This window comes from Orcinus orca, chromosome 16 (assembly GCF_937001465.1).
Source record: "Orcinus orca chromosome 16, mOrcOrc1.1, whole genome shotgun sequence".
NCBI lineage: Eukaryota > Metazoa > Chordata > Mammalia > Artiodactyla > Delphinidae > Orcinus > Orcinus orca.
In genome coordinates, this window is record NC_064574.1 from 85,974,970 (window position 1) to 86,218,762 (window position 243,793).

At 49.1% G+C, this 243,793-nt stretch overlaps 4 protein-coding genes and 1 long non-coding RNA gene across 32 annotated transcripts; 2 read left to right on the forward strand and 3 right to left on the reverse strand.

The window, feature by feature from the left end:
- The first annotated feature begins 17,462 nt into the window (after positions 1–17,462).
- GNA12 (G protein subunit alpha 12) lies at positions 17,463–143,510 on the forward strand. Of its 12 annotated transcripts, XR_007472277.1 has the most exons (10): positions 17,463–17,894; positions 68,590–68,805; positions 126,435–126,485; positions 127,558–128,529; positions 130,954–132,878; positions 136,131–136,309; positions 136,802–137,075; positions 139,535–139,796; positions 140,626–140,737; positions 140,892–143,510. XR_007472277.1 is itself a non-coding variant. In XM_004268969.4 (4 exons), exons 1-4 carry the CDS (start codon positions 17,583–17,585, stop codon positions 128,125–128,127), a joined length of 1,149 nt encoding a protein of 382 aa, XP_004269017.1. In that variant the 5' UTR covers positions 17,463–17,582; the 3' UTR covers positions 128,128–130,393. The 12 variants fall into 12 exon arrangements, 1 of the variants encoding a protein (XP_004269017.1); XR_007472272.1 differs by adding an exon at positions 135,217–135,331 and having other exon boundaries at positions 139,535–143,510; XR_007472276.1 differs by having other exon boundaries at positions 139,535–140,737.
- On the reverse strand, positions 126,254–128,109 carry LOC125961497 (uncharacterized). Its single transcript, XR_007472279.1, has 2 exons — positions 127,972–128,109; positions 126,254–127,881 (listed from the first exon to the last, which is right to left on the reverse strand). It is a non-coding gene; the product is annotated as an uncharacterized LOC125961497 (long non-coding RNA).
- Positions 140,842–173,200, reverse strand: AMZ1 (archaelysin family metallopeptidase 1). Of its 3 annotated transcripts, none has more exons than XM_049699668.1 (7): positions 172,940–173,200; positions 157,543–158,066; positions 156,273–156,440; positions 147,871–147,999; positions 147,413–147,558; positions 146,804–146,980; positions 140,842–142,160 (listed from the first exon to the last, which is right to left on the reverse strand). In XM_049699668.1, the coding sequence occupies exons 2-7, from the start codon at positions 157,844–157,846 to the stop codon at positions 141,618–141,620; spliced, it is 1,467 nt and encodes a 488-aa protein (XP_049555625.1). In that variant the 5' UTR covers positions 157,847–158,066; positions 172,940–173,200; the 3' UTR covers positions 140,842–141,617. The 3 variants fall into 3 exon arrangements, with proteins under 3 accessions (XP_049555625.1, XP_004269018.1, XP_049555626.1); XM_004268970.3 differs by lacking the exon at positions 172,940–173,200 and adding an exon at positions 164,812–165,077; XM_049699669.1 differs by lacking the exon at positions 172,940–173,200 and adding an exon at positions 164,691–164,804.
- A 6,933-nt stretch (positions 173,201–180,133) lies between these two features.
- Positions 180,134–199,391, reverse strand: BRAT1 (BRCA1 associated ATM activator 1). 2 transcript variants are annotated; one of them, XM_033426693.2, is made up of 14 exons: positions 199,253–199,391; positions 199,028–199,170; positions 195,351–195,505; positions 193,167–193,311; positions 192,292–192,664; positions 191,912–192,013; positions 190,773–190,864; positions 189,948–190,066; positions 189,687–189,873; positions 189,386–189,459; positions 188,229–188,331; positions 188,010–188,108; positions 187,655–187,830; positions 180,134–187,331 (listed from the first exon to the last, which is right to left on the reverse strand). In XM_033426693.2, exons 2-14 carry the CDS (start codon positions 199,152–199,154, stop codon positions 186,633–186,635), a joined length of 2,451 nt encoding a protein of 816 aa, XP_033282584.2. In that variant the 5' UTR covers positions 199,155–199,170; positions 199,253–199,391; the 3' UTR covers positions 180,134–186,632. The 2 variants fall into 2 exon arrangements, with proteins under 2 accessions (XP_033282584.2, XP_033282583.2); XM_033426692.2 differs by having other exon boundaries at positions 193,167–193,314.
- Positions 199,392–200,136: 745 nt separating this feature from the next.
- On the forward strand, positions 200,137–241,638 carry IQCE (IQ motif containing E). Of its 14 annotated transcripts, none has more exons than XM_049699662.1 (22): positions 200,142–200,277; positions 200,862–200,928; positions 201,453–202,666; positions 209,117–209,164; positions 210,236–210,281; positions 212,517–212,645; positions 214,185–214,255; positions 216,906–217,019; positions 217,139–217,189; positions 219,082–219,152; positions 220,468–220,540; positions 220,740–220,789; positions 223,002–223,165; positions 224,431–224,486; positions 225,702–225,901; positions 227,547–227,651; positions 228,931–229,021; positions 231,504–231,662; positions 233,250–233,273; positions 235,508–235,615; positions 236,082–236,203; positions 236,479–237,053. In XM_049699662.1, the coding sequence occupies exons 3-22, from the start codon at positions 202,514–202,516 to the stop codon at positions 236,873–236,875; spliced, it is 2,232 nt and encodes a 743-aa protein (XP_049555619.1). In that variant the 5' UTR covers positions 200,142–200,277; positions 200,862–200,928; positions 201,453–202,513; the 3' UTR covers positions 236,876–237,053. The 14 variants fall into 14 exon arrangements, 13 of the variants coding, with proteins under 13 accessions (XP_049555617.1, XP_049555619.1, XP_049555615.1 ...); XM_049699663.1 differs by lacking the exon at positions 200,142–200,277 and adding exons at positions 237,948–238,061; positions 239,308–241,638 and having other exon boundaries at positions 200,304–202,666; positions 236,910–237,010; XM_049699660.1 differs by lacking the exon at positions 200,862–200,928 and having other exon boundaries at positions 200,137–200,277.
- Positions 241,639–243,793: the final 2,155 nt, after the last annotated feature.

The following is a 243,793-nucleotide window of genomic DNA, read 5'->3' on the forward strand; positions in this document are numbered from 1 at the left end:
ACGTCTGAGCATAGTGGGGCGTGGACCGCACAGGCTTTGGAGGGACCTGGGACTCCGCTCCTCACAAGGCGGATGGTCTCAGGCAAGTTTTAAACACACGGAGCCTCCGTCTCTTCACCTGTAAAATGAGGGTGATCACAATATTCACCTTGCAGAGTTGTTGTAAAAATTCAATAAATGGGGCTTCACTGGTGGCGCAGTGGTTGGGAGTCCGCCTGCTGATGCGGGGGACGTGGGTTTGAGCCCCGGTCCAGGAAGATCCCACGTGCCGCGGAGCGGCTGAGCCCGGGAGCCATGGCCGCTGAGCCTGCGCGTCCGGAGCCTGTGCTCCGCAACGGGAGAGGCCACAGCAGTGAGAGGCCCGCGTACCGCAAAAAAAAAAAAAAAAAAAAAAATTAAGTAAAATATATTTACTTAAAAGCTTTTCCTGGGTTTCCCTGGTGGCGCAGTGGTTGCGAGTCCGCCTGCCGATGCAGAAGACACGGGTTCGTGCCCCGGTCCGCAACGATCCCACATGCCGCGGAGCGGCTGGGCCCGTGAGCCATGGCCACTGGGCCTGCGCGTCCGGAGCCTGTGCTCCGCAACGGGAGAGGCCACAACAGTGAGAGGCCCGCGTACCGGAAAAAAAAAAACACACCTGATATCAATGGATGGACAACAAGGTCCTACTGCATAGCACAGGGAGCTATAGTCAATGTTCTGGGATAAATCATAATGGAAAAGAATATCAAAAAGAATGTAGATGTACGTATAACTGAGTCACTGCTGTACAGCAGAAACCAACACAACATTGTAAATCAACTATACTTCAATTAAAAAAAAAACTGATATCAGATTCAATTATTGGGAAACGTTTAAGTATGTTTGGTCACCTTGTGTACGCTAACCCACTTTTCCGACTGTTAGTTTTGTGAAAGCTAAATACAGGTCAAATATTGCTGGATAAAACGTAGTGTCCGGGGCTTCCCTGGTGGCGCAGTGGTTGAGAGTCCGCCTGCCGATGCAGGGGACGCGGGTTCGTGCCCCGGTCCGGGAAGATCCCACATGCCGCAGAGCGGCTGGGCCCGTGAGCCATGGCCGCTGAGCTTGCGCATCTGGAGCCTGTGCTCCGCAACGGGAGAGGCCACAACAGTGAGAAACCTGCATACCACAAAAAAAAAAACCGTAGCGTCCGAGTTGAGATGTGTTGTAAAACACACGCCAGATTTCAGAGACTTCAGGCAAACAGAGTAACTTAAGCTATGTCACCAACAACTTTTATATTGATTCCATGTTGAAATGATGACATTTGGCACCTATCGGGTTAAACAAAATATATTCTTAAAATTCATTCCACCTGTTTCTTAATGAGACTAGGAGACAAGTTTAAGTTACCTGCATGGCTTGTGTTTGTGGCCTGCGTTCTGTTTGTAAGGTCAGATCTGCTCTAAGAGCGGGAGCAGAAGCCCAGCACGCTGGTAGCCCGCGTTCCCAGCCTGGCTCACACCTGCCCCAGCCCACGGCACCCAGTTCTTAGGAACGAGGCCACACCCCTGTCCCGTGGAACAGGAGTGGCTCAGAGGGACCGGGTGGAAGGACCTGGAGCGTTAACACACGTGAATCACATACACACAGGCACGCACGCACGTGCACACACTTCTTTCCGACCCTCCCTGTTGGGCGGGCAGCCATTTCCGCAGAGCAGAGAACTTAATGCAAAACCTTGACCGTTACGTTTTTTACAAAATGTGGTTCTAGAAAGACTTGGGAAGAAAATAAGATACTGAGAACATCTGGGTTCTCCCCACTCCCAAACGGGATGGAGATCCCTCCAGTGGGGGGATGAGGAAAGGCCCAGGGGAAGCAAGCAGGTCGGATGCTACCTGAGAAGGGGTCCTGACTCTCAGGAGGTTGGGGCACAAGAATCCCCCAGAGGCCGGACACCTGCGGACAGATGGAACCCGGGGAACTGGTAAGAGGAGGCACACGCAGGGAGGCAGGGAGGACGAGGGCCCAGAGGTTAGCACGGGCCAGCGAGAACAGGCTGACACAGGGGAAACACTCTCCGTGGAGGACTGGGCACCTGGAGGACGCCTAGGGCGGGGGGATCAGATGTGACAGTGTCCCTTCAGGGGACACCAGCGCTGGGGGGCTGATGGAAAACCAGGCGTACCCCAATGCCATAAGTCCCCATAACACCCTAGAATGTAGCTGCCACTCCAGGCCAAAGGAAGGGCAAAGGGCCACCCTCAAACTGTCTGAGTTCAAATGATCACGTTTACCTGGGGTTGGCCAAGATGACTTTATCCGCCGTCAGTCTGAATAGGGGCCCGGTAGCCGTTGGGTTGAGTGACAGAAACACACAGGCCTGGTTTTGCTTCGCCTGAGTCCGTGCAGTGAGAAATGCATCCCCACTGCCTGAGTGACCACTTCCTTCTCAGGCAGCCAGGAAGCTTCCAGATCTCGGCTGTGTGGCTAAAGACAGGAATGGCCGGACCCCTGGGGCTGGAAGCGCCCCCCGAGCTAAGACCCTGCAGAGGGAACAGGGCCGGCTCCCTTGGAGCTGTGTCAGGAGGCTGACCTCCCTCCTCTGGGCCGGCTGAGCGTCCAGAGAGGGCAGCCTCGCACAACCAGCCTTCCCTGAACGGCCAAGGCCAAGGCTGGTGGGCAGGAGTAGTGGTCAGTGGCAGGGCTGCTGGATGAGTGGAAGTGACGGTCACCGGCCTCCCAGTTCTGGCCCCAGTGACCCCTCCCCAAGGCCATCCTGCTTCCTCACCTACAGCTGCCCATAGCTGGGGAGGGGGGGCCCTCAGCCCGCAGCGCTGGTCACACCTGTCTGGTCCTGGAGGGGGCTCCCCCTCCCCAAGGCCATCCTGCTTCCTCACCTACAGCTGCCCATAGCTGGAGGGGGGGGGCCCTCAGCCCGCAGCGCTGGTCACACCCGTCTGGTCCTGGAGGGGGCCCCCCCTCCCCAAGGCCATCCTGCTTCCTCACCTACAGCTGCCCATAGCTGGAGGGGGGGGGGCCCTCAGCCCACAGCGCTGGTCACACCCGTCTGGTCCTGGAGGGGGCGCTCCGGGCGCTAGTGAGGACAAACGGCAGCCTGGAGAGCTTGTCTGTGGCCCGCAGATGAGATTTCCCGCGCCCTCTGCGCCCTCGATTCTGGAGCCCTACGCTAGGTGTCCTGGTGTGGTGTGAGCGACACCTGGTGGTTCCAAGCGGGAACTGCAAGTCATGTTCTCCAGGACGCCAGGGACACCCGCAGGCTGGACCCCACCCTCTGCGGGCAAAGGCGAGACCACCACGGAGCACTGCCCGAGGACTTCGCACAGAGGCAGCAAGGTAAAGCTACAGCGACCGCACCTCCCAGTCAGGCGGCGTTCATTCTTTCCCTCCCCCAACACTACTGAGTGCCCCCTGCATTCAGGGCATTTGGGAGAGAGAGAGGTGCCTGGCTTCACGGAGCTCACGCCACAATGGGGGAGGCAGAGGGCAAGCATATAAGTCATGAGACAATGTCATGCTGGGTTAAGCGCCATGAGAATTTACAATGTTCAGGAATAGAGTCCAGGCTTCCCTGGTGGCACAGGGGTTAGGATTCCACCTGCCAATGCAGGGGACACGGGTTCGAGCCCTGGTCCGGGAGGATCCCACATGCCGCGGAGCAACTAAGCCCTTGCACCATAACTGCTGAGCCCGTGGTCTAGAGCCCGTGAGCCACAACTACTGAGCCTGCACTCTAGAGCCCACGAGCCACAACTACTGAAGCCCACACACCTACAACCCGTGCTCCGCAACAAGAGAAGCCACCGCAGTGAGAAGCACGCGCACCGCAATGAAGAGTAGCCCCCGCTTGCCAACTAGAGAAAGCCCACGCACAGCAACGAAGACCCAACGCAGCCAAAAGTAAATAAATAAATTTATTAAAAAAAGAGAAAGAATAGAGTCCAGAATCTTTCTCAGGGCCTCCTGTGAGCCTCGTCTCAGCTTCATCTCCCAACACCAATGCTGACACAGGCCGAGCCCCACCCCCATGGAGCGCCCTGCAGGTCCTGATCTACGGTGCCGTCCAGGCCTCAGGGCCTTTGCACATGCTGTTCCCTCTAGCTGCAGAGCCCTTCCCACCTCATCCCCCCACAAATCCCACTTGTCCTTTACAGCTAAACACAAGGGTCACCTCTTCCATGGAGCCCACCCTGCTAGTCCACGGGCAGAATCAGCCCTCTTGCCCCCCACCATATTATTCCTGCACCTTGTGTGGACTCTTCCAGAAGGTAAGAGAGTGGGGTGACCATGAGCACTGGACTTGGAGCTGGGGAGACCTCGTGTCCAGCCCTGAATGTCACTCCCTAATTTTGTCACCTTGGGCACCTTTCTTAGCCTCAGTTTCCTTGCCAGTGAAAAGTGGGACTTATAATAGCACACATCTAGTTATGAACATTTAATGCTTTAATGTCAGTAAAGTGCTCAGCACATCTCCTGAAACCCAGAAAACACATTAGGTAAATGTTAGCTGCAGCTGGTATTGATCTTGCTATTGGTATTGGTATTGGTATTGTAATTGTATCCTGAGGCCAGACAAGCAGCTGTTTGTTGTGTGGCTTCCCAGAGAGACTCTGAGAGTCTTATCCTGTGGCGTTTTGTCTCATGGAGGGGGCTTTTCCTGTTGCCTCTGAGTTGTGGTCTGGGACTCCAAGCTGGCGGCAGAGGGATATCAGGTAACCCCAACCAGCAGCAAAGCGGGTAAGAAGGCTTCTCAGGGCTGAAGAGGCAGCCAAAATGCTGCCCTGCCCTCCCCCCGCCCCCCCCCACCCCCCCCACCCCCCCACCCCCCCCACCCCCCACGCCGAATCCTTCCACCCCCAGGCACATAAGCTGGAGACTGTGGAAGAGGCAGAGGGACCTTCAGGAGTCCTAGGCCAGGGCCACGGGGCAGGGTGGGGTGGGGGGGTTGCGCAGGGGGGAGGGCTGGGGAGCGAGTTAAGCAAGAGACTTGGGTTTTTCCCTCCCCCAACACCCACGCCCAGCAGAGAGGGAGGAAGAGGAAGGAAAAGCAGGCGGTTCCCTGTCTCCCTCCTGGAGAGCAGAGCAAGGCCTGGCTGCTCTGTGGAAGGGGACAGGATGAGGGTGAACTTGGATTTGAGAAGTTTTAGATTCAACCAAACCGGCGATTTTTTTTTTTTTTTTTTTTTTTTTTTGCGGTACGCGGGCCTCTCACTGTTGTGGCCTCTCCCGTTGCGGAGCACAGGCTCCGGACGCGCAGGCTCAGCGGCCATGGCTCACGGGCCCAGGCGCTCCGTGGCATGTGGGATCTTCCCGGACCGGGGCACGAACCCGCGTCCCCTGCATCGGCAGGCGGACTCTCAACCACTGCGCCACCAGGGAAGCCCTAAACCGGCGATTTTATTGCTCAAAATTCCCCGGGGAAATGACGGAGTCTGCCCGAGCCCTAGAAAAGGGACAGGAAGCAGAGATTGGAAAGAACGAATCACTAGTGGGGAAGAAATCAAATTATTTCCTTTGCGTTCCCAGCAGGCCAACAGCTCAGCTTGTCTCCCAGCGCCTGGAGCAAGCTGGTGGCCGACCCAGCCTCACTGGAGGACGGGTCACTCCCTCCACCAGGGAGTTCCATGCCCCAGACGCGCTCCCATGAGGGTCTTGGCCCTGGACGCCCCCTGCCCCCCAGAGCCCATGCTCTCAGCAGACTCAGAGCCCGTGCACAGAAATGCCCTGCTTGGTTTGATGCTCTGCTGTCCCCGTCTTGAAACTCTTAAGACCTTTGCGAACAAGGGACCCCACATTTTCCTTTTGCACTGGACCCTGAAAATTATTATTTGGTCCTGGAATGGTTACTTTCTTCCCAAGGTCACAGCCAGCGAATGGAACCCACTCCTAGGTCCCAGGTCTCCTGTGCAAACTGCTCCCCACGGCACCTTCCGGGGGTCTCTGAGCCCAGACAGGCTCCCCACCTTCCTCCTTCCGCAGAAGGAAAGCTCTGAGCCCACCACCCACTTTGCCTCTCTTCTCTGAGAGCCTTGGCCTGCGCAGACCACCAGAAGAGGGGCCCCAGCCAGCAGGAGCAGGTCACCATCGGACACAGCTCTTGCCCATTTTGGGGGGCAGGCGTGGGGTGGGCCGCGCTATAGGTCCTCTAGGGCACAGAAACCTACAGGAAGTTACACAGAATTTCCAGAAGCTGCAATGGAATGAGAAGGCCAAGGGCAAAATGGGAGACAGTCCCACAACAGGAATCAAGTAAGTGCAAAGACTCAGCACTTCCTGCGCGCCAGGCTCTGTGCTGAGTTCCCTGCATTACTGGGGTCAGCGTGTTAACCTGCCTAATCTTCACAAGCATGCCGCCTTGACTATTTCCTCTCTATTCTACAGAATAGGAAACAAGGCACAGAGAGGTAAGTAACCGTCCAAGAGTCATCGTAGCTAGTGAGTGGCAGAGCCCCCGTGTCCCCAGGGTATACTTTGTGCCCTGGGTGTTTTCCACTTGTTATCTCTAACTGTTGCAATAACTCCACAGTGGTGATTAATGCTAACCAAAGATTTCGGATGTCTTCATGGTATGTGTTAAGATGGTACTTTCTGGCCCCTTTGTTGGGGTGAACTCAACTAGATCTGCATTAGTTTGGGGGTTCTCCAGAGAAATAGAACCAGCAGGAGATTATATTCATATAATGTTACATATAATATATATTATATATACAATGATTATGTAATAATTAGACATAATATAGTTACATGTGTCCAAAGATTTATTTTAAGAAGTTGGCTCACACGGCTGTGGAGCTGGCAAGTCCTAAATTTGTCGGGCAGCCCAGCAGGCTGGAAACTCAGGCAGGCGTTGATGCTGAGGGCTTGAGACAGAGTTTCCTCTCTGGGAAACCTCCGTGTTTGCTCGTAAGGCCTTCCAACTGATTGGATGAGGCCCGGCCACGTTATAGAGGGTGATGTCCTTTACTTAAAGTCAACACACCTCCAGAACATTTTCACGGCAGCATCTAGATTAGCGTTTGATCAAATCACTGGGTACGATGGCCCGGCCAAACTGACACAAAACTAACCACCACCAGTTCTGACCAGTAAGCCCTGTGCAGAACTTGCTCGTCACTTGCAGGTTGTGCATTTAACTGTCAGTGCGAAGCCCTCCAAAGCTCCTTCTTTTTCTCTGCTCAGTGACCAGCAACGTTCAAGATGGGGGCTGCCAGGTCAGCCTGGGTCCTGGACTGAGGTGACATGAACGAGGTTTCCTATACAGCCTTGATGTGATTGAAAGGGGAGCCAGAAAAAAAACTCTCGGATTTGGGAGAATTTTGTGAAGCTAAACCAGGTCTAAATAAATTGGGTCCCTCTGCTTCACCCTGCATTCGTGCAACCCTCATGAACTGGCTTGCTGTTTCTCGAGCATCCCCCAGAGGCATCCCCACATCCTAGCCTCCCCTCATAGGTGGTGTTATGAAAGGCTCCACGCTTGCTACCAAGGATGAAATAACACACACCAACCTGTGATGTCTGAACCTTGGTCAGCGCCAAAATAGCAAGTCACCCAGCTGTCTAGCCTGCTGACCTGGTTCCTAAAATTGCTGACTGTTTGTTCCCATAAATGTTCTCCTTCTGGGGTTTGGAGGACAAATAAGTAGATCCTAGGTTCAAACAGCACCTGAGACCTGGGTCCCACAACTAACTCTTCCTTTAGAACATGTTGACTTTGGCTGAGATAGTCATCCAGCAAGACAACTAATTCTCTCTTCCAAACCATGGCTGGCAGCACCCGGGAGAATCCCCTGGTCCACTTCCAGGAGAAGCGACGAGGCCTATATCCTAAAGAGTGAGCCCTCTGTGATGCTCTCAAGACCCTTGAAGACTATGCCTGCCTGCCGGCCATCCATCTACTCATTCGTCCATCCATCTATTCATCCACTTATCCATCCACTCATCCACCCATCCATCCATCCATCTACTCATCCATCTGTCCACTTGTCTATCCATCTATCTACTCATCCCTCCTTCCATCCATCCATCCAACCATCCAACCATCCAACCAGCCATCAGCTCACCCATCCATCTATCCTCCCATCTTTCCTTCCTCCCTCCCTCCCTTCCTTCCTTCCACTCGTCTACCCAACAAACAGTGATTTGAGTTTCTACTCTGTGCAAGCGCAGGGCCTCCAGCTCTACACTGATAGACACAGACCCTGCCTCATGGACGTAGTTGCGGAGACAGACATTCAACATATAATTGCAGAAATAATTTTAAATGTGATAAATGCTAGGGAATGAAAAGTATGGGACACTAGGAGGAAAGATAATGGGAACTGGGCCTGGTTTGGTGGGTGTGGTGGGGAAATTTCGGGTCAGAAAAGGCCTCCTGAGAAAGTACTGTTTGAGTTCAGCTCTAACAGAGGAAAGCCTGGGAGAGAACTGAGGCTGGGAAAGAAATACCGGGCGCCAAAGCCCTGAGGCAAGAGCAGTCTTTCCCAGAATGCGAGCCGGGGTTGCCAAACTCTTCAGAGTGGATGGGCCTGTGCGGAGGCAGGAGGAGGAAGCAGGAGAGACTCTCTTCTTAGTCACGTGGCGGGGCTGTGCTGGGGGAGAACCGTGATGCTGTCAAGGGAGCATGGGGCTCCAGGTGAGGCCAAAAGACTGGCATTCAAAGGCTGGTTTTGCCACTTCCTCAGTGCATGATTTGGGGCAAGAGACTTTACATTGCTAAGTGTCAGTTTTATTGTATGTAATATGGAGTTAGTAATAGTAACAATGATTAACATTTAGTGAGATCTTACTCGGTGCCGGTCATTCTTCTTAGGACTTTACACATGTTATTCAATCAACAATGATTTCAACCTTGCACTATTGTAGTACCGTTATTATTCCCACTTTACAGATTAGGAAAAGTGATGCACAGTGAGATTGAGAAACCTTCTCAAGGTCACACAACTAGTAGAGCATGGAGATTTGAATGCAGGCCCATGGGCCCTGCTGTCCATGCTCTTAACTATTAGACTACATTGCCACGCGCAAGTTGTATCAGTAAGGATATGTTAGGTTATGAGGCAGTAACAAACAACCCCAGAAACTTTTTTTACTATGATGCAGTAACAAACAAAATGAACACACTGGGCCGAGTTCATTTAGAAGGTATATTTTTCATTTCTATAACTTTGGAGTTTTTAGAAGATGTATTTATGTTAGTGATATCAAATTTCATTGCACCATGAACAGAGCATGTGGTCTCTATGACACCAAGCTTTTAAAATGAGCTGAAACTTGTTTTATGGCCAATTATGTGCTCAATTTTTGAAAATTTTCCTTGTATTTGAGTATAACATTCTCTAATTACCGGGTGGATGGATAGACAGATAGACAGATAAAGAGACATATAGAGAGCTATATGTATATACAATTTTTTTTAGGTCAAACTTGTTAATTGTTGCTTCAGTGATCTCATGGTACATACAAGCCACTCCACAACTTAGAGGATTAACACCTTTTCTTTGGTTGTGATTCTGCAAACTGGGCAGGGCTCAGATGGGCAGTTCTACTCGTCCTTCCAGTGGCCGTATTCACTTGCAGATTGACTGAGGGCTTGGCTCAGCTGGGACACTGGGGTGGCAGGGGGTCTTTCCGAGTAGTCTCACGGCCTTTACCTTTTCCCGTGGTCTCTCCAGCAGAGTAGCTGGACTTCTTAAATGGCAGCTCAGGACTCCAAAATTGCAAAAACGGAAGCCATCAGGCTTTCTCAAGGCTTAAGCCTGGAACTGGTGGAATGTCACCTCTGCCACATTCTACTAACATTTGTCAAAATGAGCCCCAGGTCTGATCCAGATTCAAGTGGAAGAAGAACCAGGAGAAGTGGTTCATTTAGGTTTAGTGGTTTAGTGGTTCCTAACGCAATAGACTACCACGATTGTATTTTTCAACTACTTCAACTATTAATTACTAAAAGAGGCATATTTAACCCACACCCACATCCCAGCAATGATGGTGGATTCCTCAGTTTCTCCTTGAGATTTGGTCCGTTTTTTCCCTTATATATTGGAGGCTATGTTATTAAGGGCATAAAAGTTTAGAATGGTTATCAATACATCTTACCAGTGAATTAAACCTTTTATTGTACAAAGTGACTCTTTATCACTAGTAATGCTTTTGGACTTAAAATCTATTTTGCTTCCTATGTATGTAAATATGTCAGACTTCTTTTTGTTGGTATTTGCCTGGTAAATCTCTGCATTCTTTTACTTCGCTCTTTTCTGGGTTGTTAGGTATGTCCTTTACAAGCATGTAGCTGGACCTTGTTTTTATTTTATCCAGTCTGACAATATTGTCTTTTTTTGTGTGTGTGTGGTACGCGGGCCTCTCACTGTTGTGGCCTCTCCCGTTGCGGAGCACAGGCTCCGGACGCGCAAACTCAGCGGCCATGGCTCACGGGTCCAGCCGCCCCGCGGCATGTGGGATCTTCCCGGACCGGGGCACGAACCCATGTCCCCTGCATCGGCAGGCGGACTCTCAACCACTGCGCCACCAGGGAAGCCCTGACAATATTGTCTTTTTACGTTTATTCTGATGAGTCTACGTACGTTTATTCTGATGAGTCATATATTTGGATTTATTTCCACTTTCTTATTTTTCCCTATTTGTCCTGTGTTTATTCTTATGTTACTTTTTTCTTCATTTTTCACATTCTTTTGTATTGATTGGTTTTTGTTTTCCCATTCCATTTTTCCCCTCCGCTAGTGTGGAATTTATACGCTCTATTTCTCTACCTGTTGTGTTTACCCTAAAAATTTTAACATGAATATTTAACTTGACAAAGTTTAACATTAATCAAAATATTTATTCTCCTCTCAAACAGTTCAAAGACCTTAGAACACTTTAATTATGACTGTCCCCTCCCTACATATACACCTTTAATGTCCAGTATTTTAGTTCTATTTTTTTCTTCACTCTGCAAGTTAGAATTATTATTGCTGTTTAATACATTCTCTAATGAGGATTACCTATATGTTCACAAAACAGCCAGCATTCCCTTTTGTGTGGCACACCTTCCTTTGGTGATTATTTTTTCTTCTTCCTGAAGCACATTGCATTAGATCACCAGGGCTGCCATAATAAAGTACCACAGACTAGGGGGCTTAACAACAGAAATTTATTTTCTCAAAATTCTGGAGGCTAGAAGTCTGAAATCAAGGTGTTGGCAGGGTCGGTTTCTCCTGAGGCCTTTCTCCTTGGCTTGTAAATGGCCTTCTTCTCCCTGTGTCTTCACATGGTCTGCCTCTGTACATTTCCTTTTCTTATAAGCACATCCGCTGTATTGGGTCAAGGCCCACCCAGTGACCTCACTGTAACTTAATCACTCTTTAAGCCGCTATCTCCAAATACAGCCACTTGCTGGGGTACTGGGGGTTAGGACTTCAACATATGTATTTTGGGAAGGAGACACAATTCAGCCCATAACATACATTATTAGTATTAAATAATCTTCTATTTTTATTTGTTTGAAATGCTCTCATTGTCTCCACTTTCTTGAAAGCTATTTTACTGGGTTTACAATTCTAAGTTAATGGTTATTTTTTTCTCAATTTTTTCTCAATTTTTTTTTTTTTTGGCTGTGCCACAAGACATGAGGGATCTTACTTCCCTGACCAGGGATTGAACCCACGCCCCCTGCAGTGGAAACATGGAGTCTTAACTACTGGGCCAACAGGGAAGCCTCTCGATGTTTTTAAGATATTATTTGCCACCTGGCTTCTACTTTTGTCGATGAGATATCAACTCTTCATTTATGCTGTTCCTTTGAAGATTACATGAGTCAGTACATGCAAAGTGCTTAGAATGGTGTCTGGCGCCTAGTAACTATTATATAAATAGTAGCCGTTGGGAATTCCCTGTATTCCCTGGTGGTCCAGTGACTAAGACTCAGCGCTTTCACTGCTAAGGGCCCAGTTTCAATCCCTGGTCGGGGAACTAAGATCCTGCAAAGCAGACCAGAGCAGACAAAAAAACCACACAAATGGCTATTATTATTTTCTCTCTGGATGCTTTTAAGATCTTCTCTTTGTCTTTGATGTCCTTGAATTGCATGATGGTATATCTTGGCCTGGATTTTTTTTATCAAGCTAAGCATTTCATGTCATTTGTCAATTTAAAACTCTCAGCCATTATCACTTCAAATATTTCCTCTTCCTCATTCTCTCTGTTCCCTTCTGGGACTCTGGTTAGATATATGTTCGATATGCTCCCTCTGTCTTTCCTGTTTCTTTCTTATCCTCCATATCTTTCTCTGTGTTGGATTCAAGGTTATTTTTTCAGAGCTGTATTCCAGTTTATTCTCTTCATCTGTGTCTTAATCTGCAACTTACCTACTAAGTACCTATTTCAGTTATTATATTTTTTATTTTTAGATGTATTATGTGGTTCTTTTTCACATCTGCCCAGACATTTTTAATATTCTCTTATATTTATACTTTCAATACCCTCTTTTTCTTTTTTAGAGATATTAAATATATTTATTCTATGACCTGTGATAGTTCCAGCATCTCAAATCCTTGTGAGTGCAATTCTGCTGAATGTAGTTTGGGCGGACTTTTACTCATGATGCTTTATTTTCTTGTGTGTTTATTTTTATTTTTATTTATTTGGTTGGGCCGGGTCTTAGTTGCAGCAGGCAGTCTCCTTAGTTGCAGCACATGGGCTCCTTAGTTGCAGCTCACAGGCTCCCCAATTGTGGCATGCGATATCCTAGTTGTGGCATGCTTGTGGGATCCAGCACCCTGACCAGGGAACGAACCCGGGCGCCTGCATTGGTAGCTCAGAGTTCCATCCACTGTGCCACCAGGGAAGTCCCAGTGATTTTGTTTTTAAATGTAAACTTACTCTCCTTGGCATTCAGTCTCTTGATAAGTGATTGGTATCCATACAACTGATTTTACTAGTTTACCCTTTCACTGAATGTATAGTCCTTTGTGGTCCTGGGTTTATGCAGTCGTCTCCTATCAGACTCACTACCTTCAATGATCTCTAGGTTTTATCTCCTGTCCCTCACCTGTAGCCAGGAAAATAGGGCAGGTTCACAAGGGTTCAGCAGATGTCCTCAGGGTGGCTGGAGACCACCACTAGCCAGTCTAACTCTGAATTTCTGCTTCTGCTTTGAGTTTGCCCTCTGAGACTTCCTTACTCAGCTTGGTGACTCTTTCAAAAAGTTGTAATATTTTATATAGCATTTTTCATTGTTGCTGGAGGAGGGTTGTAGTGTTTTGGTCTACCACACTGCCAGAAAAGGAAGTCTATTTATTATTTCTCTCCTCCATCTCTTCCCCCACTGCTGGAACTCTTACCAATCACATGTAACTCTCTGATCCTTCCTCTCAAGATTTCCATCTCTTTATACTTTTTTTTTTTTTTTTTGGTGGTACGTGGGCCTCTCACTGTTGTGGCCTCTCCCATGGCGGAGCACAGGCTCCGGACTCGCAGGCTCAGCGGCCACGGCTCACGGGCCCAGCCGTGGGATCTTCTGCGGCATGTGGGATCTTCCCAGACCGGGGCACGAACCCATGTCCCCTGCATCAGCAGGCGGACTCTCAACCACTGCGCCACCAGGGAAGCCCTCTTTATACTTTTCCTCTGCGTTTTGAGATATTTCCTTCACTTTATCTTCCAGTTCTCTCATTTTGTTTTCAACCCCTCTCAATGGTTACCGTTCTATCTTCTATGGGAAAGAAAATCATATGTTGTTGTTGTATAATGTCTTTTTATGCCATGAACAATTCTCCTAAGGTGGGGTGATGATGGTGACAGTGATAATGATGACAGTGGTGATGATGGTGATGACAATGGAGATGATGGTGGTGGCGGTGATGGTGATGATGGTGTTAGCGATGGTGTTTTCACTTATTTACCACTAGCTGAGATGTTCTGTTTTGTCTTCTCTCTGGCACCTGGGTCCCCTTAGGCCTATTTAAATTTTCTTTTTCTTGCTCAGAGCTCTTTGGCCTTCAGTGAAAGCTTTTAGGCTCTCTTTTGCACTGATGAAAGCCGAGGTAACAAGCCAGCTGTTGCTACCCTGACAAGCACTGAGAGGAAGCTCCCAGTTGTCAGTAGCTGCAGTATGTTGACAAGCTCCCAGGCCCCTCACCCGTGCGGCTCTCCCACATCCTCCCCAGGCCAGAGTAGCCCTACAAGCTCACAGGAGACTACAATGGGACCCAAGGGGACCCTCTTCCTTTTAGGAACCCCAGAATCTTGGGCCTTATCCTAGGCTTCTGAGATCTGATCCCCTCACTCCTACCTAGCTGGAGGGTGAAAGAGTTGGTGGCTGTTCCCTTTTCTAGAGATTCTGGAAGAGCTCTCTGTTCCACATATACGCTCCAGGCCCTGCCATCGGACACTCCCTTCTGACTGCCCCTTAGCTCAGGAGGTGGAGTTGAATACAAGCCGGGAGGAACTTTCAGGCCACCCTTCCCACCCCCTCTGCCAATTTTTAAACACACAGTGGCCATCTGTTTGCAAATTTTGGTCTTGCTTATTCTTTTTAGGAACCATATGTTATTGCATTTATATGGCTGTGCGTTCATTTATTTAACCTGAGCTTTTCCCAGATTTTGATTTTTAATATCATACAATGTACAGTCCTTATGAATCTTCATCATCACGCCATTATTATTATTCTAAATTTGCAGTACCTGATTCCCAAAGCTCCGTGACGATGATAATAAAAATGTTAGAAATTACTGAATGCCCGTGATGTGCTGGGCCGTTACATGTGTTAACTTATGTAACACTTATTTCACAGCCCTATTTTTATCCTGATTTTACAGGTAAGGAAATTAAGTCTCAGAGAGGTTAAGTGACTCATTCAAGGTCACACAGCTAATAGGGAATGGAGGCAAGCTTCAAAGTTCTCATGCCTTCACTATCTCCATACCCTGCATGGAGAATACACTGGGTCAGATTTCCAGTCCAATTTCTGCAATTTAATAACCACACTTCCCCTGACAAGTGACATTAGCTTCTTGGGACCTAGATTCTTCTGTTACCATAATCTCTGCCTTGCCTCCCTCCCAGCAGTGTGGAAGAGGTCAAAGAGATCGTGTACGTGGAAGCACTTTAAAAACTATGACGTGCCATACACATAATACAAATACAAATAATTGAGATTCTTTCTGAGTACACATTTAAGCTTCTTGATTTCAAGCACTGTAGCCCTTAACAAATGTGAAAGAGATGTCCAGAGATCTAGTCAGATCTCCAAATTGGATACTATATAATGATTGCAGAAACAAGGCATAGCTGTTTTTAAAGATACAAAGTTATCTGTAAATGCCTGGAGCAGTTGCTCTAAGTGTTTTCTGAATCACCTTTTCTTAATTTCTTTTAACTGAATGACAGACTAACTCTAGTCCACTGCTGAATTCCACATTCCTCTCTTTATTTGTTCAAAATTCCTTTTTGTGTGTGTGTAAGAAACATTGCTTTCTTAGGCCTCTCCACTTCCTCTGTACTTCTGTCATACACTAGTGTTTGGCTTTCTGCGGAAGGCCATTTTCGCAAAGAAACAAGACTTTATTTTTCATCATTTTGAAAGATGAGAAAGTACTAGATAATGTGTTGATTCATAAGTGGTACAAATTCACACCTCAGTAATCGACAAATGCCACACACCATGGGCATTCAAGGTCCCGAGGGAGTTTATATTTCTGAGTCAAATCCTTGAATACCGCGGTTCTATGGCAGAAACTAGGCACTCCTTTAGTCGGCGCTTTGCCTGGTAACTAGAGCAGCCTGGCTCCCTTACCAAAATGTGAACATCTCTTGATGCAAAGGCTGCATCTTCTTCATCTTCAGATTCTTCTCCAGAAGTCCCCAGTGCCTGGTGTTTTCATGATTATGCAAAACTTACTTGTAGAACTGAATGGCATCACCTTCATGAATTCTTTTTTCCACTGCGCATACCCCTCTCTAGTTAGAGGCAGAGCGGGTTCTTGTTGGCCTTTGTGTGGGACGGCATGTCAGTCATTTGTAGACTGGTCTTTATTTTATCCACCTGGTGAGAGGGAGGGTTTGGACAGGATGATCTTTAGGACCTGTTTAATTAAACAAGGAGGTGTCCCTAATGCCCTGGCCGCCTGCAGGAGCAGACCAAAATTTAAGCCTGTGAATGCTTCAAGGTTATGAAACCAAAAGACAACGCAGATAAGCTTGTTGATTTCAAGCACCTTAGCCTCTTAACAAATGTGAAAGATGTGTTCAGAGACCTTGTCAAATCCCCAAATTGGATACCGTAAGCTAAAGACAACCAATCACAAACAGCTAACGAGCCTTTAAGCTGTATCCAATCAAATAATTTCCTACCTTTGCTTTGCACTTTCTCTCCCTATAAGTTTCCTGGCTCCCTGCTGCAAAGTGCTCCCAACTGGGTTGACGCCACCCTATTCGAATTGATTTTTGCTCAAATAAACTCTTAAACTTTTAAAATATGTCTTAGTTTATCTTTTAACAGATCATGGCTCCCAAAGCCCACCAGTCTCCTGGAGATTAAGAGATACCTGAGCTCCTTCCTGGAAGTTCTGACTCCCAATAGATCTGGGATAGGTAAGAATTAGTAATAAGATCAGCTAACACTTATCAAGAACTTGCTTGGGTCTAGGCATGGTGCTAAGTGTTTTACAAGTTCATGTTCTCAGTTTACATCTTCACAACCATCTGAGGTAGTTGCTATTATGGCCCCTGTTTTATAGAGGAAGAAATTTAAGCTAAAAATGGGGGGGAGGTGGGGGTAGCTGCCTAGAAGGTTATGTAACTAGTAACGGGTCGAGAGGAGATTCCATCTCAGATCCGTGCTACAGGAGCCTTTGGCGGGGTGGGTTGGGGGGGAGGGGCTCCTGGTGATTTTGATGATAAGCCAGCTGTGAGAAACGCCGCCCAGAGGCCCACGCCACCCTTAAAGGATGCATCTGTTTGCAATGTTTGGCCCATCCCCCTCCAGTGTTTCTGGAAAGAACAGCTTTCTCTCTAAACCTAAGACGAGCAGCTGGACCTCTTATCGACATTTCCCAGCTTTCGGGCAACGCCGAGTCCACTCCGGGAGCCTCTGGGTCTCACAGGTTACCCCAGTCTGGGAACCCAGAGAGACTTTCTGTACACCTGGCACTTCTGGTCCCGCCCCGTTTCGCGACACCCCCAATCCTAAGTCCGTTCTTCGCGATTGACGTGAACAGTTATAATTGGTTATAACGTACTGCCGCTCCGCCTCCTCGAAGACTCCGCCTCCCTTTCATTCTGAAAGAAAGAACCTCGGCCCGGGCGCCCAATGAGAAGCGCCCCCACCCCAAAGGTCCCTCCTTTTTCGGCGCCGACTCCGCCCCCAGGGCCGGAGAGATGCCCGCCTTTCGGTGTAGCATGGCCCAATAGGAGGGCGCGACCGTCCGGACGGACGGCAGCCGGCCCAATCCCTGGGCCTCGGGCTGCGTCGCCCCGCCCCTCCGCCGGGCCGAGCGGCGGGCAAGAGCGGGCCTCGGGGCGGCGGCGGCGGCGGACGCGGCCTGAGGGAGCGGCCGGCTGCCGCCTCGCCCGCCGCGGGGTCCATGGCCTGAGCGGCCATGTCCGGCGTGGTGCGGACCCTCAGCCGCTGCCTGCTGCCGGCCGAGGCCGGCGGGGCCCGCGAGCGCAGGGCGGGCGGCGGCGGGGCCCGCGACGCGGAGCGCGAGGCGCGGCGGCGCAGCCGGGACATCGACGCGGGGCTGGCCCGCGAGCGGCGCGCCGTGCGGCGCCTCGTCAAGATCCTGCTGCTGGGCGCGGGCGAGAGCGGCAAGTCCACCTTCCTCAAGCAGATGCGCATCATCCACGGCCGGGAGTTCGACCAGAAGGCGCTGCTCGAGTTCCGCGACACCATCTTCGACAACATCCTTAAGGTACGCTCTCCCCGCGTCCCCGCCCGCACACCTGCGCCCAGGTGCGCGCAGGTGCGGCCCCGCGGACTCCTGCGCCCCGGCCGGCACCGCGGCCCACGCCTTTGTCTGCCCCTGGTCTGGCCGCAGCGGCCCCGTGCCCCCAGCTTTGGGGGAGCCGGCCAAGGATGCGCACCCTGTCTCCCCGTCGGCCTGGTGGCCTTCGCCTCTGCTCTTCTCGGGGATTTGGGGGCTGAGGAAGCGGGAAAGCCGGACACCTTCTGGGGCTTCGGAGGCGCGGGGGCTTTAGCGGTGGGGAGGGCCCCTCCTGGATTCAGGGTGCCGTCCTTGCCCTGCCCTCCCAGTAGGTTCAGAAGAGCGGTGTAGACTGGGGAGGAAACCGGCCGCACGTCTCTCCTTTTAAACTGGTTATTAGGAAAATTTCCAACATATACAGAGTAGAGGAAATAGAAGGAGCAGTAAGTACCCAGGCCCCTCCCCACAACTTCAGCAGTGATGGACTCGGCGTCCGCCTTGTTTCACCTGTACCTCTGCCACTGTGATTTGGAAGCAAACCCCAGACACTGTGTAGATTCACTGGAAGGTGTTTGTTTACAGAGCTCACAGATGAGCGTACGGTGGTTATGTTTTTTAAAATGATGCCTTATGAACCCTGAAAATTTAATAACTCCTTAACATGGTAAAGCACCCAGCCCGGTTCAGGTTTCCTCCATTGTCACGTAACTGTTTTGTTTGCGTTAGGATATAAATCTTTGCGTTGCAGTTTTTAACATCTCTCTCAGGTGTGTTTAATCCCCAGGTGCTCCTTCTGTCCCTTGCTCCATTTTTATCATTTGCTACTTGTTTGTAGGAAAAAAAAAAAGCATAGAGCTGACCAAGTTTGGGTTCTAGTTTCTGTGTACTGTGTGAACCTGTAGTAGAGGGCCCCAAAGAAGGGAATTCTGGAGAAACCTGATGAGGGGAAAATAGAGCCTCTCCTGAACCTAGAATAGGGTCATTTCCTTTTTTTTTTTTCTTATAGTTTCTTACCTCTACCGTTTCCTTTCCCCTTCACCTGCCCTTTCCATGGCCCATTTTGGGGAAACCAAATTACAGGTATGAGGAAAGTTGTCTCAAAACAGAGGTAGAGGGAAGCTTGTCAAACAGAATCCTCTCTGGAGATGAGATCTTGCGGTGCCTGAGGAACTCTAAATTTAGCCAAGGGCTGTATAACCAGCCCATGGGCACATGTCTTTCACTTCACCCATGAGGAAGCTCTGGGCCTTGGTGATGAAGTGGCTCCCCGCTGGGACCTGGAACCCTGGGCTCCAGACTTCCAGGCCTGCATCAGGAATCTCGCACCAGTATTCTCACTTGCTGTATTTGTTAGTAAAACATTTCGTTTTGATAGAAATAGCTCTTTTAGGATCCTGCCGGGAAGAGAATAATTTGAATGATAAAACACCCGTTTCCTTTTCACCTCTTTCAAAAGCCTCTCTGTGAGTCAGAGCTCTGGCCCAATACTTCATAAACTTTAAAGGCTAGGTGCCCAGTATGATCCAAGGGATTAACTGTGTGTTTAAAATTCCCCTCATCTTCTGGGGTAAAGTTCATTTGATTGTCTTTCTCTGTCACAGAGCTCGATTTTATTTTTGCGGCTTTTCTGGACCTCTTAACCAAGCAGGTTATAAGATTTGGCTGATGGACTCGCAGTTTCTTTCAACTCGGGAGGCAGAGAAAATACTTAGAAACAGAATCTTAAATCTAAATCAGTGTATTAAGTGCATTTTTAGAAAACTCAGTCTTAGCTTTTCCCAATACATACAGACACTAACTTTTACTAACTTCCTTACCAGCAAGAAACAAGATTTGTTGTTAATCAGTATCCTATTTTCCTTGTCAACTTTTTTTCTTTTTTAATAATTGTAATTCCATATTAAGCTCACTTTGTCTGTTTTGACCATTTCAATGAGTAGTTAGCAATTCATCTTTCACTGTAAAACCAATAATTACCTCTCCCCTCATTTTTATTTGGACAGATCACTTTGGGAAGAGACTTTTTAAATAAATTGCTTTGTAGTGGCTCTAGTAGCAGATATTTGAATAATAACTCTTCAGAATAATATTTGTGTCTACAAATAGAGTTCGTGTTAACGGGCTATTTTTAAAGCACTAGCTATGTGCCAGGCCTTTTCATATATGGCCTTTAATTTTCGTAATGCTTCAAATGGTATTGTCGCAGCATAAGGTCAGTTACCTAATTCATAGGTGACACAGCTGGGAACCAAACCTGATCTTTTTTTTTAAATTAAACTTTTAATGCTGAGAGAACTGTAGAGTCCCATGCAGTTTTAATAAATAATAGAGAGCTCCTATGTACCCTTTAACCAGTTCCCCACAACGGTGAGATCTTGTAAAACTAGTACAATATCACAACCAAGATACCGACGTTGAGAAAGTGAAGACACAGAACGTTCCCATCACAACAAGTATTCCTCACGTTGCCTTTTATAGCCACTGCCACCCTTCGCCCTCCCCCGACCTGGCAGTGACTGATCTATTTTCCAATTCTATAATTTCGTCATTTCATGAATATGATATAAATGGAGTCTTGCAAGATGTGACCTTTTGGAATTGGCTTTTATCACTCAGCATGATTCCCTAGAGATACACCCCAGTTACTGTGTGTGTTCACAATCAGTAGTTCCTGCCTTTTAATTGCTGAGTAGTATCCATGGTAAGAATTTACCACCGTACACCATTTAACCATTCGCCTGTTGAAGGACATCTGGGTTGTTTCCAGTTTCTGCCTATTATGAATAAATCTTCTATGAACACTTGTGTACATGTTTTTTGTAAGTACATAAATTTTCATGTATCTGGGATAAATGCCCAAGAGTGCAGTTGCTCAGCTGTGTGGCAGGTGCATGTTTAGTTTTATAAGAACCTGCCAACCTGCTTCTGAAGTGGCTGTACTATTTTATATTCCCACCAGCCGTGTATGAGTGAGTGATCCAGTTTCTCTGCATCCTTGCTAGCATTTGGTGTTGTCACTATTTTTTATTTCAGCCATCTCTGATAGGTGCGTAAGTGCTATGTTACTGCCATTTTAATTTGCATTTCCCTGTGGCTAATGATACTTTCCTGTGCTCATTTGCTGTCTGTATATTCTCTTTGATGAAATGTCTCTTCATACTTTTTAGCCGTTTTGTAATTAGTTTCCTTGTTTCTTTATTGTTGAGTTTTGAATGTTCTTTATATATTCTGGGTTCCACTCCTTTGTGAAATACGTGTTTTGCAAATATTTTCTCCCAACCCGTAGCTTGTCTTTTCATCCTTTTTAACAGGGTCTTTTGCAGAGCAAAAGTTTTTAATTTTGATGAGGTCCAATTTATCAGTTTTTCCGTTTATGGATCATGCTTTTCGTGTCAAGTCTAAGAACTCTTTACCTAACCCTAGATCCCAAAGATTTTCTCCTATTTTTTAAAAAATTTTATAGGTGTACATTTTACTTTTAAGCCCCTGATCCATTTTGGGTTAATATTTGTGTAAGGTGTGAGGTTTAGGTGGAGATTTTTTTGTTTTTTCTCTATGGATGTCCAGTTGTTCCAGGATTATCTGTTGAAAAGACTGTCCCTCCTCCTTTGAATTGCTTTTGCATCTTTGTCAAAAATCAAGTGGGCATGTTTGTGTGGATCTATTTCTGGGTTTTCCATTCTATTCCACTGATCTATCTCCTCTTCTGCCAGTATCACACGATGTTGATTGCTATCGCTATATAGTAGGCTTAATATCAAAGCGATTTCTCCCACTTCACTTTTCAAGATTGTTTTAGCTATTCTAGGGTCTGTGCCTTTCCATTGTAAATTTTAGAATAAGCTTTCTTTTGTCTGTATTAAAAAAAAAAACTTGCTGTGATTTTGATAGCATTTGCATTAAACCATAGATCAGTTTGGGGAGAATTGACATCTCTCCTATGTTGAGTCTTCCAATTCATGAACATAGTATGTCCTCATTTATTTAGGTTGTCTTTGATTTCTTTCATCAGCATTTTGCACTTATCAACATACAGATCCTGTACATGTTTTGTTACATTTATACTTAAGTATTACATTTTCTTTAGAGCAGTTGTAAGTGATACTGTGCTTTTACTTTAAGTTTCCACATACTCATTGTTACTGTATAGCAATAGGATTGATTTTTGTGTCAATCATGTGTCCTGTGACCTTGCCAAATACATTTAATGGTTCTAAGAGCTTTCCTATAGATTCTTCAGGATTTTCTATGTAGATCATCATGTTATCTGCAAATAGGGACACTTATTTCTTCTTTCCCTAAAGTTAGGTATGCCTTTATTTCTTTTTCTTGCCTTACTGCAGTGGCTAGAACTTCCAGTATTAAGAGAGGTGAGAATAGTCATATCTTATGTTTCTTTCCTGATGTTGGTGATTTGTGTCTTCTCTTTTTATTTTTCTCAGTATTTTAGAGGCTTATCACTTTTACTGATTTTTTTTCCCCCGAAAACTGGCTTTTTATGTCATTGATTTTTCTGTTTTCAGTTTCATTTATTTCTGCTTTTTATTATTTTTTTCCTCCTACTTGCTCTGATTTTATTTTGCTCTTTTTTTTTTTAATTTCCTGAGGTAGAGACTTAGATTATTTACTTGAGACCTCTCCTCTTTTCTAATGTAAACATTTTAAGTGCTATAAATTTCCCCCTCAGCACTGCTTTAGCTGTAGTCACATATTTTGATATGTGGCATTTTAATTTTTATTCAGTTTCGTATGTATTTTTCTTGCTTTTGAGATAGCTTCTTTGGCCCATAGATTGTTTAGAAGTGTGTTACAGTTTCCAAGAGTAGAGAGATTTTCCTGTTATCTTTCTGTTCCTGATTTCTATGACTCCATTATGGTCAGAGAACATACTTTGTATGACTTCAGTTCTTTTAAATTTTTTGAGGTTTGTTTTATGACTCAGAATATGGTCTATCTTGGTATATGCTCAGTGGGCTTACGTTGGTGACTGTTCCATGGGTACTTGAAAAAAAATGTGTATTCTGTTGTTTGGTGGCGTTTTCTGCATATGTTGATTTGATCGGTTGCTTGATGGTGGTGTTGAGTTCTGTATCCTTGCTGATTTTCTTGTTAGTAGTTCTATCAGTTGCTGAGTGAGGTGTTGAAGTCTCCAACTATAATTGTCCATTTCTCCTTTAGTTCTATTGGGTTTTGCTTCATGTATTTTGAGACTTTGTTGTGTGGTACGTAAACATTTAGGATTATTATGTCCTCCTGATGGGTTGGTCTTTTTGTCATTATGTAATGTCCCTTTTGGTCTCTAGTAATTGTCTTTGCTCTGAAGTCTACTTTATCAGCTATTTTAACATAGCCACTCTTTTTTTTTTAATGAATGCTTTCATGGTATATGTTTACATCCTTTTGACCTACCCACATTGTTGTTTTGAAATGAGTTTCTTATAGACAGCATATTGTTATATTTTCTTATCTACTCTGCCGATCTGTTAATTTGTATATTCAGATGATTTACGTTTAAGGTAATTATTAACATGTTAGGGCACAAGTCTCCTATTTTATTATTTTATGTTTTTGTTTTTGTTTCTTCTGTTTCTGTGCTTCCTGCAGGTTATTTAAACATCTTTATTGATTGATATTTTGAGTAGCATATCAATCAAAGCTTTGTATCATTTTCTTGGTAGTTGCTCTAAGCTTACCATATACATACGCAATTTATCCCAGTCTACTGGAAGCTGTGTTTTACAGCTTTAAGTGAAGTGTGGGAACTTTATTTCCATTTAGATCCCTTTACCCTCCCCACCTTTTAAAAAATATTTATTTATTTATTTTTGGCTGCATTGGGTTTTCGTTGCTGCGCGCGGGCTTTCTCTAGTTGTGGCAAGTGGGGCCTACTCTGTGTTGTGCACGGGCTTCTCATTGTGGTGGCTTCTCTTGTTGCGGAGCACAGACTCTAGGCACGAGGGCTTCAGTAGTTGTGGCTCACAGGCTTAGTTGCTCCACAGCATGTGGGATCTTCCCGGACCAGGGCTGGAACCCACATCCCCTGCATTGGCAGGTGGATTCTTAACCACTGCGCCACCAGGGAAATCCTTATCCTCCCCACCTTTAAAATATCAGTGTCTTAAGTATTTCTTATACTTTGAGCACCACATCAGATGGTTTTACTTGAGTCATCAGATAGGATTTAAGAAATGCATGAGAAATAGGAGAATTTGTTATATTTATGCCTGTTTTTACCTATTCTGACTGTGTCCGTTCCTTGCTGAAGTTCTAGCCTTCTCCTGTTACTCTCTCCTTTCTCTTTGGAGAATTTCCCTTAGCCAGTCTTTAAGCATGGATTTGCCTGCAACAAATTCTCTCAGCTTTCCTTGTCCAAGAATGTCTTTATTTCACCTTTAATCTTGAAGGATGTCTTAGCTAGCGATTGGACTCACAGCTGACACTTATTTTCTTTTAGTCCTTGAAAAATGTGCCACCTCCTTCTGACCTCTGGTTTCAGACGAGAAATCAAATCATTCGAATTGCTGTTCCTCTGTAAGCTTGTCATGTCTCTCTGGCTGATTTTAAGATTTTTCCTTTGTCGTTGGTTTCCTGAAGTTTAATTATGATTTGTCTGGACATAGGTTTCTTTCAGCTTATTATATTTGGGGTTTGCTCAGCTTCTTAAATCTGTATATTTATGTCTTTTGACAAAATTGGGACATTTTCTGCCATTATTTCTTCACATACTTTTTCGGTCCTGCTCTTTTTCTCCCTTCCTTCTGGGACTCTGTTGATAGGCATCTAGCTCTTGTTCCTGACCTCTGGGTCCCTGAGACTCTGTTTCTTGTGGAAACAGAGGGGTTTGTGGGGTTCTAGCTCTGGCTCTCCCTAGGCCTGGCTGACACCAGGGAAGGCGAGGGGGCGGAAGTGACACTTGGCCCAGTCCCCCCCCACCTTCTACCCTCTGGGACTGGGTGGGGTGGAGGCTCAGCTCCCCCTCCCCCAACACTGCCCTGGTTGGGGGTTGGGAACACTTCCTGTGTGTCTAGGCAGGGATGGGCGCTGAGGTCCCTGTGTGGCCCCACTGCCAGCACGACGTGGTGGGCCACTTGGAACATGCCTGGTTCTGAGGCACAGGAAGGGGATGTGGAAGGTCAGCTTCCCTTTCAACCCCACTGAAACCTCAGAGGACGATTCTGCAGTTTTTCTGTTGGTTTTTGGCTGGAATAGGGTGGGTGTTGTCAAAAACGTTTTCTGTTGTAAGACCACCCTTTTCCTGGCCCTTTGGCTGGGGAGACAAGCTGCTCTTGGAGCTCTTTCCATCTGCCTTTTGGCTTTTCCAGCTTGGAGGCACTGGCAGCACCTTATCCTGGGCTGGTAGGGACAGTCAGGACACCTGGGGGACTCGCTGCCACGTCTTTCCTCAAGTCCTGGGTCCCAGGCAGCCTGCCACCTTCTTCCCACCCCCTTTCCTATGCGTGTTTTGTTGTGTTGTTTCTAGAGCCTTTTCACTTGTAGTGGGGAGGGCCTGGGAGGAATGGAGCTACTCTGTCTTGGCAGAACCGGACCAGACGTCTTCATCTTCCTGGTCCTTGATTCCAGGTTCAGGGCTCTTCCTTCGTGATCACAGTTGTGCCTGAGTTTGAGCACATTGTTTCTTTAACTTCATTGCCTCACTCTACCCCCTTGATGGATTATTTGAATCTACTAGTTGCTTTGACTTCCTGTAACTATTATCCATAAGACTACCTAATCTTTCTTTTTATTTTATTTTATTATTATTATTTTTTTTTTTTTTTGCGGTACGCGGGCCTCTCACTGCTGTGGCCTCTCCCATTGCGGAGCACAGGCTCCGGATGCGCAGGCTCAGCAGCCATGGCTCACGGGCCCAGCCGCTCCGCGGCATGTGGGATCTTCCCGGACCGGGGCACGAACCCGTGTCCCCTGCATCGGCAGGCAGACTCTCAACCACTGCGCCACCAGGGAAGCCCTCTTTTTATTTTTATAATCATTTTTTTCTTACCATCTTTATTGGAGTATAATTGCTTTACAGTGTTGTGTTAGTTGCTGCTGTATAATAAAGTGAATCAGCTATGTGTATACATGTATCCCCATATCCCCTCCCTCTTGCGTCTCCCTCCCACCCTCCCTATCCCACCCCTCTAGGTGGTCACAAAGCACGGAGCTGATCTTTCTGTGCTATGCGGCTGCTTCCCACTAGCTATCTATTTTACATTTGGTAGTGTATATATGTCCATGCCACTCTCCCACTTCGTCCCAGCTTACCCTTCCCCCTCCCCGTGTCCTCAAGTCCATTCTCTACGTCTGCATCTTTATTCCTGTCCTGCCCCTACGTTCTTTAGAACCTTTTTTTTTTTTTAAGATTCTATATATATGTGTTAGCATACGGTATTTGTTTTTCTCTTTCTGACTTACTTCACTCTGTATGACAGTCTCTAGGTCCATCCACCTCACTACAAATAACTCAATTTCGTTTCTTTTTATGGCTGAGTTATATTCCATTGTGTATATATGTGCCACATCTTCTTTATCCATTCATCTGTCGATGGACACTTAGGTTGCTTCCATATTTTTATAACCTTAAAGATGCTAGTCTGTCACTTCCCAAGTGGGCTCTCCCAAATGTTCATGTATTTGGTGCTTCAGAAATTATTTAATAACGCCTCTGGTGCTAGCGAGTGCCTCAGTGCATGTGTGGAAGGCTTTAAACCAGCTTGGCTTTATCTCACCGTGCTTTCCACTCCCTCATCTGTAATTTCAAGAATGATTTTTAATTAACCGATTTTTACATCCAGTTAGAGGTGAGTAAAATGTTAGCTGTGTGAGCTGTCCTTTGTTACGTGGACTGGAAATCAAATGCAGAATCGCATGGGTGCATCATTTAACCACACAAAGGCAGACTTTCCTTGTATATATACATATTGATGATTTTAAAACCTTGTGAGTAATTAAATTATTAGAATTAGTGGTCTTTTGTTGGCACTGAAACGAATTCAATTCAACAGAATTTTTGGACCGTATATCCAAGGATTTGTGCTCTGTGCTGGTGGGGAGAGGGATATTATTTATTTATTTATGGCGGTACGCGGGCCTCTCACTGCCGTGGCTTCTCCCGCTGCGGAGCACAGGCCCAGCGGCCATGGCTCAGGGGCCCAGCCGCTCTGCGGCACGCGGGATCCTCCTGGACCGGGGCACGAACCCGCGTCCCCTGCATCGGCAGGCGGGCTCTCAACCACTGCGCCACCAGGGAAGCCCAGAGACAGATATTTAATGACAAGTCCTGCCCAGTCCCTACCCTGCAGGCACTCTGACTAGCTGGGGAGACAGTTGCTCTTGTAACTAGTGTTCAGTCTGAGTGTAACCAGACTCAACGCCAGTGCAGAGGCAGGGAGGCGGCCCAGTGGTGAGCAGGGAATGTTAACTGGCTGAGGTACCCAGGAAAGCCTGCCAAGGAGGCATGATGTGAGCTGGCTTGCGAGGGCCCTGCAGGAGTCCAGCAGGTGGAGAAGAACTCACAGCTGAGACCATCTCAGTGCCCTACGTTTGTCTATCAGTTAAGACAGAGTTCTAGTAAGTAGAGGTATTAAAGAATGAATGTAGGAGTGATACAGAACTTTCTAGTGCCAAGGACTTGTAATGAGACGGCTTGCTAGGCACCTGTGGTCACGATGCTCTGTGGCTGAAAACTGGACCTTCTTCCTATGAAATCTGTGTGTGTGCATACAGTTTCAAGGAGCTCCCTGGACACGCTGAATCCCAAGAGTGGGCCTACATGTGCCCTGTGGACTGCAGTTGAAGAACTTTTGTTGTAGAATACCAAGGTTATGTTAGGTTTTTAAAAATCTTTTATTATTATTTTTTTAGAATTGTTTGCTGTATTATATTTACCTTTTTGCTAAGGTGAAGAAGACTTAGAAGCAGGCTCCACTGCTGTCTGGAATTTTTTTTTTTTTTTTTTTTTTTAGTACGCGGGCCTCTCCCGTTGCGGAGCACAGGCTCCGGACGCGCAGGCTCAGTGGCCATGGCTCACGGGCCCAGCCGCTCCGCGGCATGTGGGATCCTCCCGGACCGGGGCACGAACCCGTGTCCCCTGCATCAGCAGGCGGACTCTCAACCACTAGCGCCACCAGGGAAGCCCTGCTGTCTGGAATTTTTAAGCACTTTGAAACTCCTGACCTGCAGAATCTTTGTTTCTTGGGTTCCGAAGCAGCACTCTGGGCTTGATGCTACAGTGGGTTTGCGTGAGAGGGAAGCACAAATGTGCTTCTGGGGTCTGGAAGAACAGTTGGGTTTTTATTGCTTTTTTGGCAAATTGCATTTAAGTAAGCAAGTTTACTTTTACATGTGGACACAGATGGTTGGTCCTTTAGTAATGCCAAAAAACAAAAACAACAACATCTTTTTCCATTGGTTAAAAAAATCCAGAGACTGCCCTCTGGCCATTGTTGGGGTTTCAGAGCACATGGACAGTTGGTTTTCCCCTCCAGCTTTCAGGTTGACATGTTGATTATTTTAACCAAATCTATTTTTCAGGGCGCAGTATTTGACCTTTAGTCATCTGTCACGTGGGATTTGGGATATAGCTGTGCTTGATGCCAGGTAGTGTTCTGTTGGCAGCTCGTAATTACTTTTTGTTGTTACATAGTTGAGAGTGGGGACGTGGATCTTACCGGTTTTAAATGGAACTGAAGATTTAAACTGAAGTCTTACCTACAGATCTAATGATAGGGTGATCTTCAAACCAAAGAAGCTAATGTTGTGTAATGGACCTAATGCTTAACTTACATTACCTGAAGGGCAGTGCCGTCCCTTAAAGACAGGCTGGTTTACTTCATGTTATAACTACTATAGTTTGGAGTTAAACAGAAGCAATAGAGTCCTCTTTGCATCTTCTGTCAAGTGGGCTGGACAGAGCAGCTGCTTGGCTACAATGCATTGCCCTCTTAGAGTGAACAAGGTACGAAGAATAGTTGCTGACCATGTGATAGTCATCTTTTTGCATGATTCTTTTGCGCGTTAAGATATTTATCTCACGTTAGGATAAATGTTCAGGTAGGTCCAGGTATGTGGTTTATGGAATGGAAGGCATAGTTTGCATCCTGCGTTAGTGTGTCGGTTAGAGACGCCGTCGCTTCTGCCTTGGTACGGTGAACTGAACCATTTGGAACTTGTGCTCTGGAGGTGCAGCATCCAGAGGACAGAACAGCAACAGTTGTTACTCTTGAGAGTATTTGCAAGAGGATAGAGGTAGTGGGAGGGCAGCAGGGCCCTTGTCCTGGGTGCCGAGGGGAGGAAGCCGCTCCTGGTCCTGCTTTGTTAAGGAAGCACGGGCCAAGTATTCAATAGCTGACACTTCGCTCTGAACCTGGGCATCCAGTTTACTGTCTGGTCTACAAGCCACGCACCAGCCTCGTCAGATGGCCCTGTTAGACTCAGCAGCACACCGGCCTTAATGAGCATTCGCTGGTGTTAGCCAGCACACCCAGGCCTTAGGCAGTCAAGTGACTGTGTGAACTTGAGCAGAAACTCCAAACCAAGGGATTGCTCAGACTCAGAGAACTTGTGTCCTGTGCTGTGTTAATACTGTCGTTACCTCGGTGGGGTGTTCTGGTGATGTGCGCGGTGTGGGTTCCACCGAGGCCTTGAGTGCTTCTGGGGCAGCCACGGAGGTTCCCTGCCATATCCAGGGAAGCCCAGGGGAGAGGTTAGGGCCATGGGAAACCTGCACCCATCATTCCGGGCCAAGCCCTTTGTGTTGTGCTGTGTGCACGATGGCGAGTCCTCCTTCCACGGTGCTTCTCTGCCTGGTTGGCTTCAGTGGGGATGGGAAACACAAGGGAGGGCAGGGCAGGAAAGGGGACTTCCCTGGTTAAGTCACTGGCAGGACCGGGGAGCCCTAGCCTAGCTGAAGGAGGCTACCACGTTGTATTCATATTCATACAGTCGAATACAGGTTGTATGATGAGATTCACCTACACTAGTGTGACAGTAAATATCCTGGGGCCACATCACTGACCTAGACTGCAGAGAAGCTTGTAGCAAGCTCCACCGTCACTGACAGCACGCCCTGTGATGCAGATTGCATTCGTTTTCAAGGTAAATCTTTGTGCATCTCTGTAAGACAAGATACTCAGTGTTACAAGCAAAAGACTTGACATTTACCGAGAAAGGAAAGGAAGTAATTAAAGTCTCACCTTACTGCTGGTTTCCTTTACAGGTAAAAGGGAACAGCTGCTTCAGAGGTTTGTTTTTGGAATTTTTATAACACGTGTCAGCAGGATTTTTAATCTGTGTTTTCACTGACACTGAGTTCTCCATCTACAATTGTTGACACACAGGAGATGACCCCAAAATTATTTATACTTTTTGTGGCCACTTAAAGTGTTGGGATTTTTTGTTTTTTTGTGGTTTTTTTCAAGGAAACGAAGTTCTGTCATTTTAGTTTTAGGCTGGGGAAAGGAAATGTTTTCCCCAGGAGTCTGATGACTCGATTAGGTAGATGGACGTTGAAAGCTCTGTTACAAGCGAGCAGTGACGTGGAACACAAGGCGGGGGCAGGGGGCGGGGACTCCTGAGATGAGCCGATGAGAACACAGTAATGGGACTGTGTTTTTAAACAAACAGGCCAGAACTAGCAGAACAGACTGGTTAAAGCAGATGTCTCATTAAAAGTAATCCTCTCAGGAGGCCACGTCAACAGATACTTACGCGTGTGTTTATGTGCCCAGAAGGAGTAATACCTTTCCTTGGTGTGGGGAGCTTCTGGGTTTGTGTTTAAAGCACCTTCTCTGTTATCTCATTGGACCCGCTCAGTAGGCTCGTCGGGGTTTTTTTTACTCTGACGGGAGGGATTTTCATTTTCCAGATGCAGTTGTATTTTTGCCTCTCTCGCCATCCCTCTGCCCCCTCTGCAGGGGGCAGGGAGGAGTGGGCTCCGGCCGCCTGCCCACAGGGGCCGGTTCTCAGCCCTAAGCTGTAGGCGTGGCCCTGCCTGTGTTGGTCCAGCTGTGCCAGGGAGCAGACCTACTTGGCTGCAAATCGAAAACCAAACTCTCCCATCTGGCTTTTATTAGTAGGAAAGCCAGTATTTTGATCTCCATCTATCTATCTCTGACACCTGTTTTGATCTCCACGTTGACTCTAGACTTGGGAGCGGAAGAGGAAGCTGGAGACTCGGGAGTACGAGCTTGCCTGGGGCGCCCACGGGGCTGGAACTCCCTTGTTGACGGATCCGTTTGGCTCTTTTTCTGCCACGAGAGGAAATAGCAAAGTGATCATTATTTTAGGCATAAATGTAGTTGTACCCGAAGGACACCATCACTTTCTATTTCCTCATAGAAAGTAGAAGAAGCTCACTGTGCTTACTGGCTTATGTGAGATGTTAGCGCCTGCAAGCCTAGGAGTTGCTGGGTTTCTAACCTCCCACTTCTCCCATGTCGGGGAGCTCACCTCACTGAAGGAGCTTCCTTGACATGGAGATGTTTTGGAGACTCTGACACACTTGGACCCATTTGACACAGTGTTCTGTGGAGCAGCACAAAATGCAGAGCCTCCTTCTACATGAATTAGTTCGCCCTCCTTGAGTGAATTAACTTGTTCAGCAGATTCCCCAGGTACTGGGATATAGCAAAGAATAAGACGGAGAATTCCTCGCTCCGGTGGGTAGAGCTGCCATCAGCCCCCTGCCGTGTCCTTACAGCCCATGCATCTCTCAGTGGGGTGTTCTGTAACTCCTGAAGGAAGAAAAGGCACAGCCCTGTAGGGAGCTGGAAAGAAGGAATTCACACAGAGGAAGCAGGAGCAAATGCCCTGAGGTAGGAAGGCCAGAAAGAAACTGGAAGGAATGAAAGAAGCTCTGTGGAAATGATGGGTGGAGAGGTGGGAGAGGGAACCTGGGTGAGACCTGGCAGGGCCTCCAGGCCCAGGTGATCCTAGTGGCAACAGGGGGCGGATTGCAGCGTTTCAAGCAGAGGGTTGCCTTGATCTCCTTTTTCAAAGCTCCGTCTGGGGGAATATGTTAGAGTGAGGCCGGATCAGAGAATCTTCTCCCATTCCCTAGTGGTATAGCTGCATACATAAACAGCCATGTGTGCATTTAAAAAATAATCGTACGTATGAATATAGAAAAATTCAGCAGAAGTAATCAAGGAACGAAAAAGAACATGATTACACATGTAGTTTACACACATGAACTGTATAAAATTCTGATATTTGACCCTTTTTTGACTTACAAAAATGGCAGTATTATATGGTCCAGCCTAACATCTTAAAAACACTGCATCCAGGGACAAAAAGAGAGGATTCTAGGGCTGTGTTGTGTGCCTCTTAACCTCAGCTCCTCCTCCTGAAAGTAACATCGAGGAAGGAAGGTGAGTCAGCAGAATCCTGAACATTTGTACTGACAGCTTCCAGTTTGGAGAGCAGCAGCCCCAGGGCCTGGAGAGGTCTGCTCCAGCAGAGGGCCGGCTGCAAGGGCCAACCGTGCGCTGCCGCCAGAGCACGGAGCTGAGCCGAAGCTCGGGAGACGGGAGAGGAGGGCAGGTGGAGGGCTTGGAGTGGGGTTTCGGAAGAGAATCCGTAGTTTTCAGCTTTCTTCACCTCCATCCCCTCAGACATAAATTGAAAGCAACGTACATTGTCAAACTCTACTTCTGATCTGGGATGTCAACTAAGGTAGGAGTGGTATCAGGGAAATTGAAGTCAAAGAATAAAGGTTGGTGGAGAGTTAAGCAAGAGAAAGTTGGAAAGAAATGGCATGGCGCCTGTAGCGTGCAAAAGGCAGATGAAAAACGAAGTCTGGAAAAAAAGGCAAAGTGCCACAGAAGTGGATTGCCCAAGAGTGCTTTATATTGTATAAGAACAAGAAACATCTAGACGGTGTAAAACCAGAGCTCAAGGGTATAATAAAACAATAAAATGAGAGAAAAGGGGAACTGCAGAGCTAGGGATACACTGAAAACTCGGGCAGCACCGTTATAGATCTCATAAATAGGTCAGAAACAGGAAGGACCTGAATGGAAAATTCATTACGACATGGGGGGGGGTGTCCAGTCTGACTCACTGTTGATCCCCCCGTGTTTGTAGACTTAGGACTTAGAGAGACACGTGCATGTAAACTTATCCCTAAACTTCGGTGTCCAAAGGAGTCCTGCTGTGCCCGCAGAGGGAGATAAATAAAGGTGTTTTTGCCGACTTCATGGTCACTTTGCTCTCCTCTCATCTCTGTCTAAACTGTCCAGGGCAGGGACTGCAAGTGGACTTCTGTGCTTTCAGCCCATCGCTGTGTCACCCCTGTGAGCCCTTTGTACTCCCCTGTGGCAAACGAGCCTTTTAGATGTGGGTCTGTCCCCTAAAGAAGGACCTTTTTGAGTAGAGAGAACTTCATTTATTTAGCCACCTGCTAACCTGAGGTCCTCAGCAGCAGGAATATTTTCACTGGTTTCTCTTTCCTGGTGTTTAACCTTGTGCCGACACGTCATGGGAGAAGAGAACTTGGGGCGGCACCTGCAGAGTTTCGTAAGAACTCTGTCCTTTTCCGTCTCCTCCTCAGCACCACGTAACCGAAGTGACTGCTTTCGTGTGTGTGTGTGTGTGTGTGTGTGTGTGTGTGTGTGTGTGTGTGTGTGTGTGTGTGTGTGGCTTCACAGTTTTCAAACCCTCTTTCACATAATTTTCTGGTTTGTTAACTGTGACAGCTTTACAGTAACCGGAGAAAGGCAAGGTGGGGTCTACGCTACTGATGAGAAAACGGAGGTGGTCCCCCCTTTGTGACATATGTGACTCCACCTGCTGGGGAGTGGGTGACTGGGGACCATGGGGATTTACGTAGCCTCACCTTTTTAAGAAATGGGAGTATTGCTCACATGGTGATAATGTTCCCAGCAAGTTTAATTTTCCTGTATTATGACATCAGTGGTAGATTTGGGAACTTTGCTAGCATAGATGATGATTGTTACAGGTGAGCCTAACCACAACTGAATCTCATGTAGGATACGGTGCAAAACTCAGGGAAACACACACACACACCCTCACACACACACTCACACTCACTATAAAATAGTTCATGTGTTATGATACTGTCGTAAAAATATATGTAACCATACCTTAAACACTTATTTTGTTATGCTTCTGATATATTTTTATTTCTATGAAACACTTATGAATTTGGTTTTTTTAAAATATACTTTCTACAGTAAATATTATTTTAAAGACTGCCTTGGTAATAGTAATCTTATAGTATGAGTCCTTGGGAGTATAATTGCACAGTCCAGGAGTGATGATTTAATGCTTTCTTTCCTTATGTACTTTACTGCAGTTACCAGGACATTCTCATTTTGAATCGTAGGTGTTCTTAAAAAAAAAAAAAAAAAAATTGTGGTTTCAACCTTGCTTTAGAATTTTTGTAATCTTGAATATTTTCAGAATGTGTAAATATTTGCTGAGGAGACCACGGCATCTTCAGCATTTTAAGTGGGAACTTGCTTCTTAATTCTTGGTAACTTCAGGGAAAAGAGCTGCCAGGTTGCCTGCGTGCTCCTTCCTCTGTCTAGTACAGATTAAAACTCTTCTGACAAAGTAAAATGCCCTTTTCTAGTCTTTCACAAATTTTTTTACAATAACATTCTTAAAAATAAAAGTATTGGAGAATGTATGAGGAGAATGTTTTAAATGTAGGTGTTTTTGAAGTAGATTAAAAGACTTAAATCGTTTTTTTTTTTTTTTTTTTTTTTGCGGTACGCGGGCCTCTCACTGTTGTGGCCTCTTCCGTTGCGGAGCACAGGCTCCGGACGCGCAGGCTCAGCGGCCATGGCTCACGGGCCCAGCCGCTCCGCGGCATGTGGGATCTTCCCGGACCGGGGCACGAACCCGCGTCCCCTGCATCGGCAGACGGACTCTCAACCACTGCGCCACCAGGGAAGCCCCTTAAATCTTTTTTTTATTTTATAGGAGGATAGTTTATTTACAATGTTGTGTTAGTTTCTGGTGCACAGCAAAGTGATTCAGATATATATATTCTTTTTCATATTTTCTATTATGGTCTATCATAGGATATTGAATATAGATCGCTGTGCTATACATTAGGAGCTTGTTGTTTTTCCATCCTGTATATGAGTTTGCATCTGCTAATCCCAAACTCGAAATCCATCCCTCCCCCATCCCACCCCTCACCTTGGCAGCCACAAGTCTTTTCTCTCTGTCTGTGAGTCTGTTTCTGTTTCATAGATAAGTTCACTTGTGTCATATTTTAGATTCTGTGTATAAGTGATATCACAAGGTTTTTGTCTTTCTCCTTCTGACTTACTTCGCTTGGTATGATAATCTCTAGGTCCATCCATGTAGCTGTAAATGCCATTATTTCATTCTTTTTTATGGCTGAGGAATATTCCATTGTGTATATATACCACATCTTTAAAGACTTAAATCTTGAATTGAACCTTCTAAAACAATTTCGTCCAATGTTTGTATAGTTAATTAGGGATATAATAAATATACCTAAATAGTTATTTTCTTTTATGTTGTTTTTATAATTAATACTCAGGCGACTGTTTCCTTGAATGTGACTTTTTTTCCCCCAAATAGTTTTGACATTGATCCTGTCATCTGACCTATCTTATATAAATGACATGATCAAAGAGGAAATCATTTAGTGCTCAATTATAGATAACAGTCACAAATACCTGGTAGTTAGAGTGCCTGAAGGTGTTTCAGGAATGAGGAAAAGTTATCCCTGCACAGAGGCATTTTTATTTCAGACTGGAGCAAGTCAGGAATGCCAACTACTAATCTAATAATTCAGTGATGTGCTGGAGATTCTACTCAGTTAAATAAAAGGAAGAACAGTAGGTGTATCTACTAGAAAGGAAGGAACAAAATTAACAGTATAAGTAGTAAACCCAAAGTATCATCTAAAAGTTATTGGAATCAAAAATAGTCACAGGAGTGGCTGGATACAAAGTAAATGTTTGTGCCTGAACGTGTTTGCCTCTCTGTAATAGAAAAATCTCCCACTCATAACACCAACAAAAAGGATAAAATACCTAGGAATAAGCAAGAAGTGAATAAAATCTATTTGATGAAAGCCATAAAACTTTGCTGAAGAACATAAAAATCATGGAAAAATTGATTATTTTTTGTGAGTAGGAATTCTTGATATTGTAAAAATGCCAATTTATGAATTGAGCACACCACCAGTCAAATCCCTCTTTATTTTTCTTGGAACTTGACAGAACCATTCTAAGGTTTGTGTGATGAGTAAATGTGTGATAATAACTAATAAAATTCTGAGAATGCATTGTTTGGGGTAGTTATCATGAGAAATATTAAAGTATTATGGAGCTACCATAATTAAAGTAGGGCAGTACTGGCTCAGGCATGCACAGAGGGTCAGTGAAATAGAATAGAATCCCAGACAGACCCACATGTGTTTGGGACTTAAGAATATCATGAAGGGTTTTCAAAACAGTAGAAAAAGATGGATGATTGAGTAAATTGTGCTGTGAAAATGGCTAACCATTCAGGAAAAAAGTTAGATCTGTTTCTAATGCAATAATAAATTCCATATGGTTTAAAAATAAAAATATTAAAAAGGGGATCATGAAAAGACAGGCTAGAAAGTAGATGAACACTTTTAGGATCTCAGGATAAGGAAAGCCTTTTAAGTTATGACACCAAAGACAGAAATGATCAGGTCGGGGGGGGGTGTATGTTTTTGACTCCATAACTTTTAAAATTCTGTTTGGCCAAAAAGAGCATGAAGTCGAGTGGGGAATAATATTTAAAACATATAGTAAAAAATTGGTGTCCTTAATCCTCTAATATTCGTCCACCTACCAGTAACTTCCGAATTTATATATGTAGCCCTGTCTGTACCCTTGCTCTTTGGACTCCTGTGTACCACATTCTCCTCGATGTCTCCACCTCTGTCCAGTGGGCATCTTGAACTCAACAAACAAAACCAAACTCCTGACCCCTCGTCCCACTCCCCTCTGACATTTCAGCTCGTGGCCCCACTGCCTGGTTGTCCAATCTGAAAACCGAATCGTCTTTAAAACCACTTTTCCCAGCATCCAGTCCATTGGTATGTCCTGATGACGCGTGTATCCTGAGTCCTCTTCTCTCCTGCTCTGTGCACAGCCTAGTCCAAGCCCCACTGGCCTCTGGCCAGTTGTGCAGTAGCCCCCCGAGTGGCCCCAGGTGGAGTCACTTTGTGGTTACTCTCACAGTTCAGATGTTTTAAATCAGGACGACAGTGTTTGAATTTCTATGGGACATCAAAAAGGTCACCTAACCAGATAGAGTTGCTTTAATATGACCTTTTTATTTTTACTCTGCTTTTTTCGTAATCAAGGTAAAATTCACATAACATAAAATTAACCACTTCAAAGTGAAGAATTCCGTGGCGTTTAGTACATTCACTATGTTGTGTAACCATCACCTCCATCTAGTTCCAAAACATTTCCATCACCCCAGAAGGAAACCTTGACTTGCTAAGCTGTGACTCCCTGTTAGCCCTCCCCCAGCAACCACTGATCTCCTTTCTGTCTATGCATTTACCTATTCTGGGTATTTCATGTAAATGGAATCATATTATGTGTAATCTTTTGTGTCTGGCTTCTCTCACTTAACATTTTTTTTATCAATAGCTTTATTTTTTTTTAGAACAATTTTAGGTTTACAGAAAAACTGAGCAGAAGATAGAGTTCCCACATACCCCTCCTAAGAGTTTCCCTATTATTCACATCTTGCATTAGTTAGGTACCTTGTTATTATTGATGAACCGGTATTGATACATTGACTCAAGTCCATAATTTCATTAGGGTTCAATCTTTGTGTCAAATAGCCCTTTGGGTTTTGACAAATGGATCCACCATCACAGTATCAAACAGACTAGTTTCACTACCCTAAAAATCGTGTGTGTTCCACCTATCCATCCCTCCATCCTTCCTTCCCCCCACCCCGGGCAACCACTGACCTTTTACTGTCTCCATAGTTTTGCCTTTTTCCAGAATGTCATATAGGTGGAATCATACAGTATGTAGCCTTTTCAGATTGGCTTCTGTCAGTTAGCAATATCCATTTAAGGTTCCTCCATGTCTTTTTATGGTCTGGTAGCTCATTTCTTTTTATCGCTGAATCATACACCCTTGTCTAGATGTACCACAGTTTGTTTTTCCGTTTACCAGTTGAAGGACATCTCAGTTGCTTCCAGTCATTAGCGGTTATGAATGAAGCTGCTATAAACAGTTGTGTGCAAGTTTTTGTGTAGACGTAAGTTTTCAGCTCCTATGGATAAATACCTTGGAGTGCAATTACTGGATCATATGGTAAGAGTATGTATAGTTTTTTTTTTTTTTTTTTTTTTTTTTTTTTTGCGGTACGCGGGCCTCTCACTGTTGCGGCCTCTCCCGTTGTGAAGCACAGGCTCCGAACACGCAGGCCCAGCGGCCATGGCTCACGGGCCCAGCCGCTCCGCGGCATGTGGGATCCTCCCAGACCGGGGCACGAACATGTGTCCCCTGCATCGGCAGGCGGACTCCCAGCCACTGCGCCACCAGGGAAGCCCGAGTATGTATAGTTTTGTAAGAAACCACTACACTGTCTTCCAAAGTGGCTGTACCATTTGGCATTCTGACCAGCAGTAAATCAGAGTTCTTTTGCTTCACGTCGTCGCCAGCATTTGATGTTGTCAGTGTTTTGGATTTTAGCCACTCTAGTTCCAGTGGTATCTTGTTTTAATTTGCATTTCACTGATGCCATACGATGATGAGCTTTTTTCATCTGTTTATTTGCCATCTGTGTATCTCTGGTGAGGTTCAGATCTTTTGCCCATTATTTATTTGGGTTGTTTGTTTTCTTGTTGAATTTTAAGAGTTCTTTGTGTATTTTGGATACAAGTCCTTTATCATATATGTATTTTGCAGTTTTCTCCCAGTCTATGGCTTGTCTTTTCATTCTCTTAAGCATAATGTTTAAGAGATTCACCTACAAGATTTTTTTACAAGATTCATCTACACTGATGTTTACAAGATTCATCTACGTTGTAGCATGTATCAGTACTTCATCCCTTTGTATGGCTGGATAATATTCCCTTGTATGGGTATGCCACATTTTGCTTATCCATTCATCAGTTGGTGGACATTTGGGTCATTTCTACTTTTTGGCTCTTATTAATTAATGCTATGAATGTTTTTGTATGGACGTTTTATGTGAACATGTTTTCATTTCTCTTGGGTATGTACCTAGGAGTGAAATTGCTGGAGTATATGGTAACTGTGTTTACATTTTGAGGAACAGCCAAACTGTTCTGCAAGGTGGCTGCGCCATTTTATGTTCCCACCAACAGTGTACGAGGGTTCCAATTTCTCCACATCCTCACCTATACTTGCTGTTGTCTTTGTGATGTTGTTGTTGTTTTTAAATAGCCACTGTGGTTTGGGTGTGCGTGTCCCGATGGCATTGAAGATCTTTTCCTATGTTTATTTGTAATTGTTGTTCTGCTTCTGATTAAGCTCTTCTTTCTGACTTCTTATTTATCAAACCTGCGTGAGGATTCATCATATTTTTATAATGATCATATATATTTGGCGGCTAATGACCATTTCTGCCACTCAGATGCCAGAGAATTGGAAATAACCAGTGATTTTAAAGAGTTTTATTATTGTTTTTAAGAGAATGTCGGGAATGTGAAATTGGAATGAAAACACCTCAAAGTCTTGTTCTTTTCAGCCGTCGTCATTGCTTCGTGCCTGTGTTTCCACAGCAGGCCTTGCGCTGGTTTGTCTGCCTTTCATCCTCCAATGTAAGCTTTCTCAGACGTTTTTCAATAAGGCCATCATCCTGCTTCCAAAATTATAGTGGTCCTTAATCTCCCTTCAGATCAAGTAATTTCCAAGCCAGGAAGGACCACAACGGCTGTGTGCTGGCACAGATACCCTCCTGCCCCTGCTGAGATGGCTGCCTTCTCTCTGGTGCCTTAAGTTCTAGTTTACTTTCCTTACCACTTGGCTGCTAAATATCATCACATAAAACGAAAACACAGCCAACTGGGGCAGAGGGAAAGGCTCCCTCTGGTGCTGCGGTGGCGCTCCACTCCAGGGAGTCCCGTTTGCCCCCAGATCCTCGCTCCGCCCTTTCCGCTCTGCCCTCTGTCCTGTGGGCGGACAGTGCAGGTTTTGTGCTCTGGTCTCTGCTTGGCCAGAGGAAGGGCGGGAGGGCGAGAAGAGCATGAGATCAGGGTGTTTATGCCCCAGGCATCCTCCCTGTGCACCCACACCGTTGTGCGTAATCCCTAATTCAGGTGTGCCGTGTGTATGTTTCCCTTCTGGAACCCGGATTGACGTGGGGTGTGAATTGGTATTCTCTCTCTTTTTGGGGCAGTTTGGTGACTGAAGATGGCCACTGGTGCTTGTGCAGCCGGGGCCAGGGCGAGTGGGTGGTAGGGGGCAAGCACGGCTCCGGCGACCCGAGAGAGAGGAGCCTCCTCGGTCTGTGCTGGGCTTGCTCGCCGTACCCTGGTCCAGGCCCGTCCGTGTGCGCGGGAGCCCCTGGCGGCCTTGTGCGAGTGCAGGTGCCAGCTCCGTAGGCCTGGGATAGGGCCTGGGGTTCTGCACTCCTGATCAGCTCCCGGGGAGGTTTGTGGCGCTCAGACCACCCTCTGAATAGCGAGCACAGGCATTGAAGTCGCGGTGTTCACAACACCCTGACTGCCCCCGGGGTGGCGGGGGTGCGTGCTTAGTTACACTGTGGGATGGGCACCGCACAGCCAGCAGTAATCGCCCCTGAATCAGCGGAAATTTGTGATGCTTAGGAGGCCCCAGTCAGAACAAAACCAAACAAACCCCTGTGCTGCCAGAGCTGACATTCCGTGTGGGAAACAGACGGGGTAACTTCTCTAAAATGTCAGAGGGTGAGAAGTGCTGGTGGGAAAAGAAACGGAGCAGAGGGAGGGGTGGAGGGGAGGGGCCGGGGAGACGGGCTGTCAGAGGTGGCATGTGAGCGGAGGAGGGGGTCGCGTGGGGACAGCACTTCCTGTGGAGGGGCCCCGGGAGGTGGGGCTTCCGGAGGGAGGTTAGAGACCAGGAACCGGCCAGAGCCGGTGCAGGTCCCAGGGGCCTTGCAGGCTGTCGGAGGGACTCCTCGGGCCCCACTTGAGGTTGGAGTGACACTGCTTGCGTGGACACTTGAGGGTTGCTGGCTGCCACTGGAGGGAGACCAGGGTGTTAGGAGTGGTCAGCGTCTGGAAAGGCTTTGAGGGTACTGATGTTGAAAGTAGTGTTTTTGAGACGTGGAAGCATGGTTGTGATGTGTTCAGTTGAAAAAGGAGTGAGGTTTTTTACGTTTTTAGGTCCAAATTTTGAGTGTAAAAAAATTAATGGGGGGACATAGTAATGATTTTCACCAAAATGTAATATGTATTTATTTTTAATTAAAGGGGATTTACTTTTATTTTTCCTACTTATGTAAGCACATATATTACTTTTATAGAAAATAAAAACAACTTTTCCCTGTTTCTCTGTGTAGTTCTACTGCATGTCCTTTATTCCATCAAGATCATTCATTTGCATTGCATTTTATAAAAAACATAGTTTGTACTTTGCCTACAAAATGCATCTTCAGTTTGCCTTTATATATATATATTTATTTATTTATTTATTTATTTATTTATTTATTTTTGGTCGCGCGTTGGGTCTTCGTCGCAGCGTGCAGCCTTTCTCTAGTTGTAGCGAGCGTGGGCTACTCTGTTGCAGTGCGCGGGCTTCTCATTGCCGTGGCTTCTCGTGTTGCAGAACACGGCCTCTAGGCACGCAGGCTTCAGTAGTTGTGGCACACGGGTTCAGTAGTCATGGCTCATGGGCTTCGTAGTTGTGGCACACAGGCTTAGCTGCTCCGCGGCATGTGGGATCTTCCCAGATCACGGATCGAACCCGTGTCCCCTGCATTGGCAGGCGGATTCTTAACCACTGTGCCCCTAGGGAAGTCCTTCAATTTGCCTTTTTAGTTAATTGTATGCGTCTAGCCAACGAGAATGCAAGATCCTGTGAAGTTCAAGATTTCATTTTGATGTTCTCTCTGCTCTGTCTTGTAGCAGATTCTGAGTCTTACTGAATGAATTCTGATTCTTTTGAGCAGCGACTGGGCCTCTTCCAAAACAGTTTTTTTTTTTTTTTCTCCTCAGTCTGCAGAGGTTTATTATTCGCACGATTGAAAGACCGTCTAAGTCCTTCAGGTTCTTTTGTTGTCTTCATCATGGTCTCTGTTTCAGTTACTTCCCTAGATACTCTCCCCCAGACCATCCAAAAGTTCGTAATTTGAGCTCACGGAAGCTGTAATCTCAGGACTCGCTTTTGCGTAGTGCTGTCAGTACTTCAGTAGATAAGTAGCCTTGTATGTAAATAGTTCCCTCTTGTCTCTGCGTAGTTATAGGAAGGCAGGTCCCTTGGGTTTAACTGTGTATTGTACGTAGTAGGGAGGAGGACCCATCAATGCATGGGGCTGGCTCCGGACCATGTGGACCAGGGCTCGTGGGAGAGGCCCCTCCCACAAAGCCTGTCATAATACCTCAGACCTGACTTTTTGTTGTTGTTGTTACAAATGATGTATGAATAATCCATAAGAATTAAAGTTACGGACTTCCCTGGTGGCGCAGTGGTTAAGAATCCGCCTGCCAATGCAGGGGACAGGGTTCGAGTCCTGGTCCGGGAAGGTCCCACATGCCGTGGAACAACTAAGCCCGTGCACCACAACTGCCGAGCCTGTGCTCTAGAGCCCGTGAGCCACAACCACTGAGCCCTCGCGCCACAACTACTGAAGCCCATGCTCCGCAACAAGAGAAGCCACTGCAATGAGAAGCCCACACACCACAAAGACCCAATGCAACCAAAAAACGAAAAAACCCTTATTTAAAAAAAAAAAAAAGAAAGTTACTTTTCTCAAAGCTATAGCAGTTACTGGTAATGGCAGTGTTCCTGAAAGACGTGTTGTTTGTAATCTGTTAAACCTCATTGAATTCGGGTAAATACGAGGTCAGGAGATGGACGTTAGGAAGCCTGATGATAAATTCCTGTAGCATCTTTTAAGTCAGTGCTTTTAGGAGTAGCTTTAGCAGACCATCTTGGAGATGGGGAGGGTTGAGAATGTTCATCTTGTTCCACTCCTTTGCAAGTCACGGTCTTTGATCTTTACTAGGGGCTTCCTAAGATGTATCTTAGACTTGGGAGATAAGAGTGCGCCAGGGCTAAGGCCCCGTAATTCAGAATTACTACTCTTGGTTACTGGACACTCTGCAGATGCTAGTTCAGGCAGGTAGATCGTCTTTGAATTCTGAGAATATTGTCCCAGTGAAATGTGGGAAGGGAAACAAAAAACCCACAAAGGAGAACATCTCAAAGGAAAAGTAGCTTCCGGTAGTAGCTTCAGAATTTGTAATTTAAGTAAAAAATTCTCAAAACAGAGAATAGGAAAGCTGAGTAAATACAATCTAATCTTTTTTAACTGGATTAAGAAACTTTGGTGTCATTCTGAATCTTCATGTGTGTGTTCCATTTTTACATAGTTCTACTTGGGTGCATCCTGGAATATCAGACCTGGGCGGGCTTGCAGGGACCTGGCCTCATGCCCTTGTATCTCTCAGGCCTGGCGTAGCACCAGCACACAGCAGGCATTCAGATATTTGTTGGGTGTACGAATACACACTTTACGAGGAAGAAAGTCTGAAAGAACTTGAAAACCAAATTTTAATCTTGATGATCTTGTAAAACAAAATATTTTTCATGTTTTAAGTACATGAAGGTCAGGATTCTACTGAGCAGGAAGATAATCTAACCCTGTGTTTCCTGGCAACTAACCCTGAGCCTGTAGACTTGCCAAGGGAAGAAAAAAGCTCACCTGGTTATGTGTAGCCAGCTCTCGTGCCAAGATGGAGGGGAAAGCGGAACAGAGGGCTCAGAAAATTAATAACTGGAGGAATTGCCGTTATCCACCGGGGAAGTTGTTCAGGGGTGAATTGATTTGCTCGGGGCCACCCAGTGAGTTAGTCAGGAGTTGCATCAGTCGTTCCCTTAGGTAGAGTCATTCATACAGTTTGGGAGTTTCAAGGGTAGTAGCTCTCTATTCATTATTCTATGTAACTGAAAACACGTGGCTCTGACTTCGCTCGCTGGCAGCTGGAGACTGCCATCCATTTTCTCACGCTGAGGGCCCTACGGCTGAAGGCGGTGCTGGTTGGCTGGTTCATTCACGTGATCTTTCACGTGGGGCGGTACCAAGACTTGGGCCCCCGGCCACCGGAAGAAGTGGGCTTCCCGCTGTTGAAATAAGGTTGGAGCGATCAGAGTGATTTTATTTCTCAGCCAGTCCTTGTAGAACATCCGCAATCTAAGAATCCTCACAAAATTCTCAAGCCTATAATAAGCGGAATGTTACTCAGAAAATCAGGGAGCATCTTTCACTTACCTGACATTTTTGTAGAATGTGTTTCCCGTGGGATTTTTGTCTGTGTTGATTAAAATGGGGCTACAGTTTCCTCTTTATAAAGTTGTAAGGAAGAGGCCGGGGCGGTCCCCTAACCAGGAGATCATAACTAACTGTGCGAGCAGGTCTGGAAATGAAGCAGCTGGCAGAGGCCCGCAAGGAAGTGAGCCACCCTGCGGTCTGCGGAAAGAGTGCCCCAGGCAGAGGGAACCAGGTCTGGGAAGCCTGGAGGCAGGGATGTGCCCCTGGGGGTGGGGGGGATTGGAGAGAAGAAAGGCCAGCGCGGGTGTAGATGGGTGAGCAGTCAGAGATGGGAGTGGCTGGGATGGGGAAGTTACACAGAGTCTTGTAGGCCGTGCCAGGGATGTCACATTTAAAACTGAGTTCAGTGGGAGGCCACTGGGATGCTCTCAGTAGAGAAGCAAAACCTTCCGACTTGGGATTTTAGAAGGGTTGCTCCTGTGTGCTACTAAGTGGGGAACGTAGACGGGGCTGGGGCCGTGGGAGCGTGGGCCAGAGTGGAGGCGGGAATCCCTGGGAGGACCGCAGGCGTGCAGCTCATTCTGTTGATGTCTGCTGAGGTGGGAGCAGTGGAAGTGGTTTTTTGTCATCTCACCAGCCTCGGTTTTCTCATCTGTGTAGCGGGGATAATTGTGCCTGTCTCACAGTAGTTCTAAGAACGGAATGAGTTGATGCTTGCTAGGTTTGTGCCTGGACGTGGTGAGGGTTCAGTTAACACTCGCTTTGTTTTTGTTACGATCGCTGCTTCTACTACCTTTCTCCCCGGAGGCAACTGCTGTCGTGAATTTTGTGTGTATTTAGTCTGTGTCTTTATACTTCTCTTACCTACATGTGTATCCATAATCCACATCTATATTTATGCCTCTAAGAGTTTATGTAAGCGGTGTCATTTTGAAGGCATCATCTCAGCGGTTTGTTTGCATCCTGTCCATGCGGGCACATACTGATCTAGTTTGTTCATTTTAACCGTCGAAGTAATTACCACGGTTTGTAATCCATTCCCTAGTAGCGCACAGTTAGTTGTTTTCTGTTTTCTTTGCGACCAGCAGTGCCTCACTGGATGTCTGCAATGCCCTGTGGCCAGAGTTTCTCTGGAGTGTATGCTTGGGTGTGGACTTGCTGGGTCATTTCTATGCAACTTCACCGGGTATTGTTTATTCCAGCTTTACTGGCCTATTGTTTCTCAAATATGTCAAATATTGCTTCTTCTGGAGAGTCTTAGTGAACAAAGCTGTTAAATGAACCGGGAAACCGCAGTCCTTATTTCAGATCATGAAAAATCACTTGTGTATGTGCTTGAGTAGACAGAGTAGGGAGACTAGCTGAGTCCCTGCACTGCAGATGGGAGCAGAGGAGTGAGAGGGAACCCTCCCAGGGTTTGTTTTAAGCAGGAATCGAAAGGCTCCCAGACGTGGAAATGATGGCCTTGAAGGAGGAAGTCTACACTGACAGATGCCTAGAAACAGGAGGCCCAGCACACCATGCAGGGCCTTGCGGGGGGCACCAGGGTCAGTCTGGAGACAGAGGGGGTAGGAAGAGCCTGGCGGGAGCCTTTATGGTATTTTGTGGGAAGGAGTGGGCAAGGCAGGGGGAGCAGCTTCGTGTTGAATGGTGCGGCGGGCCCCTGGCAATGGGGGTGGTCCCTGCTTGTCCAGTACCTGGCGCTGGGCGATGAGGCCAGAGGAACCGTGCCTCCTGGAGTGTAAAGCCAGAGAGAGAAGGTGGTTCGGGAGGGTGGGCTCTGGACTGGTTGGTTTCCCTGTGAAAGGGAATTAGCTCACCCGGAAGGGGCAGTCTCTCCAGGATTAGCAAGTCTCCTAAGATGTTAAAGCATCATAAATACAGAAAGTAGAAGACGTGATTAACACAAGGAGAAATCATCCGAAGGTGATCACTGTGCCGTAGGCTGGGAATGCAGAGACACGGGAAGTTGCTCATTTTCTCCCCTGCGAGTGGGTTGCCCCTCCGAGTTCAGGTCGGCAGCAGTGAGGGCCGTACAGTCACCTGAGGAGCTTTCGGAAGTGCCCACCGTGGGCTCCAACCCCAGAGACCCTGAGTTCATGGGCCTAGGATGCAGCCTGGGTGTCAGGATGTTTAAAGCTCCCCAGTGATGGACCGGCAGCCGAGCCTGAGAAGCACTGATCTGAGAGAGAGGATTCTGATCACCTACTCGGGGTGGTGGCGGCGGGGTGGAAGGGTCTTAACATCAGATAAACTGCCTTGGAGGGGAGAAGCCCAAGCCGCAGAAGTCGGCCAGAGAGTGTTTTAGGCTCTGGAGGCCAGGGGTCAATATCAGGGATATTACCTCGGTACGTGTGTAACAAGAAAGAAGACAAATGTGCAGAGATTGTATCGATAACGCCAAAATGCCACAGTAATGACAACTGAGTATAATTTTTTTATAATACAGATATACTGTTGAAAAGAATGGAATCCTTTTGTGGGGATAACATTTCACTTAGTTGGGGTTCAGAGTTAGTGTTCTTACCATCGAATCAAATGCAGAGATTCATCTCTGAGAACCATCCTTTGCTCACAGGCCAGACACAGTCAGGAAACAGGATGCATTCGGCCCGCAGGCTGTCGTAGTCTGCCGACCTGCCCCTCCCTGGACACAGCAAGCTGAGGGCCTGCCTACTTCTGAGCCAGGGCCAGGAGTCCACACTGTGGGCAGAGGAGCGGCCCCTCCCCTGCGGTGGTTCTCAGACTAGGGGGCCATGGGGAGAAACTTTCATTTACCCTTTGCTGTTGTGATGTGCAGCCCACTTACCAAAGTTCATCTCAGAAGAACATGGGGCCTCAGGTGACCTCAGAATAAAGGTGAATGTTAGAGGTTTCAACTTGCCAGCAAATACGACCAACTTCCCGAAGTCTCTGCCTGGTTCCCCTGCTGTGCAATGAGGCACGTGTACTCGGGATCCTCTGTTTGTTTTCTTCTTGACCGTTTGTGAGAGAGCCTTGCCTTCTAACTTGGATAAACTAATAACCCAGAAACCCACCATCCCAAATCCCAGTGCCATTTCTGAGTTTACGGTGGCAAACTTTCAAAGATTGTTTGATAAAACGACACTTTGACATTAAGTTTCTCCTGGTTCTGAATTATATTTTGTAATTGAACTGTGGTCAAGGACAAATCCAGATGACCCCCAGGGAGCCCTCACTGCCTTTGTGGCCCTGCACACACAGCTCACGACTGACTGAACGCCCTCTCCCTCACCCTCCGCCCTCTCCCCTCGCTCACCAAGCTCCAGGCCTCTCTGAGGTTTAGTTTTTCAAAAATGCTAAGCGCAGGCCCTTTGCTTCCTTTCCGCTAGGAAAGCTCCTTCCTGTCATCAAGGTCAGCTTACACAGCACCTAAGTGGCCTTCCCTGACCACTATGCTGACAGAAGCCTCCTTTACGCTTCTCTCTGCTGAGTATTTTATTTCCTTTAGATCCCGGATCGCAAGGGCTGGGTTGCAGTTTGTTTCACTTTCTGTTGAGTTGCACTTTGAAATGCTCCTCCACTCGCAAGGAAGCTTCATGCGGGCAGGAGCCCCTCTGTCTCCATCTCTGCTGCAGCCTCGGTGGCTGCCATAGTGCTGGCACCTGGTGTCTTTGGATGAACTGAATGGGACCGAGGCTGCAGGATAGAAATGGTTTCCTCCTGTCAGAGTGCCCACTGTCCGTTAGGCTCCAGAAGTAAAGGTCATTGTGTCGCAGGCACTGCGCTCAGAGAGCAGGTGGCCTCACGGGGCCGCACAGAGGTCATTTCAGCTGAGAGGTACAGGTGAGCGCGGGCACCTCGGGGACACAGGAAGGGTGCTTAGGGGGTAAGTCAGGAAGTCCTTTCCGGAAAGTGAGTCTGACAACCGTTTATAGCTGGAAGGCTGTTAGTTATAAGGGATTCACACCTGCAGGGGGACCTGATGCAGTCCCTTTTAGAGTTCGTTCCAGCTCTGACCTTCTGTGAAATTCTGTGCCGTGAAAACAGGAAAAGGAAACGAGGAATTTTGTGGGGCTGTGGTTTTAAATAGGGTGGCCAGGTAAGGCCTCAATGAGAAGGTGACTCCTGAATATTCAAGACTTCACATTTGCAGAGGAAATCCGCGGACAGTTTCAGGCTGTGACTCTGACCTTATTTGCGAATTTGGACAAAGTCGAGAGCGGTCTTTATTCTGCTCCACTAATTGTCTTTAACTCAGGTACTCGGGCTTCCTAAAGACGAGCATGGGCTCACATGAGTCAGGACAGCGGGTGGGAGCTGCCCTTCCGCCTGCTCTGAACACAGGCTCGCTGCCAGCCTGGGTGCCGGCGGGTCTTCCTCAGGCCCCGAGGAGTCCGCAGACGGGCAGGGACAGCCTGGGCCTCACATCCCAGAGTCTTCTAACCCATCCGGTGTGTCCCAGTTTTCCAGTCCTGCCTGGGCTCAGTCCAGTGCAGTCAGACCCTACCTGCACGCTGGTCCTCGGGCTCCGTTTCCACCCTGCGTTCCCTTCCTGCCTGGTCCTGCCCGCCTCTGCTCTCTGCCGTCGCTTCATGCAGCCTCGTCCTCTCCAGGTGCAGCAGGTCAGTCGGTCCCCGTTATCCGCATGCTTCACATGCATCGGACAGGGGGTCTCCTTGGTGTCTGTGACCCGTCAGCATGCTTTGCTGAGCAGGGCTGCCGTGTCCTCTGCGGAGGGGATGCGAGGCAGCAGGACCCGGCAGGCGGGAGACTTGTCACCAGATACCCTTTTGTACCTGATGAAGTTTGTACTGTGAGCATGGCATCATCGACTTTTTAAATAATTAGAAAAATACAGAGCATCATCCTGTTGAACGAGAGCATTCTGTTTCATCAAAGCTGGTAAATATTTGTAATTTTGAAACTTGGTTTCACCTTAGAGCTGTAACCGCTTCTGACTTGGGACAAAGCAATTACACTTTAAAGGTACCAAGTTCTTTTGATTTTTATATATGTATTTATCCTTAAACCCATCTAAAAATGTTGAGTAACTACTTCATTTGCCAGCTCTATCATTAGTTGGGGTAGAGGTTTTGTGGGGGCTTTGCTTGTCTTTTCTGTACTCGCCCCACCTTATCTCCGTGGACCTTGAGGTTCGTGATAAATGTCCGTACATTCGTGTGGCTTTGGTGGAAGTCGTAGAAACTGGGAATGGCCGCTCGGGAGCATGAAGTCACCCGGTTTTAGCAAATTACGAAAGTCTAAAGACTGTCTGTTAATGTCTTAGCAGCTTTGAAAGAAAAAAAAGTAAGCTAAGGAAAACACTGTCTGAATGATTTATCATAATTTTGAGGAAAAGCAGATGTGGGTCTTTAAGGAAGTATTCTTCCTTACTTGAAAACTGAAAATAGTTTTTTCACAGAATTAGTAACGAAAGGATTAACTCAGTTTGCGAGTTTCTAATGAAGAATGCTCTGAAGTGCTGTTCTGTTGAGCGCTTGAAAGCCTTTTTGTCTTGTGGCATCGCATTGCTAGGGAGACTTTCCAGGAGGTTCCGTCCACGCTCTAAATAACGAATGCTTTAGGTGCTGAATACCAGATTGCCTTTGGTTTTATGTGGAAGCAAAATGTGACTTCACCTGGTTCCCGATGTGGACATTGGTGGTGTGTGTGACCTGCTGGACTGTCTTTGAACCAGTGATCAGAATCCATTCGGTGGAGCGCCTGTTTCACGTGTGTGCAGCTGGAGTGCGCTGTCGACTGTTAGAAAGCAGCATTGCTCCCCATCCTGCTGGCACAGCGGCCCCTCAGTGAGGGCTGGCAGAACAGAATCGAATCGAGTGTAGCTCACTGGGAGCCTGTCAATAGAAATAATTCTCATTTTACAATCTTCTTTCCTACTCTAGAGCCTGTGGAGTACGGGCAGTGCACTTTCAGGTACATCGATTGTAGCTGGAGGTCTCTTCTCAAATGAGTTTTTTAAGAAGTCTATATAGTAAACAAAAGTTTGGTAACAGTTACTCTCATGGTCATTATATAAAGTTTATCTGAGGACTGTGAAGCAGCTGACGTGTGCTGAATGGAGGTCCAGTTTGTCTTCCATGTAAGATGGCTTGATTCACCTCCAAACACGCGGGCCTGGGGCTGGGACGTGGGAAGGCCCTGCCCGGGTGGGAGCTGGGCCTTCCTTTCTGGGTCTCTTGGTGCCAGTGCTTCCGGCCTTTGGGACACACCCCCCATATGCCAAGCCCGGGGCCTTCAGGCTTGGGCTTTCAGTAAGGCTGTGCTCTCTTTCAAATTCTAATCTCTTTTGGTTGTAGAGGATGGAGTCCCATCACTTGACTACACAAGAAGTCTCTTTCTTCCGATTCTGCACCTACTGTCGACAAAGGCTGAGCTGCTGCCTCGTGTCCCTGTGAAGGAGATCTTCCCTGGGGCCCCACTTCCCCAGTTTTTTCTTCTTATCTTTCCAGCGACTGCTAGGATCTGTTGTTTGGGATCCAGCTTCTTCTTCTTCTTCTTCTTAGGATCCTAAGTTCCTCCTAAAGGAAATGATACGGTTATTATTATTACTTCTGTTATTTTACCCATTGCAGCAAACCCTGGAAATTTAAGCTAGATATTTCACAAGAGATCCCTTCCGCTCCTGGGGTTGATCCCTTTCTAATGTCAGAACTTCTCCCTACAAGAAAGTGATCGTATTTATTGTATCTGTTGACTAGGAGAAGGCATCGTACTGGAAGGCTGCTTCAGATTCAGTATGCTTTTAAAGAATTACTTGTATCTTATTAACCAGAAAAGCATCAGTATGCTTTTAAAAGAAGTAAAAAAAAGGACAGTTAAAAAAAAATGTAGGGATGTTTTCCATAGTTTTCTCCTATAAATTTCATTATTTACCTTTAAAAATTAGACCAAAAATCCAATCAGAATCAATTCATGTTGTGGGTAAATATTGAAAGTTGTTTCCCAATGATGCTAGCACATTTCAAATCATTTTGAAAAGGTTGTATTAAAATGTTGTTTTCCTTTAAAAAAAAAAAAAAGTAATATACATATATGTGAAAATTGCTTCTACTTAAACTGTCACTTTGCAGATTTAATGTACTTGTTAATGTACTTGTACTTGTTAAGCTGTCTCTTTGGTTGAACTTCTCCTTTAAACAGGCTTTTCTTTTATCTTTGACATATGAAAAGGAGATAGTTTTAAAAGGAATTTTCCAGACCTGTTATATAACTGAATTGCTTTCAAATAAAGTATGGGCCGGCATTAGTGTATTAACCTCAATAATGATTCCTCATGTGGTGAGATGTCCAGGGAGAAATAAATTGAAATGACTAATGATGTTTGGTTTGTGTACTATCTGACCAATTTTGGTACAAGGCAAATCTAATTGTTAATATACAATATCTCTTGCTTCAGATATTCCTCGCTGCAGACTGGGAGATAGAAAGGATTGTTCCCCTTGTTTAGCGGATGAAGAACCTGAGATCTGTGTGTTTATCCTGTCCACATCTGTAGATCCGTGGGCGGGGACTGGAAATACGGGAGTGTGCAAAGCAGACAAAGGAGTCTTCCTCTGGGGCCTTGCGCTCCAGTGGGGGAGAAATATTATAAACCAGATAAACGAGTAAACTGTCAGGTACACTAGCTGGCTAGCAGCAAGTGCTCGAGAGAGAAGCATGGAAGGGACGGGAAGGGTGGGTATGGGGTGGGAGCAGGTGGAGGAGAAGATGGCCAGGGAAGGCCTTGCTAAGCTGACATCTGAGTAAGACTCACAGGAGACAGCAGTGAGTTGTGTGGATATCTAGGGCAGAAGGGTTGCAGGCATCAAGAACCAGAAGTGCAAAGACCCCGAGGCTGAAGCACGGTGGCCATGTGACTGGCGTGGAGCAGGCAGGAGGGATGGGGTCAGAGAAGTGACAGCGCCAGATCAGGCCTTCTGGGCTTTTCCTCTGATGAGAGAGGGTTTGGGCAGAGAGTGCTGTGAACTGACTTATTTCGAGAACAGACTGATGGGGACAAGTGTAGACACGAGGAGACCAATTAGAAGATTCGCAGTGATCCAGGTGAGAGATGACGGTGGCTAGGCCAAAGCGATAGCCAAGGGAGTGGCAGTAAATGGTCAAGTTCTAGCCCTGTTCTGAAGGTGGCACTGGGGCACTTGCTGACAGCTGGGCAATGAGGCAGGGGTGGTGGTTGTCACCCCGTGCTGCAGGCCCCTCCTGTGGGCGTGTGGCCCGGCTCTGTCCAGCACAGGCCCTCGCGACCCCTGTGAGTGTTGGCCTCCCGGGGTGGCCGCCGTGGGTGCCAGCCTGCAGGGGGAGGCACAGGCTCCAAGGGCAAGTAGGTCTCTCGGCCCCTGCCTTGGCGACCCGCAGAGAGTCCTGAAGTCACTTTCTCAAAGGCACAGAGGTGGCAGAGCCTGTGTCCTGCCGAGTCTACTGCTGAACTGTGCTGCCGTGTGTGCGCTACGTGCCGGTGTTAGAGGCCACAGCACGGCTTGTCCACGTTGGTACGAGTGAGAGGAAATGCACGAACACGAAATACGTATTGAAAGTTGTGGAGACCAACTCTCTGCTCTCTGTAAGTGCTAATTAAGGCATAAATTAAGATTTTCATTTTCTGCTCCCCAAACTACTACTGGTCCATCGCATAGAGAGGTTCTGAAGAGCAGGATCAAGGAAAGGGCCCAAATAACAGTAGAGCTTTCAGGCACCTCGACCTCATTTCACTGCACTCCTCCGCGGGGCACGAAAGCGGGCTTGTCGTGTTTTAAGTGCTCTCTTTAGTGAGCTGAATAGCTGCCCTTCTCTCTGCGATGACCCATTCTGCTCAATTCCTATGACTTGATTTGCTTGAAATGCTGCAGTGTCGAAGCAGTTCAGTGCAAGTCTACCTAACGCTGACATGTCCAAGTGTGTTTTCGGTGCTGTTTATGTTACCGTTGAGTTTTATTGTGTGGCATAGTAATTGAATTCTGCAGTAGTCATTTTATCATCTTTTAACTTTTCTGTAGTCAGTCTTTGAGCCAGCTTCAGATGGGAGAGGTGGGGACAGTGAACAAGCCGACATGTTGTCCAGGCTATTTTTTCCCCTCTTACGCCTTCTCTTAAGGCCTCATTATTTCTAGGGATTTCTGTTTATGTAGACACAAATTGATGTTAACTCTCTCATCAAATTCAAGGCTCTCCTGATTTGGAAACTTCTCCTAAGAACTCGGGCTAAATGTTTTGAATTCTTCTTTATGCCTTGATGTAAAATGTTTGATTGGAAGTGTTGACTGATCCACATTCTCTGATTGGAAGTGAGAGACTTTAGACATCACACATGCTTGGGAAAGTCAAGCATTTTTATTAGTAATGGTTACTCTATTATTATCTTCTCCATTATTTTAGTGAACTAATTTTATTTATCATTCATTTATTTTATTAACTTATTTAGCTTATTATTAATGTTATTAGTAGGACTTAGAGGGGAAAATGAATACTTATATAAAAGCTTATTTGAAATATAGAAGGCACATGTCTATTAATTTTCTATTTTTTTCCCCTAACTCTTTGTTGTCAGTACACACACACGCACGCATGCGTGTATGCACACCCTAAATTTGCTTCATTTTCAGTTGCTAATTATTGTGATTTCTCATGGAGCTATGGTTTGAGAATGTGACTGGCTAAATATTACTGGAGGACAATTTTAGCAAAGCAAACAGACCAATTTAAAAAAAAAAACTTGGGGAAAATGAAGAGTTACCAAATATGAGTGTGTAAATTACTACAGCCTTTCTGGAGAGCAGTTTAGTAATATTTATCAGACTCCTCAAAATGTGTTCATACTCTGATCCAGCAGTTCCACTTCTAGGAATCTGTCACAGGAGAAGAGTCAGGTATGTGCAGATACGCCTGTACCAGGGAGTCCCTGACATGTGTTCACACTTCCCATGCATTGGAAACAATTCAGGTGTTCAGCAATGGGGCATCAGTTTAATTCTAGTACATCCCAGTATTGGATTGCTATGCAACAATTACAAACCTCTGTGTTTTGAAATATTTAATGACATGGGGAAATGTTTGATATATTGCTTGAAGTGTTTTTAAAGATTTATAAAATGCTTATACACACAAAGAGAATTTATATACAGAATGATACAGATAACATTCTAAGATGTTAACAAAATTTATTTTTAGTTAGTGATATTTTTGAGGATTTAATTATCTTTTTTATGCATTTCTATGTTTCCTCTATTTTCTACACTAAAAATATTTTCGTAATCAGAAAGAAACAAATTCCATTTTAAGAAATGTGCCCATAAGCAATGCTGTCCAACAGAAATGTAACGTGAGCCACATATATACTTCAGCCACATTAAGGAAGGCAAAAGAAACACAAAAATAATTTTAATAATGTATCTTAATAATCTAAACTACCCCAAATGTTATACTTTCAACATGTCATCAATATTAAAAGATAAAATACATTTATCTTTTCATAGTCAGTCTCTGAAATCCAGTATGTATTTATAACACATTGAATTCAGACTGGCCACCTTCCACTGCTCACCAGACACAGGTGGCTGGGGGCCTCCCTGTTGGACAGAGCGGCCACAGGCTCTTCTATTCTGTGCCAAGATAACGTATATGAGGTTTTTTACTGTTTGGAAATCAAAGTAGAATCTGAACTTGCTGAATTTCCTCTAATTTAACCAGGCGTGCAACATATATCCCATAGTTCTAGATTTAATTACTGCTTTAAAAACAAAAATTCTGGAGAATAACAGAAACACTGCGTCCATGGAAGGTCAATTCAGATGGTTCTAGCCTCAGTGCCTGCTGTCAACTGTGTGAAAAACAGCGAATAGGGCAACTTCCACCTCCTGCCTCTTTCTTTGCTCCCTTATCTCCCCAGCCACACCCGTAGAGGAAGAGAATATAGATGAAAAAACACTAGCCTGAGCCTGAATCACCCTCAGTGGCTGGGTGATTGAGCTTCCATTTTCTACTCTGTAAAATGGGCACAATACTACATACCTCTCATGGTCACAAAGATGAAGTGAGCTAATACACACGCATACCCCCATCCATGTATATCTTTCCGTATATCAGCATATCTGTCTAAACTGAAATGGGAATTCAATGAAGCACTTACCTTTACTATTTACAGTTTATTCAGATATTTACCACTGTATTTTATTTTTTTAATTCTTGCTAAATTATTTCACAATGTGAGTCCCAACTTGAATTTTGAAAACCCTGAACTAGCACATTAAGCTGTGTTATCTGTTTGTAGCGTTTGCAGGAATCTTTTCCCCTTGGAATGATAGTTAGTATTTACTTATTCTCAAGTTTCTTTAATATTTTCTGTACATAACAGGAAGGCTTCACTTCCCCTCGTACCACAGTTTGTCTTTATAACGTTTAGTGAATCATTTAGTCAGGCAGCTTCCAGTGCTCACGCACCTGGAAGAGTGGATGAGAGACAGGTTGGTTGGTTTGCGGCGCCAGGAGATGACTTCACAAGGCTCCAGTCAGCTGGCTCTTGAGTTCTGAAATTGAGTGTGGATTTTCACATTCCGGTTTAGGAGATCTGAGGAATTCTGAACTGATGCGGAATTCCTTTCTTTTTTTTTTAAACTTCTAGGAGAACCAGCCTTTTCTAGGCAGCAAAAAAGAGCTAATGGTGCTTCTCCGGGCACTTCCTACACCTAGAATTTTTCTTGCACTTCCATCTATTTCCTGAAAATTTTGCCTTGGCTTTCCCATTGTCCCGTTAAATTTAATTTGTCATAAACTCACCCAAATCTCACCCCTCCCGAGCCATCCCGTGCTCTCCGCTTTTAGATCTCCCTGTGCGTCACCTCCGTAGGCGAGAGCCTCAGCGTGCCTGCTGAGCGCCCTCCCCACCTGCAGTTGCTCCTTCCCTGATCTCGTTCTGCTCCTTCCCAGAGCCTTGATCGCTCCCTGCTTCTTACAGAGGAAATTCCAGACTTCTTAGCTTGTCACAGTCTGGCTTTAACCTGCTCCTCTCACTGATGTGACGTTTCTGACTGTCCCAAGACCTTTCATCTACCCCAGATGGTGGTGTTTACCTCTGGCCTGTGCTTTCAATGCTCTGCCCCACTCCTGTGATAGTATTGGAAGCTCGGAGCAGGCGCCATATCGAGCACCTCTTTGGCCTTTCCCCCGTTCCCTGGCACTTTTCTTTGCCAGACAGCCTTCAGTCTGGCTGCAGGGAGACCTCTGTAGGTGGCTTTCCTGGAGAGGGGGCGTGGTGAGGGACAGTCTGTTCTATGAGAGCAATGCATTTGTTCCCAAAGCTCACAGGAGGAAGAGGTGTAGTGGGGACAGGACCCTGGCCCGGGAGGCCGTCCAGCTCTGTGTCATAGAAATGATGGCGCTCTGGTGACTGGGTTGCTGCTTGCCACATCCCCTTCCTCGCTTTTTCTCCGACCTGTAAGTTAGAAGGTAGCCTCCACTCCAGCCTCAGAGAGAAACTGAGAGGAGCCGTCTGCCCTTGCTTGCTGGACTCATTAACTTAAAGAAATGTATCCTGTTTACATTTCTGGCAGCATTTCTTTTATTTGGATGCTGGCCAAAGGCAAACAACTCAGCCTAGTGGGTTTAAAAAACAACAAAAACAGAGCTTTCCAAGTACATATGCTGTTATCTAATTGGGTGAACGTGCAAAACCTTAACATTTTCTTCATGTAACTTTCATTCTGTAGAGAAAGCTCATTTGATCTACTAGCGTTTTACATCTTTCTTAGCTTTAGTATTTATTGTGGGAAGAGTTTAGTAAGGAATGACTAATCTGAAAAGATTTGGTTTGATTAGGGGCTAAACTAACAAAATCTATTTTGAAACGAGTTAACAGGATTTGCAGTTTTTGGTCTTCATCCAGTAAAACCGAACACACTCACACACACACACACACACACACACACACACACACACACACACACACACACACACACACACACACACACTAATCTACATCCCCAGCAGACAGGGAAGCTATTCTTTGACTAAAAGTTTAAATTGCTGGATTTATAAGTTGTCTTAAAAATGTGTTCTTTGAGCAGAAGCAAGAAGAACTACAATTCTGCCACCTGTGGAAGGAAAACCACATTCACAGAAAGACAGACAAAATGAAAAGGCAGAGGACTTTGTACCAGATGAAGGAACAAGGTAAAACCCCAGAAAAACAACTAAATGAAGTGGAGATAGGCAACCTTCCAGAAAAAGAATTCAGAATAATGATAGTGAAGATGATCCAGCACCTCGGAAAAAGAATGGAGGCAAAGATGGAGAAGATGCAAGAAATGTATAACAAAGACGTAGAAGAATTTAGAACAAACAACAGAGATGAACAGTACAATAACTGAAACGAAAACTACACTAGAAGGGGGGCTTCCCCAGTGGCCCAGTGGTTGAGAGTCCACCTGCCAATGCAGGGGACACAAGTTCATGCCCCAGTCTGGGAAGATCCCACATGCCATGGAGTGGCTAGGCCCCTGAGCCATGGCCGCTGAGCCTGCGTGTCCGGAGCCTGTGCTCCACAACGGGAGAGGACACAATAGTGAGAGGCCTGCGTACCGCAAAAAAAAACACAAAAAAACACTAGAAGGAATCAGTAGCAGAATAACTGAGGCAGAAGAACAGATAAGTGACCTGGAAGACAGAATGGTGGAATTCACTGCCACAGAACACAATAAAGAAAAAGAATGAAAAAAAATGAAGACGGCTTAAGAGACCTTCGGGACAACATTAAACACAACAGCATTCGCATTATAGAAGTCCCAGAAGGAGAAGAGAGAAAGGACCTGAGAAAATATTTGAAGAGATTATAGTCGAAAACTTCCCTAACATGGGAAACGAAATAGCCACCCAAGTCCAGGAAGCGCAAAGAGTCCCAGACAGGAGAAACCCAAGGAGAAACACGCGGAGACACATAGTAATCAAATTGACAAAAATGAAAGACAAAGAAAAATTATTGAAAGCGACAAGGGAAAAATGACAACATACAAGGGAACTCCCATAAGGTTAATAGCAGATTTCTCTGCAGAAACTACAAGCCAGAAGGGACTGGCACGATATATTTAAAGTGATGCAAGAGAAGAACGTACAACCAAGATTACTCTAGCCAGCAAGGATCTCATCCAGATTCGACGGAGAAATCAAAAGATTTACAGACAAGCAAAAGCTAAGAGAATTCAGCATCACCAAACCAGCTCTACAATAAATGCTAAAGGAACTTCTCTAAGTGGGAAACACAAGAGGAGAAAAGGACCTACAAAAACAAATGCATAACAATTAAGAAAATGGTAATAGGAACATAAATATTAATAATTACCTTAAACGTGAATGGATTAAATGCTCCAACCAAAAGACACAGGCTTGCTGAATGGATACAAAAACAAGACCCATATGCTGTCTACAAGAGACCCACTTCAGACCTAGGGACACATACAGACTGAAAGTGAGGGGATGGAAAAAAATACTCCATGCACACGGAAATCAAAAGGAAGCTGGAGTAGCAATACTCATATCAGATAAAATAGACTTTAAAATAAAGAATGTTACAAGAGACAAGGAAGGACACTACATAATGATCAAGGGATCAATCCAAGAAGAAGATATAACAATTATAAACATATATGCACTCAACATAGGAGCACATCAACACATAAGGCAACTGCTAACAGCTATGAAAGAGGAAATCGACAGTAACACAATAATAGTGGGGGACTTTAGCACCTCACTTACACTAATGGACAGATCATCCAGACAGAAAATTAATAAGGAAACACAAGGTTTAAATGACACAACAGACCAGATAGATTTAATTGATACTTATAGGACATTCCATCCCAAAACAGCAGATTACACTTTCATCTCAAGTGCACATGGAACATTCTCCAGGATAGATCACATCTTTGGTCACAAATCAAGCCTTGGTAAGTTTAAGAAAATTGAAATCATATCAAGCATCTCTTCCAACCACAATGCTATGAGATTAGAAATCAATTACAGGGAAAAAACCGTAAAAAACACAAACACATGGAGACTAAACAATGTGTTACTAAATAACCAAGAGATCACTAAATAAATCAAAGAGGAAATCAAAAATTACCTGAGACAAATGACAATGAAAACACGACGATCCAAAACCTATGGGATGCAGCAAAAGCAGTTCTAAGAGGGAAGTTTACAGCAATACAAGCCTACCTCAAGAAACAAGAAAAATCTCAAATAATCTAACCTTACACCTAAAGAAACTAGAGAAAGAAGAACAAAAAAACCCTAAAGTTAGTAGAAGAAAAGAAATAATAAAGATCAGAGCAGAAATAGATGAAAGAGAAACAAAACAATAGCAAAGATCAATAAAACTAAAAGCTGGTTCTTTGAGAAGATAAACAAAATTGATAAACATGTAGCCAGACTCATCAAGAAAAAGAGGGAGGGGCTTCCCTGGTGGTGCAGTGGTTGAGAGTCCGCCTGCTGATGCAGGGGATACGGGTTTGTGCCCCGGTACAGGAAGATCCAACATGCCGCGGAGCGGCTGGGCCCGTGACCCGTGGCTGCTGGGCCTGCGCATCCAGAGCCTGTTCTCTGCAGTGGGAGAGGCCACAGCGGTGAGAGGCCCGTGTACCGCAAAAAAAAAAAAAAGAAAAAGAGGGAGAGGACTCAAATCAATAAAATTAGAAATGAAAAAGGAGAAGTTACAACGGACACCGCAGAAATACAAAGCATCATGAGAGATTACTACAAGCAACTATATGTCAATAAAATGGACAACCTGGAAGAAACGGACAAGTTCTTAGAAAGGTATAACCTTCCAAGACTGAACCACGAAGAAATAGAAAATATGAACAGACCAATCACAAATAATAAAATTGAAACGGTGATTAAAAATCTTCCAACAGGGCTTCCCTGGTGGCACAGTGGTTGAGAGTCCGCTTGCCGATGCGGGGGACGCAGGTTCGTGCCCTGGCCCAGGAAGATCCCACATGGCATGGAGCGGCTGGGCCCATGAGCCATGGCCGCTGAGCCTGCGCGTCCGGAGCCTGTGCTCCGCAACAGGAGAGGCCACGACAGTGAGAGGCCCGTGTACTGAAAAAAAAAAAAAAAAACTTCCAACAAACAGAAGTCCAGGACCAGATGGCTTCACAGGTGAATTCTATCAAACATTTAGAGAAGAGCTAACACCCATGCTTCTCACTCTTCCAAAAAATTGCAGAGGAAGGAACACTCCCAAACTCATTCTGTGAGATCACTATTGCCCTGATACCAAAACCAGACAAAGATACTACAAAAAATGAAAAATACAGACCAATATCACTGATGAATATAGATGCAAAAATCCTCAACAAAATACTAGCAAACAGAATCCACCAACACATTAAAAAGATCATACACCATGATGAAGTGGGATTTATCCCAGGGATGCAAGGATTCTTACTATATATACGCGAATCAATCAATGTGATACACCATATTAACAAATTGAAGAATAAAAACCATATGATCATCTCAATAGATGCAGAAACAGATTTTGACAAAATTCAACACCTATTTATGATAAAAACTCTCCAGAAAGTGGGCATAGAGGGAACCTACCTCAACATAATAAAGGCCACATATGACAAACCCACAGCAAACATCATTCTCAATGGTGAAAAACTGAAAGCATTTCCTCTAAGATCAGGAACAAGACAAGGATGTCCACTCTCGCCACTATTATTCAACATAGTTTTGGAAGTCCTAGCCACAGCAATCAGAGAAGAAAAAGAAATAAAAGGAATACAAATTGGAAAAGAAGAAGTAAAAATGTCACTGTTTGCAGATGACATGATACTATACGGAGAGAATCCTAAAGATGCCACCAGAAAACTACTAGATCTAATCAATGAATTTGGTAAAGTTGCAGGATACAAAATTAATGCACAGAAATCTCTTGCATCCTATACACTAACAACGAAAGATCAGAAAGAGAAGTTAAGGAAACAATCCCATTCACCACTGCAACAAAAAGAATAAAATACCTAGGAATAAACCTAGCTAAGGAGGTAAAAGACTTGTACTCATAAAACTATAAGACACTGATGAAAGAAATCAAAGATGACACAAACAGATGGAGAGATATACCATGTTCTTGGATTGGAATAATCAATATTGTGAAAATGTCTATACTACCCAAAGCAATCTACAGATTCAGTGCAATCCCTATCAAATTACCAGTGGCATTTTTTACAGGATTAGAACAAAAAAATCTTAAAATTTGTATGGAGACACAAAAGACCCCGAATAGCCAAAGCAGTCTTGAGGGGAGAAAAATGGAGCTGGAGGAATCAGACTCCCTGACTTCAGACTATATTACAAACCTACAGTAATCAAGACAGTATGGTACTGGCACAAAAACAGAAATATAGATCAATGGAACAGGATAGAAAGCCCAGAGATATACCCACGCACCTATGGTCAACTAATCTATGACAGAGGAGGCAAGGATATACAATGGAGAAAAGACGGTCTCTTCAATAAGTGGTGCTGGGAAAACTGAACAGCTACATGTAAAAGAATGAAATTAGAACACTCCCCAACACCATACACAAAAATAAACTCAAAATGGATTAGAGACCTAAATGTAAGACCAGACACTATAAAATCTTAGAGGAAAACATAGGAAGAACACTCTTTGACATAAACCACAGCAAGATCTTTTTTGATCCACTTCCTAGAGTAATGGAAATAAAAACAAAAATAAATGGGACCTAATGAAACTTAAAAGTTTTTGCAAAGCAAAGGAAACTACAAACAAGACGAAAGGACAACCCTCAGAATGGGAGGAAGTATTTGCAAACAAATCAATGGACAAAGGATTAATCTGCAAAATAAACAGCTCATGCAGCTCAATATTGAAAAAACAAACAACCCAATCAAAAAATGGGCAGAAGACCTAAATAGACATTTCTCCGAAGAAGACATACAGATGGCCAAGAAGCACATGAAAAGCTGCTCAACATCACTAATTATTAGAGAAATGCAAATCAAAACTACAATGAGGTATCACCTCACACCAGTTAGAATGGGCATCATCAGAAAATCTACAGACAACAAATGCTGGAGAGGGTGTGGAGATAAGGGAACCCTCTTGCGCTGTTGGTGGGAATGTAAATTGATACAGCCACCATGGAGAACAGTATGGACGTTCCTTAAAAAACTAAACATAGAATTACCATATGACCCAGCAATCCCACTACTGGGCATATACCCAGAGAAAACCGTAATTCAAAAAGACACGTGCACCCCAATGTTCATTGCAGCACTATTTACAATAGCCAGGTCATGGCAGCAACCTAAATGCCCATCAGTAGATGAATGGATTAAGAAGATGTGGTACATATATACAATGGAATATTACTCAGCCATAAAAAGGAACGAAATTGGGTCATTTGTAGAGACGTGGATGCATCTGGAGACTGTCATACAGAGTGAAGTAAGTCAGAAGGAGAAAAACAAATATCGTATATTAACGCATATATGTAGAACCTAGAAAAATAGTATAGATGAACCAGTTTGCAGGGCAGAAATAGAGACACAGATGTAGAGAACATATGTATGGACACCAAGAGGGGAAAGTGGCGGTGGGGTGGAGGTGGTGGGATGAATTGGGAGATTGGGATTAACATATATACACTAATATGTATAAAATAGATATCTAATAAGAACCTACTGTATAAAAAAATAAATACACTAAAATTCAAAAAAATGTGTTCTTTGAACAGTTTAAAGTGTTACATAGTATTGAGATGAAGTCATCAATCTGCTTAATACTTTAACTGTTTATATTTGGGCAACTGAATAAAAGTGCATGGTTATTGAAAAAATTAATACTTCAGTAACACTGTTACTGAAAGAAGGGCTTTTTAAATAGCCATTACTGAGACTTCAGTAAATTGTTTTCTGCCTTAGTTTTTTCTTTTGTGAGTATATATGGATTTTAGAATTGTCCTGGCCTTTGTGTTTTAGGAAGTTGGTTTTTTATTGAAAAAGGATGGGGCAAGATGTTTTATTATTCTGTTATGCCTGCTGTATTAGTATTTTTTAAGACTTAGCAACTCTATATCATGATGGGGATATATATAACTATCATTTCTGCAAAATACAGTGAATGTAACATTTCCAAAGACCTTAAGCTCCTGCTGAAAAGGAGGAAAAAGCGGACTCAGATTTTAAGCAGATGTCCCAGAGTAGAAAAGTTCCGTAGAGCTCAGCTTTGAGATTCAGAACAAAGTTAACAGAGAGTAGTTTTTGGCTAGAATAATTTAAAATAAGGGCAAAAGAGAGATCTTTTTTTCTTGATGCCCTTTCCCTCCAAATGAAGTGAGTAAGATATAGAAAATGGACTATAGCTCACTGGTAGAATTCAAAGTTGGTCAGCAGTTTTGCCAATTTCCCTGAATTTCTAAAAAGGAGAAATAAGGAGCCTTTTCTTCGTGTTTGGGTGAAGTTAATCTGGACCAGTTCCAGCTTGCCTGGGTGGCAGTGTGCAGTGGGAACACAGGCTGCTTTTGGATACACCGGGCTTTTTTAAGCCAAACCTATGTTCACCCCAGTAATTAGGGCAGGCCTGGTCTGTGCAGCATTGAAAGCAGTCTTGGTAAACGACGGCTCAGGCTTCTAAAGGCCTGTTTGGTTCCCTGCCTTTGCCTCCAACATCAATTCCCGAGGGAGTAGAGACTCGCTTTAACCCATGAGTGAGGCTGTGTGTGCTCCTTGGGAAGTAAACTTTTTAACTCATAAACAGAGCACTGGAAGGATAGCTCTTGTGTCAAGTCGGAGGTGCTGCATTTGAGTCGTGCGGGCAGAGCCATCATGAATGGTAGGTGTGTTGGCTGCCTGACTCGGGGGCAGGTGGGGCTGAAGTCCTGACCCAGCTCCTTGCCGAGCCTGCGGGAACCTTCCTGTGATTCACACAAAGGTGCTGTGACCCTTTGCCTAGAAGCTCACCAGAGAAATCGCTTCTCCTTTCTCTGTGCTCGGATGCTTGCTGTTGCGCGTAATGTGGAGAATGTGAAGCATCTTTGTCTCCATGGTTCTGGAACATTTTAACTATTGTCCTCTGGGGCGGTGGGGGAGTCGGGGTGATGTCGCCAGAGAGAGTGCAGGAATGGGTGGAGGAGGGGACAGGGAGGAAGGAGAGCTGAGGATTGATTTGAGTCCTGTTTCCCTTCTGGGTCGGTTCTGATGCACTGTTGCCACTTGTTGAAATTATTCGGCACTTAGGGTTTTCTGAGCCTCACCTCTTCCTACCAGTCTCTCTTCCTTTGGCCTCTAGTAATCTTCCCTTTCCACACCATGTCATTGGAACATATATCGCTGTAATTGCTAGTTAACTTTTTTTTTACTTTTATTTTGAAATAATTATAGGTTCACAGGAAATTTCCCCTAGTGGTTACATTTTATGTATCTATAGTGCAATATCAAAACCAGGAGACTGACATTGGTACAGTGTATGTGTGGGATTCTGAGGCTACCTATCACCTGCGTAGTTTTGTGTAACCAGCACTGCTTATCAAGATACAGAACTGCCCCGTCACCACAGAGATCCCCCTCCCCTCTCTAGTCACACTCACCCTCTTTCCTCTACCAGCCCTAATCCCGAGCAGCCACTAATTCTGTTTTCCATCCCCGTGATTTTTTCACTTCAAGAATATTGTATAAATGGAATCACATAGTATGTGACCTTTGAGAGCCATCTAAGTTGTGTGCTTTAGTAGTTCGTTCCTTTTCGTTGCTGAATAGTATTCCATGGTACAGAGGTACCACAGTCGAGCATCTGTTTTATTGAAGTACATCTGGGTTGCTTCTCGTTTGTGGCCATTGTGAATAAAGCTGCTGTGAACATTCCTGCACAGGTTTTTGTGTGGACATAAATTTTCATTCCTCTGGGATAAATGCCCAGGAGTGAGGTTGCTGGGTTGTATGTTAAGCGTATGTTGAATTTTTTTAAGAAACTGAAAAACGATTTTCTAGAGTGGTTGTCCCATTTTACATGTGCACCAGCAGTGTGTTAGAGATCACAGATCTCTGCACTTGTTGTCACTGCTTTTTGTTTTAGCTGTTTTAATAGACGTGTAGTGATGTCTCATCACAGTCTTAGTGTGCTTTTCCCCGATGGCCGGTGAACTTGGACATCCTGTTTTTCATCTGCTTACTTGCTGTGTGTGTGCTCTCTGGTGAAACAACTCTTCATGCCTTTGTCCACTTTCCAACTGGATTGTTTGTTTAACTATTGAGTTTTGAGCATTCTTTGTATATTCTAAATATGAGTCCTTTGTCAGATATGTGGTTGGCAGATATTTTCTACCAGTCACTAGCTTGTTTTTTCATTTTATTAAGAGAGTCTTTTGCAAAGCAAAAGCTTTAATTTTGATGCAGTCCAGTTTATCGATATTTTTCTTTTATGAACCATGCATTTTGTGTCATGTCTAAGGACTGTTCGCCAAGTTGTAGGTCCTGAAGTTTTCCTCCTATGCTGTAGTTTTACGTTTTGAGTCAATTTTGTATAAGGTGTGAGGTTTAGGCCAAGGTTTTGGTTTTTTTCTTTTCCTTTGCTTATGGACATCCAATTCCTCCAACATCATTTATTGAAAAGGCTACTCTTTATTTAATTGCTTTTGGGTCTTCAAAACAATCAATTGACCATACTTATGTGGGACCATCTCTGGGTTTTCTGTTATGTTCCATTGATCTATGTGTCTAGTCCTTCACCAATACTTCATAGTCTTGCTCACTGTAGCTATGTAATAAATCTGGAAATTGGATTCCTCCCCCTTAATTTTTCTTTTTCACAATTGTTTTAGTTAATCCAGTGCCTTTCCATATAAATTTTAGAATAGTTATATCTATATCTATATCCATAAAAGATTTTGCTGGGATTTTATAGAAATTGTTAGGCCTGTATATCAATTTGGAGGGAATTGACATCATTATTATGTTGATGCTTCCAATCCATGAACATGGTATGTCCCTCCATTTATTAGATCTTTGAATTCTTTCATCAACACATTTCTTTCATCAACACATTTTATAGTTTTCAGCATACACATCCTGTACATGTTTTGTTAGATTTATACCTAAGTGTTTCATTTTTGTGTGATTATTAATAGTATTGCATTTTAAATTTCAATTTTCATATGTTAATTGCTAGTATATAGAAAGCCAGGTGACTTTTGTAGGTTGATTTTTATATCCTATATCCTTGCTGAATTAACTTGAATTCTAGGAGTTTCTTTGGTATATTCCTTTGGATTTTCTACGTAGACCATCATTTCATCTGTAAATAGGCTTAGTTTTATTTATTTTCTCTCTAATCCATGTACCTTATATTTCTTTCCTTCACCTTACCACACTGGCTAGAACCATGCAGAATAGCAGTGATAAAAGTGGGCATCCTTGTCTTGTTCTCATTCTTAGAGGGAAGCATTCAGTCTTTCACCATTGATTTTGATGTTAGCTGAGAGTTTTTGCCCATGTTCTTTATGAAGTTAAAGAAGTTCTCTATTCCTAGTTTTCTGGGAGTTTTTATTATTAGTGGGTGTTGATTTTTTAATTTATTTATTTATTTTTTGCGGTACTTGGGCCTCTCACTGTTGTGGCCTCTCCCGTTGCGGAGCACAGGCTCCGGACGCGCAGGCTCAGCGGCCATGGCTCACGGGCACAGCCACTCCGCGGCATGTGGGCTATTCCCGGACCGGGGCACAAAACCGTGTCCCCTGCATCTGCAGGCGGACTCTTAACCACTGCGCCACCAGGGAAGCCCAATGGGTGTTAATTTTTTTAATCCACATATCTGTCTCCCTAGCCAGATTCTGAGCGTCCAGCGCTCGGACATTGCTTCATAAGCATTTTCTTTTCCCACAGTGCCTATCTCAGGGCTTCGCCCCAGGGAAGCATTAAACAAGTTTGTGGATCAGAAGGACAGGCCATGGCCACCAGTGGCAGATGGGCATATGGACCCTGAGGAGGGAGCTCACAGGAACATCTCTAACCAGGCAGTCCAGGTCCCTGGGTCTGGAGGGGAGACTGTAGCTAGCTTCTGGTCACCATTACCACTCACCTTGGTGGTTCAAGGCAGGTGCTACAGCAGAGGCAGGCAGCACGGACTCGTCTCCTTTGCCCTGGTTTGGGGTAAACCGTCGAGCTGCACACTGTCAGTGGGCGATTGTATGTTACGTGACTTATACTCCAAAAGGCTGTTCTTTGTTTTGAAAACAGCGAGTACCAGCTGGGCAGTGGTGTCCTGCCGCCCTCTGCGCTAGGGGACAGGGCACTGCTGTCCATCGCCCCAGGCCCCCAGCCACTCGGAGCCAGCCAAGGCCTTTCCAGGTAGGGAGGGGCCCTTTTGCTCTGGCTCATCCAGTACTGATGCTGCCAGGGAGTGTTCAGGGGCTCCAGTCCGGAGAACTTAGAAACTTCCTCAGATGCTGTGTTGCTAACTTTGAAGTACTCACCTGAGAAAGATGGAATAGACCTACTTCCTTCCTGCCCAGGGAGGCAGTTTTCACCACGACAGTATTTTCCACAATTTGGCCACTTTCCCTAATACTATTTTAGTTTAGGCTGTTTCTCTGTCCCCTTGACCCTGTCAGTGAGGTAAGGAAAAGGCAGAAAATCCTAACTTTATTTTTAACAGTGAGGAAATAAGCAAATCAATGAAAAATAGTTTCTCATCATCGCAAATCTAGAATGTGATCCCCCAGCTCCTGTTTTCAGTGGGCGGGCCTCTTGACTTGTGTCCATTTCGGTCTGTTTCCATCTCATGACTGCCTGTGTGTTTACGTTCCCCACTCCTTTTAAGTTGGGATGAGCAGTGTATCCTCTGGTGTTGAGGAGCTGCCAGACTTCAGTGATGATGACAGCTGTAGTACTACAGTTGTAGTTGTCTTAAAACACTGTCTCTTTCACTGATGTGGTTCACGCTTCATTTGCAAATGTCACTTTGCTGAGTTTGTTGCCGCTTCTTCCCCATTCAATTTTCTGCCTTCCAGGACCTTTTCAAACGAGTGACAGCAAAGGGCAGGCCTGTGATGTGATCTGTGTGTCCATCTGTCTTAATACAGTTACATTCCTGGGAGCAAGACATTCATGCCAGGACAAAACAAACCAAGAGACAAGTCCTGGTTGCAGCTTGTGAGTTTTCTGCTGTATGACGATTAATGCCTTTGCAGCACAATGAAATCCTTTGATTTCTTTTCTTTCCTAGGGCTCAAGGGTTCTGGTTGATGCACGAGACAAGCTTGGTATTCCTTGGCAGTATTCCGAAAATGAGAAGCACGGGATGTTCCTCATGGCCTTTGAGAACAAAGCGGGGCTGCCCGTGGAGCCTGCCACCTTTCAGCTGTACGTACCTGCTCTGAGCGCGCTCTGGAGGGATTCTGGCATCAGGGAAGCTTTCAGCCGGAGGAGCGAGTTTCAGCTGGTGAGTGAGCCCTCTGTCTGGACTACACGACTGTGTTCTTGACCTTTGGTAGAATTTCCTTTAAAAACTGTAAAAGTACGGGCAAGCTGTAAATTGCTCTAAACCCTGATATTTAAGAACAGAAACACATAACAGAGGCTAATTAAGCTATCTAAATGGTTTGAGAGGAACAAAATTAATTAACTCAGACTAGATAAATGTTTCTGTCCAGGGAATATGAAGGATTCTTAAAATAGTCAAGATTGGTGTAACTCAAGGAACTCACATTTTCTAGATCTTGTTCATAGTAGGAAATGAATGTGTCCTTAAGAGAACTTTCCAGCTGTGAAGTATGGGTCCTGCCTGGCAAATCATGAATGTTTTCAGATCTATGCCTGGGAAGCTAACCTGAACCCTTCCAAGTTGTCCCCTTAGGATTCTTTCCTTTTATTTTAAGGTCTGAAAGTTTCACACAGCCTCGTCATCTTTGTCACTTAGCTTCATTTAGGATATGAGTCTTTAAACAGAAAATTTGGGGTGTTTAGCCTATTTGCATTCTGGTTTTTTCCTAAGTATCCTTCAACATTGACTGCATATGAAGATGAGTATCATATTTCTCCTATAACTAGAATAGATGTGCCCGGCTGATATAAATACACCCCCTGGGGGGTGTCCAGAAATCACACTGACCTTCACATCCCTTTGCCCCTGAGAAACAGGTTCCCAAGTTTTAAGTCACCGGCCCCTTGCCTTTCTTTATGGTGTTGCCATACTATGTATTTATTTTTAAAAAAGTCTTGAGTTTTCCCTGTTTTCAAACTTTACATAAATGGTTTCATCCTGTATGTATTCTTCCATGACTTGCAGTTTTCACCCAGTATTTTGAAATTTATTCATGCAGTGCATGTGGCTGTGGTCCTTTCATGCTCGCTGCTGTCTGCTACCCTGTTGTGTGGACGTACTCGCGTGCATCCGTTCTCTCGTGCGTATACTTTGGAATCGTTTTCCATGTTTTGCTATTACAGACAAATTCACTGCGCTCTCTCCCGTGCGCCCCCAGGTGCACGTGTTCAGGGGCCTCCAGGACATCTACCAAGGAGGGGAATTGGCCAGTTGTAGGGCATATATGCCTCCAAATAGACAAGATATGTCACATTATTTTCCAAAGTGATTATACCAATTGTGCTTCTGCCAGCAGCACAGAGCTCCTGTTGCTCTCATCCTTGCCAGTCTTTGGTGTTATCAGACTTCAAAAATTTTTAAGAATCTCCTTTTAGCCGAAGGAGCCAAGGTATGCTCTATTTTTATAGTATCTCCTTAGGGTTTAATTGACGTTTCCCAGACTTATTGGCTGTATGTGTTTCCTCTTCTGGGAAATGCCTATTCATGTCTTTTGCCAGTTTTTTACTAGTGAGTTATGTGTATTTTTCTCATTTATTTGTGGGGTTCTGCACAGTCTGCCTGGTAATCCTCTCAGTTCAGCTTCCATGTACTCTTCACCTGATCTCCCCTGATGCTCACATCTTACACAATCGTAGCACACTCGTCAAAAGCGGGAAACTGACGTTGGTACGGTACTGTTAATTAACCCGTAGACCTCATTCAGGTTTAACCGCTTTTCCTCCAAAAGCCCTTCTTATAAGGCAGGATCGGGCTCCGGACGCCACCCTGCATTTAGTCCTTGTTTCTCCTGAGCCTGCTGTCAGTGACAGCCCCTCGGTCTCTCCTGGGTTTTCATGACCTTGACACATTGGAAGAGCACCAGTCAGTCATTTTGTAGAATGTCCCTATTTGGGTTTGTCTGGTGTTTTCTCATCATTAGAACGAGATGATGCGTTTTTTGGCAAGGAAACCACTGAAGTGATGTGTCTGCTCAGAGCATCCTGTCAGGGGTACACGCTCTCGATATGTCCAGTTCCTGGCGATGTGAGCCTTGATTACTCGGTTAACAGGGTGTTTGCCAGGTTTCTCCACTATAAAGTTACTACTGTCTCTGTAACATAAATATTTGGGGGAGATACTTTGCAACTATGCAAATACCCTGTTTCTCTGCAAGCTTTTGCCCACTAATCTTACTGTCCATCGGTGGATCTGAAGGATGACATTTTTATAACTCTTTCATTTTCACATTCATTCTCAAGTTAAGTTTAAAAATTAAAGTGAAAGAGTCAGATGAACTAGAAGACAGAGTTGCCATAGAAAGGAAATTTTAATCTTCTAAAGGACAGGAATATCAGAAACAGGGAGGGAATGCACAATATCTAAGTGTGAAATCGTGGTTTAAGTCTCCCCTTCCCCCTCCGCCCCAATAGACTCACATGGTCTGGGGAAGAAGATTCTAGTGTCTTCAGAGCTTGGTTGGAAATTGCTGTTATCAATTGAGAATTTACCAAAGAAGGAAATATAAACGTCCTGAGCTGAATATTTGCAGGTAGTGTTTAACAGCGTGGTGGGATGGTTTTGTGAGACTTGTGCGTTCGCCGTTCTCGGTGGTGCGCAGTGTTTTGGAGCAAGAAGGGCCCTCCTGGCTGGTACACGGAGCCCTTGGCTCGCTACACATGGGGAAATAAGCCCAAAGGTCATGGCTTCCCAAGGCCCTATCTTTTTTTTTTTTTTTTTTTCCAACCGTGGCATGCAGGAATCTTTGTTCCCTGACCAGGCATTGAACCCGTGCCCCGTACAGTGGAATCGCAGAGTCTTAACCACTGGACCACCAGAGAAGTCCCCAGGGCCCTGTCTTCTTAGCAATCACTATGAGGAACTCGGGCCTAAAAGGCCAGTCTGCTTATTTCTTTCTCTAGTCACTTACTAGTTAAGCATTTCTGGGGCACCTACTGTGTGCGAGGCACTGTGCAGTATGCTGGGGACATGGCAGGGAGTAAGGCCAAAAGTGAGCCTGTCTCCAGAGAGCCTTTGCTCTGGACCTGAAGCTGGCGAGTGATTAGGGGGCGGTTGGCTCCAGGTGGGTCCGTCATCCCATCGTTTTGATCTTACGCTTCAAACAGCCCGACTTTGTGAGGGTGTGGTTACCTGACAAGTGTTCACATGTTGTGTGCTTTTGAACTGCGATGACCGAAAGCAGACATGGAGCTGCTGATTTTGTTTATTGGAGGGTAGGTGTGTGAGTGTCTGTTATTCTGATGTTTCGTACTTTTCTATATTTTTATTTAAAAAAATTATAGAGCATCTTGTTAACTCCATGGACAGTAGGCCCTTAGTAGGCTTTATGTCAAGATAGACAGTTGCAACCTAAGCGTCTTAACATGGTGTGGTCAGTTTTCTCTTCAGATCCTTTGCTTAGTGTCAGAAACCTTTCCAGGGTGATGTTTCAGCAACTAGTTTTGTTACCTTTCTTCCCTCCCCAGGCGACGGAACTCTTAGAGCCTCTGACAGTCTCTCAGTGGAGACCCAGCCGCCGTGAGACCTGCTGTCAGCCAGGTGTTAGACGCCGCCTGTTTCCTCTGCTCCCTCGGTTTTCCTTGCCATTCCAGGCAGAGGCAGAAACAAAAAGGGGAAGAAGAAAGGCAGTGTCTGGTGACTGCCTTGTGAGGGCCTTTCCTCCTCAGAGGGGTCTCTCCCTGTCCCGAAAAGGAGAAGCCTTGCCCTTCTCACAAGTCACCTGTTCCTGCATAGTCACTGATGTTGACTGCCGTTTAGACACAGGACTCGATAGCACTTCTCTGGCGTCATAAAAAAGAAAGGAAGATAACCTTGCTATGTTAGACCTTATCTTTTAAAACACATTTGAGGAAGACAAGCACACTCAAAGAGAAGTTTTTGTCCTAAGTATAAGTCACATAAATATCGTCTACTTACATGCCCTTTCTCCAGTAAGAGAATTTCGAACTTGTTAAACACATCTGGCAAATTATCATTAACTAACGTGCTTATGATACAGCACATGGATAGTAGTTCCGTGATCTGCTTTCTGTTACATACACCTTTTAACCTGGGGTCTAGTTCTGGAATGGTGCCGCAGGGGGACCGCTGCTCTTTTGTGTGTGTGTAAGTCCTGCACAGATAATGACTGGGAACTTGTACATCATGGTCCTCCTTGCCGGGCGGTGTGGTGGGTGCTCTTCCCGTGAGCCTTTTCTGTGTGCTGGGCACTCTGCCAAGGTCGAGTGCAGTGTCCTCACAGAGCTGGTAAGACAGATGTCCAAACAAACAGCTGGAATAAAGTGTGCCGAGAAGTATAACAGGAATATCCAGCTACATCAGGCATAAAGGGAAAAGGTAGGCAATCCCACCTGGCAGGAGGAGTGGGGAGATGTTTTTGGAGGAGATCCTCTCAAGATTAGGTAGGAACGAACCAGGGGCACGGTTGGGAGTGAGGTGGCAGGGGGAGCCTCGCCAGGGAGCTGCAGAGCTCCGCGCAGCCCGAGCAGCGGTGCTGCCCCAGGAGAGGCCGCCCAGGCCGGTCGGCAGGCTTTGGTATGCAGGGAACAGCTCTCCCACTCAAACTGCCTTAATGATAAGGGACTCGGTTGGCTAAGTGCAGGGCTGGGGGTGAGGCGGGAGCTTTACGTGTGGTTTGCGCTGCTTCTCCGCGCTTTTCGTGCCTCTGCCCCTCCTCTGCCAGGTCAGTTCTGGCCTGGCTGCCCCTGAGCAAGGCCTCGGCAGTGCCCGCCACCTCCCGGAGCAGAGGGGTCCCGTGCAGGGAGATGCTGTCCAGGGCTGCCGAGGCCTGGATGAGTCTCCACCCCTCACCCTCCTGCCGCGGGCATGTGGTCTGCGGGCAGCACAGCGGGGGTGGGGGGTTGACCACGCGGGCCACACCGAGCAGCTGGGAGTCACCTGTAAGCAGAGGGGCCAGTGAGGGGTGTAAAGAGAGAGGAGCAGACCCGATTGCCAGTGCTTCCAGAAACCTCTGTCGGTAGCACGTACGATGGGCTGAAGGGGGGCAGACTGGAGGCGAAGGCCATGGGGGGCTCCTGTAGGAGTCCGGTTAAGGGCCTGTGAACTTGGACCTGGGCAGGAGGGGTTCCCTTAGCCGTAGGCCTTAGTCTTAGGATTTACCGCTCCTGGTTCTTTGCACAACTCTTTGCTTGTTATCTAGTTAATCGTCCTCTTCATCATCGTCGTGCCTTCCAAACATGCCGTGTGAGCAGGGAAAATCAGTAGGTACAGAGCTGCCGGGATAAACGGAACCAGTTTTTGCTTTTCACAATTGTACTCTTGAAATTGCAGCCCAGCAGCTGCATTTAACAGCTTACTGTTCCTGTGGGTTCCGTGTGTCTTTTCTTAGAGGATTGGACAGTTACAGGGTTGTTTGGTACCTCTGCTCGAGTCCTCACCTAACTTCCTCTTGTCCGATTATGAGCTTGGCATTCGCTTGTTCAGAAGCTTGGGGGACTTTCCACAGATGAATGTTCAGCACACATGCAGAGTACAGTTTGTTCTCTCCTCGGATGCTTTTTGCTTCACACTTGGATATTAAAAAAAAATTCACTGTATTGTGAATCGTTTTTTACTTCCTTCCGGTTCCTATTTCAAAGTGGCAGGGCCTTGTGCTCTCTTGAAAATGTCTCCATCCTCTTGGCTTTGGAAGATGGAGCTGGAGGCTCAGTTCAGAGGAGGGAGTTTCTGTTGATGGCACAGTGTTTCTTGATTTCTGGAAGTCAAGTGATTCTGCTAATTACAGAGGTTTCTTTTTTCTGTAGTGTTTGGAATTGAGTCTTTGTAACACTACCAGAGATGGCTAAATTGCTAGAAAAGGCTCACTCTCAGGCTGAATTTTAGATGTAGAGGAGAGATCCATCGCGGTTGTGTGTGTGTGTGCTGCTGCGTTAGAACCAGTTGGGTGTGAGGGTTTAAGAGGAACATTACCCTGCGGCGAAGTGAGTAACGTGCTAACTACAAGAAGAATCACCGGAATTACCCGCCTAGTTCCTGACATAAAATCCACGTGTTGGGCTCAATTTTTGTAATGTCTGGGGCTTCGGAATTACTCCGGGTTTATTGCATCAGCTCACGGAGGCATGGTCCACATTGTCAGCATGGCCTGTGGTCTTTGCCCACCCCTCACCCGATGGATGTGCCTTTTAAGGGCTGGAGAACCATGGTTTACAGGTTCTCAGGCTTGGAATGCTTCTTTGGTGAAGCTCTGGGATAAAATAGTGCCCAGAATTCTCCTTTGCATTCGTGAAACAAACATCAGGTTGTGCTGTGTGGTGCTTACACCTTTTTAGAAAAAAAAAAGAATGAACCAGTCACTTTCCAGAAAGGCCTGACACCCCAGGTTAATGTTCCTTTGGTAACTTGCCTGTGCTTTTGATAGTATTATTTTAATTGGGTTTCAAAATTCTTTCCCTGAGCTTTCTTAGTAAGGAAGTTTCTGAGGCGCTACAGGGCGGGGCTAGATGGAAGATGGGGTGATTTGCAGCCACAGTAACTTTTTGTAACTTTCTTTGAGTCCACATGAAACAAAGTGACATATAGTGAACAGGCAATTTGGGGCATTTTCTGTGCCCAGTCCCCTGTCCTTCTATGAAAGGAATCTACTCTATAATGGCTTGGTGGTTACTTTCAGCAACTTGAGGAACAGTGTCATGGTAGCTGGTTGACTAGGAATAAGTCCTGAAGTAGCAGCATGTTTGGCAAGTGACAGGTGACACCCGAGTGCTATTTGGGGGTAGCAGTGCTGTGAGAGTCTAGAGGTCTCTCTGCCAGTCTTGAGTGTTTCCCAGGTCCACCCCTTGTTCGTTGTAATCCTTTTGCTTCTTCCTCTTTTCTCTGCTATTAAGATATCCTATCTCTTGATTTTTTTTTTTTTTTGCGGTACGCGGGCCTCTCACCGTTGTGGCCTCTCCCGTTGCGGAGCACAGGCTCCGGCCATGGCTCACGGGCCCAGCCGCTCCGCGGCATGTGGGATCTTCCCGGACCAGGGCACGAACCCGCGTCCCCTGCATCGGCAGGCGGACTCTCAACCACTGCGCCACCAGGGAAGCCCCTCTCTTGATTTTTTTAAATACCGTAATCCACGGTTTAGATCAGAGGGAGACAAGGGAACCCCAGAAAGTGTGATAGGGACGGTGCCTTCAGCCCCAGATTTTCCTGTGGCACAGTCTGGAACATTTCCAAGAGTCTTTCTACTTCGAACGCCAGTGGTCCCCTGCTGTTTGTGGCAGGTGGCAAGATTCCTGGGTGTCTGTACTTTTACCGTGAAGCTGGGTTTCATGTGATGGGAAACCCCAAACAGCAGTGACTCTTCCTTTTCCCTGTCACATGAACGAAGGGGTAGCCGGGTGGGTCTCTGTCCAGACCCTTCCCCGTGTCCTACTCCGTGGCGCCTGTCCTCAGACTTGGCCACCAGCCTGCGTCCCAGCCAGACAGGAGGGGGCGGAGGGGGCGGAAGGAGAGTCCACGCTCTGCCTTTTAGGGCGGCTTCATGCAGGTGCGGTCCAGCGCGCCTGCCTCGCCCCCGCCCCTGCCCTCGCCCCCTGCCGGCTGGAACTTGGTCCTGCAGCCTCTGCCAGAGCCCTTTTTGGACCTTTTGCCTCTGAGATGACGGGGGAGGGGGGCGGTGATGGGGGGCTGCTGGTACTTTGTGTGGGCCCCAGGGAGGGCAGGGCCGGGTGTGCTATTCTCGCAGCGTTACATTCGGGCTAACTGTGAAATCTCGCAACTGTGCTTACGGTCTCGTGTGTCTTTTTTAATTTCATGGAATTCATTAATTCAGCAAATATTTGTGGAGCAGCCACCCCGTGTCAGGCACTGTTATAAATCCTGGGAAATAGTAGCGAACAAACAAACAAAAAATCCCGGCCCATGTGGAGCTGACTTTCTGACAAGAGGAGAGCAACAGTAAATAAATTAGTAATAGACATGTGTGTGCACACGCACATGCAGTATGTGTATTCGTGTGTGCACGCATGCACGAGCATACATGTTGTGTGATTAGAGAAAAGTGAAGCAGGGAACTGGGTAGAGAGTGTGGAGAGGAGCCTCGATGGAGAAACAGGGTGGTCACGGGGAGTTTCCGTAGTGATTCTTGGGCCTCCCCACCTTTTGTTTTCCCTTCCATCGTGGTGGCCGAGCTGGGAATGTGGCCACAGGGCCAGGCTGCATGTCCTACTCTCCCTGGTTGGGTGCAGCCTTGGAACCAGGGTCTGAGACTGGCCCTGAAAATGACCGGACAGTCCGTCCCGGCCTCTCTCCTCCTTCCCGCAAGCCGTCCAGTGTCGAGAACGTGGGCAGTGGGCAGGCAGCGCAAACCTAAGAGGAAGCAACACACACCATGTGGCCGAGGCACCCCAGCCCACGTTGTTGAAGCCTCCATGTTTTGGCTCGTTGCCCTAACTGATGGAGCTCCCCTGAGTAGCGTTTGAGAACTCTCTGAAGGAGACGGGAAGGCAAGCCCTGGGGGAGGAGGGAAGTGTGTTCTAGCCCAGAAGAGTAACAAGTGCAAAGGCCCTGGGGTGGGGGCAAGTGTTGTGTCGCAGAGCAAGCAAATGGGGGGAGGGGTCTTCAGAGCAGAGGGGCTTATGGAGGCCTTGTGAGGGGCCACTGGAAGGACTTTGGCTTTGGGCAGAGGAGTGACACGGTTTGATTTACGTTTTACTCGGATCACTTTGGCAGCTGAATGGATAAAAGAAACAGGGAAGCCCTTTGGAGGCTTTTGCCGTAATCTCGGTGGCAGGTGACGGGGGCTGAACTGAGTGTGGTGGTGCCAGGGGCGATGAGGAGTGGTTGGGTCTGAGCATCTGAGACCCGGAGACGAGTGTGTAGGTTACCTAGTGTCACTGCCCGTCCAGCTTAGGGATTCTTTCGGCATCAGGCCTGATGGTCGATATTGAGCCCGATGGTCGATATTGAGCCCGATGGTCGATAAAATAAAGATATTTTATCTTTCAAATTTCGGACACTGGTGGAGAGTCCATTTCTCTTCTTTGCGATGGCTCCCAGGCTGCTCCACATGTCCGGCCCAGCACCCAGAGCACAAAGCACGTGCAGCCACACCCGTGCCCATCCAAACGTGTCTGGCACCGTGCTCTCCGCCAGGACACACATTTCAGACTGTATGGCCCAGTCTTTCTGCGAAGATCAATCGCCCCTCGTTTCCTCAGGTCTTACCGTTAGGAATGCCAAGAGGAAAGATCTTGAGCTGAGGAAGGCAAAGTTAAAAAGCAGCTTAGAGACCCCACACCTCCCCCAGGTGGTGTCAGTCCCAGTGTGTGCTGGGTGGCGATGAGTTGTGTTCTGAAGTCTCCAGGTAGTATTTGGTTAGGGTTTAGTTAGTGAAAACTGAAGCCAGCAAATGGTACCAGTTTACACTCCTACCAGCTGTACCTTCTTGAATGGTGTATGAGAGGATTTTCCTCCAATCCCTCAGTCATACTAGTTTTATTCTTCTTCTTAAATTTTTAGCAGTCTGATAAGTGAAAATTCCCATGATTTTTAGTTCTTTTCGTGTGTTTATTAGCCATTTATACTTATTCTTTTGTGTGTTGCTATTGATACCCTTTGCTTCTTTTTTTCTGTTGGGAATAAGCACCACTAGGTGCTCATTTTTTCTAACACATTTTGTTTTTAACTTTTTATTTTGAAATAATTATAGATTCATGGGAAGTCTAAAAGATAGATTAAAGAGGTCCCTCACATCCTTCACCCAATTTCCCCTAATGGTCAGGTTACATCTTACGTGACTACAGTCTGATATGAAAACCATGAACCGGCCACCGGTACCCTGTGCGTGTGTGGGATTGGTGTGACCACCCTCCTGCAGCCCTCCTGCTGACCCTTTATAGTCACCCTGCCCTCCTCCCTCCCCCATCCCCCACCCCGGCAACCACTTATTTGCTCTCCATCTCTAACATTCTATCATTTGGGGAATATTGTGCAAATGCAATCAGATAGAATGTGACCTTTCGAGGCTGACGCTTGTCACTCATAATGCCCTTGAGATAGATACGCCCAGGTTGTTGCAGTATCGATGGAATATCTTTTCTGAACCATATTCCATGGTGTGGAGGTGCCACAGTTTTTTGTCTAATTATAGTCAGATACACAGACATGCACACATACAGCTAGATATACACATACATACATATATTTGAAGAATGCATCATTTTTTTCTGACGTCAGAAATGTCAGAAGTTAGTGAATAATTTCTAGAGAAAATGGAATTATCGGCAATTACTTTCTTAGTTTGGGTTTGATACGGTGTGTGTGTGTGAGAGTTTTTAACCTTTCAAACTAAATTAACTTTGCTAATGTGGTCCATAGGGGAAAATCTCAGTCTTCCTAAAACTTACTGTTAAGGTCAGAGGGACTTGAGAAACCCTCTAACCAAATCCTATTTGATACTGAGGCAGTTTGCGGCCTGGGAGTTGAAGAAATGTGCCTGAAGTGGCAAAGCTGCTGAATGGCCCAGCCAAGATGAGGGCACAGGAACCTTGTCTAGTTGCTGGAGGCATGTCGAGGCCTTGGACCCAGCTCCGCAGAGGGCGGCACTCTTAGTTGCCTCTGGGGTGGCTCTTGCCTGAGGACACAGAAGCAGGAAGAGGAGGTATTTGCTATTCTTGGATCATGTGCTGGTGAGAAACTTACGTGTTCCTGCTTGTGATGCTGGCCTTTCCCCTCCATTTCATTAATCACAAAGAGTATTATATACTTACAGACCTCAAAAAAGCTATTCCTTAAAAAAAAAAAAAAATGAGGTGTTATGCATTTTAACATAGATCTTTGTGAAAAATGTTGCTGTAAACCTTTACCTCTGGAGGGTTTGTAAGCCAGTGACTTAATGGCCCAGGGTGGAAATGTGATATATAGTAGAATCAATAATGGAATATGTTGCATGATAACAAGGCCAGAAACCCCAAAGAAAAAGAATAATGGATTTGACTAAGTAAACATTTTTAACTGTTGTATGGGAAAAGTCAGCATAAAGAAAGTTAAAAGACAGATGACAAATTAGAAAAAAAATCCGCAACCTAAAACAAAGGTGTTTTCTGTATGTTAAGAGAGATTATAAAACAGCTGCAGCCTGCATGAGAGAGCTCTTGTAAGTGTATAAAAGAAGACTGAGTGAAAGAAGAAGCAGGATTACCAGCCTTGCTACTAACTATGGAAATGCACATTAAAGCAGTAATGAGATAATCTTTGTCGGTTAGATTGGTGGTGATTAATAATGTCCTGGGCTGATTGGGGTCATACGAAATAGGTCCTGCATACCTATGTGTGGCGGGAGTATAATGTGATTCAGTTTCTCAGTTTATGTCAAAACATAAAGTGCTGTATCCTCTGGAGGTAGTTCAACTTCCAAGGAATTTATCCTAAAGCCATAATTATAAGATTTCCGGCTTCTAATTACAGTGGACTAGTTATCTAGAGACTTCTGCTGAAAGTAATTTAAAATGCTAGATAAAATGTTAAAAATAACTTTATGAAAGCAGCTAAGCGCTGACAAGATTATAAAGTATGACCAGGCCGAACCCTAAGAGAGAGTTGAACCTCGAGAGATAAGCAGACCCCAAGCAGCAGTTATTTCCTGAGAGAGCTGGTGATCTAAACCATGAACCTGAGCTATGATGTTTGACAGACTTTTCAGGGGCTCAGAAAGAGGTAGAAACTTAAGATCATCAAAGTTGAGGAATTGGTAGGAGACTCTTCCATAACAAGCTGGGACCTCAGAGGGTGAGGATGAGCCATAAGGAAACCCACAAAACGGGGAGAGACGAGAGCTTTGCTTGGCTGCTGAGCCAGGGCAGGGAGGAGGGAGGAGGCAAAAGAAGACCCCCCTGTAGACTGGCTCCTCAGGGGACTTGCCACCCGGAGTTACAAGAGCAGTCCAAGAACCCCAGTGCTCTGAATTTAGGTTAAAGTGACACCAGACAGGTAGTGTGCCCAAGTAGCAAATGGAAACCCTCTCTGGAAAAGACACTCGAGTCCTAAACCTTGGAGATTCCCCGCAAATGATGTTTTTGAGGACAGAGGGCATCACAGAGATAGCCAAAGTCACCAGGAGACAGGGCACAATGCCTAGAATCAGAGGAAAGAACAGGCAGCAGAAATGGACCCACAGTCTTCAGGTATTAGACGTATCAGACACAGGTTTTAAAACAACTATACTTTATACCCATGTAAAGTTGTACGTATAAAGTATGTGTATAAACAACTATTCTTTCTACATATATAACTTTATATGTGTATAAAGAAATAAAAGTTAGAAAGTATCTTCAGGAAAAACTGGAAACTTACTAAAAATGCTGTAACATATTTTGAAAGAACAAACCAGAACTTCTAGAATTGAAAAATACAAAAACCAAAAGTAAAAACTCAGTAGTTTGTACCCCGTAAAAGAGAATATTAATAAAGTAGAAGAAATATTGGAAGAAAGTATCAACAATGTAGAACAGAGAGACAAAAACAGGGAAAAGATGAGAGATAGGTTGAGAGGTATCAAGGATGAAGTGAGAAGGTCTAATATACCTTTAAGCAGGACTTACAGAAAGAAGACCAGGGCAGGGGCAGTACTGGAACAGGTAGCGGCTGACAGAGTGTATCAGATCACAGGGTCAAGAATCCCAGTGAATCCCAAGCAAGATGAGTAATTTAAAAAGGCTATAACTAGATAAATCATAACGAAACTGCGGAAAACCAAAGACAGAGGAACATCTTAAAAGTAGCTACAGAAAAAGGTAGAGATGAACTCTCAGTGAATGATGGTATGACAGCTTTCTTCCCCAAAGCTGCAACAGAAGCCAGAAAGATAAACGATACTTTGAGGTCATGCCTGTGAGAGAATGTAACTCCTAATCTAGAATTCTGTAAAATTGAGGGCACAAAAGGGACATCTTCAAACAAAGTTGATCATCAGCAAATCCTCCTAAAGGAATCATAGGGGCTACACAGGAAGCAAGAGGAAAGGGATTCCAGGTGGAGGGTTTGAAACATAAGAAAGAATGGAGACTAATTTGCCTGGTATTTTTTCTTTTGTTGGTCATGCTTTTGGTGTCGGATCCAAGATCAGGAAGGTTTACCCCTGTGTTTCCTTCTTATATTTAGGTTGTTCAACTACATTGTGGTTGTCTATCCATTCTGGGTGAATGTTTGTATATGGAATGAGGTAGGGGTCCAGTCTCCTTCTCTTGCACATGGACATCCGCTGTTCCAGCACCATTTGTCGAACATCTGTTCTTTCCCCATCAAGTGGTCTTGGCACCCTTGATGAAAATCAATTGGTCATACATGTCTGGGTTCATTTCTGGATTCTCAGTTCTATTCCATTGGTCTATGTGTCTGTCCTTATGCCAGTAACACACTATTTTGATTACCGTAGTTTTGTAGTAAGTTTTGAAATCCGGAAGCGTGAGTCCTTCAGCTTTGTTTTCTTTTTCTCATCGTGGTTTTGGTTTGCATTCCCCTGAGGATGAATGATGTCACATCACTTTGGAAGAAGAATAAAGTGGGCGGGACTTGCTCTTCATGGAGGTCAGCAAACTACTGCCTGAAGGGGAACTTTCCTTTGGCTTATTTTTGTTTGAACCCCTAGTTTAAAAAAAAAATTTTTTTTTTTACATTTGAAGAAGAAGAATATGCAGTAAGGATGACTGTATGTGGTCACCATAACCTAAAACATTTACCATCTGGATCTTTACAGAAAAAGTTTGCTATCCCCTTCTGTAATAGATACTGAGATTTATTTTTTAAAACAATTTAATAACCAATATAGTGGAGGTATTGGAACAGAATAAGGTAAGCAAATTGGTGGAACCACATAGGGAACAATGAAAATGGATCCCTATACACACACCCAATTTCAAATAGCTTAGAGACCTAAATATGAAAAGCAAAACGATATATCTTTTAGGAGGTGATATAGAAGAATCTTCATGATCTTGGGGGTGGGGAAGAGTCGAAGTCATTAAAACTGCAGATGCAGAAGGAAAAGATTAATACTTTGACTACCATCAAATTAAGAACTTCTGTTCATCCAGAGAACACGTTCACCATCTATAACCTGCAAAGGAAACGTGTCCAGAATGTTTAAAGAACCTCCACAAACCTGCGAGAAATAGGCAATTCAATAGAAAAATGGATTCAAGGCTTGAAAGGCATTTCTGAGAAGAGGAAATGATATTATACGCTCACCAGATTTCAGAAACTAAGACATTTGACAGTTCCAAGAATTGGCAAGGATGTGGAGTAACAGGAACTCTCATATTGAATACATCCTGGTGCTGGGGTGGTGGGTGTAGACTGGGGCCCCCAATTTAGAAAACAGATTGGTATTGTTCACTAAAGCGTAAGATATGTATTCCTTGTTGCTGAATAGTCCCACTCCTAGGAACACATAAAGGCAGGTATGCAAATGTTCATAGCAGCATTATTCATAATTGGAAACAATCCAAATGTCCCTCAAGAGTAAGATGGTAAATACACTGATTTTTATTCCTGAGTACTGCAGAGAACGTGGACAAAGGACAGCTCCCCTCAACAGATGTGTGACGTTGAGCTAAAGAAGGCAGGCACGGAAGAATACGCATTGCGCGCGTGCACTTTCATGCCATGAAACGTACATACGCACAGCATGATTACCTTAAAAATGCAGCCACCGTGCTGAGGAGCACATGCTAATGGGATAGAACTACAAGGGAGAAGTGACAGGTTGAGAAATAGTATCACCAGCATCAGCATAGGAGTCAGAGAGCATATCATGAGGGCATTTCTGGGGTGCAGGTCATGGCCCGCTCCCGGCCCTGGGGGGTTGCTGTTTTGTCAGTTCAATTGTGCATTTTTCTTTTATGCACTTTTCTTATATGATGCCATAATTTATAAGAATAATGATAAGAATTTGAAAGGGAAAATATAATTAGATGAATACACAGAAATTATTTGTGAACAGTGTTGATTGTATTGCTTATAAAAGGAGAAACAAAAAGGAAATAATCTAAGTACTGTCCAGTAGGGGTTGGCTGACCACACGACAGAATGCTACACAGCTGTTAGAAAACCTAGAAGAGAACTGTGTGTTGGCATAGAAAGAAGTCCCTGAAGAGTCAAGTGGGCAAAGCTGATTAAAAATCAGTTATACATACAGGAGAGTCCTGTCTCTGTTTAGAAAGTGAAAAAATAGTGTGTGTGTGTGTGTGTAAATGCATAGAAAATCTAAAGCTGGAGAAAACATATCCACTGAACCATCTCAGTTATCTTCCTTTTTTATTTTATATATGTTTAAAAGTACAAAAATATATATTCTTAAAATTACCTAAAAATTTTAATTGAGGTAGAAATATGTATTATTTTTGTAATCAGAAAAGGCCATGGAAACATTTTTAAATGAATTAGAAAAATTAATGTCTGCAGAAAACAATTTTATAAATCTTATGCATTGTTTCTGAAAGAAATCTTAGGGTTTAAATAATTCTGGTTAGCTATAACGTACTATTAATCTGAAAGTTTCGAAGGATGGTAGCGTCAGCCTCCTTCCCACCTCCTTTTACCAGATTTTAACAAATTTAGTCAACCTCAGCAAGTGCTCAGTGAGCTGGAGGAATGGGAAGAGCCCCGGCCTCACTCATCACTTTTGCTCCATATTTGTGGAGCTTCAGCTCCGCAATCAGAGGGCAGCAGTGCCTTCCTGTTAGGTCGACTCTGAGAAGTGTGGTAGCCCCGGGCACCACGCCTGGGGTGCAGTGTTTGTTTAATTATCCAGGTCACATATGCGGAGTTTCTCCTGTGCTCCCTGCAGCCATGGGCTGCAGAAGGAGCACCTCACCCAGAGCCAGGGTCCAGACGCCTGCAGAGGGAACCTGCCTCACACAGAGGGTGGAGAAATCCATGCGAGCGGGAATCATCGGTCAGGGTGTGGTGGAGGAAATCAGACCTTAACTTGGATGGGGTTCTATTGAAAGATGGAATTCTCAAAGGAAGCTGGGAGGGAGGAGGGTGTTGATGGTCGATAAAATCCGTAAGTAGTAATCAGACTTTGGAGCACTTAGTTAACTTGTGAAAGAAGCACCTAGGAAAATCAAGGCTTGCTGTGTTCTGGCCGCCCTTAAAAAGCTTTCCTAAGAATTTCCCATTTAAGCCGGCTGAAACAGTTGATTTATTAACTGGTTAGACCTTTTTTCTTTTTTCTAAATTTTGGTAAAATATGCATTTTTCTTTTTTATGTCTCTTGTCACTAAACCTTTCTAGCAGACCAGTGTTAACAGTTGAGCAGGTGTATCCCAGTGAGTCTTGGGAAAGTTCAGGTTAAGGGGCTGCAGCTTAGTCTGTGTGTGTGAGCATTTTCTCCAAGGGATCGATTCCCTGTGGGTGCGACTGCAGCTGTGGCTTACCACTCAGTACAGAGGTGAGAAGATGGGAAGCGTTCCTCATCTTCTGAACTTGGAAGCCATCTTTGCTAGGATCACCAGGAACCCCTCAAAAGTTTTTATTAATATTCTCTGCTTGTAAGTAGTTTCAAGGTTTAGAAGTACCTCAGAGTTATTATTTAGGAGCCTTTCAGATCTGAGTGGGCGGATTCCACAGCAGTAGTATTTGCCCCACGGTGTCTGTCTGAGTCTGCTCGGGCTACCATAACAAAATACAGCAGGCTTGGCGGTGTAAACAGCAAACATTTATTTCCCACAGTCCTGGAGGCTGGCAGTCCAAGACCAAGGTGCCAGCAGATTTGGTTCTTGGTGAGGGCCCTGCTCCTGGCTTGCAAACGGCCACCTTCTCTGCTCACGTGGCCTCTTCTTTGTGCCCTTGGAGAGAGAGAGCTCTGGTCTGTCTTCCTCTTCTTACAAGGACACTAATTCCATCGTGGGGACTCCACCTTGTGACTTCATCTAAACCCAGTTACTCCCAAAGGCCCCACCTCCCAATACTATCGCTTTGGGGTTTAGGGCTTCAACACAAGAATTTGGGGTCGGGGGGACAAACAGTCAGTTCACAGCCGTGTCCCTTCCCTTGCTCCCTCTTCCTCACTACCTTTCCCAAAGGCAGTTAATTAACCAGCCTCTTTTTCCCTTCGCTCACTCCAGTCCTCTGTGTTTATTTCTATAAGGAGACAAGTTTTATTACGTGTTCAGCTACATTACCAGATCTGTGTCATCATTTTCATATGCTGGAATAAGAATGCATTATAATTAAAATGGGATTTCCCTCATTTCCTGCCAGGAGTTTTAAACTCAGAGAATTAGATTGCATTAAATTTTTTATTTTAAAAGAGACCCCAGCCCCATGAACTTTGAGAAAATCGGAATGCAGCGAGAGAAAAGTAGGGACCAGGGTTTGAGTTTGCCCGGTTTAGAATGCTGATGTAGAAATAGTAGGTAGCTCTGAGACGCATTCAGCCCTGATGAGCCACAGGACAAGGGAGCTCTGCTTTTTGGCTTCTTCCTCTGCCATTTCGAGTCTGGTATAATGTTAACAAAACTCGTTACAGGAATCTCTGGGCAGTAAATGGGTTTTATTCCTTGAAACGCAAGTTAATTTTTATTCACAGTCTGGCACCTGCTCCTTCCATGACAGTGTTTCATTGTAAAGTTCTTAAAGACCAAACTAATGGTGGGAATGAGATGCTTTGGTGACATGGACACACGACACTGGAATAAGCGGTTCTGGTTGGAACTTGTTTTAATAAGGCTTTGATCTCCCCCCTTAAGCGATGTTTGATATAAAAGGAATGCCGTTTGGCTGTGGTCTGTTGCACTGGGCATTCTGCATCATTCTGGGGCATTTTAGCAAATCCTCCAGAGCTTTTTTCTGAGTTTGTATTTCTCAAGCAGTATAATGGGACAAGCCTGCCTGTCTCACCAACACAGTTCATGTTTCAGACCAAATGTGACTGTCCCTGGAGTCCGGGCGTCACTCCTTGCTCTGCTGAGCCAACGGGGCAGTGACTTCTGCGGTGACCAGTGCAGCCCCCAGGTCCCCTCTTCTGCTTAATCCAGGCTCTGCTGTCAACTTGCTGATCATCGGCTGCCTGTTCTTGCCTCTCTCTCCTTTTCACTCTCTCTTTCACAATTCTCACATTTCAAATATTTTATCCTTCAGCTTTCTCTTCCAGGATACCTTTCTTCACCCGGCTTTTGTCCACGGGGATGCGTTCCTCCTCTGCTGGTGTCGTGGCAACTGCAGAATTGCAGAAGTCTGCTCTAGCCAGAAAAAGACTGGCGGCCCGCCAGCGCGGCCCCAGGTGTTGTCTTGGGGAAGGATTGGGGGTGGCTGAGAGAGGGAAGAGGGCAGCAGATGAGCAGGAGCGAGCCACAGAGTGGAAGCCAGGCGTCCTGGCCTGTCCTTCTCTGACACTAACTTTAATCACTCACACTCCTCAGAGCCCTCATTTCCTTCTTCTCACTGTCTCACGGGTGTGCTGCCTGCCAAGACAGTGTCTGCGGAAGTGCTCTGAAAGCACAGGCACCAGGTAGAGGAAAGTTACAAGGCTGCTGTCCAGATGATACCTTCAGTATCCTTCAGCGGTCCTCATGTATTAACAGAGCTGGCAAAGAACTTTGGCCACAGTTCTGTTTGAGACACTGGGCAGAGTGGTCTTCCTGAGCTCTGGTGACTAAGACAGAGGGATTGCGAATCAAGGCTCTATTTTCAGATATTTTTTCTTCCTCTCTGTTATTCTTTACCTGTTCTTTATCTTCCAGAACGTCTTACTTAAATCTCAGTCTCCCAAGACTGTTCAGGATGGCTCTATCTCATTCCAGTCAATGTATATGGGGATATTTAGCCCCAAACAAGGTTTTAAAATACAGAAAAAGCAGTGTAGTAACTCCAGAAAATGGACAACTCGATCAAGCCTATTAAAATAAAACCTTAAAACCCAAGAAACTAGTTGCAGTGGTTGCCTATAGAGAGGAGAGTTGGGTAGCTGGGAGACAGACTTACTTCTCCAGTGTCCCACTTCCCACCCTCCCTTTTTTTTTTAACTTTTAATTTTGTGCTGTGTTGTATTACCTATTCAAAAATTTCCTGGTTTCAAACCTTACTACAAAGCTATAGTAATCAAAATAGTATGGTATTTGCATAGAGACAGACATTTTGACCAATGGAATACTATAGAGAACCCAGAAATAATCCCTTGCATATATGTTCAAATGATTTTTTGACAAGGGTGCCAAGACCATTCAATGGGGAAAGGACAGTCTTTTCAACAAAAGGTGCTGGTGCTGGAAAAAACTGGAACTTCACATGAATGAAGCTGGACCCTCGCCTAATACCATATACAAAAACGAACTCAAAATGGATTATAGACCTAAATATAAGACCAAACACTATAAAACTCACAGAAGAAAACATAGGGCAAAACTTCATGACACGGGATTTGGCGATCATTTCGTGAATATGACGCCAGTGGCACAGGCAACAAAATGAAAAATAGACAAATTGGATTCTACAAGAAAATTATAAGATTTTGTGCATTAAAAGACACTATCAGCAGAGTAAAAAGGCAACCCACAGAATGGGAGGAAACATTTGCAAATCGTGTATGTTACAAGAGATTAATATCCAGACCATATAGAGAATTCTCCAAACTCGACAAAAAAATAAACTCTCTGACTCAAAAATGGACAAAGGACTTGAACAGACACTGCCAAAGAATATATGCAAATGTCCAGTGAGGATATGAAAAGATGCTCAACATCACTGATTATTAGAGAAATACAAATCTTCCACCTCATACCCATTAGGATGGCTACAGTGTTTTAAAAAATAAGTGTTGGTGAAGATGTAGAGAAGTTGGAACCCTTGTGCACTGTTGTGGGATTATAAAAAGGTGTGGCCACTGTGGGAAACAGAATGGCAACTCATAAAAAATTTAAAATAAGATTACTGTGTGATCCAGCAGTTCTACTTCTGGGTATACTCAAAAGAATTGAAAGCAGGGTCTTGAGATATTGGTACACCCATGTTCATAGCTGCATTATTCACAATAGCTAAAGCATGAAAGCAACCCAGGTATCCATCAGTGGATAAATGGATAAGCAAAGTGTGTTGTATATACATACAATGGAATATTATTCAGCCTCGGAAAGGAAGTCCTGTCACGTACTGCAGTGCGTGAATCTTGAGGATCTTATGCTAAGTAAAATAAGCCAGTCTACTAAAAGAGAAATACTATATGATTCCAGTATATGAAATACTTAGAATATTGAAAATCATAGGCACAGAAAGTAAAATGGTGATTGCCAGGGGCTAGGAGCAGGGGAGAATGAGAAGTTATTTTTAATGGTTACAAGATTAAAAGAGCTGTGGAGAATACAAGATTAAAAGAGCTGTGGAGAATAGTGGCAGTGCTTGCACAACATGATGAATATATTTAACACCACTGAACTATTAAGCAGTTGTATATAAAAGACAAAAAGGGGCGGGGGGAACAGAAACAACGAAGGTAACAAGTAGAAAACAGTAACAAATGTGACAGATGTTAATCCAGCTATATCAATAATCCCAAAATACTGGAGATTAAACAACATACTTCTGGAACTTCTCTGATGGCACAGTGGTTAAGAATCTGCCTGCCAATGCAGGGGACACAGATTCAGTCCCTGGTCCGGGAAGATCCCAGATGCCGTGGAGCAACTAAGCCCGTGCACCACGAGTACTGAGCCTGCACACTAGAGCCTGCGAGCCACAACTACTGAGCCCACATGCCATAACTCCTTAAGCCCATGCACCTAGAGCCCATGCTCCACGACAAGAGAAGCCACTGCAATGAGAAGCCCACGCACTGCCAAAAAGAGTGGCCCCCATTCACTGCAACTAGAGAAAGCCCGCGCACAGCAATGAAGACCCAACACAGCCAAAAATAAATAAATAAATTTTAAATAAATAAACAATACACTTCTAAATAACACGTGGGTAAAAGAAGAAATCTCAGGAGAAATTTTTAAATATTTTGAACCAAGTAAAAATGAAAAGACTTAGCAATTTGTGGGGTGCAGCAAAAGCAGTGCTTAGAGGGAAATTTGTAGCATTGAATGCTTATAGTAGAAAAGTATCTAAAATCAATTATCTAAGTTTTTACCTTAGAAAATTAGAAAAAGAACAGCAAATTAAGTCCAAAGTGAACAGAAGAAAGATTTAAAACAAAGAATTAAATAGATGAAATCGCAAACAGGAAATCAGTAGAGAAAATCAACAAAACGAAAAGCTGTTTTTTGAAAAGATCAATAAAATCGATCATCCTCTAATCAAGCCATCTAAGAAAAAAAGAAAACATATAAGTTACTGATACCAGAAATCAGAGAGGACATCATTACAGATCCCATGGTAATTGAAACGATATTAAAGGAATATTATGAACAACTCTGTGCCCATAAATTTGATAACCTAATGAAATGAACCAATTCCTTGGAAGTCACAATCAGCCAAAACTCACACAAGAAGAAGTAGATGCTCTGAATAGGCCTTTATCTATAAAAGAAATTGAATCAATAATTAATTACCTTCCTAAACCAAAAGCACCAGGCCCAGGTGGGTCCACTGGTGAATTCTACCAAATATTTAAAGAAGAAGTTATACCAATTCTCTGCAGTCTCTTTCAGAGGACAGAAGCAGAGGGAATAGTTCCTAACTCATTCTATGAAGCTAGTACTACCCTAATACCAAAATCAGACAAAGACATTCCCAGAAAAGAGAACTGGAGAACAGTCTCTCTCATGAACATGATGCAAAATTCTCAACAATGTTAGCAAATCAAATTCAAAAATGTATAAAAAGAATTATACACTATGACCAGGTGGGCTTTATACCAGGTACATAAGGCTGGTTCCACATTCAAAAGTCAGTGATTTGAATTCATCAAATCATCACATCACATCAACAGAGTAAAAAAGAAAAATCACATGATTATATCAATAGATACAGAAAACTCATGTGACAAAATTCAGCACCCATTCGGGATAAAAACTCTCAAACTAGGAATAGTGGGAAACTTTCTCAACTCAGTAAAGATGATCTACAAAAAACCTACAGCTAATAACGTCATGCTTATTGGTGAGAAACTCAAAGCTTTCCCATTAAGATCATGTACAAGGTAACAGTGGCCCCTCTCACCACTTCTTTTCTACATCATATTGGAAATCCATGCTAACGCAGTAAGGCAAGAAAAGGAAGTAAAAGGTATACAGATTGAGAAGGAGGACATAAAACTGTTTGCAGAAAATGTGATCATCTATATAGAAAATCCAAAAGAATTGACAGAGAACTCACAGAACTAATAAACAATGATAGCATGGTTGCAGGATGCCAGGTTAATTTCCAAAATTCAGTTGTTCTCCTATATACCGATAATGAACAAGTGGAATTTTAAATTTAAAATACAATATCATGTACATTAGTGCCCCCCAGCCAAATGAAGTACTTCGGCATAAACCTGATAACAAAATATGTACAAGGTCTACATGATGAAAGCTACAAAACTCTGATGAACAAAATCAAAGAACTAAATGGAGAGATATTCCATGTTTCATGGATAGGAAGACTTGATATTGTCAAGATGTCACTTCTTCCCAACATCTATAGATTCAGTGTAATCCCAATCAAAATCCCAGTACATTATTTCATAGATATCGACAAACTGATTCTCATGTTTATATGGAGAGGCAGGGACTCAGAATAGCCAATACAATATTGAAGGAGAAGAACAAATTTGGAAGAGTGATGCTACCTAACTTTAAGGTATGTCCCAGTGGTTGCCTGGAGACAGGAAAGGACTGCAGGAGAGAGGAAGGGACATGTGGGAACTTTTGAGGGTGATGGATTCATGTTCATTACCTTGAATGTAGTGATGATCCCCCAGGTGTATGCATATGTCAAAAGTTAATAAACTGTACACTTTGAATATGTGTAGTTCCTTGTATGTCAATTATACCTCAGTTATGCTCTTTTTAAAAAAAAATAATTTTCTTAATTCACTGGATCAGGTTTTAAATGGATTCTTTTCCTGGTGCCATATGAAAGTAACTCATTGAAAGGCAGCTTCTTTGAATGTCACTGTCTTTTTTTTTTTTTTTTTTAAACATGTACTCAGTTCTCTAATACCTGGGATGTGACTTGATGATGGGGAGGGGAAGGAAAAGACTGCCTTTCTTAAAGAGTTCCCAGAACAAAGCAATCTGGGTGCTACCCTAAATCCCAACTGATAATACTTTGTAATGTGTAGCCTATGTGCCATAATACTTTGCAAAATCTGAAATTTCTTTTTTTTAATTTATTTTATTGAAGTATAGTTGATTTACAATGTTGTGTTAATATCTGCTGTACAGCAAAGTGATTCAGTTATACATATATACATTCTTTTTCATGTTATCATTCATTATGGTTTATCATGGGATATTGAATATAGTTCCCTGTGCTATACAGTAGGACCTTGTTGTTTATCCATTCTATATATTATAGTTTGCATCTGCTAATCCCAAACTCCCAATCCACCCTTCCCCCACACCCCTTCCCCTTGACAACCACAAGTCTGTTCTCTATGTCTGTTTTCTTTTTCGTAGATAAGTTCATTTGTGTCATATTTCAGATTCGACATATAAATGATATCACATGGTATTTGTCTTTCTCTTTCTGACTTCACTTTAGTATGATAATCTCTAGGTCTATCCATGTTGCTGCAGATGGCATCATTTCATTCTTTTTTATGGTTTAGTAGTATTCCATTGTATATATGTACCAAATCTTCCTTATCCATTTATCTGTTGTTGGACGTTTAGGTTTTTTCCATTTCTTGGCTGTTATGAATAGTGCTTTATGAACATAGAGGTGCATGTATCTTTTCGAATTATAGTTTTGTCTAGATATATGCCTAGGAGTGGGATTGCTGGATCATATGGCAACTCTAGTTTTCTGAAGAACCTCTATATTGTTTTCCATAGTGGCTGCACCAATTTACATTCCCACCAACAGTGTAGAAGGGTTCCCTTTTCTGCACACCCTCTCCAGCATTTGTTATTTGTAGTCTTTTTAATGATGGCCATTCTGACCAGTGTGAGGTAGTACCTCGTTGTAGTTTTGATTTGCTTTTCTCTAATAATTAGCGATATTGAGCATCTTTTCATGTGTCTGTTGGCCATCTGTATGTCTTCTTTGGAGAAATGTCCAAGTCTTCTGCCCATTTTTTGATTGGGTTTTTTGTTGTTGTTGTTATTGAGTTGTATGAGCTGTTTGTATATTTTGGAAATTAAGCCCTTGTTGGTCTCTTCATTTGCAAATATTTTCTTGTAGGTTGTCATTTTGTTTATGGTTTCCGTTGCTGTACAAAAGCTTGTAAGTTTGATTAGATCCCGTTTATTTTTGCTTTTATTTCTATTGCCTTGGGAGACTGACCTAAGAAAACATTGTACGATTTATGTCAGAGAATGTTTTGTCTGTGTTCTTCTCTTCTAGGAGTTTTATGGTGTCATGTCTTATATTTAAGTCTTTAAGCTATTTTTAGTTTATTTTTGTGTATGGTGTGAGGGTGTGTTCTAACTTTATTGATTTCCATGCAGCTGTACAACTTTCCCAACACCACTTGCTGAAGAGACTGTCTTTTCTCCATTGTATATTCTTGCTTCTTTTGTTGAAGATTAATTGACTGTAGGTGTGTGGGTTTACTTCTGGGAGCTCTGTTCTGTTCCATTGATCTATATGTCTGTTTTTGTGCCAATACCACACTGTTTTGATTACTGTAGCTTTGTAGTATTCTCTGAAGTCTGAGAGGGTTATGCCTCCTGCTTTGTTCTTTTACCTCAGGATTGCTTTGGCAATTCTCGGTCTTTTATGGTTCCTTATAAATTTTTGGATTATTTGTTCTACTTTTGTAAAAAATGTCATGTGTAATTTGATAGGGATTGAATTAAATCTGTAGATTGCTTTGGGTAGCGTGGCCATTTTAACAATGTTAATTCTTCCAATCCAAGAGTGTGGGATATCTCCATTTCTTTGAATCATCTTCAGTTTCCTTTATTAATGTTTTGTAGTTCTCGGCATGTAAGTCACCTCCTTGGTCAGGTTTATTCCTAAGTATTTTATTTTTTGATGTGATTGTAAAAGGGATTGTTTCCTTGCATTCCCATTCTGATATTTCATTGTTAGTGTAAAGAAATGCAACCGATCTCTGTATGTTAATCTTGTATTCTGCTACCTTGCTGAATTCACCTATCAGTTCTAGTAGCTTTTGTGTGGAGTCTTTAGGGTTTTCTATATATAGTATCATGTCACCAGCATATAATGACAGTTTTACCTCTTCCCTTCCAATTTGGGTACCTTTTATTTCTTTTTCTTGTCTGATTGCTGTGGCTAGGACTTCCAGGACTGTGTTGAATAGAAGTGATGATAGTGAGCATCCTTGTCATGTTCCAGATTTTAGCAGGAAGACTTTCATCTTTTCACCATTGAATATTATATTGTCTGTGTGTTTGTCATAAATAGCTTTTATTATGTTGAGATATGTTCTGTCTATACACACTTTGGTAAGAGTTTTTATCAATAATGGATGTTGAGTTTTATCAAATGCTTTTCTACATCTATTGATGATCATGTGGTTTTTGTCTTTTCTTTTGTTGATGTGGTGTGTCACATTGATTGAATCATCCTTGTGACCCTGGGATGAATCCAACTTGGTTGTGGTGTATGATCTTTTTTATGTGTTGTTGGATTCAGTTTGCTAATGTTTTGTTGAGAATTTTTGTATCTATATTCATCAAAGATATTGGCCTGTAATTTTCTTTTTTGGTAGTGTCTTTGTCAGGTTTTGGTATCAGGGTGATGGTGGCTTCAGAGAATGTCTTTGGGAGTGTTCCCTCCTCTTCAGTCTTTTGAAAGAGTTTGAGAAGGATCAATATAAGTTCTTCTTTGTATGTTTGGTAGAATTCGCCTGTGAAGCCACAGGACATCCTAGGACTTTTTTGTTTGTAGGGAGTTTTTTTTTTTAATTACAGACAAAATCTGAAATTTCTGAATTCCAAAATACATTTATCTAGTCCTAAGGGTTTCAAGGAAAGGGATTGTAATACAAATGAAATGAAGAATAAAAAATTAAAATTTGAAATAAGCCAGTCAAGAGATAACTCTAACTCCTAAAAAGACCGGGAGATACTTGTTCTCATGTGTGTGAGAAACGTACATAAAGAGTATTCATGTCATCATTGTTCACAATAGCAAAACACTGGCAATACCCTAAGTGGCTGTTGATAGGCTCAGCTAAGTTTTTGTACATGTATTCAGTGGAATGCTGTATAGCAATTTCTTTTTAATTTGGACACTTATAATACATAAGTTAACTCAAAATGGATCAAAGAACTAAACCTAAGACCTAGAACTAGAAAACACTTAAAAGAAAACTGGTGGAGAAGCTTCATGACATTGGACTTGGCAATGATTTCTTGAATAGAACCCTGAAAGCACTGGCCACAAAAGCAAGAATAGACAAATGGAACGACATCAAACTTTTGTGCATCAAAGGGACACAGTCAACAGAATGAAAAGGCAGCCTGTGGAATGGGAGAAAATATTTGCAAATCATATAGCTGATAAAAGGTTAATATCTAAAATATATATATATATATATATATATATATATATATATATATATATATATATATATATATATATATAAAACCTCTACGACTCAACAGCAAAAAACAGCCCTTATTTTTAAATGAACAAAGGATTTGAATAGACATTTCTGCAAAGATGATAAACAGAAATGGTCAACAACATATGAAAAGATGCTCAACCTCAGTAATCATCAGTGAAATGGAAATCATAACCACAGTGAGATATTACCTCTCACACCTGTTAGGATGGCTATGATAAAAAGAAAAAACAGAAAGTAACAAGTCTTGGTGAGAATAATGAGAAATTGGAACCCTTCTGCACTGTTGCAGGGATTGTAAAATGGTGCAGGTGCTGTGGAAAACAGTATGGTTTCTCCAGAAATTAAAAATAGAACCACAACATGATCCAGCAACACCACTTTTGCACATGTATACAAAAGAATCCAAAGCAGATTCTCAAAGAGATAGTTGCATACCCATGTTCATATCAGCATTACTCACAATAGCCAAGCAGTGGAAGCAACACAGGTGTCTTTTGGCAAATAAACAGATGAACAAAAATGTGGTCCATCCAAACAGTGGAATATGATTCAGCCTTAAAGAGGAAGGAAATCTTGTCACATGCTACAGCAGAGATGAACCTTGAAGACATTATGCTCAGTGAAATAAGCCAGTCACAAAAAGACAAATACTGTGTGATTTCACTTACATGAGGTCCCTACAGTAGATTCATAGAAACAAAGCAGGATACCAGGGGCTGAGGGAGAGGAATGGGAAGTTGTTGTTGGATGGGTTCAGAGTTTCCGATTTTCAAGCTGAAAATATTCTGGAGACCCATTTCACAACGATGTGAGGGTACTTAACACTATGAGCCACACACTTAAACATAGTGAAGATGGTAAGTTTTATGTTACTTGTTTTTTACAATTCTTAAAAAAAAAAAAAAAAAGATATGTGTGTGTTAATATGCAACAGAGCATACAAGGTACATTGTTGTGAATAAAAACAGGATACAGAACTTCCAACTTGTTACTGATTTTCTTTACCTTTTTAAAAAAATTTTTTAATAGATCTTTATTGGAGTATAAATGCTTTACAGTGTTGTGTTAGTTTCTGTTGTACAACAGTCAGTCAGCCATATGCATACATATGTCCCCATCTCCCTCCCATCCTCCCTGTCCCACCCCTCTAGGAGGTCACAAAGCACTGAGCTGATCTCCCTGTGCTGTGCTGCTGCTTCCCACTATCTGTTTTACATTCGGTAGTGTATATATGTCGATGCCACTCTCTCACTTCGTCCCAGCTTACCCTTCCCCCTCCCCGTGTCCTCAAGTCCATTCTCTACGTCTGTGTCTTTACCTTTAATTGAATGTTTGAGCCACAAAATTCAGGAGTTCTCAGCTTTAGAGAGTTCCCACTATTCCTGCTCATTCATTCACTTAACAAAATCTCGTATTGGCCTCTGCCATCGATCAGCCTGGCAAAACTGGTGTTACCTTTCCTTTAAATTTTAATGAAAGTGATAAATGTCAAGGGTTAAAATTTTGGAAAATTAGTTGGGGTTCCTTGGATCCGAGTTCCTAGGATTATGCCTCCCGTCCCTTCAAGGAAAGGTCTTCATTTTCCTCATGATGCAGATTATTACTTTTTCACTGCACAAAATCTAACAGACCTACCTCAACACTTTGTGCATTCAGCCTGAACAGAAGCATTTTAAATAATTAATTCTTCCTTAAGTCTCCAAGGATTTCATGCCTTAAGAGGATCGGGCCAAAGTAAGTCCAGCTGTAATTAATCTCTGCATTCCCTTCAGGATTCGTTGGCACCTGCTGTGAGAAATGAGAGAGGAAACTTCAGGTGCCTCCCTAGAACCCAACTGTGGCTGAAACCTCCAGGGCCATTTATTCAGCTCCCCTCCAGTCCCAGAGAAACAAAGACGACTCAACTGCACGCATGTGCGGCTACAGTTGAGAGGACAGGCCGTGGCTCTGATGAAGCCAGCTGACAGGCACTGGATTAGAGATGGTTTGGGTTTCTTTCCCTCAAGGAAGAATATTAGAATTGAAGCCTTAGAAATTGTTTTGAATTCTTTTTAAAGTTATCACTTTCACAAAATACTTGAGTAAGAAGAAATTCTTTAGCATTAGGTGAAATAAAATTATGAATGTGGATCCCTAAGCTGTGGTAGAGAAAATCATTCATTTATATGTTGGAAACAAAACCTGCTCTCCAGATGCCAACGGAGAGGAGTCTGGGTTATGAAATAAAAGTGCGCTCCCCCGTGATACTAACACGTAAGCTGTTTGTTAGGGGGAATGGCTTGGAGGATTCAAATAGCTGAACAGATAAACTTCGTGCATAATCTCAACTGGAATCTAGTCAGCAAATTCCCAGGAACATGAATGATACACCAGTGAATATAAACAGTAATGAGCCAGAGAGGCTACCAGTACAGCAGCCTTCGGGAGACTCTAGAAAATGTATGCCTTTCAGGGGAGAGCCGTGGACCTGTCCTCCCGTAACATCTTTATGGGGCAGTTCAGTGCATGACCAGGCAGACACAGTTGGTCCTGTGTGTGAGTCCCTAAAGCAGCCCTTCTGCAGAGCGGCACCATCTGATTATTACCTGTGCAAGAGGATTTCTGGAAAGAGACTCTGAGTACGTATTTCACTGGCTGACTTTTTGAAGTATTGTTAACAGCCTTCCTCAGATAGCATTTGTGCCCATGTTTACAAGCATAGAGTGTCTCCGATTATCATTTTTAATTTCTTTAACTTTTTGTTTTGACATCATTTCGAACTACAGAAAAGTTTCAAGAGGAGTGCTAAGGACTCCAGTCATTGGCTTACTCTCATTTTCTCCCCACTGCCTTTCTCATTCTCTATCGCATATAATTTTTTCTCTGAATGCTTTTTTTTTTTTATCCTTGTCTTACGTCAAAATTGTAAGACACGGACGGCCTGATATACTTCCAGTCAGATGCCAAAGTGTTTTTAAAATTTTTTTTTTTTTAATAATTATTTTTTATTTTATCTTCTTTGCGGTACGCGGGCCTCTCACTGTTGTGGCCTCTCTCGTTGCGGAGCACAGGCTCCGCACGCGCAGGCTCAGCGGCCATGGCTCACGGGCACAGCCGTGAGCCGCGGCATGTGGGATCTTCCCGGACCGGGGCACGAACCCATGTCCCCTGCATCGGCAGGCGGACTCTCAACCACTGCGCCACCAGGGAAGCCCCAAAGTGTTTTAATAAATTAACAAGGATAGTGATTTTCTCCCTTTTTCATAAGGACACATTGTAAAGAGGGCTTTGTTTCTAATTTCTAAAAGAGGGTACACTTTTAGTCTAATGTGAAGGAAGATTTTGACAGTGAATAAATGTGAGAAAAATGGGGAAAACGCGGCTAAGCAGGCCTCTCTGGGCAGAATATGTCCAGGCCTCTCACGATGCTGCGGCTCCCAGGGAAGAGGGGCCGTTTGCTTCGGCCCAGACCTTGCTCCAAGGACGTCTCGGCAGAGGGAATGCACTTTGGGAATCCCTGGACTAGAAGGTAGATAGGCCAACACCAAAATTCGCTTTCGCCTTCCTTCCTTAGGGGGTTCTGAGAGGCCCAGACTCGCATCTGCACAGGAAGGAAGGTCAAGCTCAGACCCTCCAGGGGTCCCAGTGCCATCCTCCTCCACTCACTGTGGCAGCACCAGCCCAGGCCTGGGGGGGCCGGGGATGGGGGCTCATGCAGGAGCCTGTCGTTCCATTTAGTGACAACTTGGTGTCCGTTTAAGTGACGTTCAGGGCCTGTGTAATTCCAGCCGCTATTTTGTTAAATAGCTGTGGTCTAATAAAGATGATAACAGACTTTATAATTGGAGTTTTACCTGCCCTGAAAATTTTGAGCCCCTGAAATAGTTCTTAGACCTGAACCAATGTTCACCTACTTAGGAGTCTTTAAATGGAGATGATTAATTCTCAGTATGAGCAAAACAGCATTTTTGAATAAATAACTTGATTTTATGGAAACTTCCTTTTTTTATGCAGCTTTTTTAAAGTGTACAAATCAGTGACTTTTAGTAAACTTACCACGTTGTGCAGCCATCACCATAAGGCAGTTTTAGAGCCTTTCCATTGTCCCAGTAAGGTCCCTCGCGCCCATGTCCACTGAAGCCCAGCTCCCAGTCCCCGACAGCCCCACATCCATGTTCTGTCTCCGTAGATTTTCTGGATATTTCCTATAAATGGAGTCATACAGTGTGTGGCCTTTCGTGCCTGGCTTCTTTCCCTTAGCTTAATGTGTTCAAGGTTCCTTCATATTGGAGCATGTGTCAGTATTCCATTCATTTTTATCCCTAGATAGTATTCTGCTATGTGGGTAAACCTTTCCTTTATCTATTTACCAGTTGTGTGATGGGCATTTGGGTTGTTTTCCACTCTTTGGCCAGAAGAAGAACGCTGCTATGAACATTCTTATGCATCATTCTTAAAGGAAATATAAATATATTAATGGTGCTTACGAGAGGGAGGAAAGTTTGCTCTTTGGGGGTGGTTTTCACGATAGGTGGTATTTTATTTTTTCCCTGTCTTTCCTCTTACCCAACATTGCATGAGAATTTAGGGTCCCTTAACGATGGTGAGTTGGTGGTCGGTTCTGTTGAAAGGAAAGGGCAAGCCTGTCTCTCCAGAGAAACTCCGTGGAGCACCATAAATCAGCAGTGGTGGCCCCGAGAGGGAAGTTCCCCCCTTTCTCTCATTATTGCTCATTCCGGCCTTGGCTGAAGCTGGTCACCAGGAACAGCTTTTAGTTTATGAGGTTGGAAGTGGGTCGTATAATCTCTACTTTGGCTTCTCAGTGGATATTCTCTTTTAAAAAGGAACTTGGTCTACTAGTCTTAGTGCCGGATGTGATAGAACGTTGTGTCTTCCCTGAGCTTTAAGAAGCAAGATTTTGTGAAATAACCCTACAATTCACCCTTTTATTTACTGAGCTTAAAAAAGTGTTTTTTGGAAATGTCAAGCAAAACTCCCCATCTGAGAAGGTGGAAAACATGTTGTTTTGAGAAGCAATTTATTGACACCTTTCAAATGTGCCCTTTGTCAGGAGGCCCCGCTGCTCGGGCTGTGGGTGGCTTACGTCTCATTTGGCTCTGCTCCTGAGCAAATCCCTGATGTTGTTCTAAGGAGGAACCCCAAAAGTAGCCCGGATTGGGGTTTCCACACGTTCGTGGCTGCTCCACCGGGGCGCGCCCTCTGGGACGTGGCAGTTCGCTCAAGGGCCAAGGTCGAAGTTCTCTCTGGCCGGCTCTGGTTCTTGAGGGAAGAAAGCCAGCTGGATGTTTATTTCACATGCCATTTTCTGCTGCGGAGAAAAGAGACAGGGATTGATCAGGAAGCCTAGTTACTGACAGAGGTTGGTTCTCCAAATGGCCTGGCAAATCAGTTTCACAAAAGTAATGTCTTAAGACTCATCTTGTGTCTTGAATTGCACGTCACCTTTATAGGTGATTTTGACAGGCTGGTCTTTGTATTGAATTGTCTCCTTTGGTGACAAACTGGAACCTAAATAAAGATCACTTTATTCAGCCTGATTTGTTTTGTAACGTAACCTTTTTTAAGGCAGAGGTTTACTGATGTGATTTTTTTTTTTAGGTTAGTTTTAAGAGTAGTTACTGGAAGTGCTGAATTTTGAAGTACCACAGCATGACCCAGTAATAAATACAACACAGGTACCAGTCAGTGCCTGCTTCCAGAATCTTCTTTACGATGCTTCTCATTGGGAAACATACATGTTTTTGTGGCAGCTCTCTCCAGGTATTGCACATCTTGAAATAATTCTTTTTTGTCTAGATCACTGGTCCATTTACAGTTGAAAAATGAGTTAGTACACGTCTGCAGAGCTTCATCCCACCCAGCAGAGCTGCGTGGTGGCTGAGGTCGAGGGAGCCCGGGTAGCTTTTCCAGACGAGCATGTGCTCAGACAGTTGGCAAGGCCAAAGGAAGACGCCCTTGGTGGGTCACCTGTGCTGGACTCCGCGTGTTCTGTGCCAGGTGAAGCAAATAAACGTGGGTGCTGAGTGCCCACTGGCCCGCCCGCAGCCATGAAGCCGTCCTGTTCTAAACCTCCCTGGTTCCTGTCACATGTCGCGGGGACTGAGTCTCTCCTGTGAACTGTAATACCTTTGGCACTTACACTAAGCCGTGTGTTCTGGTGGGGTTTTCCTTTTTGGTGGGGGGGTGTCTCATGAAATCCTGCTTAACTTCGGGTCAGCAGCAAACTGGAGGCATGGCTGAGGGTGGAGAGGCAGTGGGCTCGTGGGGAGGCCCCAGGTGCAGAGGGCCTGCGGGCGGGGGTGCCGAGTCTGGGGTCCTGGGGTCCGGACCTGCCCGCCACGGGGGTGAGCCGCCGGCCCCCGCCCACGGGAGTGTCTGGCACGGCCCCGCCCCTGGCCTCCCGTCCTCCCCGCCGGCCGCGGCTCCGGTTCCCTGAGCAGAGCTTGCCTTTTGCTGATTCCGAGCGCCAAGCGGCGAGCCCGCGGGTGAGTCAGGCTTTGGCAAACAGAGGGCTGCTTTGAGCCCTTCTCTTCCCCTTTTGTTCGGCCGAGGTGGGGGAGGATGGAGCGCCCGCTGCAGGCGCCCTGGCCCGGCCCTGGCGCCCTTCCACCGTGGGGGCGGGGCCGTCCCGACGACGTCCCCTCTCGTCCCGCTGCCTGGGCGCCGCCTCCCCGGCCTTCGTGGCAGGAATGGGATTCCCATGTTTGTTCCGATCTCTTAATTCCTGGGAAGTGCCCTCGCGCTTATCCCTGGAGGCTGGCGGGTGGTCTCTGGTCGTGGGTTACAGCCCAGCCCTGCAAGTGGAGGGGTGAGAGCCTGGCCTTGGGGTTGAGCAGCCTCTTTGACCTTGAGCAAGTTAGCTTCTAAACTTTGCTTTCTTCCCCTGGGGAGCAGGAATAATCATACTATGTTTGGATCAAAGAAGATAACATATGTCGCCAGCGTAGCACAGTACCGGGCACCGAGAGCCTATTATTGGCGTTGTTGTCCAGCAGGGTGAGTGGTTTCCGCTGATCCAGTCCCTTGCGCATCTGTGATTGTCCATAAATCAAGTACCTATGAGCATTTGTTAGCCAGGCACTGTGCTAGGCCCGTATAACTCCTCCCAGAAACGAAACCTGTGTTCACCTCCTCAACCTCAGAGTCAGAGCCTTGTGGTGTCTGGATCAATATTTTTGGCATGTCTTGATTTCATGGATTTCTCCACTGCTTTACATTTTTCTTTAGGGGCTGGGGGCAGAGCTGGTAGTCGTGGTAGGAATGAGGGTAGAGCCCAGCATCTCTGCAGGCATGTGAGGTGGTCAGGTGACGCCGGGCTCCTGTAATGGCTAAGCTGGTGGGCAGCTGGACAGCCTGTGCTGTTCTCAAGTTCAGGCATTTTGTTGGTGTGACAGATGGGATGACGTGGGCTGGTTGGGAGTTGAATTTTAAGTGGCCATCTAAAGAGCTGGTTGGCACCAGCCACTCCCAGAAGTGTGAATGCAGCCCTTCTAGCTGCTGTCTCTTCACATTTTTATCGCAGCTGTGCTGGTGAGTTTTTGTTTTCCAGGAGCCCATTCTGGCAAGTGTTCATGATTTTTGTTAAAGCAAATTCAAGTAAACGGGAAAGAAGAACCATTAGTTTCCAGATTGTAAATCAAGTGAAATTTTATGTGGGTTTAGGGTTGAGAGGCTTGTTTTGGAAGCATGTGTGCTGTAAAGTGGGAATTGTCTCTATCCTTAGGAATTAAAAGAGACGAGCTAGTCATGATTCTGGAGAATCCCACAGTCACTTCCATTAGCTACAGAAGAGGATGTAGGTCTTTAAGCTTTCTCTTTCTGTGTAGCCTGAACACCATCAGGTAAAAAAAAAACCTCACTGGGTTTTCTCCTTTCCTTTTACTTCTGTGGTATCTCAGAGTCTGTCACCAGGTCAGCCATCTTACAGCCCTATGTGGCAGGAGGTGTGGTCTCAGCCGAGGAACCACGCCCCTTGGAGAGCCCACACCCCAGAGAGCCGGCCCCCGCGGTGAAGCCCCCCCTCCGCCCCGGAGCTGGGGCTTGAACTTCACATGAACTTTTGTGCAGGTCGTCGTCTTTTTCCTTCCATAAGTATAACTCGAAAAGGATTCCCACGGCTGAGATCCAGGTGATGTAGGAAACCAGAATGGGTTTTGTGAGGTCTGTGCTGCATTTTGACTCTGTTTAAATTTTATTGCTTTGGGTTGAAAATAACAAGCCGTCCCAAGATGAGACAGGGACCGTGAGGGTTGACCTGGCTGACCTTGTCGAGACTGTGGAAAGGATAGGGTGAGCTGGAGTGAAGAACAGTTCTCCCAGAAGATGCTCCCTCCCTACCACACCCCGCCTCCTCCCCCCTCCCCCCGCCAAAAAAAAATGCTGTGAGGAGAGACCCCTTCCTACCAGGGATTTGACAGCCGCTCTGCTTTGATTCTTCTGGGGAAGCAAGTGCTCTGTTGCCAGGGCGGCCCCTCCAGCTAAGTCGACATCCCTGGAGGAAAGATTAGCATTTGGAGCATTTGGTAGCTAAACTTAGCTCCCTGGATAAGCTGCCAGTAGAAGGAAGTGAAGATGGATTTGGGGAGGAGGGGGTTGGGAAGATTTAAAGGGGCAGCGACAGGTTTTAAAAGATGGTTCTGGGACACTTGTGGGATGTGTGTGCTTGGCTGGATCCCCCCAGGCTCCCATGTGGCATCTGTGAGCATGGTCACCTACCTGCCATCGTGTCAGAGGTGCGTCTTTGGAGCAAAGAATAAACGGTGCCCAGAAGTAAGGAAAACCATAGTGTGGACTTCTGGGTGGAAAGGCATTTTTAGCTCTTAAGTGCTTCGCGTTGTGTGTGGGAAAGACCAGTAGGATTGATTACTTAGGTTTGTCAACGAGCAGTGATCAGCCCCACTGAGGTTCTGATGAAGCGCTTGTTGACTTAGGGATGTGTAGGGAATGAGATGTGTGGACTTCACAAAAGGCAGCTACCCAGAAGTAAGCCTGAATCATTTGTTTAGGTAAAAGTGACCTCTCTCCTACTTGGAAAGCCTGAATAATTCATAATTTACTATCGTTTTAGTCATCTCTCAAATTTTCTACTTCTTCCCCAAGGCAAAAACGGACAATAGGGAAGAGCAGAGCGGAGACTCCGACTCTCCGAAAACACACACGGACCTCATCACATGGTGCTTTTTTCTTTTCTCAGCCGTGTACCCCACCTAGATATTGCTAACAGAGGACTTTCTTTCTGACTTTTAGTTCGTCAGCCTTGAAATACCAGGTGTTTTTCTATTTCAATGCTTTAAATATTGAGTATCTGTGTTGCTTTATGTGTTTATGGTCATATGACAAGGCCACTGGTGGCAGTCCGGTGGCAGGAGATCAGGTGGTAGAAAGAAAGTAGCCCCAATCGTGGGACTTGGACAAAAGTGGTGGAATGATTATATTTAATGAGATCTGCACACTTTTCGGAAAAAACACTTGGAGGGAGTGGCCAGACCTCAAGGGTTGTTTTGTAATGCCCTTCACTGTGTTTCCTTCTCTCTTGCTCTTTTTAAAAATTGTAAAATATATAAATGTTTTTCATATCCTGTACAGAAGAGGGTTTGAAAACATATTTAGTTTAAAACAGTTTAAACGTTTAAAAAATAAGCCAATCACGTCTGTACCTTCCCCTCAGATTAAGAATATCAGCGGTAACTTATAAACCCCGTGGACCCCACCGTAACCACCGTTCTGATGGTATTTTGACCGCCTGTGTATCCCTAAACAGGACCAAGGAACCATATGACTTCCCATTGGCCAGGTTACTTAAACACTGTTTCAGTTTTCTCATCTGTAAAATGGGGATAACCGTATACCTCCCTCCAGTAGTGTTGGAGGATTCATTGAATCCATAAGTGAAGAGTACTCAGAACAGTGTCTGGCACGTAGGAAGTGCTACATGTGCTTTAGCGACTGTGACTGTTGCATTTTGTTTAGCTCTGCCTGTTTTCAAACTTCATGTGAATAAAGGATAGTGTAAATCTCTGACTATGACTTGTCTCTCCAGCTCCCCATTTTGTTTTGAGATGCGCACGGTGGTGGTCCCCTCATATTCGTTCTCCTGGGTTTTCTGTTCTAAGACGATGCTGCAGTTTATGCATGAGCTGCGCATGGACCTGGGGTCGCTTCCAGCCTTGGCTTTGGTGATTATGCTGTGCCAAAGCTCTCTAGGGCAGTGGTTCTCAAAGTGTGGGCTGCAAGGCCCCGAGACCCTTTCAAGGGCCCCACAAGGTCAAACTGCTTTCATAATAACACTAAGACATTATTTGCCTTTTTCACTTCCATTCTCCCAAGAGTGTAGAGCAGGGTTTTCCAGAGGCCACGTGACATGTGACAATGTCATCACTGCTGGCTAACTAGGGATACGCTTGTATGTTTTTGTATTTTTAAATTCTCTCAGGTTTAATTTCTAATACGACACATATTGGTAGTTTGGGAGCTGTTGCGTTTTGGAGGCTTTTTTTCTTTGTGTTATTTGAATGTTAGTAAAAGTACAGGGGCTTTCCATAAAAAGCCTGAAGAAACCTGACTCATCCTATTTGTTTTGAGTTAGCTAATGACTAATGCCTAAGCAAGAGATTTTTCAGACATTTATTGGGTTTTTAATGCTTCTATTTTATGTTAATCGGGAAGGAGGAGGAATCATTTCTTAGTATTGCCATTCTGATGGGGGGTGGGGGAAGAGCAAGCTTTTCTAAATAGGTCCTAGACAGCAAACAGAGGTCAGGAATTCACTGTTATTAAAGGAAATAATGTTTAAGCTCACATTAAGATTCAGCTTTGAAAAAATACGCAGCTTCATTCAGTAGCTACTAATGCAAGCAGATACACAAGAGAAGTGACCTTTTTCTCTGATGGTTCGTGGGGTTTTGCCCTAAGAAATGTATTAGTTTAATTGCTGTTTACAAGTTATTACAGTGTAGAAACTTCAGACAGTAGCACAAATGTGTATCTCACGGTGTGTACCAATCAGGAGTGCTGCTGCCCCGGGTTGACGGCGTCCCCTGCTCTGGGTCTCGCCAGGCTGAGGTCAGGGTGTCAGTGCGGCTGCAGTCTCATCTAAGCTCCAAGGTCTTTTCCAGCTGACCTGTCTTTGGCAGAATTCATCTCCTTGCAGTTGCTTGACTGAGATCTCCCTTTTTTTGCTAGTTGTTGGCCGGGGACCATTCCCAGCTCCCAGGGGCTGCCCTCGGTTCCCTGCCATGTGGCCCCCTCCTCTCACAACATAGCTGCTTCCTTTCCTGTAGGCCAGCAGGAGAGGCCTCTTTGAAAAGCTCAGCTGATTAGATCAGGCCCACCCAGGATCGTCGCCCTTTGAGTGAGCTCAAGGAGCCGTCCTATACCAGTGTTCTACATTTTCCAACGAAGAGGTTTTTTACTTTTTTTTTTTTAATCGTTTTGGCTAGTGCAATAAGGCAAGAAATATAAGAAAGGAAATATAAAGCATACAAATCAGAAAAGTTCCTCTTATCAGATGACATAGAAGAATCCCAAGGAATCCACCCCAAAAGCCACAGAACTAGTAAGTCAGTCCATCCAGGTTACAGGATATAAAATCAACATAGAAAAAAAATCAGTTTTATTGCTATATACTAGCAGTGAACATATTGAAACAGAATTTAAAATGCAGTACCGTTAACAATTTCTCCCCCCAAAAGAGAAAAATTTTGGTGTAGATTTAGCGAAACATATATAGGACATATAAAAACTATAAAACATTCATTAAAGAAATCAGAGAAGATCTGAACTGATGGAGAGACATACCGTGTTCATGGATTAGGAGACTCAACATAGTAGAGATGTCAGTTCTCCCTAAATTTATATACAAACTTTAATACAGCTCCTACCCAAATCTCAACAAAATCTTTCGTAAATGTAAGTATGATTATTCCAAAATTTATACGGAGAAGCACTAGAATAGCCAAAACAATTTTGAAATTGAAGACTAAAGTGGGAGGAGTCACCTCAACCTCACTTCAAGACATTTTGTGTAGCTACAGTAATCAAACTGTGTGGTGTTGGCAAAGATATAGACACATGGGTCAATGGAACAAACCCAAAGATAGCTTCATACAAGTATGCCCAACTGATTTTTGACAAAGGTGAAAAAGCAGTTCAATGAAGGAAGAATCGCCTTCCGATGATTATTATTAAATGGTGGGGAGCAATTGGATATCCGTAGGCAAAACAAGGAAGAAACAAAGGACCTTGACCTAAATCTCATACCTTATACAACAGTTAACTCAAACTGGATTATAGACTTAAATGTAAAAATGTAAAACTATAAAACTTGGAGAGAGGGCTTCCCTGGTGGCGCAGTGGTGCAGGGGACGCGGGTTCGTGCCCCAGTCCGGGAAGATCCCACATGCCGCGGAGCGGCTGGGCCTGTGAGCCATGGCCGCTGAGCCTGCGCGTCCAGAGCCTGTGCTCCGCAACGGGAGAGGCCACAACAGTGAGAGGCCCATGTACCGCAAAAAAGAAAAAAAAACTTGGAGAGAATAACATAGTAGAAATTCTTTGGGACCTGAGGCTTAGTGAAGAGTTCTTAGATATGACACCAAATGCGTGACCCATAAAAGAAAAAAATCATTTTGGGGGGGAAAAAATCAGTTTTGTTTTCATCAAAATCCAAAACTTTTGCTCTGCAAAAGACCCTCTTAAGAGCATGAAAAGACAGGCTACAGACTGAGAGAAAATACCTGCCAACGACGTATCTAACAAAGGACTCAATATCTAGAGTATATAAAGAACACTTAACATTCAACAGTAATAAAACAATCCAAGTAGAAAATGGACAGAAGATAAGAGATTGCACCTAAGAGGACATACAGATGGCAGACTTCACTAGCTGTTGGGTCACTGCGGATTAAGGGAAATGCAAATAAAAACCTTGTGGAGACACTTCTTAGAACGTGAAAACTAGCAGACACCACCAAAGGCTGGTGAGGATGTGGAGAAACTAGATCCCTCATACATCGCTGGTGGGAATGTACAGTGATATAGCCATGCTGGAAAACAGTTTGGGAGTTTCTTTAAAAAACTAAACATACTTAGCATAAAACCCCGCAATCACATCCTGGGCATTTACCCCGGGGAAATGGAAACTATGTCCATACAAAAGCTGTACGGGAATGTTGATAGCAGCTTTATTTGGAATTCCCAAAATGTGGAAACAACCAAAATGTCTCCAGATCGGTGAGTGGTTAAATAAGCCGTGGCACATCCATACCAGACGTTACTACTCAGCAGTAAAGAGGACAAACTATTGATACACACGACAACTTGTTGAATCTCAAGGCATTTTGCCGAGTGAAGAAAAAAAGCCATTTTTAAAAGGTCACTTGCTGTATGAGTCCATTTAAAGTACATTCTAGAAAAGGCAAAACTATACAGACAGAAAACAGGTCAATGACTCTAAACTGTAGAGACGGCAATCAGATTAGTGTTTGCCAGAGACGAGGACTGGTAGAGGAGAGAGGGTGGGTGTGGCTGTAAAGGGGGGCTGGACGGAGATCTTGTGGTGATGGATCAGTTCTCTATCTTGATCGGGGGAGCAGAGCCTGGGGGGGTGGCTCATTACGTGAATCTACAGATGTGATTAAAGTGCATAGAACTATACAGATATGTTGTACCAATGTCAGTTCCCTGATTTTGATATATTATAATTACATAAGGTGTAACCATTGAGAGAAATGGGGTGACAGGTACACTGGACCTCTTTCTGCTATCTTTGCAACTTCCTGTGCATCTAGTTATTTCAAAATACAAAACATAGCAAAACAAAAAAATTTTTATTCCTAAATATTTTATGTTTCTTAGTACTACGTGGAACTGTTTTTTTCAAATTTTAAATTCCAGTTGTGTGCTGCTAGCATGTAAGAGTACACTTTTATATATATATATATATATTTTTTTATATTTATATTTATATATATAAACCTTGTGTCTTGTGAACTTCCTACACTCACTTCTTGGTCAAGCGCTAGCTTTTCTGTAGCTTCCTTAGGATTTTGTATGCAGACGGTGATGCGCTCTGCAAATTCAGTCTTGCTTCTTGCTTTCCAGTCCTTGTGCCTTTCATTTGTTTGCTTGCGTTTTTGCACTGGCCAGGCTCTCCAAAACCGTGGTGACCAGAAGTGGTAAGAGTGGGCATCCTTGCCTTGTAACCAGTCTTAGGGTGAACGTAGTCAGTATTTCATCATTAACTGTGATGTTAGCTGTGGGTTTTTCATAGATGCCCTTTATCAGAGTGAGAAAGTTCCTTTCCATATATACAGTTTGATGAGAGTTTTCAACTATGAATGATGTTGAATTTTATCAGATGCTTTTTCTGCATCTATTGAAATGTTCATCTTTTCTCCTCCTCGTTTTGTTGAAATGGTTTTAATCTTCTGTTTTATTGATGTATTATCCTTTTTATACAGTGTTCGTTTTGACTTGTATGGAAAAACACATTCCTCCTTTACTGTTCACAAGAACACTGCTGTGCCTAGATGTGTGGGGATTTCCCCCACACCCAGCAGTTCTCAGATTCTCCAGACACCAGTTGGGTGTCCTACAATTTAACTCAATTCTGACAGTATCTACCTGGAGGTAGCATCAGATCCCAAGGTTGAAGGCTCAGTCCCACAAGACTGTCCCCCAGTCACATACTTCACATGCCAATCACAAGTCCAGATTGTTACCTGTATAATCTGAATCACGTTGCTGTTTGCCTGAAACATTGTAAGTCAACTATACTTCAATAAAAAATAAACTAAAAAATAATTTTAAAAAATATTATCTTATTAGCCTTTTTTTTTTTTTTTTTTTGCGGTATGTGGGCCTCTCACTGTTGTGGCCTCTCCCGTTGCGGAGCACAGGCTCCGGACACACAGGCTCAGCGGCCATGGCTCGCGGGCCCAGCCGTTCCGCGGCGTGTGGGATCTTCCCAGACCGGGGCACGAACCCGCGTCCCCTGCATCGGCAGGCGGACTCCCAACCACTGCGCCACCAGGGAAGCCCTCTTATTAGCCTTTTAATGTCTATGGTATTGGTAGTGTAACTCCTCTTTCATTCCTGGTACTAGTGATTCGATTTCTACTTTTCTTACCTGATTACTCTAGCTAGGAGGTGATCAATTTTGTTGATCTTTTGAAGAACCAACTTTTTGGCCTTGTTAATTTTTTCCATTATTTGTTCATTTTCTATTTCAGTGGTACCTGGTCTTACTTTATTATTTCCTTTTTTCTACTTACCTTGGGTTTACTTTGCTCATTTTTTAGAAGCTCTTTGAAATGGAAACTTTGGTCAACGTTTTTGGATCATTTTTCTTTTCTAATTAAAAAAAAAAAAAAACCTACAGATTTCTCCCCTAAGTACTACATTAACTACATCTCACAGATTTTGGTGTTTTATTTTCGTTATCTTTCCATTGAAAATACTTTGTAATTTACTTTGTGATTTCTTCTTGGTTTCTAGCATTTCCATTTGAATCTTGGAGTTTCCATCTCTCTGCTTATATTACCCAATCTATTCTTGCAGGTGTCTCCTTTTTCCATTAGTGACCTTAGTATATTAATCATAATTATTTTAATTTCCTGATCTGTTCATTCCAAAGTTTTTGCCAAATCTGAATCTGGGTCTTATGCTCACTTTATCTCTTCAGACCGTAATTTTTGCCTTTTAGTATGCCTTGTAATTTAATGAAAACCGGACCTGATGTGTCAGTTGCTGGCTCCAGCCATGTCTTCTGTTCCTGGTAAGCCGGAATTCTCTGTATTTGCCTGTCTCTCCAGTTGGGAGAGCAACAGTTGGCCCTGAAACATCAATTCTCTGATGGATCTAAGAAGAGTTGTTGATTTTCAGTTTGTTCAGCTTTTTCTTTGTTGTGAGGACTGGAGTGACTACTGCCAAGCTCTTTACATGTCAGACAAAAAAAGTGTGTGACGACTCCTTTCACCCGTGGATTATTTTAGAAGTGTGTTGTCTAATATCCTTGGTATGGTTTTCTTCATATTTATTGTGTTTGGAATTTGTGGAGCTTCTTGGAATCTGTAAATTTATGTCTTTGACCAAATTTGGAAAGTTTTCTGCTTTTTTTTTTTTTCTGCCTGATTCTCCCTGTTCTTTCTTGTTGGATTCCAGTTAAGGTATGTTCGACCTTTTGAAATCACCCCCAAAGATGCTGGAGTCATTATCTTCTTTTATTCATCTTTTTTTTTTCCCCCTTTTCGGGATTGGATAATTTTTATTGCTCTAATTTCAAAGTTCACTAATTCTTTCCTGTGTCATCTCCAGTCTGTTAAGTCCATCAGTTAAGTTCTTTATTTCATATATTATACATTTCAGTTCTAAAATGTCTATTTGGCTGTCTTTGTATTTTGTGTATCTGCCAAGATTTTTTTGTGTCTTTACTCATTATAAGCATTTCTTAATCTAACTGAACATAAAGCCTTCGTCTAATAATTCCAATATCTGGGTTGAGTTGGTATCTATTGATTATTTTTCCCTTGAAGATGAGTGCCATTTTCCTGGCTTTCCATACATTGAGTAATTTGGGATTATATCCTGGACATTATGAACGTTGTTTTAGGGACTCTAGATCCTGTTATGTTCGCCAGTCAGTGTTGAAGTTTTTGCTTTAGCAGGCACTTAACTTGGTGAGACCTAAAGTCCCAGCTCTGTCATGCCTGTGTTGGTGGTGGCTCAGATATCAGTTCAGACCCCTTCCAGGGCCCTGTGCACGAGTGGTTGAGGGACAACCAGAGTCTTGGGCAGCGTTTATACACAGAATCTGAGGTTTCCCTCCTCACCCCCTGCCAGCCCTGGTTGCCCAGGCTCCTTCCCCTGGTTCCTCTGGCCAAAGAGATGGGAGCCTTTCCATCAGAATGTTAGTTGTTGCCACATCCCACCGGACTGTGGCTGACCTCGGGCAAAGCCACGGGAATTCGCCCTGTGCTGTTCACTTCCTCCAAGTTTCTACTCCCCTCCAAAAATGGGCCTGCTTTTACTCACTCTCCAGAACCCTCAGATCTTTGTTTTTTTGTATTTGACCAGAGTTTATGGTCGTTATCTGCAGGAGACTCTCTTTGCTAAGAGTTTAATCCTTCATGCCGGAAGTGGAACCACAGGAATCGTTTTTAATGATTAAACATGGAAAGTTTTCCCTCTGAGATAGAAGCAGGCAAGCTGCAGTGACTAACCAGCTCCACTGAGCACTGTCTTAGAGCCCTCAGCCAGTGCTCTAAGGCAAGAGAGAGGAAGAAACCAAAATGTCTTCCTTTACAGACGATGTGCTTGTATACCTGGAAAATTAACAGGAAAGTACAGACACACTGTTGGGATGAATGTGAAGCTTAGCAAAGTTACTAGACACAAGTCAATGTACAAGAATCAATTGTATTTCTGTACACTAACAACAGAATTAGAAAACGAAAAATGTTTAAAGATGCTGTTTAAGAAGCACCATAAAAGGATAAATACATAAGAAGAAATCTAAGACAAGACGTGTAGAACCTCTGTGCAGAAAAACGTATAAAGCATTACCAGGAGGAATTAAAGGCTGTTCAGGTTTGTTGTGGGGAGGGAGGGTAGAGATTGACAGCTGGTTTCAGAACTAAGAGGGAAGTGCAAAGGGCCAACACCGTCTTCAGTTCAAGCACCAAGATAATTAAGGACAGCAGCGAATTGCAAACCTTGAGAAATACAGGCATCTATAAGCCCATGTAGATAATGAAGAGAGAAACAGGAGAGAAGGGAGGACTCTTGTTTACAAGAGAATGTCAACCACAGACCAGTGGTTGTAGCACTGATTGGAAAACCATTTTGCAACTGTCATGGTGAAGATTGGAAACATCACAAAAACCCCCACCTGAGGCGGGGGGGCAGCTGTATTCTTCAAAAAGATCAGTGTTTGAGATTAAAGGAGGCGAAAGAGACATGACAGCTAAATGCAGTACTTGGTTCTGGTCTGAATTCTGTGCTGGAGGAGGAAATGCAGCCAGGATAAACGGATTACATCAACATCAAGTCTCCCGGGGTTACAGGGTCGTAGAAGCAAAGGTCCTTGTTCTTAGGACGGGTCCACTGAAGTTTTTAGGGGTGAATGGACAACTTCCTCTCAAATGGTTTTAAAAAACAAAATATATACACTGTTGACCCTTGAACAACACGGGGGTGGAAGGCGCTGACCCCCATGCAGTCAAAAATCCGAGTCTAACTTTACACTTGGCCCTCTCCATCTGCGGTTCCACATCCGCAGATTCAAGCAGCCTCAGATCGTGTAGTACATATTTATTGAAAAAAATGTGCATATGAGTGAACCCACGCCAGTCAAACCCATGTCGTTCAAGGGTCAACTGTAAATTGAAGGGAAGAGAACAAAGGTTAAAGCAAATGAATGAGGCACAATGTTCATGATGGGTGAACCCACACAAAGGGTGTACGGGTATTCTTTGTATCCTTCTTGCAACTTTTTCACGTGCGCTTCTATCCCTGCCCCGGTGAGACTTGGAACTTGGGTTCTGGATGCTACATTGCAGAGGCTGTAATCCTGGTGTGAATTTCCCCAAGATGTAGAAAGGCGATAGGCAGCCATGGTTATGACACGCCCAGTATATCATGTACTAAGTTTCTATAAAAATTGGCTAAGCCCTCATCTTCCCTACACCCCATGGTGCTTTCTTATCTGGAGAAAGAGAATATCTAAGAACATGCTCTGGAACTTCTTTTTAGCTCATTTTTCTATGATGGTCTGGTCCCTGAGATACAAATGTAGAATCTAAATCCATAGTTTTAAAAGCTGAATCTGTGATTTGGACTGTTAAACTTTTTATGGAACATTTAACATAATGAGCCTAACAGATACTCATATACCCACTCCCAGTAGTAACATGTATTTACACTTTGCCATCTTTGCTTCTGATGTATAAAAATCCACGACTTCATAGTGCTACAGACATAACCACCATAACACCTGGACAAGACCATGAAGAGATGCCACTTCACACCCACCAGGATGGCTACAGTTTAAAAATCAGAAAATAACAAGTATTGGTGAAGATGTGGAACCTTTGTGCCTTGCTGACGTGAATGTGAAACAGTGCAGCCACCGTGGAAAATAGTTTGGTGGTTCCTCAAAAAAATTAGACATAGAATTACCATGTGACCCAGTAATTTCATTCCTAAGTGGACTATATACCCAGAAGAACTGAAAACAGATGTTCAAACAAAAACTTTTACATGAGTGTTCATAGCACTATTCACAATAGTCAGAAGCTGGAGATAATCTAAATGTACATCCGCTGACAAATGGATAAACATAATAGGGACCATCCATTCAGTGGAATATTACTCAGCTGTAAAAAAGAATGAAGTCCTGACAGCTGCTACAACATGGATGAACCTTGGAAACATGCTGGGTGAAATAAGCCTGATGACACAAAAGGGCCCACAGTGTGTGGTTCTGTTTGCAGGAAAGATTCAAGGCAGGCACATCCGTAGAGACAGACCACTGAGTGGCTGCTGAGGAATAACTGCTTGTGGGCACAGGGTCCCGTTTGGGGTGACGAAATGCCTTGGAACTGGGTACGGGAGGTGGTGGCACAGCCTTGCCAATGTGCTCAATGCCTCTGTGTTGCACACTTTAAAATGGTTAGTCCTGTCATGTGGATTTTACTTCAGTTTAAGAAACAGAAGAATCCCAGGCACGAGGGGCCTGGCGCTCTGGCCTGTGGCTTCAGCCCCATTGCACAGGCCAAGGAGACCCACCCAAGCCAGGCCAGCCTCCAGGGCCTGTTTGGACCTTTTCCTGGGGTCTCACCTTGGTTGCCAAGCGGCAGCCGTTGTCAGGATCTCAGGTGGGGGGCTTGGAGCTTGGGTACAGGGACTTAAGCACGAGCCCGGGCACAGGCCTGCACAGCAAAGCTAGAGAGCCCGTGCTCCAGGGCAGAAGGTCGAGGCCTCCAGCTTGATACACTGTTAGGGTCCTTTGTTTCAGTTTGCCTAAATTTTGAGGGGGTGATTATTTTTTAATTTAATTTTGCTTTTAATTATGTAAGATGTTTTCATGGTTCTAAAGTCAAAATACATTCAGAGAGGTCTGCTTCCACCCCGTCCCACCTTCCCTGTTCTCCCCTCCCTGTACATCATCGTTTTTACTTCTTGCTGGTTTATCCTTCAATGTTTCTTTTTTAAAATATAAGTATAGATGTTTTCATTTCCCCACCATTCCTTCTACAACAGGAATCACACTGTTTTCTATTTTGCACCTTGGTTTTTTATCTGTCTGTAAGTCACTCTGTAACTGTCCCTAGAGGCCCCTCATTCCCGTCCACAGTTGATGGTACGGGCATTTGGCTTGTCCCCCGTCTTCTAATGTTGTAATAGTGGTGCAGCGAGCAGCTTTGTGCATTTTCTACTTTGCCACTGAATCTTTTGTCTGATATATTAGGATTATAATTAGCAACAGACAGTTATAGGCACCCAAAGTAAAATGTGAGAAACTTAATTTTTCTAATACATATTAATATGATGCTTAATCTTTTTCCAGTTACTTTCAGAGCTGTGATAACAATTTTAATCTCGCAAGATCCCAGTGAGATATTGTAGTTACTAATTTAGCAAAGCCTGATTTCAAAGTTTCTTTTGGGGAATTATATAATATTTTTTTAAGTATTTTTTTAACATCTTTATTGGAGTAAAATTGCTTCACAATGCTGTGTTAGTTTCTGCTTTATAACAAAGTGAATCAGCTGTACATATACATACATCCTCATATTTCCTCCCTCTTGCGTCTCTCTCCCACCCTCCCTATCCCACCCCTCTAGGTGGTCACAAAGCACCGAGCTGATCTCCCTGTGCTCTGCGGCTGCTTCCCACTAGCTATCTATTTTATGTTTGGTAGTGTATATATATCCATGCCACTTTCTCACTTCATCTCAGTTAACCCATCCCCCTCCCCGTGTCCTCAAGTCCATTCTCTACGTCTGCGTCTTTATTCCTGTCCTGCCCCTAGGTTCTTCAGAACCAATTTCTTTTTTTTTAGATTCCATATATATGTGTTAGCATATGGTATTTGTTTTTCTCTTTCTGACTTACTTCAGTCTGTATTACAGACTCTAGGTCCATCCACCTCACTAAAAATGATTCAATTTTGTTTCTTTTTATGGCTGAGTAATATTCCATTGTATATATGTGCCACATCTTCTTTATCCATTCATCTGTCGATGGACACTTAGTTTGCTTCCATGTCCTGGCTATTGTAAATAGAGCTGCAGTGAACATTATGGTACATGACTCTTTTTGAATTATGGTTTTCTCAGGGTATATGCCCAGTACTGGGATTGCTGGGTCGTATGGTAGTTCTAGTCTTAGTTTTTTAAGGAACATCCATACTGCTCTCCATAGTGGCTGTATCAATTTACATTCCCACCAACAGTGCAAGAGGGTTCCCTTTTCTCCACATCCTCTCCAGCATTTATTGTTTGTAGATTTTTTTATTATGGCCATTCTGACTGGTGTTAGGTGATACCTCACTGTAGTTTTGATTTGCATTTCTCTAATGATTAATGATGTTGAGCATTCTTTCATGTGTTTGTTGGCAGTCTGTATATCTTCTTTGAAGAAATGTCTGTTTAGGTCTTCTGCCCATTTTTGGATTGGGTTGTTTTTTTTTTTTTATTGAGCTGCATGAACTGCTTGTAAATTTTGGAGATTAATCCTTTGTCAGTTGCTTCATTTGCAAATATTTTCTCCCATTCTGAGGGTTGTCTTTTCGTCTTGTTTATGTTTTCCTTTGCTGTGCAAAAGCTTTGAAGTTTCATTAGGTCCCATTTGTTTATTTTTGTTTTTATTTCCATTTCTCTAGGAGGTGGGTCAAGAAGGATCTTGCTGTGATTTATGTCAGAGTGTTCTGCCTATGTTTTCCTCTAAGAGTGTTATAGTGTCTGGCCTTACATTTAGGTCTTTAATCCATTTAGAGTTTATTTTTGTGTATGGTGTTAAGGAGTGTTCTCATTTCATTCTCTTCCATGTAGCTGTCCAATTTGCCAGCAACACTTACTGAAGAGGCTGTCTTTTCTCCACTGTATATTCTTGCCTCCATTATCAAAAATAAGGTGACCATATGGGCGTGGGTTTATCCCTGGGCTTTCTATCCTGTTCTGTTGATCTGTAATTCTGTTCTTGTGACAGTGCCATACTGTCTTGATTACTGTAGCTTTGTAGTATAGTCTGAAGTCTTGGAGCCTGATTCCTTCAGCTCCATTTTTCTTAAGATTGCTTTGGCTATTCTGGGTCGTTTGTGTTTCTATACAAATTGTGAAAATTTTTGTTCTAGTTCTGTGAAAAATGCCATTGGTAGTTTGATAGGGATTGCATTGAATCTGTAGATTGTTTTGGGTAGTATAGGGTAGTTTGATAGGGATTGCATTGAATCTGTAGATTGCTTTGGGTAGTATAGTCATTTTCACAATGTTGATTCTTCCAATCCAAGAACATGGTATATCTCTCCATCTGTCTGTATCGTCTTTAATTTCTTTCATCAGTGTCTTATAGTTTTCTGCATACAGGTCTTTTGTCTCCTTAGGTAGGTTTATTCCTAGGTATTTTATTCTTTTTGTTGCAGTGGTAAGTGGGAGTGTTTCCTTAATTTCTCTTTCAGATTTTTCATCAGTGTATAGGAATGCAAGAGATTTCTGTGCATTAATTTTGTATCCTGCTACTTTACCATATTCATTGATTAGCTCTAGTAGTTTTCTGGTAGCATCTTTAGGATTCTCTATATATAGTGTCATGTCATCTGCAAACAGTGACAGCTTTACTTCCTTTTTTCTGATTTGGATTCCTTTTATTTCTTTTTCTTCTCTGATTGCTGTGGCTAAAACTTCCAAAACTATGTTGAATAATAGCGGTGAGAGTGGGCAACCTTGTCTTGTTCCTAATCTTGGAGGAAATGGTTTCAGTTTTTCACCATTGAGAACAATGTTGATTGTGGGTTTGTCATATATGGCCTTTATTATATTGAGGTAAGTTCCCCCTGTGCCTACTTTCTGGAGGATTTTTATCATAAGTGGGTGTTGAATTTTGTCAAAAGCTTTTTCTGCATCTATTGAGATGATCATATGGTTTTTCTCCTTCAATTTGTTAATATGGTTTATCACATTGATTGATTTGCGTGTATTGAAGAATCCTTGCATTCCTGGGATAACCCCACTTGATCATGGTGTATGATCCTTTTAATGTGCTGTTGGATTCAGTTTGCTAGTATTTTGTTGAGGATTTTTGTATCTATGTTCAGCAATGATATTGGCCTGTAGTCTTCTTTCTTTGTGACATTTTTGTCTGGTTTTGGTATCAGGGTGATGGTGGCCTCGTAGAATGAGTTTGGGAGTGTTCCTCCCTCTGTTCTTTTCGGAAGAGTTTGAGAAGGATAGGTGTTAGCTCTCCTCTAAATGTTTGATAGAATTTGCCTGTGAAGCCATCTGGTCCTGGGCTTTTGTTTGTTGGAAGATTTTTAATCACAGTTTCCATTTCAGTGCTTGTGATTGGTCTGTTTATATTTTCTATTTCTTCCTGGTTTGGTCTTGGAAGGTTGTGCTTTTTCTAAGGATTTGCCCATTTCTTCCAAGTTGTGCATTTTATTGGCATATAGCTGCTTGTAGTAATCTCTCATGATCCTTTGTATTTCTGCAGTGTCAGTTGTTACTTCTCCTTTTTCATTTCTAATTCTATTGATTTGAGTCTTCTCCCTGTTTTTTCTTGACGAGCCTGGCTAATGGTTTATGAATTTTGTTTATCTTCTCAAAGAACCAGCTTGTAGTTTTATTGATCTTTGCTATTGTTTCCTTCCTTTCTTTTTCATTTATTTCTGATCTGATCTTTATGATTGCTTTCCTTCCGCTAACTTCGGGGGTTTTTTATTCTTCTTTCTCTAATTGCTTTAGATGTAAGTTTAGGTTGTTTATTTGAGGTGTTTCTTGTTTCTTGAGGTAGGCTTTTATTGCTCTAAACTTCCCTCTTAGAACTACTTTTGCTGCATCCCATAGGTTTTGGATCATTGTGTTTTCATTGTCATTTGTTTCTAGGTATTTTTTGATTTCCCCTTTGATTTCTTCAGTGATCTCTTAGTTATTTTGTAGTGTATTGTTTAGCCTCCATGTGTTTGTATTTTTTACAGATTTCTTTCCTGTAATTGATATCTAGTCTCATAGTGTTGTGGTCGGAAAAGATACTCGATATGATTTCAATTTTCTTAAATTTACCAAGGCTTGATTTGTGACCCAAGATATGATCTATCCTGGAGAATGTTCCATGAACACTTGAGAAGAAAGGGTATTCTGTTGTTTTTGGATGGAATGTCCTATAAATATCAATTAAGTCCATCTTGTTTAATGTATCATTTAAAGCTTGTGTTTCCTTATTTATTTTCATTTTGGATGATCTGTCTTTTGGTGAAAGTGGGGTGTCCCACTACTATGTCTCCTACTATGATTGTGTTACTGTCGATTTCCCCTTTTATGGCTGTTAGCATTTGCCTTATGTATTGAGGTGTTCCTATGTTGGGTGCATAAATATTTACAATTGTTATATCTTCTTCTTGGATTGATCCCTTGATCATTATGGAGTGTCCTTCTTTGTCTCCTGTAATAGTCTTTATTTTAAAGTCTATTTTGTCTGATATGAGAATTGCTACTCCAGCTTTCTTTTGATTTCCATTTGCATGGAATATCTTTTTCCATCCCCTCACTTTCAGTCTGTATGTGTCTCTAGGTCTGAAGTGGGTGTCTTGTAGACAGCATATATAGGGGTCTTGTTTTTGTATCCATTCAGCCAATCTGTGCCTTTTGGTGGGAGCATTTAATCCATTTACATTTAAGGTAATTATCAATATGTATGTTCCTATTCCCATTTTCTTAATTGTTTTGGGTTTGTTATTGTAGGTCTTTTCCTTCTCTTGTGTTTCTTGCCTAGAGAAGTTCCTTTAGCATTTATTGTAAAGCTGGTTTGGTGATGCTGAACTCTCTCAGCTTTTGCTTGTCTGTAAAGGTCTTAATTTCTCCATCAAATCTGAATGAGATCCTTGCTGGGTAGAGTAATCTTGGCTGTAGGTTTTTCTCTTTCATCACTTTAAATATGTCCTGCCACTCCCTTCTGGCTTGCAGAGTTTCTGCTGAAAGATCAGCTGTTAACCTTATGGGGATTCCCTTGTATGTTATTTGTTGCTTTTCCCTTGCTGCTTTTAATATTTTTTCTTTATATTTAATTTTTGATAGTTTGATTAATATGTGTCTTGGCGTGTTTCTCCTTGGATTTATCCTGTATGGGACCCTCTGTGCTTCCTGGACTTGAGTACTTCCTTTCCCATATTAAGGAGGTTTTCAACTATAATCTCTTCCAATATTTTCTCAGTCCCTTTCTTTTTCTCTTCTTCTTCTGGGACCCCTATAATTCCAATGTTGGTGCGTTTAATGTTGTCCCAGAGGTCTCTTGAGACTGTCCTCAATTCTTCTCGTTCTTTTTTCTTTATTCTGCTCTGCGGTAGTTATTTCTACTATTTTATCTTCCAGGTCACTTATCCGTTCTTCTGCCTCAGTTATTCTGCTATTGCTTCCTTCTAGAGAATTTTTAATTTCACTTATTGTGTTGTTCATCATTGTTTGTTTGCTGTTTAGTTCTTCTAGGTTCTTGTTAAATGTTTCTTGTATTTTCTCCATTCTATTTCCAAGATTTTGGATCATCTTTACTCTCATTACTCTGAATTCTTTTTCAGGTAGACTATTTCCTCTTCATTTGTTAGGTCTGGTGGGTTTTCACCTTGCTCCTTCATCTGCTGTGTGTTTCTCTCTCATCTCATTTTACTTACCTTACTGTGTTTGGGGTCTCCTATACGCAGGCTGCAGGTTCATAGTTCCCATTGTTTTTGATGTCTGCCCCCAGTGGCTGAGGTTGGGTCAGTGGGTTGTGTAGGCTTCCTGGTGGAGGGGACTGGTGCCCGTGTTCTGGTGGATGAGGCTGGATCTGGTCTTTCTGGTGGGCAGGACCACGTCCGGTGGTGTGTTTTGGGGTGTCTGTGACCTTGTTATGATTTTAGGCCGCCTCTCTGCTAATGGGTGGGGCTGTGTTCCTGTCTTGCTAGTTGTTTTGGCATGGGGTGTCCAGCACTGTAGCTTGCTGGTCATGAGTGGAGCTGGGGCTTAGCGTTGAGATGGAGATCTCTGGGAGAGCTTTCACTGTTCGATATTACGTGGAGTCAGGAGGTCTCTGGTGGACCAGTGTCCTGAACTCGACTTTCCCACCTCAGAGGCACAAGCCTGACAGCCGGCTGGAGCACCAAGACCCTGTCAGCCACATGGCTCAGAAGAAAAGGGAGGAAAGAAAGAAAGAAAATAATAGTAATAAAATAAAGTTATTAAAATAAAAAATTAATTAAAAGGAAAAATTAAAAAGTAATAAAAAAAGAGAAAGAAGAGAGCAACCAAACGAAGAAACAAATCCACCAATGATAGCAAGCGCTAAAAACTATACAAAAGAAAAAAGACGGACAGAGAGCCCTAGGACAAATGGTAAAGGCAAAGCTATATAGACAAAATCACACAAAGAAGCGTTCACATAGACACTCACAAAAAGAGAAAAAGGAAAATATATATATATATTATATATCTTCTGGGAAGTCTGAGGTCTTCTGCCTGCATTCAGTAGGTGTTCTGTAGGAGTTGTTCCACATGTAGATGTATTTCTGATGTATCTGTGGGGAGGAAGGTGATGTCCGCGTGTTACTCCTCCACCATCTTGAAGGTCTGTCCTCTAAAGTATTTTTAAAAGTTCTCTATTCAAACAGGTTGTGGGGTTAGCATCTCTATTAAATGGAAATTAAATCATAAATTCAATATTTATTAAGTAATGGAAATGAAAATCTGACATTTAGAGTAGTCTGTTGTTTCTAATATACAGCAGCTTTGAGGTTTGTCTCCTGATTTGCTGCGTCTGAGCGAGTGAACTAAATCTTCGAATCCCCGTGCTCACATTGACAAGCCCTGTGTTAGAATTCTACAGTTACTTCCGCTGAGTCCAGGAACACAGGAACCGCTCGTGTGTAGACAGATACAGGACTAGGAACTGGAAAGGTGCCTGTCCCGAAGTGGGCGTTAGTGTTCGTTTCCTCTGTAACCACTCGCTGGCCCTTGCTTGCTTCCTGCCTCCACCTTTGCATCTCGGACTAACCCACGCCCGCCTCTGTCCTTTCTCCATCCCCTGTGGGGCCTCTGCCAGTGATTCTTGACCTGGACGGGCTCTCTTTCATGCACACAGCTCCCCTGTGACACTGACAGAACGGACCAGAATTCAACCAAGTATGGGAGGCTGGATCGATTACTGGCAGAGAAAGAGATGTGACCAGAGTGGGCTTGCTCCGCGCTGCAAGAGCTGAGGCTCTGTCCTCAGGCCTAAATGGGCTGAATGGGTGCCTGAGGCCGACGTGCGACGGAGGAGCGGCTTCAGTATTGCGGGGGCTGTCACGGAGGGTGGGGTGGGTGTGCAGGAGGGTCTGTCTGATGGTGCCGGACAGAAAGAAGCCTTGAATATGGAGCCCTGAGTGTGTATGACCTCTGCTAGAGCTGTGGGTGATAGGAGCGTCCAGTGAAGATTCGGTGAAGAACAGAGTCCATTTGCCAAAAAGATGATTCTCTTCGTTGGTGCTATGAGCCTGGCCCCTGCGCACGTCCCTCATGTCACGCTCGGCGTCTGTGCCTAGCACAACTGCACGGGCCCCAGATAAACCTGCTGCTACTTCTTGAAACAGCCCCCTCTTCACCCGCGAGGCCCCACCTCAGCCATCCATCCGGAGCTAATAAGGGTCAGTGCTTTGCCGGGAGCGTTGGGTCGGGAGGGCGGGCTGATGTCAAGTATGTGTTTGGTGGCCTCTGAGCTAATGAATTTGTTGTGTTTTGTCTAATCCATGAATCCATGTTTTTAGCAATCTTAAGTGATATAGATTTTTCAAACCAAGCAGGGTTGTAAAAAGCCCGTTTTCCATTTACTCCTTTTTGTTAGACCACGTTGCCCCAGTAGCTGTCAGGAGAAGACTGGGATCATGTCGCCTCCTTCTACCAAGGTGCTGTCTTAGTGCATTCAGGCTGCGGTAATAAAAATGCCACAGACTAAACAACAAGCGTTTATTTCTCACAGTTCTGGAGGCTGGACGTCCATGACACGGGCAGATTCAGTGTCGGGTGGCGGCCCGCTTCCGGGTTCATAGACAGCGTCTTCTCGCTGTGTCCTCACGTGGCAGAGGCAGGAGGGAGCCCTCCGGGGTCCCTCTGATACGGGCACTGATCCCATCGTGAGGACTCCCTCTTCATGACCTCAGCACCCCCAGAGGCCCCACCTCCTAACACCATCAAACTGGGGAATAGGCTTCAGCATGTGAATGGGGGGCAGGGGGCACAGACATTCAGTCTGTAGCAAAGTCTGAGTGGTTAATCTCAGGTTAGCATCTCAGGTTCTGCCAGACACTATTCTCTGAAGACATGACCGCGTTCTCCTGGTGTTGAGGATAGATCAGAAGTGTAAACCTGGACCTTTAAATGAGCTGACGCTGTGGGGATCGTGAAGCCCATTGCTACATGTCCAGTGGAGTGACGTGCTCTCCAGTCTCTGACAATAAACCACAGTGACCTCGACCGCGGTTCCAACTCAGCCCAGCAGGATGGCGCGGCGCGCCCAGGTTATGGGCCAATTTCTGGTCTGAGCACATTGGTTTCTCATCCCCTCCTGTCCCCTTCCCGCCAGCCCCGCGTTGGAGAGCAGAATGGTGTAGTCCTCTGCCTTACGGTTCAACAGCGGCTCTAACGCGGACCCGGTAGCTTATTGTCCAGGTGAAGCAGGATTTCTCCCCTCTCCGACGTCATACATGATTCTTCTGGAAAGAGTCAAGGCCACCAACCATGCAGAGCAGCAGAGTCACCAATAAGTCACCGCCTTTGAGGTCGTGACACAAGCTGGTGAGACGATTAAACAGACCGTCCTGGTGGAGAAACAAACTGTAAAGGTCCGTTTACGTCAGCATTTGGTGTGTTTTAAGGTCCATTGGTCCGACCCTGATTTCAAACGCAATCGTTGGAAATAAAGTCAAACTGGGGGAAAAGGATTTCCTCCCCTTCTTAATAGTCTGTGTTTAGCTCATGCCTACTTTTGTCCTCGGGACGCTTTGCAGGTCACGTCTGCGTGTCAAGGTTCTGCACTTGCACCCATGTCGCGGTGCCTGCCACCGGGACGACTGTCATGCCGTGGTGACAGAACATGGCCGGGGTATCTGCGTTGCCGTGACTTTTTGTGCCCAGTCAGGCCAAGACCCCTGGCCGGGTGGTGGTGGGAGCGGGGTCTGGTCCCACTGTCTTTGTGCCTGGAGCCCCCGCCCGAGTCGGGCAGGAGGCTGGCTGTGAGCCGCCCCCGCTGCCCCGCCTTCCTGGAAGGATGCGCGGGGGACACGGGCAGTGCCTTGATGGTTCTTGAGCTCTCGTCGCGCCTCCAAGGGCCCCGAATGAGAGGCGGTGGGAGGTAAGAGAGATGGGAGCTTTGGGGAAGGAGTAGCCGTAAATCAGGTGAGTTGGCGTCCACTCCGGCAGCTCTTCTCTCACCCCTGTTTCCTGTCCGGCCATGGGAGGAGGCAGGCTGTGCCAATCGGCGGGGCACGATCGGCAGCTGCGGGAAGGGGCACGACCTCCCGCCGCACTGAACCCAGCTTCCCCTCCATGGGGAGGAGCTGTGTGCGGGCTGGGGGCCGCGGCTGGAGGCGAGGTGTCCGTGCCGGCCCGGACCCCGGCCTCCCAGGGCAGAGTCGGCCTGTGCCCTGACAGCACGGGTGCCCAGGAGGAAGGTCGTATCGCAAATCGTGGTCTGTGCTGTGACGCAGGGAAGGTGTGTTTCTGTTCCTTAAACAAAATGCTCTCTGCCGAATCACCCCCAGGCCTCCATTTTAAAATGGGAAGGTTGATTCTTCACTGAAGGAAGCCCACCCGTCGGCTTCTTCCTTCAGGCCCGGAGGAGGCCCGTGGGGAGGGAGGAACCAGGGCTTGCCGCTCCTGTCTTTCTTCATCGTCTTACGAAGTCTCAGCTCAAGCTGCCATCCAGGACCTTCCAGATGATCTTCCTCCTCAAAGCCCAGAGTGCCACCTCCTTGCCACCCTCCACTGTCGTGAGAACACGGGGCTGGCGTGGCTTCCCTGGGGGACTTTCCCAGCGTCCTCGCCGGTCCCTGTCTGCAGAGTGAGGCTCAGGGTGCAACCTTGCAGGAAGCCGTGTCCTCTGGGCACACGGGGTATAATCAACGTCCCACTTTTTAAGGGGAGCTTTTGCTCGTTCACTTCCACTGCCTCTGTTCCCTCCATGTAATCGACATTGAAGGCCCTCTGAACGCTCCTTATGCCCCGTGAGTGCCGCCGCGTTGGGGGGTTCAGTCCTCCGAGAACAGGACTGTGGGTGATTTTCAAGGTCACTCTGGCTATTGAACGGCCCTGGTTTGTATCGACGTTCAGTCCGGAGAACGTCCAGTGGGTAGAGAAAGACTGGTCATCCCAGCACGGAAATCCAGACCAAAGAGTCCCCTCGTTCGAGGCTGTAAATCAGGTCGTACAAATGTGTGACGTAATAATGGAATGTCAGGCCCGTTTCCAGAAACTGGCGCGTGTTTTGTCATGTGCCTCAAAGACGGGCCTTCTTCAAAGACGGTGGCTAGAGTGCCTTGGGCCAGCTGTCCAGGAGCAAAACCATTCACAGACACTTAATCTCACGCGCTAGCTCCCTGGTGGCGTGGCCTGGAGCAGGCCAGTCTCCATATCTGGGAAGGAAGGGAGTCAGCACCCTGCCCATCACCAGGATCAAGCCAGGGGCGCTTTGGAAAACACAGTCTGAATTTGAACCTTGGGATCAGAGCTAGAGAAATTGCATTTTTAAATTTTAATTGTGTTTTTAATTTAAAAAAATACATGTATGCTATTAGCCTGTTTACTTTGCCTTCCTGTTTACACAGAGGCAAAGTAGCAGTCATTTTACCAAATCAGGGTTCCTCAACCTAGACTGAGTTGTGACTCTATTTCCTCCACGACAGGGTGAATCAGTGAAGTACTTCCTGGATAACTTGGACCGGATTGGCCAGCTGGTGAGTAAGACCCCCACCCCAGGAGTCTGTGATCCAGGATTAGAAAACATTTGTGTGGAGACCAAAGCAGCCCAAGCGGTGAGGGCTTTCGCCATCCTCATGAGCCGTGTTTGTGGTGTCAGGTGACCGCAATGCCATTATTGCTCCTAAAAAATTAGCGATAATTCCTTAATATCAAGTGGGTTTTGAGACTTTCCCAGCTGTCTCGTTAGTGTCTTCTTGTGGCTGCTGCTTTATTTCAGTAGTTTGAGTCAACATCCTATTACGGTCCATCCATTGCCACTGGTCCATGGCACTTAGACTTCTTTTATTCTTTAGGTTTCTCCTTCCGTCTTTTTTCCTCCTTTCAGTTTATTTGTTGGAGTAAGTGCATTATTTCTCCTGCAGGGTTTCTCGCGTCTCAGTTTTGCTCTTCCATCCCTGCAGTGTTGTTGAAGGTGTTTCTCTCCCCGCTCTGTGCCTCATGAATTGGTAGCTGGCGCTAGAGGCTTCAGCCCCGTTTGGATCTTTGGCAAGGATGATGCATGAGTGCTGGTGTGCAGTAATCACTGGAGGATTGTTAATAGTGCAGGATCAAAGTGGTTTGAGTGACCACAGTTGCCCGTGTGTTGCTAAACACTTTAAGAGTTCTCCAAGAATAACATATTAAATATATTGCAGGCTAAATTTAAATAGCGTTGCAAAACCTAAGTTAAATCGGTTCATAGTAAGGGTTTGGAATGCGTGTGCCCTAGAAGTTAGAAAAACAGAAAGGTAGCTATGGTGCAGGGAAAAGAAAGATGGAAGTCTCCTGTGGAGAAGAAAGCCGATGAGGTTGCAGTGGGGCCTAACAGTGAAGATTCTGATAACCCCTCCTCAGCCTGACGAGCCTTTGTTCATTTTGAAATGAGCTGTTTAGTTCCTTCACTTTTTGTTTCATGGTGAGTTTATATTTTTGTAATTGAAAGTTGCTTCTGGTATTTGGTTCAGCTTCTCTCAAAAGTCACTGTAACTCTCTTTCCTTCCACCCCATCTTTTTGTTCTTGTTTTCTCATGTTCTTCCTCTCCTGAATTCCCTTATCCTATTTTACAGAATTACTTTCCTAGCAAGCAGGACATCCTGCTGGCGAGGAAGGCCACCAAGGGCATCGTGGAGCATGACTTTGTCATCAAAAAAATCCCTTTCAAGATGGTGGATGTGGGCGGCCAGCGGTCTCAGCGCCAGAAGTGGTTCCAGTGCTTTGATGGGATCACGTCGATCCTGTTCATGGTCTCGTCCAGTGAGTACGACCAGGTCCTCATGGAAGACAGGCGCACCAACCGCCTGGTGGAGTCCATGAACATCTTTGAGACCATCGTTAACAACAAGCTCTTCTTCAACGTCTCCATCATCCTGTTCCTCAACAAGATGGACCTCCTGGTGGAGAAAGTAAAGACTGTCAGCATCAAGAAGCACTTCCCAGACTTCAAGGGTGACCCCCACAGGCTGGAGGACGTCCAGCGCTACCTGGTCCAGTGTTTCGACCGGAAGAGACGGAATCGCAGTAAGCCACTCTTCCACCACTTCACCACCGCCATAGACACCGAGAACATCCGCTTCGTGTTTCACGCTGTGAAGGACACCATCCTGCAAGAGAACCTGAAGGATATTATGTTGCAGTGAAGGAGGACGCCCCTCACTCTTGTGGTCCTTCAGCAGCCTCGCCGGCCACAGGCCAGATCTCCCCGGTGTCCCGGAGCGGGTTTCCCGAATCCGTGCCCTCAACACCTGGCTCAGGGATGCCGTGAGGCCCGCCACGCTCTAGGCCAAAGGACGTGACACTTTGATGTTAGCTACTGAATCCTGGGGACTAGTGAAACTACTGAAAACCCGAGCGATCACTCTGGTATTAATGTGTAATGCTTAATAACACAGCTTTCTTTCTTTTTACAGAAACTATTCCTTCTCTGACACAATGTAATCGAGGACTGCGTGTGTGTGCGCGCACACTCTGTCTTTAATGACAGAAACACGAAAACCTACATCTCTGCAGATGGCTTTTCTCTCTTAACTCGAGAGTGCTTGGTGAGGAGTGTTGCCGGGGCAGCGGGGGGGGGGGGTGGTCTGTAGGAGGTGAAGCGCGGGCTGTCGCCACCACTTCCCCAAGGGAGCGCGCTGCCTTTTAAGTCTCTTGTGCCGATGTCCCGAGAGGCCCTGGCCCGGCCGTCAGATGAGAGGGTGGCAGTGAGAGCTGGCAGTGTGGACCTAAGGCCCCACAGCCTGCACTTTCTTCCCGCCCTGCCCCCTTCCCTCTGCACAGGGCAGTGCCCGCTGCCTCTGTGCCCACCCTCCCTGCCCCTCGGCAAAAACTTCAACCAGCTGGCCTTGCAGATGACTCTTCTGTCTTCTGAGTCGTCTCCGACGCTGCAGTCGGCTGCAGGGAGCCTTTCCTTCTTTGGAGGAAGTGGAGCGCTCCTTTCCTCTCAGGGGCTTCCGAGAGCTGGCGGCATTGCCAGCGGAGCCCTCGTTAATGCCCCCGGGCTCCGCGCTGCCTCCTGGTGGCCGAGAATCGAGGTTCTCATCACGGTCTCTTGCTTCTACTAACGTACACATGTAGCAGGAAAACTGTTGGACGTGGTCTCCTCTGAGTGAAACTGCAGAGGCTGTGAATGTCGACGCGAGCTGGTCAGTCTTACACTCAGTTAACTTGTCCGGTTACTCTGTCCAGGTGTCTTTCACTGTGTTTAAAAATACATTGCATTCCAAACTGGTCCCCGCTGTGTATTACTCTACTCGAAAGTGTCTGGCGTGTTGAGGACCCTGCCTAGCATTTAAAAGAGAAAAAAGCTTCCTCTGTCAGTGGCACCGGAATGTTCCTGTGGTTGAGTAACCGTCCCCGGGCCCCATCCCCAGGCCACACTGTCCCCGGTCCTGCGTCCCTGGTGAGTGGCTTGCTTGCCTTCACCCAGCAGATAAACAGGGATCTTGTGGCAGATGCTGGCCCAGGAGGAAAGGGAGGAAAGAAACTGCTTCTGAGTCAGCCTTGTTATCACAGGGTTTTAATGAGGAGACGACATGAAATCCTGTCTCTCTGGGCGCTCAAGGCTTCCTGTCGATGTTCGCTGGGGTTTCGGCTTTTTTTTGGCTGGAGAAAAGTTGCTGTTTTTGTACTGCTTCCTGTGGCTCTTCATAAACTGAGAGGGCGAGCCCCGGGATCGGGGCCGATGACCGAGGCCGAAAGGAAAAAGAACATTCTCAACGGGCTGCGTCAGGGCGGCCCGAGACCCCGCCGTCGCTGCTCAGAGGACCTGTCCTGGGGCACGAGCGCTCCTCGCCCGCCGGGTTCCAGGTCTCGCACGGGTGTCGGGACCCACGCGCTTCCTCACCAGCCTGGCAGCGCTCCCTGTGGTCTGGCGGAGGGGGCGGTCGGCGTAGCCGGTACAGGTGCCCGTCCGAATGTCTTGCTGGCGAGTGGGGTCAGCACGGTCGGCAAGCACCGTTTGTCCTTTCAACCGTCTGACGCGGCTGCTGGTTTGCTTTCGGGGGCGGAAGCGAGTTGGTATAGACAGGGAAGCTGAGCGGACTGGGAAGCAGGGGCGACGGCCCGAGGGGGGCCCCTGCCCGGCCCAGAACTGACCCGCTCTCCCCCCTGCGGCCGGGCTCCCCTCTTCACGGTCAGCTGAGTGGACGGCTTAGTCCTGGCGAGGCGCTGGCCCTCAATTCCATGATTGTCGGCATCCGAGAAGAAGCCCGCTCTTTGCAAGGTCAACTGAAACCATTTACAGCCTTTCTACACATAGGTTATAGTCACTTTTCTCTCCAAAACCTTAGGCTTTTCTATTTTTTTATTTTAATTTCACTGTTACCCTTGATTATTGTCTTTTTTTATTGAGATAGTTGTGCCTCATCTGTTATTACAAAAATGTAACAATAAACTTCCTCAAACTAAGATATTTTCCTCATAGTTATACTGTTTACACATAAGGACACATGTACGTTTTTTACTGAAATATTTTTTTAACCCTTCAGTTTGTAGAGAAATTGTTTTAAAGATATTGCATTGTAGCTTTGTAATTTATATAGAGAGTTCTCTAGACTCTTTATTCTTGTAATTTTTTTACTTCTTTGATAAAAATGAGTCAGGTTATTTCAACTCCAAGATCAGGAAATAATCTTGAAACAAGATTATTAGTTATGACTAACTAACTTGGGCATCCTGGGAACAGACACTAACTTGGTATCGTGAGTAAAGGCACCGCTAGGAGGAGAGCAGTCGGGGTGAACTGCTCACCACTTACACTTTGCACAGCATTTTAGCATTGGCAGGAGGGGCTGGTTTGATGATCTGACCACCTTCAGTCTCTGGATGTATCCTCAGTTTTCCTTTGCGTAAGATATATCCTCAGTTTTCCTTTGCGTAATAGAAAATAACTCAGCATGTGCAGTCAACATTAATTTGACAGTCCCCAAAATTCAGAGCAGTTGGATAACTCCTAATGTTCCTTGAAGGTTCATTACTTGTCGATCACAGTTTTTATTTCCACGTGGGACACAGGAGCGCTGTCACTGAGTGGATGCCTCTAGAACACGACTTCAGGACAAGGAACAGGGCAGATACATGTAAAGACACGTGTGTGTGTGAAGGAGGGATCCTGCTGCCCTGAGACCTGGGGGCCCGAGGAGAGGACCTGGTGATGGACGTGGACGTGGCCAGAGACAGGAGGCTGGGGCAAGCCCAAGGGAAGGCAAGGGTGGGAACTGTTTCTCCGCAACCCCGTGGGGTGACCGTCCCCATCACAAAACGAAGACACCTCTGATGCAAAGTGCGAATGATTCCCAGCCGACGGAGCTCGTGGCGCTCAGGATTCTCTTGTAGAAAAGGCACGTATGTATTGTCCAGTGGCCATCACCCGGGTAGGCGTTGTGTGCGTCCACATGTGGGGAAGGCAGAACTGCCCCCCCGCCCCCAGAGAAACTTGTACTCGTCATTATCCATGTGGCTGAGGGCTAAGGTCTTTGAGTTCCAGTTTCCCCATTTGTAAAAGTTGGATCAGATCACGATGCTCAGCTCTGGCGCCGCAGTCAGGTCACCTGAGGGGCTTTGCAGAGCCCTGGGCTGAGCCACCCAGAACCTGTGCAGTACAGGCATCACATGGACGCACTCCTGGTTTCCCAGGTGGTTGCTGTGCAGCCGGGGTCACAGGCCATGAAGCAGAGGACCATGGAGGACTCCCTCCAGGCCGCTGGAATTGTGGTCCACAACGTGCTGGCCCCCGAATCCTCCCCTTGCTGTGACCTACGACCTGCGTCAGGAAGAAAGTGATGCTGGGTTTTCTGTTGTGGTTTAAGTGAAGAGCAGAAGTTCCCACTAAGCCTTCAGCAGCATGTCGGGTGGTCCTTTCAGGCCTTTGGACGCCACCTTCTCCGTAAGGTACATCAGATGCGCTCAGCAACCTCATTCCTCAGGGATGCCCGGAAGTTTAGAGAGCTCTGCTTGAAGGAAAGGACGAGCCCTTTAAAGTCTGCCTGGCGGCGCTAGGGAGAGGTGGGCCTTGCGTGTGGGATCCCTGCGTTTCACGGACTCGGCATTCGGGGCGGGCGCAGGCCCTGGTGCCAAGGTTGGTGCTGGGCCTGCAGCTGGCGGGGGGCTGAGAGCTCAGCCCCCCTGAGCAAGGGCTGCTTTACTGACTGCGTTTGTGAGGCGCCTGCTGGGCCCTGAAGAGGGTGGTGGCGGGTCCCCAGAGGAAGGAGCTGCTTGGTTAAGGCGGCTCAGAGGCTGGCACTCGCTGTGTTGACAGCCCTTAAAGGCAGGTGGCACGCGGTCCGTGCTGAGTTCAGGGAAGGGGAAGGCTCGCTGTGGGTGGAGGGGAGCCCCTGGGGCGTGGAAGGGCCACTCCGCTTCCTCGGTCCCACTCTTGGTGTGTGGTTCCTACCTTCTGCTGGAGGAGGACTTCACGGCGCGCGAGGCCCAGCTGTTCGTGTGGGCCCTCACTCTCCTGCCAGGTCCCGCCCTCCGGAACCTGCTGGAACTAGAGGCTGGGTGTTCGCTGGCGCACAGGATGGCGCTGAACTAGGTGGTTTCGGTTTCCACACCATGTTGGCACCTCTTCAGGTGAAAACCTACTTCAAAGCACAACAGGTTGCTACCTGCCAGAAGCACCCCCAGTGCCCGCCTCTCGCTGGATGGCATGGGATGCGCCACACCCAGAGCGGCTCCTCGGTGTGGACCGCACACCTGCAGGGGTTCTGCTGACCCTGACGGTGGTCGTGAGCCCCTAGGAGAGCGGAGCGCTGCTCAGCGTGGGAACTTGCTACGCGAGGCTCCCGCCCCAGGTCACCGCAGGAAGGAGCGGGATGTTGCCAGCCCGAGTGAGTTCTCAAGCATCCTAGCGGGATGGATGTTCCCGGGAATCGGCGTCTGAGTGCAGCAAGAGGTAGGAAATGGGGTGGAACTCAGACCGTGAGATTCCTGCCCCAAACGCAGAACTCGTAGGGCAGCAGGCCCTCCCCGGCAGCCTGCGATTAGGGTGTGGAGTAGCTGAGAACAGGCAGGAACTGCTCTTGTATCCCACCCGACCTATGACGCCTCCCTCCTCCTCAGATCCAGCGAGGACCTTGGCACGTCGATGTGAGGTGCTTGTTATAGGGACCTGAAGACTTGCTGTAAACGCGGCCCCGTGGCTTGCTTCACAGAGAAGCGCACACCTGGCTCCCCCTGGAAACTGGGTTCTCCGCTTCTGAGCTGGTTGTGAAGGTAGTGTTTTTATTCCGGAGGTTTTCTTTGTGTGTGTGTAACACAAACCACAGTGAAACACTAGAGCAGCTACTAGGGGTTCCTGGACCAGCCCAAGTTTCCTCCCGGGCAGGCAGCCGGCGCTCTGATTGCGCGGCCGGCAGGTGTCGACGGGGCTGAGCCGCGCGGGCTCACAGTCGTCCTGATCTGTCTGTTCCAGGCTTGTCATCGGGCGCCTTTTTATTAACACAGTTTATTTTGTGCTTTCAAAAGCCGAGTGATTCCCCCAAATGAACATCACCGCAGCTGTTCACAGTCAAGGTGGCGGTTCCCCGCGGGACCGCATTTCCTGGCAGCTTGCAGAGCCAGACCGCTCTGGTGGCCCAGGCGGTGTGGGCACTGGGGAGGGGTGGACCGCGCATTCCGCCTGGTGAGGCTGACCCAGAGTCCGGCCGAGAGAAGTCCAATGTAGGGGCAGCTGAGAGCATGACCCTTGTGAGTCGGGGGAAACAGGCCCTCCGCTGTGGGTTCTGCTGCTTCCCGGTGCTGGTCCAGGGGCCCAGCTCTTCAGCCGACTTCAGAATTTCTCCAGTCGGGAAGGAACTGAGGATGGGGTTCCGGGAGGCCCCACCCTGAGTGGCAACTGGCCGGGTGTGCTGCCGCAGCAGCCTGGGCGCTTTACGGCATCTCACGGGACTGCCACGCGCCTTGCAGCTGAACCCTCTGCCCTGGGGCCTTAGCCCCTCTGCTCAGGGCCCGGCCCCCGGGGACGTCCCCCGCAGCCTTGGGGGACGCAGGAGGTCTGTCCGGCTGCCCTCTGAAGAGGTCCGTGCCCACGCCGGGCAGAGAGCACTGTCACCTAGGAGACTCTGGAACTCAGGTCACACACGTGGAACCAGCCTTGATCTGACAGTCGGGCTAACAAAGCCGGTTCTCCGTGGCTTCCCTCTTCACCCAAGCTTTCTGGACGAGCCCGGGCACCCTTTCCAGGTTCACCGGCAAACAGGTGGCCAGAGCTCTCACTGCGGAGTCTGTGGAAGCCGGGGCCAAGGCCTGTCCCAGGAGGGCTCACGGGCACCCAGTGAAACTTTCTGCCCATCATCTTAACTGTTAGATTCTCTAACAAGCCTGTTTATCAAGAAATTTAAAAGAGATCTCTATTGAGTCTGCCCATCTCTAGGATCTTAAAGCATTACCTTTTGACCTGTTATGCAAATGGCAAAACATTCCAAGTGTCTTTTCCTTCAGTCCATTCGAAGCAGCTAAAATTGGCAGGCATGTTATTCTCTGTTGACACGAGTGCAGCCAGGAAGTTCAGTGTTGTGTGCTCGGCCCCCTCCACTCTGCCACGTCCTCAGCTCACCTCCTCAGTGCTGTGCTGTGGCCCCTGTAGGGCGTGGGGGACCCCGTGGCGGGGCAGGGCTGTGGGGCTAATCTGCTGCGGCAGTGGCTGCAGAAACAGCTCTGAGCTCTCCCGGGCTCGCTCCACTCGGAAAGGAAGTTCAAGGGCCACAGCCGAGTGCTGGGTCACGGGCGCCGCCCCTGGGGTGTCACTGCAGCTCCACACCCCTCCCCTCCCCCCCCATAATGGCACCAACAGCGGGGACAGGCCTCGGTTTACAGATGCTGTGTTCCAGATTAAGAGATACATGATGCAGTGTAAAAAGTGTATTGTATAGCTACGGGGGTTAGTTTAACATGTTTTGTATATACGACTTTTATAAATCTATTAAAACTTGCCGTAAATTACATTCTTCTGGTGTGTTGCGTCCCTGGCGCCCCACGGCAGCCATGAGCGAGGCCCCCTGAACGGGGAGCATGTTACTGGGTCCCTGAGTGCGTGTTCATTGTTGTGTCTGCCAGCTTCCTGGGTGAAGCTCCACCCCTGGGGCGGGTGGCCAGGGCTCCAGTGGGCACCGGGCAGGAGAGGGGTGGGTGGGTGGTTGGAGCCTGGGGTCTGGGCCTCGGACTCTGCTCCCTCATCCCGTCCCCTCCCTGGCAGGGATCCCACGTACTCTCCAGTGTTTACTCAACCATAGGGTCAGGCATGTCTCAACGACGTCACAAGTACAGACTGCAGTCTGGATGAAATGCAAGAACACAGCTGAGTGACAACGTCGAGCCTCCAGGGTCACCGCAGAAAAAATGTTGTAGGTAATGTTAGTATAAGTAGAAGTAATGACACTCCCCCCAAAAAAAGAAAAAGTAGCCTTTTTGTTATGTAGCATCAAAAACATCAACCTTCACCCTGAGAAGCATGGATACAAGGAACAAGCATTTATGAAGTGAGCCAGTGCAGTGGATAAGGTTTTTTTTAAACTTTGGGCAGAGTGACCAGAGCAGAAGAGGTGTCTAGTGGATGTGTGTTGGGTGGACGTGTCGTGGATAAATAAAGACTCTCCCAGTCTGTCCACATCAACAAGGATCCGAGTCTCTGAGAGGAGGCCCTTCCAAGGAGGAGAACAGACCATTCCGTTTCTAGAAGGTGCACACACAGTGAAAGCGCTGGCCGCACTGCAAGTCGAGTCTAACGGGCACTGTGCATTCCAAGCAAGAAGGAACTACTTATTACATTCAAGTGATGAATTCTCTTGTTTTCAGTTAGACTTCTAGAATTTCATCCTCTTCCCTCAGGATTCAGGTTTTGTAGCATTAATTTGGAGATTGAAAATGTAATCTGTAAGCATTAAAAAGTTGAATTACACAGAATTTATTCTGTACGTCGAAGTCATCCATAATCCCGGTATTAAGATGCCTACGTGTACGTGTGTTTCCACTTGGCTTCTGGACTTTTAAACATAAGAACGAGGCCGATCGAGTCGTTTAATCAAGTTGTGATTGAAGCTCACGTAATCCGACGAAGGTGTTGCCACTGAGAAAGGCCTGTTTTGGGGGCCAACAATGGGGGGGACGAGGGGCCACGGTCCCCTGGACCTTCCTTCACCTTTTTCAGGCCTCGCTTCTGCTCGGAGCGTGTGACAAGCCGGGGTTGAGCTAACGGGAGCCCCACTTTTACCGGCTGCTTCAGGGAGAAGCGGGAGAGGGCCGGGGAGGCCCGAGGACAGAGGAAGAAAGAGGAGTGTCGACCTCTGCTCCCAGAAGCTCCCGCAGCCTGGGTCCCGCTCACCTGAGGTGAGATGGCAGTCCAGACGCCACTGTCCCCGCCGTCCACCGAAGGGGACTCTCCCCAAATGGACGTCAGAGGAACGGCCCTGGTCCTTCCCCAGGGGCAAGGGCGGACGATGACTCAGTGCCAGTTCAGGTAGATGGGGAGCCCCTCCCTGCACTTTCTGCTGCTGGCACAGGTGGACCTGCTCCCCTGCACCCCTGCCTTTGACACGAGGTGCTGCTCTCGGAAGAGCTGCCGTCTGTACCCTTGGGCCCCCGTGGGGCTCTCTCCTCTCCTTCCAGGAACGCCTTTGCCACCAGCTCCATCCCCCCATTGAACCAGGAGGGCGGCAGGGCTTCCCCAGGGGCATCCCCACTGACAGTCCGAGCTGGGCAGGAGGACAGAGGCAGACACAGCCCCCGCTCCCCACCACCCCCCAGCTTCAGCCGCAACCACCGTCCAGCGTAGACGGTCAGCCCCGCCCCCCTTTTGAGATCCCCTCTTGCTTTGGGCAGGCACTGCGAGAAACAGTGAAAATAAATCACCTTTTGTGGCTCAAAGGCTGAAGGAGGGAAAGAGGAGGAGCCGGTCGGCCTTGGCGGGTCAGTGCTGCCCCGGGAGCGTCCCGCCTCGTCCCGCCTTGTCCCCGTGGCAGGTGAGTGCGGACTGCAGGCGCCGCAGCGGCCTGGGAGTGGGTTTCCTGACTGGTTCCCCGCTGATCACCGGCCAGTGAGAGGCCGTCAAACAGACATCCCCGTGGTGACCGCGGGACACCATAAGGACCACACGGTAAATGTCTCAGACCATCCGGGGGACGCGAGGGAAGCCATGCGGGCCTGGCTGTAGGGCGTTTAAGCTGCGTCGTGGCCGGGAGGGACAGGAGGGCTCAGCAGAGAGGATGCTGACGGAAGCGCTGGGGCAAGGCATGTGCGGTGGCCTCCCGGGGGACCTGGCTTCCCTTCCGGCTAGTGTGCGGAGAGCCGGGGTTGTGCGCTAGGTGGGATGCCCCACGGGTCCCCTCCAGCAGCCCAGGAGTCGCCTTTTTGACTAGCGCGTCCTCGGCCGCCCTGGCTCGCCGCTGGGATAGGGGCATTGGACTGAACACGTAGTGGCCCTGGGACGCCTCTTGGAAATTGTTTTTTAAAATAAACCCCTGATGTAGCTCGTTTTCATCCGTCTCTTTACCCAAGAAGCAGAGTTCAAAAACAAGCCTCGGTTATTCTGGGCTCTATCAGATGGGGGCGCTGGAAGAGGCAGGCTCTTCGCACGGGTTTCAGCAGCTCCCAGGGCCATGGTGCTGTCAGCCACGCAGTAGGCATTTCCCGGATTCTTCTCGGTGCTTAGTTTCCACAGCCTGTCGTTCTAGGGGCCGTAAATCTGCTGCTTCCTGGGGTTTCCTTGGAACCGGGCTCCTCTGTGGACAGTCGTCCCTACAGCCACCAGGATGCATCTGGCTCCACTAGAGACTCCAGCGCTGGGGCAGGCGGGGGTCGAGGGCCGGCCGGGCCTCGGGTCCCCGGCGCCAGCCGCCCTCTGCAGCCTGGCCGCAGCGGGCGAAGGCGGCCTGGAAGAGGCCTCTGTCCACTCCCAGGCGCGTGGGCTCAGCTCAGGTCGGGAGCCGCCCAGCAAAGCCCTGATCCTCCCGGTCTTCAGGGTAAAAATAGTCCTGCTGGGGCCTCGCCCTCTTTCTACAAACAAATCAAAGCCCCAGCAGCTCCGGGCTCTCTTTACCTTGGCATCTTCGCCCAGAGAGCCGGCCACCCACCCACCCAGGCCATTCCTCGGCCCTCTGGGGAGTCTCTGGCCCAGAAGTGCTGCAGCCACTAGGCAGCTTCCTGGCCACCTTAGAAGCCAGGGCAGAGCCAGCAGGGCTGCGGCCCAAGTAGGGAGCCCGGGGTGCAGACCTCCCAAGCCTTGTGCTTTCCTCCTGACTCTCTGCCTGCTCAGACTTCCCCGGTGTGCTTTCCTAAGACCCGGAACACGCAGGGCTAAGTCAGAGCAGACCCGCTGGGAATCTCAGGCCCTGCTTTGCAGCCTCAGGCAGATGAGCAAACCTCTCAGCTCCCTTAACCATAAAATGGGATCAAGGTATCTACCTTGCAGGGATGTAAGAAATTCCCTGGTACTTAGAAGGACAGGTTCAAAGGGGGGCTTTATTTGCAAGGACGAGCTCCCTGTCTTTCCACAGACGGATGAGGGTCTAGCCGCCTGGCCCTGCCTGGCGGGTCTGGAGAGTAGCTCCCGTGGCCCCGCGAATGGACCTTGTGTGTGTGTGTGTGTGTCCGTCCGTCCCTGGAATGCTACAGCCGCTCCTTTGAACTTGGTGGGATCTAAATTTGGACTCTTCGTTTTAATATTAGCTGCTTGGCTAAGCTATTGTGTGTTTATTTTTTTAAGCCCTTTCAGAGATTGCTTTCCTCCCAGAAAGGTCTGAATCAGATGTCCCACGGGACAGTATTAACAGGCCCACATCCCTCCCCCGACCCACGCTCTGGAAACGGGGGCTGGCGGAGGGACTCCCGGGCTAATCCCACTTTCCTGCCCTGCAGGTGGGGAGGAAGGAGTTGAGAACGGTCCTCCTCTCCCTCCGATGATGAGTTTGGGCTTTGGGGAGGAAGAGGGGGAAGAATGAGAGGCAGGAAGAGGGTCTGCCACCTTTTGACCAGGGCCCTGCTTCCCATCGCCCCTAACCAGGACACAGTTTCCACATGTGTTGATGCACGCGTGGATGTCCCAGCCCCATCTCACACGGGAACGGTGACACAACGCCACGACCCCAAAGTATTTTTAGCTCCATTCAAGCCCCTCCACCCAGTCCCACCAGAGAGTGAGGGGCTCCGAGAGGGTCCGTGGGAAAGCTCGGAGACCGCTCCTCCTGACTTGCACGGGGGCCTTTGACAGATAAGGAGATGAGAAAGCATGAGATGAGATGATACTGACTTGGTGCTTTTGCCTAAGTAAAAACCAGGCCCTTGTTTCTCGGAAACCGTTATCTGAAGCTATTTCAGCTCAGCCTCGTTAAGGTGCCCAGCTGTACCACGTCTGAGCCTGAACTTGGTGAGCCGTGACTTTGCTATGGGAGATGGCGTTCGTTATCCCCTCCTCTGCCAAAAGCCACTCCCTGGGGACTGTCCCCAACTGCTCTCCACCCCCAGCAGGGGCAGAACCTGGGCTGATCCTTGAGCAGAGGAAGGAAGCTATGATCTCTGCTCCTAAACGTTTTAATTTCAAAACTTTCCTCCCAGCAGCTGTCTTTAAAAAGTGTCCTCCATCTGCAACTGATGAAGCCCGTGGAGGAAGTGGCTTGTCCCTCCCCACTTCAGAATGCTTTTTTGGGACACTCATCACAGTTGGGAGCCAAAGGCCACGGTTGCAGACAGACAGCACTAAGAATCTCGTAACGACCCCCTTGAGCTCCCTCCCTCAGTCTGAGCCAGGCTCTTCTCTCTTCGTCACCTGTGTGTGTACTTACATCATTCCAGTCGTTAATCTTTTGCAGAAGAAAAACAGGTAAGATTTTGCCGCAGGTATGATGGCCAACCTGAGCAGCAAATGCTAACTGGGGCAGGTTTTTCCTGTTTTCTCACCTCCCGAGCTCTTCCAGAACCTCACCACACCCCTATGAGGAGGTGGGATCTGCATCCCCGCCCTGTGTGTGAGCCGGGGTGAGCCTTTCAGGCGGCCTTAACGGAGGATGGCTGGGTCCCGAGAGGCTACACGTCCTCCACGTGACTCCAGGAAAGCCCTCCTTTGGCAGCCAGCCGCCCGGAAGCCCAAGCCACCCGGACAGGACAAGGCCCTGGCCCTCGGCCGTCACACGGCAGCCCTGTGAGTGAGCCGCCCTAGAGCAGGACGCTCCAGCCCAGCCCCAGGGGTACGCTCTGTCCACACTGCAGCTGAGCTGGGTAGGTTGCTGGGGTTTCAAGCCACTAAGGGGTGAGTGGTTTGTTCACAGTGGCAGACACCGAGGCCTCCTTCCCTTCCTCCATCACGCTCTCTGTGGGGTCGGCCCCAGCACACTTTCTGCAGAGCCTGGCTCGTCCTCGTCTCCCCATCAGTTACCTCTGGAGCCTTGTGCTGCATCTTCAACCCCATGGAACAGAGAATGCGGGTCTGAAGAGCTGCACCCTCGCTGCATTATTTTCAGGATGGGCTTATCCCTTCCATCTTTCTGGGGCTGGAACCTACATCACAAGGAGGCTTCAGGCGTCCTTGCTTGGGGGGCGACCCTCCTGATTCTATATTTGTAGTTTGTACTGTTTTTCTTAGAAGGCCCCCCCCAAACTGTCTAAGCTATGCACGAAATGTAGGAGCTGCTCCCGTTCGTGCCTCTCTCCAGATGGGAAGTAGCTGCGACTACTCATCACTCCGCGGGAGCTCTGCTGTCCAACGAGAAGCATCTCTCCCCAGGACTCCTAAGCAGCAGCCCGGGGCATTTGATAATGAAAACGGTCAGTCGGTCAGGAAAACCTAACAGTCAAATGTGTGTGTTGCACATAAAGGAGTTTCCAAGAACCGGAAGCAAAGTTTGACGAAATTAAAGGCAGACAGACAATTCTACTGGGGTGATGGGTATTTTAACATCTAAATCACTTGTTCTCTCAGCAACTGGTCAAACGAGACCAGAAAAAACACAGACACAGGTGTTTTGAACAAATCTCATCTCCTTGCCCTCACTGGTGTTGGGGTCCAGGCCACCTTTGTCAGAAAACTGTCCTGAGGATGGAGCCGCGGTTTGCTTTCACCTCTGCAAGTCACAGCACGCAGCAGCACCTTCAGACCTGCACACGGGACACCCTCCCTTCCCGCAACAGTTGTCAGAAGAAGCGGCACATCTCTGGGCACGTGGTCTGGTAGGTGGTGGCCACCCGGAACTTTCAGGGAGACGCCCACGCCAAGTTCCAAGGGTCAGAGTGCGGTTAGCGCCGCACAAAGGGGCCCTTTCTATGGGCTTGGGGTCGGGGGAGGCGGGGGACCTTGTAGGTTGCAACACGACCCCCTTTGCCCTCCTTCGAGCGGAGGACCCACGTTGGGGCCTTGCAATCTGAGTTCGCCGTAGCAGAGCCCCGAGCCCCAGGCCGCAGGAGAGACAGGCACCTGCCCGGCACCTGCTCTGTGAGGTCGGGTGCGGCCCGAGGACGGCCCTCGGGGTACCTGGGACCCCGCCCCCCCCACCCGGCCGCGTCACGAGGCTGCGGTTAGGGCTGGGGGTGCGGGGTCCACGTGCAGACGGATCGCCTTCCGCTTCCCGAGACACCGTCCCTTCCGCCCACAGCCGGGCCCGCAGCGCCCTGGGGACAGGCAGGCGCTAGACAAGACGCACCAGCCGTGCTAATTGTCCTCCGCCTTCCAGCGCCGCGGGGACGCCTCGGCCCTGGACGGTTTGCGAGCGCTCAGCTTCCGCCTGAGGGAGGAGAACTTGTCGCCCAGGACTCGGCGCAGCCCCGCGCCGTCTCGGCCGCAGGGCGGGTCCTGCCGGGGGGCCGGGAGCCGCCCCGTGAACAGGTCCCAGCGGGCCAGGGCGTCCACGGCGCCGTCCACCCGCGCCAGCTCCTCCTCAGTCACGTCCCTCTCCAGGGCCTGGATGCAGGCCGCCAGCCAGCGCCCGTGCTCCGCCAGGGCCTCCCCCGGGCTCTCTGCGGCCGCCAGGGAGCCCAGCCCGTCCTCAGGCTCCAGCTCCGGGCCCGCGGGGAAGGCGTGGCTCCAGGCGTCCGGGGACAGGGGCTCCGACAGGCCGCTGCCAGGCTCCGAGTCGCTCTCGCCGCACAGGCCCGAGTCCGCGCTGCAGGGCAGGGTGTCCTCCGACACGGACGGCTCCCCGGCCGCCGGCCCAGGCCGCGTCCCCGCCGCCGCTAGCGTCCAGGTGTACAGTCTCTACGAGGGAGAGACGCGGGCTGAGTCGGCCTGTCCGGCCCCTTCCCTCGCCAGGGAGCTGCCAGGAGACCCAGCCCCTCTCCCGAGGGGACCCCACTGTGCCCACGACCCAGGGCGAGTGGCGGTCTGGCGCCACAAGGGCCCTCGGAATGGAGCCTCTAGAGACAGCGAGCTTGCAGGGGCTTTGCGAGCCCGACCGTTATTCGGGGATAAACTGAGCTGACTTGTTAACACTCTGCTCAAAGCAAAGGGAATCATGGTTTTCCTACATCCCACTAGCACCTCTGCGCGTGGTGCATGCGGGCATCAGAGACGCCCGCGGTCAGCTACTGCCCACCTCCTCCCCACTCTCCTTCCGTGATGGCTGAGAACCGGCCGTGGTGGAGTCGTCACACGATGGAAACTGGCAGATACGCCCAATCGAGGATTTTTCCTTAGAGGACGCTTACCAGCACACCACCGACTGATGGGAACAGATCCAGAGCAGGCCCAGGGCGCCCCCCTCGAGGTTAGGAGTCGCGGGAAGGCACGCGTCAGGGGAGGGGGACGAAGGGCCTGAAAGTTCGGATCCGATAGGCAAGCAAGACCCCAAGAAAGGAAGTGGTGAGAAACCCCAGACCTTGTGCAGGCCGCGGCTGCCCCGCTTCACCTTACACGCACACGAGGATGATGGGCAGCTGACAGCCAAGCCCCCAGCCCTGCGCTCGGTGGGGCGGGCGCTCTGGTGACGGTGACGCCCTGGCCCGGCGCATCCTGCTGAGCGCCGTCAGCCAGTCGGCAGCAGAGGCACCTCCCTACGGGGGCACTGCCTCTGGGTCCCCTCTGCAGCGAGGCAGGCCGCCTCCTCAGCGCCCCTCGACGCGCTATTTACCCCAGAGACATTCAGGGAAGACCCAGGCCGGGAGGCAGCTCAGACCTGGACATGCCCAGCCCCGTGTTCAGGGGTCCCCGACCAGCAGCAGCCTGGGAGCCCGTTAGAAACGCAGAGCCAACCCCTCCACAAGCACCGGATCATAAACTCCTGCCTGTCCAAGAGCCTCTCCCCCGAGCCCAGCCCCCGGACCCAGTGGGCTCCAGCAGCTGACCATCTCCTAGAGGAGGACGGGCTTCCCAGAATCTCAGACACAACGCGATTCACTTAAAGCGTCTGGCTTAAAACTTTGGGTCTTAAAGTTGAGCCCAAGCTGTTTTGTTGGTGGGCCTATGCCTTCATTTGAACAAAAAACTTTTTTAACTTGGTATTTTCAGCCAAAGGTGGATTTAAAGAAGAAACTACCACTCTTCCAAAAGACTGAAGAGGAGGGAACACTCCCAAAGACATTCTATGAAGCCACCATCACCCTGATACCAGAAACAGAGATACCCCCAAAAAAAGAAAATTACACACCAATATCTTTGATGACTATAGATGCAAAAATTCTCAACAAAATATTAGCAAACCAAATCCAACAGATTTAAAAAAGTTCATACACCACGACCAAGTGGTATTCATCCCAAGTTCACAAGGATGGTTCAATATATGCAAATCACTCAATGTGATAACACCACTTTAACAAAAGAAGACAAAAACCACATGATCATCTCAACAAATGCAGAAAAGCATTTGATGAAATTCAACATTATGATAAAAACTCTTACCAAAGTGGGTAGAGAGGGAACATATCTCCGCATAATAAAAGCCACTTATGACAAACCCACAGCCAACATAATACTCAACGGTGAAAAGCTGAAAGCCTTCCCACTAAAATCTGGAACAAGACAAGGATGCCCACTCACACCACTTCTATTCAATATAGTATTGGAAGTCCTAGCCACGGCAATCAGACAAGGAAAAGAAATAAAAGGTATCCGAATTGGAAGGGAAGAGGCAAAACTGTCACTCTCTGTAGATGACATGATACTATAAATAGAAAACCCTAAAGACTCCACACAAACGCTACTAGAAGTGGTTGCATTTCTTTACACTAGCAATGAAATATCAGAAAGGGAATGTAAAAAAGAAAATACCTTTTAAAATTGCACCAAAAAATTGAAATACCAAGGAGGTGAAAGTCTTATATGCTGAGATCTATAAAACATTAATAAAGGAAACTAAAGATGATTCAAAGAAATGGAAAGATATCCCATGCATTTGGATTGGAAGAATTAATATTGTTAAAATGGCAATACTACTCAAAGCAACCTACAGATTTAATGTGATCCCTGTCAAATTACCCATGACATTTTTCACAGAACTAGAACAAATAATCCAAAATTTTATATGGAACCATAAAAGACCCAGAATTGCCACAGCAATCCTGAGGAGGGGTGGGGGGAAGCAGAAGGCATAACCCTCCCAGACTTCAGACAACACTACAAAACTACAGTAATCAAAACAGTGTCGTATTGGCACAAAAACAGACATATGGATCAATGGAACAGAACAGAGAGCCAAGAAATAAACCCACACACCTAAGGTGAATTAATCTTCGACAAAGGATACAAGAATATAAAATGGGAAGAAGATAGCCTCTTCAGCAGGTGGTGCCGGGAAAGTTGGACAGCTGCATGTAAATCAATGAAATTAGAACACACCCTCACACCATGCATAAAAAGAAACTCAAAAGGGCTTAAAGAGTTAAACATAATACATGACACCATGAAACTAGAAGAGAGCATAGCCAAAACATTCTCTGACATAAATCATACAAATGTTTTCTTAGGTCAGTCTCCTAAGGCAATAGAAATAAAAACAAAAATAAATAAATGGGACCTAATCAAACTTACAAGCTTTTGCACAGCAAAGGAAACCATAAATCAAACGAAAAGACAGCCTATGAAATGGGAGAAAGTTTTTGCAAATGAGGCGACCGACAAGGGCTTAATCTCCAAAATATACAAACAGGGCTTCCCTGGTGGCGCAGTGGTTGGGAGTCCGCCTGTCGATGCAGGGGACGCGGGTTCGTGCCCCGGTCTGGGAGGATCCCGCATGCTGTGGAGCAGCTGGGCCCGTGAGCCATGGCCGCTGGGCCCGCACGTCCGGAGCCTGTGCTCCGTGGCGGGAGAGGCCGCGACGGTGAGAGGCCTGCATACCGCAAAATATACAAACAGCTCATACAACTCAATACAAAAAAAACAAACCACCCAATCAAAAACTGGGCAGAAGACCTAAATAGACATTTCTCCTAAGAAGACATACAGATGGCCAATAGGCACATAAAAAGATGCTCAACATCACTTATTATTAGAGAAATGCAAATCAAAACTACAAGGAGGTTTCACCATACACCGGTCAGAATGGCCATCATTAAAAAGTCTACAAATAACAAATGCTGGAGAGGGTGTGGAGAAAAAGGAACCCTCCTACACTGTTGATGGGAAGGTAAACTGGTGTAGCTACTATGGAAAACAGTATGGAACTTCCTCAGAAAACTAAAAATAGAATTACCATATGATCCAGCAATTCCACTGCTGGGCATATATCCAGACAAAACTCTAATCCAAAAAGATACATGCACCCCTACGTTCACAGCAGCACTATTTACAAAAGCCAAGACATAGAAACGACCTAAATGTCCACTGCCAGATGAATGGATAAAGAAGATGTGGTACATATATACAATAGAATACTACTCAGCCATAAAGAAGAACGAAATAACGCCAATTGTAGCAACATGGATGCAACTAGAGATTACCATACTAAGTGAAGTAAGTCGAGAAAGACAAATACCATATGATATCACTTATATGTGGAATCTAAAAAATGACACAAATGACCATATCTACAAAACGGAAACAGACTCCCAGACGTAGAGAACGGACTTGTGGTTGCCAAGGGGGAGGGGGGTGCGAGAGGGATGGATGGGGAGTTTGGAACTAGTACATATAGAATGGATAAACAACAAGGTCCTACTGTATAGCACAGAGAACTATATCCAATATCCTGGGATAAACCGTAATGGAAAAGAATATACAAAAGAATGTATGTATGTATATATAGATAGATAGATAGATGTATAACTGAGTCACTTTGCTGTACAGCAGAAATCAACACAACATTGTAAATCAACTATACTTCAATTAAAAAATAATAAAAGATTTTTAAAAAGAGAAAATAACCACTACCTGCCTTTGAACTGTGAACTCAGAGTAAAGTTTCTGATCTTGCAAACGAACTTCTCCGTTGGATAAGGTTTCTCCCTGCAGTGGAGCAGATGGACCCGGTTCCCTAGGGTCCCTCTTGGGCCCTGCTCCCCGGCAGTGCCTCGTGCGGACAGCAGAGGGCAGCATCGCCGCGCTGGCTCAGCCCCCGCGCAGGGCGGGGCCGGATTAAGAGCAGCGCCTGCCTTTCCACAGTGATTCTTGGTTAGTCTGGCTCCGCCTCCTCCTCCGGAGGGGCTGTGAGCCAATTAGGGAGAAAGTGATGCTGGGGAAGGCCCCTTGGTGATGCCAGAACCGGCCCGAGTACAGGAAGCTCTAGGACAGGGTCTAGTACACGGTCAGTGCCCGGTAAAGACGGGCTCTGATTAGGGTTGCCTGGGAAATAAAAGCCGTGCGCCCCTGTGGTGACAGCCACCGGCACTGGGCCAGGCGCCTGGCGGGGGACTCAGCCAGACCCACGAGACCCGCAGACCTGTTCACCCCTCCCCCTGCCCGCGACTCACCTTGTACCTGTCCACGAGCTTGAAGCCCAGGATGTGCTGCAGCTTCCGAAGGCAGATGGGGCAGAGGTCCGGGGGCCGCCGCAGGGCCTCGTCCAGGCTGAGGGTGCCCTGCATGAGGCAGCGGAGCCAGCGGCAGTTCCCCAGGCCCAGGAGGTGGCAGAGCTCGTGGCACGTGACCTGAGGGAGAAGGTCCCCACCGCCTTGCATCCTGGAGCCCGCCACCCGCCGATCCCCGGGACCCCTGGGTGCGGGGAGAAGGGCAAGCTGGTGTGGTCAGCTCTGGGGGCCTCAGAGCATGGAGGTTGGGTGTCAGACAGACGAGGGCTCAAATCCCAACCCTGCCCCTTGAGAGCTGTGTGACCTTGGACAAAGCACTTGGCGTTTCTGAGCCTAAGTGGCCGTAGTCCCTGAAGTGAAGGATGGTCCTCAGCACCGTGCGGACGGGACAGCGTAACTGGCTGGACCCAGGGCTCGATGGCTGTCCACTCACGCCCTTCCGTCTGATTCCACACCCTAGCATCTTCCTGGAGCTCGCCAGAACCCCCAGCAGCCCCTCCTCTTCCTGTCCCCCGTCTCCTCCCGCCACCTGGGCAGCACGCCAACACCCACCTTGCAGCACTGGACCATCCCCAGGGCGCTGAAGCACACGGTCCGGCCTCTGTCCTGCAGGGGTGCCTCGGGGACAAGGTCAGGGGTGCTGGGCCCCCGCTGCAGGGATTCCCCCGAGAACCGCGCAAAGCTGCAGACGCCCACTTCTGGGGAGAGGCAGAGAAGCGGAGGCGCCAGGAGTGGCCTCAGCTCAGGGGGCCCACGGGCAAAGCCACCCTCCTCAGGATGCACAGGTCCTAAAGGCCCCGCCCTGCCAGCGTGTTTGCCAGGCAGACAGCCCCTGGCCCAGGAGGGGCGGGAACTGGGGCTGCAGGTTCAAGAGAGCATTTCCATATATGCCCATTCCTCCCCCAGGAGGGGTTCTGGGAGAAGCAGCGAGGGGATGACGTCCCCACGTGTTCCAGGCCCTGTACCCAAGCCTCAGGGCTGAGGCAGGAGGCCCCCAGGTGCCGGCTCACCGTGCCCCGGAAGGAACGTGCCGAAGGTGAAGGTCCAGGCCTCGCGGGGGTACAGGTCGGACAGCGTGAGGCCCAGCACGCATAACGCATCGCCCGGTTTGCTGCTCTTCAGGAAGGACAGGATGCCGTCTGCGGGGACAGGGCCAGAGCGGGCAGTGAGGAGGCGGCTGGCGCCCCTCTCCGGGCCCATCCCCCGCTTCGTCTGCCTGGGACCAACTCGTCCCGCAGTCGGACGCAAGCTAGTGACATTCCAGGAAAAACTCAGCAGCCAAGCTGCACCGTGTGAAGCGGGGGCTCCGGGCCTGGGCCTCGGGGGGAAGAAAGAGCTCAGGTTTGGAAAGGGTAGTCCAAGTGGGGACACCAAAAAGGCCGCCGGGCCAATGAGACCGGCGTTCGTGGGAAGAGCCGTCGCAGCCTCGGGCAGCTGACTGATGGCCCCAAAGACGTGGCATCGCATCCCCGGGACCTGTGCGTGTGCTCCTCACCTGGCAGAAGCGAGCAGATGGGATTAAATTAAAGGTCTCCCAGTGGGAAGGTGATTCTGGATTACCCAGCTGGACCCGATGGAATCACCAGGGTCCTCCCGAGAGCAGGCAGGAGGGTCAGAGAGAGCTGAAGGGGCCACAGTGCCGGCTCTGGAGGAGGAGGGGCTGCAAGGTCACATTTCACCTGAAATGTGACCTTACTTGGGGACAGGGTTTGCAGATGTAATCAAGTTAAGGTGAGGTCGGTAGGGTGGGCCTAATCCAATTCGCCTGGGGTCCTTCTAAGAGGAGAAGCGACACAAGCTACGTGATGATGGAGGCCGAGGCTGGACCAAGGACCGCCGGCCGCCACCAGGGGTGGAGGAGGTGAGGAAGGGTCCCCCGGAGCGTTCACAGGGAACAGGGCCGGCCAACACCTCGGTCTCGGGATTCTGGTCTCCGGACCGCGAGATAACACACTTCTGTGTTTTAAGCCTCCCAGTTTGTGGTGCTTCCTTACAGCGGCCGCAGGAAACGAACACAGCCATCTGAACCACGTATCTGACCACGGGAATCCAGCCTCTCCTAGCCTCTGCACGCCCCCTGCTGGGTGAGCCCTCCCGGGACCCCTTCCTTCCCAGTGGCCCACGAAGCCTAGGGCGGGGGAAACAGCAGTCTTTTCGGCAGTCAGCAGAGATGGACACCCGGACCCCAGCACCACAGCCCCTGGGGCAGCTGGACAGATGCTGGGTTTCCCCCGAGTCGCGCAGAAGCAATGGCAGGCGTGGTGGCGCCGCACGGGGCAGGAGCGGCGGGGCCCAGGCCGGCCATTGCTCCTCGGGCCCCGCTTAGACCCTCGGGGGGGCGGGGGAGGGCTGTGCCCAGCGAGGGACCGAGGCTGCAGTCTGGGACAGAGAAAGGGGCACACCACCGTTGGGACGGCACCCACCTGGCCAGTAGTCCCTGTCAGCCCCAGAAACTCAACGCCGGCTGTAACAGCGCACTACCTGCCGCTACAAGATAACCAAACAAGCCAAGTGAAACACAAAGAACAGCTTCTTAGGGCATCGAAGATGGGGGACGGGTGGCTACAGGAGGGCACGGAGGAAGGCTTGGGGGGCGAGGCAAGCTGTTCTACACACTCTTATGGTGATGGCTACGTGATGTGTGTGTGGGGGTCAGGACTCAGAACGGTTACACCCAGAAGGAATAATTTCTCTATATGTAAATTATGCCTCAATAAACAGGACTTTTAAAACACCAGAGACCTACTGAGAAACTAGAAACAGGGAGAAGATTAGAATCCCAAGAGATGAAGCTGAGCTGTTTCTGAGACGGTGGATGGGAAGGTGACCCTGATGACACAGCCCCTGCTCCGCCTGCTACCCCAAAGGGCCGCACCCAGGGAGAGGAAGTCTGTACTCCTGGGGTCATCAGGGTGGCCCAGACCGTCAGCTCCCTTAGGTGCCTGGCCAAGGAGAAATAAAATCCTCTCGCAGAAAAACTACATCATCCCAGGCCACAAATTCTTCTAAAAGTTAAACTAATTTTTCACATAAGATGTCCAGCTAACAATCAAAAATAAGACACACAATGAGGCAAAATAACCAAGACAGAATTAGCGGAAAGAGCAACATGGGTGCTCGAAATGCTGGACTCACGGACACAGATTATAAAGCAGCTATGCTCATAGATATAAATGCTAAATGTAATTTTAGCCGGGAATTGGGAATGATGAAAAAAGTGACACTGGGACTTCCCTGGCAGTCCAGTGGTTAAGACTCTGAGCCCCCAACGCAGGGGGCCCAGGTTCCATCCCTGGCCAGGGAACTAGATCCCACATGCAAGAGTTCACATGCCATAACTAAGGAGCCCACGTGCTGCAACTAAGGAGCCCTCGAGCCACGATTAAGGAGCCCGCCTGCTGCAACTAAGACCTGGCACAACCAAATAAATAAATACATAAATTTTTAAAATTTTTTTAAAAAGTGACACTGCTGCATCAAAAAGAATAAAATACCTAGGAATAAACCTACCTAAGGAGGCAGAAAACCTGTACTCGGAAAACTATAAGACACTGATTAAAGATCCTGGGACAGGATGACAGAGTAGAAGGACCTTGAGCTCACCTCTCACGAGCACACCAAGAAATCACAACTAACTGCTGAATGACTATCAGTAACAAAGATTGGAACCTACCAAAAAAGATATTCCACATCCAAAGACATAAAGAAGAAACCCAAAGAGACAGCAGAAGGAGCACATTCACAATATAATCAAATCCCATACCCCACAGGTGGGTGACCTGCAGACTGGAGAACAATTATATCACACAAGTTCTCCCACAGGAGTGAGAGTTCTGAGCCCCACACCAGTCTCCCCAGCCTAGGGGTCCGGCATTGGGAGGAGGAGCCCCAGAGCATCTGGCTTTGAAGGCCAGTGGGGCTTGAGTGCAGGAGCTCCACAGGATTGGGGAAACAGAGATTCCTTCCTCTCTTGAAGAGAGGATGCACACAAGGTCTTGTGTGTACCAGGACCCAGGGCAAAAGCAGTGACTTCATAGGAACCTGGGCTAGGCCAACCTGCTGGTCTTGGTGGGTTTCCTGGGGAGGCCGGGGGCAGCTGTGGCTCACTGTGGGTCCAAGGACACTGGTGGTGGAGATACTGGGGGATATTCATCAGTGTGAGCCCTCCTGGAGGCTGCCATATTAGCACCAAGACCTGGCCCCACCCATCGACATGCTCCAGAGTGGGGGTGCCTCAGGTAAAACAACCAACAGGGCGAGAACACAACCCACCCATCAGCAAACCGGCTTCCAAAGACTCGCTGAGTCCACGGCCACCTCTAGACACACCCCTTGACACGGCCCTGCTCACCAGAGGACCAGGACCCAGCTCCATCCACCAGTGGGCAGGCACCAGCCACTCCCACCAGAAGCCTGCACACAATTGATAAACCTTTAACCAGACTCATCGAGAAAAAAAGGGAGAGTGCCCAGATCAAAAAAATTAGAAATGAAAAAGAAGTTACAACCAACACCACAGAAATACAAAGAACCATACACAAAAATCTGTTACTTTCCTATACAGTAACAATGAAAGCTCAGAAAGAGAAATTAAGGAAACAATCCCATTTTCCATAGCATCAAAAAGAATAAAATACCTAGGAATAAACCTACCTAAGGAGGCGAAAGACCTATCCTCTGAAAACTATAAGATGCTGATGAAAGAAATCAAAGATGACACAGACAGAAAAACATACCATGTTCTTGGATCAGAAAAATCGATATGGTCAAAATGACCATACTACCCAAAGCAGCCTACAGATTCAATGCAATCCCTATCAAATTACCAAAGACATTTTTCACAGAACTAGAAAAGAATTTTTTAATTTTTATGGAATCACGAAAGACCCCTGAACAGCCAAAGCAATCTTACGAAAGAAAAACAGAGCTGGAGGAATCAGGCTCCCTGACTTCAGACTATACTACAAAGCTACAGTAATCAAAACAGCATGGTTCTAACAAAAAAACAGAAATGTAAGAAAAGATACTATAGAATTCCTAGAGGAAAGCATAAATCATAGCAATATTTTTTTGGATCTGTCTCCTAAGGCAAAGAAAACAAAAGCAAAACTAAACAAACAGGGCCTAATTAAACTTAAAAGTTTTGCAGAGCAAAGAAAACCATAAACAAAACGAAAAGACAACCTACAGAATGGGAGAAAATATTTGCAAATTATGCAACTGACAAGACATTAATCTCCAAATAGTTCACACAAATAGTTCATAGAGCTCAATATAAAAAAAAAGAACCCAATCGAAAAATGGGCAGAAGATCTAAATAGACATTTCTCCAAAGAAAACATACAGATGGCCAAAAGGCACATGAAAAGATGCTCAACATCACTAATTATTAGAGAAATGCAAATCAAAACTACAGTGAAGTATCACCTCACCAGTCAGAATGGCCATCATCAAAAAGTCTACAAATAATAAATGCTGGAGAGGGTGTGAAGAAAAAGGAACCCTCCTACACTCTTGGTGGGAATGTAAATTGGTGCATCTCCTATGGAAAACAACATGGAGCTTCCTTAAAAAACTAAAAATAGAGCTATCATATGATCCTACATTCCCACTCCTGGGCATGTATCCAGAGAAAACCATAATTTGAAAGGATACATGCACTTCACTGTTCATTGCAGCACTATTTACAATAGCCAAGACATGGAAGCAACATAAATGTCCATCAACAGATGAATGGATAAAGAAAGGAGATGTGGTATATTCATACATGGAATATTATTCAGCCATAAGAAAGAATGAAATAATACCATTTCAGCAACATGGATGGACCTACAGATTATCATACTAAGTGAAGTAAATCAGAGAAAGACAAATATCATATGATATTGCTTATATGTAGAATCTTAAAAAAAATGATACAAATGAACTTATATACAAAACAGAAACATAGAAAACAAACTTATGGTTACCAAAGGGGAAGGGTGGGAGGGATAAATTAGGAGTTTGAGATTAACATATACACACTACTATATATAAAGTAAGTAACCAAAAAGGACCTGCTGTATAGCCCAGGGAACTATACTCAATATTTTGTAATAACTTATAAGGAAAAAGAATCTGAAAAAAATAGATATATATGTATGTATAAATGAATCACTTTGTTATATACCTGAAACTAACACAACATTGTAAATCAACTATACTTCAATTAAAAAAAAAAACCAGTGAGAGAATAGTGAAGCCAAAAATAAAAATAAGTAAATAAATGTTAAACTACCCTCACGTTCCTGGAATAAATACAAGTGAATTATAATGTATTTTACATATTTCTAGATTTGATTTGCTAATATTTTACATTAGAGTTCTTATTATATGAGAAATTGGTTTCCAATTTTCCTTACTAATAATGTCTGTAAAATTTTGGTATCAATATCTTGCTGTTCGTATTGAAAAGAATGCAAAGTGTTTCTACTTTGTCTCTCTTTCAGAAGAACAAAAAAGGCACTGACGAAAGAAATTGAAGATGACACAAACAGATGGAAAGATATAACCATGTTCTTGGATTGGAAAAATCAATATTGTTAAAATGACCATACTACCCAAAGCAATCTACAGATTCAAAGCAATCCCTATCAAATTACCAATGGCATTTTTTTCACAGTACTGGAACAAATAATTTTAGAATTTGTATGGAAACAAAAAAGACCCCAAACAGCCAAAGCTATCTTGAGAAAGAAAAACAGAGCTGGAGGTATCACACTCCCTGAATTCAGGCTATATTACAAAGCTACAGTAATCAAAACAGTATGGGGGACTTCCCTGGTGGTGCAGTGGTTAAGAATCCACCTGCCAGTGCAGGGGACAAGTTCGAGCCCTGGTCTGGGAAGATCCCACATGCCGCAGAGCAACTAAGCCCATGCACCACAACTACTGAGACTGCACTCTAGAGCCTGCGAGCCACAACTACTGAGCCTGTGTGCCACAACTGCTGAAGCCCATATGCCTAAAGCCTGTGCTCAACAACAAGAGAAGCCACCACAGTGAAAAGCACACGCACCGCAGCGAAGAGTGGCCCCCATGTGCTGCAAATAGAGAAAGCCCATGCACAGCAACAAGGACCCAACACAGCCAAAAATAAATAAATAAAAACAGTATGGTACTGGCACAAAAACAGAAATACAGATCAATGATAGAAAAGATAGAAAGCCCAGAAATAAACCCATGTACTTATGGTCAATTAATCTATGACAAAGGAGGCAAGAATATACAATGGAGAAAAGACAGTCTCTTCAATAAGTGGTGCTGGGAAAGCTGGATGGCTACATGTAAAGAATGAAATTAGAATGTTCTCTAACACCATATACAAAAATAAACTCGAAATGGATTAAAGACCTAAATGTAAGACTGGATGCTGTAAAACTCCTAGAGGAAAACAGGCAGAACACTCTTTGACAGAAATAGTAGCAATAGTTTTTGGATCTGCCTCCTGAAACAAAAAAAAGCAAAAATAAACAAACAGGGACTAATTAAACTTAAAAGCTTTTGTTCAGCAAAGGAAACCATTGACAAAATGAAAAGACAACCTACAGAATGGGAGAAAATATTTGCAAATGATATGACCAATAGGGGTTAATATCCAAAATATATAAACAAGTCATACAATTCAACATCAAAAAAACAAACAATCTGATTAAAAAATAGGCAGAAGAACTGAATAGACATTTTTCCAAAGAGGAAATGGAGATGACCAACAGGCACATGAAAAGATGCTCAACATCACTAATCATCAGGGAAATGCAAATCAAAACCACAACGAGGTATCACCTCACACCTCTCAGAATGGCCATCATTAAAAAGAACACAAATAACAAGTGTTGTCTAGGATGTGGAGAAAGGGGAACCCTCGTACACTGTTGGTGAGAACGTAAACTGGTGCAGCCACTGTGGAAGAAAACAGTATGGAGGTTTCTCAAAAAACTAAAAATAGAGCTACCATATGATCTAGCGATCCCACTCCTGGGTATACATCCAAAAAAACCCAAAACATGAGGCCCAGTGTTTATAGCAGCATTATTTACAGTTTCCAAGATATGGAAGCAACCTAAATGTCCATCGACAGATGAAGGGATAAAGAAGATGTGGTGTACGTACACACACACACACACACACACACAATGGACTACTACTCAGCCATAAACAAAAATTAAATATTGCCATTTGCAGCAATATGGATGGACCTGGAGAGCATTTTGCTAAGTGAAGTAAGTCAGAGAAAGACAAATACTATATGACATCACTTGTATGTGGAATCTAAAAAAATATAACAAAAAGAAACACACTCACTGATATAGAGAACAAACTGGTGGGGAGAGGGAAGGGAGGAGGGCAATATAGGGGGAGGGGAGTAAGAAGTACAAACTATTAGGTGTAAAATAAGCTACAAGCATATACTGTACAACACAGCAAATATAGCCAATATTTTATAACTATAAATGGAGTATAACCTTTAAAAATTATGAATCACTATATTGTATGCCTATAACTTTAAAAATTATGAATCACTATATTGTATGCCTATAACTTATATAATATTGTACAGCAATTATACTTCCATAAAATTTTTAAAAAGTGACACTGCTAATTTGAAAATCCACTAAAAACTATAGAACTGAAAAATATAACTGAAATTTGGAACTCTATCTATGGGTTTAATAGCATATTAGGTGCAGCTAGAGATAGAATTAGTTAACTGGAGGGTGAGAATAAAACTGGGATGAAATACAAGGAAAGGGGAAGAGAGTGAGGAGGATGAACATGCATCCCATTGGAGTCCTCAATGGGGGAAAGAATGAGGCAGAGGCAGTATTGGAAGAAAGATCATGGCTGAGAATTTCCCACAACTAATGGAAGACATCAGTCCACTCATCCCAGATCCAACATCAGCCAGAGACAGAGCCCCAGCCCTTTCCTGGGGACCTCCCTACACTTGAGTCTGGGTCTGCTGTACATCTGAGAGCCCCCAGTTCATCTACGCCTCTCAACCCAGCCTCATTCTCCAGCTGCCAGTGACCCCCCGGGGAATGATGGGGTCAGAGAGCTTTGTAAAGACAAAAAGCTAGAGGGGCCTTGGAAGGCTGCGGCACCTGCTGTGTGCCCTTGAGTTTTCCGGCGGACAGAGGGCTGTGTGGTCCAGTCTCCAGACGCTTCTGAGTGGGGAAGGGAACCCTTGCCTCAGTCTTCCTTTTCTAAAGGCTGGGAAATAGATATTCCCTCCCCCAAGAAAAGCAGGGGGATTCCTTCCTTCTCCTAAGCTCCTCCCTCCCACATTTTGCCTCCAAAAAGGGCTTTTTGCCAAGCGGCGGACGCCTGCCCTTGCGCTGGCCTGACCTGTGCCCACACCGCACGCACTCACCTGTGTGGAGCTGGAGCCTGTCAGAGTCCTGACTGGGACGTGATGAGCAGTGGATGGACGCAGCCGCCACCGATGGCAGGCACCTGACCTGCAGGCCCAGGAAGAAGGCCTCTGTGCAGCTCCGCAGGTGGTCCAGGAGCGCGCCGCCCGCTGGCCCCTCGCTCAGATCTGGGGACGGAGCGGTGCCGTCAGGCCCCCTGCCCGCTCCTCGGAGCCCCCACCTGCCTGTGCCCAGCACCCTGGACACGGACCAAGGCTGGAAGCCAGGAGACCTGCGGGAAAGTGGCTGCAGTGTCCCCAGGCCAGCGGCTTGCCCAGGAGGTGATTAGAAATGCAGGTGCCCAGGCCCACCCCAGATCTCTGGAACCAGAACCCGCATTTTAACAAGATGAGCTGTCAGCGGGGAGACAACATGGTTGGTTTGGGAGTTTGGAAGCAGAATCTACAGACAGAGATGGCCGACTGGCCGGGGGCAGTGGAACAGGAGGGGTGCCTGCAGGCCTCTGGTCCTCAGGGGCAGGAGGGCGGGTAATGAGCCTGCGTGCGGCAAGGTCTGCCTTGGCGTGCAGAGCCAATGGCCCGCCCGCTCACCCCCAGCACCTGGCCAGCAAGGCCCGGAGAGCCTGGCTGAGGCATCTCGGCCCTTGGTCCACGCACAGCCCCACACCTGGTGTCCCCAGTCTGAGCGCTGGAGGACCAGGCGGGAGTCCCCGCGTCCCCGCCAGGCCCTGCCAGTGTCTCCAAGTACAGCTTCAGGGTTAAGAGCAGGGCGCTGGGGTCAAATCCTGCCTCTGCCAATCACCAGCTCTGTGACTTCCCCTCCCAGCCTCAGTGTCCTAACCCATGAAGCGGGGTGACCCTGACCCCAGCACCCTGCACCACAGAGGAAGCAGCCAGTACAGTGCCTAGGACAGCGCTGGCTTCAACAGGGCAGGGCCAGGACGGCACAGGTGGGTGAGGTGGCACCCGCGGGTAGAACAGGGCAGTGAGCTGCCCGAGGGGTCCCAAGGCCCTGGGCTTTCTGAACAGTGTGGAGCTGGGGTGAGGGGAGAGCTGACCCAAATCCCAAGCACACCAGCACATCCCCCTTCACATCAGGTCCTGCCTGGGGTCCGGGCACAGACATCCCCACCTCATGCTAGACCTAGGCCCTCGCCACCTGCCCCGGGGTGTCCTGATGGCCCAGGATGCCACCCTCCAGCTCACCACCACTTGCTGCCCCACGGGCTGCGGGTGCCCATGCCCGCCGGTACCCACGGGCCGCAGGTACCTATGGGCTGCAGGTAAATGTGCTTCCGAGCCAGGCTCTGCTTCCGGGGCGCCAGGGCAGCGTGGAAGGTCTCGAAGTCCTCGGGCGCCTCCGGGCGGCTGAGGAGCCAGTCGAAAGCTGAGTGGATGAGCAGCGTGCGGAAGAACATCCTCTGGGGGTTGTAGGCCTCGGCCAGGAAGAGCCGCTCGGCTGGGGAGAAGGTGGACGCGTAGAGCTGCCGCAGGGCCGGGTCGGTAGACAGCAGCGCATCCTTCAGGGCCCGGGGGCCGAAGCTGAACTCCTGGGCCGGCCGGCACTGCAGCATGACGGGCCTGGCCACGCCGGGGAGGCCCCACGGCCGCCCATGCACCGCCCAGAGCCTGGCCACCAGCTCGTCCACGGCCTTCCCTCGGGCCGAGCGCAGCGGCCACGTGGGCTCCCGGCACGTGGACCAGAGGCCGAGGGCCTGCGAGGCCCAGCTCCGCCTGGCGTCGGACCTCCTTGGCAGCAGCAAGCGGCTCGGACGCCCTCCGGCCCGTCGGCACCTGCGGGGAGACGCCCGGCTGAGCCTCCGGCCGTTCTCAGGCCCGGGGAAGGGGCTCTGTGGGGAGGAACGCACCCTCCAGCACACAGCACCTGCACCCAGCCAGGCCAGAAACGCCGTTTTCTCCTCTTCTCGGGGGCCGGGTCTTTAACCAGCACCGAGTGTGGGGAAGCACCCTCCCTCCCCCGAAGCAGGGATGCGGTTTCCATGGGACCCTGGTGAGGACAGCGCGGACTCGCCCCTTCCCAGCCCTCAGGAGGGAGGGCGCGCTGGCAGTGAGACCCCCCACCCTTGTGCTGAGCACTCACAAAGCCAGAGGCCCCTCCACCGGGAAACCAGCCACCCCTGAGCCCCCTGTGGTCACCCCACCGCCTGGGCCACCTCAGCACCTGCAGCCACCGGCTTTCCCAGCAAGGGCCCCGTAGGCCTGCGGATGAAGCCGCGCTGCCCGAGTCCGCGTGGCCAGGCCAGCCAGGGGAAGGAAAGCAAGCCCCACAGTGCCTGCTGCAGAAGTTTCCTAGCACAGGCAAGGGGTAGGCACACGTGCCGACCACGGAAGCGTCACTAGGGAGACGTGGGGAAGCAACAAAGGGGGAGGCCAGTTAGGGAGGGGAGACACGGCGGGGCGGGGGGACAGATGGGCGGGGAGAACGGTGACAATGTCACTTCACAAAGTGGGGTTTTCCTCCCGACGCAGAAGCAGGGTCTGGCTGGCGCATCGCATCCCGGGTTCATCAGAAACAACGCGCCCTCCCACCACACACCCTGAAAAGCTACCGGGAGGGGATTGGCTGCTGTGGGCTTGACTGTGTCTCAGAGGGGGAGGCGACGGAAGGAACAAGCCAGAGAAGAGAAGATGCACAAAGTAACAGATCGGGACCAAGGAGAACAGCGCTCCGGCGGGTCCCTGATTTAGAGAGTCACGCAGACGCGCAAACCCGTCTCTGCAGAACACAAAGTCGCGAGGCCGGGAGCGGCCAAACTGGAGAAACAGCAACGGCCTTGTTTTTGTGGGAAGAATAAAGACACGAGGCTGTACTCCCTTTAACTAACCTCAGTTTAAAACGTTCATCCAGAAAATAAAGGCATATATGCATATATGTGTGTGTGCACATATATGTACACGTAGACATATACACATATATTCATAAAGGGGGGAGACTGGGCGCGTGTATAATTTATAAATCTTCCTCCAGAAAATTATACACACGTGATTTTTTTCCAGGGATATTATGTACATACACACATACATACACACATGGGTGTGTCTTTTCAGTTAACTGCTGGCTTAGATGAAGGGAAAGGAGCCAGGATTGAACACCTACTGAGATTCCTGCCAGCAGAGAGCTTTAAGCATTTCTGGCTGCATATATACTTCACCGATTTACAACCAATTGTGTGTGCAATCTTACATCCTCTTGACTTGGTATATTACGAGTGCTTTCCCAAATCCTTAAACAGTCTATTAAAAAATGCCATTTTTAATGGCTGGACAAAAACGCCACAGTGAACATCTTCGCGTATGGCTCTGTGTTTCCATTTCCTCAGGAGAGATTCCCAGAAGATACTGTGTGTGGATGTTTAAAGAATCTCGATTTGAAGGGATTTCCCTGGTGTCCAGTGGCTAAGACTCTGCACTGCCAATGCAGGGGGCGCAGGTTCGATCCCTGGTTGGGGAACTGAGATCCCACAGGCTACACAGCACAGCCAAAAGATTAAAAAAAAAAAAAAAAATCTCGGTTTGTATAGCCAAATTGTGATTTGTATAAATTGTACTTTTGTGCAAAAGCGATTTGTATTTGCTTTCCAGAAAGGCCACACCAAGCGGCAACCCCACAGCGCCCCGGATTTCTAAGTAGTCAGCAGCCAATAAAAACAGTCACCAAGAGCACTGAATACCCCGCTGATTCCAGGCAGGGCTCTAACACCCAGGGAGGCGGGACAGTTATTCTCATTTTCAAGAGGGTGAAACTGAGGCAGAGAGTAAGGTTAAAACTAGCTTAATCAGGGAGGGCTTCCCTGGTGGCGCAGTGGTTGAGAGTCCACCTGCCAGTGCAGGGGACACGGGTTCGTGCCCCGGTCCGGGAGGATCCCGCATGCCGTGGAGCGGCTGGGCCCGTGAGCCATGCCGCTGAGCCTGCGCGTCCGGAGCCTGTGCTCCACAGCGGGAGAGGCCACAGCAGTGAGAGGCCTGCGTACCGCAAAAAAAAAAACAAAAAAAAAAAACAAAACTAGCTTAATCAGAGCCACGCAGCACATGAGAATCAGAGGTGGGCTTGGAACACACCGATTGTCAAGGAGCCCCGTGTCCATCCACCTTCTCAGGACCCCTGCCCAGACCCCCGTCCCTGCCGCCAGACACTAGGGCGAAACTGACAGGCTGCAGTGGGACGAACAACCTGCTCCCGGGCTGTCGGGAAGAACGCCAGCCACTTGGGAAGCACATCACAGGCCGAGCACGGAAGGGCCGCAGCGGCGAGTTCTCCAGGAGCCCAGACCACGTGCCAGGAGGACCCAGTGAGGACTGTGTGACCAGAAGGACATGGTCAACATTTCCAAGGGGGGCGGGTGGGCAGGGTCCCGGCGCAGGAGCCCCTGTGGCTCCCTTCCTTCCCCAACCCGACAGTCACCGCGTGTCTATTCATCCGTGGGGCTCGGCCTACACCTGTGGGTAAAACGGGTCCCTGGCCTCGCGGAGCTGGAATGCTAGAGATTTGGGCGGACCATAAAAGGCGAGAATAATACATATTGTCTAACGTGTTAGGTGATTAATGGCACCTGAAGAGGAGAAGGCCGATCAGGGCATGGGGTCAGGAGGGCCAGGGCTGCACTGCCTTCTTCCAGAGGGTGACCAGAGCAGCTTCACTGAGAAGCTGGGCAGACTGGCAGGAGGGAGCCGGGCAGGGGGGCTGCCGAGTGGAGGGGCATGTGCAAGGGCCCCGCTGCACACACACAGCGCACACAGGCGGGTGCAGGGGCAGCGGGGAGGCCGGCGTGGTTCTGGGGGGGGAGGGGGGAGAGGGAGGGAGGGAGGCAGGGCCACGTCGTACAGCCTCCAAGCCGTGTGTTCCCCGAGCTCTGGCCTTCCCCACCCCCGGGGCGAGGAGAAGGGGCTGACATGAGCAGCGTGAGGCTGCAAGCCAGGCTCTAGGAGCTCCCCCCCACCCCCGGTGGCCTGGATGTGAAGGCAGACCCTCCAGGAAGCTTCAGGCGTGCCTCGTGGGCCACAGGGACCCGGGCGCTCAGGCAACCCTGAGGAGGGAGCGCCCTGAAGGCCAGCCGGGGCTCTGACCTGCACTTGGCCCTGTGCCCTTCAATCCCCCGGGCCTCAGCCCGCTTCCACCTGTCTCCCTTGCCCTGAGCGAGGCTGGACCCAGCAGAGAGGAGGTGCTAGCTACAGTCCAAGGTCCGTCCTGAGCCCCGGGAGCGGCCTTGAGCGCCGACACCGCGTGCATCTCACCAACTTATTTTTGTTTCGAAATGCAGCCCACGGGACCCCGGTACCTGCTCTGGGCTCTCTCTCCCCAGACCCTCCGCTCACCAGCACCCTCCCACAGCGAGCTGGAGGCTTCTCGTACCGCTACAGCATTCCCTGCTGTCACAGCCAGCTCAGAATTATTCTTTCTGTAATTGGGAGTGGCCTGTAAATTGCTCCTCTGGGGCTGCGGGGGCCTTCCAGACGCCCAGGAGGTCTGTGTCATAGCTTTGCTAAGGAGGTGAGAGTGAGACAGACACCGACGTCCGAGGACATCCCTCCTCACAGGTCCACCATCTTGACCCAGCACCTCCTCTGAACCCACAACTTCCTGAAACACAGCTGTTAGCATCCGCATGTCTTATAGGCAAGGCCATGGAGGCTCAGAGAGGCGAGGCCACTTGCCCAGGGTTGCACAGCTCACCAGGATTCAGACACAGTACTCCTGACTCCCGACAGAGAAGTAAGGCAGACGATAAAAGGCAATAAAAATAAATATTGTCTAGTGTCACTCTGGGCCTCATGTGCAGGACCTTCTCCCACCCCCGAAGAGTCTTTCCTGCCAGCACCCACTGTCCCTTACCACCCACCGACCCTGCTCAGGGCCTTCACTGCCAGCAAACACCTCAAAGCCAGGCAAAGCCTTGGGAAACGAAAAATGCCTACTTTTTACCAAAAGTTCCAGGGCCCTGGCACGTCCATCCCAGGAGTGACTTGGGCCCAAACTGTAAACCTCAGATGGCCCAGAACCGGCCAGGTGCCTCTGGTCCTGTGCGCCACAGGGACCCGAGGCACAAGCGGTGTTTCCAAGGAGGCCGCAAGCATTTCCACCTAGGGCCCGTCTGCATCGTTATGAGCCGTGTGGGATCCTAAGAGCTTTGGTTCATGCGGTTACATCGATCATATGCCACGTCTGAACTTAAAAACGAGAGCTGTGTGCAACACAAGGACACAAAGCACCGCCTCCACCAGCAGCGCCCACCTGACGCCACAGCTCGGTACTGCTGTGAGCGCTGCTGTGACCTGAGTGAGGGTCCCCGGAACACACCTGGAGAACCACCGTTTCACTCTGACGTCTCCCCCCCGTGACAGCTGATTGCAGGCCCGCAGGGCCGTGTTGAGCACGCGTGTGTCTGCAGCATCCAGTGGGAAAGACGGGCCTGGTGTGAGGCAGGGACGCCCAGAGCACCTGCCCCGGTGCAGAGCCTCTGGCCTAACAGCCACGCAGAAGCCCAAAGAGCTCGGAGGAAGTGGCCACCTCGGCCCCGGACCGGCGCGGGCTGGCGGGTCAAGGGGAGGCTCCAGGTTGGGCCCCAGGGTGTGTGACAGGTGTGTCCTGCCCATCCGCATGGGTTCCACTCTCTCCGGGGTCCGGCCATCTGTCTGCCCAGATACCATTTCCTCTCAAGACGCCCGGGCGGCCACACTCTCTTCCTGGGTCACTCAGGGAAACCCTGACCCTTCGGTCCTGCCAGGTCATTTCTGCACAAGACCACCCCTCGTGCAGAAGCAGAAGCTGGACGTGGGCAGAGACCGAGGCTGAGCCCCAGGCCAGGGGGTGCCGAGCGAGGGAGCCGCAGCCAGAGCAGGGCCTTCCCGGCCCTCTCCGCGACCCGCCAGCCCGCTAATCTTGGCAACAATGAACGCTCTCCTCTGCCCATAACGTGGGGCAGCAGCTGCGGAGCACTGGACGCTGGCCTCGCGCCTGAGCCCTGCAGGCATCATCTCATTCAAGCCACACAACCCTGTGCCGCTGCAGGTGCTATTAACAGCGCCCATGTCTCAGATGGGGAAACCGAGGCCAGGTCCAATCTCAGAGCCATGCCTCACACTGGAGCCAGAACTCTTAAAGTGCCAGTGGGCTTCCAGAAGCAGAGAAGGTCTCACCGTCAGTACACGGTGGGATGTCTCTGCCCTGCCCCTGTTAACACTGGGACCGCGGCCAAATTTTTCAGCCCGCCTCCCCTCTCCCTGAGGCGCCCACGTCCCCCTCACCTGTCCACTGTCCTGCCCAGAGGCCAGGGAAGGGCGTGTTCTGGTACAGGCCGCTTCCACTCCCATGGGAGGGCCTGCTGCAGGAAGGGCAGGCGGCCGCAGACCCCTCAGCCCGGGCACCTGCTTCCCAATCCGACTGGACAGATGCCTCAGACTTTGGCAAGAAAGCACGCTCTGGTTCTTGTTATTCTGAATACGCTTCACAAAACATCCCGGCAGCTGCCTCGAGCTATTCACTACTGTCTGCCTTCTGAACAGCCCCACGCAGGAGGGATGTAAAGGGTTTGTGGCTTCACACTTCTCGGAGGTTTCCATCTGCTCAGAGGGGAACCGAGGGCGGCGATCACGGGGAGAGGGTCTCCGTGTCAGACCCCTGCTTCCTGTTGCAGGGCCCTCACCTCCCTGCCCTGGCTGCACCCTGACAGTTTCCTTTCCCACGACAGGCAGCGGAGGACCCAGCCTTCCCCTCTGACCCTGGCAGCATTCTCAAGTTTGGCACCGCTGTGGAAGCCCACACCCTGCTTTTCTGAGCTGGAGGTGTTCCTGGGAAACAGGAAGACAGCACTGGGCCGGCTTCTCCACCAATACCTAGGTGGTCATGTGGCCCCCTTCCCCGCATCCCCAGGCTCTCTGGGGGCGTTCCATGCCCACCTGGACCGGCCAGGAAGTGCACTCTTCCCGTGCCTGGCCCTGGGCTCTCCCACAGCCTATTTGCTCCCATCGCCAGGACGCAAAACAGCCCGCAGATCGCCCTCCCGTGGGGAGCAGAAGGCCAGGAGGGGTCCCCGAGCCCCTTCCCTCGCCCGGCTCCCCTCTGCGGGCCCAGGCCGGGAAGTCTCGACTCTGGCGCGGAGCACAGAGCGCGGCACTGCACCAAACACTCCTCGGCACACCGGTCCCCGACACCCCACCTCCCGCTCCAGCGCGCCCTCCGTGTCCGCGCGCACCCCGCGCCCGAGCGCGCCTGCCGCCGCCAGGGCGTCCTCGGGGCTTGCGCGGCTGGACTCGGCGCTGCGGCGCGGCCAAGGCGTCCCGACCCGGGCCCTGCGCCCCGCTCGGTTCGGGGCACCGGCGTCGTCCCACCCAGCCCGCCGGTCTCCTCTCGGTCCCCGCCCTGGGTCCCCGCGCCCCTCGGCCTCCCCGCCGCACCCCTACCTCGCAGCCCCGGTCCTCCTCGCCGCGCGCCCGGGTCCTCCCCCACACCCTCCGTCCTGCGGGCCGCGCACTCCGGTTCCTCCCCACCGTGCGCCCCCCGTCCTCCCCGCTGCGCCCCTACCTCGCAGTTTGCGCCCTCGGGAGCCGGCAGAGGCGGTGCCAGGCGGGGGGGCAGCCTGGGCACGTGGCGTGGGCCACGGAAATCGGGGAGGTCTCCGCGTGACGTCAGCACCGAGGGGCCGGGACCGAGGCGGGACCCGGCGGAAAGTGTAACGCGCCGCCTGGCCGTGGGCGCCACACCCCCTCCTGCTGCTATGGGTGCATCACGCGCGGGCCACCAGTGGGCAGAGTGCTGGCAGGAGTCCCCGGTCCTCAGACATGAGCTCTGACCTCTGCCGACTCCTTGTAAAGCGCGCTGGCGACGCCCCTGACCCTCCCAGAAACACCTGGGGTAGAGGCGGGGCCTGAGACGCTAAAGCCAAAGCAGGTGAGAGAGGTAAAGCGGCGCTGCCCAGGTGGGAGAGGTAAAGCGGCGCTGCGCAGGTGAGAGAGGGAAAGCGGCGCTGCCCAGGTGAGAGAGGGAAAGCGGCGCTGCCCAGGTGAGAGAGGGAAAGCGGTGCTGCCCAGCTAAGGCCCTCAGGTCATACAGGTAAACGAGAGCTGCCCAGGAAAGGGGCTGGCATCGGGGTCACCTCAGCACTGTGCGGGCACGGCTCCAGCACATGACACACAGCCCAGCCCTGTCGTCACTGGTTCCCCGGGAACTTCCCCTCCATTTGGCGGCCTCCCTATTAAGATGTAGTAATGATCTTCTTAGAAGCGTTTATACGCCAGGCACAATATACTAAATGCTTTACACGTGCTATCTCAAGTCTGGGAGGTAACTGTCCTTTTTGTCCCCATTTCACAGATGAATCTCTGAGGAGGCAGGGGAAGTGACAGGCCCGTCCAGACGGCAGGGCCGGGGCTGAGGACCCCCAGCGCCGGTGGGGGCGGGGGCCCAGCGCCCGGCCAGGGGAGCAGCACGGGCTCTGTGCTCGGCACACGCTTGCAGCACGAACGCCGTGGGTCCTCAGAGAGGGTCCAGGCGGCCTTCATCCCCAGAGATGAAAGGCGGGCAGCCCTTGTCCAGGGAGCTCCTACCACACGCTGTCTCTGGGTCCCCTTGTCCCCTGAGAAGGGCCCTGTGCTCCTGCCACCATGCTGCAAGGCCATCAGCCTGTGGCCCGCCTGCCGTGTCTCCCGCCTCGAAGTCAGGATTTCGCTGTGCAGCTCCCGGGGGGCCGGCACGGCCGCGGGGACATCCCCACGTGGCAGGGCGGGTGCTGACGGAGGTGGAGGCGTGTGGCCCTCTGAGCCGCACTGGGCTCCTTTAGAGCAGCGTCCATCAGCTGCTGAGATACAGAGGGACGTGCCTGGGCCCTAGGAGGCTCGGCGGCCTCTGTGCTTTTCATCGTTCTCCTCAGGCCGCCGAGCGAGGACAGGGGCAGCTGCTCAGGGCTCCCTCCTTCCTCCTCTCCACAGCTCAGCGCGGGGACCCATGGTGGCACGGGGCCCTGTCCTGTGTCCTCACTCCTGACAGAGCATGCGGTTCAGGCCACAGGCCCCGTGGCCTTTCCTGCACCCCCTACACGGCTCCCCTTTCATCGGCACAGAGCCCAGGACCCCAGTGCAGAGGCGGAAGGTCTAGAAGGCAGGGTTGCGGGGGCTTCCTGAGAGCTGGAAGTTGCCCGAGTCTCTGTGACCCTGAGTGCCTTTTAGGGGCTTTCTGCTGTGCACCGCCCCCAGAAAACCTTGCCTAGGACAGTCCTGTCTGGGAGGATTTTGCAAGGACTTCCCAGCAGCCCGGGGAGGTGTAAGAAGCGACCGGGGCCGCAGGGTCAGCGGTCAAACATCTGGGCTCTGGATCAGCTACTCAAGCTGCTGGACCAGGAAAAGTCACCCCCCGCCTTTGAGCTGTTTGCTCACCAGGTGTCAGTGATCCCTGTGGTGTCTGTGGAACCGGGGGGGGGAGGCGGGGGGGACCATGTTGGTCCCCATCTGACTGACACTCAGCCGCTCTCAGGCCACCTGCCCTGGAAGCGTTGGTCTGGGGAGCCCCGAGAGAGCCCCAGAATGCCTCCAGGCTGCCCATCCCAGAGGGGAGTGGGCAGTGCTCCAGCCATGAGTCACCTTGTCCCCTCCCGGGCTCTGGCCTGGTCCCACAGGAGAGAAGGCCTGGCCCCGGCACCGCCCACCCTCCCCCCAACCCCGCCCCCCGGTCTGCTCCCCATCGGGCTTCCCTAAGCAAGGGAGACTAGACAGCCCGCTGCTCCCTCCCCAGCCCCAGGGTCATCAGGCCTTCCTGACAGTGCACTGATGTCCCGAGACGTGCAGGTGGGCCGGCCGTTACAGGCAGATGCACAGAGCAGAGTGAGGGTCCCATCACCCACACAAGCTGAGCCACGCATTTCACCCCTGGTTTCCTCCCATCTGTGAGACCCAGGCAGACGGCTGTTAATTCAACAGCTGCTGTTCTGGGTCCCGACTCTCCACTGGGCTCCAGGTTAGGACCAAGGAGGCACAGTGAACAGGTGAGGTGGGGGACAGGCACCCCATGTCACGCCAGGGTCCCCTGGGTGGCCGGGAAGAATCTCCCGCCTCCTGGAGAAGTTTCCCCTGCACTCTGGGAGGTGAGGAACTGCCTGCCCGGCTTCCGTGAGGTCTCTGTCCCACTAGGGTCCTGTCTTGGGGGACAGGACAGAGGGAGAGTCAGGCAGAGGGAGGGAGGGCTCAGTCTCAGGACATGCACCTTGAGTGAGGGCCATTTGTCCCATCTCCAGGTCACAGTGGCTGGTCAGCATACTCCTGTCCAGTCCCCACAGCCAGCGGGATGAGGACGGTGCCCCTCCGCCCGGTGCCACGTGGAACCCCAAGGCGGGAGAGGACCCCCAGCACAGGGAGGAGCCCGGCCGTGAAGGCCGGCATTATCTCTCCGGCCCCAACGGGGAGACTTCCTCCAGCTGCCCTTTGCCTCTTTGGAACCCTTTATGATAAGGGCTTCCTTTGAGCCGAATGCTACCCCAGCTCTGGGCTGCCAGCTTCCAGGCCTTCCCGGCAGGGCCGCCCACCCCTGCCTGCCCAGCCTCATTCAGGAGAAATGCCCCCACGGATGGCTGAGGGATGTGTCACCATCATCCCTGGCACTGCAAGGGAATTCTGTTTAAGCCTTAAGAAATGATGCCACAACAATAGATGTCCATTGTAGAAGATTTGGAAAATTCTAAAAAACTTAAAAAAAAATAAAGATCCCATAATCCAAGCATCAGGAGGTCACCTCTCTGCCTTTTTGTCAGACATCCTTCAAATAATTTTTCTCTCAACATGTAAGTACAGTGTTCTGTTCTGCCGGAGGCTTTGTCACATGACACCCTTCCCGGTCAATAGCCCAGAACTGGCGTCCTCATTGTGTTGTCTGCACTGTTTTGTTTCATGGAGAATTCACCTGGCTTGTGACATTTTGGGTTTTCCCAGTTTCTCACTATTTTACATGATATATATTATAAAAAATAATATATATATTATGTAAAATAATGTATATATAATATAAATAGTATATCTATATCTGTATCTATATCTATATCACTGTGATAATCTTGTTTTCATAAATTTTTGTTACACAGGTTTCTGATTTTCCCCCCTTAGGATAAATTCCTGCAGATTGCGGGTCACAAGCCTACACTTTTTTTTTTTTTTTTTTTGCGGTAAGTGGGCCTCTCACTGCTGTGCCCTCTCCCGTTGCGGAGCACAGGCTCTGGACGCGCAGGCTCAGCGGCCATGGCTCACGGGCCCAGCCGCTCGGCGGCATGTGGGATCTTCCCGGACCAGGGCACGAACCTGTGTCCCCTGCATCGGCAGGCGGACTCTCAACCACTGCGCCACCAGGGAAGCCCAGGCCTACACTTTTAACACGTGTAGCTACCAGGATTTTCCGATTTATTACTGTGGGGGACTGAGAGCTCGGAACCTGAGAAATGCTTGGTGTTCTGTCCCGAAACTGGTTATTACACAGAAGGTGTGGGATACCCACCTCCCCACCTGCCCCATCCCTGGTGTGGCCAGGAAGAGACAGGAACTGGAAGAGTAATTACCTATCAAGCCTGGGGTGACATCTCCTTTCAGCTGCCCAGTTAGCACATGAAGTTGGAAATCCAGGCGAGCCCCCTGTTCACCCAGAAGGATCCTTGCCCTAAGTTGGGGGATGCCTAGTGCCAGGGCCCCCAGAAAGGAGAGGCGGCCTACGGACTCCCAGCCCAGGGCCAGATGAGGCTTCAGGCAGCCAGTGGCCAGGCAGTCCATCCCCTGCACACAGGACACGTGCATCTCAGACCCCAGACCTCTCTGGTGAAGCCACCTCGCTACAGCCAGATCTAGAAATGGGCAGTGATACGGGGTCTCCTGTCCCTTCAGCCCAATGAGAAGGTGCCGCACCCCATTGCACCTCAGTTTCCCCGCAGTAGGTTGAACAGAGGCCCCCAAAAGATGTGCCCACCCAGGCCCCCAGAATGGGATCTCATTTGGAATAAAGGTCTTTGCAGATGTAATTACGGTAAGAACCTCAAGATGAGATCATCCTGGCCTGTGATGGGCCCTAAACCCAATGGCGGACAACACTGAGGTTCCACCTCTCACAGGTCAGAACAGCCATCATCAGAAAGCCTACAAATAATAAATGCTGGAGAGGGGGTGCGGAAAGGCAAACCTCCTACACTGTGGGTGGGAATGTAAATTGGTGCAGCCATTATGGAGAATAGCGTGGAGGTTCCTCAGAAAACTAAAAATAGAACTACCATATGATCCTGCAATCCCACTCCCAGGCATATATTCAGACAAAACTGTAATTCGAAAAGACACGTGTACCTCTATGTTCATAGCAGCACTATTCACAATAGTCAAGATGTGGAAACAACCTAAATGTCCATCGACAGATGAGTGGATAAAGAAGATATGTGTATATACATACACAATGGAATATTACTCAGCCATTAAAAAAAAAACGAAATAATGCCATTTGCAGCAACATGGATGGACCTAGAGATTATCATACTAAGCGAAGTAAGTCAGAAAGACAAAGACAAATACCATATGATATCACTTATATGTGGAACCTAAAATAAGACACAAATGAACCTATCTACAAAACAGACTCACAAATACAGAGAACAGACTTGTGGTTGCCATGGGGGAGGGAGGTGGGGGAGGGAAGGAGTGGGAGTTTGGGATGAGCAGATGCAAACTAGTACATATAGGACGGGTAAACAACAAGGTCCTACTGTACAGCTCAGGGAACTATATTCAATGTCCTGTAATAAACCATAATGGAAACGAATATGAAAAAGAATATGTATAACTGACTAGGCTATACAGCAGAAATTAACACAACGTTGTAAATCAAGTACAATTCAATAAAATGTGTTTTAAAAGATAAAAGTTTAAATATAAATAAATAAATCCAGTCGGGGGGGCATCCTAAGAGACAGTAGAGGAGAGACACAGAGGGAGGAAAGCCAGGTGACACCAGAGGCAGACGTGGAGGATGTGGCCACAAGCCAAGAGACCCCAGAGCCACCCGAAGCTGAGCTGCGGTCTCCGGGCAGAGGTAGGGGTCCTGCCGGCCAGAAGGGACAGCATGGGCAGAGGCCTGGACGTCAGGGTGGGCAGGGCCTGTGGGGAGTGGAGTCGTCAGTGGTCAGGTGTCAGGAGTGCAGGGCTCCATGCAGCAGGGCTATCTGGGGGAGGTGAGAGCCGGGGAGGGGGCAGGTCAGGGAACCGGAACAAGGCCAAGGGGGCCCAGATGGCCCAAGCTGGGGTTTCCCCGCCTTTCACTAGGGCACCTGGGAGCAGTGGGGGGGAGGGGTCAGGCAGGTGACGTTCAGGTGGGAGGTGATGGGGGCTGAGCCAGGGTCCAGGTCGGGGGCCATGGGGAGGACCTCGGACCTGGGGGGCTTGGGGTCTGCTTGGATGGGCAGGGATGCGAGTCGAGGCCTCCCCCACGTCATGGCCTCCTGGGGAACCACCCAGCAGCCAATCTAAATTGACTATTTCTTGTTATACAGCAGAAACTAACACAACATTGTAAAGCAATTATACTCCAATAAAGATGTTAAATAAAAATATTTTCTCTGTAATAAAGAAGGAAAGAAAAGAAAGAAAAGAAAAGAAAGGAAGGAAGGAAGGAAGGAAAGAAGGAAGGAAGGAAGGAAGGAAAGGAAGGAAAGGAAGGAAGGAAAGGAAGGAAGGAAGGGAGGAAGGAAGGAAGAAAGAAAGAAAGAGACCGGTTCCTGAGTGCCAGCCCACACTGGGCACCCTGGGACCTCACCCGCAGAGCTCAGGGCCGGCTGGGGCTCCCCTCAGGCCTGGGGGACAGAAGCCCCTGGCGTTAGAGGCCGGATGAGTGGGCTTGGCCCGCACCCCAGCAGGAGAACGGCCCTCCTGCGGGCGCGGGGTCGAGGTGAGGCGGGGCCCCAGCCTGGCCCAGCCCCTCCTGGCGGCAACACCGGTCGTCCCCACCGCCCGGGTTCCACAGGCTCAGCAAATGCTGGAGCGGGAATGGGGGTCCTCGGCATCCAGGGGAAGGACCCCCCTCTTTGCATCTGCGTCTGTCTCCACCTTCTGGGCATCTTGCTCCCTCCCTCTGCATCGTTCTCTTCCCCACTGTGGTTTGCGCGGTCAGCGGACCAGAGAGGACCCCCACGTGCCGCTTCTTGAATGGAAACAGAGAAGCGGGCCGGGGCCTCTGAGACATCTCCCGGAGCACACACGCTCTCCTCGGGATGTGCCCCACGCCTGGCGACACCCGTCCCGGCAGGTCAGTCTGCACTCTGGGCACCTGAAGACGTTCCCCTCGCACCTGCGTGCCGCCCATTTGGGCTGCGGGCAGCCACAGTCCCTGCATGTGGTCCCCAACAACGACAACAGCAGCTCCATCCTCAGGTGCCCAGAGCAGGGCAGTCGCAGGTGGTTCCAGGACTGAGCCTGCATCCTGCTCAGCCGTGACAGCGGTAACTCCAGACAGACTGGCTGCTTCCCCTCCTGCCCCCCATTCCCTCGACCGTAGGACGTGGCCATCCCACCCCCACCTGGGTGGTCATAGGGGCTGACGGGATCAGCCAGGACGAGGGCATCGTGGGGAGGAATGCCATCAGCGTTCTGGAAGGTTCCTGACCTCAAGGCACCCTGCCTGGCACAAGTGGCCCAGCTCATGTGTGGTGGACACAGGGGTCTCGAAGGCTCAGGCTGTGGTGATCTGGCCAGGGGACCCACCTGAGGCCACAGCACTGGGATTTGGGATGTTCTCACTCCCAGAGATGACCTGCCCCTGTTTGCCCTACTAGGGAGACCCGGGGAGGCCCAGCACCCAGTGGGAGCAGACCCCTAGGTGGTGGGCTGTCCTGGGCAGGCCTGTGAGGAGACAGGGCCCTGGCCACACCAAACCCTGCCTGAGGGGGTCCCAGCTTTGCGGCCGGTTTGAGTCCTCAGAACCCCTGATCCAGAAGCTTCTGCAAGCAGGCACAGGAGTGGGGGGAGGGTGGTCAGGGAAGGCGATGCGGGGAGGATCCCAGGTGGAGGCAGAGTCGGCCTGAAGAGGCCAGGCTGCATCTGGTCAGCCGCCGGAATCTCTCTCCACTGCCCACAGCCCCAGGCCAGCCACCTGGCCTCACCTGGATGACGGCTCAGGCCTCCCGTGGCCCCTTCCAAGCCACACATCCAGAGCCAGGTGAAGCCACGTGGGCACAGAAGCCTTTCAAGGACTCCCCTTGCTCTTAGGTTGAAGCCCAACCTTCCCACGGAGCCTGTGAGGGCCCTGGCCACCCACCCATCACACCACATCCTTACCAGCTGTCAGCCGCCTGGCTCTGTCTGACCCCCTCACCACCCTTCCTCCCTCTGGGGCTCCTCTACCTAGAAGGTACCTCGGCACCCTGCAACCCCAGCTGGGATTCCCAAATTAGGGTAAGCCCCAACCTCATGGGGGTGCCATAGGGCTCCGGCTCCCCCCACCCCCGGCTGCCCTCCCCATCTGCTCCAGCCCCTCTCCTCTCCTGCCCCGTCTCACCTCCAGGTCTCTGCCAGCCAGCCAGGCCCCCACCTGAAGCACCCGTCCCCCTCCCCTTCACAGGGAGGACTCCCTCTGCACACTTAGGTTTCAGGCCCCACGGCTGCTTCTTCCCAGAAGCCCTCCAGTCACGCGCTTCCATCGACACGATTACCTGGCCAGTGTCTGTCTTCGGCCCGCAGCTGCACGCTGGGGGTTGCGGATGTTCCTGTTAGCACCTAGTGCAACGCCCAGCCCACGGTGAGCGCTCAGCCCAGGTGGGTGTGCTGCCACGCGTCACAGCACGGCACGCACGTCCCTGTGCACAGCCAGCATCCCTGCCTGCACGGCACTCCGAGCGCACCCACACGGACACACCTGCCCCCAGCACACACGAGCACACGCGTGCGTGCTCCCACTCCCTCCCAGCACGCGCTGCCCCGAGCACTCACCCCCCCCCCCCCACAGTCACACGCACAGCCAGGCGGCCTTGCTCACGCCGTCCCCCCACCCTCACTCCAATAGGCACGGAGCTGCTGTTTGCCGCCTCTGCCTGCGGCGTGTTTGCCAAGCAGTTTCCATGGCGACACATCTTGGCTCTGACAGGAGCAGTGGAGTGCAGGGAAGACGGCCTCCGTGGAAGGGACAAGACTCGAGGTCTCTGCGTCCTCGGGCTCCCAGGCAGGCAAGGGCGGGTGTTCCCATAAGTGGAGACACCACCCCCGCCCCACCCTGAACTAAGCCTGCATCTGAGAAGAGGCTCCGGGACTTCTTCTGGGCTACCTGCTCCAGGACGTAAGTCGCTCAGCCATTCAACAAACCTTGTATGCTGGCTACAAAGCTGCCTGAGGAGTAGGCCTGGCTCACAAGAGCTCATGGTCATGTCCTGAGGCTGGACTGTTGTCCCACTGCCCAGCTGAGAGCCCATCCCAGATAGGTCATTGGCTCCCTGAGCACTAAGGCCTAGCCGCCCACCTTCTGCCCACGTGGGGCAAGGACGCTGGGCTCCCCCTCTGTAGATCAATTGCAAAAGCAACCCTGATTCTGCAACCCTCCCTGAACCATCATTCCCTTTGCTGCAACTCCTGTGAAGTAGGGGAGCCTCTTCCCCACCCTTGAATCTGAGCCTGCCCTGTAACTTGCTTTGGTTAATAAAAGGTGACAGAGTGACGCTATGCCAGTTCTGAGCTTAGGCCTCAAGGATGACGAGCTTCCGCCTGCTCTCTCATGGGCTAGTCTGCTAGAAGGTGAGAGAACATATGGGTCATCCTAGCTGAGCCCACTCTAGACCAGCTACCCCCCAGCGAACCCACCAAAGATGAAAGAGAGCAAGCCCAGAGCAACAGTCCTGCCAGGTTAGCCCGCAGACCCTTCAGAAACAATAAAATGTTGTTTTAAGTTACTGACCTGAGATTGTTTGTTACACAGCAATAGCTAACAGATACACCCTCCTCCAAGGGCCCTGGCCAGCAGCCACCCAACCTCATGCAATCAGCACATGCTGAGTGCCCTACAAGCTCCCCCGACATGCTGAGGGCTGGGCTGGAGCACGTGAGCTGTACACAGATCTGCTGTGTGCCAGCCTTGTGCTGGAACCTAGGGAGGGAGATGACCACCTCTGCCTTCTAGGAGTCTGCAGCACTGAGAGGGCAGCTTTATGGGTCCCCCCTTACAGGTGGGAGAGGCTAGGTGACCTGCCCAAGGCCTGTCACAGGCAGGAGCAGGTGAGCATGGCCACAGAACCTGGCTGGGTCAGAGCTTTCTGCTTTTCTCCTCTTGGACACCTGTTTGGAAACACTTTACTTCCTGGGTAACTGCACCTATTAGGTCATTATTGGAGTGATTTTTCAGTCCCTATTCACTAAGGACTGTGGATCAGTGTTACTGCCCGCTGGGGCATCTGAGGGGCAGGGCCCCCTCCGTCCCTGAGCTGAGAGCCAGGGCCCCTCTTACAGGGGCCTGTATATGAGTCATCCAATTTCCCCCACTCTCTTGTCAGCACTTCAGTGTTCCTAAACTGATGGTTTTAAGTACTTTACCCAGCATTTCTCATTGTTTTCAGTGAGACGGCTGGCCCAGATAATCTAGCCTGCTTCCACTGGGAAAACATATCTGCATGGCAACAGTGCTGGCATACAGCTGCTGCACCTTGGTCAGGCACACCAACCAAAGCTCATTCTGTGACCTCACGGGGTAAAGGGACAGAAGCCAGGGCCAGTCCTGTCCAAGTGGGGAGTATCACAGAACACCCAGCAGACCTTCAACTGAAAACCTGGAGGAGGAGAGCAAGATGGCACAGGAGGGGGACACGGCTCACCACCTAGCATGAACACGTCAGAAACACAGCTACATGAGGAGCAATTCCCACTGAAAGCAAACTGGAGACTGGCAGAGACTCCTGTGCGACCAAGGCTGTGAGAAAGATGCGTAGGGACTCAGAAAGGAAGGGAAGAAAAGTGATCACGTCGGGGCTCATGCCCCTGGGAGGGGACAAAGAGGAGGAGGGGGATTGCATGGGCTTGGAGTTCCTCCCTGGGGAGTGAGTGGTTCAGGCCACATATTGGGGCATCCCAGCCTTGAGGATCCACACCGAGAGAATGAGTCACCATGGCTGGCTTGAAAACCAGTGGGACCAACGGCAGGGCTGTAAGAAGCCTAGACTCCACTCGTGAGGCGTGGGCGCCGGCTTGCTTACTCCTGGAATAAGGCGGAGGAAGCAGATGAAGCCTGCCCGGGGCTCTGGCTGCTTACCCGGGATCGCCCCAGCCCCGCCCCAGCCCCCCCCCAGCCCCCGCCCCAGCACACGGCCCAGCCCCCGCCCCCAGCCCGAGCTGAGCACCTGCTCCGGCCCCTCTTGCTCCAGCACTGCTTCTCCTTTGGGGGCAAAGATGCCGCTGCTAGGAGCGGGGAGAGCGCACACTTGGAACAGAACCAGCTTGGACCCGACCCTCAGGACAGCTGCTCCAGCAAACTGGGACCCGCCCTGACAGGGCACTCATGGCCACGGAACAGACGAGAAGCTCCAGCTCACACCTGGCTCTGGCTCCAGCCCCTTGACATCTCCAGCCACACCCCCTACCAAGGCGACAGCTGCCAGCACAGCCTGGGGGAAGACATGACTTGCTCACTTCAGCTCCAGCTCTCCCAGCAAAGCCAACGGGCACATGCAGACCGTACAGGGACGCTCCCACACGGGGACATGCCTTAAAGACTGGGATAGGTAACTGCTTCACCTAATTTCAAAGACATAGAAAACTAAGCAAAATGAGAAGACAGAGGAATGTGTTTGAAATGAAAGAACAAGAAAAAAACTAAAATAACAACTAATCAAACAGAGACAAATAACTTACCAGATAAAGAGTTCAAAGCATTAGTGATAAGAATGTTAACTGATCTGGGGAAAAAAATAAATGAATGCAGTTAAAATTTTAACAAGAAACCAGAAAATAGAAAAAGAAAACAGTCAGAACTGAAGAATACTATAAAGAAAATGAAAAACACACACAGAAGGAATTAACAGCAGACTAGGTGATAACAGAAGAATGCATAAATGATGTGAAAAACAGAATAATGGAAATCACCCAATCAGAACAGCAAAAAGAAAAACACATTAAAAAAAAAAGAGAATAGTTTAAGGGACCTTTGGGACATCAAACATACTAACATTTGCATTAAAGGAGTCACAGAAGGAGACAGAAAAGAGTTGAAAATGTATTTGATGAAATTATGGCTGAAATCTTCCTGAACCTGAAAAAGGAAACAGATATCCAGGTAAGGAATCACAGAGAGTCCCAAACAAGATGAACCCAAAGAAACCCACACTAAAACATATCGTAATTAAAATGGTAAAAGTTAAAGAAAGAATTCTAAAGGCAGCAAGAGAAAAAAAAAAGTCACACACAAGGGAATCCCTATAAGGCTATCAGCTGATTTTTCTGCAGAAACTTTGAAAAGCCAGAAGGGAGTGAAAGAGAGGTAAAGAACTCAGAAAAGCAAAAACTAAGAGTTCATCAATACTAAACCAACTCCCCCCAAAATGTTAAAGGGTCTTTTCTACGTGGAAAAGAAAAGGCTACAACAAGAAGAATCTATAGGAAGAAAAAATCCTACTAGTAAAGGCAAATACATAGAAAAGGCTGTGGATCAACCAATTAAATAAGATAGTATGAAGAGGGGACTTCCCTGGTTGGGAGTCTGCCTGCCAATGCAGGGGACACAGGTTCGATCCCTGGTCCAGGAAGATCCCACATGCTGCGGAGCAACTAAGCCTGTGTGCCACAACTGCTGAGCCTGCACTCTAGAACCCATGAGCCACAACTACTGAGCCCGTGTGCCACGGCTGCTGAGGCCTGTGCACCTAGGGCCCGTGCTCCTCAACAAGAGAATCCACCACAATGAGAGGCCCACGCACCGCAACGAGGAGTGGTCCCTGCTCACCGCAACTAGAGAGAGCCTGCGCACAGCAGCAAGGACCCAACGCAGCCATAAATAAATAAATAAGTTTATAAAAAAGATAGTATGAAGATTAAAAACAAAAAAATTATAAAATCAACTATAACTACAGTAAACAGTTAAGGAATAAACATGAAGATGTAAAATATGACATCAAAAACATAAAACGTGGGGGAGAAGAGTGAAAAACAGATCTTTTAGAATGTGTTTGAACTTAAATGACTATCATTTTAAAACAAGTAGATAACGTTATAGGTCAACATATATGAACACCATGGTAACCACAAATCAAAACCTACAATATATACACAAAAACGACAAAGAAAGGAACACAAACATACCACCAAAGAAAATCATCAAACCACAAGGGAAGCTACTAAGAGAAGAAGAAAAGAACAGAGAACAACTACAGAAACAACCAGAGAACAAGTAACAAAATAGTAATAAGTACATACCTACCAATAATCCCTTTAAATGTCAATGGACTAAATGCTCCAATCAAAAGACTTAGGGTAGTTGACTGGATTTAAAAAAAGACCCTTCTATACGCTGCTCATGAGAGACTCATTTCAGAGTTAAAAATACACACAGACTGAAAGTGAGGGGATGGAAAAAGATATTTCACACAAATGGAAATGACAAGAAAATTAGGGTAGCAATACTTATATCAGACAAAATAGACTTTAAAACAAAGTCTATAACAAAAGACAAAGAAAGGTATTATATAATGTTAAAGGGATCACTACCAGAATAGGATATAACATTTGTTAACATATATGCACCTAAGTATATAATGCAACTACTAACAGACATAAAAGGAGAAATTGACAATAATATAATAACAGTAGTGGACTTTAATACCCACTGACATTAATGGACAGATCAACCATACAAAACAATCAATAAGGACACAGTGGTCTTCAATGACACATCAGTTGGACTTAATAGATACCTACAGACATTCCATCCAAAAACAGAAGAATACACATTCTTTTCAAGTGCACATGGAATGTTCTCCAGCCTAGATCACATCCTAGGCCACAAAAAAAGTCTCAACAAATTTAAGAGGATAGAAACTATATCAAGCACTTTTTTCCCAGTCACAATGGTAAGAAAATAGAAATCAGTTACAGGAAGAAAAATGGGAAAAACACAAACACGTGGAGACTAAACAATACGCTACTAAAAAACCTATGGGTCAATGAAGAAATCACAGAGAAAATCAGAAAATATCTCGAGACAAATGAAAATAAAAACACAAATGTAAGCAGTTCTAAGAGGGAAGTTTATAGTGGTACAGGCCTATATCAAGAAATAAGAAAAATCTCAAGTAAACAAGCTAACCTACCATCTAAAGAAATTTAAAAAGAAGCACAAAGCCCAAAGTCAGCAGGAGGGAAATAATAAGGATCAGAGAGAAAATAAATACACCAGAGATTTTAAAAATAAATAGAAGAGATCAATGAAACCCACAACTGTTTTTTTAAAAAGACAAACAAAATTGATAAGCCTTTAGCCAGGCTCATGAAAAAAAAAAGAGAAGACCCAAATAACAAAATAAGAAATGAAAGAGGGGAAATAACAACCGGTATCACAGAGATACAAAAATTCATAAGAGAATACTAAGAACAGTTATATGTCAACAACTTAGACAACCTAGAAAAAAAAGGATAAATTTCTAGAAACATACAGTCTTCCAAGACTGAATCAGGAAGAAATAGACAACATGAACAAACCAATCACTAGTAATGAAACTGAATTTGTAATTGAAAACAAAAACAAAAACAAAAAACTCTCAGCAAACAAAAGTCCAGGACTGGACAGCTTCAGAAGGGAATCCTACCAAACATATAAAGAAGAGCTAATAACTATCCTTTTCAAACTATTCCAAAAGATTGAAGAGGAGGAAACACTCTCAAATTCATTCTATGAGGCCACCATTACCCTGATAACAAAACCAAAGACACTACCAAGAAAAGAAAGAAGGAAGGGAGGAAGGGAGGAAGGGAGGGAGGGAGGGAGGGAGGGAGAGAGAGAGAGAGAGGGAGGGAGGGAGGAAAAAAGAAAATCTCTGATGAGTATAGATGCAAAAATCCTCAACAAAATATTAGCAAACCAAATTCAACAATATATATATATAAAAAGGATCATACACCATGATCAAGTAGGATTTATTCCAGGGGTTCAAGGATGGTTCAATACCTGCAAATCAACCAATGTGATACACCACATTAACAAAAGGAAGGATAAAATTCACATAATCATTTCAATAGATGCAGAAAAAGCACTTAACAAAATTCAACACCAATTAATCAAACTATCATAAAAGTTGGTATAGAGGGAACATATCTCAACATAATAAAGGGCATTTATGACAAAACCACAGTTAACATCATACTCAACAGAGAAAAGCTGAAAGCTTTTCCTCTAAAATCAGGAACAAGACAAGGATGCCCACTCTTGCCATTTCTATTTAACATAGTATTAGAAGTCCTAGCTGAACCAAACAGAAAAGAAAAAGTAATAAGAGGCATCCAAACTGGAAGGGAAGAATAAAACAGTCACTATTTGTAAATACTATTTGTAATACTATATAGAGAGAACCCTAATGTTTCCATCAAAAAACTGTTAGAATAAATTAATTCAGTAAAGTTGCAGGATAGAAGATTAATATACAGAAATCTGCTGCTTTTCTATACACTAATAATGAACTCTCAGAAAGAGAAAGCAACAAAACAATCCCGTTTAAAATCACATCAAAAAGAAAAAAATACCTAGAAAAAAACTTAACCAAGGAGGCAAAAGACCTATACTCTGAAAACTATGAAACACTAATGAATGAACCTGAAGAGAATACAAAGAAATGGAAAGATATCCCATGTTCGTGGATTAGAATAATTATTATTGTTAAAATGTCCATATTACCCAAAGCAGTCTACAGATTTAATGCAATTCCTATCAAAATACACATTACATTTCTAACAGAAATAGACCATATAATCCTAAAATTAATAGGAAAGCACAAAAGACCCTGAATAGCCAACATAATCTTGAGAAAAAAGAACAAAGCTGGATGTGTCACACTCCCTGACTTCAGACTATACTACAAAGCTACAGTAATTAAAACAGTATGGTACTGACACAAAAACAGACATGTATACCAATGAAACAGAACAAAGTCCAGAAATGGTCGATTAATCTACAACAGAATAGAGAAACCATGCATTTATAGTCAATTAATCTACAACAAAGGAGGCAAGAATGTACAATGGAAAAAGGGGTGGGATAGGGAGGGTGGGAGGGAGGGAGACACAAGAGGGAAGAGATATGGGAACATATGTATACGTATAACTGATTCACTTTGTTATAAAGCAGAAACTAACACACCATTGTAAAGCAATTATACCCCAATAAAGATGTTAAAAAAAAAAAAGGAAGAAAAAGACAATCTCTTCAATAAGCAGTGCTGGGAAAGCTGGACAGCTACATGTAAAAGAATTAAATTACTACATTTTCTCACATCATATACATAAACTGAAGATGGATTAAAAACCTAAATGTAAGACCACAAACCATAAATCTCCTTGAAGAAAACATAGGCAGAACACTCTTTGACATAAATCATAGTTTTTTTTTTTTGGATCTATCTCCTAAAGCAAAGGAAACAAAAGTAAAAATAACCAAATGGGACTTAATAAACTTACAAGCTTTTGCACAGCAAAGAAAACCACTGACAAAGCAAAAAGACAACCTACTGAACGGGAGAAAATATTTGCAAATGATATAACCGATAAGGGGTTAATATCCAAAATGTATAAGCAACTCATGCAACTCAACATCCAAAAAAACAAATAACCCAATTAAAAAATGGGTGGAAGTCCTGAAGAGACATTTTTTTCCAAAGAAGATATATAGATGGCCAACAGGCACATGAAAAGACGCTCAACATTGCTAATCATCAAAGAAATGCAAATCACAACCACAATGAAATACCACCTCACACCTGTCAAAATGGCTACCATCAAGAAATCTACAAATGATAAATGTTGGCAAGGATGTGGAAAAAAGGGAAACCTTGTGCACTATTGGTGGGAACGTAAATTGGTGCAGCCACTATGGAGAACATTACGGAGGTTTCTTAAAAAACTAAAAATAAAACTACCTTATGGTATGGCAAGTCCACTCCTGAGTATATTATCTAGAAAAAATGAAAACACTAATTTGAAAAGATACATGCACCCCAATGTTCATAGCAGCACTATTTACAATAACTAAGATGTGACAGCAACCCAAGTGTCCATCAATAGATGAATGGATAAGTACACACACACACACACACACACACACACACACACAGAGGAATATGACTCGGCCATAAAAAAGAATATTTGTCCATTTGCAGCAACATGGATAGACCTGGAAGGTTTTAAGCTTAAATAAGTCAGACAAAGACAGATATTATATGTTATCACTTATATGTGGAATCTGAAAAATATAACAAATGGATATAACAAAACACTCATAGATATAGAGAATAAACTAGTGGTTACCAGTGGGGAGAGGGAAGGAGGGAGGGGCAAAATAGGGGTAGGGCATTAAGAGGTATAAACTACTATATAAAATAAATAATCTACAAGGATATATTATACAGCACAGGGAATATAGCCAGTATTTTATAACAACTTTAAATAGAGTATAACATATAAAAATATTCAATCGTTATATTGTACATCTGAAACTAATATTATATATCAACTATACTTCAAAAAGCAAAAATAATAAACTGAAAATCTTAAGAGTTATGCTCTCAGGGTACTAATGACTCAGAATTAAACCTGCCTCCTCCATCCTGCTCCAAATCTCAGGGAACCGTAGATAAGACTGACTTGGTGCTAAGAGAAGCAAAATCAAAATGCAACCAAGTTCCTGAGAAGTCAGAGCTACAGATCTGCCCTTTCACTGATTTGAGACCCAGGGATGTGTAAGCTGGTTGGGCAGAGAACTCCAAGCAGTGAATTTGGAATGATGGGGGCCCCTTCACCCTAGGCTTCCAAGAATCCCCACATATAAGTTTTTGAAGCCAGTGATCACCACACATTTAAAGATGACCAAGAACATGTGAAAACAACAAGTCACGAGCAGACACGTGTGGGCTTTGTGTCCTGGAACTGGGCGCGCTGTGGCAAACCCCGGCTGGTTGGTCCCATGCACTTGGCCCTACTGCATTCCTGAGTCCTTTGTAGTCAGGCATGGCCAAATGACTGAAGTCTGGGCCAAAGAATGTAGGTGATAACAACTGTGCAACTTCTGGGCCTCACCCATCAAAACCTCTATCTGAACCTCCATACTCTTCTCTCATTCCTGGATGCCTGGCCTGGGCCCAAACTCTAGGGGAACCTTAGGAACCATGGGTTGATGATGAGAAGGCACCAGAATGAAGGGACCTGGGTCCCCATTTCACCACCTGGGGGAAAGCTGCCCAATGGAGAAACACCTACAGTGCACTACTCTATGGTTAGTGAATAAACCTGCATTAGTTTAAGCCATGAAATTTTAAGGTTTGTTTGATAAGCAGCTAGTGTTACTGTAATACAGACATGGGTTATAAAACAACGGAGCTTCTTAAGTTTGAAGAAGTCAAAGGTAAGCTTGAAAATATCAGCACAGAACAGGAAGCTAAAGTGTTAACAAATGTTTAAAAGCACAAACACAACACAACATACAAAAATCAAAAGACGGAAAATAGTGGAGAGATTAAAAGATGTGGAGAGAACAATGAGATCTCAGATGTATAGATCTCTATTCTAGGAGGAGAGAAAGAGAAGGGGGTGGTGCTAGAGAGAGAATCTGGATCAGAGAAAAGCACTTTGAAAGCATAGCGGCTGAGAATTTGCCAGAACTGGTGAAAAACACCAATCCAGATTCAAGAATCCCAAGAATAAATTTAAAAATTCTCACCTATCCATGGTAGTAAAATTACAGAAAAACCAAAGACAATGGGAAACTTAAGAACATCCACTGAAAAGATAGGCTCCCTCCAAGAACAGCAGGTAGATGGACAGTGACCTCTTGGCCACAACAATGCAAGCCAGGGGATGGTGGAATGCACTCAGTGTATTTCAGTGTGTTGGAAGGAAACAGCCACTAACTTAGAATTTATGCTCAATATATTCAAGTATGACAGTGAAGACAGTTTTAGACAAACCAAAACACATACTTTTATCACCAGGCTCTCCTGTTACGCTTGTTAAAAATGAAGGTTCAGGACTTCCCTGGTGGCACAGTGGTTAAGAATCCGCCTGCCAATGCAGGGTACACGGGCTTGATCCCTGGTCCAGGAAGATCCCACATGCTGTGGAGCAGCTCAGCCCGTACACCACAACTACTGAACCTGCACTTTAGAGCCTGCAAGCCACAACCACTGAGCCTATGTGCCACAACTACTGAAGCCCATGCACCTAGAACCCATGCTCCACAACAAGCCACCGCAATGAGAAGCCCACGCACCACAACGAAGAGTAGCCCCCGCTCACCACTAGAGAAAGCCCACGTGCAGCAATGAAGACCCAATGCAGTCAAAAATAAACTTTTTTTAAAAATGCAGCTTCACGGGCCCCACTGTGGACCTCCTGCTTCAGAAACTCAGATAGAGGGCCCAGAAATCTAAGCACTGCCAAGCAATTTACAGTCACACACTGGCGATTTTCCAGGGTATGGACTAAGGCAGGGCTTTGCAGGAGACTGTGCTGGAGATGTCAGGTGCCCAGCCTGAAGGGTCTTGTGTGCCAGCCTGTTGACAATGGGGAGACACAGTAGGGTCTAGGCAGGGGAGTGAGAATAACCAGGTTTGGACAGATTGCTTCAGCCAGAGAGGGTAAGAGTAGAGGAAGGGAAGGCTGCTGGAAGGAGGCCCTTTGAGAAGTGACTTCAGGAATCCACTAGAGAAGCAGTGGACGCAGCTTAGTGTTGTCACACGTGCAGGGTCCTTGTCCTATCCCAGTGCAGCTGACCCAGTGCAGCTGACCCACTGGCACTAGACATGCAGGTCCAGGGCTCAGAGAAGTCTGACAGGAGTCCTAACCTGTCGGTGTGAGGGTTGTGTGTGAAGCCAGGGAACTGAATTAACTCACTCAGAGGAGGTGGGCAGAGCAGGAAGAGAAAAGGCCGATCCACACAACCTTGGGAACAGCAGTTAAGGGAGGGGAAGGACTAAAGGAAGAAGCTAACACCTTCTTGTTGACTATCTTCTTTGTGAAAGTCACAATGTCAGGCATTTTATTCACCATGTCCCAGTCAGTTCTCAACAGCTTGGGGAGGTCCATCCCCATTTCATAGACAAGGCCAGGCTGAGTGGAATTAAATGACCTGCCCAAGGACAGAGCAGCCTGTAAGTGGTGAAGCCAGGGTTTGACCAGGTAGGTCCATCTGATGGGCGTTTGCCTTAGTGAAGGAGTGAGAAGACAGACCTGCTAGGCCTGCACCAAGAATGCAAATTCTGCCCGAGACAACACCAGCTGCTTTCCACAGGGCACAGCATCTCCCAGGAACAGGTCCCCTGCTGTCCACACACACCTCTCCCTGCAAGAAGTTTCTATGACACAGCAAAGGACATGGGTCTTTCCAGAGGCTGTGGGGTCACCTCTCAGCCCAACCTAAAACCTGAGGATAGTAAGGGGTTTTGCCAAATGCCTTTCCTGCAGCTGATACGACTGTGCTTTTCCTGCTTTACCCTGTTGATGGGATGGATCGCTCTGATTTTCAAATGCTGAACCAGCCTTGCATACATGAAGTAGACCCCACTTGATCTTGGTGTATAATTCTTTTTATACATTGTTGGATGCAATCTGCTAATATTTTGTTAAGGACTTCTGTATCTATGATGAGAGATACTGGTTCCTAGTTTTCTTGGATATTTGTCTGGTTTTGGTATTAGGGTAATGCTGGCCTCATAGAATGAGTTAGGAAGTATTCCCTCTGCTCTATCTTCTGGAAAACTGTAGAGGACTGGTATAATTTCTTCCTTAAATGTTTTGTAGAATTCACTAGTGAAGCCACCTGGGCCTCATGCTTTCTGTTTTAGAAGGTTGTTAATTATGGATTCAATTTAACAGATACAGGCCTACTCAGATCATCTATTTCTTGTATCAGTTTGGCAGACTGTCTTTCAAAGAATTAGTCCATCTCAGGTAGGTTATCAAATTTGTGGGCACAGAGTTGCTCCGTGTTCCCTTATTATCCTTTCAATTATCATGGGATCTGCAGTGATGTCCCCTTTTATTTCTGGTACTAGTAATTTGTGTCTTCCCTTTTTTTCCTTAGCCTAGCTAGGGGCCTATTGACTTTATTATCTGTTCAAAAACCAGTTTTTGGTTTACTTGATTTCCTCTATTGATTTCCTGTTTTCAATTTCATTGATTTCTGCTCTAGTTTTTATTATTTCTTTTCTTGTGCTTACTTTGGGTTGAATTTGCTCTTTTTCCAGTTTCCTAAGGTGGAAGCTTAGTTTATTGATTTTAGATGTTTCTTCTTTTCTCATATACGCATTCAATGCTATAAACATCCCTCTGAGCACTGCTTCTGCTGCATCCCACAAATTTTGGTAAGTTGTAATTTCACTTTCATTCAGTTAAAAATATTTTAAAGTTTCTCTTGAGATTTCTTCTTTGACTGTGCTGGGTGCTTTAGAACACTGAGACACTTACCTCTGGGAGGCAAAGAGTAAAATTCCCATTTTACAGATGGGGAACAGGTCAACCCAGGGTCACATGGCTGGGAAATGGCAGAGCTTGGGCTGGTGTACCGTCTGTTTGGTCCCCTGAGGACCAGCCCAGAGCTGAACTCCCCTGATGTTACCACTGGCAACCCTACGTGCCTGGTGAGTTGAAATGGTGAGCTCTGAACCGTTACAAAGTCAAGCTGATCCTGGAGGTTCAGAGACTGAAAACCTGGCTTGGTTAGACCTGGGGTCACTACCGTTAGGGACCAGGGACCAAGGCCAGACACACTCCAGCCTGAGCTGCTTGCTCTCTGACCTTGGGTGTCCCTGGGGCACGGTGGGATCCAAGCAGAGGAACCACCCCTCCGTGCCAAGGAAGCACGTGGCCACTGTGCAGAGGGTCCCCTCCAGATGTTTCTCCAGCCCCCACCAGGCCTGGGGCCTACCCCTGGGCAGTCTTAGGACACTGTGCTGACCCAGTGGCACCATCAAATCACACTTATTTTGAGTAGAAAATAAGCCACTTCTTCAGCAATACATCAAAATGTGGGGCTCTTTGAGCTTGCTGGGCTCACCTGGTCCTGGCTTCCCTGGAGGGTCCCTTGTGCAGCCAGGCCAGACTAGAGCCCTCAGGATGGCAGGGCCCAAGGAAGGGACGTGGTGCAGCAGCAGGGTCCTGGGGAGGTTGCCACTAGGCTGGTCAGTAGCAGTCGGCCTCGTTCTCCCCAAGGACGCCCACGGCAGCCAGCATGTCCTGCAAGAGTGACTGGGGGCTCTTCTCCACATGGTCACTGCTCTCAGCCAGAGTGTCCCGAAGGCCCTCCAGGTCTACAGACCTCAGCAGAGCTACGACGGCCCCGGGCTCCAGGTACCCCAGGGGCTGACCCTGCTCACCTGCCTGCCACCTCTGCAGGGTGGCCTCCACAGAGGCCACGTTGGGACTGTCCCCTGCCTCCTGCGGGCTGCCACAGGGAGCAGCCTTGGCCCTCAGGAATAGGAGAAGATCACAGGACTTCTGGGCCACAGGTCGGTCACAGTCAAACAAGGCACGGAAGGCAAACTCAAAGAGCTGCACACGGCAGAGCACCTGCAGGGCCTGGGCCAGCACACCAGGTGGGGCTGTCTCGGGCAGGGCCACGGCATAGGGACAGTGGGAGCCGCGCTGACCCAGCAACTGCTCCAGGAACACCAGTGCCAGCTCGAGGCCCTGGGCCCGCACCTCCCAGTCCAAGTCCCTGCTCGCCGCCTGGAGCGCTCCAGCCACAAACCGCTCCGCGTCTTCAGCTACATCAGCGTGGCCATCCCTCAGCCACTCAGTGAAGACCTGCATGACGGCCCTCCGGGGGAAGCCCTCCGAGTCTGTGGAGAGGATGTGCAGAAGCTCCACGAGCAGGCTCTCCTGGAGGACAGAGTGGGAAGAGGGTGGAGGGACCAGGGAAGTCGAGTTCCCGCTGACGGGCTCGGGGTGCAGCAGGGAGAACCCCCATGAGGACCCCCTGCCATGCTCGGCTTCCTTCAGGCGATGTGCCCTTCAGCCCCCCATCTGCCCACCGTCAAACAGGGGTGGCCGTGCCCAAGAGACAGGGCTTCCAGGAAGCGGAGCTGGAGATTCAGGGGACACGCCCGACCCTGAATGCCACCCCTGGACGGCAGACCCACTCCACCCTGGCATCAGGACAGCAGCCAGGTGGGCGCACAGCCACAGGACCCACTGCCTCCTACCTGCTGAGCCCCTGGGCACTCAGGGCTGGCAGGGGTGGCACACAGCCCCCAGCTAGACAACTGCCCTGTGGCGGTCACTGCGCTCGCGCGGACGTAACTCTCAGGGTCTCGCAGAAGCTGCTTGGTGAGCTCGGGCACCTCTGAAGCAAGGAGCGCTTGTCTGAAGCCGGCCTGCCCTGGGGGTCCAAGAAGCCACAACCAGCTATGACCGAAAGCTGAGTCCACAGCCTCTCCTCCCTCCCCAAAGGCAGCCTAGGTAGTCCGAGTTCCCAACTACCTGGGGACAACGGTGTGCCAAGGCCAGGCCAGCCCTCCCACAGGGACCCCAGCCCCCGGCGCCGCACCCTGCACTCACCTCCCCAGTGTCTGGTCATTTGGGTCAGGAACTCGAGGCCTGAGTCCCTTACCTCCCAGCAGGGGCTGCACAGGCGCTTCTGTAGCACAGGAAGCAGCTCTGGGGCAGAAGGAACGGTTCAGAGGGCCCAGGCCATGTCCACCCTGCCTCCCACCCAGCCCCCAGTCACCTCCATCCCTGCTCCTCCCTCAGTTCACCCCTGGGAGGGGCTGGGATCACCTCTGAGGAACAGCTGGGTGTGGGGGTCCAGGTCGCAGCAGTCGGGGGTCTTGGGTGAGCTCAGGAGCCACCTGAGTGTGGCCTGGAAGGCCTTCTTCAGAACCTGGAGTGGGAAGAGTGGGGCTGCAGGGCCAGGAGGGGTGAGCTGGCCCGCCTGCCCCCGTCCCCGCCCTGGGGTATAAGATGGGGACGGGATACATGGGGACAGGGAACACCGGACTTCATTTTTACGAGGCAGAAGCCTCTGGAAGTGGCCGACTGGCATCCAAGACTAGAGAGAGAGGAGGAGAGGCCAGCTCTTGTCAGGAAGCCCCACTACCGGGGAAATGAAACTTCTGCACCAAAACAGCAGGAACTACCCACGGCACCTTTTCCTGAAAGCTCCGGAATCTGCCAGGCTTATCATCCAATCTCCCCACTGCCTGCTCAGTACATATGCTATTCCTGCACCCCCAGAGCATGACTCAACCCCGGGGCTACGAGAACGGGGAGATTTGCAGGAAACCTCAATGAGAGTTGGGACCCCAAGCGTAAGGCCCACCTGGTTCTAGTTTACATCTCTCATGGAGAATTCCTTGTAAGACTGGATCCTCTCCCTGCTTTCCATGGCCCGGCGACCCCTCACTCAATCTCCACCAATGCCAGGCCCTGGGCCGAACCCTGTGCAGCTGCCTGCCCCTTGAAACTCACTTTAAGAAGCAATTCTGGGGACTTCCCTGGTGGCGCAGTGGTTAAGAATCCGCCTGCCAATGCAGGGGGCACGGGTTCGGGCCCTGGTCCAGGAAGATCCCACATGCCGCGGAGCAACTAAGCCCGTGCGTCACAGCTATTGAGCCTGTGCTCTAGAGTCCGCGACCCACAACTACTGAGCCTGCGAGCCACAACTGCTGAAGCCCACTGCACCTAGAGCCCGTGCTCCACAACAAGAGAAGCCACTGCAATGAAAAGCCCGTGCACCGCAACGAAGAGTAGCCCCTGCTCGCCACAAGCACAGAAAGCCCGCGTGCAGCAACAGCCAATGTTTTAAAATTAATTATTTAAAAAAAAAAAAAAAAAGAGGCAATTCTGGCCCCAGAGAGGCCTGCAGGGGTGCCCTGCCTCTGCCTTCCTCCCCCTCCCCTTCCCTCCACCCTCCACCCTGCACCCTGTGCGTGTACCATGGAGCTGGACTCAGGGCTCACGAGGTACTCCAGGAGGACGGAAAACACCTGCGTCACCAACTCTTGAGGGCCTGAGACAGACGTGGATGGCTGAAGCACCCAACCTCCTACCCTGGGGCCTCCCCAGCCCACAAGTATGGCAACCCAAGGAAAACAGGGGACAGAACCCATCGGTCAGCTGAATCCCAGCCCCTGCCCCAGAGGAGACATGCAGAGGACAGCAGTCTTGGGATATCTCTGAGCAGCTGTGGGGCTCGCCCAACACCCGAGCTGTGCAAGAGAAAACATTCTCACTTACCGGTCCCCTGAGACAGCGCCCCCAGGAAATCCAGGGCAGCTCGCTGGACCCGGCCACAGCCCACCAGGATCGCACAGAGACGGCTGCCCACATCGGAGGTGGGGGCCGCTGAGCCACTGCAGAGCCGCAGTATTGTCACCGCAGCCCCAAGCAGGGGCGCCTGCGGCCAGGGCGAGGGGCGCTGGGGCTGGGGGAGGACGGAAGGTCAATGCAGGCCACAAGTCCCACTGCCAGTGTGGACCTGGGCCGGGCCTTACCTACCAGCGGCTGCAGCAGCCCCAGGTGGGCCAGAGCACAGCACAGGAGACCCACACAGGCCGACTTGGAGGAGAGGAGCGTGTCCACCGTCATCGAGTTGCCTGCGGCCCCCTCCAGCAAGCCTAGAGGGCGACCAGAAACAGCTCCTGGTTAGCGGGCACCTCCTGTGTGGCCACTGCAGGCCTTGCCGCTGGTCACTGCTTCATACCAGAGACCAGGCCCGGAGGTTCCGAGCAGGTGGCTCATCCAGGGTGGCGTCCAGCCGGCCGGAGCTGAGGTCTGGACCTGTCTGCAGGGCTCTCAAGCAGTCCCACTCTCCCTGCAGCCCATGCCTGGGCCGGTTTCCGCTGGTCAGAGGCCCATCTCTACACTCAACATGGGGCTCCGAGGCAAAGCTGGCCCCCCTTCTCTAATCCTCACCCCATCGTGCGGCTGAAGCAAGACAAGTCGCAGCGAGGAAACTCACTCTCCCATCACAGAACTGACCTTCTGGGAGGACGAGTGCCAAGCCCGTGTGCCCGCTCTGGGTCAGGAACCATCCACGTGGCCCAGGCCCCCGGTAACCACCACCAACTGCCGGGTCAGCTACTCTGGGGGCCACTCCAGCTGATGCCCACAGGGGGCAATGCTGCCCTATGAACTCTCAGGCAGGGACGTGAGCAGCGGTCACACCTGGGACGGCAGCCTACACCGCAGCCACCTTCACTCTTAGGTGGGGTGGCAAGCCAGGTGTCCGGCTGCCCATCAGCCCGCCCTGGCCCCAAGGACATTCTCAGGACCCCAGGGTCCTGCCTTCCTGCACCTGCCCACCCTTCCCAAGCAGCCTACCTGGGGGTCCAGGGGCCTGAGCAGCAGCTTCCAGGACACAGGCCAGGGGCTGGAGGAGGATGCCAAAGGCCTGGGTCCTCAGTGCCTGTGGACTGAGGACAGAGGACACGGTCAGGGCTGTCCCCGCCCTCAGGCAAGCTGGCTACCCTCCTAATATCCCCAGCAAGTCTGGGCCAAAGGGGTCAGTGCTGGGGATCTGGACACCCCCTTGAGAAACAGCCTCCCTGTAAGCACTGTGACCAGCACTCACACCACTGGCAGGGGACTCGAAGGAGCTGCGAGAGCACCACCCAGGCCCCAGGAAGAGCCTGGGGAAGGCCTGGCCACACCCACTCCGATGGGCGGTGCCTGCTCAGGGCCAAAGGGATGGGATGCCCCAGCTCCTGGAAGTACTCCCAATGCTGAGATATCCTTTCCTACGTTCCAGAACATGGTCTCGCCTCTCGCCGACGTGCTTGGGCCCAGGGTGGTTGGGAGGCCAAGCTGGTACAGAGCTCTCCCTCCAAGCCAGCTGCCCAATCCTTCCCTCTTCCTTAGGACCACTCCCTCTCTCTGAACATCTGGAGACCCTGGAGCCCAGAGCCAGGCTTGCATCGTAACCCCAGCGCCCTGTGCCCACTTTCACCCCAGACCTGGGCCAACAAGACCGGCTCTAGTCCGCCCGAAACCCTGGAATGATTTCTCTTCCTTCCCACCTCTCCAGACCCCACACCCCCTTCCTGGTAGGGCGCATATCTCTCTCCCTCTGGGAATCTGTCCTGTCACTCCTGTCTACTGGGTCCCCCTCCACCCCTAGTACGCTCCTCCAGTGGCATGCACACAGGGTGGCCCAGGATCCACAAGGTGAGGCCACTGGGGAGGTGGCAGAAGGCAGCTGAGCAGGTCCTGAGTATGAACCCAGTCCTGCTCTGAGCAGGGCTGCCCCAAGATCTCTTTTATCTTTGGGGAGCCTGTGAATAAAGCTATTCCACCACTAAACAACGTAGAAGCCGGAGCCTGTGCCAACACCTTGGTGATAACCACGGACTGCCCGGCCACGCCCCGGCCAGCTGTCCCTGACTGATCTCTGGTTTCAGGAGCTCCCCTGAAGTTCCCTGACCGCTCTGCCCGCCTCACACAACATGAACCCCAATCCTTACCAGTCCTGCAGTTTCAGGATCCCCAAAGCCTGTGTGGGGCTCAAGTGGCTCAGTGTCTGGGCCAAAGTCTCCCACAGGCCACGGTAAGAGCTCGGCGCAGAACTGGGGAGAGGAGCCCAGGAAGAGAACGTCATTCCCCCGTCCGGCCCACACCGTGCCCAGGGGGCTGCCGTGGCCTGGGCTGGGTGTGCCGGCTGAGACGGAAGGCCTTTCCCAGGTGTGTGGGCTTCCAGACCCCCTCTGGTGTCCCCTCTACTCGAGGCAGCGCTCTCGGGCAGCCAGGGAGATGTGGCCCAGGTGTGATGGCTGCCCCAAGACTTCCCGAAGAAAACAAGCCCCACCTCCTGCCCACCCCACCAGCTGCGCCCTGGGGGCCTGACCGGGCCACGCTGAGGAGGAGATCCACGAGCGAGTGTGAGGCTGGGACAGGGTCTTTCTCGAGCAGGCGGGCCACGAGGGGGCTCAGCCGCACCCAAAGGCCTTGCGTCCAAAGGCCGTGGCAGTGCCCGAACGCAGTGGTCAGGACACTCAGGGCCTGTGTGACCTGCGGGACGGCTGTGGAGCACAGGGAGTCTTCGATGTGACCCACGATCTTCTGGGCACATGCTGGCCAGTCACAAGCCTGCGGACTGCGGTGGCCCTCGGCTGGGCCCCGCATCGCCAAGTCCAGAATGTGCACCAGGAGCTGCCCGGCTGCCGAGGCCACAAACAGGCTGGGATCTCCCTGCAGGGAGAAGATGGTGTCAACTGCACCTGGGGGGCGGGGAGGGACAACGGGTGGGGAGAGAAACAGGGTTCAGCTGGAACAGAGTCCATGGTGACAGCAGAGACGCTGAAACCACTGAGCAGCTTCAACCACTGGACTTCAGACCCTCACGGACAGAACTCAGAAACCACCCAATGCGGAGGCACTGTCAGAGGCCCAGCCTCCCCGCTACTCAGAGGCAATGGAATCAGAATGGAGGGATCACAGGGCGAGGGGCTTTAGAACCCTGGCCACTTGGGATTCTTCTCGTCAGTTTCAAAGCCACCCCAACTGCTGGGTCTCACCTACAAGCCACAGGACACCGTACACCCTTGAGGGGCCTCCAGCCCTTGGTTACCCCGAATGTTCCTCACAACAGCCCTACGATACCACAGCCACTTTCATGTTCAGAGGAAGAGACCCAGCGAGGTGCGGTGATTTCCCAGGAGTCGCAGAGCATCAGGCACGGCAAGGGCAGAGGCGGAAGGCAGGGCAGACGGGGGCACTCACCACAGGCAGCGAGGAAGCGCAGGGCGCTAGGATGCTGTGCCAGGGTGCGCAGGCCCTGGATCCAGCCGCTGCGCACAGCGGGGGCCGTCCAGGCCGCTCCTCCGAGGGGGCCCACCTCCCCAAAGAGCATGGGCAGCAGCTCCCCCTGCTGGGAAGCAGAGAAGGAAGTGGGGACCTGAGCAAGCTCCCAGGGGGCCCCACATCAGAGGCGGCTTTGCTATCGTTCACAGCTGGACGGCTTTGCTATCCTTCACAGCTGGTCGAGGCGCTTCTTTGGGGGAATTTCTCGTGAGCGGACGACAAAGAGCCTGTGAGAGGCGGCAGGTGGCCACCAGAGCAGGCCGATGGCAGCCACAGCACTGCCAACTGTGCCTTCCAGGGGAGAGAATTTCGGAAGGGAGAACTGGGTTTTACATAAAGCCTCATCAACCCTGTCACAGTTCACTTCAGAAACCCTTCCCCCAAACAGCCCACCAACTGCAACGCCAACGGTCCCCCTCTGACCGTGACACACTGCGCTCAAGGACCCCAAAGGTCTCCACGGCCTACTGAGCTCTTGTGCTTGGCACTCGGGGCCCTCCAGGGCAGCTGCCCTCCTCCAGGTGTCCCCTACCCTGAATCCCCCAGCACACACCCCCCATACACCTGCTCAAACCCCTTACAACCCGGCTGCAAGACCACTGCTCCTACGAAGCTGACCACCCCACCCCGTCAGCAGGCAGTGGCTAACTCCCTGCTCAATCCCCACCTGCTCGTGGACGTCCACAGGACAATAACGCACTGTCCTGATCTGCTGCCACGTGCACAAGGCTCTTGTTCACTACAGGGTGCCAATGAGTGGGAAACTTGGGGGCTGCCTCTTACCAACGGAGCCCCTCACTGGTGTAGCTACTAGCTCTGAGCCTTGTCTATCTTGACAATAAAATGCTGGTCCCCACCCTCAAGTCATCTCAGACTCCAGCGTAAGGGACCACGGGGCCTCGGAGACACACTTCCAATCGCTCAAGGATGACGCTAACTCCGCAGTGGCCTCGAGGCCTTGAGGGGTGTTGCTGGAGGCGGCAGCTCACAGGGCAGGCCCTCTGTGGGATCTCGCATCACCGAAATGCGCCCCCAGAGCTGCAGCCTCTCCCTGGGGGCAGCTCGCAGCCAACGGGAAGGTACAAAGGCTCAGCCCCCCGCCTCAGGTAGTCTGTCCACATGTCCGCTGCCCAGGCACCGTCTACTGGTGAGCATCCGGCTGCTGAAGGGCCCTTAGGGCTACCAGACCCCCTGGGAGGCTGTGAAGGGCCAGGTGAAAAGGGAACAGGAGCCCAAGCCAGTGCCACGGGCCCAGGACAGAAAGCAACCTTCCACTGTGACTCAGAGCCCGAACCTGCCGTGTCCCTCGTCCCCACGTGCAGGGGGCCGACCACCAGACTGAAGGGCAGTCAGTGGCCTTCTAAGCCCCTAAAGCCATGGTCAACCTTGGGAAGGAAGAGGAGGCCGTGGAGAAGTAGAGACGGGAACTGGGAAGTACTCAGGAAATCAATGAAGTTGGGGAAGGCCATCTGATTGGGACTGAGGATTTACTTTCAGAGAAACAGGTGGTGTAACAGAGCATTCGAACAGTGCGACTCTTCAGGGTCTAGTGTGAGCTCTGCCAGCTCTGTGGGATTCTTATATTGAGTCTTCACTGTCTCCTAATCCAGGAGAAAGATGAAGACTCCTGACCTGCTTACTGGCCAGGGCGCCCAGGATAACACGAATGTGATTTTGTAAACTGAGGTGTTCTACCAACTGCAAAGCACCGGAGGTATGGGTGGATTATCACACATGAAGTCATTTCCTAAAACACACTTCCGTGTGGAACATCCTGGGAAGTCTGTCCCACAGCGAGCTGGTGTGGGCTGGGTCCCTGGAGCCTGCACTGCTGAACTGAGGAACACCCATGAAGGGCAGCGCCAGGGCAGAGAGCCAGCCCCAGCTCTGCCGTATTTTAAAATGTTCACCGTTCACCCCAACATCATTCCCGGTCAGTTCTTCAAAGGAGAACTATACTCAGGAATAAAAACCTTGCGGTACACGTCAAGACACGGGGGCAAAACAAGCTTCAGAGACTCAGGGGTCATGACAGCCACCAGTGCTTTGTGTACCTGCAGGAGAAGGTGGGTCACTCAGGTGGGAGGACCTGAGTGGGAGTACCTGAAGATACTGGAAGCAGTTTTCCTGGGCTGCAAATATCCCTGCGAGGCGGAGTGAGAAGGAGAGGATTCTGGAACTTAGGTCCTGGGATTTCAGCACGTGGAACAGCAGCTCTACCAGGCAGGGATTTTCCTGTAGTAACAGGAGGCTGGACCCTGGAGACAGGCCCAGCCGGGAAGCATGTTACCAGGGGCACAGCGCATGCCTCCCTAAGGGACCATTCTTCTGGCAACCCCCAGACTCCCTTTCTCTCAGGCTATTAGACTCAGCAGTCCAACCGGGAGGAAATCGTTGCAACAACTGCCACAAAGGATCCATAACTTTAATTCAATGAGGGGGACAAAATAGAAAGCCAATACCTTAACAACAGGCAAGGGGCTGGGACAGAATACACAAGTGGCCAGCAAACCACGAAAGATATTCTGCCTTGCTGATTACGAAAAAGAAATGCAAATTAAAGCAGAGGACAATTTTCACCTCTCCAACGGATACTTTTCTCTTAAACTGAGAATGCAAGAAGCACAATGGAACAGGCATTCTTTTCCAGATGTGGCATCCAAAACGTCTATAGGCAACTGCTCTGTCATTCCAAAGCACTGACGGGGTGGGGGAGGCGAAGGGGGAGGAAACCTGGGGCAACACTGGGAGGGCTTCCACTGCGAGGCCCTTGTGAAAGGACAATGAGGCACAGTAACGAGGGAAAAACAGGGTGAAGGAGAGAGAAGCAAGAATCAAAGAAACCAAAAACATGTGGGCAAACCTAAAAAAGCACTGACTTTAAAAATTAAGTAACTTTTGAAGGAGTTTAAAACAAAACAGAATCAAAACACCAGACAACAAAACACGGAAGACTGGACTCAGCTGGAGTTAAAGTGCCCGAGGCTCCATGTGTGGTTGGCGCAGAAGACAGAGATTCTAACTGACTTTCAACTTTTACAATCCAGTTTGCACGTAAGACTGACCCCTAAAAATGTAAGTGGAATGCTTCAAAACTTCACTTCAAAACCAGAAAGACTGAAAAAACAAAAGCTTTATTAATCCAATGGGGGGGCAGAAAAGGAGATAAAAGGCACAACAACAAGGCATGAAAAAAATGTTTTAAATGCAAAAGAATATAATAAAAATAGGTTCAAATATAACAGTAAACTCAACAAATGAAACAAATGAAACTGTCCATTAGAATAAAGAGCTGTGCAGACTAGATCAAGAACCAAAGGCTAGCCTCACAGTGTGTGTAAGAAACAATGAAGCGTGACAACACAGAAGGCCAGATTTGTAAAGGCTGAAAAGATACAGTTGGCAAATCCTAATTTTTAAAAAGCTGCTGCAGAAAGAGTAATATCAAACAAAACTGACTTTAAAGGAAAAAGCTCTGTCAGAGCTTTAGAAAGAAAGTCATTGCTCCAACAGCCAAACCCTGGAAAATATAAGTCTAAGACTATACATACCTAACCTAACTTCAAAATATACAAAGGAGGAAAAAAGACAGAATTTCAAACAGAAATTGTTGAATCCACCATCTTAGTTTAAGATTTTCACATATCTCTCAAAAACAATTAAGCAAACAAATTAGCAAGAACATCACGTTTTAACAACATAAACTTGAACTAAGGAAAAAGTATGGAGACTATATTCTTTTCATCATGTACAACACTGAGGAAAATACATAACGGCTGGGGGAGGAGGGAAGAGGTTAACTGCTAATGGACACCAGGTTTCTTCTAAGGGGATGAAAATATTGCAAAATTAACCTTTGGATGGTGGCAAAACTGTGTGAATTTACTAAAAACCACTGAATTACACACTTTAAATAGATCAATTTCATGATATGTAAATCATATCTCTAATAAAGCTATTTAAAAATAATGTTTAATAGAGTTACCATATGATCCAGCAATCCCATTCCTGGGCACATATCTGGAGAAAACCATAATTCAAAAAGATACATGCACCCCGAAATTCATCGCAGCACTATTTACAACATCCAAGACATGGAAGCCACCTAAGTGTCCAGTGACAGATATGGATAAAGATGTGGTGTGTGTGTGTGTGTGTGTGTGTGTGTGTGTAAAATGGACTATCACCCAGCCATAAAAAAGGATGAAATAATGCCATTTGCAGCAACATGGATGAACCTAGAGGTTATCATACTAAGTGAAGTAAGTCAGACAGAGAAAGACAGATATCTTATTACTTATACGTGGAATCTAAAAAAAAAGATACAAATTAACTTATTTACAAAATAGAAACAGACTCACAGACACAGAAAACAAACTTATGGTTACTAAAGGGGAAGGAGGGATATAAATTAGGAGTTTAGGATTAGCAGATACAAACTACTATATATAAAATAAACAACAAGGTTCTACTGTATAGCACAGGGAGTTAGAGTCAATATCTTGTAATAAACTATAATGGAAAAGACTCTGAAAGTGTGTGTGTATACATATACAAAAAAAAAAATCGCTTTGCTGTACACCAGAAACTAACACAACACTGTAAATCAGCTATACTTCAATTAAAAAGATTTTTTTTTAATTTAACTACTAGGCCACAATTGAGGACTCTATAAATACCAAAAAATAATATCCTATAGAGAAATCTATAGAACACGTGCAAAAATGGTCTGTGTACTATGCCACTATAAAAGCCTCAACAGATATAAAAGAATCAAACTACAAATACTTTCTAACTCCAACCAAATAAATTAGAAATCAGTAATAAAAAGACTGAAAAAAACCCCATGTCATGAATCTAAAGATACCCTTTTAAATATTGATGATTTGTGGATAAAGAAACATTATAATGAAAAGTATGAAATATTTGGAAGTAAATCACAACAAAAGCACCACATAGTAAGACTTGCAGGGTGCAGCTAAAGTGATACCTGCAGAGACATGTGTAGCCTTAAATGCATCTATTAGAAAACAAGACAGACCTAGATATTCAACTCAAAAGAGGGTAAAAGAACAGGATAAACCAAAGAAACAAACAGCAGAAATTTATGACATGTAATCCACACGAAAACAATTATCAGACAAACATTTACATGAGCAGATATACGTACAAAGAAAACCATCACGTCGTTAGTTATGATAATGACACGTTAGAAACACAGACATCTAACAGTGGACTAATTGTAAAATTAACGTCCATTCACAGAGCAAACTGACATACAGTCAATAAAATCAACGTGTCAGTGGCGAAACACGCACTAGGACAGTAAGAGAGAAAGCAAGATATGTTATATTTACGGTGTGACTCATTTTTATAAGATAAGTACAGAATTATGACGTGTTAAGAAAAAAGGTTGGAAGGAAAAAAATGTTCGGAGTGGTTTAATCTTCCTCTTTACTCCTCTGTGCTGTTCAAGTTTTATTTAAAGAATATGTATTACTTACATAATCAGAAAGAAAACCCGATTTCTTAACACAAAAAAAACAAGGTAAGTTTGTCCCGTGGCCTCGGCAGCCACCTAGCGTGGCCTGAATACCGGGCGGCCTGCAGCTCAAGCTCTCCTGATCACCCCCTTAGGTTCAGCCTGCTGCGTCCCCAAAGCCAGGGGGAATCTCTAAGGATGAAGGAAGGACACCGGATAGACAGTCCTTCCAGAGGACAGGGGAGCCCGGCACCCTCTGGCCCCCGGGGAAAGTCAGCAGCGGCACCCTCACCCTTACCTGCTTCGGTTACCGCTGTAAACCAGTCCAGCAGCTTCTCCAAACAAGTGTCATCTGCCACAGGCTGCCTGGGGTCTGCCAGGACGGCACAGAGCGCAGGGAGGAGCCGGGAGCACTCTGGGTCCATGACGAGGCTGGGGCTCCTGCAAAGGCACTGTCAGGGCCAGACCCCGCCTGCCCTAGCCACAGGCATCCCCACGCCCGCCCAGGCCCCAGAACTCTCACCTCAGCCCAGGTGACCACAGTCTTCAGACGGAAGCTGCAAGTCGCCGGGATGGACGTAAAGCCTCAGCTCAGGTGGGACCGGAGGCTGTCAAGAGCAAGCAGAGCCCTCCATCCTGGCGGTGGAGATGGAAGGGAATCTACAGTACAGCCTGAGGCCCGAGCAGCTCAAAGTCGGCCGACCTGGGACTCTGGTGGGAGGAGAGAACGAAGGGAGCACGAAGCCGAGCGAGGCTGCAGGCGGGCCGGAGGGAGGGGCGTGTGCGCGCTCTGGGGCCGGCCACGTGCAGGAGGCAGAGCGGCTCAGGACGAGTTGTAAGTGGCTCAGTCCAGACTGGCGGCGTGTGTCTGTCCCTCCCAGGGTCAGTGTGAAAACCCTGCAGCAGCAGTGTGCGGGGCGCGGGGGCGGGAAGGCGCCCTGCCCACTGCCGGTTCCTCCCGCGGCGGCAACTGGACCTGCGTGTCCGGCCTGGGAAGGGTCCACGGAGCCCGTCGGTCCTGTGCTCAGGTAGGGCTCTTGCAGGGGGTGGGGTGGCCAGTGACTCTGTGTGCCGGGTCAGGAGCAGGCCTGCTGGGCTGGGGCGTCTGTCTGTCCATCCCTGGCCAGGCTAAGTCCTTGCGCAAGGCGCCCTCCCTGTGGACCCCGCTGAGGACCCCAGGCCGGCGGCCGCGGTGGTGCCGGGGCCCAGCCCGTGCCACGCACGCGGCCCCCAGGCTGCTCTCCGGCCCTGGTCCCGGGCCCCGAACCCCGACCCCGCGGGGCCCGCCACAGCGACCGCGACCCCTTCCCTGGCGCGCGCCTCACCCGCTTCACGTCCGTCACCGCTGCAGGCCCCGCCCCGTACCGTGCGACCTGCCGGGCTTGGAGGGGGCGAGGACGGGAACGGCGGCCGTGGGGCACCGTGAAATCGCCCTGGAGGTGACTCCGAGAGCCCAGAGGGCCCAGGCTCGGGGAACGAGCTCAGGCTGAAAAGGACAGGCCACCGCCGAACGAATCCACTCACCCACCCCCAGCGGGACGCTCACAGGTACGTGCTCGAGGATCCGGCAGGCTTTGCGCCCGGAAGGCAGGGCTTTCGACGGAAGGGGCGTGGCTATGTGTGAAGGGGCGTGGCCTCGCCGGCCAAAGAACCACGTGTCTGGGCGGGCAAAAGAAGCTAAGCGCCAGCCGCGTAGTAGACAGATCTTCCTCCGCTCGGAATGGGGTTTCATCCCGTTTGTAAGTCCAAAATGCATTTAATGCCCCTAAGCCGCCCAACATCATAGCTTAGCGTAACCTACCTAAAGCTTGCTCAGAACAATTCCATTAGCCTACAGTTGGGCAAAATCATCTAACTCAAAGCCTATTTTATAATAAAGCGTTGAATATGTCATGTAATTGATGGAATACTGTACTGAAAGTGAAAAACAGGATGGTTGTCTGGGTACAGAATGGCTGTAAGTGGATGGTTTTTTACCCTTGTGATTGCGTGGTTGTCTGGGAGCTGCGGCTCGCCGCCGCAGCCCAGCGTCATGAGAAAGGATCCTACCTACCGCATATCGGCAGCATGGGAGAAGATCAAAATTCCAAATTTGAAGTACGGTTTCTACTGAATATGTATTGCTTTTGCAGCATTGTAAAGTCAAAACACTGTAAGTGGAAGCATGGAAATTCTGGAACCGTCTGTAACTAAGAGAAAGTAAGTGAAACAACAGATGCAGGAAGGGCAGGGGGTTTGCGGAGCCCCAGGAGAGGAGCAAGAGATACTGGCGCATAGGTAGGTTAGATCCTGAAAGCACTTGTCTGCCACGTGAACAATACCCCGAGGAAGCAAATGGAAGTTAAGAAGGTGAGAGGCCTGGTAAGATTCACCTTTTATACACAACTCTGGTGGCAGCTCAGAGGAGAGCATGTGGTTTCTTTTAGGATCCATCAGGGAAGGTGTAAATAGGGAACCAGAACTTGGGGTACAGACTGTACCTGACACCACTCCGGAAACAGGGCTTCACAGAGCAGAGGAGCGCCAATGAGTGAAGGGGATAATTTCAGAACAAATAAAATTTTGCCATTTAAAATACCATTCAAGTAATTGGACCAGCGGCAAAGCGTTACCTGGTAGCTTGTTTTTTTGAGGTGCTCACCATGTGCCAGGCACCATGCTGAATTTTAGCTGTTTTCTCCTTTAGTGCCCACAAAAGCCCTGAAACGGTTTCTACTTTGCAGACAAGGAGACGATGGTGAAACTGCTAAACCTGAGCTCCTGAGCACTAACCAGCTTGTGGGGAGACAGCATCCGACCACCGTGTGGCTCACCCCCTTTGTTGTACAGATGAGCAGACCGAAGAAACGAGGGTCATGGACTCATAATAATTGGTGGTGTTAGAATTCGAACAGTAGTAACCTGCCAGGCATTCCTTCTGCTACACCACGCTACCCTGTGTGGAGACTCATTCATTTGTTCACCTCATAACAGTGTACTAACACCGTCACACTGCGCTCACTCTGGAACCGGCAACTGCACTAAGCAGTTTAGAGATGCTGACTCATTTGATCCTCACCACAACGCTTTTCTCCAATTTCTATTTGAGGACACAGGCACAGAGAAGTTATGACTTGCCGGGCACCAAATACCTATTGATTGAGCACCTGCTATGTGCCAGACCCTGATCCAAAGGAGAGAGATACAGCCGTGAACAAAACACAGCCCTGCCCCAGAGAGCTTACATGCTAGACATGGGAAGTTCCTGTAGATCATAAAGGCCAGGGGGCTGGAAAAATAAAGCAGGGCAGGGGGACAGAGTAGGTGCCCTTGGAGGTCTGTATGAAAAGAAAGGGCAGGTTATACTTGCTAATAATTTAAATAAACTTCGCAGCCCAACTCGCCTAAAGATCTTCATGACGCACACTGAATACAGTGAGTGCAAACTCTTATTTTTTATTGTCCTGTGGCTACATCAGAACCCTTGAGCCTAAGGTACCGAGATCAGGAAGATGGTTTTCCGAATGCCAGGCGTTCAGAGCTGGCAGACTGTGGACACCGCAGAAGCCCCTTGTCCCTTTCATCGTTAACCTAATAAATATTAATATCCGGCTCTGGTGACTAGTGCACAGGTTCACATTGCAGCCTCGGCGGCGGCTGGACTGTTCCAGCTCCGCCCCGCTCTCCGCCCCACACTCTGGGCGCGCAGCCTGTCGACCCGCCGGGGCTCCCCGAGCACGCTTACTGTCGGCCCGCCTCGCGGGGCGCCGGCCACATCCGGGGCTCGGGGGCCCGCGCGGTTGCCATGGCAGCGGGGTCGCGGCGGGCGCGCGGGCAGGCCCCGAGGCTGGCGGTCGGCGGAGCCCCAGAACCGGACGGCCGTACTCGCAGCGCCCAGGGGCGATCGGGCAGCGCCGCCGCCATGTCCCTGAGCACTGGGGAGCTGGCCTCGGAGATGGTAAGCGCGGAGGGCGGGGAGGCCCCCTGGCTGCCTCCCCTCGCCGAGGCGCGGGCTGGAGGAAGGGGGCGCAGGGCCGGCGACCGCCGGCGACAGCTGCCATTGTTGTTACCGCATAAGAGCGGGCCTCCGGCCCCCGCCCGCGTGCGGCTGGCCGGGCGTCGCCGCCCCTCGCCCAGCCTCCAGCCACCTCTAGTCCCCCGCTCGTCCTTGCACTGGCCGTCGCTTCCGGAAAGCCCTCCCGGACACTGCGCCCTCGCTGCTCGGCGCCTGCGAAGCCGGGCCTGTGCCGAGCCAGCGACCGCGGCCCGCCGGGTGACAGAGCTTACTGCGTAAGTGTCCGCCCACCCCGTGCCTCCAGGGCGGGGGACTTGGTTTACCTAGTGTTTCTGCCGCGCCAGCCATCTGCTGGAGACATTATTGTGGATGAATAAACTGTATTCCAGTGGCGTGGGGTGGAGTGGGGGAGAACAAGGTAAAAAAACAGATCATGTCCATCAAGTCAGAAAGTGGAAAGTGCGCTGCAGAAAATAAAACAGCCCATGTGACGGAGGTGGATTGGGGAGGCTGCTTTAGACTGGGTGCCAGGAACAGCCACTCTGAGAAGTTGGAGTGTCCTGATGTCACTGATGAGAAGGAGGCATTCTGGTAAAGATCAGAGACCAGTGGGACCGGCAGGTGCAAAGGTCCTGGGGTGGGAAAGTGCAGTGGTTCCAGAGCCTGAAAGAAAGCTTGCTGGGATCTCCTCAAGGGCATGGGTGTGGATGGAAGGGAGCCACGGGCCTGACCATGGAGAGCCTTGCAGGCCATGCACGGAGTTTGAATTTATTCGGGCCACAGTGGGAAGCCTTTGGAGGGCTCCAGACAAAGGGAACCTGGCTCACTTTGCTTCCTTCTCCCAGAGATGGCAGTACCCAGCATGGCTGTACAGAGCTGACCCCAAGCAGGGGCTCAGTGCTGCTGCCACTGGAGCTGCTGAAAGTTTCCTACTTGTCCCTCAAGGCACCAAGTCCTGCCTCATCTGGAAGGCCTGCCCGTCTACAGTGGCCTCAGTTACTGCTCCTTCAACTTCTCATATTGTTATTATAAATGTTATTCATGCCCAGTAGAGAAAATCAATTACCCATAATCTAACTGCCTACAGAAAACCACAGTTAATGTTTGGTGTATTTCCTTCCGACCTTTTTTCAGTGCATCTTTTTTTTTCATGTGCTTTTTAAAACTTGAGATCATTTTTATATTGTTTTGTAACCTTTGCCGTTTTATTTATTCCTAGCATCTTCCCATATCCACACATTTTCAAAAACATGATTTTTAAAATTCTAACTTTATATATATATACATATAACTGAATCACTTTGCTGTACACCTGAACCTAACACAACACAACATTGTAAATCAACTAACTAACATTGTAAATCACAACATTGTAAATCAACTCTACTTCAATTTTTTAAAAAAAGAAATACATCAAAGACAAATACTGTATCATCTCACTTATATATGGAATGTAAACAGCAGGGATTTACCATATTGCACAGGAAACTATATTCAATATCTTGTAATAACCTATAATGGAAAAGAATTTGAAAAAATATATGTCTGATATAACTGAATCAGTTTACTGTACACCTGAAACTAACACAATGCTGTAAATCAACTATACTTCAATTAAAAAAAAAATTTTTTTTTAAACTCTAACGTGGGAATTCCCTGGCGGTCCAGTGGTTAAGACTCCGTGCTTCCAGTGCAGGGGGCACGGATTTGATCCCTGGTGGGGTAACTAAGATCTCGCCTGCCGTGTGGCGTGGCCTAAGTAAATAAATAAATAAATATTCTCGACAATTATTACTCATGCAAACATGGAAAGATAATATTTTTAAAAAATAAAACGCTAACCTAATAGGATAGCCCTATTTTAACTCTCCATTTCCTTGCTTTTACTCTTTTTTTAAATTTATTTATTTTATTTACATTTATTTTTGGCTGCATTGGGTCTTCATTGCTGCATGCGGGCTTTCTCTAGTTGCGGCGAGCAGGGGCTACTCTTTCTTGCGGTGCGAGGGCTTGTCATTCCGGTGGCTTCTCTTGTTGCTGAGCTCAGGCTCTAGAGCACAGGCTTCGTAGTTTAGGCGCACGGGCTTCGTTGCTCCGTGGCATGTGGGATCTTCCTGGACCAGGGCTCGAACCCGTGTCCTGTGCATTGGTAGGCAGATTCTTAACCACTGCCCCACCAGGGAAGCTCACTTTTACTCTCATGTTTTCATGTTTGTGCTGTTAGAAGCAATGCTGCTGTAAACGTTCTTGCACATAGAAGCGTTTGTTAAGCCCCTTATACATGCCGGCCTCTGAGGAGACAAAGACAAGCTGAGCCCCAGTGCCTTGGTCTCCAGGAACCCAGTCTGTGGAAGAGGCTGGGGCAGGGCTCTCCGGGCGTTTAGGAGACTCGCCGCCCTTGGCCCAGGCTAACTGGCAATTTCTCTGCTGAGCTTACGTCTGTTCTCAACCAGACAAGAACCTCCTGTGAACAGGCACTGTCCAGTCTGTCCAATCCCCCGAGTCCCTTGGAACACAGCCGCCTCTGGGCTTGCTCGTGAACCTCACAGAGCACTTACCGCGGTGCCAGGGAGCCCACTGTGCCGTGGCCGTGAGCAGGCCCCGCTGGCCAGGGCAGAGCCACAGGGGTGAAGTGGAGCCTGGGCGTGGTCCCTGGTGATTTAAGGGCCAGCGCTTCTAAAAGAGCTCACAGTTGCTAGAGCAAGATGATAAGAGCATTTACAGGGCAGGGCGTTTACTACTTGGAAGATTCTCTGTTCCTGCTCTACGGCTCTGCCTGCGCTAGAAGCCTTTGTCCACCAGGTCCAGCATCTGGGCCCTTCAAAAGTAGTTTCTATTGCCTGCTCTTTCCCCCTGTATATTGGTCACACTTTCCTGTTTCTCTGTGTGTCTCGTCGTTTTTTGTTGAAAACTAGACATTTAGATAACGTATTACAGCAGCTCCTCCCCACGGGTTTGATGTGGTTTGCTCAGTCGTTCGTTTCTGTGCTGAGTGACTTGGCCGAGCTAACGTGTGAAGTCGATTTCCCCGCACCGTGCAGCCTCTGTTTCCCTGCTCAGATTTTTTCTTGTTTAAATCTTTTAGCCCAACTACCTAGGGGTTACCCTTGGGTCAGCAGAAGCCACTTGTTGGTCAGAGGTTGTCTCTCCTGAGAGGGCGACCTTGGACATGCGTGTGGCTCTCTGGACTTCCGGGGATGCCTGTCATTGTACTTTGAAGCCTGGCTTCCTGGGGTCTGCTCTTGGGTCAGGGTAGTTTATCATTCAGCCAGGGTTTGGTCAGCAGCTGCGCCAAAGCCCCAGCACCACCAGGGCTCGCACCCTTGGGTTGACGTGGGTGCAGCGTGGGGACAAGCCTGCTCTGACAGAGCACTCCCGGGCTTGCCAGCGGCCTCCCTGAGCCTCGGGGCTGACCGCGACCTCAGGAGGGCGCTCTGGGCTCTTCACCTTCCGGTTGCTCTGCCAGTGAGCTCTCTGCTGCGTGACCGCGGAGCTGGGGGCCTCGGGATCGCTCCCCACTTTGTCTGCAACTTGGCAATGGAATCAGGGAGGCGTGCAATTCTCCACTCTCTGGTGCAAATGCAGTCAGTCCCCTCGGCACAGCCGTCGTCCTGCCTCTCCCTTTGGGGAGGACCTCTGGGCCACTGCACAGCAGGGACAGCGCAGTGTTTCCCCGGAGTGACACTCCTTCTGGGCCTGCCCTCCCTGCGTGGACCCTGTGCCCTACCAGCACAGGGGAAGTCTTCGCCTGCCGCCTCTGGGGTAGAGCTTACACCCTACTTCTGGGAGCTGGGGGCAGGGGATCCACCACCACCCCTGTTGTGTTGACTGCACCCGCCTGGAGGAGAGCTCTCTGGAATCCTTTCTATCAGATGGAGACGGGGAGCTGAGGGGTGCCTCTGACTCTCGACGTTCTTCCCTGGACTTAGTAGATTTTTTTGAATCAATTTTTCTCCATAGCTGGGTGCTTTTGTCAGTTTCCAGAAACTGCAAAAGATTGTTTCGTGGCTTCTTCTGTTAAAGGGTTGTTTGTTGAGGAGAGGGCCTTCCACACTCTGGAAGGTGCCTCCTGGATGAATGCAGTCCTTCCCCGCTTTTACCATATACTAAGTCCCCGTATGTTCCTGCATCTCTTTCTGGACACTATGTCTTTTTTCCCCAGTGTTTTAATTAGTATATATTTAATGCTTTAAAAATCCTGGTAGGAGAACGTGTCCTCCCTGTCGACGAGGAAGCTGCGATGCAGAGGGGTGAGGGGCATGGCCACCATCACCGCCCTGCGATTCCTGACTCACGGTGCATGAATGCGATATCTCGTGTAGGAATGCGTGGCAGCTCAGATCGTACTTGGAGAAGGAAGAATGACTCGGCCGTTATCGTGCGCTTTTGTTTCTTTTTTTAATACCGTGCATGGTCTCTTTCATGCTGCTGACTGAGGGGTGGATCTTGGGCTGTTCTATGATTTCAGATACTTATATTTTGCTTGTTTAGATCCTTCTGACTGGCAGGATGGAGGGTGGCAGAGTTTGAGGGGGACTGACTGGGGGGGAAAGCGATGATGGTGTGGGTGAGCCCATCTATGAACACAGAGACCACTTTGCTGTGTTCACCACACACGTAACCTCACTCCCTCGTAGAAACTGCAGGTCTTTAAAAAGTTTTCAAGACTTTGTTCAGAACAAAGAACAGTGACAAGTATTCACAAAAGAAAGTCTTGCTACTTTTCTATGCAGTTGTTAACAGCTCACCTTCATGGTTGGCGGGCTGCCCTTTGTGATGCCAGGGGGCGAAGACAGAGCCTTTGACTGGCTTTCCTGATCTCCTACCTCGTGTGTATACCAGTTCCCTCCCTTCCCTGCCTCAATTTTGCACATCATTTCCATATACTTGGTTCAATGAAAACTTTACAACTATCGTTTGCTATTTATACCTTAAAATGTCACCTGTTTAATGACATCAAAAAAGTAATCCAGTGGCTGATTTTTTAAAGATTCTGTTTGTTTGGAACGCACTACCTTCCCCTCGTCCCCCGAATCCAGTCCCTCCGCACCCTTACGCTGGACTCTCCTTGTTTAAGAGGCGCGCACCGGAAGGGTGCCCCCTGTGACAGCTGCCCCCTGTCCGTGTGATTGTGCGGCCCCACGTTTTTAGTAAAAGTTCAAGCAGCCAGCAGAATTGTTGCTAATGTACTGATAGTTAACCTGGTAGACGATACACGTGCTTTCCAGAATGCAGTCCAGTCCCGCTACAGCACTGCATGGACTCAGCTACGCTCCAGACAGCTCGCTGAAACGTAGTTACACCGCCACCCAGATATGGCATTATTGGTTCATAACGGGCGCATTCAGTCCTAACTTCAGTATCAGCGTTTTAGGTCAACTGTACAGGACGGTGGAGGGATTTTAGAAATTGTTCTGCTTTCTCTCCTTGTAGGGTTTAAACCTGAGTAAGTGTGTTAACACAGACACATCATTCTCTTGGGAAAGTTCCCTTTTCTCCTTGACATACCAGTGTTGAGGTTAGTACAGATTTTATTTCACTCCCTGGGCCAGGGCAGATCACTGGAATCAGAAGGTAGGAACCTCCATACGCCCAAATAACTTGTGTACTGATGGATACGTGAATGACTGATTTGTTCTCACCAGGATGTAGTCACAGGTTCCTTGTGCTTTGATACAAAGATGAAATACTTTTATCAAGAACCGTTCGTTGGGGGAGGGATAAATTAGGAGTATGGGATTAACAGATACACGCTACTGTATATAAAATAGATAAACAACAAGGATTTACTGTGTAGCTCAGGGAACTATATTCAATATCTTGTAATAGCCTATAATGAAAAGAATCTGAAATATGTACATAGGTAACTGAATCACTGCTGTACAGCTGAAACTAACACAGTATTGTAAACCAACTATACTTCAATTAAATTAAAAAGAAAAGAAGTGTTTGTCAATTCTGTGGAGATGGTGTCGCTAGACTGACAGGCCTGGAGCAGCCCTGCCAGCAGAGTTTTGTGTTTTTTTGTTTTTTTTAAACATCTTTATTGGAGTATAATTGCTTTACAATGGTGTGTTAGTTTCTGCTTTATAACAAAGTGAATCAGTTATACATATACATACGTTCCCATATCTCTTCCCTCTTGCGTCTCCCTCCCTCCCACGCCCCCATCCCACCTCGGTGGTTTGTGACCACCTAGAGGGGTGGGGCCAGCAGAGTTTTGTTCTGTGTCCCCACCTGTTCCTTCGGATGCGACGGGACAGACTGGCTGCTCCTGCCGTGGACGGATGCTCTGAGTTGGATGGGGGCTCTGCGGCCGCTCCCACTCTGTCAGGGTGACTGTGGAGCCAAGCTGGCGCCTGACGCTTTCGCTGTTCGCATCTCTTCCTCCAGGGAGATGACAGCCTGTCTGCAATAACCTTCGACTCTGACTCAGAGACGGTGAGTGCAGGGCCGGGGTGGGGGGTGGGGGGGGCGTGGCTGCGGTACTCACACGCGGCCTCCCCACAAGTGCTGTGTTTAGCGCCCCATCACAAATTCCACATGCTGCTCCGAGTTTGAAAAGCTCCAGGCCCTCAGGTGGATTTGAATAACTTAGATGGTAATTTTAAAACTTTTACCCGGAAGTTAGTCGTGAGCTGAGTACTTTTGAGGCTGATGACAAGTTCCCATCCTGCACCTGGTTTTGGCCTGCGCTCCCCCCAACCCCAGCCCCCCAGTCCTGACACGTAACTGCAGAGGGGGGGGGACGGGAGCAGAGCTCCGTGATGCAGTCGGAGGCTGAGGTGTGAGAAAGGAGACCTTGGCAGGTGCTCGCCTCCCAGCAGACAAATTCTAGCCTAACCACAGCACGGAGCCCTGGGGGAAGGCGGCCCCAGCACGTCCCACCGCAGCTCTGGGGACTCCAGGGGTGGCATCCTGGGCCTGTTGTCTGAGGCGCAGGACCTCCGCAGAGCTAAGAGTGTTCCCTCCACGCCACTGAGGGCACGGGCCCAAGATGCTCCCGGGAGGAGGAGGGATCGGGACCAATCTCCTGGGGGAAAGTCAGCCTGCACGGAGCACTTCAGTGTTCCCGCTGGCAGGGAAGTAAGTGGGGTTCTGTGTCCAGCGTGAAGCAGATTGGGGAGGAAGGCATGGAAGGGGCCCCCGGGCTCCAGGCGGGCCACTCCTACTGCACCTTCCCCTCTGCCTCACTCTCAGGTTTCATCTTGCTGAGTCCCGCCTGCGGACAGTCACACCCCCGTGCTCCAGGGGGGCGTGGGGACGGCTGGTGGTACCTTCAGGGCGGATTTGAGGCGGGACACCTCCGTCTCTGCTGGACGCAGGCCGGGCTGCTGCTCCTGCGTCTGGGGGCGCCTCCCTGTGCCCTGTGCCCTCCTTTGCGTGCACTCTGCTTCGGCCAGTTAATCTGCCGCCCCCGCCCATCGTGAACACCCCGGTGCTTCCTGGTTGGGACCGTTGGGCTGCTCGAGAAGGCTCAACCCGCTTTCCGTCGTTTCTTCTTCCTTTCAGAAAGCGAAAAGGAAAAGTTTCCACAGACCTCCCCCTACATCACCGAGTAAGTATGACCAGGGCCCCGTCCCTCAAGTTTCCACAGTTTAACTCAGAAAATGGTGGTTGGAAGCCCTCCTTCCCCAGCGTCCTGCGAGGAAGATCAGGACCGCCTTCTTCTCTGAACCCTTAGGGCCACTGAGGCAGGGCCTGCGAGGGCTGAGGTCCCGAGCTGTCACTGTCCCAGTGAGCCCCCTTCCTCCCTCCCGCACACACAGTGCTTCGCGGCCTTTCACGTTCTCTTTCTCAAGTCGCCATGCGCTTCCCAGCGCTGCCAAAGGGAAGACAACGCAGGATTTATTCCTCGAGACACAAAGCTGTTCATCTGGGTGCTTTGCTGAATTTTATGTTTCCCGAGGCCTTTGTGACAAACCAAATCCTAGATTGGCTTCCTTCTGCTGCGCACAAGCCTGTGGCCTTGCCTGACTTATTATCCATGCATGTGTGTACCATATGCGTAGGCTTACGTTTCTTATATACATAAGTATTTGAAACATACTGTCTTATATATGACACACTCAGAGAATACAAGTGAACTTTCATATTAGCCCAGGAACCACATAATCAGAAAGATAGATTCCTGCAAAGAGAAGAAAGTATGTTTCATATCACAAACAAATACGAGTGTTAGAAAGAAGCATCTGGCAATCTGGAGTTTGGAGGTCCCGGCTCTCCTTCCGTGGAGAAAATTGAGAATTGATATAAAGTGAAAGTATGGGTGTTTGTATTTTAAACCTTCTCTTTTCAGCCCATTTTGTTTCAGTCCTTCTTGTCTAGAAAGTACCTAAGGTAAATGTCAGACATCTCTCATTATTCTTGCTGGAAGTCAAGCATTTCAAGTGTTGAAAATGCTAGTAATCAAATTACTCTTATCTCAATTTCTGTAAATGTCAGAATTGTGTTTCACGTAATTTAGGATGGCCAGAACCCCCAAAGCATTAAAACCCCCTGAGAGGTGTGCTGTCACTCGGTGGCCCTGCCCCTGCCCGCCCCCCAGCGTGCTCTCCCCCAGCCATGCCTGACGCCTGTCCCCGCAGCAGCGCTGACCCCAGGCACCTTGCTCATCCAACATGGACACTGCGACAGGACGCTCTGTGTCCCCTCCCTGGGACACCCCCAGCCCGCCCTCCTAACACTCCCTTAAGAGGTGTGCGCCTGTCTGATTTCCGGGCCGTGACAGAAGGAGTCATGCCTGTCCTGTTCACTTCATGAGTGGTTCTCTTCACTGCCCAGTCCGGGGCCATGTGGGTTTGCAGCTACCCGCGCTTTGAGATTTTCGGGCTTCACAGCGCTCCGGGGAGGCCGGGGCGGGCGGCCAGTTTCCGGTCCTTCCACACCGACAGGTTTCCACCGCCTGCTGCCTTTTTCCTTCTTCCTTCGCAGCTCTATCCATAGGCGTACATGTTTGGGAATCCTTACTACTTATCGATAAATCCCATACGTTTAGGAGGGAAATGTCGTTTGTGGGTTTTTTCCAATCACTAATTTACCTTCATAAATGAGCACTCCAATGTGTCTTTACTCCTTCACCCTAAACAATAATGGGAAATTTTCCATAAATTCTGAAGCCATGGAAAAATCTTAGAAATTTAAAAAATTAAATGTATTAGATTTAGAATCCCAGGACCTTCTACAGATATAAATTTCTTTGGTATTTAAGAAATATAAGCATATTTTATGAATAGCTTGGTTTTGCATAAGTTTGCATAATCTCCATAAGATTCCAGATTAAAATATAATTTTAAAACCTTTCCGTTGTTTTGATGACAAAATCAAAAATGCCCTGGAAAAATATAATTTTTTCCTCATTTCTTCTAGCCGTTTTACGTATCAAGTTCTAAATATTATTACTTGCACGCTATGTATTGACAGCAACATGAAAAAATATTTACAGTGTTAAGTATAAAGGATACAAAATTGTGTGTTCACTATGACTGCAGCTATATAAAAATACATATGCCTCTGAAAAAATTGAATGGGAAATTAAGTACTGTAATATTGGTAGAATTTTAGATTCATATTTTAAAATAAATGTCCCATTATTTCTCTATAATAAAAAGTAAAAAACAAATGTAAGTATACCTACAAGTCATAACTATAGTTTTAATTTTGTCGGAGTGTGTTCATCTGGGGTTGTCATGCCCTTGGGAATATTTTGCTTTACCACTTCTGTCTCTCTGAAGCACGTATGTTGAGCGGGCATTATACCTTGCACCTCTAAAACCACACGTTGGCCTTTCAGAGTCACCTTATCACTCTAAGCCGCGAAAAGTGGCCTCCTGGAGGTCTCTGAGGACAGCCGGCAGCGCGCCCCTCGGGAGCCAAATGTCCTTAACCCCCCAGAAGCTGTGGCTGGGAAGCTCAAAGCAAGGTACGTGGTCGCCCGGGAGAAACCCTTCCTGCTCGAGGGGAGTGTCTTAGAAATCTCGGGTGGTGACCTGGCACAGAGCGTTTAATACAACTCGTTGGAGCCGCACTGTTTTTGATCTTCTCAAAGACATCGCGCCCCACGGCTTTTACGCAGCATGTGGTGTGGTTCCTGACGTTTGCCGCCTGGGTCCTGGCTTGTCTGGGCGCTGCGGGAAGTCATGTGTTGGAGCTGCTCCTGCTGGCTTGAGGAGTCGTGTGAGCTGTCCCGTGTCACACCGGCAGCTTGAGATTGGGTGTGCCGGGGATACGCACACCGCGGGAGTGGGCAAACGCCACACGTCAGGGCTTTGTTTATTTTGCGGGCCGGTGGCTGGACGTTTCTCACACACCACTGGTCTCCCTAAGCTTTCTTCAACCCTGAAGACTGATTATTAGAGGCAGCGCCTTACGTTGTCTCTGCTTGTACCTGTCATATTAAATCCATGCACGTTGAAACCAGGAAGTCTGACCCCAGCCCTGAAATCAGACGTCACCTTGGAGCGTGCATGGACCAACAGCCCCCCCCAGCAGCACCCCTGACGATTTGACCGAAGCGGAAAGAATGCAGAGGTCAAATCTCAGGCATTCTGCCAGCCACGGTGAGCACGTTGATGGTGACACAGCCACGACTGAGGAACAGCAGAGCGGAAGGGCATGGGGATTGGTGGGTGTGCTCTGACAGTGAGATCTGGGGCTCCCTCAGTCAGAGTGTCCTGAGGACAGTGGCCCCTGAAAGTCCATCCTGCCCTCCTAGAAAGCGGCTTTCCCGATGTGGACAGAGACATCGTCCCGGGCTTCAGTGGTGCCTATCTCCCTAAACTTAGAGTTGTATTTAAATTTGTTGTATAAACAATCTCAGAAATGAGAACTGCAAGGATAATAAAAACCCCAGATGTCACCAGAAAGAATCGGTTGGTTTTCATGTTTCCGTCTTCCTGTCTGATCTTACCCATGTGCTTCCTCCCTCCTTTACTGCTTTGCTTGTCGGCCCTGGCCCCATGGGAAGCACAGAGGAACCTTGTCCTGGTGCCAGGGATGGTCACCTTGCCGCACTGCTAGCTGGCAGCGCTGTTTCAGGCTGGTGTGTTTCAGAGTCCTGACCCCTTAGGGATCACATGGAAGCAGAGAGCAGTGTACACTGTACCTACCTTAGACATCGGACTGGGTGCTGTCACCTGTGTGATGACATGACCACGTTTGTTTTTGTTTGTCTTTTTATCTGTTTGCTGTTTAAAATCTAAAGACAGCACTTCTCCTTTTGACCCCCTCCGTTAATCCTTTTACTATAATTAAGCCCCGTGTTCACATCTTTTAGTTTTCTCTTGCTGCTTCTTTCTATATCAATACCGGTTTTGGTTTCCTTACTTCTGGGGAAAGAAGTTAAAACAAGAAAAAAAAAAAAGAATAATTTCATTAACCTCCAGGTTTCCCTTAAGGTGTGGCCAAGAATTCCTTCTACTTTGCAGACAGTCTTTTCAGAGGGTTGTGTGTCTCCCTGCAGGTTATGTTCCTGGGACCCCTGTCTACAGAGAGATGGAGGGCATGTATGACGAGATCATTGAGCTGAAGAAGGTAGCGTTTCCCTCTGTTCTCTGTTGACTTTAAGCGGGAAAGCCCTCGGTAACGTGGATGGAAAGTCACACCTGTGCTGGGATGTGTCACGTGGGAAATAGGAGCTGTAGGGTGACAGCTGAGTTTAAACCCCGGCCCGGTGCCTGAGCAGCTGGGCGGCACTGGCTCACGGAGAGGGCCTTGATCCCGCTGTGAGAGGAGCCTGGACAGCAGTTAGAGCCCGCCGTGCTCTGCTTCTCCGGCCCCCACGGTGGACAGCACCCAGGGAGGTCTAGATTAACTCCAGTCCCTCTGCGCCCTGAGACTTGGCCTTATGATAGGTCTTTTGGTGTTATTATTATCAATAACTTCCTGTTTGCATAATTCTTTGGTGTTAAGGGCATTTCACAGGCCTGATCTCAGTTGATGTCCACAAGGGCCCCAAGAGATATAGGTCATAGCCTTGAGATTCAGAGAGGTGAGTAGTCTCTCCAAGGTTAACCAGTAGTAGCACCAGGATTTCCATCAAGGTCACCTGCCACCCGTTCCCTAAGGCACAAACTGTACTGCAGTAAATGACATCATCCTCACCTGCTTCACCGTCACCGCTACACCAAACCGGTCTTTAACAGCCGCACATATTCTTGTGCCGCTGGAGAAACGACTGGGCTTCCTTCCCTTCCGTCACGTGAGTCTGTTCACAGACCTGACGTCCCGACCCCACCCCTGCCCCGCCAGCTGAGCTGCGTCTGTCTGGAGGGCTGTGATCAGTCTGGGCAGCGTTAAGCAGGGCGTTGGCAGCCAGCGTGCCCAGAGCACGTGAGGAGTCTAGAAGCCATCTCGCCTGAGGGGCACCGGGCCAGGGCCCGTGGACGGGACCCAGCCCTCACCCGCGGGAGCTGCACAGCAGTGCAGGGCCCGCCCGATGAGTCAGGACGTCCCTGTCCAGAGATGTGTTAAGTGAATGGGGCACCGCAGGGAGGGTTGCTACCTTGGTGAAGGGACCGTACCGCGTGAGCTCTGAGAGCCCTGAACAATCGCCGCAGCGACACTCTCAGGAGGAACCTGCCTGGGGCCAGAAATGGGTCTCTGGGTAAAATGATGCTAACTTCACTCAAACTAAATAAGCCGAGGCTTCTCTTCAGAGAGGAGAGACTTTTATCTTCAAGACTCTGTCGCTCTGGCAGCTGGGGCATCAGGGTAGTTTTTCTCGGGCAGGTAATGCCTCAGTTTCCTGTAGAAAAACGGGGCTAATCATAATACAATTTCACAGGGTTTTGTGAGGATTCGATAAAATGGTCCACGAAGGGGCTTTAGTACCGGGCTGGTAGCTGTGCTGAGCACGAGGAACAGGGAAAAGGGAGGGCGCTTTTCTGGAATCCATATTTCTGGAAGCAGAATTCCCGGTATTGGATTTCTTGTCTTTCCCAGTGACCGTACATTAATTGACTAATTCACTAAACACTTGTGAGGGCCAGTATCTCTCCTGCCGGCTGTGGCCATGTGGCCGACTCCCCTGGCTTCCCCCAGTGGGACGCACACTGGGTTGGAATTGTCCTTCCGGTGCTGGGGGCTGGCTGTGTTCAGACACTTCGGACTCTCTTCTGAGCACTACGAGTCCCTTGAAAGGAGAAGGGCTTCTCCAGGATAACTGGCTAATTTGGGGGCAGGCTGGTGCTGGACGCTGGTTCACCACGGAACTAGCTGACCCGCGTGGGCATTTCCAGATGAGGCTTACGAGCACTGGCTTAACCTTACGCTTTTCAGGCTGTGGGGCTTCCCGGACTAGGGAAAAGCTTTTTCAAGTGAGGACGTTGAAAACAAACTTTAAAAATACCCTACCATCACCATTTCATAAAAGAACTATATATGTCCAAAATAATAGGAAGGGCATAATTTCAAAGTACAGGAGAGTGGTAAAAATTGAATAAACTTAGTTTTATGGGGCTTCCCTGGTGGCACAGTGGTTGAGAGTCCGCCTGCCGGTGCAGGGGATGCGGGTTCGTGCCCCGGTCCGGGAAGATTCCACATGCCGCGGAGCGGCTGGGCCCGTGAGCCATGGCCGCTGAGCCTGCGCGTCTGGAGCCTGTGCTCCGCAATGGGAGAGGCCACAACAGTGAGAGGCCCGCGTGCCGCAAAAAAAAAAAAAAACTTAGTTTTATGAAAAACTGACAGTCTTCCCTCTAAGTTCACCCCAGACTGGTGAAAAGTTCATCCACAGGTAAACGTTTGGGAACCACTGCTCTGACCAACTGAGCCTTAGTTGAGGATAAGAATTTTAAATGGACACAAGACTGTGATAGTATGTGGTGTGTGAAGAACATGGGCTTTGTCACACGGACATGGAGGAGAGCATGTCACATGGGCACCTTCCAGAAGTGCTGCTGGCAGTATCGATTGGGGGAGCAGCGTTTGTCTGTGGCAGGGGTGCTGCTGGCATTGTGTGGGGCAGAGTTCCTAGTTGCCTGGGTAGACCTGCACCTAACGGGGCATTTACCCCCTGGCCCAGCCTTCACTGTGACGTCCAGACCTCCCTCACCCACTGCACACGCAAAGCCCTGATTGGGAACCAGGCAGCTTGTAAAACACCTCTCCAACTCAGTGTTTCACCAGGATGTGTGTGTGTGTGTGTGTGTGTGTGTGTGTGTGGGTGGGTCCTTCTTTCCTTCAGTCATTACACGTGCACAAAAGCAACATGGATCTGATGAGAACAAAGCTTCGGCGCTTAGAAGAGGAAAACAGCAGAAAGGACCGGCAGATACAGCAGCTTTTGGATCCTTCCCGAGTAAGTTCCTGGCCCTGCACCGCGGTGCCCCGAGGCAGGCGTGGGGCGTGGCCAACGCGGGGGCGGGGGGGCGTGGCTAGACCACGTCTTGTCTTCATTCCTCAATCTGCTTCCCGCAGGGCCCGGATTTTGTTCGGACTCTGGCAGAGAAAAGGCCTGATACTGGCTGGGTGAGTATAATCTCCAGCAAAACAGATAACCTGTCCACTGAAACCTTACCTTCCAAACAGCCTGTAGAGAGATGCCTTTTCTCTACAGCACTCATACCAGAGGAGGAGCAGATTCGGGGAAGGGCTCGGGACCTCCTGAAACCCTACTCCACGGAGCCGTAGGGATTACAAGAAGATGCTGGGGGGCTCTTAGTGGGAGTGGGAGGGAGGCTGAGCAGGCTTAGCACAAAGGCCGGAAATACACTGTAGAAAAAGGTAGTCACAGTGGGGGACTTAGCCCGCCACACCTAAGAAACACACGTCAGGCTTAACAAGTGATACTGATTTAAGACAGAGAAACAAAGCAGAAACAGAATTAGACCTTAAAACACATACAAACCCCTCTTGTGTGTTATGTAATAATACATAACAGATTAAATGAAACAAAATTATGGCAAATGGAGCCAGTATGATGAATGCTATGGCAATAAACGATAGCAGTTGGAGAAAAATGTATCACAATAAACCTCACATGAGTCAAGGAAGTACATTTTTTAAAAAAACCTGATATGCTAAAAGAAAACTGGAAAGGATCCAATTCTGAGATTATTGAACACAAAAATCACATTAATGATGCAATTAATAATGGGTTTGATAACATAAACTTAAAATTTATAATAAAAAGGGCTTCCCTGGTGGCGCAGTGGTTGAGAGTCCGCCTGCCGATGCGGGGGACACGGGTTCATGCCCCGGTCCGGGAAGATCCCACATGCCGTGGAGCGGCTGGGCCCGTGAGCCATGGCCGCTGAGCCTGTGCGTCCAGAGCCTGTGCTCCGCAACGGGAGAGGCCACAACAGTGAGAGGCCCGCGTACCGCCAAAAAAAAAAGAAATACTTGCCCGTGTGCACAAGGAGGACCGGCCGGGAGTTTCTGTAATAGCAAGAGTGGGTTACAAATTAAGCATCTATCAGTAGAGGAACGGGTAACTAGAATAACATCGATCTCTAGGAACTAGTGGGGACAGATCACCAAGACGGCCTATTGAGTGAAAAGAACAAGCTGCAGAATGACGGGGGGGGGGGCACCATTTGTGTAAACAACAGCAAAATGCCAGACTTTCAGGGGCTGTGCACACGTGTGTGCGTGTGTAATAAGGCCTAGAGAATGCACAGGAAGTTGATAACAGTATTTAGTTGACAGGGGTCAGCTCCAAGGGTATAGTGTCATCTATAATTTTTTTTCAAGAAAATGTATTCATGTATTACTAGTATAATTAAAAATTACCGTAAAATCCAGTTAAAAAGTTGTTTGACTCTTCAAAAAGAAAGAAAGGAATGTTCTTTCGGGAGTACAGGGTGTTATCTCCCAAAGTGTCCCATGAACAGAGAACAGGAGGCATGGAGACAGAAGGGCGTCTCAAGGCCTCTGTCCAGCTGCCCGGCCTCCTCCAGGCCCGCTCCCTCCCAGGGGCGTGCTGGGGACCGGAGTGTCCTGGGCGGGCTAGGCTTGGTGAGTTTTGCATCCAGGGACTGAGGTGGCTTCCTCGAAGGTAACTGTGCAGCGGCCTGTCCTTCCTCCAGAGGGTGGCTGTGGAATGGGATGGAGGGGACGGCGGCACCTTTTGAGTGGGAGCATCCCCTGTGGCCCCACTCACCGGCCCCTCTGCTCTGAGCGGGCAGGACAGCCTGGCCCTGTCTCTCCAGCTGAGTCTAGAAGAGATGCCAGCACTGATGGGGAGGACAGCTAAGCAGGAAGGCGCTCTGGCAGGAGGCGGTGCAGGTGCTGCCGGGTCAGCGGGCCGGGGACACCCAACCCCGCCCGGGGAATGGGGCCGGCTGAGCCCCTGGCGGGAGGGGGAGGGCGAGGCCATGGCCGCAGAGACGTCAGCTTGACGCGTCCTGTTGCCTTGGCAGGTGATCAGTGGGCTGAAGCAGAGGATTCTCAAGCTGGAGCAGCAGTGCAAGGAGAAGAACCACACCATCGAGTACGGAGCCTTGGGGGGCCGGCCGGGGTCGGGGGGGTGGCCCAGGCTCGGGAGGGGCCCGCTGGGTGCGCACCTGGCCTGCCTCCAGCTCCACGTCCACACTCGCTATGCCCTCAGCTCCAGCTTCCGTTCCCACCCTGCCCCCACGTCTGTGTCCAGCATCGCCGTTCACCAAAACGGGACCGTGAACAGCCGCGCCTCTTCCATCCGACCCTAAGGAGCAGTGTCCCCCTTTCCTCTTTTCTTGTTCCTGTTCCACTGAAGAAGTGCTTTCTCTCCTTAGTCTTCTGTGGTCACTTTTCATCTCCAAGATGAATTGTATAGACCTTGATACAAGCCCTTAACGCTTGGTCATCTCCCCTACCTGCTTCTCTCGCTGTCACGCACTATCCTGGTGCTGTTTTTTTTTTTTTTTTATTTTGCGGTATGCGGGCCTCTCACTGCTGCGGCCTCTCCCGTTGCGGAGCACAGGCTCCGGACGCGCAGGCTCAGCGGCCATGGCTCACGGGCCCAGACGCTCCACGGCACGTGGGATCTTCCCGGACCGGGGCACGAACCCGTGTCCCCTGCATCGGCAGGCGGACTCTCAACCACTGCGCCACCAGGGAAGCCCCCCTGGTGCTGTTTTTAGGGCAGCAGCGCGGACTCCTTTCCTGCTGTTTTATCACAGAGGAGAGCCTTTCCTAGCTGTGTTTGAGTTTACTTAAGGAAATCTGAGTTTTCACTTTCTGTTGTATCCTCTTTATACAATAGAACCCCCCTCCTTTGTTTCTTGCTGGAATCGTCAACTTTAAAATTTTTATCATTTGCCGATTTCTTCTGTGCTTCAGAATCCTGAACTCTGTAACTTTACTTTCATTTCTCTGTTAGAGCCTTTTCCCCAAAGTCTGTTAAGTGTTGAGAACAAGGGGAATTATACAGGCAATACAACTTGAAAAAAATGATTCTCTTTCCTTTAAAGAACCATTCCCTCCACCTTCCCCAAAGATGACTCTTCCCGACTACCCCTGAGGTCTTTCTTCACAATTACTGCGGTTTTTAAAGACAGGCCCTTGTTAGCAAAGAATACCTGCCGGGGGTTGGTTACCTCACCCTGGAAAGGGGCAGGTCCAACGAGGAAGGGCCCTGTAGGTGTGAGAATTCTCTCCTCGGCCTTGTGCAAGGCCACGGCCAGCTGAGGGCCGGCTCAGGCTTCGCTTCCCAGCCCGGTTCTCTTCCAAAGCCCATCCTTCTCCCTGTTCCGGGAAACAGGCTTCCTCTTGCTCTGCCTGGGAATGCTGGCACTGCCATGTCAACTCTGAACTTGGGTTTTTAGCAAACTGCAGACTGATATGAAGACCACTAACTTGGAGGAGATGAGGATCGCCATGGAGACATATTACGAGGAGGTGCGTGCCCTCCTGCCCCGGGGCGGGGGGCGGGGTCGGAGGGTGGGGGGCCAGCTGCACTGAGGGGCCCTCTTCTAGTTCATCTTAACTTGAACACAAATCAGCAACTTAGCGCTCACTTCCTGCCACTGGGCGGAAGTCAGGAATCACTGCCGTTTTTTCGTTTTGTATTAAATGCATTTTAATTTGGTGTTTACAGATTCATCGTCTCCAGACTCTCCTGGCAAGTTCTGAAACGACAGGAAAGAAGTATGATCCTCTCCTTGGGAGCCATGTTTCATGTGTTGTTTTCATGTTAAACTGCTGTCAGAGCAGGGTAGGCCTTAGGTGGGGCCTGCAGACACTGCCCTGACTTGGGAGCCTGCGCCCATGTTACTCATGGTTAGAGCTGGCGTGTTTCCCTTTGGGATGTTACAGATGTGCCCCCACAGTTGCCATGTAACAGCACAGTCGGTGCTCTGGGCTCTCATTGTTCGTACTACTTCACAGCTTCCAGCTTAGACTTAGAAAACACTGTTTTTCAAAGCAGATCTTCCTTTTCGGAAGACATTTAGTACCAAGTACAAGTTCATCTTGCCAAATAAGTTTATTAGGAGAGACATCAAAGTTTCCTTATCTCGTGGATTTTCCCTTGTCCCTTTCCCAGGTGATATCAGGCTTTCAACAAATTAGGAAAGGAGGGATCCCTTATCTTAGATTTGGTTGTGTCACCAGCCTCTGCAGTGAATTACTGACATTTATTGAGCATTTACAATGTGCCAGGCATGGTCTTCCCTTTTTTCCTTTCCTCCTAGTAGTTTAAAATGAGGGCTGGTCGGGACTTCCCTGGTGGCACAGTGGTTAAGAATCTGCCTGCCAGTGCAGGGGACATGGGTTCGAGCCCTGCTCCGGGAAGATCCCACGTGCCGAGGAGCAGCTAAACCTGTGAGCCATGGCCGCTGAGCCTGCACTCTAGAGCCCGTGCGCCACAAATACTGAGCCCACATGCCACAACTACTGAAGCCCGCGTGCCTAGAGCCCGTGCTCTGCAACAAGAGAAGCCACCGCAGTGAGAAGCCTGCGCGCCGCAACAAAGAGTAGCCCCCTCTTGCCGCAACTAGAGAAAGCCCCGCATGGAGCAACGAAGACCCAATGCAGCCAAAAATAAATTAATTAAATAAAATAAAATAGGGGTGGCAAACTTTCTGTAAAGGGCCAGAGGAGTCGATTCCCATTATTCACAGTGTTATGTTCTGTAAAGTGTCCACGAACACTGACTTGGGAAATGCTGAACCAGTGCTTCTAGGGGAAGCACGGAGTTCTGTTCCTGAGACCCTCTGGTCACAGCTTTCCCATCGCCTGACCGGCATACAACCCGCCTTCACGTGTGTTTCCATTTAAAGGCACCTTATTTAGTGTCCGTTCTTAGCACTGAACTCTTGACCAACCGCGCCGTGACTCAGGCCTGAACGAAGCTCTGACACGCGTGGTTCCTCCCTGAGCTGAGTCACAGCCTCCTAGCAAGTAAGAACTATGCTGCAGGGGACCGCTGAGAGCGGCGAAATCAACAGAAGGCACAAAGACGAGAAAAGACCTCGAAATCCACCCTGTGGATAGGGCGAGACCTGAGACCAGATGCGGACGGCGCTTGTCCCCCCAGCCGGGAGTGAGCCCGCCTGCAACTCAGACCCACAGACTGACCGCAGAGGCACCACAGGCATCGATTTGGGGGTTACAGATACGTTTTAGTGAGTAGGCGAATTTGCAAACATGGATTCTGTGAATAAAGGGGATTGACTGTATTTTAGACTCATTTTGCGGAATAAAAGGCAAGATCAAAACTATTATCTAAGGGGCTTCCCTGGTGGCGCAGTGGTTGAGAATCTGCTGGCTAACGCAGGGGACACGGGTTCGAGCCCTGGTCTGGGAGGATCCCACATGCCGCGGAGCGACTAGGCCCGTGAGCCACAACTACTGAGCCTGCGCGTCTGGAGCCTGTGCTCCGCAACAAGAGAGGCCGCAACGGTGATGAAGAGTGGCCCCTGCTTGCCACAACTAGAGAAAGCCCTTGCACAGAAACGAAGACCCAAACAGCAAAAATTTTTAAAAATTTAAAAATTAATAAAACTCCTACCCCCAACATCTTTTAAAAAAAAAAGAAAGAAAAAAAACTATTATCTAAGTACTTGCGGAACAACAGAGAATAAATGTCCACAAGTTCCTTAGTGGTCCTGTTTAATGTCCATTGCTAATGACTGAACACAGTATTTCGTTACACAGGCTCGCTGATGAGAAGAGCGGATAGCAGTCCGCTTGTCTGGGCTTCAGAGTTAGTGTTCCCTGTTTAATCGCAAACGTTCACCAGCAGAAGCCACGCTGAGCGCCCAGGCCGTCGAGCGCCTCCCCCCCCCCCCCCCACTTAGGACGCGTAGTAAACCAGTTCAGGCACCAAACCTTAGCCGCTTGGTCTCGTTCCTCCTAGGCCTCCAGTGGAGAAGAACGTCGGCCTTAAAAGGCAGAAAAGAATGAGCAGCGCCCTCCTGAGCTTGTCCCGGAGCGTCCAGGAGCTCACGGAGGAGAACCAGAGCCTGAAGGAGGACCTGGACCGCGTGCTGAGCGACTCCCCCACTGTCTCCAAGATAAAGGGTACCTGCTCCCCAGAGCCGCCAAGGGGGGAGGCGGGGCTGGGGACGCCAGGAAGGGCCCCAGGATGCGGGCAGCTGCGGCCGCAGGGGAGTCGTGGCCCTCCTTCCCCCGCGCACCCGGGGCAGCGCTGCTCCAAGGTGTGTTCCAAAGCGGCGGCAGCCTGCTGAGCGCCAGGCGCCGCTCTAGACACAGAGCCAGAGCAGTGAAGGCGCTCTTGCTAAGACGAGAAGCCGGCAGGTCAGATGCCGGCCAATGGTAAGAGCGTGGGTCAGGGGGCCGCAGGGGGGGGGAGGAGGAGGGGGGCCGGGGGGGGCACCAGCAGGTGCAGAGCCCCCGAGTGTCCCGGCGTGTCTGAGGCCGGGGGCCCAGCCTGTGTACGCGCTGGCCATGGACACAGAGGTGAGGGCGGGGGAGAACAGGGCCCTGCAGGCCACTCAGGGGACAGAGGGCTGGAGCAGGGGTGGGAGGGTCTGCCTCGCCTCTCGAGGACCCCCTGCTCCTGTGCTGAGTGGACGCCGTGTAGGAAAGGGCCTCGCAGGGGCCGCTGGTGGCCTGGCCCAGGTGGCACAGCAGTGGTGAGAGGTGGCCGGGCTCCGGTGCACATGGGGAGTGGGTGCAGCCTGTGAGGCACACGGGGTCCGGGCTACTGAAAGGACAGGGGGGGTGGGGGACATGGAGCGAGCGTGCCGGGGGGGTGGGTAGGCGGCCGGTGGAGGTCGGTGCGTCGGTGAGTCGGGGGTCGGGCGGGGCCCTCGGCAGGAGGACTGGTCCTGGAGGCCGTCGGGGACCAGGTGACCCGGCGAGAGTCCGGTCACCCAGCGAGTGAGTGGGGGGAGGATGGACCAGCTGAGCCACTTGAGGGGCCTCCAGGAGCGTGTGGGTGTCGGGGAACACACTGGTGGCCCGGGGGCTGGGGCCGAGGCCGGGGCCTGGGATGTGGCGGAGTGGACTTGCTGCTGAGCTGGAGAAGGGCCATCTTGGCAGGCTGGTGAGGCCAGAGCCCGACGGGGTGGAATCGGGAGAGAAGGCCGCACTGAGCCCTCTCCCGACCGCTTGTGTCAGTAAAGCCGCGGTGAAAGGGAACAGACGTCGCCTTGGGGCCGCCCTCGGCACCGCAGGTCTGCCGGGCGTGGGGCCGCCGGCCGTGGGGGCCAGCCTCTGGAGGGGATGCCGTCGGGCCGTGCTCCAGACGGGAGGTCCGGGCTGAAGGGGCCCGTCGGGACGGCTGTACGAAGGGCGCCCGTCACACCCCGCTGTCCCATCAGGCTCGGTGGAGTGGAGCAAGCCCCGGCTGCTTCGGCGGATCGCAGAGCTGGAAAAAGTGAGTGTGGTCCCGCCACGGCACCTTCCCTGCTCAGGACCTGCCTATGTGAGAGCAGCGGGTCTTAGAACATGGGACAGACGCAGCGCCGCTCCCGGGACTTACGCAGGGAGTCGGGTTGCGCTGAACATGTAAACGGTGGCCGTCTGTCCGCAGACGGCACGCGGACACGCTGGCAAGAGGAGACTCTTACGGGTCCGGACGAGACCTAAGGGCGTGTCATGCCTGTCCCTCGTGTCACAGACGGCAAAGCATGGGCACACGACACACCGAATCGTTTCAGGCTCTCGTGGGCACCCGTCGCTGGGTGCGTAGGATCCCAGAGCCTTTCAGACACCCGGCCTGCCGTGCACCTGGGGGCTTTTTACTACCAGTCACTTACCAGACTGTTTCTCACCACTCGTGTAGTATTTGAATTCTCAGAAAACTGTGCATCCGCACTTTGCCAACCAGGAAAGTTAGGAAGTTACCGTTTCCTCATATCCCCCATGTGAATTTGCAAATGTCAATCTCGTTCTGTTGAACTGGGTCAGAAGTGTCCCTCCCTTTTGAGTACTGGTACAGTGTCAAGTTAGAACTGTCCACTGTTTGGATGCAGAGTAAACCTAGAGGGGAGCAATAAAAAAACAATAATTTCACGTATTTACAAAGCAGAGAACTTAAGTGTCTATAAATTGTGGGTAGTTCAAGAATGAAGCTTGTTAGGAAGGAAGGGCAGCCAGAGGTGGTCCAGAAGCCGGTGGGGCAGCGCTCTTCCGCTCGGAGAGATGCTGACATCAGTGGGAATCTGAAGGCGCTCAGTGTCTCCAGCTGGCAGAGCTGGATCGTCCTTGACGTGTGAAAGCACAGAGGCTGAAAATTCCAGACGTCCTAGGGAAATAATAGGGTAAACAAGCACAAAGGAAAGCAGTTTACGATTTCACCTTCCGTGCTCTGCTGTCTGTTTATTACCTCACCTGCCCCATCCCGGCTGGGTCTGCGTGCTCCCTGCTCCAGAGGAAGAGAGTTCTGGGGGCGGGGCGGGGGGATGCCCTTCCATCGCCCCCAGGACTCTGGTGGAGCAGAATTGTCCCCGGTCAGCGTCCCAGGCTTCTCAGATCACACGCAGAGCTCTTCCCATTCCCTTGCTTGGGATGAGTTTCCCCTTGGCCGTTGTCTCTTTCCTAGGAAAGTAAAGTAAGAAATAACATCTAACAGATGCCTTGTTGCCTCCAGAAAATAAGTCTGATGGAAAGCCCCAAATCGCACGCTTCAGAGGTGGTCCTGTCTACCCCGCCGGCTCACTCGGTGTCCAGCTCCACGGTGCACCGGCAGCCGCGCCCCGACCGCCAGGAGGAGAGCGAGCGACTGCGGGGGGTTGTGAGGAGCCTGAAGGGCGAGCGGAATGCCCTGCACACCCGGCTGCAGGAGCGAGAGTACGTTGTCCCGCACGGCTGGCGCCCGGCCACCTCCGGGAGAGGTCCTGCTCCCGTGACTTGTGTAGTTGCGGGACTTGAGCTGTTCTGGGGATTTGGGGAAGGCTCAGCTCATGGCAGTCGTCACACAGATACGTTTCTACGATTCTGAAACTTGTGATGTTTTAGTTGTGAAATGAAGGCAGCTTTAGTGGGAAAAAGGAGACACTGATTGGCCGTATGACGTCACGAAAAGCACGGGGCGGAGGGTGCCACTTAAATCTCTTTACACGGAATTCCAGACGGCTTTCCAAATTCTTTACACGGAATTCCAGACGGCTTTCCAAATTCTTTACACAGAATTCCAGACGGCTTTCCAAATTCTTTTTCTGAGAAGCATTGACTGTGACTGATTCGTGTAAGATAATAGGCCATCCTAGGTCTCTTGCAGAAGGGGTTAAAGATTCAGTACTATGTTTCCAACACCTAATCTATGCCTCAAACAAGACAGTGCTGTGGCGCGTGGAGTATTCAGTGTGACCATAAGAGTGTGGAAGGCGAGGCCTCAAGGTTCTGCTCATTTGCCCTTTGTTCTCTAGTGTCTTGCTCTGTACCCCGCTTAAAACGCTCCTGTCTCCTCCACCCGTTCTTTACGTGTGGCTTCTCCAGTTGCAGTTCTGTCGCGAGCAGGCTAAACCCATGCATCTTCTGAGATGGTGTTTCTGAGACCTTGCTACTCAGAGTGTGGCCTAGGAAGCCAACGGCCTCAGCATCAGCTGGGGGCTGGTTAGAGATGCAGACCCTCGGGCCCTGCCCACCCGGGGCTGGCTACCTTGGCCTGGCCCAGATCTCCTGAACCTGACTCTGCATCTAATGAGACCCCCCCTGGTGATTCACGTGCACGTCGAGGTCTGAGAAGGACCTGTCTCTGCTGCCTTCTGTTCACAGCAGAAGGCAAATCCCTTCCCACTCCACCTGTTTTTTCACCTCCAGTCGAAGCCTAATAGTGCATCCATGTGCTAGGTTCTTTATAAAAGTTAGGCCAGTCATTTTGCACGGTAAATAGCATCTCTGATTATCTCTTAAGCCGTCGCATGGCACGATAATAACTTCCACTCCGTGAGCCCTTACCGTGTGACACTCCTGGTGACGTATCTCATTCACGTGATGTCACCACCACGGTGAGCAGTGGAACGTTTTATAGCCACGTTCTCAGCGAGGCGTCACCTGTGGGGCACAGGCAAGCTCGGGTGGAGGTGCCTGGGTACCCTCTTGTCTTCGAGGCCTCAGCTCAGGCTGCATCGCCGTCTGGTCCATGGCGGGTCCTGGGAGCTCTCATCTCAGGAGAAGATTAGGCGCCCAGCTGTGTGACCGCTGGGTTAATGCCTCTCCCCGCGGGACGGTGACGCCCGTGAGAGCGGGGCCTGCGCCTCGTCCGGTAGCCCTGCTCCGTCCGCTGCCCGCGCGCACGGAAGGCGCTCAGTAAATAAGCAAGCGCCCCCGGCGCGGCTCCCGGATCCCTGCAGTTACAGAGAAGGGCCTTTCTTCATCCTCATCCATGCATAAGGAAGGAGGGTGGACCCGTTACGTTTTCGTGCTCTGGTGACCCAGGTCACTGTGAGCCTTTGTTTTAGTGACGCTGAAATATCTCTGGTTCCTCGTTCAGTCTGGAGGTGAAGCAGCTACTGCAGACAAAGGCTGACTTGGAGAAGGAGCTGGAAAACATGAAGGAGGGTGAGAAGGAGGGAAGAGAAAGAGAGGAGGCTTTGAGGTGAGTGGACGAAGTCGGAAGACACGCAGCCCCAGGCCCTTCCTTGTTCCCCAGCCCCGCCCACCCCGGCGCATCCGGGCTCAGCCCGCATCGAGAGCGAGAGCGGCCCCATCCAGCTCCAGCCCGATCACATAGCCCCTCTCCTGAGGTCCTCCCGTGGTTGGCTGTTTCCCTCAGAGTAAATATCCGACCTCTGGGGAAAGTCTGCTCACGGTTGGGCCAGTGTTTGCCGCTCTGGCATCACGGCCAGCTCCCCGGCCCGCACCCTCCTCCAGCACGGCCGCTGCGGGCAGCCTCAGACGCGCCCTGATTCCACACCCCGGGTCCAGACGCCACCTCCCACGCTCCGTCCTTGACCTCTGTCCACCGTAGATAAAAAGTGGACACATGGCAAATGTCCGTCAGCTGGTGAAGAGAGTAAAAACGGAAGTACGTCCGTACAAAGGGATGAGGGCTGACACCTGCCACGACGTGAATGAGTCAGAAACCTGATGCTCCCTGAAGAGGCGGACAGAAAAGCCCGCGTACTGTGCAATTCGCACATATCTGGAATGGGCACATTTATAGAGAAGACAGCGGATTAGGGGTTGCTGGGGGGGTGGGGGAGGGGAGAGTAGGGAGTGGCAGGTAAGGGGCTCCTGTCTGGGGTGACAGAACTATCCCGGGATTAGATAGTGAGGATAGTTGCACAACGTCGTGACTACACTAAAAACCACTTAATCGCATATTTTAAAATAGTGAGTTTGGGGTTATATGAATGTTATCTCAGTAAGAAATGCCCAAAAAAGTAGGTTAGAAATCTGCGCAGAAATATTTAGCGCTCAGAATAATTAGTAAGACACGGATTACCGAAATGAATACCAAATTTTATCTTCAGAATAAACGTGACTAGACTTTGCTGGAAGCCTAGCATTAAAGTCAATCAGAATGGGCGGGCGTACAGTGAAGAATTAATTTTACCTTGCCTCTGAGATCTGTAGCAAGTACATGAGTTGTCTTTCCTTCCACTCGCCTTGCTTGTTAAAAACCCCAAAGGATATCCGTGCACCGTTCACGCAGTCGGTATTTTTTCCGTTCCTCCCGTGTGTCAGGACTGGGGCCGGAGGGGTCGCCCTGGGCAGTGCCGGCTCCTGGGCAGTCAGGTGGTGGCGGGGCACCCACCTCGTTCCCGGGGGACATCCTTGCCAGCTCTGCAGGCCGCCACCCCTCCTGTCACGTACAGACATCTTACACGGCGTCATGGCAAGTAAGGTGTCACTTTCTTCCCTTCCCACTTTAGGGAGGAAATTCAAGCACTTACCAGGAAGTTTCAAGAACTGGAAGAAAGTAAGAAAGGAGGGGAGGAGGACCCCGAGGAGACGAGCCCGGAGGTAGGGTTGTCTGTGTTTTTACCTCCTGTCCGGCATGGCGGGACTCTGAGCTGATGCGTTATGGTTCTGACTGTCTCCGTGCCCGGAGTTTTGCCTGAATCCAACGTTGACAGTCCAGTTTCCTTCTACCATCACAGTCGATTTCTATAAATTGCGTGTATTGAATCCTGGAGTTCTGCACTAATTATCAGTTAATTGAATTTTCAAACTAGTATTTGCGTCTTAGATAGTTAAGCCGGTGAGTGAAGATCTTCCCCAAACTTCAAATAAAAGTTTAAATATCCAACAAGGGTTGCCATTAGAAGGCAAGAAGGAGTTTGGGAAGGCCCCGGGGAAGGCTGGAACTCTCAGCGAAGAACCGGGAGGTTCAATGTAAATTGCAGAGTCTGCACTGACACGGGGGCCGGCCGGGAAGGCGCTCGCCGGGGCCGGCACGGCCCCTGCCCCTGCCCCTAGCCCGGGGGTTGGGTGACTGGGGAGCCACAGCTCCCTCCGCAGGGCCCATGGGCAGGTAGGCAGGCGGTGAGTCTAGGCTGACCCTCCTCCCTGTCCCCTCGCTCCCTCCATTTCTATGGACACGACGGCAAGGGTCTCCCCTGGCTCCTCCCTGAGCACCTTCTTGAACCAGGGGAGCCCTCTGGCCCCCGTCGGCCCAGTGCCACCTATGCTAGAACTTCTAGTGGCGAGAGTGTGTCTCCTCGCTAATCCTTTTTTTTCCGATTAATGGATTCCCCAGATGGCAATTATCATCTTATATCTGTTAACACAAAAAACTCATAACTGAGGTATTGAAACCCTGTGGCTGCAGTTTGCCCCAAGGGGAGCCTGTCGTGTGAGTGTGTGACAGGGAAGACCAGCCTGGCCGGGGCGTCCAGCGTGGGTGCACGCTGAGATGGGCAGCCGTGCCGCCCTCTTCTGCGACGCTGGCTACAGATCTGAGTAACACGCCGAATCCACCAGGACGGCCAGGCTTTACCCGGCACGTGTTTTAGCCGAGAAGTTCTGTTGCTTCAGAAAGCGACTTGCTGTTTCGGTAGCCAGTAGCCTGACGGGGACTGGCCTCTAGGAGAGGGAGGGCATACCAGGTGCGGGGTTGACTGATCTGCTGAGAGTGGAAAAGAAAAGTGTTTGGGTTTGTTTTTTTTAAAAATCTAGATGGGCCTCCCTCTTGCAAGGTTTTCTTATTTAGCTGGAGCCCTGTTTTAAGGCCCCTCCTTCTTTTAGCATCTGACGCTACGTATACTTCAACCCCAGCACAAAAGGGAAAGAGAAAAGCCCTAAAAGGGAATGTGGAGAAGCTGACGAGCGTGTCTCTCTCCAATTACAAGTTGAGACAAACCCCAGGCCACCGACTGATTCGGCAAAGGAAAGGTGGCTCTCCTGGCGCAGGCTGGCTGGAGCCCCGGGGGTTGTGCGGTGCCCTTGACCCCGCATGTCCAGCTGGCCACACGTGGGGTGGACGTGTGGGTCCACCTTAGTCCCTTCCGTTGTTCAGGAAAGTAGACTTTCTGTGTTACCCGTATGGGTGCATCTCCTTGGCGGATTTTCCAGTGCTTTAGAGAGTGTTCTGAGTCCTGCAGAGGCACTGTCCTCCTGTCCAGGAGATTGGCCACCCTGCCCGATGGGCCCTTTTCAGGAGACCCCCACCTACCCAAACGCCCGCGCTGTCGGCCCCAGGTGGCTGCGGCGCCGGGCCGCTGACTGCCCGGCGTGTGGCGGGCAGAGCCGCGCTGTTTGTCTCCTCGAGGCTCCTTTCCCAGTGGGATGCTCACGGTGCTGACCGGCCCGTGGCTTGTCCGCCGCAGGCAGCCCTGACCCCTGGGGGGCACCCGACACACGTGGATTGGAGAGTTCTGCTTATTCCTGGAGCTTTCCCTTAGGGAGAAAAAATATTTTCCACGTCCACCGGAACTGGCAGTAATGGCTTTGTCTGTGCAATTCATCTGGTTCTGCGCTCCCACTGCAGGGGACACAGGTTCGATCCCTGGTCCGGGCAGTTCCACGTGCCACGGGGTCCGGCCAAACAAACAAAAAACCAAGCTAGGGATCTATTGCCTTTTATCTCAGAAGTCCCATTTCTGTAATCCAGCATTAGACGAAAAGGGAGCCGGTAAAGGACCTCCCGGGAAGCAGGTAACGGGTGCACCGACGTGACTGAGCTCAGACGGTGCGTGTGGTTACCTGATGACGCCACAGGTCACGTTGCTTCCCCTCCTCGCGGGAGAGCGCTACCCCCAGAGTTTACAGGGTTAACGAAAACCGACTTTCACCCTAGTTACTCGCGAATGTGTTAGCTCTCCAGAGACTTCTTTTGTCGTCTGGCATGCTGAGCGGTGTGGACACTGATTTTTTTTTCCTCTAAATTAAAGTCTAGTCTGAGAAGCTCTGCCTGCATCCTAATATCCTGCTTCCTGGCCTGATAGCCGGCTTCTCCGCCCCCATCCCCGACCCAGTCACCCTTCTCACCTTGGACTTCCTGCAGACCCGGGAAGCGCCCCGACCCCCCGGTCCCTCCCAGACGGACTCGGAGCTGGACACGAGCGAGGGGGGCTCCTCCCGGCCCCGCTCCGGCTGCTCCGAGGGGAGAAGAGACGCCGCCGCCCGGCTCCTGCAGCGCCGGTGGAAGGGGCACCAGCACTGGGTGAGAGCCGGCCCTCTGCCGCCCACATCCTCACTCGCCAGCCCTTCCTCCGTCCCTTTGCCGGGGCGGGCTCCGTGCCAGACGCCCTAGACACGTAGGAAAACGTAGGGAGGCAGAAGATAGCCTCCGGAGACCCGGGGTCTCGGGCGGCGAGGGCGAGAGGAAGGCCGCGCCTGGAGCTCGTGTGGGCGAGCTGGGGGGTGCCTGCCGCGGGCCGGGCAGTGGCTGGTCTGGAAGCCTCTGTCACCTCCCGACGGGTCCCAGGGACGCAGGCTGTGGGTGCAGCGCCCCTGCAAGCACGGGACTGAGCTTAGGGGTCTCCCTGGCGGTTCGGGCCCCATGGCAGCCCTTCGCTGGGGCTCCCGGGATGGCCGTCTTGTCAGGAACAGGGAGAGCCTGCCTCGGGGCTGCTCCTCAGGGGACAGCGGTGTGGGTGACGGGGCAGCAGGGCTGCGCGTGGGGTCTCAGACCCGGGGGTGGGCTGAGTAGGGCAGCAGGGGCCGCAGGCTGCGCACGGCAGACCGGGAGCCGCGATGTCCCGTGGTCTCTCTTGGGGGAGGAGTGGGGCTCCTCTCATCAGCTCCTGGGGGCGCTCGCAGAGATGGGGCTCGCGGAGACTGCAGTTGTTAAAGGACGGTGCTCTCTGATGACGAAATGCTCTACAAAAGCCCCCTCCCCCCGTTTGATAGAACGGACACGACCCTTGTTCCCCCAGCTGGACAAACAAACAGAAACTGGAGCTCTCCACCTGCCCGAATAGTGTAAGATCTTAGCTCCGGAAATCTGCCGGTGGAGGGTTTTTTTAATCATGGCTTCTTCCCAACTTTGATGACGAAAATTTACAAAACATAGAACGTTGAAAGAACTTAGTATATTCAGCGAGGTGCTAATTCTCGCCCCCCACCGCGGTTCAGCAACCAAGTGCACGTTTAGCCACATTTCTTTTCTGCACGCACTGTTTTTTCCAGAACTGTTTGAAAGTAAGTTTTAGACGTTATGAGTCTTCAGTGCGTATCTTCTAGGAATGAGGATGTACCACTTAACCATAGTACCGTGACAGCACCGGAGAAATTCCCCCGCCACCCCGTGATTTTGATGACTGGTCAGACTTGGGAGTCAGTGACCCAGACCCTGCACGGGGGTCCCCTTTGTAACATCACCAGCGGGCAGTGTCCAGCCGCTCTGTGGATCTCCAGAGAGGACACAGCATGTTATAGGACAGTTCTGGCTGGGGGAGGGGCTTGCTCACACGGAGCCTAAGACAATCCCGTCTCAGTGGTCCCTGTGAGTCACTTTGCCGTGCAGCCGGCCAGGAACCGCAGATGCCCCCGTGGCGGCCTGGGCTTCGGCTGTGATTCGCCTCCCGGTCACGGTCACGGCCGCTCGCTTCCTCCTTCGCTGTTGCAGGCGGGTCTGCATCAGCTCCATCAGCCTCTCCCGGAGCCCCTTGGGTATGGGTGGTGGGCAGGGGGCTGACTCTGCTGTTGCGTCGCTGTTGGCTGTGGCAGGGGGAGGGACCAAGGGACGAATACGGTATCACAGAAAACTCATCCTCATGTTAATTCATAACTGATCTCCTTATTTCAGAAAAAACAGGCCGTTCTGGATGAGGTAAGCCAGTTTTATTTTACTAATTTCAAAATACGTATTTTTACTTTGGTTCAAGTGACTGTGCGGAGATCTCAAGAAGCGTCATTGAGTCCGTGTTTTCACGAACCCAGGCCAGGCCCCAGCACTGAGTTAAAATACTGAAGTGATGTTAACATCAAATAAACACTTGGATAATTTCACACTTTCATAATTCATTCAGTCATTCATCAGTCTCTCAACACACTTTTATTGATCGTCAGTTCTGTGGGCCCTCAGGACACAGAGAGACATTAAGACAGACAGGCCCGTCCAGGATGGAAGCGGGGTTTAGGGGCACGTCCACGGCGCTGTGGGGTTCCTGCTCACCAGGGCCGGGAACGTCCCTGCAGGGGCGGCGGGCCTTGAGAAGGAGAGGGACTCACTGAACTGGGGCGTGAGAGGAAGGGCATCCTGGGCAGGAGAATTCGGCAAACAAAGCCCAGGGTAAGGGAAAGGGTGTGGCTTGCCCGGGAAAAGGAGAGCAGGGGTGTGACGGAATGCGGGTCAGAGCAGAGGAGAACAGTAGGGTATGTGGTAGACAGTGCGCATCTAAGCCGCCGGGACCCTCGCCCGGCCTCCCCACCGGCCCCAGCTTCTGCTCTGCCCTCCCACGGCCTATTCCCTTTGCAGCCACCTGGATGATGTTTTTAAATGTTAAACCACATCACTCCGTAATGACTCCTCTCACACTTGGAACAAAACCCAAAGCTGTTCCCTGAAGCCCTGCGTGCGCTGCTCCCCGGTCACCCCTCCGGCCCCGCTCAGTCTGGAGGCGTCTCTGGCATCCTTGAAAATATCCAGGCTGCTCCTGCCACAGGGCCTTTGCGCCTGCTGCGCCCTCTGCCTAGAAGGCTCCTCCTCCAGACACTCGCATGTCCTGCTCCCGGCTTTACTCAGGTCTCTGCTGAAACGCGACCTTCCCTGGATGCCGCACCACCGGCACTCCCCAGCCCCGCGCCCTGCTTTAGTCTTCTGCATAGCTCCTGTCCCTACCCGATACTTCACCCTTTTTGCAACTGTTTGCCCCTCCCATTAGAATGTAAGTTTCGCGGACGCAGGGACCATCCCGTGTTTCTGCTGCTAGGTCCCTGGTTCCCAGAGGGGTGCCTGGCGTGCGGTCGGCATTCAGTAAATGTTTGTGAGCGACTGAGGGGACGAGGGTCCCTGGAAGGACCGTAGAGCACATTTATGAAGCAGGCGGCAGCCTGTGTGCTGTCGATGGTGTTCCGCCCTTTCCCCTCTGGTGTCCCCTCCTCCCTCAGCCTCCAGGGTGATGACAGACCCGCTGTGCGGGCTGTCGTGTGGGCAGCATGGCGTGCAGGACGCCTGCTCCCCTTTCTGGCCTGCTCAGTCAGCACCCTCTCCCCTCCAGCGGGTGCGGTGGCTTTCCTGTGAACCGCGTGGTGGGAACCTTCTGGGTTTGTCTAAATACTCATTTGCTTTTCGTGCGTTATTTTGTCCTTAGTAACTGATGTTCTCTCGCCTCTTTGTTGCCTCCTAACCCCTGTTTGTGGCATTTCCTTCACTTTGCGTTCAAGGAAGACAAAGATGTGTTCTTTTGGTGACTGTGATCATGGAAGCATCTGAACCTCTAAACGCAGGTTCAACGGTGGGGCTCAGCGTGCTAGAGTGTCGTTCTCTTAAATGTTATGGAGCCGTAAGCCCGTGCTCAGGACTAGAGGCAGGACCCCTGAAATAAAAGTGCCGACCCTAAAATCCGGAACGTTGATCTCAGAACTTACAGAGCATCCACGTGTATCTCTAAAGAAAATGATTTAAGATTGAGGTCGAAGGATACGTAATTCCTTTGTCATAGTCCGAGATCAGGCTCCGCCCTACTTGACTTTAGAAGTTGTACGTGGAAAGCGTATGGAGTGGAATAACTATTCCAACACGGAATAAACGATCTCAGCATGAAAACATAACTACGTGTAAAATACGGAATCACATTTGCAGCTAAACGTAATAGCGTTTCACAGGGCCTTTTCCTTCCCAGAGCAGTGGCATGTTTCTCGCTGTAGGAGGTTGTGGCGAGTGAGGGAGAGAGGCTCCTTCAGGCACTGCCGAGATTCTGCGGCAGAAAGGGAGCCCTCTTCTCGGCCATTGGAGCTTCTCCCTCTGGGACACCCCAACCCGTGCCTGCCGTCTTCCAGGGAAACTGACACCCGTCTCCGTCTCCCCCCACCCCCCACCCCCCACCCCGCCGCCCCTGCTAGGCTGCCGTGCTGCAGGCGGCTTCCCGGGCGCATCCGGCACGGGCGAGGCCATTGTCTAGCGGAGTATGCAGCCCGGACCCCCCTGCCGTGCCAAGCCCTCCCACCCAGGTAACCCTCAGGGGCTGCACACGGGCCCAAGTCCTAACGTTCTCTCTCCATTTCTTCCCACGCTTTGTCGGCGGGACAAGCGTAGACGCCTTTGGGTCCTCGCGTCCTGCCTCGCCCTGGGCATGTGCCTCGCCCTCCAACCCCTGGCACCCGTGCCCCCCCCCAGGGTTGAGCTTCAGGAGCCGAGTGGCGTTGAGGTGCTGGGACATCGAGTACCGTGTCCATCTTGGGGTCAAGACAGAGGCTTAAACTACAGCAAAGATAGGAGTCCCTCCCCTGGGAAAACCCCCAGACACCGATTCTAAGAATCTCTGAGTCCAAGTAACCTGCAGTCAGGAAACTGCTGATGAAACAGTAACGAGGCAGCACCCGAGTCGGAACCGCGCTCCTAACCCGGCGCCGAGGGTCCGCGCGCAGGAGGTGGCGGGGGCTCACGCGCTTCTCTTCCCCACCGTCGCTGCCCCAGGACTCGCCCGAGCCCCGCGTCCCGAGCCCCGTCGTCCAGGCCGAGGGGGACCCGTGGCAAGAGGAGGCCGTCACCATCATCCAGTCTGCCTTCCGGGCACACCTGGCACGGGCCAGGCACAGGTAAGTCCACCTGTTCTGTATCGCGGGGCAGTGCCGGACACCTGCGGGGGCTGCCCAGCCAGAAGGGCACAGGGTGTGTCACCAGAGCATAAGCTACACCCACCCACCGGGTGAGGTGGGCCACAGGCTCCAGTCCTCGGAAAGGAGCCTTTCTAGGACCGTTTCCTCCTGCTGGGAGAAAACAGATGGGAGGGGTTAGATGGCGTGGGGTTCGGGGAGCCCTCGGTTTGCAGACTGCCTGTCGGCCTGTGCCGATGCCCTGGCCCTTCCTGAAGGACACCGTGGCGTGACCCGTGTTCAGGAAGACGTGGGTGTCGTCAGAAGCCTTGCTGCAGCAACACATTCTTGTCAGTGGCGCCGTGCCTGCCGGATCCGCCGGGGCTTGGTCAGGACTGTCCCGGCTGCAACGGCTCAGAACCCTGTATGAGTCACCTCGGGCAAAGAGTGGGACTTACAGCGGGCCAGGGGCCGAGCTCGGGTTGGGGCCCGTCCCTGGTGCAGCCAGCCACGGCCGGGGGTGCAGGGGACACGCCCGAGGCCCCTCACAGCCCGCCTGTCTCAGGACCTGGGCCCGTCGGCCTCGCACGATGTCTCAGGACCTGGGCCCGTCGGCCTCGCACGATGTCTCAGGACCTGGGCCCGTCAGCCTTGCACGACGCTGGCCTTCCCTAAAGTCAGAATCAGCTAGTCTCTCTCTCTCTCCCAGTGCTGCTGGTCCAAGAGCTGCCCCTGCAGCGTTTCCCGACAGACCTGCTTGGGCCCCACACAGTGCACCCTCCTGTCCGCCCTTCCCTGCAGCCTCTCCTGGTAATTGCATTTCATTTTGGATTTCACGCGAGGGGCAGCTGGCCTTCTGAGGTTTCAACCAGAAGAACTGCCACCGTCCCGGAAGCTGGGACGTGTAAAGTCGTGTCAGGGGGCTTGTCCCGCGGCCACCTGCGAGCTGGGTACCGCCTCGGCCACACCTTCCTGTCACAGCTCCGTCCCCTGTCCCTTGGGTCGTAGGGGAAAGAGCCGGCCCCAAGCGACTTCCCGGAGCCCGACAGGCTGGCCGGTTCCGGGGTCGGTGACCGCAGGCCACGCCACTGGAGCTTCGTGGTTTTGATTTTTATTCTCAGCTCTAACTAGAGCAACGCAGTGTCCCTCCTTTGGGCCAATGTTTTTCCTGTTGGTCTTAAGTAAAACTTCGCTTGTATTTCCTCTTCTGCTTCATTAAGATCCAATAACAGTCAGTGGAGAAATCCCTGGACTGGCAGGGGCACACAGCGCATGGTGAGGCCCGGTCCCAGCTCTGCCCCACTCCAGACTCGGGGTCCTCCCCGGGCCTCACTCCTCCTGTGCGAGAGCCCGAGGGTTGGGCAGGGCCCCTTGCGAGTCGCTTTCAGTCCCCAAATGTATGATTCTGCCTGTACTTCAGGTCCTCCTCCCTCAGACTGTAACCGGGACACTTGCTCGGACCATCTCTGTGCGCCAGAGGGGGCACAGAGGTGGCGGCGTGAGGTCGGGGACTGTCACTAGACACAGCATAGTCTTGAGTCTCGTTTGCGAGCGTGGCGCGCAGGCTGAGTTCTGAGGTCGCAGAGGCGCAGTCGGAGAAGGGCAGGTGCAGGAAGGGCGTGGTGCTTCGTAACGAGGGAGAACTGTAAAAGGAGCAGTTTTTCTGAACAGAAGCGTGCGCCTAGGAAGATGGGTGGGTGCGACGAGCCTGTGAGGATGGGAGCCTCCCACGTGCCTGTCGTTTCAGGGCAGGAAGACAGCGAGGGGAGCAGCGGGGAGACCGCGGAGGCTCCGGCTCCTGGGGACGGAGCGCCGAGGCCATGGGGGCCAGGGGCACCGGCAGCCCCGCCGCCCTGCTCTGGTGAGTGTCGGGTCGCGGGGGCCCTTCCGGGGCTTGCCTGACCTGGAAACCGCCACGTGTGAAAAATCGTACTCTGTCCTCTTCGGTAATCTTGTCTGGCTTTGTCAGAGCGAACTTTGAACTTTGAGGTTCTGTCCAAAACCTCCGTCTGTAAAGCTCCCCAAAGGCTGCATATTATTCTCCCAAAACCAGTTTCAGTCTGATTTCACCAGACCCTACGTTTGGCGACCTTTAGATTCCTCGATCAGGGCTAAAGGGCCTGTGTATGCCGCCCTTTTCTCCTCTTATTAAATGCGTGTCCTTTCAAAGCGGCAGCTCATCCTCCTGCCTGAAAAGTGCCACCGCCGGCCTCATTCGGGCCCTTGTTTACACGAGGAAACGGTCTCTGTGAAAACTGCACATGGAGCCCTTGTTTGATCTGATTGTGAAAGTGTTTTTAAAGGGAAAGAAAAACTGAAGCTAACCTTGAAAACTGCTGTTTTTAATTTCATAAGTTTTTCCACTCTCATAGCCTTCTTGACAGTTACAGAAAAAAAGCTGACACAGTTACAGTATCCGCGGCACGCGGGGTGGTGATTTCCTTCCTTCTTTTATCTCAAGTCAGGGATTGGTTCCTTTTTTATTGGCACTTTACTCTGTGAAGCAGTCAGAGCAGAGGCCGTCTTCTGGGGCTGGGAGCACGGGCCCCAGGCCCCAGGGGAAACTGCCCCTTCCTCACATCCCATCCAGGTGGCCACTGAGGGCGCAGGGGGTCTGCAGGGTGGTCGGCAGGCGCATTCCAACCTAGGGTCGATTACGATGAAGAGTTTAGATGTGCGTGAAGAAAGGAGCGAGTGCTCGCGGGTGGTCCCTGGGTGTTGGCCTGGCCTAGCCCGCCCCCTCCTCCTGCGGGGGGCGTGTCCTCCCAAGGAAGCCGGGGGCCACCGGCTGCATCTGCCCACGAGTCACAGCCGGCCTCCCGGGCCGCAGACTCCCGGACGCACGCTACCGTGAGGGCGCCGTGCAGAGAATCCCCGCCGCCGCCTTGAGCCTCCCCCGTGCCGCCAGCCTTCACCTTTCGCGGCTGTTTTGCTTTGGGGAGACTGGCCGACGCTTGGGAGCTGAGCGCAGAGGGTGCGAGTAGGCGCTAACGAGGGTGGCCGCGTGGCGTGGCGTGGCGTCCGTCAGGCCTGCCCCGCCGTCCCTCGCGTGTCCGCCCCCGGCGGCGCTGAGCGTGGCTGTGACCGCCGGCCCTTCTCTGTTGCAGCGGAGCCCCCTCCCTCGGGGCCGCAGCGCGCCGCGACTCCGCCCGCGGAGGACGTGAACTCCGATGACTCCGACGAGATCGTCTTAGCTCCGCCTGTGCCCACGAAGAAAATCGCCTCCCCGCCCTAGGCCCCTGCGGTCGGGTCGCCCGGCACGTGGCGATGCCCTGTCCGGGCAAGGTTAGGTTCAGAGGACAGAAGCACTCAGACCGGAAAGGAATTTATCTTGTGGGGAGGAGAACAGTACCTACTGACACCTCACCTCCGTCCCCGGTTTTTCTCTTCCGTTTTGCCCGTTTGTTTGTTGAGGGAACCCCGAATGCCTCTCTTTATTTTATCTCTGGGAAGGGGTCGCCTACGTTCTGCAGCCCTGGCTGCAGGCCCGCGTCCCCCCTACCCCCGGTGGTCTTCATGCCGGACAGACACACCTGCCCGGGCTGGGGGGCAGCAGGGGGCCCGGCCGAGACACGTCCTCTCGGGGCACCTCTGGCCACCTGCGGCCGTGCAGGCAAGGGCTGCTTCATCGGCGCTGACGCCACTCGGCCACCAGCTCCAGGACAGGCAACGCGCCTTGGGAGAGCTGATGCAAGAACTCTCGCTCTCAGCCCGAACGGAGGGCCCTGCGCACCAGGGAGAGCTTAGTCCCGGGCCACCCCTCCGCCTCCCCGTCGCCAGCGGGACCCCCAGCGCCCCGACGGTGCGGCAGCCCTTCCCGTGTTGCACCTCAGGGGCTCCGGCTCAGACTTTTCCTTCTTTCAGAAACTCCGGGGCCCTCCTCACAGCGGTCAGAGGCTCCCGGCTCCAGCACGGGCGAGGCGTGTCGCCAGGAGGATCTGTGTTGCCCTGTCCCGTGAGAGAGGCGGAGGGATCTCCCAGCCCCGGCCACCCGGAGTCAGGCGGGGGACCCGCCAGCCCCTTTCACCGCTCAGGTGCCGGTCATACAGTGGGTTGAAAAAAGTTCAGCCAGGGGGCCAGGCTTGTGTCATGTTTTCTTTACTCGGCCTGTGAGTTTCCAAGTCCGTTTTTTCTTCTGTTTCCCCCGCTGGACTGATGGCTAACTCGGGTGAACTCACTGCCGACCTTTGCCTTGTTTCATCCACTGGGTCCGTTCCTCCTCTGGGTGCCGGCTCAGCTAAAGGCCTGTAGGAGCCAGTCCACCAGTCAGGCACCCAGAGGGTGATGAAGGCGATGCCCGCGGCCTGCAGGTCCCCAGGGGGTCATTCTCCCCCCCACCCCATTCAAAAACGGGCATTTCTGCATTACTCCTTGCTCTCAGGAGCCCAGGGCTCTGGAGACCTATGACGGATGGGTCACTGTCGGGACGTCCTCGCCTGGTCCTGGAGGAAAAGGCCGTGTGTGCAGCGGGCTGGCCGTCGGCAGAGCTGGGATGTGCAAGCTCAGCCCCGGGACCTGAGTTTTCCAAGAAAATGCTCCTGAGAATTGCAGATACGTACATTCGTCTGCCTGTGCTCCTTGGGCCCAGCGATGTTGATCTAGTAAAAGTAAGCAGCCTTGAAGCCACCTCAGTAAATGACTTAACTCAAGGCTGTGACCCTCTGACGCTGTGTGGATCTGTTCCCTGGAGAATGCCAGGTGCCCAGCGTGCTTGCGGGGCCCACGGCTCGGGGCTGGGGTTCTAGGGCTGCCGGAGCAGCACAGTGCGGGGCGGGACGGGCCTGGGGCCTACAGGGCCTGCCTTCTGTTTGCCTGCCTCTCTGCTGCCCCTCTGGACGGGCCCGGCCGCCCTGCAGACAGACCAGAACCCTCGTCCCAGCAAAAAGACCGATGGCATTAGGAAAAGGACGGCCACCTAGCTCAGAGCAACCAGCGTGAGAGCTGCAGAGCTTTGCTTCGTTTTTAAGTAATAAATACCCTGTGCGGAAAGCCCCGTTCACCTTCAAGAGCTGAATAGAATTTAAATTCCACGAGAAGCCGTCTAAGCCAATTCAAACCCCTGCTGTGGTTTTGGAAGCAATGTTTGCTCTCGTGTGGCTCAGAAATTCTGAGCACTGGAGAGTGGACACTCAGACCTGCCCGGGGCCGGCCGGCAGCTGCTCCAGGTGAGGACCTCCCCGAGCTCCCAAGGGCCTGTTAGCAGCTGATCACGCCGGGTACGCATCCTTTGAAGCGAGAGAAGCCACATCTGGGAGTTGAAATGTGAAGCCACCAGGTGGCTCCAGGAGGAAGTGGTGGACTCGCTGGTCTTTGACCTCTGTATTTAGGAACACTCTGACCTACGCGTAATTTGTACGCAAGTCTCTCGGAAGGCATAAGCTTTTCCCTCTGTGCTACTCATCGTTGGCCTTTGTAAATAAAAGCTGTTTTGCAGGATCTCTGCCTTGATTGCCCTATAAACCCGTGACCTTTCATGACCTCTGGGTGTGCCACTGCCGTAGCTCATGCTGCACAAACCCCGTGCTTCTGGGCTCCTGGCTTTTGCTTTGCTCACAGCACAGCCCGGGGAGCGCAGAGCCGGCCGGAGGGCAGGGTCCCACAGCCAGCTCCCCGCCGTGCGGGAACTCGTGCATCTGTCTTTGCATTTCTCTTCCTTGTTCATCAGTGAGGACTTGAGCATCAAGAAGTGAAAATGAGGGAGTATTTCCCCCAATTCTAGTTTTTGTTTTAGGAGCAGGGAAGGAATCATTTGCTGGGGACTCAGACGGACGTGAATGAGCCCAAAATAGTTGACTTCTGGAAAAAATAATGGTTTTCCAATATTTTGTTGGAAAATCGCAGCACGAGGTGCACCTGTGGCTTTGTTTGCAGGTGGCTGCTTGCTGGGCCCTCGAATCTGTCTGACGCCCCTACAGGGACTGGTCTGTTGGCTCCAGCACCGGCCCGAGCGGGTCACCGTGTGTCTTGTCACGGGCAAATGGGTCACTTGGAAGACTTGGCACTTTCAGAGGTGCTGGTTGGCCCTTGAAGAGGTTGAGACAGAGGAGAGCAGGGTTCATCAATCCCTTAGCCCGGCCACAAGCCTGCTGCCACCTACTCTCCCGTGAGGCTGGGGCCTGGCAGCAGAGAGGCAGCCTCAAGGGGGGAGGGGTGGGGGTCTCAGCTGGAGCTGGTGAGAGGAGAATGGAGGACTGTCCCCCCTCGGGCCTTCACCCAGCAGGAGGAGAGCCGGCAGGAAGGTGTAAACGTGTGGACACGTACTTGTGCACAAACACGTGGGATCCCTCTCCCCACTCGTGCCACTGGCCTTCCTTGCTGTTGGCAGCTCTCTTCACTTCAGAGGTGGAGCCCAGCTTGGTCTGCACGTGAGCCTCCTTAAAGGCTGGTAGCCGAGAGTGACCCCCCAGGCCTCCGCCAAGATGATTCTAAACATGAGGTTCCTCAAAATCGCAGGCTAAGGGGGGAAGATGTCAGAATGCAAATCCCTGGTTTCTCTTAGCTGCTGTTGGGGTCAGAGCATGAACGTTGGGAGGAGGAACGGGTCCGTGTTTCTTTGCTTGGACGCCAACCAATGGCCTTTGGCCATCGCCTTCCGTTATCCTGGGAGCCCTGCCGGGCAGCGACAACCCAGAAGGTGGCCCCGTTAGGCAGTGCCTGCTTGGGGAATCTGGGGGACGTTTCCATGGTGCTGTGTCCTTTCTGAACAGGGAGAGGGGGTGCCCCTGAGCTATTCGTTAATGAAGCCCAGAACAGGCTGGGATTCAAAGCAGAGGGCCCCATGTGTGCCAAAGCTCCCCGGGGCGGCCATTCAGGCAGCCCCTCAGCCCTCCCCTCCGGCCCGACTTTGAGGGAGTGAAAGCCGGGAAGCCTGGGGGTAGGTGGGCCATGGGCGCAGCTCACGGAAGCGGCGGAAAGCCGCTGTCCCTGCTAGTAGGAGCCTCATCCACTGTCAGCCGGTCTCACAGGGCCCCCCCGCACCCCACCCCGCTCAGCTCTGTGACGGCCGCTCTCTCTGCAGCTGGGGATGCAGTGGCCCCTTCCCCACACCCTCCCCGTCGACATGGTTTTTCTCCCGGCCTGTACCAGCCCTTCCCCTACGGTCTCTTAGACGTGGGCGTCCCCAAGGCTCTGACCCCAACCAGATCCCACCCAGACCCGAAATGTCGACGTGAACGTCTGCACACGTGTGCCTCAGGTGCCTCAAACTCGGCCTAGCCCGGCTCTGAGTTACCTTTGCCCCCTAACCTGCCCCTGGCCAGCGGTCCCACCCCAGGGGATCACAGCCTCTCAGGTGTCGGAGCCGGAACCTCGAGGGCAGGACGCTCAGTGAAATAAGCCAGATGCAGAAGGACAGACGCTGTGCGGTCCCAGCCCTACGAGGCCCCGGGCAGCCAGGCTCACAGACACAGGAAGTAGGGGGTGGGGCCGGGGCCGGGGAAGTCCCACTTCCACGAGGCCCCGGGCAGCCAGGCCCACAGACACAGGAAGTAGGGGGTGGGGCCGGGGCCGGGGGCGGGGGAGCGTGCAATGGGGGCAGAGCCTCGGTTGGGAAGATGGAAAAGTTCTGCAGACGATGGTGGTGATAGTTGCACA

What these genes read in the sequence shown, in the direction of transcription:
- GNA12 (XM_004268969.4), top strand. Translation starts at nt 17,583, where the DNA reads ATGTCCGGCGTGGTGCGGACCCTCAGCCGCTGCCTGCTGCCGGCCGAG. An exon ending in GGAGGAGCGAGTTTCAGCTG is followed by an intron (nt 68,806 to 126,434) that starts GTGAGTGAGCCC and finishes CCTCCACGACAG; the next exon opens with GGTGAATCAGTGAAGTACTT. An exon ending in TGGACCGGATTGGCCAGCTG is followed by an intron (nt 126,486 to 127,557) that starts GTGAGTAAGACC and finishes CCTATTTTACAG; the next exon opens with AATTACTTTCCTAGCAAGCA.
- IQCE (XM_049699660.1), top strand. Translation starts at nt 202,514, where the DNA reads ATGGCAGCGGGGTCGCGGCGGGCGCGCGGGCAGGCCCCGAGGCTGGCG. An exon ending in TCGACTCTGACTCAGAGACG is followed by an intron (nt 209,165 to 210,235) that starts GTGAGTGCAGGG and finishes TCTTCCTTTCAG; the next exon opens with AAAGCGAAAAGGAAAAGTTT. An exon ending in GCTGGGAAGCTCAAAGCAAG is followed by an intron (nt 212,646 to 214,184) that starts GTACGTGGTCGC and finishes GTCTCCCTGCAG; the next exon opens with GTTATGTTCCTGGGACCCCT.
- BRAT1 (XM_033426692.2), bottom strand. Translation starts at nt 199,154, where the DNA reads ATGGACCCAGAGTGCTCCCGGCTCCTCCCTGCGCTCTGTGCCGTCCTG. An exon ending in GCGCTTCCTCGCTGCCTGTG is followed by an intron (nt 192,665 to 193,166) that starts GTGAGTGCCCCC and finishes CCCGCCCCCCAG; the next exon opens with GTGCAGTTGACACCATCTTC. An exon ending in TCAGGCCCCTGGACCCCCAG is followed by an intron (nt 190,067 to 190,772) that starts GTAGGCTGCTTG and finishes GTCGCCCTCTAG; the next exon opens with GCTTGCTGGAGGGGGCCGCA.
- AMZ1 (XM_049699668.1), bottom strand. Translation starts at nt 157,846, where the DNA reads ATGCTGCAGTGCCGGCCGGCCCAGGAGTTCAGCTTCGGCCCCCGGGCC. An exon ending in CATTTACCTGCAGCCCATAG is followed by an intron (nt 156,441 to 157,542) that starts GTACCTGCGGCC and finishes CTCCGTCCCCAG; the next exon opens with ATCTGAGCGAGGGGCCAGCG. An exon ending in CACGTTCCTTCCGGGGCACG is followed by an intron (nt 147,559 to 147,870) that starts GTGAGCCGGCAC and finishes GCCTCTCCCCAG; the next exon opens with AAGTGGGCGTCTGCAGCTTT.